Here is a 288,358-nt window from a genome sequence, read left to right on the forward strand (position 1 = left end):
GAGCAGTACATGTGAAAAGGATCTAGGAGTCTTGGTTGACCACAAACTTGACATGAGCCAACAGTGTGACGCGGCAGCTAAAAAAGCCAATGCAATTCTGGGCCTCATCAATAGGAGTATAGCATCTAGATCAAGGGAAGTAATCGTGCCACTGTATTCTGCTCTGGTCAGACCTCACCTGGAGTACTGTGTCCAGTTCTGGGCACCACAGTTCAAGAAGGACACTGACAAACTGGAACGTGTCCAGAGGAGGGCAACCAAAATGGTCAAAGGCCTGGAAATGATGCCTTATGAGGAACGGCTAAGGGAGCTGGGCATGTTTAGCCTGGAGAAGAGGAGGTTAAGGGGTGATATGATAGCCATGTTCAAATATATAAAAGGATGTCACATAGAGGAGGGAGAAAGGCTGTTTTCTGCTGCTCCAGAGAAGCGGACACGGAGCAATGGATCCAAACTACAAGAAAGAAGATTCCACCTAAACATTAGGAAGAACTTCCTGACAGTAAGAGCTGTTCGACAGTGGAATTTGCTGCCAAGGAGTGTGGTGGAGTCTCCTTCTTTGGAGGTCTTTAAGCAGAGGCTTGACAACCATATGTCAGGAGTGCTCTGATGGTGTTTCCTGCTTGGCAGGGGGTTGGACTCGATGGCCCTTGTGGTCTCTTCCAACTCTATGATTCTATGATTCTATGATTCTATGCCTGCCTTCCTGCTTACAACCTGTCCAGGAGGTGTCCCCAGCTGCTAGCTTCCTCCTCCTTTGTCTCAGTGTTGTCTTTGTAGAACTCAGGGCAGGAGGTTGCAGCAAAGGAAACAGTTCCTTTCCTTTTCTGGCAATTGCACTGGGGAGCAGCGGATACTGGGATTTGGCTTGGGTGTATGGGCTAATTTCAGAAATTTTGAAACCAAAGTGTCAGTGAAGGCAGGTGCCAATAGGACAAAAATGGGGCCAGTGCCCCACTAACTTCAGTCCCAGCTCCTTGAAGCCCACCTGCCTTCCTATTTACAAGCCAGCCCGCGGGTAGCCTTGCCAATCAGCTTCCTGATCTGCAATCTTTTTGTAGAACTCAGCAGGGACAAGGATGTGGGCAAAAGGAGAATAAGTCGACTCCATTTGCTGTTGGCTCTGCCTCTGCCTACTACTGGCCAGCCTCTCCTTTCAGCCTACCATTAGGCACTGGCCACCAATGGAAGGGACGCGGGTGGCGCTGTGGGTTAAACCACAGAGCCTAGGACTTGCCGATCAGAAGGTTGGCGGTTCGAATCCCCGTGACGGGGTGAGCTCCCGTTGCTCGGTCCCTGCTCCTGCCCACCTAGCAGTTCGAAAGCACGCCAAAGTGCAAGTAGATAAATAGGTACCGCTCTGGCGGGAAGGTAAACGGTGTTTCCATGCACTGCTCTGGTTCGCCAGAAGCAGTTTAGTCATGCTGGCCACATGACCCGGAAGCTGTACGCCGGCTCCCTCTGCCAATAAAACGAGATTAGTGCTGCAACCCCAGAGTCGGCCACGTCTGGACCTAATGGTCAGGGGTCCCTTTACCTTTACCAATGGAACCTGTGCAAGGTTTGGTGACAGAGACTGCTGCCACAATACCCAACTCTACATTAGTTTATTTCTCCATCTGAAAGGGCGTTGATCTCCAGGCTTAGGGTCAAATCAAGCATAACATGTGAGATGCTCTGACCTTTTAATCTCCTTTTATTTATTTAAAGCATCCAGAGGGAGGTCAAGCTGTGACAAAAGGGGAAGGGATGTTTAACCCTTTTACCCCATCAAGACTAAATCACCACACCTGCAAAAACTGCTTTTAACCTTTTGGGAGAGCAAGTACAGGCATGGCACAGCAACGCGGCAGAATACAAATGCATAATATAATATTCAACCTAATGCAGAATATAAGTAACAATGACAACTGTGTAAGAAACATAGCTAAATGAATATTTAACTGGAGGAGATATCAGACAAAGCATTAAAATAACTGGATGTCAGGAGACATTCGTTTTTAAGTACATTCCTTTCCTTACGACTTAAAAAAAAAGAGAGAAGCACTTTTCATAGAAGACTCTGTTTGACAGTCCCTGATGGCATTAGCTGTCAGGAAGGAGATCAGTCCTTTACCGCAGTGTCTAAACCATGCTCTTGTCATGGTTTGATCCTTTTTCTCAAAATATAACATGGAAAGATGGATGAGGAGCAGAGCCAGGCTGGTGTCAGCAGTGCAGGGAGTGAGTGAGGGAAAGGGGACAGCAAAATGAAAAGAAAGCTGGTCGGTGGGTTTTTTTTTTTTTTTAATGCACACATAGCCTCAGCTCTTATATTGTGATATAAGATATTGTGCAGTGGATCCTTCACCAAATGGATTTTTGAGCTCCTACTTCTCGTTTTGTCCTGCAGATCCACACCCACATACCTGTCCCACATGAGCACAGTAAACATTTTATGTATTTATTTGATTCCAAACTAGATGAGGCATTGAGTGTCTCCTTGCATTTAATGTGTGTATTATATTGTTACATGCCACCCCAATATCCACAGCAGTACAAGATTCTGGGAAGTTCCAGAGGCTTATCTGGGGTTTGCGTTTCCTGTTGGACAATGAGTGACACCAGAGACTTAATGATATATTGTTTATTCACACATATATACAACCTGAGCCTACGAGGCAGGGGCTCACAGCACTCACATTACAAGAGGTTCTAGCTTCTCCCATAGACGCAGAAGAATCCCTGCTCTGCAGCTTGCCTTCCTAGGTCACATTATGTGCAGTTTACTCCAACTTTGCTGAGCCTAAGCTCTAGTCTTTTCTAACATAGGGAGAGGCCCCACTCCTTTAATCCTCTATGGTTCTAATGGATCCTTATCCTAGCCTATTACCTCAAGGGAAATTAGTCTGACTCAATTAACACTTAACTAATGTTGATTCCCTAGGATTAAAGAGGTGTCTAATAAACAGTTCAGGAAGTTTGTCCAGCTTCATAAGCCCTCCACACATGATAATTCCAGAGGCTTAGGAGTGGGTCCAAACACAGTGCTTAATACACAGTAATACACATGGGTCTAGTTAACGTTCTGACACTTGGTAGTCTGAAACGCAATTTTAACACACAAGCCCTAATTAAATTCTAACAATTACTGGACCCAAGAAAGTATCTACAAACCCATAACTAGATGGGAGAGAGAGAGAGAGAGAGAGAGAGAGAGAGAGAGAGAGAGAGAGAGAGAAGCTGATTGAGTGTGATAGTTCTTTGAATAACAGCAGATGTGGAGGGGGAAAACTAACCCTGCCCTCCTTTGCTGTGGTTCAGATGAACCTCCACAGCTGCTATTTCATGCTGATGGGAGAATTCATCCTAATGCAAATAAAAGTTTCTGGAGAGGAATTTGCAACAGGACCAAACCAACAGAAGCAATGTTTAAACTTCCCCTCCCTGTCTGCTGCAATCCCAGTTAATTTAGAAAAGTATATGTTAAATGCAAATATGCATTTAATGCTGCCTCTAGTCTGGGTAGGGACGCGGATGGCACTGTGGTTGTGGTCTAAACTACTGAGCCTAGGGCTTGCCGATCGGAAGGTCGGCGGTTCGAATCCCTGTGACGGGGTGAGCTCCCGTTGCTCGGTCTCTGCTCCTGCCAACCTAGCAGTTCAAAAGCATGTCAAATTGCAAGTAAATAGGTACCACTCCGGCGGGAAGGTAAATGACATTTCCATGTGCTGCTCTGGTTTCGGTGTTCTGTTGCACCAGAAGCTGCTTAGTCATGCTGGCCACATGACCCAGGAAAACTGTCTGCGGACAAACGCCGGCTCCCTCGGCCAGTAAAGTGAGATGAGTGCCACAACCCCAGAGTTGTTCGCGACTGGACTTAACTATTGGGGGTTCTTTACCTTTACCTAGTCTGGGGTATACATAAACAATAAGAACATTCAGTTCAGTGCCAGCAGCTTGAAAGCTAGGCTATGATCTGCATTCCAGGTTCTAGGAAGATAAATTGGCTAGCAGTGCCCATCAGGTAAGCATCTCCAGCTATCAAGCTCTACCAAAGCCTAGCAAGATGGCCATTGCTTTGCTTTGCTTTGCTTTGCTTTGCACAGCAGAGCAGCACAGTTATGATAGGGCATGGATGAAGTTGCCATCAATTAGCTTGCCAGGCACACACTTTTATAGTAAGAACTTTGGTAGTTTGGCTGCGCAAAATGCATTTCATACTTATTATAACTAACTATAACTATAACTAACTATAAGAACATACAGTGTTCTTGCCAAACTCCATTGGATCTTACTCATGTGAATATTAGTTCATAGAATCATAGAGTTGGGAGGGATGCCAAGGGTCTAACCCCCTGCAATGCTGGAATCTCAGCCCTGGTCTCTCATCCAATTTGAAACCATACTGGACCCTGCTTAGCTTTGAAAATGTGCCAGCAATTTTCTTGCTGCACCATATGAACAAGATTAAACTGCCCTTTAATTATTAGGCATTGCCAATGGTGGCTGGGTCATTAGGACCCATCAACCTCAGTCAGCTCCCACCCACTGGCCTTCTTATTTTTATCTAGTCCAGGGTGGGGGTGGCTGCCAGCTTCCTCCTTTTCAGTCTCAGTGCTGCCATTGTAGCTCGATAGGGAAGATCAGTATTAGATGGATCTGTTTGTCATTGGTTCTGCCTCTACCTATGGTTGGGCAGTCTACTTTCTGCCCCACCTTGGCACCCACTCCAGGGGTCAGCAACCTTTTTCAGCTGTGGGCCGGTCCACCGTCCCTCAGACCATGTGGTGGGCTGGACTATATTTTTTTTGGGGGGGGGGAATAAATGAACGAATTCCTATGCCCCACAAATAACTCAGAGATGCATTTTAAATAAAAGCACACATTCCACTTATGTAAAAACACCAGGCAGGCCCCACAAATAACCCAGAGATGCATTTTAAATAAAAGTACACATTCTACTCATGTAAAAACACGCTGATTCCAGTCCATCTGCAGGCTGGATTGAGAAGGCGATTGGGCCGCATCCGGCCCCTGGGCCTTAGGTTGCCTATGCCTGACCTACGCAGCCAACATTGAGTATTCTCTCTGGCATGGAGTGGTGGTGACTTTCCAACACCAAGCGGAAGGGATCTTCTGCTAGCAGTTTCTGGAGATGAGGCACAGGAGGAGAAATTGGTCTTGTCGTTCTTAAGCACCCAAATTGGCTCAGTCTGATCAATGACAGATTTAAGGGAAGTAAGTGATTTGTCCAATAAGTGTCTGCAAAGAGGGGGAACGTCTCCCAGCCCTCAAAGATGATCACAGGGAAGAGGATTTAGATGCTTTAACTGGATTCAGATGGATTATTTTGGCCAGATTAAGCAGCGAAAGCACTTTGGCAAGACTGCAAATGGGAGAAGCATCTGTTAAATCAGACATTATACAAACTCTATCATGCGTTTGTGGGTTGGATCCAGGTTAAACATAGGCCTGTTTATTCATAATGACAGCCTGCCAAGTTTAGCCTGTGTTCTTAAGAGAAAGTGTGGGAAATGCTTAAATGGACACAACATTTATGCAAATTAGGGCTGCTTTGCATCCACATTTCAAGGCTGATTTCTTGGGGGAAAATAGTTCACCTTTCTGGTATATGTTGACTTGCGTAATGAAATGTGGGTTAATGTATTGCTCTTTGCCATTGAAAAAATAATAATCAAATAAAATCCCCCTGAAACCAACACTTCTTAAATGGCAATCCTATATTTGCTTACCTAGGAGCAAGCCCCATTGAACTAACAAGACTTCCTTTTGATGGAGCAGACATATATAGGGCTGCACTGTCAAGCTTAGAGCTTATGTCTCTCTCTCTCCCCCCCTCCCCCCATTAATTACAAAGGAACTTGAGGCAGTACACACATTAAACTTTTTAAAACAAGAAAAAGAAATTTACAATAAATCTGCAATGTTTGTCTGGGGACGCGGGTGGCGCTGTGGGTAAAAGCCTCAGCGCCTAGGGCTTGCCGATCGAAAGGTCGGCGGTTCGAATCCCCGCAGCGGGGTGCGCTCCCGTTGTTCGGTCCCAGCGCCTGCCAACCTAGCAGTTCGAAAGCACTCCCGGGTGCAAGTAGATAAATAGGGACCGCTTACTAGCGGGAAGGTAAACGGTGTTTCCGTGTGCGGCTCTGGCTCGCCAGAGCAGTGATGTCACGCTGGCCACGTGACCCGGAAGTGTCCCCGGACAGCGCTGGCCTCTTGAGTGAGATGGGCGCACAACCCTAGAGTCTGTCAAGACTGGCCAGTACGGGCAAGGGTACCTTTACCTTTTACTGCAATGTTTGTGCATGGGAAATGTAGGTTCTCAGCTAACTAGCATACTGGTAAACATCCCAGCAAGATGGGCTAAAAGATTTCCTCCTCCTTTACGAGTTGTTGGCATCTGTCTGTCTTGGAAGACAATGGAGGAATGTGCCTTTGGGGCTGAAGTCAAACTGTTGGAAGGTTACAACACCTACTGTGGCTGTAAAGAGGGATACAGGAGAGACATGTCTTGTGGCAGATGAAGGTGTCTAGTTGTGCTGCTGCACAGCGTTTCTTCTCTCTGCGCTCTTCCCAGCTGTTATTCCTTCTCTAGTCACTGCCAGGGATGCACAACCTATCTGTCTATCATTTGCAGACATCTTTGTAATGCAGAGATGGTCTGGCAATGGTCCTGGTGCCTGAAGCCAACTCCCCGTAGAGCACGTCCTTAGGGCAGAGCACGCCCTTAGAAGTAAACAAATATACTTACAAACATATTTAGGACACTGTGTGGTGCTGTTGCTGGCTTGTACCACCATGGCCTTTCCAGAGTAGCAAGTTGGTGCTTGCAAGGGCAATTATTGAAGTCATGCAATGTTTTTGCAGAAGTGCAAAGATTGATAAAAGGGAAAACCACGCATTCCAATGCCTAAACATTTCCAGATGAAAAGTAGTCTCCAAGGGCTACACTTTTAATTTTATTTATTTAAATAAGTTGATGTTTTCAAGGACGATGGTTGAAGTCACAATTTTTTTGGAAGTGCAAAAGCTGATAAGTGTGAAACACATTCTGTTGCATGGCACTCCAACCTTAGAGTAGTGTGAGATCCCAGGGGTTCCAATTTCCTCAGAATGAGAGACAGCAGAGACTGTGGTGTCTTTATGATATATGGTTTATTTACACATATATACAGCCTGAGCCTACAATGGAGCGGCTCACAGTATTAACACCCCAGAGAAGGTCTCGCTTCTCCCACAGTCACAGCCTTGGATTCAAACAAAAACCATGCATGGCTTTGTCTCTCTCTCTCCTAGGCCACCTCACATACACTCAAGCTCCAATGTTTCCCCAGTGAAAATAGGGATGCCCTAAGGAAAAGAGGGACATTCCAGGATCAAACCAGAAACTGGGACGACTTCTCTAAATCAGGGACGTCCCTGGAAAATAGGGACACTTGGAGGATCTGTTCACATTGCAGTGATGAAATTAAAGCCATACCAGGACTTCAAGGAACTGTTCCTTGTTTGGTCAAACAGGTAGACTTATTCCAGCCCAGACAAGAGAGCTGGTGGAGGCTGTGGAGCGGGACCACTGAGAGGTATGGCCTGGGGAGAGAGTGTATCACCTGAGGAAAGTCCTGAGGGTCAGACTGAGAGGCACAGAGGGATTAATTACCCCACGACCCAAGACCTGAAGTTCCCCATCCCTGGTCTAGGGAATGGGTGGGCAACCTACAGTCCTATGGCTCTTTTCAAGCAATCAGTCTAGCAAAAGCCACATGTCTTTCACCTGGCAGCCTGCTGGATGGAGGGAAAGAGGGGTGGGGGAGGGATGGCTCTCTCCACCTTGGTCTCTGACTTTAGCCCTCCGCACCACTGGCATATGGGCATCCGTCCCGCACCCCCCCAACACAAATTGCACACATGTATGCACACCTGGGAATGCATCTCTCAACAGGATAAAAAGGTTTCCCCACTGCTGGTCTTGGAAGACTACCTCTTGCCTGCCAATAGTTCATTTATATGGAGCTCAGTGCCTGTTTGCAAAAGTGAGCTGACAGTTTATGCTTGTTGTTGTTTGTTGTTTTTACTTTCTCTCGCACTCTTGCTTTTTAGTTCTTCTACCCTCCTCTCTGCAATTAATCAAATCAATATATGGAGATGGTGGAGCATCGCAGCGAAACAGTACAGTGCCCTCCTACTCTCAGGGGATTCCAGGAGCAGATAATTTTATTAAACTGTTTTCAGAAGGTTATTGGAGTTATGAACAAGAGAAGTGCCAAGATGTGAAAAATGGCCCTGTTTTTCCAATACAGCTTTTCGCTGCTTGCCTGTTTATAAGAACTCTGGGTTTCTGTTCATGCTTAAACACACACACACACACGGCAAAATGCATTGCAGAAGCCCAGAGATTTTGTTTAAAATATAGTAAATCAGCCCCCTAGGGCTGCAATTATTCTTTTTTGTGGGATGAAGAAAGCAGGTTGGCTGGCCCAAGACCATCTTGCTACCATCAAGTCAGAGCAGGGATCTGAGCCCAGGTTTCCTATGTCCATCGCCAAAACTACATCTATGTTGCACTTAAAAAACTAAATGATTGTTACCTTTCAGCAGGACTACAAGAAGTGGTAGCATACATACCCTTCACCTTAAAGTCCAGGGGTGGGTTCCACCATTAAAAACAATATTAAAAACATAGTAAATTAAATATTAAAAACAATTTAAAACAATTTGCATGAGGGGTTATAAGAGATAGAGCAAGGGACCTCCAGATTCCCAGGCTATCCCTGTACCTTTGGCCTCTTTGCTGACTTTAAAGGCATCTTTAAAGTTAGACTGGTGCCTCTTAGGTTGTACAACTCCTTACAACTCCCCCCCCCCACTCCTCCTCACACTTCTCTCTCAGACCTCAAGTTAAGAGGTCACTTTGGATCCATCCTGGGAGAACGAAGGAGCAAGCATGGCTGCATTTGTCTAAAGCAGATTGTCTGGCCATCTGTTCCAGATGCTTTATCTGAGATCTCCACCCCCACATTGCAGGGGGTTGGACTAGATGACTCTTGGGGTCCCTTCTAGCTCTACGATTCTATGATTCTATTCGGCACAGTTTCAGTATTAACTCTTTCCCCAATACCCGTTTTCTGCTTCCAGCTGCCTTCCAGCTCCCTTCCCCCACCCCTGAGTACTGCGCTAGATACCTTACCTAGCCCTGTATCTCAGGAGAGCAGCTTGTGTTATATTTTGATCAGAAAAGTGACAGGGAGAAAAATGATTAAGCACCTCTTAATCCTCCCTCCACGACTCCTCTATGCCGCCAGCTTAAAAAATTCTTGATTAGGTGAGCCTACCCAGATATTCAATTTTGTTAGATAAATCAGTTGAATATATTATTTAAGAAACAAGAAAATGCACAATAATATAGAGACTAGAAATGTGTCTTTAAGGAAATCAATGAAGAATTTAAACAGAAGATGACAGGAATTCAAATTATCTGTATGATCCAAGGTTATCGACTGCAGATACTGAGCAGCAATTAAGAGACTGGTAAAAGTAGAAAATTATGTTTCTTTTCTTATAAGTGACCACAAGTGTATAACAAACATTATGCACTCCATTTCTACTCCAGTTTGCCCTTAAAACAGCCACGACTTGAATTATATCTATATTTTGATAATATGTCTACTGATTTTAATATCTATTTTTATTGCTATTTTTAAATGAACATTTTAAAATGATTTAAGTGAACTGCTTAGAGATATTCTTTTGATCAAGCTGCATATAAACAAATAAAATAAAATTTGCAGTCTCCAGAGGGTGCTTTTTATCTAGAAATGCTGGGGCATTTATACTGTGAGGAGGGTTTTTTTAGAGGGGGGGAGGGGTGCCTGCATGATGCCTGAGTCCTTTGTAATTCTTGGGGTCTGGGGGATCCAACAGGGGTTAAAACCTAAAGGAGGTCTCCATTGTTGAACTAGCTAGGCAAGCTTCTTCATGAGTTAATGGCCTATGTATGGGTTGTTAGTATAACAAAGGAAGCTGTTCTGTGCTGGAATGGCCCCCTCCCTCACATTATGGTTAGTAAGAAAGACCCTCCAAGTGTCCATATTTTCCAGGGACAGTATCCCTATTTTCATTGGAGAAATGTTGGAGGGTATGGAATTATCCGACTCCTGAGTCGTCTGAAGGCAATGCTCCACAGGGAAGGATTTTTTTAATTTTTAATGTTTTATTATGTTTTTATGTATGTTGGAAGCTGCCCACAGCAGCTGAGGCAACCCAGTAAGATGTGTGGAGTATAAATAGTAAAATTATCATTATGGAATGGGACGTCCCTATTTTCATCGGAGAAATGTTGGAGGGTGTGTGTGAAGACAGATTTAATAACCTTTTTTTTAAATTAGTAGCAGCAAGGATGGTGACGGCAAAACATTACTGTGCGATGGCACCACCTTCCCTAGAATTATGAAAGAGTAAAGGAAAGTGAGAAGCGAGCATTGCGAAATCAGGACAGTTATGCTGGTTTTGGCGAAATGCAGATTTGCTTTATTAGTTTATATAAATATACAGGCTGGTGTCAGAAGGCTGCCAGCTACCCATGAGTCTTTCAAGACAGGATTGACCTGACATGACTGGATATTTTGTGGGACTAATGGAGCTGCTCTGTGGACTGAAGAAACAGCGTGAAATGTCCAAACAGTTGCTGAAGAAGATGGGCAGGAATGGGAGCTCTATTTCTTGTTCCTTTTGTTGATGTATTGTTGTTATATCTATACATAAAAAAGCAATACAATTTTATATAAAGAAAGAAAGAAACTGAAAGAAATAAGTTTCACATACAAGTAATTACATTTCTGCAGCCAGGTTCCTCTATGTGCTGCTTCAACATTTTGACCATTCTTCCTTTCATTTTGTCTGCCCTGAGCTCTCTTGATCTCCATTGGGCATAGGGAGAATATGCCCCCACCTACCCACCCTAGCTTTTGTTATCATGTGGATAGCGGCAGTGAACAGTCTTGGCTTTTTAATAAACTCCAATATGTGTTTATTCAGTGCTTTTCCAGCCCTTGACAAATGCAATTTCTGAGCTTTCTTGCAGCAGCTAAGAGCACTGTTTCCCCAATTATGAGCATTGCCCTTTCAAGCTTGGCATACTTTGCTGCTGGGCTTTGACCAATTCTAAGCCGCCCTCAGATAAGCAATTTTACAATGCATTTGCTCTATTTATCACATTAGTATCCTGCCATTTGACCAAGGGACACAGGAAGAGATACATGCCATTGACCCACTTCATCCCATGGTACGGTCTGTACACTTTGGAGACGTACGATACAAGTAGCTTTGCCAAAGCTAAGCACATTTGGTCTGCTCAGTGCCTGGATAGGAGAGTACATGGGAAATCCATGAACAGCATTATGACTTCCTTGGTAGAAGGAAAGAAGGGTGTGAATGAATTAAACAATTTTAAATAGTGTTGAGGGTGATTTTGCTCCTACCAGACATTTCTGGGTGTGACCTGGGGGTCTCCTGGGATTCTCTTGCAGCTGTTCCATAATTCTGAGATCTCCTGCATATGCTTGAAAATCCCCAAGATTTTCATTCAGCCTTTATTACTAGATCTGGAGAGTGTTAAGCTGGCTGGCTTGAATTTATCTGGTTGGTGTCCAGATGGGAGATTGCCTGGGAAACCCTTGAGTTCCATGGAAGAAAGGTGGGATTTAAATGTAATAAATCTACACCACCATCCTGCAGAAGTAGGTCAGGTTGAGAAACAATGGCTGGCTCAAGACCTTCCAGCAGCCTTCAAGCCAGAGCAGGAATTTGAGCCCAGGTTTCCCTGGCAAATGGCCAAATCTAAACCTGCTCTCTCACACTTAAAGAACAAAATGATTGTTACCTTCCAACAGGGCTACAAGATGAGGTAGTATAACCTAGTTGGCCTCTCCTGCCCCAGCTAGCTCTGAGCTTTTAGGAAAGTGAGCTATGCTTGCAGCATCTCTTGACTAAGTGACCTAGCAGCAGATGCATTAGAATCATATTCAGGCAGGTGAACTTCCAACAGGTAAAGCAGGTTCAGACTTGGCGCGTAGAGCAGAAATGAGGCTAGACATAGACAAGGCTAATTAGATCCTTGGTGGGGAGTTAGGGAAAGTTTGATTCAGTTCCCATTTAATGATAAACTTACCAAAATTCACACTTTTTTAAAAAAAATGGGAAAAAAGAGACACTGAAAGAAAGTTATACAGCAGAACTTCCCTACCTTCCTGCTGAAATCCTGAAACATTTTATGCCGCAAATGTTCTGAGGTGTGCAAGAGTACCTTTCCAAACTGCAATAATGTAGAAAAACATAGGAGAATAATTAATAAAGCAGAACAACATGTGGACAGTCCAGAATAAACCCACCACTGATGCACTATTATTGCATCAGTGACACTTTGCAGAATAAGTAAAGGTAAAGGTACCCCTGCCCGTACGGGCCAGTCGTGTCCGACTCTAGGGTTGTGCACCCATCTCACTTAAGAGGCCAGGGGCCAGCGCTGTCCGAAGACACTTCCGGGTCACGTGGCCAGCGTGACAAGCTGCATCTGGTGAGCCAGCGCAGCACACGGAAACGCCGTTTACCTTCCCGCTAGTAAGCGGTCCCTATTTATCTACTTGCACCCGGGGGTGCTTTCAAACTGCTAGGTTGGCAGGCACTGGGACCGAGCAATGGGAGCGCACCCCGCCGCAGGGATTCGAACCGCCGACCTGATGATCGGCAAGTCCTAGGCGCTGAGGTTTTACCCACAGCGCCACCCGCGTCCCACTTTGCAGAATACACCCATGGAAATACAGAAGTCTAGAAGGGCCCCTGCTGTGGGAGCAGTGGGCTTTGGCTATCTGTTGGAATTTCAAGCTGTGTCTCTCTCCATCAAAGCTTAAGCTGTATATTTGTTCACATACGCAAACATCACAAAGAGACAATAAGCCTCCAGTGATCTCCTTCCACAGGAAACCTAACTTCATCAGGTGACAACTCCTGGAATTTTTCACTGCTTGTGGTATTGTGCAAACAATATTCTGTTTGTAAAACTGCTCTGTTAACACTGCAATTTTGTGACTGCTTTACTAGCAAGGAAAGTGTGTGTGCGTGCACACACACACACACACACACACTCCACCTACATCCTTCTCCTTGAGAACAAAGAGGGAGAACCAAACAGAGGAGATCAAAGGTGGAGTAGATAACAGCCAGGACAGATGGGAGGAGCGACGCTAGCCGTTTCAAAATGGAAAGAAGGAATGGGGTCCTGTCTGATGTTTGGATCATAAACCCTTCCCAGCAGCCTTTTGAATGGGGACTGAAAGAACTCAAGAATGCCCACCAAAGCCAAGACTGTACTTGAATTCCTCTGATCTCACCTGAGCATCAAATTCAAGAGGGATGCTGACAAACTGAAAAGGATGCTAAGAAGATGATAAGGGATCTACAAAACTAAATCCAATGAGAAAGGGCTAAAGAAGCTGGATAAGATTGTCCTTCAGACTGAAACTCAGCTGTCATTCTCTGAGTTTTTTTGCTTCTTCTTTTAAACACAGCGGAAGAAGACTTCAAAAGACATGGAAGTACTTGCTTCAGCCTCGCAAACCAAAGAGGGGATGAGGCTGGCTAATCAGTGCTAACCCTCCCCACTTAAGATGCAGGACAAGGCTGTAGAAATATACAATTCTTCTCAAAATATCTAATAGGTAAAATATATATCCAAAATAAGGGGAACACAGACACATAGCCATAGGGCTTCTTTGGCTGTAATCATGCTGGAGACTGCCAGCATAAGAGAACAAGGGAGACGTTCATGGTGAGTTCTGGCACCACTTTTTCTAGAAAAACAGCACTGCATGGCACCCATTCTAAATATGGCATAAAAGGCATGGCAACCCATGCTCTATGCTAATCTCTTACAAACAATAGTAAAACTTGAAAGCCATTCAAAAGGTGGCTTTTGTCAGTTATCCTTGTGATTACGCAGAAGATGTAAGATGATAATAAAGGCCTGGAGTTATTCACTCCCCCACATTTCCCCTCCACTACGGAACTGCCAATATTCCTTCCAAGAGAAATAAGGAGACAGACATACACACTCATTGCAGATGTCCTTCAATAGTTCAAAAGCAACTCTCACTGCAAGATGCTCATGCAAGAGAACTATCTGTTTCCTTGTCAACAAGCTCATTCCTTCCACCCCCATGAAGCATGGTCAGCTACTCCTTCCCATGCCTCAGTATCCTCAATTTAATAAGAAGTCCACATAACATCTTCAAAAGGTATGGCATCCCTGGGGGAATTAAAATTCATCCCATTGCTGACAACACAAGAGACAGCAGGTTTAATCAAGACTGGGGATTTCTGGGTCACTACAACTAGCTCTGGAACTCAACATGTAAATGCAAAATGCTTTGCAAAATGTCCATTAGCTGCAAAGTCAACATTTTCAGCCATGCACCTGTAATGTAGCTGGGCAAACATCCCATTATCAATGGAACAGATGTTTTCCGCTTTGTAAATTGGCCTATTATCAGCATGGTAAAGAGGTTCAGTCACTGCTCACTCAATAATTCTGCTGCGTTTCCAGTCAGCCCCTAAGAACTATGTCTGAGGACTTCATGGGGGACTCATATAGTCAGGTGCATAGAACAAATCTGTGGGGGGGAAAGAAGGCAAGAAAAGGAAATAAAGGACCCTTACTAGTGACCAGAGCTGTATCAAAGTATAACATATTGGTTAGGTTTTTATTGAAGGTGCTATAAGAGAACTGCACTGACATCATTGTCAATATGTGCTTGTAATGCCCTGCCAGTTGGAAGTTGCAACAATGAAGACATTAGCAGGCTCACATGCTGCTTTGTTCAAAACAAAACAGAAACCAAGCATAATAACTTATCATAGGAAATGGTGGAGCAAATCAGAGCATTCCATGGCAGACTTCAGGGCACTGGAAAACCCCAACTTCATGCATTAATGTAAACTTAATGAATATATCTGACATTGCTATCCTAAAACATAGTTTAGAATTATGCAAAGTTTGGAAGCTTTTGCTTCCACTTTTTATTCGCCTCACCTTGTCATGTAATTTAAACAAGCTGGACAAAATGTGGTTGATCTTAATGATGGTTGGCGGAAACAAGCCAATTTCAAATCACAATTTGCAAAGTTTTCCTGCTTTACATTAACCATAGCTAAGATAAACTTCAGTTTATCTCTTCCAAAGGAAGATTTCCTTTTCTATGTTTTTATACTTGCATCAAATAATATTTTTTTTAAAAAATGTAATGCATGTGTATTAAAATTATTCATTGAAAGTTTTGTCAGAAATTGGTGCAGGGCCTAAGCAAATTCATTGCTCACTATTAGGTTTTACAGCAGCAAAAAGTGGCTTGTTAATCTTTCCAATTTTCCTTTCACCAAAGTCAGCAGTTGAACCATAGGTTCCAGCAGGTTGATGCTCAGTGAAAAGAGGGCCCCTTTGTTCCTAGACATTTCAGGAAGGAAACCTCACATGAACATGTTGCAAATTGGCCAAGATTCAAGTTAATGGAGGATATCAAATACAGGTCTCCAACCTTGCAGCAACAGGCCAGAGGACACTCAGCTAACCTAGTTTTCAATTCTGTGCCTGGCAGCTTCCTCTTGGGTACAAAATTGTATTTGTGGTAAATTTGCTGCGCCTCCCTGCTGATGCTTTTAGGCACTCAAAGGCAGCTCAGAGGCTGCTGGATGTTATAGAAGTGACTAAGGAGTTAATTTTTCTCAAGACTAAGTGATGGAACTAGAATCTGGGACCCAGAAACAGCATGTTCAATTAAGCAGACTCAACCCCCACCCCTCCAGAGAATTCTGTGGTGCCATCTGCTAAAGCAGGCAGAAACACACTGGCATGCTTCTAGAGTTGCTGGTTCAAATCCCCACCCCTTTCACAACAAAACATGAGGGAAGGGTTGTAGTGCAGTAGCAGAGCACATTCTTTGCATGCAAAATGTCCAGGCAGGACTGGAAAGGTCTCCTGCCTGAGACCTTGGAGAGCAGCTGCCAGCGGTAGCCAGCTGTCAGGGACCGCCTGGATGAAGAGGAGTAGTGGGAGGCTGAAGAACACCCTAGGGAAGCAGCAGAGGTGGAAGGCTCACAGCCAGGATCAGGGTGCACTGGCGGAGGAAGAGGGGTGCCATCGCAGCTCCTCCCCCGCGCTGGGTATCATGGCCCCACAGATGGCATGCTACACCCACAAGACACGCATCACGCCCCTGCGGGCAGCACACCACACCCCCAGGATGCACACCTGCCTGCTCTCCACTCGCCGGTGCCGGAGCATGAAGGTCCGCCACTGTCAGGGTGGTGGGATTCTGAAGACAGGTCAGAGGAAGAGGAAGGCTGGGAGGCGGAAGAGGTGACAGGCTCAAAGGAAAGAGAAGAGGCAGAGGCAGAAAGCCCTTCTAGGGCAGCACAGAGTGCAGAGGGAGACCTGAAAGAGAGGAGATGGGGACAGAAGCTGCAACAGCTTTGCAGCAGCAGCCTGGTCCCACTGTAGTAAGCTGCCCTCTCCATTTGACTCCAAGGTCCCACAGGACTTTGCATGTAGCTGAACAGAAAACTCAAGAAGTCTATTGGGGGGGTGCTCCCCACCAGAGTTTATTATAGCTTGGGAGACATCAGGAGGAGGAGGAAGCAGGGGCCCCCAAGAGCAAGTCTTGGCGACGTCAAAACTGAGTGCAGCCATGCCTGTGCACTCGCTGCTTGTATACTGTTTTCTTGAATGAAACGCTGGCTTTCCTTTGAGGCTCTGAGGCTCCATTCTGCCCTGCCCTGACATCAGAGGGCACAATTTCATTAAGTGCCCACCCTGCATATCCAGCAGTAATATGAGCAATGGCTGTGCAGCAAGTATGATTTCTGGAGTGGCGGGGGGCACCTCCTACTTGCCCAACTCATATATTTCTGGAAGAAGCAATGTGTAAGTGAGAACTACAGCAAAATGTGGTGGTGTGGAGGAGCGCTCATGTTCAGAATTCCAGGCCGACAGCCATGCTCTTTTTCGGGACATTCCATTCCACCATCACCACTATCAGTTTTCCATTTCCTTCCCCCAAGGTGCATCATTCAATGCCTACCAAGCATGCTTGGTTCTCATCCAGCTGTTTTGGTCCCCACCCCACTGGGACTCCCCGAGCGCAAATATTTTGTGAGTGGTATGTGTCCAAACCATGGTGTTCCTCATAGCCTGCTGCTATGGATGTATCACGGATGGTGCCATTTTGATTACATAAGGGGTGCATTCAGACGTAGCAATCTAGGATAGCTCAGTTGGTAGAGCATGAGAGTTGTGGCTTCAAGCCCCGCATTCAGCAAAAGATTCCTGCATTACAGGGGGTTGGACTAGATAACCCTTGTAATATCTTCCAACTCTACAATTTTGTGATTCATATATGCCAATAACGGTTTGAGAATGTGAGATTCCATGATTCTATTATTATTGTGATAGTTTTCCTGAATATACTGCTAGTGCTCCAATCCCAAATTCTAACTTTCCTTCCAGAATGTAGTTCCTGTTGAATGATGGAACTTTGACTTTTCAGTTGATATACTGTGCCATCATATCACACTAAATTTTAATTCGTGGGAAGGAACTGTGTGCTGGAATACTGTACCAAATTTCAGCACGTGAAAATACAGTGCGAAAATATATATACTGTATGCAGTTTTCTGGGTTAATGGGCTTGCATGCTATTTTTGTGTCTTCTGGGAGCAAATAACACAGAAAGAAGCATTTAACCTCCTGCTAGATTCAGCTTGTTCTCCAGAAGTGTTTGTGTGAAAGGACACATAAAACGTGGAAATTATTATATAAGGAAATGTTGAGAAAATATTGAGTCTTTTAATATAAAGGATATATGACTATCACCATAAAATTCCCATTATTCCTCCCTAGCAAGTAAGCTGACCTGCTAAAATATCAACTGAAATTTCACATAGTTTAGGGCAGGCATCGGGCAGGGCTTTTCCAGTCAGGGTCAACATACCCTTCTGGCATGCTGGTGGTGGACAGTGCCAGAAGCAAAAGTGGGCAGTGCAGCCCACCTCAGTCACCCCCCCCCCCAAAGGCCTTAACTTCCGGAGGGGCCTGCACAACAGAGGACAACAGCAAACACAATTCCAACAGCTTTTCCGTACCGCAATTTGGAGAAGAGTCAGCCAAACAATATTATTTTTGCATTCGCTTGGTGAGGCTAATGCTGACAGACAACCTATCATCTCCCCCTGATCTGTTAGCTTATTTTACTGTCTTGTTAAATCTCACAGATGTGTTTGCATGTCACTGTTAACAGAGGTTTCCTTCAGGTTCCAATGGGTTGAGGAAGAGTTTTGAGTTTTCACCCTGGCAGGTGGTTGAGGTTATTATATAACCTTGTGAGCCACAGAAGGTTGCTGAGAGGGTTTATGGTTTACCCTACAACGTCTTTCTTAGCTTCCCCTCAAAAACAGGAAAATAACACCAATCCTTTATGCACCCACACCCACACACCAATTTATTTCTGTAATGACCCCCCTCCCATCCCTAACAATAGCTTTAACTGCCTATTTAGCAGCAAACAGTAGCTATAACATATAAGTGAACCACTTACAACCCCTCCTGCAAACAAGAAGAATTCAGATAAAGGACAAGAAGGGGAAGCAGGGAGCAGCTGGGGGGTGGGGTGGGGGGCGGAGAGAAGTTAGATGCGTTGGAACATAATAAGATGGTAAAAGACTCTGCCAACCTAGCAGTTCAAAAGCACGCGGTGCAAGTAGATAAATAGGTACCGCTCCAGCGGGAAGGTAAACGCCGTTTCTGTGCACTGCTGTGGTTTGCCACAAGCGGCTTAGTCATGCTGGCCACATGACCCGGAAGCTGTACGCCAGCTCCCTCAGCCAATAAAGCAAGATGAGCGCCGCAACCCCAGAGTCAGTCACGACTGGACCCAATGGTCAGGGGTCCCTTTACCCTTAAAAGACTCTGCAAAAATCCATAGCTGGGCAATATATGGATTCTTTCCCTCAAATAATTCTGGACACTGCAGTTCGCCCTTTATAGAGTTTCAAATCCTAGCAACACTTAACAAGCAATAGTGCTCAGATTTGTTTTTGAGGGAAATAATGTCCTTTAAAGGTATACAGTGGTACCTCGGGTTAAGAACTTAATTCGTTCCGGAGGTCCGTTCTTAACCTGAAACTGTTCTTAACCTGAAGCACCACTTTAGCTAATGGGGCCTCCCGCTGCCACCGCGCCACCACTGCGTGATTTCTGTTCTCATCCTGAAGCAAAGTTCTTATCCCAAGGTACTATTTATGGGCTGGCGGAGTCTGTAACCTGAAGCATCTGTAACCTGAAGCGTCTGTAACCCAAGGTACCACTTGTAGTGTGTATGCAGACTTTTCTAACACCAGCTAAAGGCAGACACCATAGCTTCTCTATCAAGCCAGCTTTTTTACCTCCCCCCGCCTCCTCCCTCTACTCTTCTTTGCTCTGATGAAGTGTTGTGGAGGACTCAATTTATTGCTTAGCATTTTGTGACATTTTGATTGGCTCTGAGTTAGGTCCTGACTCAGATTTAGGGGGTGGGATAGGGCATTCAGAAATGGAACAAATGGAGGGGGCGGATTGCAGGAGGTGCCCCTCACTTTGAGTACAATTCGGTCAAGTGCTAGCTTTGTGTGACAACATTTGCTACACTGGGACCCTACAGAGTTCGATAGTGGCCCACCATGAGATATTATGATAAGCAGCCGTATCCTGGATGACATAGCAGCACCCACACAGCTTTCTTAATTACTTATATCTTCATTATTAAAGGCACCCTTGCCCACCTGGAGATTTAAGCCCTCCACCTGCCACCTGAAGGTAGCCAAGCAGACCTCAAGACTTAATTTACAGAGCCTCCAAGTGTCCCTATTTTCCAGGGACGTCCCTGATTTAGAGATGCTGTCCCTGTTTCTGATTTGATCCCAGAATGTCTCGCTTTTCCTTAGGATGTCCCTATTTTCATGGGAGAAATGTTGGAGAGTATAGAGTTATCCGACCCCCGAGCCATCTGAAGGCAATCCTATATAGCAGTGATGTCCAAACATTTTCAAAAAGGGCCAGATTTGATTAAGTGAAGGGCCGGGAAGGCCGACCAAATAGCCAACCAAAGTTGTTAGCCTTTTTTTTAGGATTGAAGTTGTTGAGGTTTTTTTAGTTTAGGATTTTACCCCAGGAAATAAACTGCCACAGGGGCCGGATTAAACCAACCGGCAGGCCAGATTAGGCCTCCGAAACGGACTTTGGACATGCCTGCTCCAGGTTGCTCTTTTTGTCCCAGCCGGGCAGAGAAACATGACAAGAGGCAGACAGCAAGGAGTACATCTTTGTAAGAAGAAGCAAAACATGAAAATTAAGTGAAGAATTAACATTGGAATAGTTTATTGACTAATTAAGAAATGCAATGTGATATTAGATTATTAGCACTCTGTGAAATTCAGAGCTTGGGAAGCCACCCAAAGATATATAATTTGGCATTTATATTTGGCTTTTTTATTGTATTGTAATTTGGAATGCTTTAATGTGGTTCTTTTTGGATTATTAAAATGGAAAACTTAATACATATTATATACAAAAATAAATAAATAAAATAAATACTCAATGACCTGCCTTTCAAATAAGTAGAAATGAAGCAGCTGGTTGCCATGGTGAAATTGTGATGACACTGTCACTCTGTAGTGGCAGTGCTGAAGTCATAAGTCAGATCAAGGGGGAAGTCCCCCCCCCCCCGACCCTGCCCACCAGTTAACAGTCACCTAAGGTTTTCCAGTAAAACATGAAATGGTGCACACGCTATATCTTGTTCATGTGCTTAGTTCATAACTTTTCTCTTAGTTAAATAAATGATAATGATATTTCATTACTTATCCCCAGCTATTATGGGTGGCTTCCAGCAAAATATAAAAAATAATGTCAAACATAAAAAACTACCTGATACAGACTGCCTTCAGGTATCTTCTAAAAGTTCTGTGGTTCTTTATCTTCTTGACATCTGACAGGAGGGGGGGCGTTCCACAGGGAGGGTGCTGCCATTGAGGTGGCCCTTTGCCAGTGTGGTGTAGTGGTTAAGAGCGGTAGACTTGTAATCTGGGGAACCGGGTTCGCGTCTCCGCTCCTCCACATGCAGCTGCTGGGTGACCTTGGGCTAGTCACACTTCTCTGAAGTCTCTCAGCCCCACTCACCTCACAGAGTGTTTGTTGTGGGGGAGGAAGGGAAAGGAGAATGTTAGCCGCTTTGAGACTCCTCCGGGTAGTGATAAAACGGGATATCAAATCCAAACTCTTCTTCTTCTTCTGCCTGGTTCCCTGTAAACTCACTTGTCACAGTGAGGGAACTGCCAGAATGCCCTTGGAGCTGGACCTCAATGTCCAGACTGAATGATGGGAGCGGATATGCTCCTTCAGGTATCCTGGGCTGAGGCCGTTTAGGGCTTTAAAGGTCAGCACCAACACTTTGAATTGTGCTTGGCAATATACTGGGAGCCTTTAGGATTGGTGCTATATGGTCCCGGTGGCCATCCCCAGTCACCAGTCCAGTGCTGCATTCTGGATTAGTTGTAGTTTCCAAATCACCTTCAAAGGTAGCTCCACGTAGATCGCATGGCAGTAGTCCAAGAGGGAGATAAAGCTTGTCATCCTAAGAGCTGCGCTTCTCTCTTCCAGTTCTATGCGGTGAACGCGGACTATGACAAGCTGAAAAAGGAGCGCCCAGATTTCAGAAGAGCAAATGTTCTCCCTCTACAAGCTGCACCAGATGAAGTGGTTTAGGTCTTCGAGAAGCCATCCACACAACTCATATGCTTAAATCATCCAGGAAATCTTAAAATTGATTGCACAATTTGCTTAAAGTCAAAGAGTTCAAGAGAAGCAGAGAAGCGGGTGCTGGATACTGACCCCCCCATGCCGCTTCTGTTGGAAAAGGGGCATGGTTTAAGTAGCCTGGTCACCCCGCCCCTTCCCATTGTGCCCTGCCCCTTTCCCTGCAAGGGTTCAGGTGAGTGCAAAACGCCTTGGGGTGCAGCAATCTTTTGGGGGGCCTGGGGGGAGGATGCAATGCTAGTGGGATGATGGAGGGGGAGACAGCAGGCAGGGAAGCTGCTGGGCAGGTGGGGGAGGGGGAGATACCCTCCCCCCCAAAAATAAAGGGAGGTGGAAACAGGAAACAGGAAGAAGACTTTGCATCTCATGCCATTTTGAAATGTCTTAACTAGAAATGCCAATAAAGGTATGTATTGTATTGTATTGTATTGTATTGTATTGTATTGTATTGTATTGTATTGTATTGTATTATGATTAACATGGGAAGTGGAATGGTAAAATGTTAATGAGGCGGACGCGATACTTCTGTAAACTGGCACACCCCTTCTTGTGGGAGTGGAAGGAGGGACTTGCGGCCGGACAAGTAACTTTTTAAGATGTGTTTTTCCTGATTAAGCTGTGCCTGATCTTGGGTTACCCCACTTGCAAGTGTGTATAATAAAAAGGTTTCCTAATTCACTCATTTTGTAGATCATTTTATTTAAAAGGATCCAGAGACCTTAAGTCAAAGGAACCAGTTTATTTATCTCTCAGAAAGGGCAAAATAAATAAATAATACCAATCCCTCAACTGCCAAAACAAAGTCTTGCAGCACTGTAAAAACTAACAGATTTTGGGAAAACTTTTTTTAAATGGGTCAGGGGGCCATGGTGGGTGCTAAGGAGGGTTTCTGAGGGTGCCATGGAGTCCACATGCCACACGTGTCACAAGGGGGGAGGGGCTCCTCAGTCATCATTTCTTTATTAACAAGTGCTGCCCCCCCCCCCCTTGAGGCCTAGTTTCCCCAGCCCTGTCTATGTATGGTCTCCTGTGATGTCACAAACAGACATGGCGACTGAGGGGAAAGAAGCAGTTTCTTATTCTAGAATTTCAAACACAGGAGGGCAGGAGGGGGACATTTTTCAGCCCAGTGGTTGCATTTCCCTCCACACAACACTAGTCAAATGTACAAATGAACAGAGCAATGAAAGCAAGCCTTATCTTTGCACAGGAAGCTGTTCAAGGAACGACATGCAGAGAGAAAGCACCAAACCCAATTAAACCTATTAAGAAATAGGTTGTCCAACCCCCTGAAATGCTGGAAACTTCAGCTGAAATTTACGAAACGCTTGTATTTCTGCAGGTGTTTATAGCATCCATATTGCTATTTGGAATACTCTAAATGGAGGGACCTCAGCTGCACACCCACCTCCTTTCATTTTTGGGGGGAGGGTTCTCCCTCCCCCACCTGCCCTGCAGCTTCCCTGCCTACTATCTCCCCCTCCACCATCCCACTAACATTTCACCCTCCATCAGCCCCCCCCCAAAGATTGCTGCACCCCAAGGCATTTTGTATTCACCTGAACCCTTGCAGTACAATGGGAAGGGACGGGGTGACCGGGCTGCTTAAACCACACCCCTTTTCCAACGGAAGTGGCATGGGGGGGTCAGTATCCAGACCCCCCTTCTCTGCTTCTCTGAACTCTTTTACTTTAATAGGGAAGTTTTATTACAAAAAAGTTTAATGTTTTATTATGTTTTTATATACGTTGGTGCAACCCAGTAAGATGTGTGGGGTATAAATAGTAAAATTATCCTTATGGAATGGGACGTCCCTATTTTAATCGGAGAAATGTTGGAGGGTATACATTTCAGACCTGGAGACTTGGCAACCCTAGTTCCCTCAAAGACTTTTGTCTTCACCTGTGTATTGGGGAGGTGAGGGAAATGACAAAATGGCACAGCATTCCCAGGCGCGGAAGCAAACCTTTCTGATCCTGGGTGGCAAGTGAGCTGGGGAGGCCGCCTTTCATGGGGACGAAGATCATAATTGAATCACACAGTTAGCTGGCCAGCATGAAAGGAAGGCACAGAGAAAACCTCAAGACATTAACGATAACTAACCCCAACCCAGTGATCATTAATTTATTCCCTCAGATGCTCTCCCCGCTTCCCTGCCCCAACTGTGGGAAAGAAATGGCCTCATCTGCATGACAAAAGGAGTTTGTGTGTTTTGTGTTTGTGTGTAAGGGCATCCAAGCAAGAGGGGTAGAATTAAAATAGTGTGACATAAGCTCAGCTTTCATAATTGGCGAACTTGGCGTTGTTGGGGCCTGACAAGCTGGCAACGTGTGAGTAATTATCTCATTAACCTCAACCAAGCGAAGGCAGTGAAGGGGAATCAGAAGCACATTCCTCCTCTTTAACTAAAGATTCCCTCCTTTTTCCCAGCAGGCTTTTGAAGGGCAAGTGGCTTGCAGGGTGTGCGAGAGAGTGAGAGGGAGACTGTTCAAGCACCCAAAAAGTCAAGGGACAGCTGACTACCTTTTCTGGTGTGTGTGCTGTTTTGGGGTGGGGAAGGCAAGAGGCCTCACAGGGAGCAACCCACAAGGGCAAGTTGGGAACCCGGATGAGGCGCCTCAGGGCATGTTGACTGCGCAGGAGGATTTTATTTGTTTACTTGCTTGTTTCGAAAACTTGACACCCCAAAAAGAAAACTTCCAGGGTGAAGAATGGCAGATGCAACTGATAGACTATATGGAACTAGCAGAAATGACTGGCAGAATCCGAGACCTGGGAGAAGAAGCAGTGGAAGAGGATTGGAAAATATTTAAAGACTATTTACAAAAACATTGTAAACTGTATGAGTGTTAAGAAGGATGTAAGATTGAAAATAACATGGCATCAGTAAGCTAGTTGAAAGGAATATGAGAGTAGGTGAAATCTGAGAAAAAGACAACCTTAGGATTAATAGTATGTCCAAATTAAGTATTTAAAAACTTGATAAAAGTATTTAAAGTTGAGACACGATAATGGAAAAATTACAAAATAAGAATTGAAACAAGGTGATAAATTGCTGTTTAAAATTTTATAGACTAGGAATGCAGGAACGAGAGATGTGAGGAAGTCCAAAAAGTGAAGAAAGTATGGTTATTAATTATTTGATTTTTATGTGGTATGCTTTTTGTATTATGTGTTAATTCTTTTCCTTCCTTGTGTCTTTCTTTGTTTATTGTATTTTGGTGATGGTTCTTTATGTGTTTGGTGATTATAATGTCTAAAATTTTCAATAAATATTTTATTAAAAAAAAGAAGAAAACTTCCAGGGTGACTTACTCTACCTCATTGTTAAAACAGTAAACGGATACAACACTAGTAAAATAATGGTGAAAAACAGCAGTGTCTGCCTTATGGTTTTGTGTGCCTGCGTGTAAAATAATCCAACAGCATTAAACAGCTATGGAGTTTACTTCATCTTGTCTCCAGTTAGATTAGGATGACATATATGGGTCTTTTTTCCTCCTGTTTTTTCTTCACAACAACCCTCTGAGGGAGAGTACCGTAGGTTGAGAGTAACTGGTTACTCAGAAAGCTTAGTGGCGATTTGAGCTCAGGTTTCCCCGGTCTTTAAGTTATCTGCACATTATATGGCCTGAAACACAGTGAGGTTGCTTTTGTTTCAAGTTCCATTTTTGTGTTGCCTGGGGGTGGAGGGGAGCATGCGTGTTTTCAATTGATGCCCATTACTTGCATTGTTTCCCCATGCTGAACTGCAATTCACTGAAGCTGAGCGATGGCTGATTTACACACCTCACAGAAACATAGGACCAAACTGACTGGACAACATGATAATAATGCCAAGCATGAACTGACCGTCAGTTGACAGTTGAAAGTTGGAAGAGCATGTGCTTACTTGCCATTAGAACGTTCGTCTACCAACGTTTCTACGATTGGTTAGGATGCGCCTTGTAACATAAAATGTGTTAAACCCAACACATAACAGTGGCTTCAGCTGTACACTAAGCATTCAGTTCGCATACCAGCCCCATAGCCTGCAAGTGTCCTGGAAAAAGCAGGATATCCAAGTTTTTTCCTTTGAGAGCACAGCAGCCATTTGGGACGCCACGATTTTGCACTGAGATCTTTCCCACCCACCCCAAAAAAGCACTTTTCAGAGCTGCAATATCATGGAGCACTCCAAAACAAATGTTTTTGGGCAATGTGAGAGCATGCCCCCCCCCAAAGTGTGCCTTTTGGGCTCTATTATCTCACATGGGTCATGTGACTTGTGCAGGAGCATGAACAGAAAGACATGAGTCCCAGTTTTGGAATTCAACATGTTAGGAGGGTATGCAACACCTGTAAGCATTCTCTGATGTGAAGTTGTACACATATGCATCAGTAAACACAAGGAGCCCCTTCACGCACCAGCCGACTGTGTAGATAAGAGCTTTCAACACTCTTCATGTTGGTGACACACTTTTTAGATATGCGTCATTTTGTGATTCAGTTTTACTAGCAAAACGGAGGTTAAACGAACCCCTTTCCAGCCCCGGGAGGAGTGTGGGGAGTGTTTGCACGATGTAGCTACACACTGCAGCTGACACACTAATGTGTCATGAAAGCTCTGCAGTAGATGGTGGTTGGTGTTGCCACTGCAAACATTGGTGACAAAGGTGATCCAACCCCCACAAAACCACCCACATTTTATTTCATTGTACGCTGAGCGGTCACTGGACTCCCCCACTGCAGTAAAATGTAGTGATGGCAACACCATTTGTGCCAGGTCAACTCCTCAGGACAGTTTCCCCTTGCCCCAGACAGCAGCCATCTTGGATCTAGTAAAATGGCTACCAATGCTTCAGGAACCTAAGCACTGTGTATGGCATCACCCCCACCTCACCCCACTTCCCCAAACACTCATTTAGAAAAACAGAACAAATCTAACCTTCTCTTTTCCATACTGGGCCTGGCATCATTAGCACACAGTGCAGTGTCCTGCAATAATTGAGTCATGCATTTTGTGTTATGAGTAATTCTTTTCCCAATTAAGAGAGCTGTGTGTTTGCAGCTTGTTATTGGGGGTAATTAGCACCTTTCCCTGACTTGGCTTAATTAACTTCTCATGCTTCCTTCCATGTTGAGTATTTTTTTGCTTCAGAGACAGGCAGTATTGGGGCTCCCTGCAGCATTTAATTACCTCTCTTACTGCTCTTCAGAACGGTCCGTTCAATAGTTGCCTTCCTCGCAATAGTCCTTGTTCCTTTTTATGTACTTTAATCTTCATTTTTCTTTTCACCCTATAAAATGGTAGATGTGACATTCCTAAGGGCACATAAACATGAAATATTAGGATGTGCATAATTTGGATCAGTGTGATGTCATAATAGAGACATGCTAAATTTAAAAACAGATTGTAAGTGTCTCTGTGGAAGCAGCTTAAGGCTTGAGACAATAGCTCTGTCTCTTGATTTATTTACAAGAGTCTTTAATCACCTCATGGCTCATGTATTGTAAACAACTGTTTGATGTACAAAACCAGGGATGCAAACACGAGCATGAAAACTGCACAGCAAATTAATAAATCCAGATTAAACAGCCAGCATGTGAACCTTTTGTTTCTAAAGCAGTCAGCCCTACTTTAAAGTTTTTTCTACATGTAGCTACATTTTAAAGTGTTCCCCTGAAAGCAGGGCCATGGAGAATAAGTGAAGTTGGAAGTGATCTAAAAGGTCATCCAGCCAAGCCCCTCCCGGTGCAGAAAACCTGCTCCTACAACATCCCTGATAGACAGCCATCCACCTACTTATTAAAAACCTTAAAAAAAAAAAAACAACCCCAATAAGAATCCATAACTTTTTGAGGCAGTCTGTTCCACAGTCCCCCAGCTCCTACTATCAGGAAAGTCTTCCTAACGTTCAGCCGAAATCCCCTTTCGTCATTTGAACCTGCGATTCAGGTCCTAGGCTCAGGAAACCCAAAGGAAATCCATTTTGCTACATAATTTATGTGACAGCCTTTGGGATTTTGAGTATTGTGACTCTGCCCTGCAATGTCTAGTCAATCAGTCCAGTCAGATTAATCAGTGTTAAAACCTGATAAATGATAAACGTGCCCCTAGTTAATTAAGCATCTACCTACCTACCTATCTATGATAAAAATGGCAAAGGGCAGGATTTTCCTCAGAATAAACATTCCTCATATTTTCACACACAGGAGGCAACCGTGCCTGGTTCAAATTGCAAGAAAGATCTCCCATTGGGAGCTTTTCTTTGAACACTGAAGCCCTGCAGAAAGCTGAATTGACCTCCCCATGCATTATCAAATATGTGGGGAGATCAATCCTGCCTTGTTTTGGGTGCTGAAGATTCCCAAGCACCCAACAGCCAGCTGGCACCCCTTGGAGTTTCTCACTGCTTGTGTAGTGTGCAACAACAATTTTATTGTTGCAACTGCTTCCCTTTCATTGTGCCTGCATCTGCTTGGCCATGATGATACTGCCAGCAGCTCTTTTATTCCCTGCTGCCTGTCCAGCCTACCTCTGCCAGCAGCATCAGGATTTGTAGGGCCAGGGCTCCCTCCCCACCCCGCTGGAATGCCCTGGATCACAGTTCTGGCGCTCGTTTTTACCCTGCTTTGTCCAAGTAGTCCACTCACCCAGCAAAGAAAATCCCTGAGGTCATATGGTCACAAGGGGGGGCTGAAGTGGCCTGAGCAAGGTGGGGGAGCAATTAGCCCAGTGTCTTTGGTTTCAAGATGGCGCCAGTGTCTGGGTTGGCAGCTGGGGCAGTGAGTTCAAGCCAGGGATGTGGGCTGTGATGAACCAACTGATTTAGTCATGGGCTGGCCCTCTGAGTCCTGGGGCAGGTGTACAGTTAGGTACAGTCATACCTCAGGTTGAAGTAGCTTCGGGATGAATATTTTCGGGTTGCGCTCTGCGGCGATGCAGAAGTAACGGAGCACGTTACTTCCGGGATTCACCACTCGTGCATGCGCAGATGCTCAAAATGACATCACGCGCATGCGTGGAAGCGCCGAATCGCAACACGCGCAGACAAGCGGACGCAGGTTGCGTTCGCTTCTGGATGCGAACGGGGCTCTGGAACGGATCCCGTTCGCATCCAGAGGTACCACTGTACTAAGCTTGGATCCAAGAACAATAGGCAAGTAGGATCCTAGAATGCAACAACTGACTGGCTTGCAGGAATAGATCAATCAGGCTCCAGGAGGAAGTTAATCAACCTATTAGGCTGGTAGGATCCTAGAATGCAACAACTGATTGGCCTGCAGGAATAAACCAATCAGGCTCCAGGAGGGAAGCAGAATCAGCCAATCAGACGGAACTCATTGTGTAAATAATGTATATAAAAGCCTGAGGTTTGGGTGGGAATTAAAATCACTGTTTACAAGCTGCAATAAAGAGCATGAAATCATTACAGGACTCCGAGTATATTTCATGTACATTGCTCCTACTCCGTCTACAGGAGCAGAGTGATTGTACCTCTCCATTACAGTGCGAGTGCTTTCCAGGGAACCCCCTGACAGCGTGGCATTGAGTCTTTTGAACAGATGGTTCTAAATGGGGCAAAATAACTGTGGGACATCAGATGTTTCCAACTGCCACTTTATTGCACAGTCCTGCTTCGTTTGCTGTGGGCAAACTTTGAGCTTTAATTACCTTTCTTCAGAATCGCCTCTCTCCCTCATGTATATCTCTCTTTATTTAAATTCTTGCCGGCCGGGAACAAGTGCTGCTGGATTCTGATCCCAGCTTGGGGGGGAATGCACAGGAAATGCTGGTCATGGAATCCTCATGAAATACCTCCCTCTGTATAGCAACAGGAAACCGAATTCTATGAGTTCCAGTCCTTAGGTAGCTAAAACAGCACTATCCACAGAGAAGCAGGTTTGGGGTAGAACCCAAAGAGTACAAAGGAAATCTGTAGGAAACAGACTGTGGGGATGTGGGGGTAGGGCAATAGACCAGTGGGGACTGGTCTTGCTCAGCGGAAACTTAATGCTGACTTTTGGTGATGGTAAAATGGTGACGAACAGGGAGGGAGGAGGAAATGTAATGGAGAATCCTTAGCAGAAGCATACCACAGCTGCAACATTTTGTTACAGATCTGGCTTGTTCCCTCTATTTCCAGTTTCCAGGATGCAACTGCCATTGGTTGGGTTTTTTTAAAAGTCAAAAAGCACATGGATCAATAGGCTTTGGGGATCACCAAGGTCTGTAGAAGTACTAGAAAGCTTTAAGAAAGCTTTAACACTTCAGGCAACATGATACACCAAAAACAGCTCATAAAGGACTGAGTTTGCTCAGTGGGAGTGGGGAGGAAAACTAAGATGTAGGGGGAATGGGGTTGAGCAGACTGGGTGGAATCCTGAACAGGGGCTTCTGGGTGCAACTGGTAAGAGAAGGAGGTGGATAGACCCTGAATGCGTCTTGCACAAGTCCTGCCATAGTGCTGGCCCCAGGTTGTGTGAATTGCACAGCGACAACATTTCCAGGCACTCTGAGCCCTGCCAGCAGGCTCTCCTGGCAAACCTGACACTGGAATCCTGAAGCTTAAACAACTCGCTCCTTTGGCATGGCTTCCTTGCCCTCACCTTGCGCTCAATTCCATTAAGTAAATACTCCCTTCACAGCCCGCTGGCTGAGGGTGACATGCATTTAATGAACAGCTGCAGGGCCCCTAATCACATTGGCAATTAGGGTTGTAATTAGAGCAACTTGCAAATGGTTTCCATGCTGATAAAACATGACAGAACGGAACATTTTCACTCACTGTCAGCTGCCAGACAATCTGCTATCCATCTAATGGCAATTTAATTACTATTCCATCACTACCTTTGTTTTCGACTGCCCTGCTCTATGGCTTGGGTGGGCCTGCATGAGCACAATCCTATCTGACAGCAGGGCTAATAGCTGTGAATGAGAAGCACTGGACCCCCTCCTTGCAGAAAGCCAGGTCAGCAGCTTAGGTTGGGGATGGTGATTAGATCTATCAAGATGCCTGTGCTCAGACATCAAGGAGGGCTGTCGAAATGCGGCGTTCTCCAGAAGGGTGAATTAAAGAGCAAGGGGAGGGATTCTGAAATGTCCTTGAAAGCAACCCAGTTGGAAGGCGGTGTAATGTAATGACCAGTTAAGGCCAGGTAAGGTTACTAATGGACACCTATGTTTTTAGGAAGCAGCATTAGCTTTTGGAACACATTATGATCAATGCCACAAGATCCACCGGTTGAAAATTTTCAGGGAAAGCCAAGTTGAGGAGACATTTCCTAACACTGAAAGCTTTCCAATAGTGGAATAAACTAACACCGAAGCCAATAATAATAATAATAATAATAATAATAATAATAATAATAATAATAATAATAATAATTTTTTATACCCCATCCATCTGGCTGGATTACCACAGGCACTCTGGGTGGCTTCCAAAAAAGTAATAAAATACAGTAGTCTGTTAATCATTAAAAACTTCCCTAAAGAGGGCTGCCTTCAGATGTCTTCTAAAAGTCATCTGATGGGAAGGCGTTCCACAGGGCAGGTGCCACTACCAAGAAGGCCCTCTGCTTGGTTCCCTGTAACTTGGCTTCTCGCAGTGAGGGAACTGCCAGAAGGCCCTCGGCGCTGGACCTCAGTGTCTGGGCAGAACGATGCGGGTGGAGACTGGACCGAGGTATACTGGAGACTGGACCAGGTATACTGGACCGAGGCTATTTAGGGCTTTAAAGGTCAGCACCAGCACTTTGAATTGTGCTCGGAAACATACTGGGAGCCAATGTAGGTCTTTCAAGACCGGTGTTATGTGGTCTCGGCGGCCGCTCCCAGTCACCAGTCTAGCTGCCGCATTCTGGATTAATTGTAGTTTCTGGGTCACCTTCAAAGGTAGCCCCACGTAGAGTGAATTGCAGTAGTCCAAGTGGGAGATAACTATAGCATGCACCACTCTGGTGAGATAGTTTGTGGGCAGGTAGGGTCTCAGCCTGCATACCAGATGGAGCTGGTAAACAGCTGCGCTGGACACAGAATTAACCTGTGCCTCCATAGACAGCTGTGAGTCCAAAATGGCTCCCAGGCTGCGCACCTGGTCCTTCAGGGCACACTTACCCCATTCAGGACCAGGGAGTCCTCCACACCTGCCCGCCTCCTGTCCCCCCAAAATAGTACTTCTGTCTTGTCAGGATTCAACCTCAATCTGTTAGCCGCCATCCATCCTCCAACCGCCTCCGGACACTCACACAGGACCTTCACTGCCTTCACTGGTTCTGATTTGAAAGAGAGGTAGAGCTGGGTATCATCCGCATATTGATAAACACCCAACCCAAACCTTCAATGCCTTCAAGATACAAGAAAGGAGATTCTGACTAAACATTGGGAATATCTTTCTAACTGTAAGGGACCGGGTTGTTCAGCAGTGGAACAGACTCCCTTGGGAGGTTGTGGAAACTCCTTCCTTTGTCCTTAATCAGAGGTTGGATGGCCATCTGCCATGGATGCTTTAGCTGAGATTCCTGCACTGCAGGGGGTTGGACTAGATCAGGGTTCAGCAAACTTTTTCAGCAGGGGGCTGGTCCACTATCCCTCAGACCTTGTGGGGGGCCAGACTATATTTTGGAAGGGGAAAAAATGAATTCCTATGCCCCACAAATAACCCAGAGATGCATTTTAAATAAAAGGGCACATTCTACTCGTGTAAAAACACGCTGATTCCCAGACTGTCCGCGGGCCGGATTGAGAAGGCGATTGGGCCGGATCTGGCCCCCGGGCCTTAGTTTGCCTACCCTTGGACTAGATGAACCTCAGGGTCCCTTCCAACTCGACAAATCTATGATTCTGTTTTGGGAGGTGGGGTAGGTGCAAGTTCACTGGAGGTGTATAAGCAGAGGCTGGGCAGCCATACAAGAGGGGAGCTGTATTTGCAGATTCTTGCATGGACTTGATGACCTCCAATGCCCCTTTCAAATTCTTCAATCCTATTATTCTAATACTTACCAGGAGAACCGGGCAATGTTGTTTCCTGCCATCATCTGTTCTCACTCCACTCCACCCCTTCGGTGGTCAAATTCCAAACCTGTTTTACTGCAGCTGGAACATTTGCAGAAGCAAGCAATGGGGTTTATCACTTGAGCCTGAAGCTGCTGCCATCAAAGATTGATGGTGTGTGTGTGTGTGTGTGTGTGTTTGGGAGAAAGAGCTTTCTCCTGTCAGGGCAATAAGCCACAGCAAGTTTTTCTTTTCTAGACAAAAACTGCTGCTAACAAACATCAGCCCAGTCCTTCTGTTCCATTGCAAAAGCCCAGTGGGGGCATCTGTCAGAAAGCCAGTCAGAGTGTGTGAAAAGATTTAAAAACCAGGGACGTGAAGAACCCACAGGGAAGACAGCGGAGGGATTGAAGAGGAGCGATGCCTTTAACTGACATCAGCCTCACTGTATCATCCGCACAGTCTTCTTCACTTCCTCCTCCAAGCTAGGTGTGCTCCAAGTTCAGTGGGCAGATTTGGAATTAGACTTGCTTTGACAAATTAACAACCATTATGGCTGCAACACAGAGGAGAGGCTGGGTTCTTGCACTCGCAGAGCTGTGCTTTATATAAAAAAGCTGTCATATGCTCAGTGCTATATGGATCATCCAACAGAAAGTTCAGGAAAAGGCAACCCAAAAGATGGGAGTGACTTCCCTGTGAAGAAAGGTTGCAGCTTCTCAGTCCATTTAGTTTAGGGGGAAAGTGAGGAAGATGCGACAGGGTAGAAATGTGTAAACATTTGCATGGCAAGGAGAAAGTGGATAGAGAAAAGCTCCCCCCCCCAAAAAAAAACCCACTAGAGCAGGGGTCAGCAACCTTTTCTAGCTGTGGACAGGTCCGCCGTCCCTCAGACCTTGTGGGGGGCTGGACTATATTGGGGGGGGGGGTAAATGAACGAATTCCTATGCCCCACAAATAACCCAGAGATGCATTTTAAATAAAAGGGCACATTCTACTCATGTAAAAGCACTCTGATTCCCAGACCGTCCGTGGGCTGGACTGAGAAGGTGTTAGGTTGCCTACCCCTGCACTAGAGCTTGTGGACTTCTAATGAAGTTGCATGCTAGAAGATTCAGGACAGACAAAAGAAAGGACTTCTTCATGCAGTGAGAAGTTAAACTATGGAACTCTCACATGAGGGAGTGATAGCCACCAACCTAGAAGGCTTCAAAAGCGAATTAAAGAAATTCCTGGAAGAGAAACCTATTGATGACTACAGTTGTACCGGAGCCCCGTTCGCATCCAGAAGTGAACACAACCTGCGTCCGCGCATGTGCATGACGTCATTTTGACCGTCTGCACATGCGTGAGCAGCGAAACCCAGAAGTAATGTGTTCCGTTCCTTCCGGGTCGCCGCAGTGCGCAACCCGGAAATACTTATCCCGAAGCTACTGCAACCTGAGCTATGACTGTACTAGCAATGATGGCTATGTTCTGCCTCCATTGTTGGACACAGTAATGCTTCTGAATACCAGTTTCTGGAAATCACAAGGGGAGAGTGCTGGACTCCACTGGACTCCAGCAAAATTATACCAGAAGAAAATAACAAGTGCAAACAATTGCTGGAGATGTGGAAGTAAAAATGCGAACGTAGTACATATGTTGATTAACTGCCAATGATAAGATCATTTTGGTGTGAGGTGAGGATATTTATAGCAAAAGTAATAAAAAGAAATTGTTATTTAGGGGAACTGAATTTAATTCTAAATTATATTCCAGAAGCGTGGGAGATTTCAAGGGGTCAAAAAAAATGGATGTACCGTGCTATATTAGAAGCAAAAAAGCTTGTTTTGATGAATTGGAAGAGCCGCAGAAAGATTCCATTGAGCACATGGATTGATAATATGGACAGATTAGCTACATAAGAACGAATTGCATGTTGCCGCAAAATATAAATGGATAAATATGAAGAAATCTGGAAGGAATATTTAAGCGATAAGGCGGATAGTGGTGGGAAGTAGTGGGAGGAGAGAGAGGCAGGAAAATATTGTTAAAAAAGGTATAGTCATAGGTATATCAGTGTATTCAAATCTGAATTGTCAAATTGTGTTATTAATGTTATTATGGTTTTTGTTGTATGTGTCTTTTGTGGGTGATGTTTGTATCGAAAAAATGATTAAACAAATTTAAAAAAGAAGAAGGGGAGAGTGCTGTGATTTCCCCTTGGGTCATTTGGTCAGCTACTGTGAGAACAGGATGCTAGACTAGATGGGCCTTTGGCCTGATCCAGCAGTGCTCTTCTTACATTCTTATGTTAACAGGCATGGGGTGCTTCCAGACAACTTATTTATTGAGCCTTTTTTTATGTTTGCAGGGAGATTAGATGATGTTGGCTATTTATCCTTATTTGCCTCTGGGGAAGTTAGATGATGTTGTATCAAAGCAAGTGTTATGCAGTCATCCCCAATGAATTTCCCTATCATTTTCTTTACCACAAAAATATTTTTGGGGGAAGTGGGTATGTTGTGCCAGGCTGTCATAAGCAACATTAATTGCACAATGTGAGCATGCTGACAAGGGATGGAATCCCACCCCGAAATAGTGACAGTCTGGAAGCGCCCATGCTGTGTGCAGATGGAACCAAGGAAACTCTGCTCACCCCATGTCAAAAGCACAAGTTCCTACTGTTCCTACAGTATAAGTTCCTACAGTATAAATGTGAAGGGGAAATGGAGTCACCAGAAGACACCAGCATTTCTGTTGGGCCCGCCACTGAACAGTGGAACAAACTAAGGAGTACATACTAGATAAGAAGAGTTACTAGAGCAGGGGTCGGCAACCTAAGGCCCATGGGCCACAAGCGGGCCACGGGGGTCATTTAACCGGCCCCCCAAGTCACACCTGACCACTCGGCGAGTCCCCACTAAACCAGCGCAGCACGGCGCAGGGACTTGCTTTCATGGCACTGAAAATTGCGCCTGCACAGATGCCGAAAATCGCATCTGCACAGACGCAGACACCGGAAATTGCAGGTGCGCATGTGCTCACGATCCGGTCCACGGAGGGATCTCCGCTAGAGTGAACAGGCCCAGGCAAGGCAAACCATGTCGACCCCTGTACTAGAGATGTCCATTCTTACAGTTTAAGGCAGGAGCCAGAGGTGTAGGGCTGCATGTCACCTCTTGAGGATATTTATTTATTTAAGTTTAGTTCTTTAAGTTTCTGAAGATATGCTTGCAAATGTATGAGCAGTTCCTGGTGGAGCTAGCTTAAGGACCAAACAAACAATGATGGGATGTCATTGTTCCATGCAGTTCTTGGTTGTGGTCCCTGAAATCCATTACAGATGCCAGGAAATGAGCCTTGGGCCTTCCTTTCAGAAGGAAAGCATGTTCTCTGGCACTTAAGTAAGCAGCATGCTGTTTGCTATGCCCGTCGTCCAGCATTTGGCCTGGGTCCAAAACACAGAAGCTGCCACTTGCACACAAAAGGCGACTGCTTTCTGATGTCCTTCAATAGCTTAGTTGGAGGACTGATTTGCTTGGCCTATTCTGCAAGGCAACAGCAGCCAGTTGCAAAAAATGCATTGCTTCAGAATGTCAGAAGAATGAGAACAAGCACTCCCTCCTTAGAGCAGAGACAGATTGCAGAAGTTGAATCATTCATGCCAAACTGTTAGGCTACTCTGAGTACAGACCAAGCCTGAGAATGCATAGTAACTGGGAAGCTGGCTTGAAGGGCCTGGGATGAATTAGATATTATGGAAGGTCATATGAAGCTGCCTTGAGTCAGAACATTTGCCCCTCTATCTCTGTATTGTCTACATTGACTTTCCAGGGCCTGGAGGTGCTGAAAACCCAGTCATAGAAACTTCATGCATGTTGCCTTGAGCTTAATTGTGGAATAAAAGAGGAGCAGTAGCTCAGTAGTAGAGCATATTTTTATTAGCTTGACATGATAGGCTTGTTCACACATTACACTTAACGCAGGTACCACCTGTCTTAACACATCTACAGGTATTTGTGTGAGTTTGCACTTATGTATATAGTTCAGCTGTTGTGCACACTTGTTGAATGCTACATATGAATAACTACATATTTTTATATGCAGGTACACAAATTGTGCACTCAATAAATGTAATGTGTGAACATTCTTATGTGGCACATACAAACAAGGACACTGAGCGAGATCACTGCAGTGGCATGAGGTGGCAACTTTCCCGTATACACCTGAGTTTTCTAATCTAAGGAGTGAAAATTGGTTTCCTTGTAGTCAGTGCCAGGCCTCTTGCCAGGAACCCATGAAACAATGGGTGCCCCAAAGCTTATTTAGAGTTCTTTTTGCTTTTGCTGAAGAACCTCCAGTCCCCAAGCTTAAGCAGAACTTACCAAGTTTAGTTACCAGCATTTCCTGATAGGGCTTTCCCAGCTGAAACCCTGCAAAAGCATCGCCAGACTGTATAGACATCCATTCCTGAAATCATTGGACCAATGTCTGTCTCATAAAGCAGCTTCCTATATTCCTATGTTCACCTCTTACTTTTGGAAAGAAAGTTTGGAGATGGCTCAAAGTTACATGGCTTTTTCTATATTAATCCTTCTTTGCCCATCCCCAGCCAGAGAGAAAGGGGTTGAAGTAACCCCTATCATCTTGCCACCCCTATTCAAAATGTGCAGTTGGGTTCTTCATAGCACAGGAGCCTCATTTGCTGCTGTTCTGAGCTCAGCCCTACAAACAGCCTTTGAAAATGCCGTGGATTCATCCCAATAATAGCAGCCGCTATTTGATCCTTCGCCTCATCTCAGAGATTAATGTTTCATGGGAGAAAGCCCTGAGCAAAGAATAAAGAAGAAAAAAATGTTTTATATTTTGTGTGGGTTTGCACCATATGTTCCCAACTTTATAAATATTTTACAAACTTATGCTCAACCAGGCTTAGGTGGCATCAGAGCATCTCATTCCCCAAAACAGCAGGAGCACCACTTCTCCCTCCCTCCCTCCCTCCCTGCTAGCCAGCTAGCCAGCCAATGTATCATCCAGGGAAGACAAAGTTCCTTTCACTGATTGCTTGCATGGCAGCCACAGCCCAAACAGTTACTGGATGGTTTGGGAATGCCATCCAAAAATATTTGACTGAGCAGGGATGTGACCCAGGAACAGCGCCATCTGCATCCCCAAACACCTGCATACCTGTGAGGAGGACAGGATCCTGTTAATCAGGTCAAGAGTCTTTATTAAGCAAAAGTCTCCTTGTTGCTTAGAACAGCCCGACAGGATCTTTTATAGTGAAAGTGGAGAGTTACTCCTTATCATATGTCTTTCTCTGGTATATCCTTCCTCCTTTGTGGCCAAGGAATGGTGGTGGCACTCTGATGGGATTACAGAGAATTGTGGGCTCAAGAACTAACCCTGGCTGGTCTAGAGGTGTGGGTGTGGGTGTTGCCATACCTGTTCTGCCTCTCATATGACTTTCTGGGACACCTCAACCTCAAGAGCTCAGATGCTGTTCTCTGTGGTTATGCTAGTGTATACAGGGGACAGTACATTAAGCAAGGTGGAATGTTCAGCTGGGTCAGGGATGGGGGACCTGTGGCTAACCAGTGCTGTGGGATTTCAACTCCGATCATTCCCAGCCAGCATGACCAATGGTCAGGGATGCTGGAAATTGTACTTCAAACAGCATCTGGAGCGCCAGAGTTTTCCTGTCCCTGAACTAGGTGAATGGAGAGGAGGAATAAAAATTTAAAAATAGTCCAGTAGCACCTTAGAGACCAACTAGGTTTGTTCTAGGTATAAGCTTTTGCGTGCATGCACACTTCTTCAGATACGAGAGAGGAGGGTTCATCCTTGGATTAGGATGGGCGAATAAGTCAATTTTGGTTTTTCATTTTTCCAATCTTAAATTCAGTCCTCCACTTTTCACATCAGTCTAAGATATTTAAAAAAGGCCATGAAAAATCATCAGTATTTTAATGCGGATTTCTCCTAATTTACACATTTGTACATAATTTTGTCTGATATACTCATTTTCCCCCCAGTGCCATTTCCCCTAAAACAATGCACTTTTGTATGTTACTTTCACCAATATGGGTATTTTAATGCAAATGTTACCCTAGTAAATGCATTTTGCAAGTGCACATTGCAAGGCTGGAGAACAACATAGCAAAATCCAGAGAGGTGCAAGTTTTGAAGGATGGCTGTGTTTCAATACTTGTATTGTTTAAGAAAGTGTGAAACTGGTAGGCTTGCCTTTAAATGCAAAGTGAAACAAATTTCCCCACCATTCCTCTCTTGGATTAGAGACAAGTGAAATCATGCATCCACTTTCTTGTGCGGTGGCTGTTATTACAGAGGGTGGCGATGCCAGGTATGATTTGACACTTGCAGAGCCAGAAATGCCCAAAAGCTTTTAGTGACACCGCCCATCTTTGGGCACCCATTAGTCACCTTCATCCCAGCAGGAAATCAAGGAAGGATACATGGAGTAATGTACATTTCAGTGGCGAGTCTGAGATGGAGCCACGCTCAATATGTCTATGAAACGCATCATCTTTTCCTCTGGATCAAGCTTAAGTGGAACCTGTTTTTGTGCTACAAGCGAGATGGATTTGCACAGCTGACCAACCCTTGCATCAGTCCTGAAACTTTCTACTCTTGTCCTCCGATTAGGGCTGTGCACCCTGTTGATAGGCTGGCTTTTCTGTCAGTCATGGTTCCAAATGCCCCTCCTTCTGCGAGAGGTTGTGAAAGTGTAACCAAAACCCATGCACATTCTCTGTCTCTCCCTCTTGTGTGTAAAGCCCTTTTAAAAAAGCACCAAACAAAAACATGGATGCAAATAACCAGTGCATGGAAATAAAGCAAGCATAGCAAATACCCCCCCGGAACATGTAATGGTGTGTGTAACATCTTTTCATCTTGAGGCTGTACATGTGTCAGTACAAGAGGGAAGTGAAAGGAAAGGCAGAGCTCTTCCCATAGGAACAAACCTACACCTGTTCCTGTCTCCAGGTAATCCTGCATGTAGGCTGTTTCTGCCAGCAAGATCCAATCCCTCTTCTCTGTGGCTTTCCTATGTGTGCATGAACAGGGCTCTGAGACTGGTGGTGAGGATTTTTGAGCATCTCTTGATGTGTGAAAATGTACACTAGGCTTTGCGAAAAAGAAGACCAAAACGACTCCTCTGCCCTCATTCTGTTCTTATATGAGGAGCTTCTCTGAAATTACGATCCAGCTATGGAGAGCACATTAAAAGAAACATTTCTTGGGAGAGACATATCCTTTCCCTGCCCCTCCCACCCATCCTGTAAGTTCCAAAGTACCCAGAAAGAGATCGCTTTGAGCAACCCTCACACTTTACCTATGGGCTTCCCTGGGGCACCTGGTTGGCCACTGCATGAGATGGGATGCTGGACTAGATAGGTCTTCGGGCTAATTCTGCAAGCCTTTCTTAAGGTGGGCAGAGAACACAGCTTCAGGTATCAATGCTAGGGGAATTCAGATAACCACACACCCCTGTATGTGAGTGGGATGTGTGCTTGGGCTAGCCCTGCACCCATTAGCGCTTGGTGTGGAGGGGCAGTGGCACATACTTAAAGGTCCCATCACTTCAATGTTCTAGGAGGGAGAATTGCATGGTGCAAACATGTGAAAGGGAGTACTGTGTCAAAATCCCTACCACCTCACCTCTGACAGAAAGGACTAGTGACTCCAGTGTTGGGAAGTCATGTAAGCGCTGCTGCCCTTGCACACCAGCTGCTACTGCCAACACCCTCTCACCCTTGGTTGCTGTGCTTCTACAATCCAAAGCATGTCAGGAGCAGTTCAATGTGTGTACCAATGTAGAGCTTCTCAGCACAAGCGGGAAAGCAGGTGGATGCCCTCTCCTGCAGAGGAATTCTACATGTGCGTACATCAAAACAGGGCAGCTTTATCCAGCAGGCCCTAAATCTCTTGCCCCTTCTCCTTTTATAAACTTAATTGTATGTGTGTGTATTTTACTCTGCCATATGGAGCAGTTGGGGACATACTGCAAAGTGCAGTGCCCCAGGCATTCACCATATTATTTTCCCAGAAACATCTATCATATAAAATAGTACATGCAAATTTGTCTCATGGGCATTGTGCCCTTTAAGTATTTAGCAGCTCTTCTGCATCAATCCAAACATGGAGCCCCTTCTGACATGCTCAAAATAGGCTGTGCTGCCACAGGTCACACTGAGCCAGCATGGGGGGAAAAAGAGTTGTTGTTGATTTCAACACGAGAGAGGCCTCTGAATCATTCCTCCTATTTGGATACTATCAGATGTTGACTGTGGCTAGGGGTTGGCAGAGGCTTGATGTAGCTGGATTGGGACCCTCTCTTACTCCTTAGAAGCTGGAGGGGGGGGGCAGCAGCAACGGTAGCAGCGTAATAGTTGAAATATCAAGGGGAGGAGGGAAGGGAGAAGGAAATTCAGGGAAAGCTCGATGATGAGAAAAGTCCCAATACTAAGAGTTAAGGACTAAGACCTCTTTGAAGGAAAAAGATTTGGTGCTCTGAGGACACTCCTAGTTGCCTGCTCTGATCTGGGGATGGGGAGTCTGGAACAAGAAGGATGCTATGGATATTTAGGAAGCTGCTTTAAACCCAGAGCTGTCCATTTACCTCTTTGATCCCGCCAACATGGAGCGGGCAGAAGAACACAGGAAGTGCTGAGAACCAATTGGCGAATGTGTGTGTGTGTGTTTGTGTCCACACTGTCACGTTTAACACTGGTTAATCTTGAGCATGCCTTTTGCCATCAGGGGATGAAATGTCTGCACCCGAAATATAACCACACAATTTAGCCCAAATGCCCAATGTTCTGCTCCACACAAAGACACACCTGGAACGTATACATATATATTATATATTTTATGTATATATATATATATATATATATATTTATATTTTATATATACACATTAACAAAAAAGCTGCAAAACCCCCGATTATGTTACATATGAAAAGAAAGTCCGACAGGTTTCACGGTAACCAAAATTTCACCACATCCCCAAAATCAGATTACAATGCAGCTAACATGATACAAGTAGCCAAGTGCAGCACAGGGTTAGGGGTCAGGGAAGAGCCAACAGATGTCTCCAGGGAGAAAAGCTCTTTAAGTGGGCTCCAAATTACTTCACTTCTTTGACCCCACCGAAGTAAGCAGGGGTTGAATGCAGAAGTGCACCATGTTATGACTCTAGGAAGAACCGAGGGCCTTGCTATTGGCTGAGGGGCGGGGGGATGCTGTCTCACGTTTAACACTGGGCTGTTTCCACCAATCAGACAGCTCCCTAAAGAGTGGGCTATGCACTGCTTGAACAATAGCATGAGTCACTTTCCAGTGGTTCTGCTACATGGAAACTCTATGCAATAGTCCCCCCCCCCCCCATGCCAATAGTACGCAGCCCTCTGGTCCCAGGGATTTCTGTCATGGACACAGACTCTCTCATAAGCACCACTGGGTGTTTCCACATCAAGAGGATGCTACATGTTAGGTGTGGAGCAATTAACATGCAGGCTGGCTGCTAGGGACTGAGGTTGCATCCACATTTAAAGCACATTTAACATGGTTTCCCCCCAAATAATTCTGGGAACTATAGGGTGCTAAGAACTATAGCTCTGTGAGGAGGGGTAATCAAGAGCTTCCAGGATTATTTAGGGGAAACCACATGCTTTAAATGCATGGTGCAGATTTGGCCTGAAGTTATGAAGCCAAAAGCCGCTGGAGAAGTTCCCCAAACTGAGCCCACTGCTAAAATAGTGATGGAGGAAGATGCAGGTACCTTTCCCTTTCCCTCATATATTTGCTGATACAAAACACAGCTGCAGCTTGGGTCCTAGCAGACAAGGCAAAGGAAATAGACATTTCCTACTAGCTGGACCAAAGTCATAAGCATCACCACTCAGCCATCACCACCCGTTGCCTCTTCCCTTCCGCTGCCTGCCAGAAGACTGGCTCTATCCAGTGCCACTTTAATCAGTGTAAAACTGATCAAGTGCTATGCTCAATGGTCCTTGTGCTAAGGCCCTAATGGAGGCCATGTGCCCTCTCTGGTAGTCCTCATCAGTGCCGCTGGGGCGATCAGAAAACAAGCCCGCCCTGTCACCGCAACCTTAGCCAGCCACACATGCAGGCATTTTGAGCTGGAATGTTGTGACCAGCCACTCCAAGAGAGAGAGAGAGAGAGAGGACTTGAAGCACCAGGTGACGATTTTTATTTGTTCTCACTGCATTTGGCTGGAGAAGGAAAGAGGAAGTCAGGGTGCAAATGCCTGTGTGACTGGCTTGTGATGCTCTCAGACGCCCAGCCTGTTCCTTCTCACCAGTGGTCTGAGCAGATGTTTATTTCCCAAAGATGCTTGCACACAGAAACACAATTTCCCAACACATGACAGGGAGGTGTCATTTGCTTGCAGCTGCAGTGTGCTCTCCTGCTTTCATTAAAGTAGCCAGCCTCAAAAACTCTTTAAGAGATGTAGAAAACACTGTGCAAGGGAAGCGCTCCAGCTCGTTCTGATCTCCTGCTCCCAGGAGAAGCTATTATCACCCTGCTGCCATTAGCACAGGCAATTCAGAGTTGATGAAAAAGCATCCCTCACCGCAACCACAGCAGCCAGCTTCAGAAAAACAGAGCTGGAATCAGTCGAGGCCCTGGGTTGGACCCTTTGGAGGTGCTCTAAGGCCTTCACAGTCAAAACCCCAAGAGCAGCTGCATGGGCTGTGAGATGCTGCAATGGACAAAAGAGGCAGAAGGACAGAATGACAAAAATGGGGTCCCAAAGAAAAGTGCCTGTGATGTAGGGATTCGAGCCTCTTGGATGGCAGAGGGAAGACAGGCAGTGCAAAGCAGTCCAGACAGGTCGCAAAAGGTCATGTCAGGACCTCCATCACTGGTCACCTCTTGACTTTAGAGCATGCATTATCTACAGTAGCAGTCATCTCTTTTCTTGTAAGCCCAAGCCTTCATTAAAGCAGCTCTAGTGTTTAGGTAGGGGGCTGTGGCTCTCCAAATACTGCTTGACACCATCCCATCAACCTAGACCATTGGCTCTGAGGTTGATGGATTCCAGTGTTTGGAGTCCTGCATCCACCCCCTTCCCTGCACAAAGAACCATTCACTGAGGTTGTGAAAACCAAGCAAAATACAGACTGGGGCTTTCTTTAGGATGACTCTCCCTTCCCCCAAACCCTCCCTCCCACCCACCCCGGGAAACCTGCCGGTCTGATTAATCATATTTTTCAAAAAAAAAAAAAAAAAAAAAAATTAAATAAATGGTAAAGCATATCTTTTCCTGGAAAGGCCTTTAGTGTTAATCTGCTCTTACTGGGCAGATAATTCCTTCTCCCCACTGCAGTGACAGGCTGCTTGCTCTCTGAGCTGCACTACTGTGGGCCTCAGGTAGGCAATCCACAAAACAAAACAGAAAACAACAAAAAGGAAACAAAACCAAAAGAAAAACCCAAAACAAGCATGTTAGAGAGACAAGTTCTGGCACATTTTTTTGTGCACATCCAGGGAATTTGTATGGAGGAGCATTTAGTCCATGGACTCACCTTCCAAAGTGGTACTGCCTTAGTTAGGATTGCCATATTTCAAAAAGTGAAAATCTGCTGTTGAGCTTTTTCTTTCTTTCTTTCTTTTTTTGACAAAGCTGTTGAGCTTCAAAATGCAGTATTCCAGGTATGTCTGCAAAATTCCGGGTGTATGGCAATCCTATTTTAGGGAGGTCACTAATCCATTCCCCCTGGGAGCCAAGGATGGATGAGCTGGAGGTCACTCCTGAATCCTCCACCTTGGTCTGCTGGCAAACACCACACTCACTTCTCCCACCATGCCTGACACACACCTGGAATGCCATATTGTGTTAACACACAGTAAAAGGGGAGGGGCAGGGAAAGAGAGCAAATTCTTCCCTTCAAGAAAAGAAAATGTTCAGGGGATGGATGAAAAGGAGAGGAGTGGAACACCCCCCAGCACAGATGCTGCTGTTCAGATAAGATATCCAACTCCCTCCCCACAAACTCTGCATAATTTACTCTGACTTTAGATTGTGCTGTTTCTTGATGCAAATGCATTATTACGTTTGAACAGAGCGCTTCCTTATCTTGCATAATGTCCCAGCTTTAGTAGCTCAATCCTAGCACTGGGAATTTCCAGAAGGTGTTCTTTTCTTTTTGGTGTGTGTGTGTGTGTGTGTGTGTGTGGCAGGGGAGGGGAGGGGAATGTTCCCAGAAAGTGGGTAATGCAAGGAGACATGAGGATCTGTTGTGGTCCAGAAGCACAATTGGAGGACACATGGCAGAGAAAGAAAAGCCAATAATGAGTATTCTACCTCTCAAATTGTGGCAATCTCTGTAGATTTTTTTCGCTCCCATGCTTTCAAATGTTTCTGTGACTACTATTTGGTGGCTAGTTACCCTTTTATCCCCCTTTCTCAAAGAAAGCTGAGATACTCAGAAATTCAAGCCAGATTATTGGATTCTGTGCAAAACCATGCACCATGGAACTGAAAGTGATAAAAGAATAACTGTATATTAGCATTAAGGAAAGTGATCCTGGATTTCTAAATGCAAAATCATTATGGGGATGTGGATTCTTTTCTTCTTCTTTTGGCGGTCGTGTGTGTGTGTGTGTGTGTGTGTGTGTTTTCTAGGTTCACTTATTCCCTAGGTAAGTAGTCTTCAACTTTTCCAGACCCAGGACCCATCTTAACCCAAACATGCATTTGGGGATTTAAAAAATAATAATCTATATATATCTATATACACTGTCATTTATTTGCATGGTACTGGTGCTGCTGTTGTGACCCATCTTAGATCAGATCCAAAAGGGAATCTCAACCCACCAGCTGAAAACCAATGCTCTAGATCTCCTTTCTGGAGTAAGCAAAACAAAACAAAACAAAACAAAACAAAACAAAAAACAAAACAAAACAAAACACAAAAAACACCTCTGTTTTTAAAGCTGAGGTCCATATCAATAATACAATTGAAAGAAAAACTTGAAAGGCAGTCATGCCTTGTGAATCTGGCAGATAAATTCAGCAGCAAACACAAGAGCGTGCCTCAGGATCCTGCCAGTAGCCTTGAGGCAACAAAAACTAAATTTAACTAAGCCCACTTTAAGGCCATCTAAGCACCGTTGCTACCATCTTACAGTTACCGATTTCGCAGAGAGGAATGCCACCCACTTGCTGGGCACAGGGTCTGAAACTGACAGGAGTTGAGCCTGTACATTCCACTCCTAGGATTTGTTTGCTTTCTTCTACTGCTACAGGCCACAGAACTAACACCAGCCACTCCCGAAAAGAAAGCATAAACAGTGCCATCTTCCCTCCGCTTATGCTGGGCAAAGGGGGAATACCTTTCACTCTGCTCCATCCAGTGCTTTTGCCTAGAATTCCCACCCAAAGCCCCTTCTTTGGGTCGCTGTGTCATCTGGCACAACGTCTCTGGAAACAACAAGGAGGTCCTGGCTGTGCTTTAAAGGTTCTAGGATACTCTTTGCAGACTGAAAGCCAGTGACGACATTTGCTACACACAGGATATGGTCTTGAAAGAAGCAGGAGCCACTGGACAAAGAAGTAGCCTCTACCAGTTGGGATCCCATGTTAACAAGTAAACCACTGGACTAGAGTGTGCGCTAAACTTTCCTTCTTATGTTTTAAATGTGCGCGGGTTTTTTAAAACAACCACCCCCTTTCCCTGTGGTGAAGCTCCTGCCAAACTCAGACAGATGCTTGAAATAGTCCCTGTTGTCCAGGGAGCAAAGGGAGACACAACTGCATCTCAGAAGCCAGATATGGCACAGTAGTCATGGTCTTTCAGGCTTCGTGGACTGCGCCACCCCTTTTCTGAACATAGCATGTTCCTTGTGATACTATGGACTGTTTCATACGTTCACAAAACCCTTACATGAAAGGCACTTCTGCTCAGGGAACAAAATAAATCTGCCAGTAAAATGCCACATGGGATCACCAGATCCTACTCGGGGTGAACATGCATGGACTTGCTGCGACTCGCCAAGGCTTTCCAGCATGTACACAGTCCATTTATACAATAATCCTCTGCAGATGTTGCCTCCATGTCTTTTATCACAGTGATGAGGAAACTGTGACCTCGCAGAGGTGGCTGGAGGTGATGTGTGGAGGATTGTATGTAGGACTTTGCTTGTTGGTTCCGTCCCTGAAACGGGTACCCCAGGGAGCTGCTTGCCATATGCATGCTCAGTGCAATGCCTGAGGAGCCAACACAGCAGTACTTGTGTAGGTCCTCATGTGATCAGAGCTCCAATGGCACAGAAGGCCTATGGCCCTTTGCAGACCATGTGCTGAGTTCCCAGACCCAGGTATATAGTATTGTGAGTGGGTATATCAGCTGTGGTCCCATTTCCTCCTCCACACACAGTCCAAACGCATGGAGGCAACACCTGCAGGTGGGCAAGACGACCCATCTCTAAGATTGATACCTGTGACGCTAAATATGTGTGACAATCTTGTCTTTTCTAGGTAACAGCTTGGGTTCCAATTCTGTTTGGCACCCTCTCAAAATGGCGGGCTGGGAACTACTAGGTGTTCCAAGAACACTCTTTCCACACAAAAGAAAAAAGAAAAGAAAAAGAAAAAAAGGGTCTTGCTTTTCAACTTCCTGGCAACCAAGAAGGGACCGACCCACCCAAAGCCCTGCCATGACACCCTTTTCCCCACCAGAAATGAACAAGGCATGCCAACTCCCATCGGAGAAAATTCAGTAGTGCTACCAAACAAAAACAAAATCCAGTTCACGAAACACCACCCACACTCCTCCAAGAGGGTGTGCCAAAAAGGTGGGTTTTCCTTAGGATATAAGCTAGCCCAGTGTGGCAAGATGCTGCTCACCACGAAAGGAAGCAGAAGCCCACCTCCCAGCCTAGTTGCACAGAAGTTCCTGAGGCTTGGGCTGGAAGGGAAGGCCCTTTCTGACTCAATGGCAGGTTTTCATCCCTGATACGTATGGGGACTCTTGCGGGCGGCAGTTGCATTCTTGCTGCCCGGGGTAGTCTATGAAGTCTGGGGCGGGCAGACCTGATATGACCATTAAAGATTTGTTCCAAATCGTGAAGGTGGGGCAGACCGGCAGGATGAAAGATATCTCGAAGGTGTGCAGGTGGAGAGAGTTGGCCGGGTCGTAGAAGGACAGCACATTGTTGTCATAGTCCAGGAGGATGCCCAGGCGCTTCATCTGCGGGTGAACGTCCACCAGCATCTCCTTGTTGTTGTGCCGCACCACAAAGTTGTTGTTGCAGCGGGAGAAGACCCAGGAGGAGGAGTTCTTGCCAATCCACTCATTCTTGGGGGCTGATTTGTAGGCGATGCCAATTGCATACCTGGAGAGGCAAAAAAACAAACAGTGGTATTCAAGAGACTAGCTGAAACAAGAGATAAGAACTGGAAGTCATGGGCTGGTGGTGCAATCTTAAAATTAACCATGTCTACCCAGAAGTAAGCCCATTCAAGTTACCTGGTTTACTTCCAGGTAAGTGAGCAGGGTATTGCTGTCTAAATCAATTCAATCAGTCTGGCACAGAGTCTAAGGCTGTGTACACACCATACAGTTAAAGCATATGATTTCCCCTGAAGAATTCTGGAGTTTGCATTTTACCCCTCACGGAGCTATAATTCTCAGCACCCTTAACAAACTACAGTTCCAAAGATTCTTTGGGAGAAGTCACGTGCTTTAAATATATGCTGTGCATGCAACCCAGGCGCTGGACCTCAACCAGGGAAGACCAGATTCTAAATCCCCACTCTCTTTTTGAAAATGGAGAACCATCTCAATCGTGCAACTCAAATAAGCTGCTTGTTTTCATCCAACTATACTGTTGTTGTCTCACCCGGCCCTACCTGGAGATGCCGGTCAGTGAAACTGGGAACTTCTCCATGCAAAGAAGATGCTTTGCCACTGAGCTGCAGTCCTTCCCCACTCTAAGCCTTTGTAGGCAGGTTACAAATCAAAACCCATTGATCAAACTTACCACTGAAGCACCTAGCTAAGGCTCAGTGACAATACATGCAATGAGAGCAAAGTGTAAACAATGGGCTTGCGCAAAATTTGAAGTGGTTCTCTGGCCATGGACCAACCAGGTAGAACCCAGCGCTTTTTGTTGCGGGTGGGGACAAAATAAGAATGGATGCTGGCTCAGAGGAGGGCAATTCAATTGGAAAACTGGTGTGTGTGTGTGTGTGTGTGTGTGAGAGAGAGAGAGAGAGAGAGAGAGAGAGAGAGAGAGAGAGAAGAGACTATGTTTCAGTGGTAACCATTGGAAGATGCAAGTCCACCCCCCTGCCCACCCCCTGCTGTGCCTTTGATCAATGCATTTCTGTGTGACACATGCCCCGAGGCTCGTTTTGAATCACAGCAGCCGTTCCCTGGCTCAATTATATGTGCCCTCCCTCCCTGCAGCGCAGAGTGAGCAGCGCCGAGGCTCACGTACCTGGAAGAGTACACACACAGCCTGCGCTGCTCTCGCTGCCGACGTGTGCTTTTAAATGAAGCCCTTCGGCGAAAGAGACTTGATGAAAACGGCATTCTTAGAGGTATGCGTTTTCAAAGCAAGAGCAGTTCCCAACAGCTTCTGCTGCCCCTACACAGGTGTTGCAAAGGGGCTGGCAGGGCCGTTGGGAAGTAGCAAGTTCCTTGCTGATGGGCACAATAAACGAGCAATCTATGCCTGGACTATAAGCCTGGTGACTCAGCTCTCCGAGTAAACGAAAGGGAGACAGGCCCACCCCTTCTTCCTCCCGGGCACCGTGTCCCTGCTTATTCTAGGTTAGGCTCAGCACCAACAGCAGAGCCACTTACCATGTGGAGGAGCCGACTGTCACCTCCCAGTAATGGCAGCCGCTGTCAATGAAAATGTTGCCTGTGGCACCATAGCATCCTGTCCCGCTGAACCTCTCGGGAGTGTGGCTTTTTTTCAGGGAGCTCTCGTCCTTCTCCATTTGGAGCCCGTCATTGGAGATCTTCAGCTTCTTGTGTGCCATTTTGGGGTCCAGTTTGAAGGGCTGGCCTATGAGGACCAGAAAGAGAATGAAGGTGACGCAGGGCAAAGCGAAACTTTAAAAAGGTACAGAGGCCCCCACCCCTCCCAGCAGCTTGCTTGCTTTGCTTATTTCCCACTTTCAGAGCCCAAAGGAGGAACCCAGAGCTGCTTACAACCATAGTAATAATTGTAATGATAAGTTTTATTTTAATTGATTGTAAGCTACTCAGGATAGGGACGCGGGTGGCGCTGTGGGTAAAAGCCTCAGCGCCTAGGGCTTGCCGATCGAAAGGTTGGCGGTTCGAATCCCCGCGACGGGGTGCGCTCCCGTTGCTCGGTCCCAGCGCCTGCCAACCTAGCAGTTCGAAAGCACCCCCAGGTGCTAGTAGATAAATAGGGACCGCTTACCGGCGGGAAGGTAAACGGCGTTTCCGTGTGCTGCGCTGGCTCACCAGATGCAGCTTTGTCACGCTGGCCACGTGACCCGGAAGTGTCTCCGGACAGCGCTGGCCCCCGGCCTCTTGAGTGAGATGGGCGGCGCACAACCCTAGAGTCTGTCAAGACTGGCCCGTACGGGCAGGGGTACCTTTACCTTTACCTTTAAGCTACTCAGGGAGCCTTTTTTGGCTGAAGGGTGGGGTACAAATATTCTAAAAATACATACATACATACATACATACATACATACATACATACATACAAAAAACAAAACCAATTTATGAGAAGATAGCTTACTAAAGGTTGAATAATCATAAACATGCTCTGGGGATAAGGCAGTAGCATAAATAAATATGGGTAATGCAGTATTTCTGGAGGCTGGATGAGAAGGTGTATGAGCCTCCTAAGACAAGGAGTTCCAAAACTCCCAGGTTTGTTTGTTTGTTTGTTTGTTTCATTTCCAATCAGAACTATTGTCCCTGTTGGCTTGGCTTTAAGGAAGGGAATGCAAGTGCCCACTTTAGGACTATAGAAGGCTCCCTATAACCAGCCCCGGTCAACAATCTGGCTGCAGCTCTTTGAGCCAGCTGAAGTTTCTGAGCACTTTTCAAAGGCAGCTCCACATGTTACAGTAGACCAAAGGGATGTAACTAAGGCATGCTGGGATACCTCAAGTCAGTAGAGTATGACACTCTTAATCTCAGGGTCATGGGTTCGAGCCCCACGTTGGGCAAAAGATTCCTGCATTGCAGCAGGTTGGATTAGATGACCCCCATGGTCCCTTCCAACTCTACGATTTTATGTGTCAATGTGGCCAAATCAGGCATCTCAAGAAATGAGCGCAGCTGGCTTTAACTGTACAAGTGCATTCCTGGCAACCACAGAAACCTAGGCATCCATGCTCAGGGCTGAGTCCTGGAGCAAGCCCAAATGGCAAGCCTGTGTCTTCAGGGAGAGGGCTACCCCATCCAGCCTAGGCTGAATCCCTATTCCCTGCTCTGCCTTCCAGCTGACCAAGAGCACCCGTCCTATTTGAATTAAGTTTCCATTTGTTCTCACATTTCTAAGGATCCTGTCCACATCCTCAGGCTGTACAAATTGGAATGTATCATTAACACTGGACAAGCAGAGGCCAAAGTTACATCCACCAGACCTGTATCAACTATAGTATCCAAGTCAGAAGGGTGATTTTGTCATAGAAGTGCTGAGCAAATTGTTCACAGCAGGCCTTCAAGTGGTCTAAATTCTCCTTATGTGGGCCAGAGTGTAAAAGATCCCTGAGCACTGAAAACAGCTGTGCTGGACAGCTCCTCACTGATGCAATGGAGGCATAGAGATAAAGGTTTATTCACAGTTCACACTGCTACAGAATAGGTCTTCAAAGAGACTCCACCAACATCACTCTAGTTGCCGTCTCATGCAATTCATTGTCACTAGCTCCCCAGAGAACCAGGAGGCTGGTTTGGATCCACTTCATGAGAGGGGATGATCAGAAGCGATCATGTCCACCATCCTGGTCATTTCTCCATTCCAGAGATCCAACAGGGCTAATATATCTATCAAGTCTAAGCTTCATCCAGGTGGTCCACATGTGTCTGTTGATTTGTAGTTGAAGAAGGGAGATGGCACACGTCCATTGTATTAAACATTAATGTTGATTTTCAATTGTATTTCTATTGCTTCTTTTATTTCTTCCTGGCAGAAGTCTCTCCCCACCTGGAGATGCTGGGGACTGAACCTGGGACCTTCTGCATTGCAAAGCAGATGCTCTGCCACTGAGCTACAGCCTCCTCACATTTTTAAAGACAGATCTTTCTGCTCTGGGGTTGCTAACAGACAGCCAGAGAGATATTTGTGCAAGGGACAGAAATGGAGATGGAGACCCAGCAAAGCAGGCGAAAGTCGGATCTAAGTGAATTCCTTAAGGGCTTTATTCTCTATTAACATTAATGGGAGTTATTCATGCACATTGCAGGGAGAGCACAGCCCCCTTAAGTGCTGGTGTAATAGTCTTACAGAGCGGCAGAGACCATCAATGCATCATTTAGTCGTTCTCGCCCACATCCACAGTCACTCCCCACAACAGACGCTCTGTTATTACATCCTACAGGAAAGCACGCCTTCGCGGCTTCACAGTAATTTTTCCAGCACCGATGGAAGGTCTCGCCTTCAAGGGACTTTTCCTCACATGCAGGCTCAGGCTGCAGAAACCAATCAAAGGCAGAAAATGAGGGGCTTTTTTTGTAGATTCTGCCAGGCGACCGTGGCAAGACTCAGCCCTCAGCCATCAAAGTGCACACTTTCCAAACCTGTGCAGAACAGTGGGAGGGGGGAATATTCCATTGCTTAAGACAGTGGCCCCGTCCGCACTACACATTTAAAGCAGAATAATGCCACTTCAAACTGCCGCGGCTTCCCCCAAAGAATCCTGGGAACTGTAGTCTGCAAAGAGACTATGAAGAGTCCCTTCATGGAGTTAAAATTCTCAGTTTGGCTTAACAATCCACCCGTCTTCCCCAGCATCTTATTCTCACAGTGGTCAGCCTATGGGAAGTCTACAAATAGGACCCGAGATCAACACAGCTCTCCTCACTTGTCGAAACAAAACAAAAAAAAATTCCTTCCAATAGCACCTTAGAGACCAACTAAGTTTGTTATTGGTATGAGCTTTGTGATTACCAAGCTTTGTGATATGAGCTTTGTGATCACTTGTCATTACCAACAACTGGCATTCAGAGACATACTGCCTACCACAGTGCAGGTAGAACGTAGGCATCATTGCTAGTAGACAGGTGACCATATTCTTCATGAATTTCTCTAGCCCTCTTTTTAAAGCCTTCCATTAAGAGACAGAATGCAGCACTGGTTGGAACTTTGGTCAGCTCCAGTAAAAGAAATCCTCATGACAGCAGTGGGGAATCTCCAGCGCATGAGTCTAAACTATGCCCACCTGCCCCCTAAGGATGTAAGATAGCATCATTTTCAGGTCTGTCCTGTATTCATGGCATGCAGCACTGTTTCCATGCCTCTGCAGTTGGTCCTCCATAAAAATCCACTTTATTCATCTTGCTCCCTGCTGTGGCAAAGTTACCTAACCTATGCAACTTATTATAGAAATTCTGTTAAGTTACATTACCATTACGTTATTCCACCACACTCATTTCAATGCATAGAAAACACAATGCAAAAAATAATAAGGGGGGGGGGACATATAATCAGTTATGTATTGTTTGGAGGCAGAAGGCAGCAACCATAAATACCAACTCTTGTTTCCATCAGAATTCTATCTGCTCCACACCTGACGTTGGTTCATGGGGGTGGGGCTGTTGGGCAGATCTATTTCTCCACCCACTTCACAAGATTCATTTCAGCCACCATCTCCACTGCAATCACATTGGGAAAGACTGTGCAACCCGAGGAAAGCACCACCAGACAGGCTGTTCCGAGGGGGTGGGCGGGGCCGCCGCCCATCTGCCAGTTTTGGCCATCTGCAGCTGCGCATCTCAAGAGTTCCTCAGAACCTATCCTGGTTAATATGCTGCTGATGATAACGGGCAGGTCTCTGAGCCCAGCTGGTACTGCAGCATGCCATCTCCCCCTCGAGGGTGTTCTTGAGCTTTGTGGAGTTACTGACTTCAGTCGTAGCCGAGTTCTGCAAATTCTTGAACAATTATATGACAGGAGAGTGTACATGTGCATTTTCTGGAGGGGCAATAACAGAATACTTCTATTGCTCAACAAAAGCAGACGTGCAGACAAAGCCCACCTGAGCAGATCTCTGTTGGTTTTCTGTGGGGGTGGGGAGCTGTCAGACTCATCTACTGAGGGTGGGGGGCTTTTGAGCATTAAAGCTGTTGAATGTTTATTTTATGTGGTTTTTTCCTTCCTGTTATCAATGGCTTTTACAGACTTTTGATATTGCAAGAGTGCCTGTGAGCACTCTTCCCTGGAGTGCAGTGAAGACAATATTTTAGGAAAAGATGAAAAATACTAAACACATAAATGAATGCAAGCCACAAGTACAAAAACAGGAGGTATGTGGCAGGATTGGATGGCAGGGTTTATTTCAAGGAGGGGGAAACATATCTTCTAAACATGATGATAAGTAGGTATCCTACTCTCCCAATTACCAATGGCAAGAAAGATGCGGTGGTTCAGCAATAGTCACAAGATGGCATGCAGAGAACAGTTCAAAGTGCCCTGCCAATTGCCCATGCATAATTCAAATCCTGCCTTCTGGGAAAAGCAAGCACTGGGAGTGCTTGAAATTAAGGCATAGGCAAGCTTTGGGTTGGGTATGAATGGCTCAGTTGAGCAAATCTTGCTCCTTGAGTTCAGAATGGTCTCAATGGAACAACTACTCTTTGCTTTCTATCCAGTTACCCCGAGAGAAAATCAAATGCAAGCATCTGCAGCCCACCTAGGAACATCATCCCAAAGGAAAATGGCCAAGCTACCTTTCACAAGATCCTGGCATCTGGCAAAGTACCCTTCTAGTTTGTGGAACTCTTTCTTGCAGATGTGTCCTGCAGGAGCCCTTGGAACAACTTTAATTAAGAGGCCGGGTAACATCGGAGAGCCACAATAGTGATTGTGCATCTCTCCATTCGAATGCCCTTCTACTCATCCCCTCGGGGGCTGGAAGATGCCAGTACAGTTTCAATGGCCAAGCAATCTTCCTGGCGTGACAGCGGGGTGGGGTGGGTGGGGGTGAGGAGCAGCACTGTTTCTGCAACAAGACTCTTTATTTCAAATCGGCAATATAATCGCTAGGCTTGGAATTTCAGCAGCACGTTCTTGAAATCTCTTGCTCCTTATTTGACAAGCGTAGGAAGTCAAAAGCTGACAGATCCACAGCAAAGAATCTGAACCAAGCCTTTGATTGGGTGCTCAGTTAATCTAGCAAATGGAGTTTCTCTGTGCAGAGCACTTAGCTGCATCCTAATCTCTCAGCTGACTGGCAGAAAAGGCGGCTGGCCTAGCCACCCCACCTTACCCATATCCTTAATTCTCAGCAATTTATTGACGCATGTTTACTCCCCTCCGATGGAGGTGGTCTGTTAGCACTCGGCTTATCTGTCAAGCTAACAATTCAATCCTCTTTGGAGCCCACGCAAAAATCCAAGTGATTAAAATCATAAAAAGAGAGTGAGGTCTATGGTTTGGTTTTTCATCAAAGCTGAGCCATTTGTCTCCAACATGCGGGGCAAGTTTTATTTGGTATTTATATCCACGCAATGTGCCTTCTCAGGGAGTGATGGGAGTGGTAGGAAGCAATAAATCATTTTAAAACACCCAGTCAAGTACAGCAGGTAGGACAGGATTGAAACATCAAGCAAAACAGAGAGAGGCAGAGCTTCTGGAAAATTAGGGAGGGGGTCCCCACAGAAAACTCAGCTTCTGCTGGCTGTGCAAGGCTGAGCCAAATTATAAGACAGAGCATGGCGCACCAGAATTTCTTGTACAACCTGACACCTTCCATCTCTGCCTCTGTTCTCCCTACATGCATTGCCTCCCTTCACACTACTGTCAAAAGTCTAGTGACTTGGATCCTCTTATAGAAATTCATAGAAGAAAAGCTTCCTGTCTCCTCTTCCCCTGTACAGCCAGCTGTGACACCCCAAATGCCTCTGTGGAGGAACAGGGGTCCCTATTGAGTAAAGTGAGATGGGGAGTGGGGGAATTCCTGGAAAAGAAGGAGAAGAGGACGGGCCATAGCTCTGTGGTAGAGCTTTGCATGCAGAAGGTTCCAAGTTCAATTCCTGACATCTCCAGGTAGGGCTGGGAATGTCAATACTGAACTAGATGGGTCAATGGTCTAATTCAGTGCAAGGCAGCTTCCTACACCCCATGGGAAACGTCCCTCCCATGAACTTCCTTAATTTGAGGAAGTCAATGTCATAATAATGGCACAATTACTGCATCCATCTAGCTATGTGCAGAGACCCTTGAACTCAGCCTTCCCCAACTTGGAAACCTTTGGATGTTTTCGACTACAACTCCTATTAGCCTAAGCCAGCACTGCCACAGAATGGTTCAGAGTCTGGAACCTAGAATGTTCCAAGTGGAAATTTAAGGAGAAACAGCACTATTTTCACCATCCATTTACTCATGCCCAGTGTATGTCAGGCCCTTGGATGTCACCATGTGTCTCTGTTACCCTGGCCGTTTCATCCCAACACTGCTTTCCCATCCCCTTTTGCAGCCAGCAGGGGTATCTTCGCCCTTGTCCCCACCTTGCTTTCGTCTACCATAAAAGAACTAGCAAGCCAGCAGTTGGGGGCCACAACAATCCTGCCAACAGAAGGAGCCCAATGCAGCCTAAATCGAGACACTAAGTGAGCCCAGCATCCCTAAACAGAGATCCATTGTTCATGGAGCCTCAGTAGCAGCCAAAAATCCAGGGACCAGGGCATCTCTAGGAATGAGTTCTGAATACCGTATTTTTCGCACCATAGGACGCACCGGACAATAGGACACACCTTATTTTAGAGGGGGGAGAACAAGGAAAAAATACTCTCCCTCTCTGCCCAGCGCCCCTTCAGTGAAGCGGTAGGAGGCGCTGCGCAGAGAGTGGGAGAATTTTCCCCCTCTTGTTTTCCCGCTCTAAAACAAGGTGCGTTTAAGGTGCGTTCAGGCGGCTACCTTGGAAGCCTGGAGAGCGAGAGGGGTCGGTGCACACCGACCCCTCTCGCTCTCCAGGCTTCAGGTTCCTTTCGACCTGCTCTTTGGGGCTGGTGGGGGGAAGCCCACCACCAGCCCCAAAGAGCAGGTCAGGGAGCAGCGGAAAGGCGCAGCAGAGAGGCTCCTGCCATAGGCGCCCGTCACCTCTCCAGCTGGGAGAGGGTCGCGGGGGGCTTCTTTAGCCCCGCGCGTGCTCTCCCAGCTGGAGAGGTGACGGGCGCCTATGGAGGCTCCTGCCATAGGCACGCGTCACCTCTCCAGCCGGGAGAGGGTTGCGGGGGGCTTCTTTAGCCCCGCGCGCGCTCTCCCGGCTGGAGAGGTGACGGGCGCCTATGGAGGCTCCTGCCATAGCCCCGCGTTACCTCTCCAGCCGGGAGAGGGTCGCAGGGCTATGGCGTCTTCGTTCCATAGGACGCACACACATTTCCCCTTCATTTTTGAAGGGGAAAAAGTGCGTCCTATAGAGCGAAAAATACGGTAACTGGCCACTTTGTAGAAATTGCCGAGATGGACAGGGTTCCCTAAAGGTGACACACACTGCAGGGGGGTTCCTGAGCTAAGACTACAGCCCTGAGCAAACCATGCATCTGTAAAGGAGCTTTGAATGCAACCCATTCACACCATGACTTCCCCTCCTCATTTGCTGCTTGGAAGAAAGGCATGCCTGGAGACACGTACTGTTTGTCTTGAGCCTGGCGGGTTCGCTGTTCCGGCTGCCAGCCTGGTTTATCGCCTTGACGAGGAAGATATATCTCGTGCCACTCTGCAGCCCATGCACTGTGTAGTGATTCTGCTTGATGTTGGGGACGATCATCCAGCTGTCCATAGAATTGTAGAGGCCTGCAGGAGGGAGCACAGAGGATATCAGAAAAGGTCTGCAAAAGGCCCATTGAGACTAGCATCCTGCCTCCCACAAGGGGCAACAAGGTGGCTCTTGGAAGGAAGGAAGCAAGCAAGCACCAGGTGCCCCTCGGCGCTCATTCCCCAGCAACTGGAATTCCAAAGCATCCTCTCTCAGGATACAGAAGTTCCAATTAGCTAGAGAGGGACAGATCAACCAATTTCCGGACCATGTCAGTTTTGCAGGTGTTCAACCGTTAATTTACAGTGGTACCTTTGGTTACATACTTAATTCGTTCTGGAGGTCCGTTCTTAACCTGAAACTGTTCTTAACCTGAAGCACCACTTTAGCTAATGGGGCCTCCCGCTGCTGTCGCGCCGCCACCGTGCAATTTCTGTTCTCATCCTGAAGCAAAGTTCTTAACTCGAGGTACTATTTCTGGGTTAGCGTATGTAACCTGAAGCATCTGTAACCCGAGGTACCACTGTATTTCTATCCTGTTTCCCACCCATCCCCATTCTGCTTCTAAGCCTGCACAAAAATGAGCATTTAAATGGCACACATTTTGCCCCAAAACGTGCATTTTGTACACATTTCTCCCTCAATGATACATTTAGCCTGCAAGATATGCATTTTGGAACACTTTTTGTTTTTGTTGTTGTTATTTAAAAAACCTGATACCTGCACTGGAAAATGTGACGAGCGCCTGCACTGTCAGTATGGGAAGTGTAGATTAAGGCTGGTTCACTTAAAAACGTGGACCAAATTACATTATCACCAGCATCCCTACAGTTAGCTATCATGGCCACTGCCTGTTGCTGGAACCTACCCCCCCCCCCAATAAATCTGTCTAATCCAGAGAGTGGTCTAACTGTACATCTGGTAACAGAGACAGAAAGCAATGGAGGAGGCAAGTGCAAGGCAGGCTGAGAGTGTGCATCTTTTCAGTTGATTTAATCTCTTGCCTGGCAGGTTCAGAGGAGCCTGCAGGAGGGAGAGCAAAAGAAAAGGAGCAGCGGAGAGTGGCTCGTTTCATTATGCCATGGGAACTAAGCTCATTAAGGCCAAGCTGGCCCAGCCAAGAGGGCCCCTTGGTGGCCAAACGGGCTGGAGGTCACATCATTGGCAGCCTGTTGTCGTAACTCTTGCTTGAGGAGAAAACATGCAAGAGTTCTGGAGACGGATCAAAAAACATTCCAGGGAGGGCTGCTGTTTCCATGCCCTGCTTGGGAGGCTCCCAGAAACATCTGGCTGGCTACTTTTGGAAACAGGATGCTGGCCTGATCTAGCAGGACAGTGAAGCATCTATGAAAGTCGGCAGGGAGATAACAAAGCCAAGAAGAAGATAAGATGTGCAGGCTAAATGCAGGAAGTGGGTTATCTGGCTCTGCCTGCAACCTGAAGGGCCCTGGAAGAAGTGCAGCAATAGGAGATAACAGCTGTATTATTAACCGCCTGGGTCAGCAGACCCAGCAATACTAATTTCTTCCTTCCCATTGTAACTCTGGATCATGTAACCCAGTGAGACCCAGAGGGTGATACAGCCATCAAGGAATGTATGCACCTAAAGGAATCCAAGATCTGGGTGACTTCTTAGACAAGACCAAAAAAATAAAAAAAAAAAAGACATGCAAAAAACGTACAAGATTTTTAACTGCAAAATGGAAATTTCAATGTGATTTTTTAAAGCCTGTTTGTTTGTTTGTTTGCTTGTTTGTTTGTTTGTTTGAAAAAAGCAACATCTGCATCAGTAGTATCTTAGTGTTAGGCAGCAAAAGATCCAGTAGTAGCTTAATACTGATTTCCCTGTCAAAGGTTGAAATACTAATGATGTAGGTATCTTGAAGAGAGTGTGATTCTTCAATTCTATTCCCATTTATCTAGGATTAAGTCCCACTGCACTCAATGGGGCTTAGTAGACATGATGCATAGGGTTGTACTGTATCTCCCTCTGTCCTCCTGGGCACAAATGGATGAGTGCAGCGTCCTATGTAGAAGTGATGCTGCTCATACTTTCTCAAAGCAAAGGGATATGGGATAGACACATGTTCGCTTTTCAGCCTGGGTGCAAAATTGTTTTTATCTAATTCCCAGAGCCTATATCTAATTCCCAGAGGCATGGCTGCGGGAACTGTACATAAGTGAAGTACTTTATTCCTTAAGTTAAAGGTAGAGGTAAAGGGACCCCTGACCATTAGGTCCAGTTGCGGACGACTCTTGGGTTGCAGCGCTCATCTCACTCTATAGGCCGAGGGAGCCGGCGTACAGCTTCCAGGTCATGTGGTTAGCATGACTAAGCTGTTTCTGGTGAACCAGAGCAGCGCACGGAAACGCCGTTTACCTTCCCGCCGGAGTGGTACCTATTTATCTACTTGCACTTTGACGTGCTTTCGAACTGCTAGGTCGGCAGGAGCTGGGACTGAACAATGGGAGCTCACCCCGGCACGGGGATTCGAACCGCCGACATTCCGATCGGCAAGTCCTAGGCTCTGTGGTTTACAGAGTGCCACCCACATCCCATTCCTTAAATTAGGGTGGCATAAACACTCATGCAGGGTGTTCGAAAGGTTGCTACAAATATAACCTGGGATAATAATGAGAGGGTGTACAAGCTGGAAGAGTTCAGCCTTGGCAAGGAGACAAGCCTTAACCCAAAAGTAGGTAGTCCAAAGCTGTGTATTCAGATAACACAATGCCGGGCTCCAAAGCAGACTGGCAAATGCCCCACTGTAGTCATGATCCAGAACTGCTATGTCCTATCTGGGAGGCAGTGCTTGTGTGGCACAAAGGCCTACATGGAAAAGTGCTGCTTTTGTCTAGCGCAACGTTGCTCTGTATAAAAGAGGAAAGTATTTGTAGAGAGGCTTGATGTTTGCTAATGTGCACCCACACCTAGGAACGGTAATTTGTTAAGGATGTTGGGAACTGTAGCTCTGGAAGGCTTTAAACTACAGTTCCTAGGATGGTTTTGTTTTGTTTGTTTGTTTGAGAAGGGATGTGCTTGAAATGTGATCTATATGTATGCTATGGGTATTAAAAGTTAATGGAGCTGCAACCCAATTATCGAAATGTTAACAGTTATATCAATTAAATTAGTTATCAATTAAATTGCACAAATTTGCATGCTAATCGAAACAATATTTCTGAAGTATTTTCTTTGTTTTCAGGTGGTGTGCATTGCCTTACAGGAGGCAGTTGCTCTTGTCTGGCAACAGCTGAGAGGTTGCCTCTAAAGATGGCACTAGCTACTTCCAGTTTTTATAAGCACTTGCTTAAAACATTTTTCTAAAGTCCCTGCTACTTGATTAAACGGGAACACCTTTTCAGCCATTCCAAAGGTTTTTTAAAAATTGATTAACCCAACTGGTAGGACACCGAAGTCCCTTGTTATATATTGGGTTTGAACTAGCTTTGCGGCTGGCTCTCTTGCAAAAACCGAGTAGTAAAACAAAATAAAGGGGCAGATGTCGAATTCTGTTAAGGGATCTGCTTTTTTTAGTCAATTAGACTAGCTAATTAACAAACTGATAATTGTACACACCAATGTGCCTGGAGTAAGCTTAGTGGCTCACAAAGGGGGTGGGGTGGGGAGAGATTCATTGCCTTTCCTACAGTACTGGCAGGGCAAGTCACAGCTTTAAGCAGAAACAAAGAACTTGGCCTGGCTTGTGCGTATATTTTCTGAAAATTCTCACCAAGGCCTGCTGAGGTCCTCTTGGGGTTCTGTTGCAATATGACATCTCGGAGGGTGAAGCTGGGTTCCACAACAGTACCACCATTTTTTATTTTGCTCTAGGCTAGGAATTTGAAACCTGGGGGCTTCCAGATGCTGTTGACTACATTTCCCACCATCCCTGGCCATAGGATAGGTGCACTAAGGGAGTTGTAATCCAACAACATCTGGAGGTTCACAGGTTCTCCATTCCTGTTCTACAAGGCTGTGGGCTCAAGAGACCCAACGGGAAATTTCACACAGGTAAGTGAGTGGCAGAGAAAGACGGAGTGCTCTGTTTCTTCCAGAGAGGCACAAGTTCCCCATCCCTACTCTAGGTCAGTCTTCCTCAACCTGGTGTCCTCCAGATGTTTTGGACTACAACTCCCATAAACCCCGACACCATGTCCAAGGGTCAGTTACAGATCGTTCTCTGTACCAAGCTGAGAAAAGCTACAGTGGCCAGAACCCTTAAAAACACCCTACAATTCCCAGGATTCTCCATGATGGTTAAAGGTATGAGAGTGTTTTCAATGGTGTGGATATGACCCGAGCTTCAGAACAGGATGGAAAATGGGTTTCCTGGCCTGACAAGTTAGAAGGTGACTGTGGTCAAAATTTGGGGCTACAGAAGTAGAGCAAAGTCAGCTGATGAAACAGTCCTGTAAATGGAACGACTGGCCATACTTTTTGCATACCTGCCTTTCTGCCTCCCCATATATAGGCTACAGAGATCAAGACATGGAACCATAAGGTGCTAATTCCTTGCTCACAGGCTACACAGTATGTTAAGCGATGAGGTGCTGGCAGCTGTCACTTGCAACCTCTTTTTAATCCCTTCCCTGCCAAACAAAGTTTCCGCAGGAGTAATTAGACAAGAGAGACGTTTTCTATAAGAATTGTGATGTGATTCGGGGAGAAAAAGTAAATCGATCCTTTTATTATTAGCTGACTGTAAGCGCACCTCTAAATGGGCTGTAATGCATGCTTGCTAGTACAACTCCCTGAACGGCTGGTCTCCAGAGACTAGGTTTCATTACATGGAGTGATTCACTGGACCACCCACCACTGTGCACACAACAATTAAATTGGGTTGTCAACCCATCAAGAAGCAGAGTGAAGAGCAGAACTTCAGACTCTCTCCTCTTCTTCATCTTTTTTCCCCCTGGCTGCCTGGATTTGTGCTCCCTGGAACTCTTATTGAAGCTTCTGCCAAACTCACACTTCCCCTCACTAACACACCCTCTCTGCTAAGGTTGCCTTGGGAGTGGCCAGTCCTCAATGGAACAGAAGATATGCAATCTTCCCACTGGTGGAAAGAGAGAAAGGACAAGGAAAGCATAGAAGAGGGTCTGTTCATTCCCACAAATCCCAAGTACGATCTGTTCCCAAATATTGTAACCATTATTTCCTCGCACTAAATTGGTGTACTGCTCCACAATGTTATGTCTGCACCACAATGGCCACATGCACACCATACAATTAAAGCACATCCCACCCCAAAGGGAATCCCCAAAACTGTAGTTTGCAAAGGGTGCTGGGAATCACAGGATTCTTTGGTGTGTGCACAATGGATACCTAGTCAATGTTTCAGCCAGCCAGCCAGCCATGGATTACACACAAGCGTTCAGGAAAAAACGGTACAGACAGTTCAAGAATGTGCCATTTCAGAAGGCAAATAGGAATTCACATGTTCAGACACTTCTCCATGTTGAACCTCTCCCTGAATACAGGAACATAGCAGATTGGGGTGAGGCTTCAACCATGTGGTTTACTCTACCTATATTCTAAAGCAATATGTTCTTTTGAGGACGACACTATATTAATTTCCTCCTGAACATCTGAACTGACTTTTTTTTTTAAAAAAAATAGTTTTTATTAAAGATTTTCTTGTATAACAAAGAAAGAAAAATACATACGGCGTCTTTTCACGTTATCTAAAGTGACTTTTAACTAGCAAATGAAAAGTTTGCTTGTTTGCTTAACTAAAAAGATTCTTAACTGATGAGAGATAGGCAAGGAAGGGGAGGGATAAAAGGGATATGCAATGATAGAGTTTGAAGCTGGCTGTTCTGTGGACATGTTTCATTACCGATAAACAACAACTGTCTTGGGAAATCACCGTTCCTGCCCTCTCTCCATCACATCCTGTTAACCTGTGGCCGCTACACTTCTCTGCCCGGCAGTTTAACTCCATTACTTTCTTGATGGGCTATCTTGGAGACAAACTATTACACACCAGAAATAAAGCAAGCTACTCAGAGATTTGCCTTTACAATATTAACTTTAAATTCTCACGAACAACACCATCTTCTTTCCACTCTGTAATCACAGTCATGCAATATTCTGGCTTTGCTAAGGGGCCGATTCACAATCAAATTGCTGTGCTGAGAGTCTTGAGTTGAGTGCAGAAGCCACTGAATGATGCCAGCTTCTCCAAGCGCCAACTGAACTGTGTTTACCACAGCACCACTTTTCAGAAGCTCAGTGATGGTACAGAAGGCTCAGGCTCAGGTCAAACAGCAAGCCTCCGACAAACCCTTTTCCATGTGTCAAACTTTGCATGCACCTCCCTCAATCCACTTTCAACATGCTGATTTTGTTGGGTGAATTTCCTCTGGTTTACACAGCACAGAATGTAGTTAGAAAAAAATATACAGACAGCTTAATAAAGAATACCTCATGTGTTTTTACTTTAGGTTTGCTTCAGATATTTATTCTAGTCATGCAGTTGCTCTGCGGGCTTTGCTCAGAATTGATATCTGCTTGTATAAAGCAGGAGAGACATGGCTCAAAGCCAATTTTAACCATGGTAAGTAAAGTTTCCCATAGGCAACCATGTTGAGCAGATAACCTTCAAGAAGATCCTGTCATCGGGACATTGAAGCTAAAGGTTGACTTGGTAGTCTTGCTAACACTCACCCTTATAGCCTGACCCAGGGCTTCCTCCGAGTTTATATACTCCAAACCTTTCAGTGTGTTTCCCCATCATCATCGCCACCACCACCAAAGGTTCACCCACACTTTTTGTTGCATTTCTAGGCGCAGGTCTGGGTTTCCCAGGTCCATATCTAAGTGAGGTATGGTTTGTTGTTGTTTTTTTGATCCCAGAACTATCTCTGGGGAAACCTGTGTTTTACCACTGAATGAGAGCAAATGGAAATCAGGTTTTGAGCGGGTTGCTGTTGCTCCAATTCAGTGGCAAAACACAGTTTTTTTGCTCTAACTACTCAAACACAGGGCTGGAAAGTCCGGACCTTTGCCCAGGAAGTACAGAGCAAAGCTAAGTGTGGCTGAGCAGCAGGACTTGAACTACTTAGGGGTGGGGGAGAGAAAGACTTTTCTACTTAAGATCCCTCGGGACGTCCTTTTTATTGTGCATTCATGATTATTGGTTTTCATGGTTGCATTGGTTCAGTTATACATGAAGCCACGTTCGATACTGTTTGTGCCTGCAAACTTTTTTGGGGTGCACATACAGTATTATTTCCAACTGGTGCATGTCACATAGTTTCCTGCTGAAATCCTGACACACTTCATTCCACAAATGTTCTGGGGTTTTGAGGGGGGTGGGGTTATTTCTGTTGTATTACAGTGCAAGAGCATCCTTCTAGATTACAATAATGTGGTAACACTGAGTAGTCACTTAAGAAAAAAATGTGGACATTTCTGTATAAATCCACCACTAATTTATTATTAGCCAATGGTACGTTGCAGAATATACCTACTGAAAAATCAGTCTGGAGCGGCCCTTAAAGAAGAGAGTCACACATACTCCATATACCCTTTCTCTCCTTATCTCAGTTTTCTGAACTATAGCCTTGGTTGCTCTGGATCCAGAGGATTTGCAAAAGGTGTGAAAAGGTGAAAGTATAAAATACAGGAAAATACTGCAGGCCCATCTACAATGAGTTGAACTTCATGTCCAGGAAATAGATGCTAGCCAACAGCTACTTACTGATGAAGTTTGCCTGGCCAGTGAAGATGGTGTACTGGAGCTCATATGAGCTGACGCTGAACTCATCATCTGAGATCCAGTGGACAGTGATGGTGTCATGAGAGGCAGTGCAAAGCTCTTCACGAACCGATGGTGGGTTGGGCGCTGTGGGGGCAACAGTTGACATGAGGCAGAAAGTTAACAGCTTCAGAGATGCCTTAAAGAAGTCATGTTAGCCACCAGAAAATATAAAAAGCACTAGAAATGGGGGGGGGGGGAAGGTTAGAAGTTATCCACTTTGATCAAGTACAGTGGTGCCTCACAAGACGAAATTAATTCGTTCTGCGAGTTTTGTCGTCTTGCGATTTTTTCCGTCTTGCGAAGCACGATGTTGGGAAAGTTTTGGAAAAACTTCAAAAATCACCAAAGTCTTTAAAAACCTCAAAAAAGGCTACCACACCGCGTGCTATGAGTTGCTCCTCGAAGTCGTCGCAACTGTATTAACGGTGTTAAGAAAAAGGAAAGTTTCCGTCTTGCGAAGCAAACCCATAGGGAAAATCGTCTTGCGAAGCAGCTCAAAAAACCAAAAACCATTTCGTCTAGCGAGTTTTTTGTCTTGCGAGGTACCACTGTATGTTATTTGAACAGCCCAGCACTGTGGAAATTGTAATCAATGAGTCAAAATTCAGGTGAGCAGTTTACTCTTGCAGATTGAGTTCAGGGAAGACTTGTTTTGTCAGACTGCAACAGAAGCTAGTTTGGTATAGCACTGATTGGCTTGCAACCATTCCATAGCAACCCCCCCCCCGCTCTGAAACTCTTTTAACATAACTTTTCCTTTAAAAAAAAAAAAAAATGATGGACAAACATTTAACAAAATACAAGAAGGACTAAAATAAAATATAAGGGGTGTCCAGAGGAAGAATATAGAGGTGGGGAGGAAAACAGAGGAATAAACCATCATGATGATGGGGGAAGAATGGGGCTGCCCTCTCAACAATTCTTCAGAAGGCTGCAGGTAGCTGGGAATTTTAAGTTCTCACAGGATGTCACTTTCATTCACAATGATAAAAAAGACTCATTTAAGCAATGCTGCTCTATGTAATTACATGCTCCTTTAATCAGTTAATTGACAGGCTCTTCAGCTTCTAAAGCTAGACATCTAATTTGCTTAAAGTTGTTTAACTGGCAGATTTCCAAACATATCATTTCCCCAAAGACCTTATCTTATGCCATTGTTACCTGTGATATGTGGGGATAACACAGGGCATTCAGACACCAGAGGAAAAAAATCCTAATGGCATCCTGTATGTCCTACTAGTTAAAAACAGAGCACAATGTCCTGGGAAGGTCTCCTGTGAAAGTCTTAGTGAAACGAACAAGAGCTGTGCCAGAGTACCATTGAGCAGACCGGCTTGTAGCTCAGTGATCATGGCCGCATGTTTAACATGTGGAAGGTCCCATATTCAAGCTCTGGCATCTCCAGTTTTTTTAAAAAAACCCAAAAACCAGATAGCAGGTGATATGAAAGACCCTCACCTGAAAACTTGGAAAGTTACTGTCAGCCAGAGGAGCAAATACTGCATAAGGTAGGCCAGGTATAATGTAATTCCTCTGTTCCCAAAAGATTGTGTCCTTGCCTCGGCATTGTCTGAATTTCATAGAATCATAGAGTTGGAAGAGACCACAAGGGCCATCGAGTCCAACCCCCTGCAAAGCAGGGGGTGAAGAATTTGTGGCTTCCCATATGGATTACTGCAATGCATTTCATGTGGGGCTTCCCTTGCACTTGACCCGGGAGCTGCAGTTAGTAAAGAATGCTGCAGCACAGTTGCTGAAGAGCAAGACCCTTTAACATCTGTGCTCAGAGACCTGCACTAGTTGCCTATTTGCTACTGAGCCAAGTTCAGTGTGTTACTCTTGGTATATAAAGTCCTTAGGGTGGCGGGCGCTGTGGTCTAAACCACTGAGCCTCTTGGACTTGCCGATCAGAAGGTCGGCAGTTCGAATCCCCGCAATGGAGTAAGCTCCCATTGCTCTGTCCCAGCTCCTGCCAACCTAGCAGTTTGAAAGCATGCCAGTGCAAGTAGATAAATAGGTACCACTGTGGCTGGAAGGTAAACGGCATTTCCGTGCACTCTGGTTTCCATCATGGTGTTCTGTTGCACCAGAAGCAGTTTAGTCATGCTGGCCACATGACCCGGAAAGCTGTCTGTGGACAAACGCCAGCTCTCTCGGCCTGAAAGCAAGATGAGCACCGCTACCCCAGCCGCCTTTGACTGGACTTAACCATCCAGGGGTCCTTTACCTTTATATATACCATATTTTTTGTGCTATAAGATGCACTTTTTTCCTCCTAAAAAGTAAGGGGAAATGTGTGTGCATCTTATGGAGCGAATATGCAGCTATCGCTGAAGCCAGCAGAGGAAGAGCAAGAGCTGCGCAGCGCCTCTTGTTCTGCTGGCTTCCCAGCGAAGCGGGATGAGGGACAGAAGGGGCTCCGTAAGGGCTCCCTTCCATTCCTCCTCCTGTTTCGCTGAAGAGGCGCTGCACTGCTATCGCTGAAGCCAGCAGAGCAAGAGGGATGAGGAATGGAAGGGAGCCCTAACGGAGCCCCTTCCATCCCTCATCCCGCTTTGCTGGGAAGCCAGCAGAACAAGAGACACTGCGCAGCTCTTGCTCTGCTGGCTTCAGCGATAGCTGCACAGCTTGCTCTGGCTTTTCAGGGAGGTGGGAGAAGGGATGGAGGGCAGCCCGTCAATCCCTTCTCCCATCTCCCGGAAAAGCCAGCAAGAGCCGCTCTATCTTTAAAGAGCTGCGCCGAGTGAGCGTGTCTGCAGCTCTTGCTGGCTTTTCTTGTTTTCCTCTTCTAAAAAAATAGGTGCATCTTATGGTCGGGTGCATCTTATAGAGCGAAAAATACGGTATATACAGTCCTTAATAACTTGGGACCAGATCACTTGCTGGATCGCCTTACCCCATATATGCCACCTTGATTCCTTTGATCTGTGGAGTTGGCATTGTGACAGGTGCCACATAATACTTGTCCCACAGCCAAAATCAGTATTTTAGCGTGGCAGCACCTACACATTGTAACTCCTTGCCTATTGTCATCAGGCAGGCTTTATTTTCTGGCTTTCCCTGGACAATGCAAGCTCTCTTAGCCACTTGCTTCATTTCCCAACCCCTCTTTGGTGGATCTACTACTATCCATTTAACTCCAGATATTAACACACTGCTTAATTTTCTCTCTCTGCAGCTTCAGTCCACTGGGAAATTTCACCAGAATCAATCCGTGGCCCCTTGCATAATGCGACAGATGGCTGGGAGGGCCTCCTGTCCATGAAAGACAGAGAGATCACATATTAAGGCTGAAACAATGAAATCCGACTCAAGACATTTGGACATAATCAGGTTAATAAACTAATTAAAGCCAAGCTGTCCTGTCAAAACTTGTGTGTGAATGTCTCTCTCTGTGTGAATGTGTGTGTTTTAATAAAAGGAATTTTTAAAAACCCAGAATTTTAAAATTGAAACCCTGGGAACAAGTCACATTCCTCTGCACTATGCCAATTTTCACTTGCCCTGCTACAATAAGCAATTGGATTTACAGATTGAGAGGCCTAAGGACTTCTGTAGAATTTCTCCTAAAAGATGCATGCTTCTAAGGGAGCCATAGAGAGGCTGCGCTGACTGGCAGTGGCTCTTCAGTGTCTCAGGCAATGAGCCCTAGGAGATGTCTTTGACTGAATAAGCGACATTCTGCATGCAAACAGGTGCTCTGTCAGTGGGCTATGGCCTTGGTCAATGTCCAACAGAATGAGGTGATATGGTAGACTGAGCACAGGCCCCCTCAGAGGCCCAGAGAGACCTGGGGCCACGTACAGTTTTGGAGGCCCCTGATCATAATAAAAGCTTTTTTAAAAACGGCAGCACTTGAAAACAAAATAAGGCACCAAATAAAGAGTAAATAGCTTGCTTACATAATCAGCTGATTGAGAAGACATGCTCATCACAATCTTGTGCCATTGGAAGTGACTTTTAGATCAAAATTTAGAGACATTTTTAGCTCTTTAATACGACAAATTCTACATCAGTTTACAAAATACATGTATGTTTTTTACCAAATTAAAATGTTTGTTTAAAGCATTTGCTCATATTTACAGTTCTAAGCTGACAGAACACATCATGCTTTAGCTTGATATGCATAAAAACAAGTTGTTAAACTTATTAAATCTCCCCACATTAAGAAGTGTCTAAATTTGAGGACCCCTTTGAGCTTGAAACCTAGGACAAATGACCCTCTTGTCCCCCTTGAGTTGGCCCTAACTCTACCATCTCAAGATGAAAGTGAGGAAAGCCCCATTTAGAAATGCTCCTATGCAGAAACCCAGCACAGCAAGAAGAGGACTTTGCTTATTTTCTACTTGCAGGAAGTATTATATGTAGGGAAGCATTCAAAAACACCATATGCCCACCCATCACCTCAAGTGGATGCAGGACACTTGCATACATGGACCAGGTCCTGCAGGCCTGGCTAATGAACTTAAGTGGCACCTGCTGTTTGGAGTAAACATCACCCACCTACTCCATTTCTTGGCTAACAAATATAGCAAAGGTGTGTGGCTATGAAGCTGCTGATGCTTCTTACTCTGGCAGCAGCTGCTTTTGCCTACCAGGGAAGAGCAGTTGCTCCGCAGGTAAGCAAGCCTCCTCTGCTTACCAGAAACCTATTGCTACTACAGCTGCCATGAAGCAGAACAGAGTCTCCTCTTAAGGATGAGTCAAAAGACATTGTTAGCCAGCCCCTGGGACTCTCTTTCCCTCTCCATTTGTGCTTGAGTCTGGTGGAAGGGAATCTTGTCCCCTTCCACAGGATTTCAAAACAAGCAGAAGACGAGTCAGATAACACTGTGTTCTGCACTGGTGGAATCAGAGCCCCTGTGAAATGCCAACTGAGCTGTAACATTGGTATTACCCCAAAAGCATAAGAAACAAATGATAAGGAAGCCATATCCTGCCCCCGGCCCCCAAATTTCCACTGACAGGTTTACAAAGAAAGCAGGTCAAATTGGGAGTGGGGAAAAGTTTAGGGATGTGCGGAGGGATTGCAGAATCGGCACAAACCTGTTAGATAATCCAGCCCCTCCAGCAGTTTCTTCTCTCTGGAAAAATCTAAAGCAAAGTTTTCAAAGGCATCATTTAAATTGATATCGGGTATCAAAACTTGAGAGGATGCTGTTGCCATGGCGACCCTGAAAGACAGAAGAGAGCATCAATATACATTAGGTGGTGTTTGTAACTCCCAGGCGGCACTTTGATTTTTGATTAAAGAGCTGAAAACAGCCTGGCAGTGATATAACCACCAGCAGGAAGAGGAGGGGAGGAGAGACGCCCAGGCTTCAAATGCAGGACCTCGATTGCCCGTGCAAGAGGCTGGTAGCTGGAAGATTGTGTAATGAGCTCCCCTCCCCAATTCCCAAATCCTTCCTTGATCTCCACAAGAGCCATATGCATCCCATTCGCTTGGAGAGGTGGTAGAAATCAGAAGCCCTTGGAGGCTCAAATCCTCCAGATCAGTATCCATCACCTTTTCAGATCCTGGTACCACATTTAACTTCAATACTTCACTTTTAATATTTTTACCCTACCTCCTTTGTGCTTCTCCTTCTCTCTCTCTCTACCACAATCTTTCCCACTGTTCCCCCATCTTTATGTCTCCCTTCCTCTCCTTCACTTAAAAACTTTATAAAAGAATATAAAAGAAGAGAGTGACCCTGGTGGAACTCATCTTAGAGCAGGTTATGACCCAGTTAATTTAGGCATTTGGACTAGATGATTATCAAAATTTATAGCAATGTCAAATACTTGTCATGTTCCCCTTCCCCACCAAGCTCCCAATACAGTGGTACTTCGGGTTACATATGCTTCAGGTTACATATGCTTCAGGTTACAGACTCCATTAACCCAGAAATAGTACCTCGGGTTAAGAACTTTGCTTCAGGATGAGAACAGAAATCACGCAGTGGTGGCGCGGTGGCAGCCGGAGGCCCCATTAGCTAAAGTGGTGCTTCAGGTTAAGAACAGTTTCAGATTAAGAACAGACCTCTGGAACAAATGAAGTACTTAAACCGAGGTACCACTGTACCTTAACCCTCACTATGGGATGTTTTGAATCCCTATATTTGAGTCCTAGCATTGAATACAGGGGCAGGGGCACCTGCCTTGCGTTCAGAAAGTCCTAGGCTCAACCCCCTGGCATTGCCAGTTAAAAAGGATCCCGAGTGCTGGCAAAGCATCTGCCTGGAGGCAGAGGAACCTACCACCAGTTAGAGTAGAATAACTTTTTCCAACTTGGTATCCTCTGATTTTTTTTGGACTACAATGCCCATCATTCCCGAGCACTGGTCATGCTGGTTGGAGCTGACGGGAGTTGGAGTCCAACAGCCTCTGGAGGGTACCAGGCTAGGGAAGGCTGGAATAGATATTGCTGGATTTGATGGACCAGTGCTCTGGGCGTCACACATAGGCTCCATCTGTGCTGAACATTTAAAGCTGCATGTGCTGCTTTAAACAGTCATGGCTTCCCTTCAAAATATCCTGGGAACTGTTGTTGGTTAAGTGTGCTGAAAACTGTTAGGAGGCCCCTATTCCCCACCCCAGAGCTACAATTCCCAGAGTTCCCTGGGAAGAGAGATTGATTGTTTAACTATTTGAGAACTGTAGCTCTGGGAGAGGAACAGGGGACTCCTGTCAACTCTCAGCATCCATAGCAGACTACAGTTCCCAGATTTATTTTTATTCTTTTGTGGGGGAAGAAGCCATGACTGTTTAAAGTGTTTGATACTGCTTTAAATGTACAGTGCAGATGAGGCCATATTTTACATCCAGGGCCTGGGATTGATTCAAGAGTGAACCATGTCTCAAACTAACCCATGCTTCAAAGAAGAACTGCAATCCAGTGGACAGCAAGAGTAGCCATCCCAAAATCTGTGAACGTATGAAGTTAGAAGGAAAAGGAACTCTCAGAGCCTTTACCTTCTCACAACACAGGATAACTAAAAATCACCCCTATGTTCCAGGGGTGTAAGGCAGGGTTTCCCTGTTCCCTAACAGCCTCCCAGAAGGCGTTGAGCCCCTACACCCTTTTTGTTTTTAGATACTACCCAGCGACTACTGTGGCTTGCTCATGGGATGACAGTGAAGAGTCTGATCCTGTTTGGCAGCAATCAGCCTAGCATATTCGCACTAGCGCTTGCGGTCTCTTTCCCTGGCCTGATGGGGGGATGGCCCACTTCTGCATTCTCTCTGATCTCTTTGGCGTTTTGACGCTGCTGCAAAAGCAGCTCCCACTCCAAGCTGTTAATTTGGCCGAGCTGGAGGCGCTCTCGTGTACTTAAAGAAAGTTCACATTAAATCTGTAAATAATTGAAAGCAACAAAACCCAAAACTCCTCCTTCCCTTGTGTGACAGTCTGGGGGGAAAGGAGAAGAACTGAAAATAAACCGAAGTGCTTGAAAAGATTCAAGGTCATGTACAGACATCCGTGCAAAGGTGGATACCTGCCCAGAGGAGGCTGCTACTGCCACTAGAGAAAACTCTTGTTGCTATAGTAAGGATCACTAACACTAGTGCCTGCCCTCTATGCAGCTTCCTCCCCATCCTTCTTCAGATTCAGTCCTTTATTTCTCTAGCAAACAGATGAAATCCGCTAGGGCCCCTGGGGGAGGTAGTCTCTGGTGGGTCTCCTCTGCTGTCATTGGGTCTGGGTGGGTCCTGTGGGACACTTAAAGGGTGGTTAGATGTAGCTGCCTGATGCTGCTGAGTTCTGGGCCATTGGGGGGCAGGGCAGGCAACCAGCAGTGAGTCCTGGCAGCTACCCAAGGATGGCATGTGCTGATGCTGGTTCTGAATCCCTCTAAAGAACACCTGCAGCCGCAGCTGTCATCCCAAGACCATTGTGCTTTGAACCCTAAGAAAAGCTTTAGGCCCTGGGGCAGGCAGATGAAACACAAACATTGAGGCCGCCGTCACCCAAACAGCTGCTTTCAGTTTTAACGGATCTCGAGCATCGCTTTAATTCCTGTGACATTCTGTCTGAGGCAATGGGTCAAGGTGAGGAGACAGCAGGAGTATGGGATTCTCATTAAATCAACCATTAAATCCTGAATCGATTTGCAAATGCCTGCCAGATTCTGCCACTTCCACTCCCTCCATCTATGGTGGTTCCATCCACAGAAAAGGGGCTGTAGGCTCAGTGTTTGAGTACATATTTTTCATGTAGAAGGTCCCTTAATCAACTCAGGTAGTGCTGAGAAAGACCCCTTCTTGAAACGCTAGACTAAGAGCAGCCAACATGGTGCCTGATCACAGGATAAGTATCTTCAACCTTTTCAGACCCACTTTTAACCCAAATGTCCACTTGGGGACCCATTTCTTAATCCTTTGCCATATATCTGTAGGGTGCTAGTGCTCCTGTTGCGACCCACCTTGGATCTGGCTGCAACCCACTAGTGCAGTGGTTCTCAACCTGTGGGTGCCCAGATGTTGTTGGACTACAACTCCCATCATCCCTGAGCTCTGGCCTTGCTAGCTAGGGGTGATGGGAATTGTAGTTCAACAACATCTGGGGACCCACAGATTGAGAAAGGCTGCACGAGTGGGTCCCAACCCACCAGGGGAAGGCCAGTGTCATAGGCCAAGCCAGCTGAGACTGATGGGAGTTGTGGGTATATTTGATTTTTATTTTATTTATTAGATTTATATACTGTCCAAAAATCCCAAGGCGGTGTTCAATTCTAGCCTCGCCAGCTGGGACTGATGGGAACTGCATTCCAATAACATTTGCAGACCAATACATTGGTTATCCCTTCCCTAGGCACTGTGTACTGAGCTAGATAAATTAGTGGTCTGACTTGAGGTAAAGACTATTTCTATGTTCAACAAGAGGGACAAAGCTCACTGGTAGAGCATGTGGGCATTATTTTGTGGGCAAGATAGGTCCGCATGCTGTCCCAGTCATTTTAAGGAGTAAGAGGCCATACCTCTCTGCCACGTTCTTTGCTGTCTGCAGGAACCGTGCGTGGTCATTCTCCTTCAGGATGTGGTCAGCCTGGTTGATGAGGACAGTCGACCGCTCCAGGCACTGCCGGCAATTGGCTACCTGCTGGGCCAGCTTCCTCAGCTTCATCACCTTGGAGAAATGGGCAGATGGGGAAAAAACAACAGGATTTGCTGAAGCAACAACTGAAGCCTCATTAGTGCACAGGGAAGCAGGCAGGTGACATTCAAAGGCAGTGGCTTATATCACTGAAATACTGGCAAGCACATCAAAAGGAAAAACCATGGGGTGGGGAAAGAGAAATGAAGTGACCTCACAAGGGAGGTTGCAGAATGAACAAGCAGATGAAAAGAACTACCATGGGAAGAGGGGAAGAATTGTGGTATCCCCAGGCAAGGTCTTTCTCTGTGAGGAATTTAGGCCTTGGAGGCCCTACTGGAAAGAACAGCTCTTAGAGGCTCTGAGGATATCTGCATCTATATGCTTGGAATCAGAATAGGCCACCTCAGCCCCCTGCTGCTCACTCAATGTTCATCTCTCCAGCATCTTCAATGGCAATGCAAGTCAATAGGACCAAAATTGTATAGGACACAGCTACTCCACCAATGGAAATCAACAAGAAGAAACACATTGAAATGGTTGCTGTATAAAACTGGTTTCCTTTGCCCATATCATGCCAACCTTAAGGCCAAAGAAGACATGGAACTATTCATGCACCTAAGAACCCCCACCCCACGCTTGCCATTTACATTAAAAATAAAGCAGTTCCAGTGATTGCTAATTGTGTGAATGGTACCACATCCTAGTCTGGCCTTCTGCCAGCCTGTTCAGACTGACTGACCTTCAAGTTTCATCCTTCCTTGGCTGCCTTAAGCTCAAGCAACATAGCTGGATCTCTATCGTTTTGTCTCTCCCTTTTAGGCTGTGTCTTCTGTGTTAATTATTCATTATACTCAATTAATTATGTACATGTGCCCAGAGGCAGCTGCACATGAAGTCCATTTCAAGGAAATATGCTTTAAAAAGAGAAAAGTTCTGGACACACACCTGCTGGAAAATAGCTACAGGTGCACATACACCGCATGATTTTTTCAAAAAGTACTGACACTAGAAAGTGGACAAAGGTAGGACATGAGCTGCCCAGTCATGTCCCTGGGAGACAAACATGAGAATTCTCTTCCTGCCGCAAAAGAACTCTTGTCCCATTCATGCAGCAGAGCCAGTGTGGCACATTGGTTAGAGGGCTGGGCTTGGAACAGTGGAGACACAGCTTCAAAATCACCCCTTGGTCATGAAGATTCCTGGGTGGCCTTGGGCCAGTCACTACTATCACATATGCCACTTTCAGCTCCTTGAAGGAAAATCAGGATATAAAACAGGTGGAGAAGCTATTTCAGCCCATGGTTTGCATTTCCTTATGCAAACTTTTCCAGTGTCCTCATATCAATGGTGGGCAGGACGAGAACTGCCCTACACCCTCCCTTTCTTACACACGCATGCCCCCTCCCCATTCAATTATTTCTCTTGTCCCCTTCTCTCAATAAATCCATCCTGTCTATTTTTCAGACTGCAGTAGCAGCTGGACAGTCTGAATGCTGAAAAGGGATGCACTGCTTGACCCACACAGATGGGTTGTTCTGATTCCCTCCCCTGAATTATTTGGGTACTTCTGTGTGCCGTGCAGAGCCCAACCAAGCCCAAATGACAGCAGCTCTCAGCGCTCTTCCTTGTCAGCTTCTAAATCAGAGCTGGAGTAGCTGCCCTGGGGCAGCCTGTCAGTTTGAAGCCCTTCTCTGACAAGTGAAGGGAAGATGGCAGAGCCCCCACCGGTGATGGGCAGAAATGCTGCAGTATCTCTCCCTCCCATCCTCCCCGCCCCACCGTCTCTCTGGATGCCTGTCACTTCCATCAAGAAAGGGTATAATTAACCCCTACCCTGACGCCAACCTCATCACCAGCAATCCATTCCAAGGATGCACTTCCGCTGCACTGATCCAGCTTTCTCTCCTACTTTTTTTGCACTCTCCTGTTCAGGAATTTACATTCAGGTACCCAAGATTTGCAAAAGCAAGAACGAACCACCAACATTTCCAACTTCAGAAGAGTAAAGGGCAAGAAAGCGTGCTATATCCGATCCTTCCTCACCAGTCCTCAAGGGGACCACCCTGTAACAAGAAATGCTGTCTACCTATTACAGCAGGTGGGGAACCTCTGACCCAAGGGTCAAATGTGGTGCTCCAGGCCTCTCTATCCAGCCCCTGGGGCTCTCTGCTGGTCACACTCCTTACACAGCCTCACTCTGGACGCTCCAGGAGTGTTTTTGCCTGGCTGGAATGTGTCCTTGAACATTGATCATGCCTCATTCTTACCTGGATGGGAGTCTGAGAGGTATGTATGGGTCTGCATAGAAACCTGTGACTTTTGCATGGCTGGAATGTAGTCTGCCGTATAGAGGCAAGAAGCGCTTCTATTGCCCTGCCTGCTTTTACTGATGGCTCCAGACAATGGTAATGGGGGGAAAGAGTCCTCAGAACAGAAAAGGTTTCCCAGCCCTGAATTCTAGAGAATGAAATCCCCAATGCAACAGTAGCACAATACATTTTTTAGGCTGAATAAGTATGTCACAAAAAAGTGAACAGACTTTAGAATTCATAAATATTCCACCATCACATTGTGATAGTTTAATATCTAGCCTGAAAAAGAGTGCTGCTGAACTCAAAACTTGCTTAAGTGTTTGGCTCTGATAAAAGAACCAACGAGTGCTGTTTTTGGATTAGCTCTGAAAACAGAGATGGGGAACTTGTGGCCCTGCAGATGCTGCAGGAATACAATTCCCATCATTCTGACTATTGGCTATGCTGGGGCCTATTGCTTATGCAGAGGTAGCTGTTAGCGCACAAGTCATGGTTGGAGGCTCAATAAATCCAGTGGGGGGGGGCAGGGAGCTAGAAAACCAACAACTGAAATGTCAAGAAGCATTTAGTACGGGGAGAGGAAGAAATAATATAAGGGGGGGGGAATACATTAAACAATTGATTAAACACTAAAATCACAAACACCCAAAGAGTGCAGGCAACACATAAACTAAGAATCTTACACAGATGTAGAATTTAAGTGGGGAAACCTCAAATCTGTGAACTTCTTCTAGGCAAAATAGCCCTGAAGCCAACAGACTCGGGTTCGACCTAGAGAAACTTCCAAATTACAGTTCAGGTTTTGTAAAGGTCTCATCTGGTTTGACTCTTTCTTCTCACACACATCAAAAGAATGGAGGTTGAACTATATCAAACCCAGGAATAAACCACCACCAAGACATGGCACCAGTGTTAAAAGACCTGCTACTGGGCTCCATTCAAGGTTCTTGTACCAGTGTACTAAGTCCTGAACAACTTAGACCAGGATATCTTAAGGGCTGTTGTAATTAAAACTGGGATATAAATTCTTTAAATAAATAGATTTTCCTATGATGATGATGATGATGATGATGATGGATGGGACCAAACCTTTGTTTTTACTGCATGGGTTCATCCCACAGTTTCAAATTCCAGTTCAAACAGGGACCATACTGCCGGGGAATTCTAAGATGTGACTAAATAAATAAGCAAACCTCACACGCTGCCTGAATCCTTCTCTTTCAGAGTGAAGGATGCATGGAAGCAGGCACAGGTTGTGCTGATAGCAGATGTGCTCTGGGATTGAGCTGTGTTCACACCAGATGACAAGTTTGATTTATGACTGATATTTCTGCCATTACTTTGGCCTGGGGTAACAGTGCTGCCCAGTAATAGCCCTGCCAAACTCAACTAGCAAGAATTTCATACATGCAGAGTCACTGGCTGTTAAGTCAGAGCTGTCTTGTTCGAGCTCTGAGATGGAATGAACGCTGGTGTTAAATGCGCTGTGAATTCGTAACTGCGTACTGCAACAACCCTGGAGGGTTACGGAGGAAGCAGCACAATGGCAGGCTCCCAAGAAAATGCTTGCTGGCCACAGGACTGTACGTCCTCCACCACCATCACCACAGCAATGCATTCCAGCTCAGCAACAGCACATGCAGTGATGGTTTTCTTCCTGGAAGAGCAACTCCTTTGCAGCAAGGAAGTTGCCGCATCAACGCCTGGCACCTCCAGTTTGAAAAAAGGACTGGAAGGAAGGTGATAGGGAGGACCTCTGCTGGACAGCTACTGTCAGTCACTGTAGGCAACCCTGGGCTGGATGGACAAAATAGTCTAGTGTGGTATAAGGAGAAGACTGAATTTACAGGGAGCAGGGCTGTACTTAAGAGCTTGGGCTTTCGTTTCCTAGGATATGACCTATTATTATCCTGCAGCCATCCCAGCTTGAAGGTGCCTTTGCATTAGCAATTACCACTGGAACCACTACTGAACGTTGTCTCTACTACAATAGGGTTCCAATGATTTTTTTGGGGGGTGTGCTTGAGGTTGTGCAGCTCCCCTTTCTGAGATGACAGGATGGGGAGGAAAAAACCAAAGCTTGCTAAGTGCAGAGGTGCAGAGCAATTAATGCCTTTCCCGTCTCCTTGCTGCCACGCTCTGCTCCTGCCAATCTTCCCCTGCTCACCTTCATTCATCATTACTGGAAATGTCAAAGCCGATGCCAAGCAGGAGCGAGAGGGAGTGAGAGAGACGCTCATTCCAGCTAGCAGCAGGCAGACCAGAACTTCAAATGGTTGTTTGCACAAGGAAATGACTCTCCTGCTGGGATTTAATGGGCTGATGGATGGTTCGTTTATGCCCAGACTCATCAAGAAAACGATCAGAAGGAAAGAAGGGGGAAAGGAGGGCTTCCAAAAAGCAGAGGCTGCAAACACCTGGCATGGTGAGGAGGTGAGTGGCACAGTGCCCAGCTCTCCCTCCTCCTCAGAGTTGGGTTGCTGGGCAGGGAAGGCCCTGCAAGAAAGGTAATGGGGCAGAAGCAAGAGTTTTTGCCTTGTCATTTCTGGAGCATCATAGAATTAAGTGTTGCATATTGCAAATTCAGTCTTCTAAGAATCGAAGTCCAGATTCCTCACTAAAAGGCAACTTCTTAACTCAGCAAGTTGCTACTCAAATCAAAGCCAAAGCACATTAACCCCCAACCAATCTCTCACTCTGTTTTTTTTTTCCTTTGCACCATCTTCACATATCAGAGCTATTTTGCTATGAAACACTACTCAGGATCAACCAGCAATCTCACTGAGCCTCTCGGGATTGCCGATCAGAAGGTTGACAGTTCGAATCCCCGCAATGGGGTGAGCTCCCATTGCTTGGTCCCTGTTCCTGCCAACCTAGCAGTTCAAAAGCACGTCAAAGTGCAAGTAGATAAATAGGTACTGCTCCGGCAGGAAGGTAAATGGCGTTTCCATGCACTGCTCTGGTTTTGCCAGAAGCGGTTTAGTCATGCCGGCCACATGACCCAGACAAACGACGGCTCCCTCGGCCAGTAAAGCGAGATGAGGGCCACAACCCCAGAGTCGTTTGCGACTGGACTTAACGGTCAGGGGTCCCTTTATCTTTACCTTTACCCAAGGCCAGGTTGATGTATGCATTCCCGGCTAAAAGACAACATAAAAATCCTGTGCCAACTCTGCCCCCCACCCCACCCCAGCTGAATTGTGCAACTTGGATAAATTGTAGACTTTATTTAATTCATTTTGGCTTTGCTAGTCATGGCAGGGAGATAATAATGGGAGCTGAAGCCTAGCTCATGACCACTGTCAATCTTATTTAGCCAACCCTCTGGCTCCTGAGATTCTACTGGAAATTCACATGTAATTTCAATCAAATCTTTGCATTCATAAGGAGTGTGTGTGTGTGTGTGTGTGTGTGTGTGTGTGTGTAGATATAGATATAGATATAGATATAGATATAGATATAGATATAGATATAGATGATATAGATATGAGAGAAAGTGATGAGGGGGAAAAAAGAGTTATTTTCCAATACACAATCTGCATTTTTTGGGTACTGTCTATATAATTAGGGGGACACACACACACACACCCCCTCTGCTCAAGGCCTCTAAAAGCACTGTCCATGGTGGGGGGAACAGCCTGTGGCAGGGCTTTTATGTTCCTCTCCTCATCCTTGTCATAAATTCACAATTTTAGACTCTGCAACATATGAGGTGTAATGTCCACCCAATATTGCAGAAGGGTTAAAGGGAGAATAAGATAATGTTTCATGGACTGTAAGCAGCTACTCTTCTATGAAGAAAGGGGTCCTGTGCACTTAATTAATAAATATGCACCTTCTTTCTTTCTTTGACTTGCAGCCCACTCCATCACAATGGGTCTCAGAATGCTCATTATTTGCTACCTCAACCCACCCTTATCTCTGACCATCAAAGGCAAGTTTGATAGAAAAGATCTGCTTCCCTAAATATGAGTCTGAAATGCTGTGTACACACCATATATTTAAAGAATCCCGGGAACTGTATTTTAAAAAAAATAACTCTGTTATTGGTAAACTACAGCCCCCAGGATTCTTTGGGGGAAGCCATGTATGGTGTATCTTCTTCTTCTTTGGCGAACACTCATAGCCAAGGAAGATTGTCTTCCCTGAAAAAAAGTCTTAACCATGTGTCCGTAAATGACTGTGGAGGTCAATTCTGGATGATGAATACACAGCCTTTTATTCCCATCTCAGTGGGAAATTTCGAAAGATATACAGCCACTGAAAAATAAAGAAATTAATTACACAAGCAAATGGTTCACAGAATTAAGGGTGACGTAACAGGTCATACCAGAGTGCAGAGGGGCAACAGTAAATTAGGCAGCATGGTCCTACCTTTGTCTCTTTGATCTTGACGGCAATCACTTGCTTGCGCTGACGGATGATCTCCATTAGCTCGTCGCACTCCTCCATCAGTTTGGCCTCATGCATGGCTGTGTTCACCTAGCCGAAAAACAAGCCAAATGGGAAGAATGGAACAGGATTTTGTTTCTCGCCTTCATGGAGCAAATGCTTCAAGGAAGAAAGCCGTGACTTCAGGTGTTATCCAATGTACTCATTCTATTAGCGCAAGGATTTATGCTTGCTGAGCAGAACTTTCACCCACTCTCCAAATCTGCTCCATAGGATTGGTACTGGGGAACCAGAACAGACTGGTTGTGTGCGTGTACAGGGATAGGAAGTTCTACTGCACAAGTGTGAATCATTGTTGATTTGGTCTTCTGCTAGAGTCACAGTCTTTTGGTTAGAAGTCATCAGCAGCATAAATATGGATTTGGATACCTCCTTGATATTTAGGGCTTATCCACACTTGCAATTTGCCCTGCTACTTTCAGGCACATGTCCATGCTTAAACGTTCTGTGTCTGAGCATTGTTCCTTTTTTGCCCTGGAACTTTCCCTGCAAAAACCTGTTCTTTAGTGCTCAATCAAAACAAATGTCAATTTGGGTTTTCTGCAGATTGCCATTTGCACTGACTGAGATTTAAAGTGCGAGTTTCCATGGTAAAAGCTCTGGAGGAAAAAAAAAGGGTACTCAGACAAGGAGCTTTAAAGTGCAGATTGTGCCTGGAAAGAGTGGAGGGAAGGTAACTGGGCATAAGTCCTTACAGCTGTTACTACACTACTGAGTTACATACTAGTCCTTTGGAACTTGTCTTCTAAGGGACTGGTTTCTAAGAGCACTCATGGTCTAACAGCTAACCATTCAAGATAACAAGAAAGAGCCTACTGCTGTGATTGTGCAGCACACAGAGGACAGGACTCAGCTGGCAGCATATGAGGAGGTGACCTTCTGTAAACACAGGAAAATGGGAAGATATATGGACTTCTTATACAAAGCTATTTGCTTGAATGTCTGAGTACTGGGGTGGGGTGGGCCACCAGCCATTCCCCCCTTCTCCCCCTAACTCGCATGCATAGTACACATTGTCTTGATTTATTCAGTTTGTATTTTCTGACTGCAATTGTTTCTGTTTCCTTTTTGGAAAATTCAGTTTAAAACTATTAATAAAAAAGGGGAGAAATCCTTGTGCCAATGGAATGAGTTACTTAGTGCTACATGGGATAAAGTCTCTTCCTCCCACTTTTTGGAATGGATTGACAAACAGACAGCTAGGGAAACAAACAGCCTACATAAGCCTTGGCTTGCCACTGACGCATCACCACAAAAGAGGAATATATCAATAGGAGAAAAGAGTGTGTACATTTGGATGATATTTGCATGTATTTATTTTAAATGTATTGATGCAAATTTAGAAGAATTATAATTTAAATAGAAATACAACATATCTCACCATATTGGCGAAGATTTTGACCAGGTGACCTGTTTTGCTTGCTCAGTTTGCTGTCCAGGTGCTGTTGATCGAGAACTTCAAGACTCTTTATTTTTAAACCAGATTTGGAGCAGACTGCTCTTCAAACAGAGCACTGTCCTCAATAAAGCAGGACTCATGGCCACCCTAGATAAGGCTCAGGAGGTGGTTATTTTGAGCAGAGGAGTGGTGGGGGAGAGAGAACTCTTCACTTTTTCTCTACTAGCTGTTTTCCACACTCAAAGCTGTGCAATGGTACCCCTGTGGTATATTCCAGAAGTATGTGTGAGAGTGATTTTATTTGTTTATTCGGCACTGTTACAGGTGCCACAAAACATTCATCTGGCTTACACGAAGTCAGTTTCTTAGTGTGGCAGTAACTGCACTTTCTAAGTTCCTGAACTTTTGTCTCCCTACACACACTTTTGCTGCACCTGCTGAAATCCATTTTTATTTAGGTAAGTCTATCCAGCTATGTAGAAGTTGCGTGTGATTTTAACTGTTTCTTATCGATAATTTAAATGTTCTATTTAACATTTGAGGATGTCTTACAACTTTGAGGATGTCTTACAACACTAAAATGGTATATAAATTTAGCAAGGCAAATAAACAAATGAAATCTAAGGTATTCATAAGCTGCTTTTCAAGCAACCCTAACATCAATTTTTAGTGTACTTTTTTTTAAAATAATTTTTTTTTATAAGAATGTTTAAAGCATCAATCAAAACTGTATAATAAAGCAGCAAGATGAGGTACAATGAAAAGAGCCGGGCTCTCTCTGCCCCTTGAGGCAAGGTGCTTCTGGAGCAGCCCTTTGGCAGGAGTCGGGGAAGTCAGAGGCCACCAAAGAACCCCTTATTTTATTGTTGGTGCATCCTGCGACAAATTCTTGACACAATAATAGTGAATTCGTGGTGGATTATTTCTGTTTTAGTTTGCTTGCTTGCTTATTTATTTAATGTATCTATATCCCTCCTTTCTCCCGAACTGGGATTCAAGGCGGCTTACAGCATTTAAAAATGACATTATAAACTGCAAAGTAATAAAAATGAACTAGATAAAAACAATAATTAAAATACACCAGAACACATTTAGAACCAGAAATTAAAATACAGTTTTCCCTGACAGCAACCCAGTGATCAGCACCGCCTGCACCTTTCATTTTCAAAAGCCTGTCTGAATAGGAAGGTCTTAGCCTGCTGGCAAAAGGATAACAAAGAGGGAGCCATCTAAACTCTCTTGGGAAGGAATTCCACAATATGGGAGCAGCCACAGAGAAGGCTCTCTCCTGTGTCACCACCAACAGTGATGCTGATGTTGGTGGGATTAAGAGAAGGTGCTTGCCCAAGGACCTTAGCACCCTGGAAGATTTGTATAAGGAGATGTGATTTTTCAGGTAGTTTGTTCTTCAAGGTTTTCCCAATGCTACCATATTATTGGTGTCTGGAGGGGCGATAGTGCAAAAAAAGTGGGGCAACACCACCACCCAGAACTTTTGTGGTATGGTTAAGTCACAGGAAGTTACAGGATATGCACTAAATGAAAATGAAGCAGTGTGACTACCCCAGAACTGTTGCAGTCACCAATAGTGACCCAAATAGCATCATGACCACATATCATGAATGCACAATAAAATGGACCTCTACGGGGGCCTTCCATACAAACAGCAGAAGTGAGACAGGGGACCACTCTCTAGGCTGTTCTTTCTATCTTCCCCCACAGGGCAATAGATTTTGAGCCATTGGGAACATCCCCTTGTCCCCCACTGCCAATCTGCTCAAAACTGCACTCCCCCATGGCTGCTTTTCATTGAAAATCAATTTGTGCTTTGTTAGACACATTGCTATGTAATGTTTAGTTTGCCTCTTAGCCAGCTTTTCATTGGTCTTCTTGTCAAAAGTTGAGTGCTGAGGGGAAATGAGAAGGCAGTTACACAAAAGAGGTTATTTTTGTTGTTGTTGTTTTGTAGTCATTTCTGCAAAATGTGAGAGAAGAGAGGGTTTTCTTAATGAACACTGTGGGCTATGGTTCTGGCTATTACACAAGTGCACTGCGACATGTCCGAACCTCTTCTACCCCATTTACATGACTGCTGAAAATTTCATTCATTCATTACATTTTTAGGAGCAATCGCTTTTAGGAGGTATCCCTGGTCTCTATCCTACATTTTGTCCTTCCAACAGCCCTGTAGATAGGTTAATCCAAGACACAACATCTGGCATGAGATCACCCAGTGAGCTTCATGGTTTGCTCAGGTCTCCCAGGAGTAAGTCCAAAACTCCATCCACTACACTTAATTGGCCCTGTTTCCCAGACATAATGTTCCTGGTTATTTTTTCCAATTTATCAACAATTATTATTCAAATGTGAATATGTGAAGTTCCCTGTCCCAGCCCATGCACAGCTTTGCATGTTCTCTGCTGGTGCTCGAGATTCAGTGGCAGCTAGGAAGCCATAGTTTTATATGGGTAAAACATGGATGGCTCCTGACATCACATTTGGAGCCAAATTAGCTGCAGGAAAACAGGAAGCTGCCTTAAACCAAGACAGACCATTAACTTGGTAGCGTCTACACTGATAGGCTGCAATTCTCCAAGGTTTCAGGCAGTGATCATTCCTAGTTCTGTCTTGAGATGCTGAGAATTGAACCCACAGCCTTCTGCTTATAAGGCAGATGCTCTACCACTAAGCTACAGTCCACACACACACACACACACACACACACACCCCGGCAGGTGTGCATTAACATGGCTAAGTTTGTTGATGACACCCAGTTATTCAAGCTGGTAAATATAAAGTGGTATTGCAAAGAGCTCCAACAGGATCTGTCCAAATGGAGTGAATGAACCTTAAAATGGCAAATGGGATTTAACGCACAGTGCAAATAAAAAATACTTCTTGATGCCATGACAATAAAAGCATCTTTGAATTTAACATGCGCCCGCTGTGTGTACTCACACGCTGATAATTATCGGGACTGGAGCAGGCAGAGAAGTGGAGTAATCTTAAGTGTGGTATTGATGAAAATTGCTCATTTGAAGCTTCTGTTTGCATCAGGAAGTAATCCCACACTGACCTTTCATTATATGCTGTGCTTAATTGACCAGTGGACAAAAAATTTAATGCCAAGGCAATACTAATCTGGAATAGAGAAGGTGCAGCAAAGAACGGAAACCAGGTGAGGGGAAGCAGGAAGAAAAGGGGCAGGAGAAAAATAATAGCATAGCTTTGCGCAATGGAACAGAGAAGGAGCAGATTGGGCATTAAGGCTTCACCTTCTCTGCAAAGGGTGCCTAAATCCAAAGTCAGGTGTGGTTGTCGGGTAAAAAGCAGTAGGGGAAATAAGAGAATTAAATTATTTTAAACTGTTATTGCACCTTTCCTCCAAGTGGCTCAAGGTGGCACATATGGTTCTCTTCTTTTTACCCTGATAACAACCCTGTGAGGTAGGCTAGGCTGACAGAATCTGACTGGCCCAAGGCCATCTAGTTAGCTTCATGACTGAGCAGGGATTAGAACCCAAGTCTCTCAGGTCCTAGTTTTCACCACTACACCACCACAGAAGCAGAGATACAGTGGTACCTCGGGTTACATACGCTTCAGGTTACAGACGCTTCAGGTTGCAGACTCCGCTAACCCAGAAATATTACCTCAGGTTAAGAACTTTGCTTTCAGGCCTTTGCATCCGACAACTGGCAAGATACAAGCTCACTAAGACGGAAAATGTGCATTTCCTTGGCTGCACAGGCTGGAAGGCGTGATTGGCAGAGCTTAAAGCTTCTAAATGAAATGGAAAAATGCAGCCCGGGGTTGGAAGGGATTCTGAAACTTCCCAACTGAAAGAAAATAGCAAATCCCATTTGGTGTGCTCCTTATAGGTCTTGAGGCAACATGCAGCATCTGGTGCATGGGAAGAAGCGGGGGAACATGCATGTATGCGCTCTCTTTCAATGTAAGTGCCCAGAAGTATGAAATGTTAAGGACTAAAGAGAGCTTTGGCTGCCTAGTACTTGCAGAGGGAGAGCCAGATATTCAAGTGATGCTTGATGAGCAGCATGGGCCCTGTATCTTCTCAGAAAGGGCTCTCCATCACCTCTGTGCAGAAGGACAGTGACACAGTGGCAGAGCATCTCTTTTGCAAGGTCCCAAGTTCAATATCTGGCATTTCCAGGTAGAACTAGGAGAGAACCCTGGAGAGTCACTACCAGTCTGTGCTAAGCTAGATGGATCAATGGTCTGACTTGATATATGGCAGCGTCCTATACTCTCTGCTTCTGCAATTAGGCCAAGCATCCTAGGAAATTAGGCAGAGGGCTTCAGGTTGCACATCCCTGGAGTAAGCAGTCCTTTAGACCAGTGATGGAGAGTCTCAGTTCCTGGAATCAAATGTGGCCCTCAGGCCTGCCTGGCCCCTGGGCCTCTCCACAGGCCATACCCCTCAGCAGTTCTGTTTTGTACCCCTTTTGAGTGTTTCTGCCTGGCTGAAATGTGTCTTTTGAACTCTGGTAATGGTCTTGCTTGCTTGGATGGGGATAGAGAACGGTCTGTGAAAATGGGTCAAAATGACCTTATTGCACAAAGAGGAAAAGTATGTTCTTTGCTCTGTCCACTTTTGCCTATGGCCTCACTCACTACTGGCATGCAGCCTCTAGGGGGCTGCCCAGAAAAAAGTTTCCCCACCCCTGCTATAGATGCTACAGTGTTTTGTGGTCTGGAGGGCAAACCCTGTCACTGGAAAGCTGATTCCAGAGTTGAACTCTGATGCTCAAATCAATCCTACCTCGCTAGCCTTCCCTTCTCTTTGTCTGCCACAAGTGACACGGGAAAGCAAAGGGCTAGCACTGTTGCCAGAATGAAAACAGCTTCAGAAGCACAGCTAAAAGCCAGAAGCAGTTAAGAGGGGGAACTGTTTCCCCTTTGGCTAGGCTGCCCTCTCAGCAAGACTAACGAGAGGAAAAGGCTGCTTGGATCCCTTTCATCTGCTTCGCTTTTGATCAAGTTGCTGGGTAAGCAGAAACACAAAGTGCGGCAGCCGCTTTCAATGGCAGTTCATGGCCCAGGACTCAGAGCCACTGGAAGATGATGCCTCAGCAGGAGGAAGATGTATCTCACAGGTGGCTTGGAAAGCAGCTGAGTAGGAAGCAGTATGATCGTGTATATACACATACAAACACACCAGGAGCCACAGATGGAAGGAACCAGCAAGTCTTAGTGGCAAGAATGTTGAAATCTGGGTGGCAGTAGCCAGGGTTGAAATCTTGCTCAGCTGCCAGGCCAGAGGTGAGCCAATGTTCCTTAGCCTGGTGCAACATACTGTTAAGGGTTTGTGGGCACCCTGACCTCTTCCAGGCTCCTGGGCGCTGGGGCTTAATCAGTGCTTTGAGCATTAAGGTGAGATGACAGGTGTTGGCTTTAGCAATGTAGAAATGCAGACTAAGCTGGCCTTTCCTGCTGGAGCAACACCTGGGCATAAGCCATTAAGAAATGCAAAGATGTTGATACCCAGTCTTCAGCACATCAAGGGAGGACCCTAGAATCTGTGAGTTGCCAGGGTTACAGTGGGCAGAGATGGGTTTAGGATTCCAGCTTGCATGACATAGGCTGAAGGAAAAAGAAGAGTGGCTGCATGGAGCCTGGGCTGTCTTCCTTTTGGGAAGAGGATGAATGGAGCGAGAACACAATGTGTGCTGGGTGGAAGAGGCTGCACCACTGTGCCTTGATTTTCTAACAAAACAGTCTTGGGTAACCACCTGGACTCTCAGCAGAGATTCAACAGCAATATCTCAGCAGAGTGCAACAGCAATATCTTATGTTAAAACAGCCTTCCGCCAACTTGCTCTCCTCCAGGTGTTTTGGGCTATATTAAAGTGTTGTCTGGGGCTGATGGGAGTTGTAGTCAAAAACATTTGGAGGGCACTGGAAGTGGGGATTGGTCCACTGGTATAAATGGAGCACCATCCCACCAATCTCAGTCCACCCTCGGCTGGTCCTCACATGCGTCTTACTTGCAACTAGACCAAGAGGTGGCATTGCCTGTTAGCTTCCTCCACCATAGTCCCAATGTTGACTTAGAAGTGTAGGAGGATGGGGATGAAACTTGAATGTTTAATTGCCTTCCCTTGGTTCTGGTTACACCAGCTGCCTCCCTGTCTCTGGGTACCAGCCACTACTGACACCTAGTTAGAGGAGGCTGTTTTAAAGAAACTGCTGTACCTCTGTGAACAACTGCCCTGTCCAGTATGCCCAGAACCGCAGATAGAAGCATCTTCTAGCCTAAGGCACTGAAGTATTCTCAGCCTCTGGATCCGTGCCCTCCACCCAGGTTGGCTATTGAACCCTTCTGGACAGGAAGGGCTATAATAAGACTTCCCGTCTGGGATAGGACTTTGCTTGAGAAACAATGGTCTTCCTAGATGTGATGGTGTTTTGATGTGCTCTTTGACTCTGGCTTGGCTCTGACTCCTGAATTGGTCCCTCAACTCTTGACTCCCCAGCACAACTCTTGGCTCCTGGTTTCCAGCTCCTGGATTCCTAAGTCTATGACTTTAACCTTATACCAGGGGTCTGCAACCCGCGGCTCCGGAGCCGCATGTGGCTCTTTTACACCTTTGCCGCGGCTCCGGAGGCGGATACTAGCGAGGGGAGGAGGCGCATTGTGCTCCCTGACACTCCCCACTGTGGCGGGCGCTGTACAGGCTGTGACGTCGCATGGGGGCGGTGCGTGCGTTAGTCACGCACCGTCTCGACGTCACCTTCCCGCCCGCTGTCAGATCGCGGCTCCAGAGATATATTTGTTTTAAATGTCGTAATGGTTTTGTGGCTCCCAGTTTTTTCCTCTTCAGAAACGGGTCCAAGTGGCTCTTTTTGTCTTAAAGGTTGCAGACCCCTGCCTTATACCTTACAGATCCTTTATCTGGGATTCTGAAGTCTTCCTCTCTCCTTGCTTCTACTCATCTCTTTTTCTCTCTGAGTGATGCCCATCCAATATGCAAAAAACCCCATAAGAATGACAAAAAATACTAAATAATAAAAACCCATTCAATTCCAAATTTTAAAACCCATTGGCCATTAAAACATACCATAACCAATTCTACCTGCAGCCAGGGGAAAAAGAGAAATTATTAAATGGAAGCCAACTGAAAGAGACCTTCCAAATGTCTGGAGTCTAGCAACTCAACTGCAAATCTACAGGGAAGGAATCCTAACACTGCGGGGCCATGACATCAAATGTCCTGTTTCTCATGGCCACCAACTCCATGTATCTAGGGGATGAGCACAGGATGGTACAAGTGCAGACAGCTTAACAAATAATTGAGGCCCAAAATGTTTAGGGCTGACCATTGGCCTTAGCTAGCTGGGACTGAAGGGAGTTGTAGTCTGCAACATTTGGAAGGCACAATTTTGCTTACCCCTGGGCACACCTTTCAGGTGCTGCAGCTGTCATGGAGGATATTCTTATCCTCCATGAATTTATCTCATAGTCTTTTACAGCCACTCAAATTGGTGGTCATCACTGCCTTCTATGCGAGGAAGTTCTATAGTTTTATCTATGTGAAAGCGTGAAGTACTTTCCTTTCATCTGTCCCGAATCTTCCAACATTCAGGTTCATTGGATATCCACAAATTCTAGTATTATGTGAGAGGGGGTAACACCTTTATCTATCCCTTTTCCCCATGCAATGCATAATTTTATGCAACACTATGATGTTGCCTGTTGCTTGCCTTTTATCTAAAGTAAAAAGCCCCAAATGCTTTAAATGTTCAAAAAAATAATAATTAAACAAACAGAAAGCGCGAAGGACTTTACACCTGGAAGATACATGTTGGGGAATGCAACTGAGCAGCTGAATTTAAGTGTGGGCAGTGCACAGGAGTTAAAATAGCACAGAAGGTTTGTTAAACTGAAATAAGAAGGGAAACATTGCCAAAGGCCACTAGGCTGGCTCAATACAAGGCATTTCCTTATATTTCTATAAACCACACCACTTCAGTGGCACATAACTGCCCTCCTGTCAGTAGCCTCTTGGGGCCAATAAATTCGTTTGTGAGATTTGAAACTGCGAGTCCTTCCCTCCTGCTTTGGGCTGGCACTTAACGATTATTTCATTTACTGTATTTAGCTTTACAGCCTGCCGAAGGGACACACGTTTTGACCACTTTATGGTGAGAAGTTGGAGAGGGTTGGTGATGGGGAAATGAGACTTATACCTCTTCCACGACGAGCTTTGTCTGAAAACGAAATTGCTGCAAATATTAAATCCTTTCCCAGAGGACAGAGTGGCAGAAACTGGGAGATTTTTACTACGAGGGGACTGGCATTGCTTTACAAGAACAAGGCATTCCTCAAGGGAGTGACAGTGGTGGGCAGAGACAGTAAAAACTGCAGTGGTGGCAGAGATAGCACTGACATCAAAGAGTCTTGTGGTACTCCCATTTATTTTGCACCCAGTGCACTCCCAGCACTGGTTTGGGAAGCAGTGTACACACAACGTGAGTCGCAATCCATATCCATCCTGCAATTACCTGGGTGTTTCTTAGGAAATATACAGATGCATTTGGATGCGTGTTCTCCCAAGCCAGCTTCAATCCAAATTCAGAAAAGTAATTCCCTAACTGCATTTTAAGGCAGGAACGCGTACATAGCCAAACACGTAACACATTTATTGAGGTATAAGGTTTTGTGAACTACAGCCCATTTCATCAGATGCATGAAGTGCTATTGTGAGTTGCAGATATAGTACATACTATAAGTGGGGAATTGTAAACAGCGAAGTCAGAAGTAAATGCAAAAAGAGTAAAGACAGCAATAATTACATTATTTACGTGTTTACCCAGAAAGAAGCCCAACTGTGTTTAATGAGGCTTACTCCCAGTTAAATGAGCTGAAAACTGCAATTTAGGTTGATTAATCCATTAGATTAACAGCTTTTTGACCAACTAAAAAGGCATCCTGATTAAAAAAATATTTATTTATTTTTTTTAATACAACTTATAAAGCTGCATGTAGAACAAGTATCATTTTAAGGAGAGTTCTGTCCTGTGCTAAAGAGAACATGCAATGCCTCTGCTAATAGGATCTTGACTGAAACAAATATGTGCATTGTTTAAAAAGTATGCTATCTTCAGAACTATCAGTTTTGCCCTGCTGTATGTAAATCATCAAAATACCCACAACCAAACTGATTTAAGATTTCTTTAATTGTGTGACAATCCCTAGGTGTTATTTTAACAGTGCTATCATTGCACATTGAGCTTTATAGGGCAAGGGAAGACAAGGTTTTTGCTGCTGGACTCCAAATCCCATCAACCCCTGCCAGCATGGCCAGTGATATGGGATGATGGGAGTTGTAGTCCAACAACATCCAGAGGGATACTTACTACCCCAGTTATTGGGTAGGTTAGAAGTGGAACAGCAGGACCTTAAAATTTAAATGTTGACAATAAACAACAACAACAAAGGAGAAGGCAAAATGGGATCAAACTAGGTTAGAATGTATTGTGGTTTTTGTTCCTGTTGGGAAGAAGGATTAATTGGTCACGACAAAAACTTTTCAGGAAAGGTGTGTTCTGAGGAAGGATTTGGGAAGAGAGAAATGTGGAATCATGTTGATCAGCCCACTATCTGCCAACTGTTTTTTAAAATTTACAAAGTGAAAATGAAGACTCTGGGTCTCTTGACAGTTAAAGTATCATTGGTCTCTGTTAAAGTGATCATGTGTACACATGCCCTTGGCATAGAACCTGTGGGGCCCTCCAGACTCAACTCCATCAGATCCAGGCAGCATGGCCCAATGGTCAGGGATGATGGGAGCTGGAGTCCAGTAACATCTGGAGGGCAACAGATTCCTCATCCTTCTAAGGAGGATCAGACAAAGAGCATTTTTTTACTACAGCCCTAGCAACTAACAGGCATTGGGTAGCCTACTGGAAACTGACCAGTGGCTGACCACTGGACCACAGGCTACTTACTTACTTTATTTATTTATTTGCAGGTTTATAAACTGCTTCACAACCAAAGGTCACTGAACAAGCAAGATCACAGCGCAGATTCATTTGATATACCTCCAGTTACAGATGCTTCGGGTTGTGCGATTTCGGGTTGCCCACCGCGCCAAACCCGGAAGTACCGGAACGGGTTACTTCTGGGTTTCAGCGCCTGTGCAGAAGCGCTAAATCGTGACCCGTGCGTGTGCAGACGCGGCGCTGTGGGTTGTGGACGCTGTGGGTTGCGAATGTGCTTCCCGCACGGATCACATTGGCAACCTGAGCGCCCACTGTATATATTTTCTCTATCCACTTTCTTGATGCTATGTATGCTTTTATGAACATCTATTATGTCACCTCTTACTTGCCTTTTTTCTCTAGCACCTCTCCTTCCCACCTATCCCACACCCAAGTATCTGCCACTTGAAGCAGCCGCCTCACCCTGCTTAATGGTTGGGCTGGCCTTGTTAGGAAGATAACCAGTGGGTGTGCATGCAGATATGGGGAAGGTGGCTTCTCCAGAGGAAACTAATTCAAGTAAACTAAATAACCAGTTATCAAATTGGATTCCACTGCAATAGATCAGTATCTCTACTTCCATTATTAAAAAGAAGAAGAAGAAGAAGAAGCTTGTTCAAGGAACCGCTTCTTAATTTAGTAACTGAAAATCAATAGCCCATTAAGAAGAAACTAATTGCTATGGCTTCTCCCAGTGTACTGCCTTGGTAAACAAAGCAGCGAACTAATTCACTATTAATTGTTCTGCCTTTGGAAATAGTACAGCATTAAAGTGCTCTCTTGCCTTCAGATGTACTAGATGAGGGTTCATTGTTGATGAAGTCATGGCTCTTGCCGCTTAATAGCTACAGGGAAGTATTAATCTGTTGGCATCTGGTTTTTACAGGGTGTAATGAGAGGGCTGGGAGCAGCTAGAAAAGGCATGTGGTAGAGGAGACAAGACACCCTTAGAAAACCAAACAAAAGGTGCCTGATTGGCATCTTCTGAGACATAAAGGCTTTCAGAGGCTGCCTCCCAGAGCCCTCACACCTCCTTCCCAAGGCCAATGATACCCACTCTCCATTTATGCATTTGTTCCCCCACCTCACCCCCGTAAACCTGAGATCTTGTAAGTGAAAGCGGTGCAAGTTCCAAGTTTACTATAATAATAAAATTTTTAAGATGTTCTTATCATGTCCATATTTTATTTTAAATTGCATTGTTTTGCTGCTTTACTGTCTGCTGCCTTGGGCTCCTTTGGGAGGAAGGGTGGGATAGAAATTTAATAAAGAGTAAGAATTTCCTCTTTCCTCCCTTCCTGCTTCGCATGCTGCTGCTTCCCTCTTGCCTTGCTGTCTAACCAACTTCCACTCCCATCTAAGCCTACACACTGTATAGAAGGGAAGGTTCTGCTTCTCGCGTCTGTTGGTAGCACAACTTTGCATGCCAAGGTCCCTAGTGTACTCTGCAGGGTTGTTGTGAGAAACGTAACTTCTACCCTGAGCTCCCTGGAGCAAAGGAGGAGATATAAACGTAACATATTTACATAAGGGACCGCCAGCAATGGTAGGAGCAGAGCAGCAGCTCTACAACTGCAGAGCAGGCAAACTTTCGCCTTCTCTTCCTGTTCTACATTTGCTGCTCTCTCCCTGAAAGGAGAGGAAAGCCCATGGACCATCCCTGGATGAGGGCGCCCCCCCCATGCTGATTCACAGCAGCTGGACTTGCAGCATGTGGGTTGTTTTGTTTTATTTTATATATTTACTTACTCTTCCATAATGGAACCTGAAGCGAGGCACAGGTCCATCCAGACATTGAACAGACCTGCTAAGCTTCAGCAAAGGTGCTGACCTTACACCCTGGGTTACTCGGAATATGTTCAACAGTTGTCCATGATGGTGGAATCAGCTTCGAAGGGTGCCGCTTCATAATCTTGCATCACACTGCAGGAAGTTTGGTGAGTGGCCTACAGTGTAGTTTTATCTCCCCCCCCCCCCCCAGCAACTGCTCTCCCACCTGATCCCCAACACACATACAAGACACACCAACATGCCCTCACCATCGCGAATTTGCAACCAACACATACCTCCACCTGCTGGCAGATCTGTATCAGTTTGGCCATCTGATTTTCTAGTTCGCTATTGCGTTTAACGAGGTTGGTGAGGTTCATCTCCAGTGTTTGCTGCAGGCACCGAAAGGAGAGGGGAGACAAAGGGGGGGGGGGGGACAGAACAAAGAATAAACATCAATAAGTCACAAACAACAAGATCAATGAAACAATGAGCCCTGGAGACTCAAATGCAGGGCAGCGAAATGTGGGCACTTATATACAACAAAAATATGCATGTCTTCTTAAAGCTCCACTTTCTCCTGCTATTGGCTGTAATGGAATATTCTTTGGATGTGCTAACTTCTGAGGGTAAAGGTTTTAGAGCATTAAACAATTTCAGTTCTGGAAGGAAGTGAGGGGTCAGTTGGCAAAGGAGGGAAACAAAAACCTACACAATGTCATATGAACTGTGAGCTGAGTGCTAGGAAGCCATGTTAAAATGGTCCAGGAAGAGGACAGGGATGTCAGAAGCGAGGAAAGGAAACAGAGTAGACAAAGCTTTGAGAAGAATTTAAGAACTCCTTACAAAAAAGAAGTAGTCAAGATGACTGAACCATGTAGCCCTGTCTATTCTGATGGTTAGTCTCAGCAGAGGTTCTTTTCAACCCTGATTAGCCCCCTTCTGACCTACAGAGTTCAGATTCTCCCTGGATCAAAAGATGTGCTCAAATTACATGGCGTAAAAATACAATGTAATAATAAATGGATCTGAGATATGCTTAATTGGTAAGATTGAGGGAAAGAGGGAAGGATAAGCAAAGGCGAAAGGTGGTCTGAACTTTTTTTTTTAAAGACTTCACAAAAGAACTAAGAGCAGAAATAGGGAGCCTTTGGCCCTCCAAAAGTTGTTTTCCTACAATTCCAAGCATAGACCAGTTGTACGTAATTCAGCAACATCAGTAGGGCCACAGGTCCCCCACATGGGGCCAAGAAACAGGAAGGAGTACCCCACAACCTGACCAGGCCCAACACTGATACCTGCCTTGGGTCCCCATTTCAGCCTTCCTCCCCCACAACACACACCAGGCAGCTGAGTTTAGGAGTGGCCATTTTCATTTCCCACAATGCCCCAGACAAGGTTTCTCCTCAAGAGGTTCTGGGAGTTGCCAGTTAAGTTTCCCCACAATCCCCTTGATGCTATGTCATGTCTGCTCCATTGGCGTCCTTCCGATGCCTGCCACTTCTGAGCCGCAATGTACGCAGAGTTAAAGGAGATTAACAGAGGGCAGTTTACTGAGAGCTCCCTCAAAATTTAGAGTCAGCCCTGCTTTGATGCCTGTGAGTCAGGAAGCCACAGGAATCAGAGGGACCCAAGGGAGATAAAAGGCAAATCTAGTTTTTGATCTCAGTCCAAGGCTGCAAACACACCATTCAGTGAAAGTGCAGTTATAGCATACCCCCCCCCAAATCCTGGGAACTGTAAAGGTAAAGGCACCCCTGACTGTTAGGTTCAGTCGCGGACGACTCTGGGGTTGCACGCTTATCTCGCTCTATAGGCCGAGGGAGCCGGCATACAGCTTCCGGGTCATGTGTCCAGCATGACTAAGCCGCTTCTGGCGAACCAGAGCAGCGCACAGAAACACCGTTTACCTTCCTGCTGGAGTGGTACCTATTTATCTACTTGCACTGGTATGCTTTCGAACTGCTAGGTTGGCAGGAGCAGGGACCGAGCAACGGGAGCTCACCCCATTGCGGGGATTCGAACCGCCGACCTTCCAATTGGCCAGCCCTAGTCTCTGTGGTTTAGACCACAGCACCAACCACATCCTCTGGGAACTGTAGTTTAGCCCTAATAGAGCTGCAAATTCCAGGATCTTTAACAAACTACAGTTCCCAGGATTCTTGGGAGGGGGGGTGCATAGTATGTAGAAAGCCCAAGCTAAGCCCTCTTTAGGTGCGGAAATTCCACATGTAAATGGGTGGAGGCATGTAGGCCCCAGCCTCTCACCATCACTCTGGAGCGAGTAGGGATGAGGAGTCTGCTTTTACTTGTGTTAAATAAAAACAGTGACATGGGGTGGGGGGGGAATCAACACCCCCCTCCCCAGTTCTTTAACTCTTTCCACAGAAAGTTTTCTATTTACATGTAAAAGAAAGGAAAACATATCAAACTTGAGGATGGGGGAAAGAAACAGATTTCAGGTTTTTAGGCACCTCCCTTCTCCTGTGTTACCATCAAAAAGGTTGGAGGCCACTTAAGACACAAGAACTTTTGAGTTTGTTAGCAAACCTGGCTGTGATTCCTATGTTTAAATCAGGGGTTATGTGTGGTTCTAGGGCTGTAAAATATAATTGCCTCCCATTTGTTGCTGCAGAAATTGCTTAGCATTCATGCTTTGTTGCACCAGTAAATATTCAGATTATGCATTTTATTCCTGTTTGCCCCCCAGCTACCAGAATGTGGTCTTTGCATTCTTGTTATCTCCAGTCAGGGATGTATACACAGTGTGCTAAAAAGAAAATAAATTCTGCGCCAAGGCAACACAGCCTTTGGTTTCCGCCTTGTTAAATTGTTTTCTTTTCTTCCACAAAGCCATAACCCATCAACCTTCACAAATCAACATCACAAATCTGATAAAGCAGAGTATTACCTAGGAAACTTCACACTACAATGAACCAGCTAGCTTCCTCCTTTTTTATTTTTGAGATTATTAATTGTAATGCAAACACGTCAATCAGCAGAAAACATGCAAGGTTTTTCTATCCATCTTTTACAGCTCTGATCTTCTTCCATAAAGAAGCTCCTCCCTGTTAAGATACTTTGAACCTTTCATACATTTAGGCACACACATCTATCTCCATAAACACAACAAGAGTTAATTTAAAGTGTGGAAAAGAAGAAGAAAGATGGAAGGGCAGAAGAAAAGTAGAGAAGAACAGAAAAGAAAGAAAGAAAGAAAGAAAGAAAGAAAGAAAGAAAGAAAGAAAGAAAGAAAGAAAGAAAGAAAGATATCACCAGATGGTCCTCAATATACTACAACTTTTATTCATTCACATATTGAGTTAACATTGATAAAATATTTAAAAGCCAGCTTCAATTGCCATGACTGCAAGAAATCCAGCATCTGTCAGGGACTGGGCAGAGGAGGAATGGTGAAGACTGCCTCCGCAGCCTGAACCTTCCAGAGAAGAGGAAGACAGTATAGTTTTACAACAGTGGTTTGCAGGAGGTCATAGCTCAGAGGTAGATGAGAGGCAAAGATAGGAGAGGAGGAGGGGGAGGCAGAGCCGGAGCAGCTGGCTGACATGTTATCACTAGAAAGCATTCCAGACCCCCCCCTTCTCCCAGAACCCGGCGAGCAATAAAAGTAGGAGAGCAAAGGGCTTGGAGACAAATGGCCCTAAATGGCCACCGTAAGGTGGGTGGTGCTGTTGACGATTGAGGAGAGAAGGGGTGGTGGTGATTACTCAGAGCATCGTCATTACTCCAAGGCTGCATTTCTAAGCCTCTCTCTGTGAATATTGAATAAAAGACCTTGTCTATCTATTCCTGGCAGCCTATCGTGGGTGGGATCAGATTCCCTGACACCTGCCAGCATCACATGGATCTGCCGTCTTGTTCATATTCATTACAACGGGGATAGCCATCTTGGAGCCCTCCAGGTAGATAGTGCTAAACTGCAACACTGACCCATCAGCTCCAGACAGCCCGGTCAGTTGTTGGGGTGATGATGACACATACACCCCAAATTAATTTTGCTTTTAGCTCAAGAGATGTTACTACTGAAAGCATTGTCAATCTAACAAAGCATTTGGGTCTGGGTAGATACAACATGCCGACAAACTATAAAACAAAGGGTGTGAAGATGAGAAACAATAAAACAAAGGGTGTGAAGATGAGACATGCAGAACCACCCAAGAACCTAAATAATCTATCACAGATTATTTTTGAAAGGGTAGAAAAGAAAGAGCAGAATGACTGACTGGCTAAAGCAGGGTCATTTCAGCTCTGACTGGTGAGGAAGACCAAAGCAGCCTACACGAAAGCTCCAAAATGGAATCATCAAGGGGTGGGGTGTCTAGAGAATCAGCGTGTTACATATTCTCCCTGTCCTTCGTCTTCCGTTCCATCCAGCACTTCCTTTATATCAACCTAACAGCATCAACAGATGGGGATGAAGGCACACACATACACACACAAACTGGAAGGTTGGATAAGGATAGCCAGACCGAAAGTTCCCCTGAAAAGGTTTGTGCATTTGATTGCTGCTCTAATACCGCATTCCACAACGCTCCTTTGTTAAAAAGAAAAAGAAAAAGCTTTTATCCCTTCAAGTGGTGCTGGGTGTCATAAGTAGGAAGAGTGCCATTGCATTCAAGTTCTGCTTGTGAGCTTCCCGTAGGTGTTTGGACACCATGAGAACAGGAAGCTGGACTAGATCTAGAAGGACTCATCTGACATTCTTAACTAGGAGACAGACATCACAGTGAAAGGGAGTGTGCATTTGGCCTGTACAAAGAACCCCCAAGCATAGTTTCTATGGGGTGCTGAAGTGTGGCAAAGTGTGCTCCTGAATGCCAGCTGTTGGGAATCACAACTGCACCCAGGTCTTGTCTGTGGGCGTCCCAAAGGCATCTATTTGGCCACTAAGGTAACAAGGATGCTGTACTTAGATGGGTCTTTGGCCTCATCAGGCAGAGTTCTTAGGTTCTTACGTAAAGCATGTCCAGTTGAGGACAGCTCCAATAGCCAAAACATGGGCCAATGAGATGACTGCTGTCAGAAAAGATAGGGAAGGCTGGAACCAACTCTCCCTGACACAAACTGTACTTGAATAACAAAAAAACATTTCAGTGTTATTTAAACACTGGAAGAAGCAAAAGGAAGATGACATTTGACTCCCTTCTGCAGCTCACTGTCCAAGTAAGCCAGGCATGTAGAGACAACGAGAGCTGTGCATTCTGGGTGCCTTGTCTTCCCTGATGTCCTTCCACTTTCAGTATAGAGCTGTGTCTCCAGTAAGGAGCAACTCTGGGACAGATTCAGACCAGCAACTGAGGGGGTAAAACAGACGTATGCAAGTGGTGGTCATTCAAGGAAAACAGAGCCCTGCATTTACTCAAGTACAAACAAGGAATATGGCTTGTTGCCGATGTCTTCCTTCCTAGCCAGACCATTCTTTACTCATGTTTCCATGAAAAACATGAATATCAGCCTACTTTTAGGGGGACACCCATAAATAAAATATTCACAGGGCCCCTCCATTTGTTGTGCATTCGTGATGATTTGTGCTCATGATGGTATTGAGGTAGTTAGACGTGAACCCACGTTTGATACTGTTTGCGTCTGCAAAAAAATTGGGGCGGTCATATGGCTTTAATTCCTATCAGTGCACTTAGTGCTACTTCCTGCTGAAATCTTGCAACTTTTCGTACCACAAATGTTCCGGTTTGGGTTTTTGGCACCAATTCATATACTGTTAACATTTGGTAGAGGTGGTCTGTTTGCGTGCTTGTTCTAAAGCAGGGGTCAGCAAACGTTTTCAGCAGGGGGCCGGTCCACTGTCCCTCAGACTTTGGGGGGGGGGGCAGACTATATTTCGAAAAATATATATGAATGAATTCCTATGCCCCACAAATAACCCAGAGATGCATTTTAAATAAAAGCACACATTCTACGCATGTTAAAAACATGCTGATTCCAAACCGCCCGCAGGCCGGATTTAGAAGGCGATTGGGCCGGATTCGGCCCCCGGGCCTTAGTTTGACTACCCATGTTCTAAAGCTTGCATTTGACACAGGTGAACACTTTGCTACCTGCACCATCTTTTTGAAACCAGTTTACTGAATGTACACTGGTGTGGGCTCCCCCCAAAACAAACTACATATAACTGTGCAGTAGAATGTGAGTCACACCAACATGGAGAATGCAAGGGAACCATTTAAAGCAAGAAATAATGGACAGGAGGAGGTGCTGAACCCTGCTTCCCTACAGACATTTCCGCCCCCCCAAAAAGAGAAAAAATAGCAGGGGGAGACTATTTCGGTGTGAAAAGCAGGGGCACCCCCCCCAATTTTGCCTCACACCACCTGTTTTGTAGGAACTTGTCACCACCCAATTCTAATATATGGCCTTGCTATCCTTCAATCTAATTAGCTGGTGAGTGGGTGGGTGTAATTACTCAGATCCCCACATCTGGGCTTTTCCAACCTGGTTCCTTATTTCAAGGAATGGCTTCCTTATTTATGAAGCTTCTTTATTTCTGAGATGAATCATATCTGCAAAAAGCAACTTTAATTTAATATGTTACTAGGACTGCATTTTCTAACGAAGTGATGTTAAAGTTCTGAAACAAGTAATGCATCATTTTCTTGCATTGACACGAAGTATTTCTTATTTCAGAGCTCTTCAAGTATCAAGCCTGCCCACCCGTCTAAACTTATAATATTTTTCTTCTTTGTAAACTAGTGACTTTTCATTAATTACAGGAAAGCTAAGATTCAAGCAGGTGCAAATAGAAATCAAGATTTTCTTATGTTGCACCTGTGTTTTATGAAGTCCAAATAAAGTTGTTTTAAAAACAAAAGCAATCATTTTTTGATAATGTGAGCCTGAATAAGCTTTGCTTAGAGTTGATCCAATGAAATGACTGGACCTAAGTCAATTATGTCCATTAATTTCAGTAGATCTACTCTGAGTACAACTTGGGATTGGGTACAACCCTGCTTTTTTATCTAGCTTTGCTTAACTACATTGGCCCATGCATTAGTAGCCATGTGACTGGATTATTGCACTATGTTTTGTCTGAAAGCTGCAACTACTGCAGAATGCAGCAGCACACCTTTTGTACATAATGTCTGTGGGATAACCAGTCTCACATAACCAACAGGCTTAAATCTGATTAACACACAATGGGATTAATACCTTTCACGGCTTGACTAGGTCACTCCCCTTCACTTTGGGAGGAAGATAATCAAGGCCTTTGTTCACCCTCAGTCAATGATTTCCCCCCTAGAAAAATAGGTGCTGGTACTCGCCATGAAGTTGTTACATTAAGTGCCACAATTTTTAACAACAACAACAAGAGGTGCTGGTACTGCATACCCTTGAGTACTCCCTGAAAAAAAGCACTGGCTGAGAAATGCTCTGTGTAAACAGATCTGAGCTGGTTGCTTCAAGCTCAGACCACATGGCTCTAACAAGCCACTATTGAGTTCCTATACCAATAATTTAGGAACTTTCACCAGTTTGTAACTTAGCCAAGCCTTATTGCCTATGAAACTTCTTCTGAAATGCACATAGGAGAGTTTGTAAGTATATAATTTTTAACTTACTAAATGTGTGTGGGGTTTCTTTTTCTGTGCAAAGGGAAGAGGGGGACTTTGGAAGGAACTTAGAATGGGCCATTCTATAAGTCTAACAGCCTATATTTCCAAGCTTCATTTTGCTGCGTATTTTGTTATTTTAAATCTCACCAAAAAGTACTTGCCCCAAGCTTGGATCTAGGCATCCAGGAATTCTCCTTTTACCTATTTTCCCCCTTGCCACCAACAATCTGGGGATTGCACTGGCTTCCTACACATTACCAGTCCAAATTTAAGTTTTTATAGTTAGAGCATAAAGTCCTAAAAAAATTAATTGGAACAGATTACACGTTACTTGGCCTTTCTCACAAACCTTGTCTCCATAACAACTCAAGGCCCTACATGGCTTTCATCGCACTTATTTGTCTTCTTTTATGTATCCCTCCCTGCTTTTATATCTTCACTCTTGAAACTTCACCACCTTCCATTCATCGAAGGTCTCTTGCTCTGTCAAATGGCATTTTCTTCCTTGCTCCTCCACATACTTTGAACTACCCCACAGAACACTCTTGAGATCCCTCCTCCAAAGCCCGTAGCACAGCCCTCTTAGATCTCATGCCTTACTATAACTCTGACTGTAACTAAGTCTAAGCCAGGTGTCGGCAAAGTTTTTGTGGCTTGAGCCGGTACACGGTCCCGCAGATACCGCGGCGGGCCGGAGTGTGCGTGCACACACGCATGCACAAACACTATTTTCGACACTCGTTCCGGTGCGGAGGAGGCATGCGCAGCTTCCCATTGGCTGCAGGAAGCTCCTGCAGCCAATGGGAAGCCGGCCAGCATCACAGAAGCCAGTTCCCGCTCTGTTCTGCACCGGTTTAGCGCGGTGCACAGAAGCCGACTGAGTGGACAGCGGGGGTCCCCGAGCAGGTGGCAGGGGTCCATGGGCCAGTTAAAAAACCCCCATGGGCCGCTTGTGGCCCATGGGCCTTAGGTTGCCCACCCCTGGTCTAAGCACATGCAACTGAAACAAGCTTCATTGTTTGCCCTTGCCTCCACCTCCATTCCTCTGTTATGTCCCTTGTACTGAATTTGAAACTATACGCTCTTCGGGACAGGGAGCATGCCCTCTTGAACGCTGTAAGCACCATGCTGACTGATGGCACCAAATAAAGAATTAATAACTACACACAGACACACTGGGGATCATAGAATCATATGATTCTCCTCCAGTGAAGGGGAGGCCACCATCTTCTGAGGGAGTCCATTCCACTGTCAAAGAGCTCTTACCATCAGAAAGTTCCTCCTGAGGTTTAGTTGGAATCTCCTTTATTGTATTTTGAAGTCATTGGTTTGGGTCTTACCCCCCCCCCCCCCAAGCAGGAGTAAACAAGCTTGCTTCATCTTCCATACGACAGTCCTTTATGTACAGTCATACCTCATGTTACGTTTGCTTCAGGTTGCACGTTTTCAGGTTGCATCCCGCGGCAACCCAAAAGTACTGGAAAAGATTACTTCCGGGTTTCGCCACTTGCACATGCGCAGACACACAAAATGACATCACGCGCATGTGCAAAGAATACAACCCGCGCGTGCGCAGACGCATGTTGTGTTCTTTTAGGTTGCAAACAGGCCTCTGGAATGGATCCCATTTGCAACCAGAGGTACCACTGTATTTGAAGATGCCTATCACATATCCTTTCAAAAGGCATACACTCCAACTTTCTGTCTCTTTCTCTTTCCCCCCCTTTCTCTGACACACACATACACACACCTACAAACCATGACAATTGCATTTCTCCACAAAAAGGGAGCCTGGGGGTATGAGATGCTTGTGACTCATACCCGTCCTGGCTCAAAGTGGCTTAAGCAGAAAACACTAAGTAAGTCTTGCGCTGTTTTATTCCAGCCTTCCGTCCTGAGTGACTAATCAGAATAAAGAGTCAGTCTCAGGTAAGGAGTGGGGGGGGGGGGATATATATTCAGTTCACGTTCAAAGGCAAACCAACCTAATTTGCACTTCCTGAAACAATACACAAAAGAAAACACAGCTGTCATATGAAATATGCACTTTGTGGTTTTCTCATGCAGTTCTACAGCCAAGTGGTATGCATAAACATACACATACCATGGTCTGGTGTACACAAAGAGGCATGTATTAGCAAACATGCTATACAAAAATGCATTATATTGGGGGGTGGGGCTGCTTGGCAAAATCATGTGTATTAGGGAAAACTGCATACAAAAATGTGTGCATTAGGAGAATTTCATATTAACATACAGATAAATTTTCATGAGGGGTATTTAAAAATCAATCTGCAAACTGGTGTGGAAATGGGGAGAACTGAACTCAGGACGGGGAAAAGCGAGAAACCAACAGAAACCAAATGGTAAGCATGATAATAAACTCTGGGGGGAAAGCACCAAGCAATCTGTTGTCAATAAAAGGTCCAGGGCGATCCACCTTCAGGAGATGGAAGGCAGATTCCAGGCTCGCTTCTCTCTAGCGCCTTTTGTGCGAACCACTGGTCGGCTGCCATCTTTCCCATGGAGTGCTCCTTTATGCAGTATTAATGAAGCAAAAATGCAGCCCAGACTAGCATGGGAACAGCCCATTTGAAACAATTTAAACTATCTGCGGACACACAGTGGACGTGTATTTCTAGCTATCAATAATTAAAGTGACATTACATTTCCATTTTTAAAAAATACACATTCCACTCAGAGAGAGAGAGAGAGAAATACATTTTATAAGAAACCACTGGCAACCTGTTGTGCCATGTGTTATGAAAACGATCTCTCATTAATATTGCATCGTCCAGAGGCAAAGGAGGATTTCCCTGTGGAGGTTTTTTATTTTAATATACTCAAGTTTGTATAGAATGGAGGCTCTTCGGTCATGCCTCCCAGCCTCCTATCAAGGAGACTCCATAAAGTAAGGTAGACTGTAGCTTCAATTCCTGGCATCTCCAGCTATATTAAGTAGGAAAGCTATAGGCCTGCTCTCCTGCCTCTATAATTAGGGGTCTTGGCGACGGATCACATGCTATGCATAAAGAAGGTCCCAGGTTTAATCCTGGGGTTTTATAACCTCTGATTATGAAAGAATAAGGTAATGAAAAAGATCTGCATCTACTGGAGAGCCACTGTCAGTCTGAGCTTACAGGACTGAGATAGACAAATCCAGGACTGCTCCAGAAAGTTGCTGTTTTGCAGGTTCTATTCCAGGCATAGGCAAACTCAGCCATCCAGATGTTTTGGGGCTACAACTCCCATCATTCCTGACCACTGGTCCTGTTAGCTAGGGATGATGGGAGTTGTAGTCCCAAAACATCTGGAGGGCTGAGTTTGCCTATGCCTGCTGTATTCAGTCGTATACCAGCCAATTCAGGTTGCACAATTAAAGTGGATTTGGTGCTCTTGTGCAACAAACCATTCTATCCCCACCCCTCGCCCCAGGACTGTTTGCAGAAAAGAATGTGATATGATAATGCCCTCCCACCATATGTCAATGAAATAAATAACTATATGACTTTTAAGAAGACATTGAAGGCAGCCCTGTACAGTGGTACCTCGGGTTAAGTACCTAATTCGTTCTGGAGGTCTGTTCTTAACCTGAAGCACCACTTTAGCTAATGGGGCTTCCTGCTGCCGCCACGCTGCTGGAGCATGATTTCTGTTTTCATCCTGAAGCAAAGTTCTTAACCTGAGGTACTATTTTTGAGTTAGCGGAGTCTGTAACCTGAAGTGTATGTAACCTGAGGTACCACTGTATAGGGAAGTTTTTAATGTTTGATGCTTTACTGTGCTTGATGTTTTAATTTGTTGTATGCCTCTCAGAGTGGCTGGCGCAACACAGTCAGACGGGCAGCATATAAATAATAAATGATGATGATGATGATGATGCAGTGAGCAGTGTGGAAGTGCCTCCCATTAGCTCTGGTTCCATCTACTTCTGGTCTCCCTGCCGTCCACCCCACCAGTCATAAAATACCCTGGTATACAGTGTCTTCCTATGAACCTATGATCCTTCCAGGATGTGCACACCTAACAACTGAAAGTAGTGCACTAGGGTGGAGACGGGGACATCAATCCATTTCCAAGGCTGCTAGTAGGGTTGGGAACACTGTGGTACTCCAAGCAAAATCCTGCCAGCCCAAAAATACCAATGTCAAGTCTACACCAGATTCAGGAGGCCTGAGTCATGACCTGTCACCACCCTGGAGAAAGAAGTGAGGTCTCCATGTCCCTAGGCAAACTGTTGTGTCAAACTTCAGAGGTGGGGCAGGAGAAGAGAGGAAAACACTGGGCTCTGAAACCTTCTACAGTAGCTTTTCCCATCCTGTTTCCCCCACCTGCCAATAAGTTTTGGACTCATCAGGTCAAGCCAGTATAGTGAATGGTCAGAGATAATGGGAGCTGCAGTTCAACATCTGAAGGGCATCAAATTAGGACAGGTTGGTCAAGAAGACAATACTTCATTTGTGTAATTATCAGGATTCTCTCTGATCCTTGTTCCTGTTCTAATATGAATTATTTAAAGACTTTGCCAACTCTTTGACAATGTTTAACCAAGTGTATTTATTTAAACATGCCCCACGCAAGCAAAGGGGTACATAGTATGTTTGCTGTTTTCACTGAGTTGAATCTGCTGTTCTAAACAAACCAATATTGATCTCCCCCCCCCCTTTTTTTTTAAAGCCAGCTGGTTACGGTCCTTTGCAATCATGTTTTCTTACAACTCAATGTTATTAAGTGCATAATTTGACTAAAAACACTGAACATTTCACTTGCTAATTATCTCTCTCATCGCCAGCTTGGCAGCTCAGAAGTTTCAGCTTTGAAACAGGGACAGATATTCTTTAATGTTCTAATGCAGCTAATGAAACAAAATTCGTGGGGAGCATTCTCCAAGAAGCAACATACCCAGGCAAGCACACAAAAATTTGCAAGGGACCTGCTTTTCTTCATGAATGGCTTAGTGCAAAGCAGCCTGTTTTATGCTGAACAGCAATTCACTGCAAGCCAACAGCCGTTTTAATGAAAAACAGATTCCTCCAAGTTGTTTGAGGCTCATCAAAATCAGAAACAACAACAAATCTCTCCCTGGGAGTTTGTCTCACTGCTCCACATATAGTACAATTCTCCTTGCCCAAGCACAAGGAGGGGGAGGGTGAATTCTGTCACCATCTATCACAAATCTAGGGTGACCAGATGTAAAAGAGAACAGGGCTCATCTGCATTTGAGATAATTTCAGTGTGAGATTGCTTAATTGAAATTGCTAGTGCAGTGGAATTGCTTGCGCAGAGTTCTACAGCCAGATTGTTGACTGGGACCAGAAGGTCTGAACATATTCCACCAATTATGTTCTGATAGCACTCGGTACTGATTAGCATCTGGTTCAATTCAAAGTGCTAATTTTGACCTTTGAAATCCTATACAGCTCAGGATTGTAATACCTCGAGGACTGTGTCTTCCCATATGATATGAACCAGCCTGACCTCTACAGTCTTCATCAGAGGCTCTTTCTCCATATGCCATACATGAGGGAAGTTGGAAGCGTGGCAACATAAGAAGGGGCCTTTCCGGTGGTGCCCCCTCCCCTGTATGCATAATTGTTCTCCTGAAGGAGATGAACCTGGCACCATACTTATCAGTCTTCAGGCATCAGGCTAAGCTCTTTTTGTTCCCCATGGCTTTCTTTGCCTCCTTGGTGGTGTTCACCTTTTAGAAGAGGGGGTAGGACTTGTCCTTATTTATGTCATTGGGCAAACGTTTTATGTACAGTCATACCTCAGGTTGAATGTGCTTCAGGTTGAGCACTTTCAGGTTACACTTTGCGGCAACCCAGAAGTAACGGAGCACATTACTTCCGGGTTTCGCCGCTTGCGCATGTGCAGACGCTCAAAATGACATCACGCGCATGCGCAAAAGCGGCAAAACACAACCCGCGCACATGCAGACGTGCCGTCGCGTCTTTCGTTCCATTCAGGATGTGAACGGGGCTCCGGAACGGATCCCGTTCGCATCCCGAAGTACTACTGTATTGTGCATTATTCACAGTTTTAATCCCCCCCCCCCCCGTTTTGAATTGCTTTTGTTGTACCGGCAACTCCTGTTTCGTGCACATTCAAAGAATGCGCAACCATACATGTGCGGGACATTTTCGAGGGTGTAACGGGGGCAGAAGACTCCCCACTGCAGACTGTCGCCAATTCATGGAAGGCACTTGAAACAATTGGGGGGAGGAGCAGAACTAGCGCTCTCACCCCCACTGTGATTACTTGCACTAGGATTGTAACGCCTGTGTAGGGCTACAGTCACCTCATAAACAGAACTCTAAAAACTGACAATGCTACTTGACCCATTTCACCCCAGAGGCTTGCTGCAATGTGAATTCTCGAAGCCGCTCTAATTCTCGCAGCCATCTTTTCAAGGTGCTTCCTCAAAAAAGAAAAGAAAAGACACTGTAATAATGAGAATCAACATTTAGTTCTTAAAAAGGGCTCTAGGTTCTCCTGATTGCATATAAAAACTCAAAAGCACTGTTCCAGTAACACCTAGAGGCAAGTAAAAAGAAGACTGATATCTGTTTCTGAAATCTCATTATTTTGGGCGGCAGGGTGCGGGAGTCTGCCTTGGGGGTTTGGAGCTTTCAAGAGCGATAGCGCTAAAGACTTCTCTGCGTGCTGAGGAAGGCAAAGAGATAAGAAAATATATTCAAATCCTTGAGACTGTACTCAGGTTTTTAAAAATAAAGAGGCACCTAAATATTATTTAAAAGAGCTCCACTGGACTGGCGACCAATTTGTTCCCAAGCTCCAACTTGCTGTTTCCTTTATAGCCCTGAACAGTTTGGGGCCAGGATACCTTGAAAGACCACCTCTTCACTTATGAACCTGCTGATCCCCCATAACATCAGCTGGTGAACTTCCTCTTGCATTTCCCGCCTATGTCTGAGGCACGTTTGGTTAGAACATCCAGGTTCCTGTCAGAATTATTTTTATTTTATTTTATTATACCATATTTATATGTTCACTCACAATACAGCAATCCAATACTGTATTTTCTCTAGGTGGCACGAAGAAAATTAAAGTAATAAAATACAGTTTCAAAACACCATAAAGCGGTTCTTTTTCATAAGGAAGAAATAAAATGGGAACGCAAGAATAGACAGAGAAGCCAAGACTATAAAAACATAGGTTACATGAAAAGTTTGGGTGAATAAAATTATCTTGGCCTGGTGCCAAAAACATAGCACTGACACCGAGTTAAACCCTATGGGATGGCAATTCTAAAGCTGGGGTGCCATCACTGAGAAGGCCCTGTCCCTAACAGCTATCTGCTTTACTTCACTTCCTGCCATCTGACACCATGGGCTGGTTCAGACATAAACCCAAAACAAATAGCAGATTCCAATTTTGGCATGCTGGGAAAGCAACAAATCAGTTGGCCAGTTTTAATGAAATACAGTGGTACCTCTGTTTACGAATTTAATCTGCACCAGAAGTCTGTTCTTAAACCGAAGCCGTTCTTAAACCAAGGTGCGCTTTCCCTAATGAGGCCTCCCGCCGCCAGTGCCCTTCTACCGTTCGGATTCCATTCTTAGACCGAGGTAAAGTTTGCAAACCGGGACACTATTTGCAGTTTTGTGGAGTTCGTAAACTTAATAGTTCGTAAAGAGGGCTGTTCTTAAACCGAGGTACCACTGTATTAGACTATATTTTCCGACTTTCTTAGAAACCAGGAAGGGAGACAGGGAACTGTGGCTTACAAGAGAATGTGAGCCTAGGGTTCCTTAAAGAATCATTCACATAACCATGGTTTGGCATTCATGTCTGAACCACCTCTGTAAGTGTTTTGTCCTCGAATGCTCAAACACAGGGGTGGGGAACCATTATCAGGCTGCATTAATCTACAGGAAGTCCCATTCCAGTAGCCGACAGGGTGAGAACCACACCCACATACAATCACAAGCAATCACACACATATATTATATCCGATGCACATAGAGGTCCATGTTTAACTATTATAATCTCCACTCAAATTTCACCTTCCATTTTCTTCATATGCTTTTTATGGAGTATGTGGTTTCTTTATTCCTTGTAAAAAAACCTCTCCTTTTCCTGCATTAATTGTGCAAGAAGCAAAAAGAAGGCAAACTCCAAAATGCAATTGTATCCCAAAAATTGCATGCATCAAATTACAAAATGCATGGGCAATTTTTGCATATTTGCAAGGAACCTAGGTCTCTGCTGAGGCATTTCACTATTGCAGAGGAAGGAGCTACATTTGAACACTTTGCACAGCATCAAAGGCCTTCTCCTTCTCAGCTGCTGACCGCTGAACAGCTGACGGGCAGGAAGGGGCTCTGAGGGCACAGCAATCCTAATAGGTTTTTCCCACCAAAAGTGATTCCTGACAGTCTACAGACACTTAGGGACGCCATGAGAACCTGCATCAAGCTTTGTCACTTATAAATAAAGGAGCACCTCATCTGCTGGGTGTTAAGCACACATTTAGCACATCACAGCAGACTGTTTGGAAACGAAGAGTTGTAGCCAACATATAACACTTCCGAGTTGGGAGACCGGCAGGAGGGACCAACATTAATAAACTGCCGGTGACTAAAGCAATGGAGGTTAAAGAGAAGTGCCAGGACTACAGCTGAGAAGGACTCCGAGGGGACTGTCGGCCAAGCCTTTCTAGCAGAATGTCTGGGAGGAAAAATATGGCTTTAATAAATGCAATGACATGGCCAGAGGATGCTCCAGTAAGTAAGACCAATCATTTTGCAGGAGCAGAAAGAAGGGGCCTCTAATATATCACTGGCTCGTAATTTAAAGAAAGGGGTGTGCAAACGCAATACAGGTCAAGTTCTGCCATGGGTGGAATTAAGACACAGCAAACCAAGGATAGATTTGTTCTCTCTCACTACATCACCCTGCTTATTCTGGGGTATGGGGAGTGGTCAATTTATTGCAGGATATTAAATAGCTCTCTGCCTCCTGTCCATTGAAAATCCTGCTCAGGTTCCATTTGGCATCTGACATTTACAGTGCCTCTATATTCCAACCTCTCATCATGAACTTCAAGACAATATCCATGGGGGTTCCTATGTGGTTTCTCATCCAGGAAGTGACCAGACCAAGGCCTGCTAAATTTCACAAAGGTAATTTTAACATGTGCTCCCAGACCATGTGGCCAGAAGCAGCTCACACCACTTCAATCCTAGGGACAAGAAATTAGTATGAGAAGTGAGTTTCTCAGGACTTTGAATTAGGTACCCTTTATCATTTTCTGTACTTGGGTGGTACAATCACAGAGTACATGTAAGCCTGGCTTATGGGCTCGGTGCTTGCTGAGCGACATCCAGCTCCTTTCATTGCTTTTCTTTAGTGCTTGGCAGTAACAAGCTCTTTCCCCCCAGTAGTTGCTCCACTTAGAGCTTCTCCCTAGTTTGTTTCTCACTTGAATGCACATGCTGGAAGCAAAGAGAGTGTGCGCGCACACACACACACACACACACACACACACACACACACACACACCAAGAGGAAATCAGATCCAGGACAGCCAGCTCAAAATGTGACTACATATTTCAGAATCCAAACCAGAGAGGTATACCCACTCCCTCCTACTAAAGCCAACAGTTTATCTCCATTTCCCTGACATTAGGTATGGGGAGAAATAATTCACTTTGCATTTAAAGGCGAACTTATTGAATTTGCAGTTCCTGAAACAATACATGAACCAAATTGCTGCCACCTTCTCCGAATTTTGCATCTTCTCCAGCCAAGTAATGTGTACAAAAATGCATATCCTAGGGGAAAGTGTGCATATTGTTATAAACCACCCCACTCTCTACCTAGTGGTAGCAAGATTCCAGCAGTCTTGACACTTAACCAGGGTTTGTGTTTGTTTGGAATGATGGCATGGCAGATACAGCTGTGTCTTTATAAAATATGGTTTATTCATACATATTTACGTTTGACAAAGTGGAGAACTTTACACCCAAAGAGGGTCTCTTGTTGTTCCCCTCATAGCTTCAGCAGGCTTGGTTCCAGAGTGGAAGCCACCTATGCTACTCAGCCTCTCCCAGACAGAATTGAATGGAGTTCTGGCTCCTCCCCCCTTCTTCCCAAAAACCCTTGATCAAAAACCTCTGTTTAAAAGGGCACGATTTTTCCTGTGGTGACATCACACCCGCTGTCACCCTGGCAACTGACCCCTCCCAACTCTACTATTGCATTTTGCTAACTAACATTGCAGCTGGAGGAGGAACTCCACACACACCTATTGTCTGATGCTGAAAGTTTCAACTTTTGTCAGGGTAATGAATCTGTCATCACCTTTCTTTGCTCTTTGATGACACCTCTCTAAGCCAAACTCCTGGGGAAGCTGCCTTAACTTATTTTTTTAGGCCTTGCTAAATCGGTTGATCAAACAACCACCTTTACTAATTTCAGAAATTATGGGGAGAACTCGGCACCCAGGAATTTTCAGGTATTCTTGCTCCCCTGCAAACCCAATACAATATAAATGCATGTTACTGAAAATAACATTAAAAATGCATTAGGGAAACTTTGCAAAAAAATGTGCATATTAGGAGAAATGCTGAAATAGTGCTGAACAACACAAACTGAACTGGAAAAATGAGAAACCAAAATCTCTACCAAACAAGGGCAAAGTCTGCTGCAGCAACTATACATGGGAAACAATTCTTAATGAAAAGGCAACTCCATCTGCACTCCAATGCAGTTGTGTTTACACATGTGAAGTAGAAGGACAAAGGCTGTGGCTTGGTGGAACAGCATGTGCTTTTTTTCATGCAAAAGGTCCCAGGTTCAATCCCCAGCATCTCCAGGTACGGGGGCAAGAGATTCCCTGCCTGAAACCCTGGAGAACTGCTGGTCAGTGCAGTGCATAAAACTGAGCTGGATGAACCAATGGTCTGACTCAGTATAAGGCAGCTTCCTATGTTCTTACAAGCATTGCAAGGGATGCTGACAGTATGTGCTTCATGTCACTGGGGCATTTGCCAGTCAAGGTGCTACCCGTTTAGGGCTGCTTACCCAGATGTACAATGAGGCTGCACTGGAATGCAGAATGAAGCAGGAATTATTCTGTGATTTATTTATTTTTTTAATCAGCTCTGGAATGGACAACATTTCTCTGCTATTTTTGCTGTGATCTCAAACACCACTCGAAAGGGCATCTAGGACCGCAGGTTAAAGAAGAACAGTAGCTGCTTTAAACCAAATTTGCACCTCAGCAGGTAGCCACAGGTGTCGCGGTATCTTGGGAATTAGACTTCCCCATAATTTTTGGAGGCACTTGTGTATCTTGTCATGTCAATGAAGTGCCTTTGAATTGAAATTGATTTTAACAGGGCAAACAGGAGAGACAAAGAGTGAGAAGCCAAAGCGTTCTACAGAATGGCAATGTTGTACAGGGTGCCTCATTGAGCTTTTGACTAATTAGCACATATTGGATTTTTGTCCCATTAGTGCTTTCCATACAGTTTCTGCCAGAGAGCTACCCAGCAGTTCCATTCTTCATCCTGCTTAAGTCAGAAAATGCATGCCCTTCTTGATATTGGGTCCGGGTGGGGAAGTCGGGAGATAACAGACTCTAAAGTAGGAACAGGAAACTCACAGCCATTCAGACATTGCTGTACTACAACTCCCAGCATCCCCGATCACTGACCAGGCTGTCTGAGGCTGGCGGGCACTGCAGTCCAACATCTTGAGGACCACATACTCCCCACCCTTGATAGGAACGTAAGAGGCAATGGCTTGATCAGGCCAGGGCTCCCCCCTAGCCGAACCTCCCGTTCTCCAGTGTCTGAGTGCAACAGCAATACCCCGACATGCATTCTAATAAGCTGTGCTTATTTATTGAATTTATGTTTTTACCGCTGGGTTTTGTTTGCTTTCAACACCATATTCTTCTGATTCATGGATTATTTTCTAGATTGCTGTATGACCTGCTCTGTGACCATCTATGGTGAAAAGCAGTCTATAGGTACCTGGAAATGAATAACTCATAAAATAGATCCTCATCTCCTGCATCCCCCAGCCTACTTTACAAGATTGTTGGAAGGATTATTGAGATAACGTATGTGTAGCATTTGGAAACAAGCTATGTAAATGCCAGGTATAAAGTCAACAACTGTTCTTATTTGCTGTTGCTGCTGTTGCTGCTGCTGCTCTGGGAAACGCAGAGCAGTGTTAACCCTCCTTTCCAACCCCAACCCCCCAAAGTGGCAACTTCTTAGGCATTCTATCGGGGCATTCGGCTAATTAACTGCACAGCTCCCAAACCGTGTCAATGAAAGCAGATGGGTTGGGAAAGCCAGATGGAGCAGTTCCCAAAGTGCAAAACCCGATTTATCTCCTCCTCACGTGGCAGCAAAACTGAGTAGTTCTCCTGAGCACCGTTTCCCTCTCTTTTCCTCCCCCCTGCCGCCCACTCTGGCCCCGTTTTTCATTTTAATGTTGTGCCTTGCAGTCTCCCACACCCTCCACCCACCCACCCAAATTAGCAGCAGAGAAAATGACATATCGATCCACCCGAGTCTCACAGATGGAGGGGTCAATTTGATGCAGGCTTATTTTTTTTCCCCTAGTCAGATTCCCCAGCTACTCGGAAGAAAGCCAAATGCTGATATAAACCACGGCATCAATAATCTTGCTTCCTTTCCAGTTAAAGCCCGACACTGAGCAACAGTTTGCTGCCTTTCTGCGTGACTGGCTCCTACAGGATACAGAATTAAAACAACACACCACAAAACTGGAGGAAAGCTCCAAATGCAGGCAGAGATTATGGGTCCCTCCAGACATCGCTTTTATTGTGCATTCACAATGGTTTGCGCTCATGATGGTATCGGGGCAGTTATACACGACAGTGCTTTCAAAATTTATTTGCACCTGCAAAGGTTTAGGGGTGGTCATGCACCTGTTTCCAATCAGTTCGTGTCTGTTCCCTTCTTATACCACAAATGTTCCATTTTATCTTCTGCCCTGCTATAGTACAGGAGTGACCCTCCAGAAGGCAATGATGGGGTAACATTGGAGAAGAATCACAGAACAATTAAGAAAGTCAAATGATGTGTGGATGGTCCAACATAAATCCAGGGCTAATGCACTTCTATTGCCCTCCAGGCCTCTCTATCAAATACTCATGGTGAATACCTATTTATCCAGCTGGGAAAGCCTGTCGAAAGAAACTGTCTTCAACAATTTCCAGAAAATGCAGAGAGTGGGTGCCTGTTATATCTCAACAGCAATACTGTTCCACAGAACAGGGGCAGCCACACGTAAAGCCCTGCTCTGCGTTACTGCAGGAGATCTTTGAAACTTGCAGAGGAAACTATCCAACAGACAGAAACAATCTACTGGGTTAATAAGGGATAATAAGGTGGGCTTATTATCCTGTACTTGGCTAAGCTGTACTTGGACTGCATTGGGACTTCTTTCATATTTCATAATGAAAATTTTCACAAGCCGAAATTTCATTCTGAAGTGTCAAGATGCTATGAGATCTTGAAACACCTTTGATTTGTGCTTGGAAAAAGCCTCCCACAACACTACAGTCCAAATCTTGTTCCCTACCGCCTGCCCACAGCTATTTTAAAGAAATGGGAGATCTGATCGTCTATTTCAAATACCACATCTAATTTTGGCCTTGAACCTCATATATGCAAAGCATTTGCTGTGCAATGGCCATATGGTTGCATGCGTTCAATATAAGTAAGGATGCCTTGCTTTCTGTACTTCCCATTCTTGTAGAATGAATTCAGGGTTATCAATGGCCTTTCCATGTTTCTTTTGTACAGCAGAAGGTTCAGGAAGGATCCTTGTGGCTGGAAGCACAAGCAAGGGAAAAGATGCTGTAAGCGTTTTATGTTCAGATGCTGCTGCTGCTGCTGCAGCAGCAGCAACAACAACAACTACTCTGGAACTAAAACTCGTGAGCCAGAGCTGATGCTTTCATCAATGAGCAATCTCATCAATGGGCTACTGAGCTGGCACATCTGCTGTTAAAGAAATTAGACCATCTTTGCACATCATGAAATATGGTTGATTGATCACCTCTCTAGAATCTGGCAGTTCTCCCAAGGCTTAAGCACAAAAGAGGCTCTTATTTGAATCAATCATTTGTGCAGCAATGAATACACAGTCATGAACACTTGAGAAGGTGAGAAACATAGGTCAATAGCAGAACATATGCTTTGCATGCCTTAGGTCCTAGGATCAATCTCCAGCATCTCCACGTAAGAGACCAAGTAGCAAGCAATGGAAAGACCTCTGTCCAAGATCCTGGCGAGTTGCTGACAGAGCAGACACAACTGGCCTAGAAGGACAAATAGTCTGATCTAGTACTGTAGATGGCAGCTTCCAAACAAGGGACTCTGATTTTGAAACAGAGCAGATTGCTTTATGATGCCCCCATGCCCTAGTTCCCATGCGCATACACAACATGTCAGCAAGTTGCGTCTCACTTTCATCTACTAATTTGTTGAGACAAAGACTTTACTATGAGAATAGCTGAAAATGCACATTCATTCCAGGAAACAACATGACTCTGGCTGCTTCTCCTGCTGAGATTTCGGCAGTTCCAAGAGGATAATGTCAAGGATTGCAAAGACCTCACTCTGGAAGATGAAGGCAGTACTCATGCACATTAAAGCGATAAGCCACTTCAGACTCAGAGCACATCCTTTTTTGTTGTTGTTCAGCCAGGTCCACAACATTGTCAAGCTCTTTGCAGATAAATTTATTCTCCATTCCAAAGCAGAACTGCAGATTTACACCTTAGAGGTCAGATCTAGAGACAGCCACAAATGGCATCCTGTCCTTAAAATTTCTTTGGAAGCCCCATCTTTTGTTAAGGTTTGTCTCATGGCCAACCATGGATAGTGATCTGATGATATTCCACAGTACAATTCCAGGTCACTGCCCTATGATATTATGTAGGGTGCAATGCTATGAGCACAATTTCCTCCAATGGCCTAAGTGATTTTATAGGTGCAAGTGCAAGCAGTCTTTCAGGTATCCTGGTCCTGAGTTGTTCAGGGTTTTGTATGTTAACAACAAGACCTTGAACATGGCCCAGTAGCTGATCTGCAGCCAGCACATTTTCCAGAGCACAGGTGCAATATGTGCAGACCAACAACCTGGCTGCTTATTATAATAATAGTAATACAAAAATTTGATGTTTCCTCCTTTTGGCTACTGCAAGATCCACTTACATCAACTTGGCCGAGAGACAGCGATGAAGCTATCAACAACAGCCTGATTCCAGGCAGCTGCAGTGCCTACCCAGAAACAAAGGTACAGGACGCTGAACAACAAAATGAAAGCTAAATCCCACTTTAGGCAACATTTCTGCTGTGAGTTTACCCTGGACTTTTGCCTGAAGACCCGGGCTAGGGGCCGAATAACATATAGCCTTGCGTTCTTTCCAACCACACACCCTCGGCAGTTAACAGAGTGTCCTGGGCAAGAAACACTTCATTAATCAGCTTGAGGGAGAGTTGGCTGGCAGCAACACAAGGGGACCAATTATGTTCCTCTTAAAGTCTGCTCATACTTTTGTTTATTGGGTGACACTTCAAGAATAGGGATGCCCAAGGGGTGCTTAGCAGAATCTCATTACCCAAAGTGTGGCAGTTCGGATAGCAAGGACCTCCAACCTTCTTCCTCAAACAGTTGCTATTTTTTCCTTTATGTTTTGGAGTGTCTTTTTGCTGGGGAGGGAGCATGCATGGGATTTTTTTTTTTTTAATCATTATAAGGAGAGAAAAACAAGGCCCAATTCAGCAATAAGGGGAGGGGGGGAAACAGGCTGTGGAGCAACGATAAGCAGAACATTCAGCTGCCGCCACAAAATCTCCTGAGGTTCTGGAGAACTTGACAAAGTGCTCAAGTTTTGTCAGAAGGACCAAAAGAGATGCCAGCTACAAGATTCACTTAGAAAATAAATCCCCTGGCTTGGCTACTCCAAACACACCTCTAGGGACCCTGTTCTATCCCATTTGAATATAAGCGCATAAGAACAACTCTGCCAGATCAAACCAGTGGCCCATTATCCTGTTCTCCAGCAGACGTTCCCCCCACATACCCCCTAAAATCTGTTCTGGGGGTTCCCTCGAACCCTCTGGGGTAGATCTGGGGAGGGCATAGGGTGCATATGCGGAGAGGGATGGGAAGGGGGAGTATGGGTTGTGAAAGCATAACTCCTTGTTGCTAACAGAACAAATAGACTGGCTGACACCCTGAAGCAGAGAGTCTATTGGTGGAGGCTGCCCACATTATATACAATCTCAATTTTGCAGGGTTCTAAATCAGGTGGGGTGCCTTCACAGACAGAGGAGACTCCATGTTTCAGACTTTGCAGTCTAACTTATGTAGAGTGATGGGCATAGCAACATGGGGCAAAGTTGAGCATGCTATTCCTGGCTTGCCCTGTTCATGAATAGGACATTTGCAAGTCCCAGACTTTCCCAGGGCTTTGGAGCTATACTTTTCTCCCCGACACATCAAGCAGGTCCTGCTAGCCTTGGAGCAAAAAGACCAGCAAGTCAAAGAATAACTCCACAAGAGTTCTGGGGTATATTTTCAAAAACAAGCAGCTGCTCTGTTGGGGCTGTAGAGAAATTATTCTGTTAAAAAAATATATATTGGAAAATTAGTAGTGGGTGCCTTGAAAGTCATTGCAGTGGGGTGTTGTTTTGAATGTTGATAGGCCTCAAGAATGCTTGGAGACTCCAAAACCAGGAGAAGAAGGGAAACTGAAACTTTTTAAAAGAGATCAAAACCACATTTGCGTAGTTTAAAATGCACACAATGAATTGGAGAGCATGGAATCAAAGATACGAATAAGGCAGCTGGAAAGAACCAGGCAACGATGAAAAAGTTTTGGTAATGAAAGTGAAAATCATCTTGGCAGGTGAAGTCAATGAAATATTTAAAGGGTTTATGTCAAGACTATGAGAATTTGCATGCACGTGACAAAGAAACCAAGGCTGCATCCGCCGTACCTATTTATTGTGACATACCCATATTTAGTTCACTCAGTTTTTACAAGCCAATTACATGAAGCTGTGAAAAAAACACTCCGCCTCTTATCCCCCCCCCCCCATTCAGCTTCCTTCCTCCCCTATGCCCCCAAGCTCAGAAAATCCAACTTTTTTAGTTTTAACACAATGGGACAGCTGCAAAATCTCCCCAGATGTAGCTGACCAGTTGAATCACAGAATTATAGAATCACAGAATTGTAGAGTTAGAAGGGATCCCATATGGGTCATCTAGTCCAACCTCTGCAATGTTATTTGGATTCTAAAAGTCTAGAAGCAAGAGTTGCTATTCCACTTGCAGATTAAAGCGCAACAGCAATGCTCAACTGTGCCTGCTAAACTGATAAATTGTCCACCTCTGGAAACACCCAGGGATGCTATCTAGAACAGAAAGGCTGCTTTGAAAATTAATAGCCTCTACAGCCAGAAACTCGGCAAGTTCAAGATGTTCACCTCCTCCAGGGGAAGCCTGGAAATTTTGCTAAGGAAACCGAAGACCCATTCGGCAGCTACTATGAGCAGGATGATTCACTTGGGAAAAACAGTCCCATTGATTAGTACACACTAGTCTGTGTTATGTACATGCAAATCTATTTCACAGCTTATAGCGGAATTCATGGCAGATTCTGCAAAACACAAATCTGACATGGTAGCTCAACAACCACAACCTAAGACCACATTTGCCACAGCAAAAACAAGCTAAAAGAACAAGGTTGTGCAAGGCTTGCAAGAGGGCTTAACTGTTAAGGTACAACAGCATTACCTTCCCAAACCTTCTGTGGCCAAGATAAAGAGAAGTGTTTAACCAATCCCATACTCAAATCTCCCCTGAAAACGTGGCCCCCTTTCTCCCATTTGGCCTTATTTCCAGACTCAAAGCCAACCTTGTAGGCAGGGACATTACTTGCAGGGGAGAATCAGCAAGTTAGCAAGGCTAATTAATGGGGATTTGCAGGAGAGCATTGGTGGGTGGACGGACCCACTCATTCGCCCCCTGCAAATCTCCATCCATCACCCATCATTCACCTTGCAAAGCAAAGACTACAATCAGGTGCTCTGTAACACATTATTCTGCCCCAAGAAGTATAAAGTTTTTGAGTGGTCATGGGCCAGATGGCAGCTGCAGTAATGTCCAGGGGATCAATTTTATGTTATTTTAAATTTTATTTCATTTTGCTCCTGCTGCTACTCTTGAAATTTGCGAGACATTTGTGGTAAAGGAAGGTGGTACATTCTGCAGATCAATCATGCTTGGGCTATTAGGAGCTAGACAGTCGACTGACAATTTTTAGTGTTACAGTTTTGGTTTTAAAATATGGCTTATAGCATGATTGTCACTACTTAGGCTTTTTGTTTTTTTTTGGCACTGTCCCTGCCTTCTTTAGTTTTACTGGATTTTTGAAATTCATGCATTACAGCTTATAAATTGGCATCTCTTTCTTTTTATGGTATTTTAATATGATGGCCTTGTGACTTGCACCATTAATAAACTGAACCAAACAGCCTCTCCTCCAGAACAGAGACTGAGCCAATAACAGAGTTGGAACTTCTTCTTTAATAAGAAGTACTTCTGGGTTGGTTGGTTGGTTGGTTGGATGGTTGGTTGGTTTGCTTTTGTTGTTGCTGCTGTTGTTGTTGTTATTGTTTTGCCAATGCCCAGTTTTGCTCCACTACAGCAAGGAGTCACGGAGGAGTTCTTCACCCTTTACACATAATATCCCTGCCCCATCCAACTCACATCCTCTGGGGCATTAGGGGCTGACACACAGGTGTGGGGGTAGGTGATGGGGACTTATTCTCATGCACGCAAACAGGCTTTGGCATATTGAGTTGACAAGACCAATAGTGGGTCCTACGATCAAGAAGGTGCTTTCTGCAAATGCCGTTGAGACGGGGCTCATCAACCTGGGAAGGCAGCCCATCTAGGAGAAGGAAAACTCTGATCCTAAACCTTTGCAGCTAAGGACTTCCATGCACACTGCCCAGGATTGCTGATGCAGTGGTTTGACTTCACCCCCAGAGGCACACTCCATTGTCTCTTGTGACAGACAGATGTGAACAATATTGGCTAGCTAATATGCTGGCTGAATAAATGGTGCTCCTTTCCTAAAGCCGTGAGTGCCTGCATCAATCAAAGGCCCCCTCCCACCTGAAGAGGCATTTCATGAAAGGCTCTGATGTTATACATTTGCTTTGTCAACATGTGATGTGCCCACTGCGCTTTTTCAAAAACCAAAAAGGGAAAAAAGAAAGAAAAGAAAAGAAAATCCTGGAAGATGACTCAGAAAGTACAATCTTCTCATAAACAATAGGAAGCCGCTCTGAATTAAATACACAAATTTAGCATGGGGGGAAATGTAAAACTCATGCATTTTAAGTAGATTGGGTTGAGCGTCAATGAACAGCGACAAAAAAAGTCACTCTGTGATCTGGTTGCAGATGCTTTGAAGGAAGCTTCCTTGCCAGGGGAACCAAGGCTCCTCTTACTACCGTGCCCCAAAATTCACCTTTCTTGGATTCAGCATGGCATACCTTGAATTAGTCTTTCATACACTAATTAGCAACTGATGGCACCATGATAGTTCCTGACTGACTTTTCCTTAATGCTACTCATTAACTGCAGACTGGGGGGAAGAACAGAAGCCAGCCACAGCCTCACCTCTTCTAATAAAAATGACTGCTTCATAGCTGGAAACAAGTTATAGTGCCCATGCAATTCAGAACCAGCAGGATCCCCTGCAACGTCTGAAAAATGAAAAATTCTCTTGGCATAAGCCAAGAGAATGGTCAAGCTATGGAGGCTCCTAATATATTTATTTCTCTCTTATTTAAAACAGGCTAGATTGCACAAAGGGCAGACCTCCCTCTTTGCCAATTCCCCAGAAACAAACTGCCCTACGCACACACAAGCTGCTATCTGCCATGGCATTAGCAGTTGCATGGTCTGTATTTGGCTAATAGCAGATTACTGCGGGGGCTTGCAATGGGATATTGGCACAGGGGAAAGAGTAAAAGCAAAAACCCATTCCTGCTTGAAACCCTGGTGAGTCTGGTAAGCAGGTCAGTGTAGACAGCAATAAACCAGATGGACCAATATTCATATAAGGCAGCTTATTGTGCAAAGTGAAGGACACATTTTTGCGCAGATAGCCATACAAGTGGGTTTGAAAAGGAAGGAAAAACACACAAGTCAAAAAGCGTGGCCCATCTGCAGGGGGAGGTCCAGCTCAGAATCCATACATGCATCAATTGAGAGGCAATGGCAGAGAAGGCAGAAAAACCCACATCTGTGCACAGCCTTAGAAGCCAATTGTGTGGTGATGTGGGAGCACCTGGAGATCTCTCCCAAGCATAAGCAGCTCCCACAATCCCCACTCTTTTGTTTGTTAATTGTTTTAAACTCTGGTGAAAATTGCACCATTGCTCATTCTGGAATGCAACTGAGTCCCGCTTCCTTTTGTTCTATAAATATGCAACCTTTGCATTTTATATTGTCAGCGCTCCCACAGCAAGAATGGATGGGTGAAAAAAGCAGGAGGGGAGGGTCCAACCAACCAGGTGGCTCTGACAAACTCCATCCACAAGTAAAAGCCCTAAGCCCAATGGGCAGGATTCTGATCACACAGCTTTTTCTTCTTCTTGGTAGCAAGAGGATCAGTTTTAACAAGGAAGTTTGCCCCTCTTCAGTCTGGTTCCATTTCAGCAGAGCGATGCTAGGCTTTTGTGGACCCAGATGCTGTTTGTGGACACAGATGCTATTCTTGTGCTTTTGACGGGCAACGTTAGGATTGCGTCTAGCTCAGACCCTGTAGGCCCTGCAGAGAACCCACAGCAGTGCAAAGCCAACCCAAAGAGACCCATTTCAGGAATGCTTTGTCTGAGTACCTCAAGAAACATTTGGACCCCATGATGCTCATCTATCCCCCTGCCCCTGGATTTCAGCAGCAAAGAAACACAGCAAGCTGCCTTATACTGATTCAGAGCACTGGTCCATCTACCTTGGTACTGGTAGTGGCTGTCCATGGTTTCACGCAGGACATTCCATGACCTACCTGGAGATCCTGGGGATTGAACTTGGGACCCTCTATATGCAAAGCAGATGCTCTTCCACGGAGCTACAACCCATCCACTCCAAAACTTATTGAAACTCAGACTTACTGAAGTAACCAGACAGCTCTGTTGCCACAGGTCTATGGCAGGTCTATACTCTGAAGGAGGAGGAAGACCCACACAATGACCCAGCAGAAGACTAGGCAGAGGCAGAATTAGCAGTGGCTATATAAATCTCTGTTTCCTCCAAATCTTTGCTAGGTTAACAGCTCCCTTTTGAGGTTATTACTAATCTCCAGCACCTTTGAACCAGTTTTCCCCGGCTCAGTTTCTGCTCCTGCTGCACCTTCAGCACCTGATCATGAACATGAGGCAGTCCACCTCCCACCATCACTTTCCAGAGTGTGGATTTTTTCCCTCTTCCCTCTAACTAGGTCATCCAAAGAATCTGATTTGTAGGCGATTCAGGACACACAAAAGGAAAGCCCTCCTTTCCACAATGCATCATCAACTTATGGAACTCACAGCCAAAAGATTTGGTGATGGTGGACTTTAAAGGCAGGAGTTAGATAAATTCATGGAGGAGGGTAGGTTGAATCCATCCAGGCTTTTAAGTGCCTATAACGACCCTTCAAACCTCAATTCCTTCCTGCCCATCACTGCTGTCTCTGCTTGTTTCTCTGCTGTTACTGTGGTTGGCATCCCTCTGTCTCAGGAGACAATGGAAGAGTGTGCCTTCAGGGGTGCAGATACTCAACCTGTACCCCCATCAGCAGATGTCAGCATCTTAAGAAAACATAGCAGCTGCAATTGGGACTGCACATTCCACAGGTGATAACCTGCCGCCCCCCCCCCCCGGCTGCACGTGAAACAGGTGTGCTGAGGTGACTTGCCTGAAGTTGAGCAATGTTTCCCACACTGGCAGAAAGAGCAGTGGTGGGTTTTAAGAGAAGCTCAGAGTGTCCACAGAGCAGGTCCCCCTGCCTGCTAGGTGGCCTCTTGCATCTGTATCAGGAGAGAGGCTTTGCTCAAATGGGCAGCAACCACAGCTCAATCTGAGTGCACATGCATGTAGGAAGTCCCAAATTATATCCAAAGCATCTTTTGTTTGGGCAAGTGAGTGTGCGTTTCTGTATTTCATCATACCTGCAATGGCTTATGGCTACAAGCAACAAATATTTATCATACTATAATCCTTCATCTACTGTACCCCACACTGTTCAGTGAACTTCCCTGTCACTGAAAAGCCCATTTTAAAAAAATGTGAATTTGTGCACAGGGACAACAGAGCGCTTTAATCCACTTTAATTGCAGAAACCTGCATTTCCTGGTATGTGCTTGAATCCATGCTGCAAAATATTGACAGGCCAGAGATGACCTGATTCACTTGTATAAGACAAGCTTCCTGCATCCCTTAAATGCCTAGCTATCTAGGAAGACAAACATGTCCTTTCCTGGCACGCAACAAATAAGCATAGTGGCAAGGATAATGTCAAACGAAATTACGCCGGTTTTTAAAACAGCAGAGAGAGAGAGAGAGAGCACATGCTAAGCAGACGTGTAATTACAACTGTGGCGCCTTGATCAGATTATTAGCAGTGCTAATTAAGCAGATATAAATAGCAACATCAGGCTCAGTTTTCCAGGGGCAGGGAAGGGGGGGCAGGGAGGGGGAAAGTCTTCTAACCTGCAGTCCTCCCCTTCTATGTGGAGACATTCCATGCTACATAAGAATAGAGACATACGCTTTCCTTTGAGCACCAGAGATTACCAGAGAGGCACTGACTGTGCCAAGTGCAGGCTGTGTCAGCGATGATGCCCTCCAGGCAATACAGGCTCTCACATGCTGCTGCAACTCAACATCATCACTTATTCTAGTCGGAGGAAAAACCACAGAGCTTGCGCCTATCTGGGGCTCCCCACCCCACCGCCCTGCAAGACTCTGCTAATCTCAGAAACTGTAATGAGGTAGATAATGACCTGATGTGATCTGGAGCTAGCTAATGTGCAATAGGAATTTTGCCTGATGTGCAGTGGAGCTGAGACAGAATGCTAGCTCCCTGGCATTGCTGGATAAATCCAGCAGGGGCATTTCGGCACCCACTTCCAGGCTATATCCGTCCTGCGATGTATACTGCATATAGAATCAGACGCCTACTTCCCAGAAATTGACCCAATGTAAATGTGGCCACCCTACACAAAATCACACAGATTGGGGGCCCATCAGCAAATGCGTAGAGGAAGTTAACACAAAGCTGTCCCCTCCTCCTCACTCCTATAAGCATCCTTTATATAGGGGGGGGGGGATGGTGGGTTGAGATGGACTCTTTCTCATATACTTATTTAAAGGATTTTTGCCTTTCCAAAAAGGAACACAGACAAGTTTATAGATCAATAAAAACTGCAAGCACCAGGCTTACAATCTAAAATAGACAGCACAAAAGGAAAAGGGGATCAGGAGGGAGGAAGAGAAAAAGAAGCACCAAACTCCGCCCTTGCAGAGGAGTGACTGTATCCCTCACCTGGAAACCAGCTACAGTTTATTTATTTTAAAGAATTCTGAATGACCCTTCATCCAGACAGATTCCAGGAGGGCGATGGACGGAATTATGAAATGAAAACAAAGAGCTATAGCTAAAAAGCAGGCAGACAAAAGTAACCCCCAATTGTAGGGAGGGGGGATCGGTTCCAGTTGACGAGCCAGATGTTCCCTCTGCTGCCGCCGCTGCCAAACACACGGTGGGCCAAGTATGAGAGGTGGGCAGAGCCACTTGCCTGCCAATCCCCTGGCATCACATTGACATCAGGGGAGATGCTTTCATCAATGTGGTTTGAAATTAAGCCACACAGGGACAAGCTCCAACAACCAGCTGATCACTAGGGTTTTGCTAATGCCACAGATCATACAGCCCAACCCTGTTTTTACCTGCTCCACAGTTTATGTTCTTCGCTGCTGCCTTAGTGCCTGGGCAAGCAAGCATTAACCTGGTGCCAGAAATATTCATGATAGCAGCTAATAGCAGAGCCACCTTTTTTTTGTTTGTTTGTTTAACAAATTTATATCCCACTTTTTCAAGAGATGTTCCTTGGACACTAAAAAGAAAAAAGAACCAAAGCAAAAGAAACCTAATTAAATGTAATTTAAATTCAGAATCTTAAAAACGGGCCCCTCCCCAAGCTGAAACTGACTTTCCTTTGTAGCTGACAAAACAAACTGTGGTGTGTGCTTGGTTGCAGCAGGGCACATGTGTGATGCCCATGACAGTTTCTCTGGTTTCCAGATGTGTCCATGGGCTCGGAAGAGTTGGCGATCTTTGACCTGAGCATACAAAATTTCTAAAGCTCCCTTTACAGTTAGCTGCGAAGACTGCGACAAAGAAATGGTCTCCAAGGCCCATTTAAAAAGTATTGAGGGTTGGGGCTTGCCTGATCACACAAGGGACTGAATGCCACAACTGTAGGGCCACTACCAAGAAGGCTCTATTCCATGTGGCCACCAGACAACCACCCAGGAACCTAGGCAGAGCCTCTGAGGGCCCAGGCAGGCAGTTCTTAAGTACCCTGGTTCCAAACCATTCAGGAGTTTAATCAAGCCCATACATGCACTGGCAACCAGAATTACTAGTGCAATGTAAATGCACTATGCTCCAAATGCCCAGCCACAACCAGCAGCCAGGCAGCTGTATTTTGTTCTAGGTTACATTTCCAAACTATCTTTAAAGGCAGCCCCATATTGCAAAGCACATTGCAGTAGTTCAGACTGGGTGCCACTGGAAAGCAGACACAAGGTCAGTTCTCTCCAAACAGGGTTGCAGCTTGGACCGTTATATACTCTACCATTATGTAATGAAAAGGCAAAACTCAGCACTCTGAGAATCCTGGATTCCAAAATTAAGAAGAGCAAGATGGCAAAGGTGGTGTCAAATGAACGCAGGCATCTCAGAAGTAAGGCTTCTTTCTAAAAGTCACCAGGGAACAAGGCTTCAGTACCCTACTTAATTTCTGTTGTCCTCCCCCTCACTCCCTTTAATTCGTAGAAATAGAAATATGAACAATAAGCAAACAAAACTGCATTTGCTAGGTGGAAAATGTAAATCAGTCTTCAGCTTGTTTCAGTCCAGAATGTTTCTTTATTTGTACTAAACAGGAGTGTGCACAGCTAGACCTGGCAAAAAAAGGAGATGGGGGCTTTCAGCTGCAGAGACAACTCTGCTACCCTCATTTGGATCTTTCCAGATTGTTTATTGCAGCCTGATCTCCGATCCAAAAACAAGAGTGCCTTTTAGTAAAACCTCCCTGCTACACACAGTGGCTCAGGAGAACCCCAAGAATGAGTTAAGAAGAGGATGGATTCCTGTTTGTTAATTAGTGCCCTGCAAGAAATAAGACTATGACAAAGAGGAACAATTATGTCTAAACTATTGAAGCCCCCCCCCCCCGGGAACACAGCCTCAAATCTGCTCTTGCCTCTGCAAGGCTACCCTACTACGTGCTGGGAACTGTTGGTTCATCCCAGATGCAAAACACCACATTAGCCTAATTTGTGTGCAGACAAGTATCCCCTGCAAAGTAGCTCCAATGAAATTGTTTCAGATATTGCACAACAGGGAGCCTACGCTTGCCACAGAGTGGGCTCTTGACAGTGACTCACAGGACCCCCTAGGAGACTGGAGTTGCTTTTTGTTCGTCGTTGTCCCCCCCCCCCCCGCCACTACACTATGAAACATGTCACTGATGAAGTAATCATGTGTTAGCAGCAGATTCAGATTAGCAATGGGCAGTGCATTAATGGTGGGCACCCCATGCTTCTTATTCTACTTTGTGAGCTGTTGTATGATGCCTCCCCCAACAGATGCTGGACCAAAAAAAACACACAACATGGACATTTGTGATGTTATATGATTTCAGCAGGAAGTGACGCAACATGTCCCCGATTGGAAACAAAGTAGCATATCTGCCCCCAAACCTTTTTCAGGTGCAAACAGCATTGGAAGAGGTTTCGTATCCTCACTCTAATACAGTGGTGCCTCGCAAGACGAAATTAATTTGTTCCGCGAGTTTTGTCGTCTTGCGATTTTTTTCGTCTTGCGAAGCACGGTGTCGGGAAAGTTTTGGAAAAGCTTCAAAAATCACCAAAGTCTTTAAAAACCTCAAAAAAGGCTACCACACCGCGTTCTATGAGTTGCTCCTCAAAGTCAAGTCGCAACTGTATTAACGGTGTTAAGAAAAAGGAAACAAACTTGCAAGACGTTTCCGTCTTGCGAAGCAAGCCCATAGGGGAAATCGTCTTGCAAAGCAGCTCAAAAAACAAAAAACCCTTTCGTCTAGCGAGTTTTTTGTCTTGCGAGGCATTTGTCTTGCGAGGTACCACTGTAGTGATGTATGGAAGTGAGAGCTGGACCATAAAGAAGGCTGATCGCCGAAGAATTGATGCTTTTGAATTATGGTGCTGGAGGAGACTCTTGAGAGTCCCATGGACTGCAAGAAGATCAAACCTCTCCATTCTGAAGGAAATCAGCCCTGAGTGTTCACTGGAAGGACAGATCCTGAAGCTGAGGCTCCAATACTTTGGCCACCTCATGAGAAGAGAAGACTCCCTGGAAAAGACCCTGATGTTGGGAAAGATGGAGGGCACAAGGAGAAGGGGACGAGATGGTTGGACAGTGTTCTCGAAGCTACCAGCATGAGTTTGACCAAACTGCGGGAGGCAGTGGAAGACAGGAGTGCCTGGCGTGCTCTGGTCCATGGGGTCACGAAGAATCGGACACGACTAAACGACTAAATAACAACAACGTGCTGATGCCAAACAAAGTTTCCTTTGAAATAGAGCAATTCCAACTTGTCAACTAGACCAAATCTGATTCAATAAATCCTCTTATTTTTGCATTATTTATGCTTCTCAGGATGAAGTTGCATGAACTGGCCTTCTGGATTACAGGATGCTATGTTCAGATTTGTGGCAAACTAAGGCCCTTGCTTACAGTAGTAGGGTGGTACGGAGGCTGTTGGCAGATCTTCAAATGGTAAAACCCAACATGCTTCAACCCTGAGCATCTGGGCATCTTAAATGCAACAGCAGAACATTCAGTTGTGCTGACTGCACCAATCAGATCTGGCCTTGCTGTTCTTGCATTGTCTTCTGTTGAAATCTCTATCCTTACAGACAGCCAATTTTTTAAAAAAAAATTATTTCTTTATACCAGAGGCAAGGAAGCTTTTCTGTGCTTTTCATGGGTTATGTATGAAGCCAAGTTTGTGGTTTGTCTCACTCTCAACAGACAATGAACTGTAACCAGGTTTGTCTTGCTTTATCCCTCATCGTGCCTGGGCATAAACCAGGAGCCCATGTTTGCATGCAATGCTAAGCCAAACCATGGCTTAACTCTGTGCAGTCCAGCAGCAGAAGGATTAGGGTAAGAGGGAAGTGGTCATGATTTTCATTCTGAATACCCACACGTTTGCTTGTTCTCACTAAGTCACGGTTTAGCTTAGTATTACGTGTGAAAGAGACCACTGTTCCTTTCCCTCTTTGAGCATCAGGCACTGGGCAGAAACAAAGACTCTAAGGATGTACTGTCCCTCTGCAAAGTCTGCAAAGTTAGCAAAGACAGGAGGCTTAGGCCAAACTTGGCTGGTGTAATTTAACACAGTTTTGTCATTTTCTGGGCAGCCACCCTTGAAATCCAGACCATTCCAGGCAATACGGCTGCCCAGCTCCAGTGCCACTTCCCATCCCCATGCACTGCAGGAGTGATGGCTGCAGGTGGACAGGTTTGCCGCCAGCCTAGGATGAAACCAAGTGTGCCTGCTCACTCGTGCGCACGCTCACAGTGTTCTTTTGCTGCTGCATAAGAGACTTGTCAGCACAGGAGCGTCAAGAGCAGGGAGAGGAGCCCCGAGGCTGCATGCCGTTCGTGCAGAGCCTTGCCTCTTCCCACCCTGCTTTGCGGATATGCTACAGAAGCACACTTGGCAAACACCCCAGTAGGAACTCATACAAAGTGTAGAGATGGCACTGGCACTTCCTGAAACCAGGGACCCTTGGTCACCTAGGGCTGTACCCAGGCTGCTGCCACCTTATTCCTCCTTTAAGGCATTGTGCCCTGAAACAAAAATCTACTCCAGAGGTGAACATACCTTCTTCTATTGACAGCTACATTCCCCCAGGGGTATTCTATCAGGGGGATGGTGCTAAATCCACAGAGGACATAGCTGTCAGCTTACAGACTTGAAAATAAGGGACCAGCAACCTCAAAATAAGGGATCAGCAACCAAAATAAGGGATTTTAGTCAACCAGCAGCCAGACGAAGCCTCAAGTGGTGGTTCCCACAGTGCAGCAACCCGGCAAAGGGGATGCAGCAAGGAAAACCACCGTCACCTCTCCGCTGGGAAGTGCTGAGCAAAGGCGAGTCCCCAGGCAACGCAGCCGATTTGATCAGCACAAGGCATGCAAGCTCCACCCCCCCCCCAGTCGTTCTTAGACTCCTTATTGGGTGAGCAACGCAGCCAAGCAACACAGTTGGAGCCTCCCTCCTCCCTGGCCGGCAGGGAGGGAGGGAGAGAAGCTGCTTCCTTTGAAACCTGGGAAATTTAAGGGACATCATCAATCCGGGACAGCAGCGGGAAACAGCGCTGGGATAAGGGAGTTTCCTGCCAGATAAGGGACGGTTGACAGCTATGACGGAGGATGAGGCCACCCACATTCCCCTCTCTCTTTCTGCAATCTCCTTCCTGCCTCCTTACCATCCCCATGAAAGAAGGCCATTGCCCACTCCTAATTTACTCCCCAGGTACACCTCCACTAGAAAGAAGTTCTATAACGCCCTGCAGCTCCTCCCTACAAACCCCCATGAGCGATGGCACAATAACCTCCTAGATGATGCCATAAAGAAGTCGTTCACATCTGGATGTGGCAGGTATACCTTGATGTTGACCTCAGTTTCTCCGCACAGCCAGACGGCCTTCTCTCCTGAGGCGAGAATGGCCTTATGATGTCCAAATAATGATGGGAGGAACTCTGAAAATGAGTTTCTAGCCTACTGGGGGGGGGGTGAGGGGCACATCTGCGGCAAATATGGTTTATTAGGCAACAGCCCTCAGGCCTGCAACCATTTATCTTGACAAAGTCTCCTGGAAAGCAATTAGGCAGGATGCCTTCTAATTCATGCAGCATCACTTTCCATTACCCATGTTGCTTTAATGGCCCACTGATGCATACAATGAAGGAGCCAAGCGGAGGAGGGAAGTTCAGCTCCCGCTGCAGCATCCCACCACCATCCAAGCATAGCCCAGAGGAGTGCCAGAGTGATTTCCAGGATGCCAAGCTCTGGAGTCCATGGGCCTCATCCCCTGCAAGGGACACCAGCTCTTATTGGAAGAGGCATTTCCTAAATATCCCAGAAATTAAAACAATATTATGTGGGCTGGCACAGTAAGATGCTAGTAAGAAAACAAGAGCAAAACTGTATATATACAACATGTTAAGTGGACCCAGGTTTCTCTTTTCAGCATAGTTGTGTTTTTATGCCGCGCTTCCTCCAAGTTGCTCAAGGCAGGGTACATGATTATGCTGGCCCCCCTCCCCCCCAGGTACGATTTAATCCTAATGACAGCCCTGTGAGGCTGAGAGAGTGACTGTCCCAAGACCAATGAGTATGTTTCATAGCTGAGCAACGATATGAACCCAAGTATTCTAGGTCCACGAGCAAGCCAGCACCATGCTTGACACTCAATACAGAAAAAGAACAGGTTGGATTGCCTTCCTTCAGAAAGAAATCAAGAATAGGCAATGTAGCGCAATGGTCTAAGAAGATGAGCTGTCAACCAGGGAGACATGACCATGTTGGGTGCATTCAGGCATTATTCTAAACCATAGTTTAGCTAGCATGATAAAAACAGGGAGCAGTGAACCTCGGGCATCCATGCTGCTGCCTTCTTCTTCTAGTGCAGCTGCAAAGAGAAGTTCAGAAGCTTTCTGTTCCATCTCAGATTAATTGCAACCTGTCATGTCATCCAAAGCTGACAAAATATGATTAATCTTAACTATGGTTTATTCAAAAGAAGCAAAGTTAAATCTATGGGTTATGGATCTGGCCTGACACACTAAACTGTGGTTAATTGTATGTACTGGCAGATATGAAAGGATGAGAAATTTGATTCAGTTGGCATTTAAAGGCAACATAATCCAATTTGCACTTTCTTAAACAGTATGCAAACCAAACCAAAGACATCCTTTGAAATTCATACTTCTCCAAATTTTACAGTGCAGTTCTTCAACCAATTACATATACAAAAATACATATACTGGTGTTAAGTGTGCATATTAATACATATCTTAGTGAAAATAGCATGTATATATGCATTACATTAAGGAAAACTGGTTTACAAAAATGTGTGTATTAAGATGAAATTGCATGCAGTTGAAGATATGTGCGCACAAAAATCTGATGAATTTCCATGGGGATTTTAAATAAATTGCTAGCTAATGTGGAAATGTGGAGAATTGAAGACTGGAAAGATGAGAAACAGTGAGAAAACCAGCACTGACATATTCGCCCATCCCTACCAGCAAAGTGAAATCTGACAGCAAGTAGCCAGTCCATCTCCTGAGACATGGAGAGACCGTCATTTGAAGGTACGCCTTCTCTTGACTAACCAGTACAGTTTCTCAATGCAGAAGCTGCTGTGGATTTCCTCTCAGTAGGGAAATTGATCAACAGAATTACTCTACACAAAATATAATCTTCATTTGTTCGGAGTTAATCTCTGCTAGCAGGGATTTTTTTTGTTTTCTCAAGCGGCACGCTAATGTGCACATTGGCAAGCAGGCCTGCGATTCTCTGTCTTTTGTTGAAATAATAAGAATAAAAACCTAGTGAGGCTTTACAAAGCAAGTCCCTTGTTCAAGAAGTCAGCTTTCATATTTTTTTTCTTTGAGAAATACTTGAAATCTTTTTCTTTCTTTTTTTGTAAGAACACTATGGAATATATTTCTTGCATTAGGGATACATCTGCACCACAAATGCAAATTGGTTTTACGGTTGTGTCTTCTCCTAAAGGAGGTGGGAAAACAGTTCCTGCAGCTTCCTCAGCTGAAATGTTCATGATGATTGTATAAGGCCTCCCAGATATGTATACCCTGCAGACCTGCCCTTTAGTGCTGTTTATTAAAATAAAACCAGGACTCTATGAAGGCAGAAGCTGCTCAGGACCTGCTTAAAGGAACAAGCAACTTAAGAAAGAGAGAGGGTTGTGACTTTTCATTGACTCCATCCCTCCTTAAAAATAGACAGCTTTCCTTCCCAAAATCCACTGAAAACTTAACACAACACACACACACACACACACACACACACACACACACACACAAGCACGTCAAATCCCATAGCTTGGAGAACAGAATTCAAATCTGAAAGAATAGTCCATCATTGGAGATTCTGAGCCTAACGTTTGAGATGATGAAGAGGAGGAGAAATTAATGAGGCCCCATCTGTACTACAAACTTAAAGCAGTATCACACCACTTTAAACAGCCATAGGTTGCTCCAAAGAATCCTGGGAGCTGTAGTTTAAGGGTGCTGAGAAAGTTAAAGGGACCCCTGACCATTAGGTCCAGTCATGACCGACTCTGGGGTTGTGGCGCTCATCTTGCTTTATTGGCCGAGGGAGCCGGTGTACAGCTTCCAGGTCATGTGGCCAGCAAGACTAAGCTGCTTCTGGCGAACCAGAGCAGCGCACGGAAACGCCGTTTACCTTCCCGCCGGAGCGGTACCTATTTATCTACTTGCACTTTGATGTGCTTTTGAACTGCTAGGTTGGCAGGAGCAGGGACCGAGCAACGGGAGCTCACCCCGTCATCGCGGGGATTTGAACCGCCGACCTTCCAATTGACAAGGCCTAGTCTCTGTGGTTTAGGCCACAGTGCCACCCGTGTCCCTTAGTTAGGGATGCTGAGAAGTTAGAAGACTGCTGTTTCCTCACAGAGCTACCACTCTCAGAGTTCTCTAGGAAGAGGGGTTGATTGTTAAGCCACTCTGGGAATTGTAGCTCTGTGATGGAAACAGGGGTCTCTAATAACTCTCAGCACCCTTCACAAACTACAGTTCACTTTCTAGCATAGAAGCAAGAAGCCCTTCTTTTGCACAATCCAATTTGATCTTCCAATATGGCCTGCGTTAATCAGCTAATGCCTCTTTGCAGTGAAAAGAAGAGTATATGCTTTCTAAGCAAGTGAGTTTGCAATGCACAACTGTTTGCTGAGCTGGTTTTACATAAGACCGTAGAACCCTGCCTTCCACTGAGCCAGACAATTGGTCCTTCTAGTTCAGTACTGTCTAAACTGACTGGCAGCAGCTCTCCAGGGTTCCCAGTACCCCCTGGAGATGTCAGGAATTGAGCAAAGGAACTACCTGCATGCAAAGCACAAGCTTGATCACTCAATTACTGCCCTTCCTCATTTTGTGGGAGCTCTGTGCTGCCTCCAAAACTTGGGGAGCCCTCAGGCATAGCATCTACAGTGATTTCCCCACCTGTAACCTGGGAGAGGGTATGGAAAGTGAAAATGTACTTCAGCAAATTTATTTTCTTTAATACTCTGTGGAAATGATAGCACTGTCAGATCATCTGCAAATGATCCACCTTCACCCTCTAAAACCAGGCCCAACAGCTAGAGAGTGAGGAAAACTGAACATGCTGAGGTTAAAACAGTGTTCTCTAACCTGGTGCCCTCCAGATGTTATTGGACTACAGCTCCTATCACCTTTGACCACTGGCCATACTGGCTGGATCTTATGGCCATTGTAGTCCCAAACATCTGGAAGGCACCAGGATGGGGAAGGCAGAGTTAAAACAGCTCTCTTCCCTGAGCACTGCGCCTCCCTGCTTAGCTGTGAAATGCACAGGCAAATCCTTTGTTGCCATCCCAAAAACAACATTCTCCAGACTACCCACAACAAGGACTGCCAAACCTCTAATCCAAGAATCCAACCCTGCCAGATCCCTTTTTTTTGGGGGGGGGGGGACGGGGGACGACGACGTGTTTTTATTTTCACTTGCTAATACACAAAAAGCAGTAACAACAACAGCGGAGAAGAACAAAGAAACAGAAAAGATTGGAGCAAGAAAGGAAGGAGAGGTGTTGCGCGGTCCCTTAGAGGTTCAGAAATGTCTGTTGAAGAGCTCCTATCTCCCTTATGCACAGGTCTGTTTATATTCTGTGCCTGCGACTCACAAGCACGGATCCAGCATAAATTCAGCGTTAACCCTTTGGTTCCTTTTGGAATTTTTTAATGATCTGTTTACACACGTAAGTTTGTCCTGTTTAGATAAACAGACAGGCACACTCACTATGGTTGGCATGTGTGTGTGGTATTATATTATTTCTGTTTATAACTCTGCAAAGAAATCCGTGGAGTTACTACCTCACTTGCATCTGCAATTTGTGCCATGTAGAACAGGTAAACAAAGAGAGGAACAAAAGGACCTGACCATTGCCAAAAAATAAATATATCCCAAAATAGGCACCATGAGTGATTTGGGGCTGATTAATATTCTACAGCCTTTTGAATGTGCATGGTTTTTTTGGGGGGGGGGGGTGTTACATTGTTTGGTTGTTTCTGTTTTAACTATTTATTTCTGCTTTTATCTCTTGTTTTATCTTATGAACTTCCCTGAGATCTTTTGATGAAGGTATATAAATCCAAAAAATATTTTTTTTATTTAACCATATAACAATTTGCAAGCCGGATCCAGCATTCTTCCGGAATTCCTTGCTTCCCAATTCTGCAATTGACACCGATTTTCAATGAAACAACAACGCCTAGTATTGCCACGTATGCTCCAGATAAAAACTCTTGAAAGGTTTTTTCCTCTGCTACACTAAAAGAAAAAAGAAAAAGCTGGAGGGGATCCACTTTGGCTACTGCTAGGCTCATAAGTCGCTCTCCAGCCTTTTTCCTGATGTTCTTGATCAAAGTTGAAAAGTGTGTTTTGGGAGGAGGGGAGAAGTTGCGTTTACAAAACTCGTTTTCCTCCCTGAGCTGCCAGCAAGCAAGTGAACCGTTTCCACTAACATCCTTGAATTTGGATACAGTGAGAAGAATTTTGGGCCAATCAATTAATTCCCCTGCATTCCGCAGATCGCTTGCAGTGCTCAGAATGCTTAATGCAGGAGACACAAGTCTGCTGAGAAGTCTGCCATGCTCTGAGTGGAGGCAATGTGCCTCTGTGTGCTCATGAACAGACACACTGCCCATCTTTTTGCTTGATTACACCTCAAGCCAAGCTGCCCGTGAAATCAGTTAACTATTAACTGAAAGGTGCCTACACTACCAGAAACAGACAGACAGACAGACAGACAGACAGACAGACAGATGACTGCTTTGCATGTATCCACAGGAAAACCTAATACAGATGCATGTTTTAACAACCTGTCCCAATCATTTCAACAAGCTTTATTCTCAGTTTCTGGGCAACCATGGCAAATTAGCTGGTGTGTTAATCATTTGGTTTCAGAACATTACCACCACCATATACAGTTCTTTCCTTTAGTCAAATCTAGCTTCTGAATATAATATTGTTGTATGTTGATACGTTCTGATGTCCTTCAACAAACCAGTCATGTGTTGAACGAAATCAGAACCAAATCATCAATATGCAGCAACAATTCTCAGTTCCTGAGAAATTCTGGATACTAAATTTAGTATGAGCAAGACCTACATACAGATAAATATGGTCATAATTTTCATCACACTCTAAAGCAGGTATAGGGAACCTATGGTCCTCCAGATGTTGGACCCCCAGCTTCCATCATCTCTGACTGTTGTCAATGCTGGCCGGGACTGATGAGCATAGGAATTCAACAACATCTGGATGGTTACAGGTATCTAACCCCTGCTTTAAAACATATTAATGTTAATGCCTGATCCTATTTATTATAGTCTTAGCCCCTTCCTCTAAAGACCTTATGGACCTCACATACTATCCGCACAGTGGTGTAGGCTCTGCTGAGAAACAGTGGCCTGGTTCATATGTCATAGTGTGAACACAGCAGCATGCAGGCTCCAGGAGAGGAAATCACTGCCATTTTTCTCTTTCCCAGTCATTCTGCTGTTGTGCTGTTTTGAGCTAAGCCATGGTTTGGCTTAGGGAACTGTCGAAACCTGGGCTCATGGCTTATTATTCCAGGACAAATGATGAGCTCTTAAGCATAGGGCAAACTTTGCTTAAAGCTCATGATTAGGCAGGAAAGGACTAAACCATGAGCCTGGAATTGGCCAATATGGTAAGCCATAAAATGCTTTAGCACAGCAGAGCAACAGAATGACCAGGGAAGAGAAAAAGCTGCTCTGATTTCCTCTCCCAGAGCATACACATTTGTGCTAAGCTGTGGTTTGGCTTAGCATGATGTGTGAACCAGATCACAGAGGTCACCCAGTAAATCTCATGGCTGAACGAGGATTTGAACCCAGGTACCCCCTGTCCACATCCAACCCTTGATTGGAGGATTCTTGGCTCTTGGCTCTCTCTACATGCAGGGAAAATATCCATGCCAATTTACTAACCCTTCCAGGTGTCCATATGGTGTCTTCCATCAACTTTGGCCACCTGGCTCTGCCGATGCTTGTCTGGCAGACAGAAGGTACGGAGGGAAGGAAGAAAGAAAGAAAGAAAGAAGGAAAGAGAATGCTGGTTGCGTCGATAATTTATGAGTCAATTTATTCCAATGATGCGCTTGACTGCAGCACCTCACAGAGGGCTCTCCTATCAGCAGAGAAGCACCAAGCCTGATGTATGAAACCGCAGCAAAGGACTTCTTGCAAATAATATGCAAATATAGCTGTAAAGACGATGGAAATGGCAAATGGAAGGCAGCACAGCTTGGCTGTTTCTGATGTGCTGTAATGGGAACAGGCGGTTCCAGCTGCTTAAAATGAAAAGATTGACCCACATTAGCCGTGAGTGAAAGTCGGAAGCTGCCCAGTGCACCCAGCTCAGTACTACTGTCTTCAATAATCCACAGTCTTGGGTATTTCAGACAGATGTCTTTCCCAGCCTAGAAATACTGGGGTTTAAACCTGGGACCTTTTGCATGTGACACATGTACTAAAAACCACCATGACCTTCCCTCCTTGTTTGTCTTGAGAGGAGCGTGAATGAGTGAACAGCAGCTGGATTATCTCAGCCTATCTAATGCTATTTTTCTAGAAAAAGAGGTGCCGGAACTCAGCATGAAGACCTCCCTTGTTCTCTTATAATGGCAATGGTGTCCACCTAGGAGGTGCCGGAACTGAGTTGCGGTGAGTTCCGGCTGAAAAAAAGCCTTGCTCCTGAGATGGGGGAAACTTGGTTTCTCCACCTTAGCAAAGCAGCACTGACATAGGAGACCTCATCTATGAACAAAGCTGTTTCTATCTGGTGACTCTCCATACCCAGCTGGTTAACAACTAGTGTGTGGGGCTTCCCAATCACAGGCAATTTTCCACGTCAGTGGCAGATGTGCCCACGAACACCCAAGCACCCCAAAACTCTCCATGCAATCGGGTCAAGCAGCAAAGAAAAGGTCAGTTAGGCCTGGGGCTTTCATTTGAAGCAGGCTACATGGGATGGGTTATAGGGACGCGGGTGGCGCTGTGGGTAAAAGCCTCAGCGCCTAGGGCTTGCCGATCGAAAGGTTGGTGGTTCGAATCCCCGCGGCGGGGTGCGGTCCCGTCGTTCGTCCCAGCGCCTGCCAACCTAGCAGTTCGAAAGCACCCCTGGGTGCAAGTAGATAAATAGGGACCGCTTACTAGCGGGAAGGTAAACGGCGTTTCCGTGTGCTGCGCTGGCTCGCCAGATGCAGCTTTGTCATGCTGGCCACATGACCCGGAAGTGTCTCCAGACAGCGCTGGCCCCTGGCCTCTTGAGTGAGATGGGCGCACAACCCTAGAGTCTGTCAAGACTGGCCCGTACGGGCAGGGGTACCTTTACCTTTACTTACATGGGATGGGTACTAAGCCAATTGTTTGCCATGCAAAGGGTACCCAGCAGGTCTCTTCATATGGTTCTGGATTCAATCTTCATTTAAAAAGATCTCAGATAACAAGGCTGGGAAGAACTTAAAAGGACCACTCACCATCAGACTAGATAAAACAAGACTGCATTGCAGGGGGCTGGAGTAGATGACCCCTTGGGTCCCTTCCAACTCTACAATTCTATGATACTAGTCTAGACAGCTGAATGATCTGGATCAGGACAATTTATGTATTTAGTTAAACTTTAAATTTTTAAGTGTTGTAACCCCGCTTTTTAAGCTCAAAGGCTCCCAGAAGGCCTTACACCAGGCATAGGCAAACTCGGCCCCCCAGATGTTTTTGGGACTACAACTCCCATCATCCCTAGCTAACAGGACCAGTGGTCAGGGATGGTGGGAACTGTAGTCCCAAAACATCTGGAGCGCTGAGTTTGCCTATGCCTGCCTTACACTTCCACCCAAAACGATATTGTCCCAGCACTCTGCCTCATGATCTAAAAAACACAACGTGAGAGGAGAAGGGAAAAAAATCAAACTTGGGCTTGCAATTCTTATAATAACCAGCTGGGGTGGAAACTGTGCAAGGAAGGCAGATAGAATATGCTCTTAAGTGACCGATGAGGGAGAGAGTAGAAAGCAGCTAGTCTTTCAGCAAAGCTGGTGGAATAGTCCTGGTTCTTTTTCCTTCCTCCGTTCTGCAACCTGATGGAATAGCTGCTACTCGGTGACAGATGGAGAGCCAAAAGCGGCTGGCTTCTCAGCACAGCCAATGGAACAAGCCTGCTTCTTTCTTCTCCATCCGTTCTGCAGCCTGATGGAATGGCCTCTGCTAAGCACAAGGCAGCTTCATATGCTCTAATTACAGTCAGACTGGAGATGTGTCATGTAGGATACAGTTAGCATGTGTAACTCACCCTTGAGAGACAAGGAGTTAGCAGAATTCCTCAGACAAGGCCTCAACAGCTCCAGTTGCTGGGAATACAGTAAAGGAAACTGAGTGCTTACATACTAATGTGGCCTGAAGCACATGAACAACAGCTGGAAAACAGCTAAGTGTGAGCACTGGGAGAACTCCTGTTTTACATACACATCATCTGTTTAAAGTTCATCAAACCACAGACACTCTGGTCATACTCCAATTAAAAAAACAAAAATCAATTAAGGCACTTTAATTTGCTTGGTGAGCATGTTTATTTTGATTGCAAAACCAAGCCATTCTGCTTGGAGAATCTAGTATTTCCCAGTGCAGAAATCTAACGCTTCTGCTCTGGCCTTCGAATGGCAGAAACAGAAGCAGGATGCTAACCAGTGCATGATATAATGTGAACCCCTGAAGGAACCACTCCTTGTATTTTGATGGTGAGGAAAGAGGTGCTTGGAGAAGCTGTTTGCTATTTCCAGTTTTATGTTCGCAGGGCCTTCACCAAGTCTATGCTTTGGAAAGCCATGCTTCTCAGAAAGATATGGAAAGACAGAAGAAAGTGTTGAAGGGGAAAGAAAGAAAATCAGAGCAGAGAAGAGCCAGCTCCCCGAAGTCAAATCCAAAGGGCTGTTTCCAGCAAGCTTACAGAAATAGGCATCACCGGAGTCAGTTCCCATTTCGTTGCACTCTTGAATTTCTGGGGCTGCTCCATTCCTACCACCATGCCAAGAGAAAGAAGAGATCCTTGTAGTCTTGCCAAAAGGTGACAAAACAAAATGAAAACAAAAAGGTGGCCACATCCAAACCCAGAGATTCACCTCCAATCAGCCAATCCTTCTGTGAGGACAATCTCCTGGCTATTCCCAGGAAGGAACCAAGCAGAGAAATCGTTGATTTTATGCACATTTCTAGTGCCAATGAACAAACCATAGACAGCCCACCATGTTTCTGCACCCTATTAAGAGCTGAAATACGTGATGAAGAAAATTAACTCTCTTGCCAAACTGTACTATTTCAAATCACAAGTGGGAAGAGATGGCATGCTTGACTGCTTCCCACAGAATAACCTTGCTGGATCATGCCAGTGGCCTACCAGTGGCCATGCAGAGGCTTATGGGAAACTCAAAAGACGGACCTCAGCACAACAGCACTCTTCCCACTTGCGACTCCCAGAAACTGACATTCACAGGCACACTGCCTCCGCCGGTGGAGATAAAACAGACTCATTTCACAACAAGCAAAACAGGGGAAAAAATATATCCTGCACTTGCAAAACTAAGATGCTGAGGAAAAAGAAGGTCGAGCAATGTAGCCTCCCTCCTGATATGCTAGCTCACTATGTGCAAGGAACTGGACCAAGATTGGGGAGTTTCCAACCCACAGATGGGATGCAACCCTCTGGATTTCCCTATCCAATCCCCCAGGCCACACCCCTCACTGCTCAGCTCTGTGCCCTCCTTGAGGCCTTTTGTGTCCTTGAACTGTGATAGTGTTTCAGTGTCCTTGAACTGTGACAGTGCTGTGATAAGGTTTGCCTAAATGGAAGAAGAACAGGTGTTGTTACTGAAAAGCTCAGTGCAGGTGGAACTTTGCACATGCCCAGTAACCATGTGCATCATTTACCTTTGCTCTGAGCCATAATGCTAGAACAGGTGTGGAAAACCTTTGGGCCTCCAAATGCTCTTGACCATGCTTTCTGGAACTGATGAGAGTTGTTAATTCAGCAGCATCTGGTGGGACAAAGGTTCTGCACACCTGCAGTAGAGGATCACTGTGGTGGACAAAGAAAGCTCAAGTGCGTATGTTAGCAATAATTTCAGCTGAGCAATACAAGCAGGGGATTGCAACCTGACCTGCTTAATTCCAGCATCCAGAATACACCAGATAGCAGGTGCAACAGGTGTTGGCGAACTGATATCACCATCCCAGAGGCAACAGGCCTGTGTGCCCCCAAGCTTCACACCCAGAGGAGTTCTCTTCAGCAAAGTGCTTTCACCTGCTCTGCCGGCTCAGTCGAACGTCCTCCTGTGCTAATATCAGGGGAGCAACACATTGCTAGAGTGAGACTAGCCCTCCAGACTATAGCCTGTGCCGGGAGATGCATGTGTGCATTTGAGGGCAGCGGTTGCCCCTGGGCTGTCAGTTCCCATCACAGGCAGCTGTTACTAGGCATGTGGGAGATGCAACAGAGATGAATGCAACAAACACGCTCTCTGCACCTAAGTAATCACTCAAGTCAGGCTTGCTGTAGCAAACAGAAAAGAAACACAAGCTAAAGTGCCCACCGATTCTTCTGTGCATGATGGGAACACTTTGCTCACCCACACGCACACCTTGCACCACAAAGAAAACAGTAGTCTCATAGGAGACCAAAGGTTTGCAGAAGTACAAGAACAAAACTTTTTAAAAGTGTGGGGGGAGGGAAAACCTAAACACCCGTTGAAGACCAAGCATGCTCCTGCCTTGCTTGGGACCCTGAACAGGAGCACTTTTCACTCCTGACAAAACAAAGTGTTATATCACTGTGAAATGCACACTGCCAGCATTGACTTACAAGAAGTCAGAGTAGTGCTTCAATCAACACCATTCATCATTTCATCTGACCTGGACACACACCAGGTTGGCAGAGTTCAAAGCACTGGAGGCTGGTTCATTTGGGCAGATAGGGGCACTGCCTCACCAACCTTCGCCTGCCCTCGGCCAACCCCTACCTGCCTGCCTTCTTACATACCACCAGCTCAGGGGCGTCACTGGCTTATCAACTTCAGTCTTGCTGTTGTGGAACTTAGGAGAGAGAAGGATGGGGGCAAATCTACAAGGAACTGGCTCTGCCCGTCATTGGCTCTGGCTCCGCCTACTGTGGGGCTGCCCACTTCCGACCCTAGCAGTCCCAAAAGGGGCCTGTCACCCCTGGTTCAAAGAGGTGAATGAGAAAACACCACTGCTCTGCACATGAGGTTGTCAGGCTGCCAAGCTTATCACCTTGATTCAAATGACACTGAAATGATGGAGGGTTGCCATTCTCCATCATCTCAGGGTGCTGAAAATCAGCCTTAAAGCCTCAACGGCTGTCTTGAATCCCTCCTCTCTGCAACTTCTACTTTGGAACTAAAGTCAGTGGAATTTGGGCTGATCTTTCTATTTACCTGGCTGAGGGAAAGGGAGGGGAAAACACACCAAACAAAGGAGCAGAGCAGAGCACTTGATGTATCGATTTTCTGTCTCAATAATTCTGAGACTAAAGGCTTTAAGGAATCAATTTTTGAAGTTGCCCACACGGACATGTTTTAAACCACAACAGCAAGCTGCTTTTCCAAACGCCAACCAGGCAGTGAAGAATGACTACACAGCAAGAGGCAGGTTGAAAGTCAACAGGCAAAGCAGGTTTGTTTGGGTATAACCTTAAGGACACACACTGTGTCATTCGTTAGCATAGAGTGAAAAGATGGGAAAGAGGAAGACAAATTATGCTACCATAGCTATCAATGGTTTTAAACAAACAGCCTATGCAACCATCCAGATATTGTTGGACTACGATTCTCATCATCCCTGACTACTGGCCTTTCTAGCTGGGGCTGATGGGAATCGGAGTCCAAAAACATCTGAAATGAATAGGTCTCTAACATGGGTGTCTTTTTATTGTATTATTTCCCCAATTGGTTTGCTGTTTTTGTGTGTGCAGTTTTGAACTGTTTTTAGCTGCTTTTGTTATACTGGGTACATCGCCTTGAGATGTATATCGTTACCCGAGGACTCCATAAGAGTAACTATTCCACTGGAGGGATAGAAACCTATTTTAAAATTCCTTGGCACAAGAATCCTTAGCCTTCACAATACTGAGTAAGGTTCAACCTACACTAAGAACTCATCACAAAGGTTAAAATGCTCAAGAACTGTACTACTTTAGGACCCGTTCTCTTTGGATATTTGCAGGCTGCTACACAGCTGTTTCGAATGGGACGCGGGTGGCGCTGTGGGTTAAACCACAGAGCCTAGGACTTGCCAATCAGAAGGTCGGCGGTTCGAATCCCCATGACGGGGTGAGCTCCCATTGTTCAATCCCAGCTCCTGTCCACCTAGCAGTTCGAAAGCATGTCAAAGTGCAAGTAGATAAATAGGTACCACTCCGGCAGGAAGGTAAACAGTGTTTCTGTGTGCTGCTCTGGTTTCGCCAGAAGCAGCTTAGTCATGCTGGCCACATGACCCAGAAGCTGTACGCCGGCTCCCTTGGCCAATAAAGCGAGATGAGCGCCGCAACCCCAGAGTCGGTCACGACTGGACCTAGCTCACTTTTTTTTTTTGCATGACCCCTTTTTACAGAAGAGTAGAGCTGCTTTGATGAAAACTGCAACAGAGCAGATGGCAATGATAGGTAGTCCACGGTGGCCATTTGGCAGGGAATGAGAAGGTAAACTTGGTAGGTTTTCTACATTTGCTGAAAGGTAACATGCCTACAACAAGATTGATTATACAGCAGCAAAACAACTGGTTGGCAGACTAAAGCCTTAACAAAAATGTATGTATTCTTCTCATTTACCTACTTTCGGAGCAGAGATCACAGGCAGGCGAGAAAAATAAAAATATTTGATTAAATTTCACTGTGCTGTGATTTCCTTTGGCAGGTGCTCTCCGCTAGATGTTGGGAGCCAAAGAACCCCGCACGCTCAGGCTCCGTTGTTTCCCCACTGCTCAGCATGCAAACACACAAACACCGATCAAAGCTCCACATGTCTTTGGGGAACTTTTACCCTACATTTCCCAGCTGGCTCAGAATCCATAGAACAACTGATTGGTTTCTAAAATGAATGCAGCTGAAGGATAACATAACTTTAAATAGCATAAGACTTTTCAAAAAAAAGGAGAGATGAGAAATCTTGAAGGCGGTGCATTTCAAGATGGCATGAGGAAGGGGTAGAAGCAGTGGCGTAGCGTGGGTTGTCAGCACCCGGGGCAAGGCAAGTAATTTGCACCCCCTAACCCGTGGATTTGCGCCCCCTAACCCTAACCCTCAGATGTTGCGCCCGGTGCGGCCGGCCCCCCCCTGCACCCCCCACGCTACGCCACTGGGTAGAAGGGAAAGTGAGAAAAATAATGCCAAATGTTCCAAGGCAGGACTCCTGCAAGAGGACACCTAGATATTTTATTCCCAGTACCCCCACCAGGTAATTTTTTAAAGCATCCACCACTTATGAAACTGCTGTAATATTTATTTAATCAGATTTATACACCATTTAATAAAACAAAATATTCTGAACCGCTTACCTTAAAAATATTAAATATACAGAAGAAAATGCAGATAAAAGTCAACTCTGAAAACAAGCATGCATAAAATTCATCAAAATATTGATAAAAGCAACAGGTTTTAAAAAAGATACACATATGAAAATTATCTGTATTTTGCCTAAAGATTATTTCTCCCAGCAGGTAAGGAAAACAATACAGCAAAGGGGCAAATATTAACTTGGCAGGGAGTTCTAAAGAGTACTGAATGAGGAGTTCCTTGCAAGTGAAAGAGAAATTGCAAATGTTGAAAATTGCTTGTAATATTTGGTTTATTTACAAATACACTAGGAGATCGAAGGTAAGAGGCATGCAATATAAATACACCCCCAGCAGACCCTCTATGTCTCATCAGATTCCTGCAGCAATACTTGCCTAATTATTAGTTCATGAAGCAACTGTCCACAATGTTTAAATGGGCTTTCTCAGGATACAGAGCAGTGCTGGCCAAACCAGGAAGAAGAAGGAGGAGGAGGAGGAGGAGGAGCACACCTAGACAGATATTAAACTGGTAACACTGAAGGTTCCTCAAGATAATAACCAGGAGAGCTTTAACTAGAGCTTAAAAAAAAAGAAGAAAAGATTGCAAGTCATCTGGTCAACAGGGATGAAGGAGGAGCTGCTCAGCCCCAGAGAGAGTGTGAGAGGCAAACAGAAGACCTCAGGCAGGAAATACAAAAAACTGGGCATCTGTCCATCTCTGGTAATATTTGCATCAATCAGGAGGACTCTTGTAATGTAGAATACGAACTATTCAAAAAAGGCAAGTCATAACATTAGGAGAGGCAAAGATGGAAATCAATGTGAGTGACAGGATAATTTTGATCCTGCATAATCAGACGATAGTATTATTTCCTCCACAAAAGAGCACTAGAGGATGGAAACGTAACTCCAGAGAAGGAAGGAACTCTTAAACAGAATAGCATTCTTCTTGGCATTCTTCTTCACTCAGAATAGCATTCTTCTTCACTCAGATCAACAGAACAAACAAGCCAACCCAAAGGATGCACTTTTTGCCTAATGTGGGATGCCAAACAAAAAAGCTGGAGTGAAGCTACACATTGGAAAACATCAACACTCACTCTGGCTACAGAAAACTAAGGCAGACTCTCTCAAAATACAGGGGTCAGGAACTGCAAATTAAAAAGGTGGAATTTGCAAAGTGAACCGACAAAGCTAAGGGAAGTAGAGGAGGCATCTGAGAAGGGAGTGAAAGAGGCAGACCTGAGAGAGGAAATCACCAAACAGGATTTGTTTATTTATAACCTAACCTTATTCCAAGGAAGTCAAGACTGTGTATGCAGTTCTTTCCTATCCCACCCCTTTTATCCTCACAACAATTCTTTAGAGGCATCCATCCATCCATCCATCCATCCAAAGATCACAGGGCAGTTTGCCAAGTTTCTGTGACTGGTCACGCTGTGAGCATTTTGACTGACAAGGGATTTGAATCCAAGCCTCCCTGGCTCTAGACCAACACTCCAACCACTATGGAGTGTATCCAAATGAGTTGCCCTCAGGGTAGGCCCTCCAGCTGCTTTAGGACTACAACTCCCATCATCCCTAGCTAAGAGGACCAGTGGTCAGGGATGATGGGAATTGTAGTCCCAAAACAGCTGGAGGGCCAAGTTTGGCCATGCCTGGTTTAGGATTAAGACAAATTCATGGAGGATAGGGCTATCGGTGGTTATGTTCTCTCTCAACCACTGGAGGCAGTATGCTTCTGAATGTCAGTTGCTGGAAAATGCAGGAGGGGAGAGTACACATCACTGCTTGGGGGGGGGGGGTTGTGGGTGTCAGCAGTGGGGGCCCTGCTGGGGTTCAGGTCTCAGCAGGTGCCCAGCAATGCCAATTCTGGGCACTGGCCCTGTCTTTTTGTCTTCAGTTCAAAGCATTCTTCAGATGCCATGGCTGTCAAACTTCAAGATCTAGATTTTCTTCCCGTGCAAAATCTAGATTGCAAGAGCTCGCTAAAGCTAAGAAAGCATACTCATTAGGAAATGAATCATGGGGAAAAAGATTGGCCTTGCAATGGAAGTTCTCAAAATCCAATCTGAGCCATTAGCCATGCTGAATTCAAATAGCTCCCTAGACAGGGCTACACTGTCAAGGTTTCCTTTACGCTTCTACCACTTGGTCTGAGAGACCTCAAATATCTCCCAGTGGTCCAAACTTTTGAGTCTCATAGTCTTAATTTGCTTTTCCCCAGTCAAGCATAATATATAAAATTCAGTAAAACAAATGGCACCAATGAGTAAACACGGCACTGAAAGCACTGAAATGTGTACATTAAAAATTACCAGTCCTATTTCTTTCTCCTTCTGAAATTTAAACAGGGTTATCATAATTACCTGCTAAAGCTTCCCAAGTCACTAAAGCTGGGATAAACTAGAGTGAGATTTTGCCCTACTAAGGTAGAGAAAATACAGCAGACATATAACTTTATAGAAACTTTCCTAAAATTTAATTAAAACCTTCCTTAGTTGGTTCTCCACAGCTGAGAGATTGCAGAGCCCAGGAAGAACAAATACAAAAGTTCATATTGAGTTCTGTTTGCTTGCCTCAGACGAAGCATAAAAGCAGAACACCCAAAACAATAAAATAACCGATCGGCCAGTAAGCAAAAGAAATGCACACAAAGGAACCCCAGAGAGCAACCACAAAAACAAGCAATGCTCAGTGACAAACACCATCAATACAATGTACAATATGGGAATCAAAAGTGTATTTCATGTTTCTTTGCAGCGGCCCAAACAAAAATAGCTGCATCCAATTGCATGAAGCGGACAGCCCCAAATTTCAGCTAGCCAAACTTTTAAGATTCCCCGCTGTTATGCTCACAGGCTACAGCATGCGCTGTAAGAGGGAGAAGGAAGCATAGCTCTCCTGTGGTTTTTGCTGCCGCCGCCACCAAGTAAACCCTCTTTAGCTTCCCTGGATGCCTTCACTAAAACAGCTCTTTTATCCTCTGCTAACTTTCTTACTGACCCAGCCAAGCCTGGGGAGTGTGGTGAAGCAATTAGGTGAAAATAAAGGCACCAGACCAAGGTTAAACCAATAATGAATTTAGTTTGCATACTAACAGTTTTTGTAAAGCAGCACAGCTTTTCTGAAATATTATTTCTAAGTGGGAGAGTGGGGGGGGGGGGGACAGGTGTTTTTTTTTTTTTTAAACAGTTCTAGCTGTTAATTGTAGGACCAATGTTTATTTATTTACTGCATTTATGTATTGCCTTTCTGCCAAGGAGGCTTACCAAAGGTATTTTGGCAGGTGGGAAAGACAAAAGCCGTCTGTCAATCACATGGTGGCATAAGATGGACTGGTGGGTTGTCTCGCCCAACTAACAAGATTGTCCCATGGGATGGGGTCAGATTTGGCTCTTGGAGCGGAAAAAAACAACGGTTCCCCACCTGTGTACCACAGATTACCTTACAGACAAGCAAAAGCCAGAGGTTTCTACACACATGAACCATCCAACCAACCAACCACCCTCCTTCCAGGCAAGGAGAAGTGATCATCACAGGTCAAGGACACGTTTCAGCCAGGCAAAGAACTCCTGGAGGGTGTGGCCTGTGGGAGGGGCTGTGGTGTGGGGGAGAGTCCCAAGGGCCACAAAGAGGGGCATGGAGGGCCGCATTTGTCCTCTAGGCCTGTGGTTCTTCACCCCTGCTACTGGTAAACATATTTATAGCTGCATTCAACACTCAACCAGCAGCAAAAGAGCTGACAGCTGCATCCCTAAAGGAAGGAACACAGGGAAAAGGACAAACAATGAAGATACATCAAGAATCAGCAGGAGATCATGCAGAGTTTCATTTACAGCAACATTTAAATTGCATTATTTATTGTAAGCCATTCAAAGAAAAGACAGGTGGAACGTTGTAAATGGAAAAACCAACACAAACTTGACAGGGGAGTGTCAATCTGGCTCTGAACCCCTTGGATTGGAATAACTATCAACCAATCACAAACACGGGACGCGAGTGGCGCTGTGGGTTAAACCACAGAGCCTAGGACTTGCCGATCAGAAGGTCGGCGGTTCGAGTCCCCGCAACGGGGTGAGCTCCTGTTGCTCGGTCCCTGCTCCTGCCAACCTAGCAGTTCAAAAGAATGTCAAAGTGCAAGTAGATAAATAGGTACCGCTCCAGCCGGAAGGTAAACGGCGTTTCCATGCGCTGCTCTGGTTCGCCAGAAGTGGCTTAGTCATGCTGGCCACATGATCCGGAAGCTGTACGCCGGCTCCCTTGGCCAATAAAGCGAGATGAGCGCCGCAACCCCAGAGTCATCCGCGACTGGACCTAATGGTCAGGGGTCCCTTTACCTTTACCTAATCACAAACACCCTCTTTTTGGGGGGGGAAGGTGGTGGACAGAGTGGTGCCAGAGCAGCTGCAAGCATCCCGGCATGACATGGATTATTGAGATCCTTTCCAGCTTCTGTTCAGGCCTGCCCATGATTGCCTTTACAGACAGCAGGACAAGGGAAGTGAAACCTTGCTTTTGCTTCTTGATCTCTCCGAGAGTTTCAATACCCTTGACCACTGCATCCTTCTGGACCGTCTCTATGGCATGGGAACTAGGGCCACTGTTGTTACAGAGGTTCTAGTCCTACCCATGGGACAAAGTTCAGATGAAAGCACTGGAAGAATGCTTTTCAGTCCCTTGGTGGTTACATTATGGGATGCTGCTGGGCCTCATTTGATCCCCAATGCTATTTAATATCTATATGAAGTCACTGGGAACAGCCATCAGGAGTTTCGGGGGTGGTTGCCATCAATATGCTGCTGACACTCAACTCTATTTCTTCATAACATCTGAATCAGGAGAGGCCACGTGAGCCCTGGACCAGTGCCTGAAGACAGTGGTGGGACGGATGAGGAAAATAAGTTGAGCTTGAATCCTAGAAAGATGGAGACGCTGTGGGTGAGTGATTCCCATGTCTGAGAAACTGGTCAGCTGCCCACTCTGGACAGGATTTCACTCCCCATGAAGGAGGAGGTATGCAGTCCAGGGGATGCTTCTAGATCCAGATTTGTCACTGGAGGTCCAGGTATCTCCAATGGCTAAAAGCACCTTTTACCAGCTGTGACCTATCCTGGACTGGGGGAGCTTGACCATTGTAGTTCAGCCACTGGTGACTTCAGTATTGGATTACTGCAGTGTACTCTTCACGCAGCTTCCCTTGAGTTTAATCTGGTGCAGAATGCTGCAGTGTGTTTGCTGGCAGGAGTGAGACCCTGTCAGCATGTAATAGCTCAAAGATCTGTGCAGGTTGCCCATTTGCTACAGGGCCAAGTTCAAGGTGTCACTATCAGAATATAGAGCCTTTAACAGCTTGGGAGAAGAGAACTTGCAAGATCGCCTTAACCCCATAGGTGCCCCCTCGACTGCTTTGATCTGCGGAACAGGCTCTGCAGCAGGTGCGACACACGACCCATTACACCCATGTAAGAAATCATTTTTTCAGTGTGGTACCACCTACGATTCGCCTACTGACACCATGCAACTGCCATCATTGTGTTATTTTCAGTGCCTGATTAATGCATTTTTTCCTAGCCAAACGTATCCAGACATGTACATATTGACATGTTTTGATCTCTTTCAATTTAATGCTGATTGTAATTGTTTTTAAAGCAATTAGTGATGACTTTAATATTTCCTGTAAACCACTTATCGAGGTTTTGTTCCAATCAAGCAGTATATAAATTTTGTTAAATAAAATAAATAAATAAATATCCCCGTAGCAGCAGTAACACAATTCTCCACTATAAAAGCATTCTTTTTCTTTCTTTTTCTTTTTAAACTTGCAGGAAGCGAAGAAGGAAGAAGCAGTGGCAATGAGAGAAAGGGTGAGCCTTTAACATCTCATGAGAAGTATGGAAAGTAAGATTAATCAAGGCTACAAGGTTTAAAGTACTGCCAGCACTTTGGTCATAGCCATAATTAAGCAGACCAAGTTAAGGATGCCCAGTTAATGTGCAAAGCTAAAAAGCAAACATCATCCTGCTTTGTGCAGAGAGAGCTGGTATTGAAAGGCAGTCCTCTACAACAGCATGGGTGGGTGGGGAATCTGAAGGGACTATCGCTTTCAACAGATACAGGAATGGTCGCTCTCTCACAAGACTCCCTGTCCAGCTGAGTATGGTTCTAGGTCTAGAGCTGTGGTTCCCAACGCTCCACAGAGGGGGACAATTTGATTTTTAAGGGGGACAACATGGAAGCTTGTTTAGACCAACTTAATGGCCTTTTAGGCTTCCTCCAGGTGAACAGGAGTTCACTTTTTGAATAATAAGAATTATATGTCACGGGGGGGTGTCAGGATTTTAGAGATGCTTAGGTGGGGCATGGCCAAAAAAAGGTTGGGAACTACTGGTCTAGTGCATGGAAGACAATCTTACTTGGCTATGAGTGATTGCCAAAGAAGAAGAAGGGTCTAGAGCAGTGTTTTTCAACCTTAGGGCCCCAGGTGTTGGACTACAACTCTCATTGTCTTGAGAAGGTTAGCCAGTGGGAGTAGTCCAACAATGTCCAGGGACCAAAGGCTGAAAAACACTTGGTCTAGAGCAGGCATGTCCAACTCCCAAGAGACTGCGATCTACTCCCACTATAAAAAACTGGCAGTGTTGAGCTTTTTTTGGGCAGGGTCGATCAGTTGTTGAGCTTCTTTGGGGGGAGCGATCCATCAGGATCACGCGATCAACCACGATCGACCAGGGACACCCTGCGATCAACCATGATCGACCAGGGATGCCCCGCGATCGACTGGTAGATTGCGATCAAACGGATGGACAGACATGGTATAGAGAATGTATGTCCAACGCGTCGACCACAATAGACTCAGGGATCACGCGATGATTTTGGTTGATTGTGGCCGCCTCAAGCACCCCACTCGGCCGCCGGCTTTGCCTGACGCCCAGTCAGCTGGCTGGCCAGAAAGGCATGAGGCGCCTGCCTCTGACCCCTGCAAGCCACAGCCCCGGCAGGGAGGTGAAAGTAAGCCGCTCTCCCTCCTAGTTCTGCATGGATGCTTAACTTTCCCCACCTTTCCAGCTCCAGCCTAGCTGCATTTATTTGAAATTAAGCCACTGCCCCCCCCCCAATATGGAGCTCTTCCATCCAGTAAAGGGGGAATTGGACGCTTCGGGGCATGTTGGCTTCCAGTGTGCACCAACGGCCCTGAGAGGGGGCTGGTGTGGGGGTAATAATTTGTTATTATTTTTATCGTAATAATAATTTATTATTTATACTCCACCCATCTAGCTGGGTTTCCCCAGTGAAATATAATATGTTTAAGTTGAAGAATGACAAAGAGAGAGTGTGGTAGATCACTGCCAGTTTTTGATATTGGATAGTGGATCGCAACCTGTTGGATGTTGGACGTGCCTGGTCTAGAGTGTTTCTTACACCAGGTGTACAAGAAATATTAGGGATTCTGCTGCTTTAAAGACCATCTCTCTTGCCCAGCAGTCTCCCTGATAAAGTGTGAGCCCCCCACCCCATATAAAGCTGGTATATACGCAAGCCAGGTTAGAATTTTCTCCCTGATTTTACCCTCTCCTGCCCCCAAGTAATTATCTTCCCCTCCTGTAGATTCCACCAAGGTAAGCAAGAGACCAATAAATTAATGTCCACAGAGCTTGACCAAGTTGCAGAAAGGCTTCTGAAGTCATGCCACTCTCCATATGAGCACAGACCATCTCCCAAGGGCATTTGCTAATTGCGCCACTTAAAAGGAGATTCACAGCATGGAACAACCAATTATCCCAGTCAACCTCTCTGGAGGCAAAAAACCCCTACATATCTGGTTTTTCTGCCATTATGGAAGAATCCTTGACCACCACGCGCGCGCACACACACACAAAAATAAACACTTTCCAAATGCATACCTGTTATTCTTATCCTTGTCCCATCACCACCACTGCCCAACCCCACATCAGCCATGGGCTGAAAAGAATGCAGTGTGCCATAACATAAATATATATGGCTTCAGCCAAAAACCACCTGACAGTTTAACTACTGTTCTGCAAACATTTCTTCCAAGCCTCCTTTCTCAATTGCTGTGTACAACTGACAAATTCCGCCCTACCTGCCAGCAATGATATGGGTCAGAGGGGAAATAAGAATGTTTGAAACCAACATCCATAAACCGGGCTTGAAGCTGTTGTAAGCCATGCCAGGTTATCTGTACTGTACAGAATAGTATTTACAGGCAGTGTTGTAAGGGTGATCGATGGAGTCAGCTTTGTAAGAAAGCCAACTAAAGTTACTAGCCTACTAAGAGGCTAATAACCTTTGCTTCCATACTGCCTGCAGAGGAGCAGCCAGCTATGAATTGCAGGCTACTAGCCTCTTAACAAGCTATTAAAAATCAGTGGACTAGCAAAGGAGATACGGAGCACTGCATCCAGGTTGCTGCATTTCCATGCTAGCTGCAGAGGAAGCAACTTTATTTCCTCTGAGGCAAGCATGGAAACAAATCAGTCTGGCAAAGGAAGGGTGGAGGAATCCTTTGCAAGCCTGCTCAGTCACATGGAATTCCAGGCTGCCAGGCTGGATCGACCTATGTACAATAGCAAGCATCCTAACTGCAGAGACTCCAATAACCATCTTAGATGCACCTGGTGTGAAAGCCTGAAAATGTGGGCAGAGACCTGTGAATGTGAACCATTATTTTGTAAACCAGAGGTATCTGCAAGAAAAAAATTAGACACATACAATGTCATTGCAAATTTAACATTAGCTGAGGGTATCTCCATGTAGGAAACTATTTGTGAAATGCTTGCTTTGTGGAAATTTACCTTTCACCAAAACTATTCTACGTGGCAGTGCAGTGCAGCAGAAAGCGACGGAAATCAGAGATTATGTGCAGTGCACATCTCCAAACTAATGGCCTGCTTGTATCCGTCTCTCCTTAGACTTGCAAATTCTAACAATGTCGGGTAGCCACTTATGCAACAATACTGGAGGGGGAAAGAAATGCATCCTTCAACATGCAACTTGGGTCTCTTTTCCCTGCCAAACAGTACAAGAATGAGATTTTTGTCTAGCCTTCAATTGTTCCAGCTGCTGGTTTCTCTCACAGATTAATGACCCTATTACTGTTTGGTTTCCTCTTTCTTGTAGAGGTACTTATGCACCATAATCAAGTTGCCTCTTATCCTTTTCTCAAGACTTTTTCTCGGTCCTTGCACTTGCAACTTCTCTTAGCAACCTTTTGACACTCATAGCATAGTGGCTTAGAGATTCAGCTGTGAATCAGGAACTTCACGATACAAATCTCGCCTCTGCCATAAACTCACTACGTGGTGTTAGGCTTTCCCAACCCTCTGCCACCATCTGTAGTAAAGGAAAGAATAACACTAACCTGCCTTATAGTGTTACTATACGGCAGGGTGGGGAATCCGAAGGTTGCCAGCTCTTGTTGGACCACAACTACCATCATGCTGGTTGGGGCTGATGGGAGTTGGCATCTAACACCATCTGGAGGACCACAGGTTGCCCACCCCTTCTGTAATAATTACAACTAGAAAATATATGTGAAGTGCTTTGAGCATGCAAAGCTTCATACCAATGTTGAATATTAAGCATTATCATAGGAGCTTAGGAATCTGTCTTACAGTAAATCAGACTGTCCAAGACACCAGTCTTGAAAGACCTACACTGGCTCCCAGCATGTTTCCAAGCACAATTCAAAGTGTTGGTGCTGACCTTTAAAGCCCTAAATGGCCTCGGTCCAGTATACCTGAAGCAGCGTCTCCACCTCCATTGTTCTGCCCGTACACTGAGGTCCAGAGCTGAGGGCCTTCTGGCAGTTCCCTCACTGCGAGAAGCCAAGTTACAGGGAACCAGGCAGAGGGCCTTCTCGGTACTGGCACCCTCCCTGTGGAAAGCCCTCCCACCAGATGTCAAAGAGAAGAACAACTACCAGACTTTTAGAAGACATCTGAAGGCAGCCCTGTTTAGGGAAGCTTTTAATGTTTAACAGGTTATTGCATTTTAGTGTTCTGTTGGAAGCCACCCAGAGTGGCTGGGGAAACCCAGCCAGATGGGCAGGGTAAAGGTAAAGGGACCCCTGACCATTAGGTCCAGTCGTGGCCGACTCTGGGGTTGTGGCGCACATCTCGCTTCATTGGCCAAGGGAGCCAGCGTACAGCTTCCGGGTGATGTGGCCAGCATGACTAAGACACTTCTGGAGAACCATAGCAGCACACAGAAACACCGTTTACCTTCCTGCCAGAGTGGTACCTATTTATCTACTTGCACTTTGACGTGCTTTCAAACTGCTAGGTTGGCAGGAGCAGGAACCGAGCAACGGGAGCTCACCCCGTCGCGGGGATTCGAACCGCCGACCTTCTGATCGGCAAATCCTAGGCTCTGTGGTTTAACCCACAGCGCCACCCGCGTCCCAATTATTATTACTATTATTATCCATAAGAAGAGCCTTCTTGATCAGGCCAATGGCCCATCTCATCTAGCATCATGTTCTCATGGTGGCCAATCAGATGCCATGGGGTAGCCCAAAAGCAAGCTTGAGCACAGAAGCACTTTCCACACTGCCGATTCCCAGTAACTGACATTCAGAGGAATGGTGCCTCTGACGGTGGAGGTATAACGAAAGCTTCATTCTCCATGAATTTGTCTAATCCTCTTTTGAAGCTTTCCCAGCTGGTGGCCATCACTACTTCTTGTGTGAGCGAATCCCACAGCTTGACTGCTCACTGTGTGAAGAAGTAATTTCTTTCATCTGCCCTGAATCTTCCAACCTTCAGCTTAATTGGATGTCCCCAAGTTCTAAAGTTATGGGAGAGATCGGTGTCGTTTACACTGATTAGAAGTAGCTCTCCAAGGTTTCAGCCCTACCAAAAAAAAAGCTGTAGATGCGCAGCACTACTCCGCATACAAAGCAGGTGCTGGAGCAATGAGCTATGGCCCCTTCCCCTCTTACTGTGGATATCAGACTCAAGGATACCCAGCCCTGGTAGAAGGAGCCCATCAACAGCATTTGAATCTGTTTCTTCTCCCTTTTTCATGCATTCCAAGATCAAATCTCCTAGTAACCTCATGCAGCTCTTAGCTTCTGGGCAATCACAGATACGAAACAGAGCAAAACAAGCAAGTCTACTAAGTAATACAGATCAATATCTCAAGATCAATGGAGCAGAACAAACAAGGCCAAACATCACCAAGGGAGAGAAAAAAGGAATGCAGCACAGGATGTAGTTAACACTCATAAAAATAATATTGTGTCACCTTAAAGGCTTAATAGATTTATTGCGTTATCCGTTTTTATGGGCTACAGCCCACGTCATTGGAAGTGGAAGCTCTGGTGTTTTCAGTTGACTGTCTACACTCTTTCTTTCTTTCTTTCTTTCTTTCTTTCTTTCTTTCTTTCTTCTCTCTCTCTCTCTCTCTCTCTCTCTCCCTCCCTCTTTCACACACACAAAAAGATAGAAAGTGGAGGGAATGTACATTGTGAGCCCCAAAGGTCTAGAAATGAAAGAGGTACAGGCTGCGACAATTCTGTTCAAATGTTTGCATGATAAGAACCTGAGAAGAGCCTTGCTGGATCAGGCCCATGGCCCATCAAGTCTAGCATCCAGTTTTGAGAAGAGATGCCTGTGGGAAGCCGAAAAGCAGGATCTGAGTGTAACAGCACTCTCCCCATTTGTGATTCCCAACAATAGGTATTCAGGGTCATACTGCCTTTGACAATGGAAGCGGAACATGGCCATCATGACTAGTAGCCATGGGTCTAAAAACATTAGTTGAAAAATGAGCATTTATGAGAGCAGTCATTGATGACGGACTTTCTAGCCTTGCTAAGTAAATTCAGTACCTATTCAGTGCAGTGGGGAAAACGCCCCACCTGAGTGCTCCACGCCCCACCTGAGTGCTCAGTTCTCACTTACCTGGCTCCACCCCTTACTTTGATTCACCACTGCATCAGCTCAACCTGCTCCCCCAACAAAACGTAGCCCAATTTTGACACCAGCCACCACAGGTTCTGGCACATGTGCATGCATGTCCTATACTAGTTTGGGGGAACCCTTCACAAATTCACTGCTGGAGTGGGCCAAAAAGAACATTTAGTCTTAACTCCTTTCCCAGTGTATTCTCCAAGAATTATTCATCACATTCCCTGAGATCATTGCAACAAACCGAACTAGGTGTGTGTGATGATTTCAAGTGAGGGGGCCTGAGCTATATGCTACAGTTTTTGGGGGGCGGGAATTAAAATGTGCTAGGTGCAAATTCATGCAATCCTGTCTCCAGAAGCTTTAGCAATTGTGGATTTACAAGATCTAAACCCAAATTGGGAGAGGGGGGAGTGGGAAGCAGAGGTTTTACCTCCTCATGTGCTGTGCAAGAAATTCTTTTAAAAGCATGTCAATTTATCTGTCAAAATGACATTCAAATTACACTTTTTAAAGATGCATGTCACTGTCAGACAAGTTCCCCCAATGTCACCTGCAAATCTGGAATGGCACAATAAGAGCCCTTGCTAGCAATTCAAAGCCCTGAACATGAAAACCAGGCTGTACTAACAAGTGGGGGGGGAGTGGGGGGGTTGCATATTAATAAGATTTCCCCCTTCCTGATCCTCCACACTCCAAGTGCACAACAGTCCTGGGCAACTCTGTACCTCAGTGATGATTCTCAAGAATGTGGTGGTTTTTGGAATGCCTCCAGTTGCGACCCATTGCAGAATGAACTGCAGCATGCTAATTTGCATGCTGAATATTCATCATTGCCAGTAAAGAAGCATCTTGAATATTAAATCTCATCTATTTATGGCAGGAATATTAAATGCTTTATCAAAAGCTGAAGGTGGTAAGGCAGCCCAGAACACCTGGTGCCCTCATGGTCTGATTAGGAATCCCCGCCCTGATGCAGAGCAAGAACCAATTTCCTGCATTGCATTCTTCAGTCTCTGCAGATTCTTTTACCCTTGCAGATATGAACTAGGGACGGAGGAGAAGAAATTTGTTTGGTCTGCATTTTAAAACAAACCAGTTTAATTTGCCAGCCCGACTTAGGTGTGGATTCGAACACATAAATCAGATTATGCACTTTTCCTAATTTTGGAGAGGGGTGGTTTATGTGCACAAAAATGCCTGTTTTGTGGTTTTCCTTTCTTTCTTTTTTAACAAAAATGCTGATTTTTTAGGGGGAAATGCTTTGAAAAGTATTTTTTAAGTGTGTATTATTATTGTTAGCATTTATAACAAAAATGGTCTCAAAGCTACTTCATAGTAAGATATAAAGCAAACATTAAATTCAAAAAGAAAGCAATGTACAACAAAAAAACTTCTATACACAAAACTTTCCAACAAGAAAATGAGAACAAAAATTGCAGACCAGAGCAGAAGGCAACTTAAGCTACCAAAGGTCCAGTCCAGCCCTGACCATTAGGTCCAGTCGTGACCGACTCTGGGGTTGCACCGCTCATCTCGCTTTATTGGCCAAGGGAGCTGACAAGGGAGTCTGCAGACAACTTGCGGGTCATGTGGCCAACATGACTAAGCCGTTTCTGGCAAACCAGAGCAGCACACAGAAACGCCGTTTACCTTCACGCCGGAGAGGTACCTATTTATCTACTTGCACCCGGAGGTTCTTTCGAACTGCTAGGTTGGCAGCAGCAGGGACCGAGCAATGGGAGCGCACCCCATCATGGGTGTTCGAACCGCCGATCTTCTGATCGGAAAGTCCTAGGCTCTGTGGTTTAACCCACAGCGCTACCCGTGTCCCAACCTACCAAAAGCCTGGGTTAAAAAAACAACAAAACTTAGCCTGGCACCTACAAATTGACAATGATAGTGACAGCAGAACTTTCTTATGGATAACATTTTACACATGGCAGGGAGATAACACTGATGAAGCCTGTTCTTGGGTAGCCAGCCTCCACGCATCCCTCCGATGAGGCACACAGACAAGAGCCTCTTACAAAGACAGCAGTATTTTAGGCAAAGGTTGAATGCAAACTTTAAGCATACTTTAAGGGAAAGCATATCTATATTAAATACGAATTTACCAAGCTTTTTTTAAATAAAAAAATAATCAGCAAAAACAGAACAGACTTATGACTGAGTGCACACACAACTGACACGGAACAGAAAACAGACTGATCCATCCTTAATGTGAACCCAGCTTTGCTATTTTTTATTCTAGGGCTCAGGAGACGTCTGTTACCAATCCGACAAACATAAAATGCAGTATCGGCTCTCTAGTGTTGACTCTTGCCCCCTTCTCTTCGAACTTCAAACTGGTCCGTCTTGTTGATTTTTCTAAATAATATCTGAAAGTAGCTTATGCAAATGTACATACATATATGTATACAATCTGCATTAAAACAAGCAGCGAATATTAGAAACAAGTGCAAAATTATTTCAGAACTTGGGGGAAGAGCAGGATGTGACACTGCAGGCACCAGCCAATAGGCACGCAACTGGGTTTTCTTCCCCGATATGCTAGAAACTCCAGTATCATTTGCCCCTTTGCACACATGCATGTGCACGCACGCATCCCTTGCACCATGATAGCAAAATCTACGGGTGGCATTGGAGCAGCAAATGAGTTGTTTCCAGCCTACCTCCACTGCTTTCAGGGACATTTATTCCCAAGCAACCACCTGCAGTTCTGTATCTCACAATTCAGAAGAAAAGGCCACACTCTAAACCTGAGGAGGCTAACTGATGGTCCCCCATATATTTCTGAACTACAACTCCCATCACCCCCTCCCAGCATAGCCAACAACCAGAGAGATGGTGGATGTTGTAGTTCAGCCACATCTGGGAGGCCATAGGCTAAGCCAAGCTATGTGAAATTACCATGTAAAATGGAGGCAAACTGTGCTTCCCGCGCACCTGGCTTAGAAAGATATGAACAATGCAAGAGTATTAAGTGCTGAAGGGTATGGCAAAGCAGCAACAAAGTCACATTGGGCCATTATGCTAGGCAGCACAAGTGATGGCATATTCCTCCACATCCTCCTTTTTGCCATAAACCCTTCAGAGAAGGACATTCTTTTTACTCCTGGGTTCCTACTCCCACTCTTCCCAAAAAGAATCAAGGGGAATTTTCCTAATCTCCCTCCAGTCTGCCAAGAATTTTAAGCTGGGGTGGGGGAACGTTTGGCTCTCAAGCATACTATTGGACTGCAACTCCCAGCAGCCTTGACAACTGGCTATGTTGGCTGGGGATGATGGCAGAGGTGGTTCAGAAGCATCTGGAGGGTCAAATGTTCACCACCTGGATTTAAAGATAGAAGGAGTCAGGGAAGGGGGACGATTTTCACACAAGGCACTTCCAAAACCAATCAATCAGTAAGTAAGACACAGTAGTCAGAAGATGCAAAAACTGTGCCAGAAGTCTAATTGCTTAGGAAACGGAGCTCCTAGCATCAAAACTCCCTTGCACTTCACTTCCTCCCCTAAATTTTCCAGAACAGGAAATTTAACCCAACCAAAACCTGCCTGTTTTGCCTGTCTCCTGACCCTTACCACTGACTCCCACATTCCTGAGAGGTCTTGCTCTCATCATCTGTTCAAAAAAAGAAAGCATCAACTCAGTCTTCTCTCACAGCCAACACACACACACACACACACACACACACACACACACACACACGGGCTTTGCCCCCAACTTGACCTGGAAATCAGGACTTGAAATTCCACCCCAAAACAATCCCCTCCCCAGAGATGCAGGGCTTTAGCTGCTGCCAGCATCAGAGCAAGCGTGGGATAGGAACAGACCCAGAATAATACCCAATCAGGGAGAAGTTGGTACGCTATACTACACAAACTCCACAAGGGATTGGAAAAATATAACAGGAAATAGCATTATTATCACCATAGAAAATTAACAGCATAACAAAAAGCAAGTTGGCTGCAGTCAAAGCCTATAAAAATTTACCAGCGGCTGCCCAAACATTTCCCAGCGGAAGGCATTATTGGTACCTTGCCAGAAAAGCAAGGGCTGAAAATATACCCAGCTTCCTGGTTGCTCAGAATCCCGAAAAACTGAGTTAGGCAATTTCAAATTTGATATATATTTTCAGAACTGTACAGGTGTGGATGCTAAATATTTCAAGTTGGCTACTACAGAAAATGATGCTGATATCTAGGTTTTTGAAATAGGTTTTTGGGTCTTTCAAAACTGCACACAGCAGCCCCCTGCCCGCCTGACACTCAGGCCCATCCAGATTGGTGTTTTATTGCAAGTGTATACTGCAACATGTTATTGACACAATAATAATGTATTACTGGTGGATTTATCCTGCTTTATTAGTTGTTCTGTGATGCTTCCCCAATGTTATGAAAAGTTACAGGGTATGCACTGATTGGAAATGACGCAGGGCGCCCACCTCCAAACTTCTGCAAGCACAAACAGCCCTGAAAGAGGAACCATGTGTGACCGCCCTGAAAGCATCATGGACACAAGTTGTCGTGAACGTGCAATACACTGTTTGTGTGGTCAAGCAAAGAATGCTAACTCAGGATGGAAAGGAGAAGGCAATCGCTTTAGAATGACGTCTAAGTTTCAGAAAAACGCATTACAGGCACAAGAAATGTTGGGTCCATTATAAAGGGTGAAGCTAAACATCACACACAAACACATCTAGAATCTCCAAAGTTTTTTGAAATGAAAAGGAGCTTAAGAAAGCGGCAATTTTTAGTGGGAAACAGTGACGAACTGCTTGGCTGACATAGGATTCCCAATTCACATTTCTAACAGTAAACTAAATGTACAGTACATTTAGAGTCTGAGAAAGGGTGAACTGCAGCCTAGGGGAGATTTTCAGCAGAAAGTCAGAAGGGAAAGCAGTGTTTCTCAAACTTGAATCCCCAGCTGTTGTTAGACTACAACTCCCATCATCCTTGACCGCTGGCCCTGCTAGCTAGGGATTATGGGAGTTGTAGTCCAAAAACAGCTGGTGACCCAAGTTTGAGAAACACTGGATGAGAAGTTAGGAAGAGTGTTTCCTTGTCAGGATATCTTTTGCGTATGTCTTGGCATGCTTGGTCTATCTCCACTCCTGCAAACTTTCTGGCACTGCTCATATTTGACGAAGTCATAAAGACTTCCTGTACTGCAGCGGGGTTGAGGTTCCTTCCAATTCTACAGTTCTTTTATTCAATTACTAGGTGCCTAATAAACAAACAAAACCCCTCAAAACGTCTCACAACACAGCTTCTGGAGACTGCCAGTCACAAACAGAGGCAGGGGAGCTTGGTATATAACCTGCTAGCAATTAATGACATCACATTCTACTGATATTTAATCCATATTCAGAAGTTACTACATTCTTTGCCACAGTGTTTTCCTTGCCATAAGCAGTTAAAGTTAAATACAGTGGTACCTCTAGTTATGGACTTGATCCATTCCGGGGTGCATTTCGCACCCCGAAAAGTCTGTAACTAGTACACTGCTTCTGCGCATGCGGGTTGCGATAGAGCGCTTCTGTGCATGTGCGAAGTGCGCAGACCGCTTCTGTGCAAAGAACGCTTCTGGGCATGAATGCGTGGCGGAACATGGAAGTATACATTTCCGGGTTTGCCGCATTCGCAAGCCGAGAAGACGCAACATGAACCTAATGCAACACGAGGTATGATTGTGTAGACATTTGCACCTTTACTCAGCACATAAGGGGTTGCTGGTGTCGCTACTGGAGCCCCAGTCTCAGACATCTGGTCAGACACATGGTTCAAAGAAAAGAGGAAGAGAGGAAGAGAAAGGGGGGAGGGGCAGACAAGACTCAACCCTTACATCCTCCCTTCTCAAAGGTGAGAGGGGGCATGACCTAGCCAAGCCTTCTCTAGAAATGTAGAGATCTAGAGCCCTTAACGCCTTCTTTTGCCAACTAGCATAGATATGCATTGTTAAATTTGAGGGCAAAATCTTCCACAAAATTTACATGACTGCAGGCTTGCTTAAAACAAAACACTTCTATGCAGGATAAATAAAATAAAATAAAAATAATGGGAGTATACAGTAAGTAATAAAGCTTTTGTCAATAGTTCAATTTAATATCTGTGTACATCACTTCATTGTCATTGCAATAAATCTGTTGTACCGCAGGAAGTCTAAATGAGTTGCAGACAGCTTCGGGAACCAACAAGTAGGCTATAAATGAGATACCGCGTTTCTATAACATACCAAAAGCTGATTTCTGGAGTTTTCATCTATTTTGTTATTTTGAACTCCTGAGGCTTAGCAAGTCTTCAGGTTAGACATACAGATTAAAAGGACACTGCCATATTTGTTATCTGAAAACTCTCTGTAGCAGATAAGGCATTTATAAACAGACATTCATACATTATTCTGAAAAAAATTAAAAGAAAACGTCAGACAGTCCCTGTCCCCCCCTTGAGCAATGCTGATGTTTATTCTTTGTGAAGAAGTTCTCATGGTTATGAAGGATGACTGAGAAGACGAGGGAAGCAAACTCAGAGCAAGTTCTGTCTCTACAAGCAAAGGGAAATTGGACAGGGAAGAGAAGAGAAGCCAAACAGATGGCATTGGCTACCTTCTCTCAATGCTAGTAACTGTATTTACAAAGGCTGTTCTTAAAAAGTTCCACTATTCCCAAAGTGAACATGGAATTTGTGTGCCCAAAGTGCTCCTGTTATGATGGCTAGGCTTAAGCAAGCCCTCCCCAACCTGGTGCCTTCTAAATGTTTTAGCTCCCAACTTCCATCAGCCCCAGCAAACAGGACGAGAACTGTTTTCCAAACATCTGGAAGGCACCAGGCTCAGGAAGGTCAACTCTGGAGCAGTCATGTACACTTGCTGGGACTCTGGCTTCAGGTCTTGCACTACTACATTTAGGGCCCATTCACGCTTCAGCTGGTACCGCTGCTTTCCCCCAGGGAAAACCCGCTCCTTACTGCTGAATTGGAACAAACATCAATCCACGGGAAACCCTACTGACGTTTGCTCCAGTACAGCAGTAAGGAGCAGGTTTTCCCAGGGGGAAAGCAGCAGGGCAAATGGGAAACCACTCAGACCTGTGCCTTGAAGGCACGGGACAAGCGAAGAAGAAGAAGAAGAAGAAGAAGAAGAAGAAGAAGAAGAAGAAGAAGAAGAAGAAGAAAAGTGCTTTCTAGGTGCAGGACAAGCAAAGTGTGGTCGAGCCCTTTGGCCAACTGGCCAACTAGATGGTTTGTGAATTGTAAGCATAAGTGTGGTTAGGAGACGAATTTAAACCTATTGCTCTTTCTGGGATTTATACCTGAAAGTTTGGTGACAGATGTGTTGTAGGGCTCCTTCAGCATGACCCCTCCCCACCCTTGAGGTCTGAGCCACCGAGAGTCACAAGTAAGATAACTGGGGACCTTTACTGGTCACACTGGACTAAGCCCTGGGCCTGTGCTTATTCCGGTGCTGGTTAGGGCCCTTTTTTCAGAAATGCTGACCTGATGTTGCTCAGGTCATGTCCGGGGAAAATTTAGGTGTGTGGCAAAGGAGATAATAGCCCCAAAGAGAAATGGTGCAGAATGGAAACAAACTTCAGTCAATAAACTCTGGCTTATGGCTAAGCAGGTATGGATGTCTTTCTTAAGAGCAGAAATCTCTCTCTAGATGGACTATAGAATTTGAGAATGTGCCTTTGTCAAGCTAAGACAAGGCACCAGTGTGAAAAAGATACACCTAGTGGGTAGCAGTTCTAAGTGAACATCATGGGCTGAGATGTTTCCTGATAAGGTTCAAGAACATTTCAATTCCCTAAAACAATGGAAAATGGATTTTACAGGTTTCTGTCCCTTGGGATGTCATTTACCAATAGACAATCAAATTTTGGTTGTGAGTGAAGAGAGGGATAAACATAACACAAATCTAGTGTTATTATTCTAGAAAAAGAGATGCTGGGACTCACTATGAACGCCTCCCTTGCGCTCACCTGAGTGGTTCTGGAAATTGAGTTGGTGAGTTCTGGCTGAAAAAATCCCTGCAAACCAGAGAGCATCAGTTTCTTCACTTGCCTGTATCTTAAATCTTCATCCCTTTTTCACACAAGCTGGCTTTTGGGTTTTTGGCTTTTTTGGGGGGGGGGGATTGTAACTTATCGCTTATCTGGAAGACTTTTTCATTTCATTCTTGCTGCTTGTATAAGAATTTTATACTGGGTTGAGTTTTCCTGTGCTTCAATAGACTTTTTTGTACAGTTTTGATTAATCTTTGTTATAACTTTTGGAAAAAAATTTACTTCTCCTTTATGAGAACTGTTTCTGATGATTGTTACATAGAGATAGCTTTTCCAGTACTGTATTGGATTTTTAGTTGTTGCTGGCATCCATCTGTCTCGAGAGACAATGGAGGGCACCTCCGAGAGGGAAGTCAAACGCTGCATTTGCAGCACCAAAGTGACCTTCCAAGGTGCAAGCCTGGGCAGTGTGTATGGAGGTCCTGGGCTGCCCAGACAACAAGACCCCTCTCTTAGCCTCACTGATGTGGTCCAAACAAAAGCAGAGCAATATATTTGGCACCAGCTTGGCTGCAGGAGTTGCCTGAAGAAGGCGTACAAGGCACCATCCAACCATCTTAGGAGCTCTACTCCAGATTTGTATAGGGTTTACTCCTTAGCCTTTTCTTCTCTGAAGATATCCTGCTAGGCAGCGGAGGTTTAGGATCAGAGTTTTCCTTCTCCTAGATGGGCTACCTTCCCAGGTTGATGAGCCCCACCTGCCCCTCAATTCTCTCTACGGCATATGTAGAAACTGCCTTCTTGACCATTGAATCCACTCATGGTTTGTTCTTGAAGGCATGTCTATGCATTTGAGCATTATTTGAGCATAGATCCTAATGCAGAAGCCCACTCACTAGATTTTGTATATCTTTTTCTTAAGGGTTAAATTGATGAGAAACTTGGTGGGAAGTGCACAGCACTGATTGGCTGATTCCCTGTGACATCACAAAGCTTCTTCCCCTAGTTTCTCAACTTTGAAAGAAGCATGAATGGGTTCGTGCTTTAAATAAGGCAAGGAATATTTTCATTTGAATGAATGTATGTATTGCACTTTAAAAATAAAAAAATGAACAGCCTGCCTGAAGCAAGGGTAGGGGGAGAGAATTGGCAGTCACTATTCAATTTTTCAGTTTGAATACCTGTCAATGGCATTCCAGATGCAAAAGAAACAAAGACTCAGCCCCTGGGAAAATATGTACCATAATTATTGTTTTTGCCCCATCTGTGTGCACCCAGACTGTGCCAAAGCCTACAGTCCAATCGGTCCGGTTTGTCCTCATCTAGCAGCAGAAATCACCTGAGGCCTCCAGTAGGAACAAAAGGCCTGGAGACAAAAAGGTATCTGCCATTCACCCTTCCAAGCTAACAAGTTATTCCTGCTACTCAAGGCTTGTGCCCTCCAGCAGGAGGCTGGCTGTTCTCCCTCAAAGCATTTGACCTCACTATTCAGCTTGGCGCAGCTCTTTTCTACTACAGGGGCAGTGTTTTGACTTTGAAAACTTTGTGAGAAGTTCAAGCTGGGCAAGCAAGCAAAAACAAAAACACAGAGACCACTAGCCTGTAGCAAAGCAAGAGGCAACAACCTCAGTTGCCTTTGCAAGAAAGGAGGGTAACACACACACAACGCCCCTGAAAAATAAAACTATAGCGTGGCTTCTTCCATAGCACGCTAAGTACATGCAGCTTAACTACCTTGACACTGGCATACTGGCATACTTACAATAAAAACGGGTAAGAATGAAGAGGAAAGTAGATTATCAGCCTACACTCAAAACGAATGCTTAAAGTGGGAATTTAAGTCACTCAGAGCTGCTATGCATAGGGATGTCAGAGAATTCCAATGGAAATGGAAGCAGAAATTGCTGCTGTTCATATGTTCTTCTGTAATCTGGAACAGAAATCAGTCTAGCGAGTATGATGGGTCTTTTTGTTCGCATTGTTGCTGATGTTTTAAAGTCCCCAAACAATACTTAAATAATGACAGGGTGGTTGTTTTTGTTTACGTGTTTTGACATTTCCTTTACATGGAATGTAAGTTATGTAAATAGTTACATAATTTACCTAACTCGCACTAAATGGCAGGCAGCAAGACATAGTATTTGGCAGAAACCAAACTGCAGTGGAATAGAAATAGCGGTGATCATGACAAGCACAGGTCAGAGCAGGTATTGCTGTCTTCTTGTATCTCATGATATGCAACTGCTGGGTTTATGGCCCAGACATCGAGCCTGGCTCTGCGCACACCCTTTGGACAAAGCAGCATCTTCACATGGGTCACGTATCGATGACCTTCCTGGCATTTTGAAGGCCACTGCTATTGTGGAAATGACACTCCGCCTCTTCGTCCGAAGGAAGCAAGGGACCCTGGCATCAAGGGTGACACCCGGCACCTGCTCCCAAGCCTTAAGGCCCTGCAAACTATTGGCTGAAATTAAAAATCAAGCAACAGCCAGTGACAGCTTTATTTTTCACAGGCTGGGGACATATTAAGCCGTGTCCTGAATTTATTTCTATCCCAAGCCCCCTTCAACCTATCTAGGCCAGCGAAATTCTAATTTGAATATGACTCACGATGTTAAATAAATTAAAGCCGATGGGTGTCCTCCCCAACAACTTTTCCAGCTTTTGTTGCTTAATGTCAGAGCTTCAAAGGCCAGCTTTCGAATGTACTTTGGGAGGTGGCGTTTTGCCACATTAACCCACTGGCTATGAAAGAATCAGAAAATCATTGCAGTGCCTGGAGAGAGGCTCAGGCTTAAGACACACTGAAGTCTCCTGCTGCAGAATTGTACTATAATTGCTGTGCATGCAATCACTCTCTTTCGCTCTCCCGCTCCTCTTTTCATGGTGCATAGAGTTGGTGGTTTCACAGTTCCCTATATCTGCAATTCTCATGGGTTCCTGTGCAATATAAAGTTGGCTCCCTGCAAACCAAGGTTTGTAGGTTGGGAGTCCACCTCGGGAATGAACACTCTCTCCATCACCTCTAGCGTGAATTCCCCTCTCCATTCTTTAGAACTACAAACACGGTTCCCTAATACATTTACACTCATGTTAAGCACGGCAACATTAATCAGGTTCTCCTTTTATCCAGAATTTGAATTCAAGGACTGAAGCAGCTTTGCAAAATCTAGTCAGAATTTTTCACAGGTTACCATCAGTGCAGACATAACACTGAATCGTGGTTAGAGCCCACAAAAGAGAAAGGGGTTGGCAAAGAGGGCATGTATTCTAATTCTCTAACTGCGGTTTACACCGAGCCAGCTTTATGACTCCACCAGGACAGGACCAGCTCATACATACATGTTCCTCAGGTGGTGATCTGCATGCATGAATGAGCCATCATAGATTTAACTCTGAAAGGGGCAGCTTTCATATCTCCTAACGTCCCATTAACTGCAATATACTTCCATGCAGATGTGCCATACAACCCACTGCCCATTGCTACTTGTTAGGCAGCCAAGTAATAAGAATGTAAGAAGTGTCTGCTGGATCAGGCCAGTGGCCCATGCAGTCCAGCATCCTGTTCTCACAGTGGCCAACCAGCAATGCACACAACCAGGTACCTGCAGCTGGCATCTGCATTTCAGTATTTGCCACCACCACAGTTGAAACAGGATGCAACATTCAACACTTGGTCCTCACTGGATCTTGTAGCACAAGCCATGCCCAATAATGTTTCCTTGCCATTTACTCCATTAACAGGAGCCCAGAAGGCACTTTCCCTTCAAATCTGATTGCCACCATGGAACTGCTGAATTTCCGTCTTTCCACTGGATGGGCACACACCTGAATCATCCTGAGTCAGACCAACCACAAGGCAATGTGAGGAAGCTGCTTCAGGCAGAACATTCTAAGTGAGAAGTACCTGAGACAAGCCATGGAACACATGAGGCAGAATAATTCTCATATTCAAGTTTCGTTGGAAGACTACGGAGTAACTGCCGTTAGTCACTGTTTGGCCTTTAGTTCACTCCAGACATTTCCCCCTCTGCCCAGATCTCTTCCAGTATTAAGAGAGTCAGGAAAAGCGGAAAGGGAGAAATAACTGAGCTGTTGATAGTCAAGGAGAAAATAGGGAACTACAGTGGTACCTCGAGTTAAGTACTTAATTCGTTCCGGAGGTCCTTTCTTAACCTGAAACTGTTCTTAACCTGAAGCACCACTTTAGCTAATGGGGCCTCCTGCTGCCCCTGCGCCACCAGAACATGATTTCTGTTCTCATCCTGAAGCAAAGTTCTTAACACGAAGTAATATTTCTGGGTTAGCGGAATCTGTAACTTAAAGCGTATGTAACCCAAGGTACCACTGTAGATGGAACAGCAGTCCCACTTGCAAGGCAACTTCCCTTATCCTATGGTTTGTGTATTATTACACTTATATTTCACCTTTCCCACCCCCCTCCAAGGTGGTTCTCCCCTCCCCACTCTGAGAGACAGAGACTGGCCCAAGGCACTCAGTGAGTGTCAATACAGTGGTACCTCAGGTTATAGATGCTTCAGGTTACAGACCATTCAGGTTACAGACTCCGCTAACCCAGAAATAGCACCTCGGGTTAAGAACTTTGCTTCAGGTTGAGAACAGAAATTGGGAGGCGGTGTGACAGCAGCAGGAGGCCCCATTAGCTAAAGTGGTACCTCGGGTTAAAAAAAGTTTCAGGTTAAGAACGGACCTCCAGAACGAATTAAGTTCTTAACCCGAGGTACCACTGTACTGAATGGGGATATAAACACTGATCTCCCAGGTCTAACATTGCTGGCACTGTACCACACTGGCCCAGTCACATCTTCTCATTTGGTCCATGCTAGTTTTTTTAAGGGGAGTGCGGGGGAGAGAGAACAATGTATGTCTCTTTTTTCCTTGTCTGGCTCCTTTTTTTTCTTTCCTTTTTCTTTTTGCATGCTCAGCAAATAGCTTAGCATTGAAAGCAACCCCTCTCACAGTAGAAAGGAAGAAAAGCCGGTTCCTGTTCAGAGTTGCTAAAGAATTAGGACTAAAGATCAAATTAAAAATTAATGTAGATTATGAGTAAAAGTAATAGCTTGACCTAGATAAAAGAAATGCAGGGGAATCACAGCAGGGGCGGGGTTGGGGAAATCTAGGCTGGCAAAAAAACCAAAAAAACAGCTGGGGAACTTGAAACTCTTGCCGCCCGCTTCCTTCTGTGGAACGTCATGCCAGCTCTCTGAATACAACAGGTAGCACCCCGCTGATGCCTTTGGAAGCAACCCCCTCCCCTTTGTTGAGGGTTTTAACCTGTAGGCATTCAAAACTGAAATCTTACCTCTGAGTTCTATAAGCCATCTTTAGTAGAGGGCTTTAAAACAAAACTGCCAATATGACCGAGCCATTAATCAAATCTATGGTGCAACTCGACTTGGAATGTTGTGTATGGTTCCCCTGGCTGTCTCGTCCGCATAGTGAATTGCTTGAAAACACTGAGAAAAGGGCAGCCCAAATGATGATGGAGGTACTCAGGAAAATGGGTTGCAGTTTACCCAATCCTATTCAGAGTACACCCACTGAAATGAACGTAAGAAGAGTCTTTCTGGATCAGGACAGCGGCTCATCTAGCAAAGCATTCTGTTCTCAACATGACCGATTAGATACTTTGGAAAGCCCACAAGCAAGATGTGAGCCAAATATCCTTCTCCCAACCTGCAGTTTCTAGGAATTGGAATTGAGAAGCAGTAGCACAACATGCAGGGGACAAGAGGGGCGATTGTCCCAGGTTAAAAATTCTGAGGAGCGCAATGGGTGCCCGCACGATAGGCTCCCACATCAAGGCTGCGTGGCTGAACTCCTCTCACCTTCCAGAGCTGCGGGGAGGCAAGCTGTGCCTAGGCTGACCCTTCAGGGCTGGGGTGGTGGCGATGCCTCCCTCTCCCTTGTGGCCAGCGAAGGGACGCACTTACACACCCCACCCCATGGCTGGCCAAGAGGCAAGGTGAAGCCAGCTTGGCCTTGTGCATTGCGTAACCTGCCAGGCCTGTGGGCAGGAGAGCGGGCACTCCAGAGACACACCAGCGCCACAGCACAAGCAACTCGTTCCAATGGGCGCTAGTTGCCTGCCCACCTGCCTTGGCTCCAAGACAGCCACTCTCCTCTCTTCCCCACCATGTGGCCTGGTGCCGCATGCCTTGGCCATGTTCTGCGCTCTGTGACGGGGACCCCACAGCCCTCTATGACCCCTACTTCTCCGATGACACCATCATCTCCCAAAACACCACCAACCAGCTGTGAGCACTGGCCGTCTTTTCTCTCTCTCCACAAACACACCCGGAGAGTCGGGAGGAAGTTAGCATGATGGTTTGGCACCTCAAATGTATCAGATCATTTACTTCTTTTTCCAGGCATGGATTAAGACTCTTTTGCACTCTCTCTTCCTATTCCCCCTTCCTCTCTCTCGCACTGGCAACCCACACTACGCCACTGCCATCATTGATAGTCTTACCTCCATAAATTTGCCTTGTTCTTTCTTAAAAGCCATCCAAATCAGTGGCCATCACTGCCTCTTGTAGCAGCAAATTCCATATTTTTAAGAAGTACTGTATATTCTTTGGTCTGCCCTGAATCTTTCAACATTCAGTTTCAGTAGATGTCCATGGGTTCTCCTGTTGAGAGGAAAACTTTTCTCCCTTCGCTTTCTCAGCACCATGCATAATTCCATACACATCAATCATGCCAAATTAGTCATATCCTTTAAGTTCAGTGGGTCTGGTCCGAAAAGAACTAACAATGGATACAGCCCAATGAATTCTACACTCAGTACCAATTTCTGCACTGCCACTGTGAAATCAGAGAATGCACAGAATCTGGCTCAAATCCAGGCAGCTTTCACAAGTGATGCAAGACAGACTTTTACTCAGAACTGCATGGGCATATTTTTAGTATTTTCAATAATTCTACTTGATTCATCGTGACCTTTTTAAAAAATACTACCAAATCCGAAGCCTCAGAAATAGAGCTGGTTATCAATATGAATTAACACATCACGTTGCCATACCGATCCCTTCGGAGGGCAGGAGCTGACAGACACCTCCGCTGAGTCATATAGAATTCATCCTTAGGCTGAGATGTTCAAAGGAAGCAAAGGAAAAAATTCAAGTTGCATTGTTAAGCTGATGTTTACCCAGGCAGTTTTGCCTGCTCCCTCCTCAAAGGACAAAGAGGCAGAAAACCCATGTCAATGCAAACGCTGCTAATTAGATTAAAAAAGGAGACTCTGCTGGGAAGAGTCACTAAGTTACAAAAATCCCCTCTGCAGGACAAAGCAGTGTGTGTGTGTGTGTGTGTGTGTGTGTGTGTGTGTGTGTGTTGCCCCCCTCAAGACACAGTCTCCAAGAATAAGCCATGACTGTACTGTCAGTACCCCTGAGCTACACAGACCCTTGGAAAAGGATATTAATATGCCCACTCTTTAGCTGGCTATTAAAGCTTGTTTTATCTAGGCAGGCATTCTTTTTTATTTAAAGCCAATAGCAATATTTTGTTGGGATTTTTTTGTTATGATCCTGCTGTTGCTGCATATGTGCATTTTTCCTTTTTCTTTTTAGTGCGGCAGTTTTATTTTATTTCCTGGTTTATATTTTTATTCCACAAGTGGTTTGAGTGTGCTTTTCACAAAAAGGTGGGATGTAAGTGTTAAAAACAAACAAGATTCCCAAATCCATATTAGAGCAATACTTTTAATAGCCTGATGAGAGCACTGCAAAACTTTGTGCAAACTTTTAAGTTATCAAAAGCATCTTCATCAGTTTGCACATTATTTAGTATCATTTTGATTGGCCTAATGTGGTTGTTGGAATTTTTCTTATGGACCAACCCATCTACTTCCTCATTTTGGTCACAAGCACATCATACATTTAAAGCACTTTTATGCCACTTTAACAGGCATAGCTTCCCCCAAAGAATTCTGGGAAGTGAAGTTTGTTAAGGTTGCTAAGAATGGTTAGGAAAGGAGACCCCAATTTCCCTCACAGAGCTACATTTATCAGAGTCTGAAGGGAAGAGAGACTGATTCCTAAACCACTTTCAGAACTGTAGCTCTGTAAGAATAGGGGTCTCCTCACAACTCTCAACAACTCTTAACAAACTACACTTCCCAGAATTCTTTGGGGGAAGTCAGGTGCTTTCAATATATGGTGTGGGTGTGCCCTTTTGTGTGTGAAACAAAACAGCTGCATGTTGGAGACAGCTGTCCTGTAAAGCAGTAACCATCTTCGACCTTTTCAAACCCAGGATGCACCTTTAACTCAAACATGCATTTGGGGACCCATTTCTTAATTTCTCACCATATAGTTGCATGGTGGCAGTGCTGCTGTTGTGACTTGCCCTTGGATCAGGAAGTGACCTAGTCGTGGGTCCCAACCCACCATTGAAGACCAATGTAGTAAAGTACTACAAGGTCACCCTCACTTTCAGTATCCTCAGTCCTGACAACTATACTTGCTCAAGAACTTCACACGTCATAAAGCTATACTATGACAACTTATGTTGGGTTCCCAAAGCATCTTGGGAATTTCAGTTTGGGAGAAATAACTGAGAATCCTTGACCAAAAATCCTTCATAGAATTCCAGTTTCCAGTATCAGCCTGAGGTTGCTGAAGAGTAAGTAAAGGTATTATTGTGTTAATTAACATAAGTTATAATGCATGGGTGCCCCCCACCCTGTAATAACGCATGTGTGACCATCAGATGCTCTGATTGTTTGATTGCAACTCCCAACATCCCTCGCCATTAGTCACACTAGCTGAGGCAGATGGGAGTTGGGTCCATCAACATTGGTAGGGGTTCCCCATTCTTGTTATAATATGCAAGGTTTTTTGGATAGGGTATATATATATACTGTATCATCTTCCCAGGAAAACTCTTCACAAAGTTCAAGAGGTCAAGACACAAAGGCTTTAGCAACTAATCCACACCTAATGACCCACCTAAGTGGTACTCAGGATACAACTCAAGAAATCACTCAAGATATCCCTCAAGTAATTAAGAAACAAAAGAAGAAAAGGCACACTAGCCTGGGAACTTCCTCTCTGCCCAAGAACATTAGAGGCCACACCTCCTCAACAGTATTTATAGGAACTCAAACACTGAGATCCTGCTCTGTTCCAGTAACAAGAAGCCGAAAGCACCAGCCTGAAGATGACGAGTGAGACCTCGTCGAAACGTCGCCTAGACACCCCAACTTTTACACGGGAAGACACCCGAGGACACCAAAACCTGCATTCCTGTACCCGTGAAAATCTACGAAAGCATATACTGTATATATATATATACACACCGTAAGTCACTTTGAGAGCTTGTTTAGCTGGAAAGTGACAAGTAAAAATACCAGTTTTAAGGCCTCATCAGCAGTATACATTTATAGCAGTTATCATACCACAGTCATGGCTTCCTTCAAAGAATCTTGGAGGTCTGTAGTTTGTTAAGGGTGCTGAGAGCTACTAGGAAGGGAACTCCCCTCAAACAGCTACAATTCCCAGAATTCTGTGGGAAGAGGGATTGACCATTCTGGAAATGATAACTGTGAGGGGAATTCAGCAGCATCTGAAGGGCATCAAGCTGCATGGCTATTTTTATAATATTCCATGACAGCAACAACTAAGTTTTATATGAATTCTTGCTCGTGTTATATTTTTGACTCATCTAAGTGATAAATGGAATCCAATGTCTCTCATTTTTTCTTGTCTCATATTGCGGCTTCTAATCCAGACCATTCTCTCCTGCAGTTTTATCCTCCCAATTCATCACATAACTCTTCTGTCGAAACAAACCTCCTCCCAGCATTTTATACTACCAAAGTAAATTTGCAGAAGAAGCTCAACCCAGACTTGTATAACCAGTTTACAAAGCAAATCCCTCTAAAGCCAGTGAGAGTTTTGTTCTTTGCTTTATGCATATCTCTCTCTCTCTCTCTTCTCTCTCCCTCTCTCTCTCATTCACATCCCTGGTATTTGAGATGAAAATCCACAGCATAAAGTCCTTTTTATGATTGAAATGACATGCCTGTCGATGTAAAACCCAGCATGAATATTTCAGAGTGTTTTGCCAGTTTAAGGTGAACAAAAATTATTTGAAACTGGTAGTGACTGGAAACTTTAGTTTGAAATGGGTAATGAGTGGAAGTCAGGGGGTGGCTGTTAGATTTATTGCCCACTGTTCAGCAGAAGGCAGCAGGATGGGTTACAGCAATATATTATAGAGCATTAAAAACAGTTTAAAACAGTGTTAGAAACTGGGATAGGAATGCTAGGAGCCATGTGGCTCCTGGGACCTAGGTTGTGGGCGCCAAAACAAAATGTCTAGGTGCTTCCCCCCCCCCTTTCCCCCCCTTTTTTCTGCCCCACTACCAGACCAGGCATGGGACGCGGGTGGCGCTGTGGGCCAAAGATCTGATTTGCGGCAGCAAAAAAACCTGTTAAAAAAACTTTTGTTGTTGCTGCTGCCAGGTGAATCAAGGGGTCTGCAGTGTAGCGTGGCCACAAAGAAAGGCGTCTTTTGCTAGCCCGCCAAACACCTGATTCAGCTGGCAGCAGCAGCAGCAAAAAATAAATAAAAATGTGCCCTTTGCTGCTGCACTGTTGGGAAACCAGGTGTCTGGTGGGGGCTATGCTGCAGAAAAAGACACACATCTTTTGCTGCCACTGTGCCTGGCAGACCAGCTGACTGCAGCCAGGCAGGTGGAGATGCCAGGTGCCAAGAGTGGCTCCTGGATATCTCCATCCAGTCGCAAAAGGCGCCTGGCTGGTTTAAAACAAATTGCAATCGCCACTAGAGTGGCTCCTAAAATACGTCTCTGTCACATGTCAAAGGACAGAGTAGGGCTGTGTCTCTTCAGCACATGAATAGGTTCCTTGTCTAAACACGTGTAACGTGTTACCTGAAAGTATAAATTTTAGGGCATCTTCTCCAACTACCATCCTGATCCTGGTATAATAAATCAGAAAACAACCCAAAATACTTTGTGAACCTAACCTCAAGGCTTCATTTATTTGGGGTGGGGTGGGGGGTGTAAAGAGAATAGCCAAGCAACTGTACTTCTATGTCCCAGAAGATAACTTGCAGCAAAATCCCAACTATGTCTGCTCAGAACTAAATCCCACTGAATTCAATGAGGCTTACTCCCAGTTTAAAAACAGTTTAAAACACAATCACAGAAATAAAGTGTTTCCTAAGAATACAGTATGTCAGAAGCCAGGGTAAAGAGGTGTGCCTTCAGCATTCACCGAAACCTGTATAATGAAGACACACCTCTGTGCTGAGGGAGTTCCACAACTTAGAGGCTGCCACAGAGAATGCCCTCTCCTGGTCTGCCACCACCCCAAGCCTCTGAGGTTAGAGGAACTATCAAGAAGTTCCCCTCTGCCAATCTCAGCATCCAAGAGGGAAAGAAGCGGTATTTCAGGTATTTGGGGCCTGACCCGTTCTAGGGCTTTGAAACACTAATGTGAGTGCCTTGAATTAGGCCTGGAAACAAGCTGGCAATCAGTTCACTTATTTTAAAACTGGAGTTATGCAAGACTAAAAGTGAACCTCAGCCAGTAATCTGGCTGCTGCATTTTGTATTGCAATCTTAAGAGATGAAGCCATGTGCTCGTCCACAGGTCCTAGCAGTTTTCCAGAAGTGTGGATGTGCCCTATGTTTGTTTAGATCAGAGGTGAGGAAACTATTCCCTTCCTGATGCTCTTGGACTCCAACTTCCATCAGCCTCAAGCCAGTATGACTGCTCTAATGTCCGCCTTTCCCGACTTCATTTGGGCAGAAGGATAAACAAAATATAGTCATGTTGAGCCAAAAGAAAAAGACTCCAGAATCCAAAATTGGGCAATACATTTATTAGGAGAACCAACCAAAATATCACAAATTTGTGGCAAGCTTCCGTGTTCCCCAGGACTCTTCATTAGGTGAGATGTTGCACAAAGCATGGGGGGCAGGGCGGAGAGAAAGAAGGAAACATACCAATAAATTAAAAACTACAAAAAATGTTTATTAGGCAACAAGCCCCTATTCCCCTCAGAGAGTTACAATTCCCATAGTTCCCTGCAAAGAAGCATCAGTTGTTAAAGCACTCTGGGAACTGTAGCTCTGTAAGAGGGGAAAGGTGTCTCCTGCAAATCTCAAAATAAACTATAGTTCCCAAGATTTTGTAGGGGGAGCCATGGCTGTTCAAAGTGGCACGACATTGTTTTAAACGTATAGTGCAGATGCAGCCTCAGTTCTAAGATGGGAGACTGCTGGCTGAATGGAACACACTGTCTGATGAAAAGTTCTGAGAAACCCAGAAGCATGCCACAAGTTTGTGACATTTTGATTAATCCTCCTAATAACACGCACTGCCCAACTGTAGATTCTCCGGAGCTTGAAAATCCAGTAACTCAATAATTTTCCTGCCTAGGCAAATGTTGTTGCCTGTGCAATGAAGTTATTTTTCTAAGACAAATAAGAAACTTGTTTTCCCACCAGTATTTTAGCATCATAAAACCCAGGAAGAATTCTTATCTCTGGAGCGAGATACCAATTTGTTTCACTTAATGATAAAAAGCTGTCTCAACTGCAGGACTGCCCTCTCATTTACAAGAAGGTCTGGCAGCCCTAACCAAGAATCCCCCTCCAAGCATGGGCAGCATTCCTTTCCCTCCAAGGGAAAGATTATTATTATTATTATTATTAATTACTTGTACCCCACTCATCTGACGGGGTTTCCCTAGCCATTCTGGATGGCCTCCAACAGATATAAAGACATAAAGGCAAAGCATCCCTGAGCAGGTGCAAAGTGCATTTGCACATTCCCACTGAACACTGCACAAATCGGTGTCCCATGGTAAGGTTTCCACTGGGTAATCCTTCACATACCCATCAGTATCCGGAAAGCTTCCCAGTCACAAAAACCTGTTTTGAATCTGGCAAGATAACACAGCAGTTTGGGACAAGTCACAACTGCATGCTGAAGAGTGGAAGGTGGAAGTGGGGATACCACATTACCTAATGGATTGGCACATCTCGAAAGCGCTTATTATAAACCCAAAATTGCTCGTTGCCATTCACATATTTCAGACAGGGGAAACTAAAAGGGGGAAAGGTAACAGGAAGAGAAAGGAAAAGAAGAAATGAAAGTACACAAATACAGTACGGTGGTACCTTGGGTTACAGACGCTTCAGGTTACAGACTCCACTAACCCAGAAATAGTACCTCGGGTTAAGAACTTTGCTTCAGGCTGAGAACAGAAATCATGCTCCGGCAGCACAGCAGCTAGCGGGAGGCCTCATTAGATAAAGTGGTGCCTCAGGTTAAGAACAGTTTCAGGTTAAGAACGGACCTCCTGAATGAATTAAGTTCTTAACCCAAGGTACCACTGTACTCCTCAAAAAAGTTAAGTACTTGCAAAGTTTGTTGCCTTCAGAGAGCTATCTGGGTGAGTGTTAAACCAATCCAGCAGGATTTTAATTACTTTAAATGATAACTATCACAGACAGAGATCTGGACTTGCATCTGAGGGACCTGGGATCAAGCCCTAGCCCAGCAATTGGTTCCCTCCCATCATCTTGGGCAGTACTAAATGTACTCATTGATTAGATGCACTCAGCATTTCATGAAAAATCTGCCCCTGGAAAAGCTGAACTCTGCGACCTGCCTAAATTATGCAAATCTAATGGGGCCGCAACCAAACTGAAGAAATCTTAGCTGATTAAACTGTGTGAGTGCCAGGAATCGATTCATTGATTACGCTTGCATGCAAGTCCAAACAGTAGCTTTGGATCAAAGCCCATCCTTTTGGATCATGCACCTGTGCGTCGCAGCAGGCATCATCTTAGAAGAAGCACACTCTCCTGTATGAGAAAAAAGGAGGGATGACTCTGTAAAGATTGTACTTGGCACCTGCTGTTCTTTGGAAGTACCTGTACTAAATAGTTATTATGAGTGCATATAGATTGTCACCACATTGTAAGCTGAGCAAAGGCTTTTAAGCCAATTTACTGACTGATCAGTCAAAACACTGCAGCCCTGAAATTTAATTGTGTTCACATATTTTGCACAAATTATTTAGCTCTGGTTAGCAAGGAGAGAGAGAGATGGAGAGAGAGAGAGAGAGCACAATGCAGGGCACTGTGATTACGGTAGTTTCAGCTAGGCATAGTGATAATTCAACATCATCTGCTCATACGATTGCAAGTCTTAATGAGTTTCTTAAGAACCAGAAACTTGTCTCACTTTAGTTTTAGCTTTTCTATATTTTTTAAAAAATAAATGCTTGCACAATGCAATTGTGCGCCAAACCAGTCCTTGCCTTAACCAAATTACTGTCTCTCCGGTTCAGTTCTCTATCTCTGTGGAGAACTTGCAAAGGAGACCTTCCCAGTGAATCATCCCATGTGAGTCAAATTCATCTCCCATTGTAACCTCCACCATGTGAGGCAGCTGCCTCATCTTACGTCACACGGTTTACTTCCTGCCTGCACAAAGATTGTTTGATTCTTCCTGCCTGTTAAGCTATTCTGGGAGACTCTGGGCTCTGACTTGCTACCATCCAAAGTGAAGTTGATGAGAACATGGAACAAGGCCTTCTCCATGGTACTGCATAAGGTCCTAAACTCCTCCTTCAGAAAGCTTTGTTTAGTTCATTCCCTTCCAGCCTTCAGAAAGACGATTCACATTGTTTTGTTTAAAAGTGCACTTGAGGCTGCCTCATCCCCAATTATTGTTTATAATGCTGTTGTTTTAATACTCCTGTTTTAAACTGAGGTGTGTCTTAAACTCTGGGAATTGTAGATCCCTCCATGAGCAGGTGCAAACCAAAAAACATTACTGAACCAATGGAATCTACAAGGATCCTGTAATGCAGTCAGCAGTGAACCAGCTGCTTCCTGAAAACATGAAACTGTTTGGAAAAGCTCCGCCTCTTCACAATTTGAAAGCATCAGACATAAACTTTCCTCGACACGGATGGCTTAAAATGCTTATTATGCTGTGCAGCTTAAATCTGACTTGCAAACATTCCCAAGGAGCTGAAATAATACTAGGTCGTCTCATGGTGCAACTCCAGCATATTAATGTAAAGTTGGTCTGAACCAAATGCTTCTTCCAGGACAGTTTGGCTCCAAAGACTCCTACAGAGTAGACTCTCTGTCTCCATAATGTGTTCTTTCCAATTTTTTTTACAAAATTCAGGTCATAGGACAGCCTGGGTTCCTCAAGAGACCTGGCCATCAAACCACCTTCTCTGATATGGCCGGGGAGTGCTTCCAGATTTTTCCGAACCTAGCATTATTTTGCAGATCCAGCCCCTGGTGCAATGCATAAGAGAGAAAGAGAGATGTCTCGTTTGGGTCAAGAACCAGACATTATTCTGATTCCTGTCAGATTCAGCAGAGCCTCCATAACTGCGTAAAAAGTCAAGCATGAAAAGATTCCAATAGAGGCCCAGGAAGCACACAGAGATGCCTGATTCCTCTGTCTCAAGAAGCTCAGGGTAGTTCATCAATATGCACTGACAATCTTGGCTTGAGTGAAGGGAGAACAGAATCCTTTCTCACCCACACTCACCCCATAACAGAAGGATATATACTCTCCAGGAAGAAATAAGGTTCTCGCAACAAGCACCAGAAGTTTCTCAGTTAATTCTGCCTCTCTGTACTGGATAACCAGATAACTCTAATATTCTTTATGAGAAGACAACATTTATTCTCACTTCTTTATTAATTGGAATTTGTTACTTTAACCCGCATGCAACTACTGCACTTATTCTATGTACCTACTTTATAGTTTTGTTTTCCATCCTTTACTTTTATCTGCTTTTTTAAAATAACTGTTCTCTCTGTTTTATATACATGATGGAATGAAATAAAAAATATTTACCCCCACCCCACCCCCAAAACTAAAAAATTACTCTGCCTTTCTAGGAATGTTCACCTTGAAGATATAAGGCAGGGAAGGGATCCCTGATCCTGCAGGTGCCGTAGGACTACAACTCCCAACATCCCTGGTCATCCAGCCTGCTCACTGGGGCTAACGGGAGTCTGATGTTACCAACTTCTGGTGGTAACATCAAAGTCCTGGCCAGCGAGGAACTTGTGGGCAATTCAAACCAGGATACAGATACAATGGACCAAGGAAAGCTTGCAATCAAAGCCAAGATGGCAACTACCATCTCCAGTTCTTTTCCCTCAGTATTTGATAATGAGAGATATGAGCACAAGACGAGTCCCACTGGATCAGTTCAATGGCTCTTCTAGTCCATCATCCCTCTTCTCACAGTGGTCCACCAGATGCCCCTTCTTTCTGAATTTTCTTTTAATGTCATGATTTAAAGACACCAACAGAATGCCCAGTATATCTGAAGGAGTGTCTCCTCCCCCATCGTTCAGCCCAGACACTGAGGTCCAGCGCTAAGGGCCTTTCTGGTGGTTCCCTCACTAAGAGAAGTGAGGTTACAGGGAACCAGGCAGAGGGCCTTCTTGGCAGTACCACCCTCCCATCAGATGTCAAGGAGATAAAAAACTACACAACTTTTAGAAGACATCTGAAGGCAGCCCTGTTTAGGGAAGTTTTTAATGTTTGATGTTTTGTCATGATTTTAATTTTCTGTTGGGAGCTGCCCAGAGTGGCTGGGGAAACCCAGCCAGATGGGCAGGGTAATAATAATAATAATAATAATAATAATAATAATAATAATAATATATCTTTGGCTGTGACCACCACAACACCCTATCAAAACTTATTCCATAGCTTATGTATTCCATAGTGGGACACTTCCTCTCACTTCATCCTGGACCAGGATAAACAGCACTGAAAATACTAAAATTCCAGTGTTTTGACAGGGCGGAGAATTCCTCAAACAAAAAAACCAACAACAAAGGAACCCTGGGCATTTGCTTACATCCCTTTACAGCTCTATCTCTCCCCTGGCTCATTATCACACTGGGTGCACCTTGACCCACCATTCCCCATGCAGACCATCATATATACCAAGTGTGAGGAAGCTGTGACTCTTCAGGTGTTACTGGACTGCAACTCCCATCAACCCTAGCAAGCATGGCCAATGGCCAGGAATGATGGGAGTTATAGTGCAGCAACACCTGTAGGGCCAAAGATACCTCACACTCACACCTGCTGTATACCCATAGTGAACTCATATCCCTAAGTGCTGGTCCTTATCTATCCACACACAAAAGGGGGTAGCTACAGGCTGTGGAGAACACTAAGGTTTCCAGATGTACAAAAACACACACACACACACTTTAAAAACCCCCAGTCCAATCCAAGTCTCACCACCCACAAAATGGGTGACTAACTGCTGGATGGCAGAAAAAACACCAGAAAACTGGGGGGAGGGGGAATGAAATGCAAAATCCTAGAGAAAGGCATAGCTGGTCCGGTGGAACTCTGAACAGCTGTGCTCCACCACTGCAGACCCCACTTCTACCCTTTCTAAAGTCCAAATATTTTTGCTGCTTCCCACTCCTGTAGTCTCTACTACATGCTGACTTTTAAGTGCCTAGAGGCTTACTCTTGTGTTTTGCAGTTTGATCTCACAAAGAAAAAGGGGCTTAAGGCTGGGTGTGAAGATCAGCATGAGGGGGATGACTAAGCTCAGAACCCTTAGTCTTATGGTTCTGTATAACTCGTAAAGGGGAATACCACCTCAAACCTTTAATAAGGCCTTTCACACAGCCAACATGCAGTGCTAACCAAGATTCCCACACCCACAAATAGTACAGATTCATCTCAGTTAAACAAGCCCCTGACAAACCAGGCATCCATCCCACTTGCTTGCTTGCTTGCTTGCTTGCCTGCCTGCCTGCCTCCATCCAGGCCCCGCAGCTTCAGGCAACGTCTGCCACTGCAACCAAATTATGGAAGCCAACACCTATTGGAACAGTCTGCTTCCTTTCACACAGGAAAACCTTGACTCCAGTTACCCGGTTAGTACCAAAGCCAATTCACACGACCAGATTAGTGTGGTAAGAAAAATGGGGGGTTGTGTTGTATTCATTGCTCCACCACAAAACCAATTTGAGTGCTTCTTCTGTTGTAGAGGGAGTGTGGCTCATAGGAAGAGACAATAGCTTTGTGGCAGAACTATGGGAATCCCCATTTCAGAAGCATCCAGTAGCAGATGATGGAAACCATCTTTGCTCAAGACCCTGGACAGCCAGCCACTGCCAGTCAATGGATACAACTGGGCTAGTTGAGTAAACAGCCTGAGTCAGTTTACAACAGCCTCCTAGTGTTTTGATGCAAAAGATACTGAAAAGTGAGTTCAGAGATGACACAGTGGGTGAGGGATGCAACTGCGGTGAAACAGCAGCTCAGAGCACGTTCTCCATATGTCACTTTGGGGCGTGTGATTTTTGCAATGAATCCTTACTTATGAACGTGCAGGAAGGAGCAAAACAGACACAAACCACACAACACACACAGCTGCTGCCACCTCAATCAGTGCCCAAAACCCACCCCGCCCCTTCTTACCTTGAGCTTCTCAAACCGGTCACTCAGGGATGCCACCTGGTGATCCCGGTGCCGCCCCACCAGTTTGCATAAGGCACAGATGAGCTGGTCATCAGCCACACAGTACATGTTCACCTTCTCGTTCTCATGCTCAAGGCAAGTCAGCCCACGGAAGTGGGCGTCCGGCACAGGCTCCACCAAGCGGTGGCTGGTGAACGGCTTCTTGTTGGGGTGCGTGGCCCGCAGGCAGCGGTCGCAGTAGGACACCTCGCAGGTGATGCAGGTCTTGACAGCGTCGCGCGGAGGGTCCTGCTCACAGAACTGGCAGGCTATCCTGTCGCCCGCCGACATGGTTGGGCTGTGGCGGTATGGCCGCTCGCGACAGTTCTCGCTGGGGGAATTTGGCCCGCTCAGGGAGGCCTTCTGGAAGCGGTCGATGATGTTCTGCAAGGTCACATTGCGCTTGAGGCCCTCCAGGCCCCGATGGTTGAGGGAGATGACATAGCGGCAGGTGGGGCACTGGAAGGCGGTGATGGGCTCAAGAGGCTCTCCGGCGGAGCAGTTGGAGACCAGGATGCGGTGGGCACAGCTGGAACAGAGGCTATGAGCACACGGCAGAAGGAGGGGGTCTTCAAACAATTCCAAACAAATTGGGCAAGTCAGTTCCGACTCCAGTGTTTCCATCTTTAGTTAAAGCAATCTGGCTTCAGCACTAAAAACGAAGGAGGCAGGTTAGCCACCTGGGAAAGAAAGAAGGGCAAGAGGGGACAGTGAATTATTTATAGACTTTCATTTATCGCCCTCCCTCCAAGGAGCTCAGAACGGCATTTTTAGCCTCACAATGACCCCTGAGAGAGAGAGAGAGAGCACTCACATCTGTACTATACATTTAAAGCAGGATCATATATTTTAAGCAGTCATGGTTTCCTCCCCCACAAAGGATCCTGGAAACTGTAGCTTGTTAAGGGTGCTGAGAATATTAGGGAACCCCTATTCCCCCACAGAGATACATTTCTCATGATGGTTTAACAGTTAATACCTTTGTGAGGTGAAGAGGAGTCTCTTCACAGGTTAGATCAACATAAAAAAAGAATTAAAACAACTTAAAATCACGATTAGAATATGCCCTATAAAAGATCTATTTCAAGTGTCGAAGTGCAGGGTAACAAAGTGCATGTTCAGCATATGACAAAAACTATACAATGAAGCCGGGAGAGGGAATTCCACAACTTAGGGGCTGCAAGAGAGGATGCTCCACCTGGGCCACCCCCAAATTTCTGAGAGTGGCGCAGCTCTTAAGAGGGCTCTATCTGCTGATCTTAAAACCCAAGAGGCTATGCTGGGAAAGAGATTCCAGGGGCTGAACCTTCTGCATACAAGCATATGTGCTCAGCTACTGGGTTGCAATTCATTTCCCTTTGAACTGTGGTCCCTAACCTTAACTGTACATCAGTCCGTGTGGCTAAATACGGTATTTTTCGCCCTATAGGACACACTTTTCCCCTTCCAAAAATGAAGGGGAAATGTGTGTGCGTCCTATGGGGCGAATGCAGGCTTTTGCTGAAGCCTGGAAAGCGAGAGGGGTCGGTGCGCACCGACCCCTCTCGCTCTCCAGGCTTCAGGAAGCTATCCGCAAGCCGTGGGAGAGCTGCGCACAGCTTTCCCACGGCTTGGGGAGAGGTGCCTGCACCCGAAGCCTGGGGCGCGCTGAGCTCAGTGCCCCCAGGCTTCGGGCTTAGCGCAGCTCTCTGCAAGCCGTGGGAGGGCTGCGCGAAGTCGCGCAGCTCTCCCACGGCTTGGGGAGAGGTGCCCGCACCCGAAGCCTGGGGGCGCGCTGAGCTCAGCGCCCCCCAGGCTTCGGGCTTCGCGCAGCTCTCCACTAGCCGTGGGAGAGCTGCGTGAAGAGCTTGCCTGCACCCAGAAGCTTGGGGCGCGCTGAGCTCAGCATGCCCCAAGCTTCGGGCTTCGCGCAGCTCTCCTCTAGCGTGGGAGAGCTGCGCGACTTCCAACGGCCAGCGGATAGCAGCCTGTTCTGGGGGCTAGGGTCGGGGGAAGCTCGGGCTTCCCCCGCCCCAGCCCCGCACCTGGGGGTGAAATAAATTTTTTTTCTTTATTTCCCCCCAAAAAAACTAGGTGCGTCCTATGGGCCGGTGCGCCCTCTGGGGCGAAATATACGGGACTTCCATGTGGATATTCCACAAATTAAAGGATCTGAAGATTTCAAACTGACACATTTATGTAAGATAGAGAAGGCCATTGATGGCCTACAAGAAAAAAACACAAATTTTCAATTCATATTAGCTCAATCATAATGTTATGAAACTGTTGAGTGCAAGCTTTTGAGTTCCCTGGAACACTTCATCAGATGTTTAAAAGGCATTAGAGGGAAGAAGGGAGAGAAAGTCTGCTGCCGTTTATCAAGACACCTTAACCTGTTTTGCTGAAAGACTTAAGATATGGGAGGAGGTAGCAGACAACCAGGGGTACTTTTGCTTTCAAACAGAGCCCCAGCCATATGGAAAGTAGGAGCAAAAAAATGAATGACTTCCCATTTCTGCAAATACAACACCCAGGAATTACAGTACTCAGATTTTTCTTGAAGTATGGAACAGTGAAGGGGGAAATAAAGAGGGAAATTGGAAAGAGGTTATTCCACACATTCTGTGCAAATTGGCAAACTGTGTTTTGTTGCTGCTATCGCTACACGCCACCCCTAATCTCTGTCAAATGGAAGCAAGATTCCAGGGATTCCAGGCACTCACCCAGGGTTGTGTTTCCACTGCAAAATCAAGGCACAGTGGAGTTTGCTGTGTCTTAGAAACGTGGTTTGCTCACACACATTGACACCTAAAGCCTTCCACAGAGGGGGCACAGAACATGACACCCCAAGAGTGTCTCTTGTTGCTCCTCTCGTGGCTTCAACAAGCTTGGGTCCAAAACAGCAGCCAGTCACGGCCCCCAGCCTCTCAGAACAGCCTCTCCCAGGCAGCATGCATGGCGTTTTGCCCACTTCCGGCTGCTGCTTCTTCCCAACAGCCTTTGCAGAAAACAACTCTTCCCCTTCCGCTTCCAGCATCCCTCGCAACCTCATTTAAAAAGCCTCCTGCAAAAAGCACTTTACTTTTCTTTTTTTTACTGTGGTGACATCTTGCCCCCTGTACTAATCCTGGCAGCCTCCCCCTTTCTTGTCTGATGCTGAATGCCTCACCTTTTGGCAGGATAATGACTCTGCTATCTCCCCTCTAAGGAAGTCAAGCCAGAGAAGCCTAGCTCCTGAGGAAGCTGGCTTGACTTCAAACCCCATATTTACTAATTTCATAAAATATGGGCAGAAACTCGCACCCAGGAATTTAAACGGATCCTTGTCCCCCGCAAACCCAGAACACCATTTATTTGACTTGGTAGCATAGCTGTCAACTTTTCCCTTTGCTTGCGAGGAATCCTATTCGGAATAAGGGAATTTCCCATAAAAAGGGGGGGAGGTTGACAGCTATGCTTGGTAGTCACTTGTTGCCCAAAGGTGTCTAAGTGGTTTACAATGTATTTAAAAACATAAATGCATTATACTGTGTGTGTGTGTGTGTGTGTGTGTGTGTGTGTGTGAAAGTATTGGGAAATAAATAAATTTTTTATAGAGCGAGAGAGAGAGATAATTTATTTCCCAATACTTATATACCACTTAATTGTAATAAAACCTCAAAGCAGTTTACAAAAAATCAAAGCATTCAAAAATAATTAAAGTCAATTATAAGTTTACATTGCATGTTGACATTCCACCCATCTGGATAGCGTTGTCTAAGCAGAAATGTGTTTTAACAGGCTTAAAATATAATGAAGGGAAAGGCACCTGCCTGATGTCAATAGGCAGGGAGTTTCAATGTGTGGGTGCTACCACACTAAAATATCAACATCTTACAAATGTGGAGTGAGCAAGCCTTTTTTCCTAGCTGGAACTCACCAGAACTCAGTTCCGGCACCTCCCAGGTGGGTGCAACTCCCGAACAAGGGAGGTGTTCGTGGTGAATTCCAGCACCTCTTTTTCTAGAAAAATAGCACTGGGAATGAGCGTTATGTGGTACCTGTACAAGTGACACTTCTGCAGATCAAAGTAGTTGAGTGAGCTTTTCGAAAACATCTGCATTGGGAAATTTTTAATGTCTAATGTTTTACCATTTTTAATGTGCTGGAAGCCACCCAGAGTGGCTGGGGAAACCCAGCCAGATGGGCGGGGGTACAACAACAACAACAACAACAACAACAACAACAACACATATACACACACACACACATACCAGGTATTCGGATCTTGATAAATGTGCCTTGGGTGCCAGCACAAAATGTCTGCCACAGGTAGTAAAAAAAGGTCACAGTACTCCATAACTGAGAGCACCATCACAAAAAGCGCTGCACAAACACACACATACAAAACGTACATACACCAACAGCAACATTAAGCTTTGGCAACCCTCCAACAGTACAGTGTTGGGCACTCCCATGGAGAGGCATGCCAATTCGACAGACCCACACCTGCAACCAGCTGGCTCAGGGATGAAGCTTGCTCTTCCAACTAGTTTCATAACCCTGTCATCTCTGCTTTGGCTTTTGCGGAAGCCACTTTCCATCCTTCAGGTCTATTGCACAACCAACAGTGCAGGAAGCTTCCGGGATTCATTCACTTGCTCTGGTGAGGGTCAATGACTCACTATGCTCATGTCCCACTTTGCAGCTGTGTGCAGATACTCTTCTCCACCAAGAAAATAAGTAACTGTTGGGAAGTAGACATTCCTCATGTCACATATGCACGGAAGGCCATACAGGAATATAGGAATCTGCCTTCTACTTACAATGAACCCACCTAGCTGAGCAGTCTTCAGCGATGCCCTTTAACCCAAACATGCACTGAGGGGCAGCTTTCTTGTTTGTTTGTTTGTTTGTTTGACCATATATTTATATGGTGGAAATGTGCTGCTGCAACAACCCACCTTAGAATTCAACTATGACCACAGTGTTTCTCAAACCTGAGTCCCCAGCCGTTGTTGGACTACAACTCCCATCATCCCCGACCACTGGTCCTGCTAGCTAGGGATGATGGGAGTTGTAGTCCAACAACAGCTTGTAGTGAGAAACACTACAATAGGGTGTCCACAACCCACCTACTGAAGCTCAGTGACCTAGTTCGGTATGGCCTACACTGACTGACAATGGGTCTCCAGCATTTTAGTCTGGGGTCTCTCTCACAGCCTAGCCTGAAGGTGCCAGGGTTTTAAACTGGAACTTTGAGGCTGGTGGAACTGCAAAGTGTGTGTTCTACCACTGAACCCTCACAATCCTTATTCCCCCTCTTATCCCCATTTCCCACCTTTAATAATAATAATAATAATAATAATAATAATAATAATAATAATAATAATTTTTATTAAAGATTTCTTTCCATGCATTTCCAGGGACAGAGGGAGAAATTCGCTAAGAGGTCTCTGCTGCGCCGTCTCAACCCCTCCCCCTCCTTCCTATTCCAAGTTGTTGTCTTCAAGTACCTCCCACTCCTCTCTGAATCAGGGTGCTCAGAGGGAACCATGACAAACACAGCAGGCTGTTTGTTGCAAGTGGGACGGATCTCTCTGTCCCTCCTCTGCCAGTCTCAGCAGGCTAGAATTTTTTTCAGGCTAATTGCTTCTTGTGGCTCTAATTACAAGACAGTGGATGGAAGAGCATAAGGCTGGCAGCAGCTTCCCAGGGTTTCAGAAATGAGGTCTTTCCCAGTCTTACTTGGATATGCCAGGGATTGAACCTGAGCATAGCTGTCAACCTTCCCTTTTTTGGCGGAAAATTCCCTTATTCCAGCGGTGTTTCCTACTGCTTCCCGCTGCTATCCCGGATTGTTAGATATCCCATAGACTGTCCCAGGGACAGGTGAGGCTGCTGATCCCTTATTTTCGAGGCTAAAGGTAAAGGGACCCCTGACCATTAGGTCCAGTCGTGGCCGACTCTGGGGTTGCAGCGCTCATTTCGCTTTATTGGCCGAGGGAGCCGGCGTACAGCTTCTGGGTCATGGGGCCAGCATGACTAAGCTGCTTCTGGCGAACCAGAGCAGCGCACGGAAATGCCGTTTACCTTCCTGCTGGAGTGGTACCTATTTATCTACTTGCACTTTGACGTGCTTTTGAACTGCTAGGTGGGCAGGAGCAGGGACCGAGCAAAGGGAGCTCACCCCGTCACGGGGATTCGAACTGCTGACCTTCTGATCAGCAAGTTCTAGGCTCTGTGGTTTAACCCACAGCGCCACCAGTGTCCCTCAATCCACCACCCGCATCCAACCTTCAATCTATGAAGTGGTGCAGTCCCATTTTTGAGGCTGCTGATCCCTTATTTTCAAATCTGAAAGTTGTCAGCTATGAACCTGAGGCTTCATGCATGCATAGCTGTGCTCCACTATCAAGCTACAGCCATTTCCCCTTAATTTCCAAATTTCCTATTCAAGCCACTTCAAAAAAGAAAGGAAAAGGAAAGGAAAGGAAAGGAAAGGAAAGGAAAGGAAAGGAAAGGAAAGGAAAGGAAAGGAAAGGAAAGGAAAGGCTTTCTTAAATCTTCTTCTACCGGTGGGAGGAAGAGGGCATAAGCTGTAACGCAGCCTTGGACAACCTGCCCCCCTCTAGATGTTTTGGACTACATCTCCCGTCAACCACAGCCAACTGGCTGGGGCTGAAACATCTGGAAGGCACCAGGTTGGCCAAGGCCAATGTGAGACTCACATCTAAGACACAGGCAGTGAAGTGGTTTATGGACTGCACCACTTCATAGATGGAAGGTCGGAGTTCATATACTGATTGCTTCCCCAGGCCAAATAAAACAATAGCAAAATCCCCACACATAAAAATGAGACCAAAAAATATTCTAGCCTTGGCCTTCTCCTCAACACACTACTTCCTCATGCACAGAGATTTTAAATTTTTATCTTTGTATGGAGAAGCACTGTATCATGTGAGTCCCAAACTTGCACTCTCAAGTGATACGGTCAAGGAACAGACTTAAATCTTTTTCAGCTGATAATGAGCCCACAAAAACAAGCTCTGCTTGGAAGACCTGTTACATTTCACTTCCCTTACCTGGAAGAACAAGCATTCGGCGTTTCTCTCACAGCAAACTGCACAAGGGAAAAGGCCCTGCCTCTTTGATCTACCTCTGGTTCACAGCCAAGACGGATCTCTCCCTCCAGTATGCAAATATTAAAGGAGACTAGTCCTTCAAACACAAACCGAAGTGAAACCAATTGCACCACAAGCACATTTAACCACACAGTTTTTAAACCCATCTTTGCACCTTTAATGATTGCAAATAACTGCTTTGCATGTTTGTTTTTAAGATAATAGAAGTTAAGAGTCTCACCAAAGTGAATCCTGCAACAACCCAACACCCATTTCAACAAGACATTCGTGCAAAAGATCCCAGTGAGGCACAGACCGTAGAGGCCTGAATGCTTCGGATGGTATAGGCCACAGATGTAAATAATCTGTAATAAATACGTAATTAATTTTGTGTATTAAAAATAAAAAGAATGAGGCATGTTTCAAATGTCACGATCTTAAGCCAATAAATCACTGTTTACTACAGGTTGGACAGAAAGTGGATTCGGATTACAGGTTGAGGAGAAATCCAACTCTCATTTTAATGGTTGGCATTTTCCAAAACAATAAATGAACCAAGACAGCTAACCTTCAAAAGCCACACTTCTCTATTACAACGCAGTTCTCCAACCCAAACAAAAAATAAATTAAAAAGTGTATAAAGAGAAAGGGTGCATATAAATATATACATTAGTGAAAGAGGCCTGGTTGATGCACTTCCTTGCAAAGATGCACATATATGTGCAGTCACATACACCTGCCACCAAAACAAATGAACATGAACGCTGTACCTTTTTGAGGCTGGTTGTGACTGCACCTGGCTCCAGCTTTGCACCCTTTATTGATGAGAAAGCCCAATTAGACTGGGACAGGAGGCCTTTGTTTTTAAGAGCCCAGTGCTAATTAAATTCTCACCTCCTCCATCTTCTCAGAAAACCACAAATACACAAACTGGCTGCCAAAGTAAGTAAGTGCCGCAAATAATTCATCCCACCAGACCTTTTTGCTCCATTCCCTGTTGCTAAGCAAGGTAAACTACAGACAGAAGTACTCCATATGCCTGCCTTTCTTCCACCTATGCTGGGAAGATACTTCAAAAAGAAGGGGAAAAAAGAATGAACAGGAAAGATTCCTGACACCTTCCCTACAGGTCCTTCTCTGGGACTATGGAACAGCATCAAACCCTGAAGCCACAGGAGTTGCCTCCTTCATAATTTATTTCAAGGATGTGAGGGAGACTACTTTTCACATGACCAGTGGCACAGGGATTCCTGACACCATCTTCATCTGTTTTTAGGCACTAGAGAAAGACTTTTCTCTTTGCCCAGGTTTTTTGGCACTTTGGGCATTGAGCTGAGATCTGCAAGTTTTGCCTTTTATACGTCTAGCTGTGTTTTTAGATTTCTATTGATTGTTCTCAATTAGTTTTAATGTAAGTCACTCTGCGTCATTCGGGGGGGGGGGGGAGCAACCAACAAATATAATAAATAATAAAAATGACTTACAAAATGCCTTTTATGTGTAAATATAAAAGGGACGTGGGTGGCGCTGTGGGTTAAACCAGAGGCTATGACTTGCCGATCAGAAGGTCGGCGGTTCGCATCCCCGCGACTGGATGAGCTCCTGCTGCTCGGTCCCTGCTCCTGCCCACCTAGCAGTTCAAAAGCACGTCAAAGTGCAAGTAGATAAATAGGTACCACTCCGGCGGGAAGGTAAACGGCGTTTCCGTGCGCTGCTCTGGTTCGCCAGAAGCGGCTTAGTCATGCTGGCCACATGACCCGGAAGCTGTAAGCCGGCTCCCTTGGCCAATAAAACGAGATGAGCGCTGCAACCCCAGAGTCGACCACGACTGGACCTAATGGTCAGGGGTCCCTTTACCTTTATATGTTAGTGAAAACATACAAAATGCATTATATTATAGAAGATAAACATCAAACAGTACTTTCTGCAAACTTACTCTGGACACAGACACAGACACACACACACACACCCCTCTGCACAAGCCACAGGGTGGTTTACTAGGCAAATACGTAAAAAATAGATCCACAAAATATTGCACAATCCTTTAAACACACAGAACAAGTCACATAACAATTACAAATAAAAAGAGCCGTAGGAATCAGATCTTTCTTCCTCCAACTTACCACTGAAAAGGACACATATTATTTAACTGCCTAAAACTACAATAGATTGGTAGTTCCATACACAAGGAGTGACCACTGTAAAGGGCCTTTACCAGGAATGCATATTAGGGAAAATTACTTGCAAAAATGTATATAGTATATAAGGTAAAATTACATGCGAAAATGTGTATATTAGCAGGAATGCATGTGGGAAATGTATACAAATTTTTGTGAGGTATTTCTTTAAAAAAAACCTGATGTGGAAATGGGGTGAACTGAATTTAAGAATGAGAAAAAATGAGAAGCGAAATTCACAGATTGGTCCAGTTATTATATAGTGTGTGTGTGCGTGTGTGTGTGTGTGTGCGCGCGCGCGCACACACACACACACACACACACACACACACACACCAAGAGCAGCAGTACATGCATAGTGTACAAACCACTTTATTAAGACTACTATGGCTGCAATCCTATGCATTGTAAGCTCCACTAAACTCAGTGGCAATTACTGCAAAGGTCCAGCTTCAACAAAAGGCTTCAGCCAGATGAAATGCAACCTTTAGCTTTTATAATCAGAAATGTAAAGCATATTACAGAAATGTAAAGCATATTGCCACCGCAGCAGTTAGCATAATGTAAGAAACTTATCAAAGGAAAGGGGCTATTCAGCCTCTCTCTGCTTTATGGGCAGGAAACTCTTTTCAGCCCAAGGGCCACATTCCCGCCTTGACAACCTTCCAAGGACCATATACCAGCGGTAGGTAGGTGGGGGCCGGAGACAAAAGTGGGTGAACCAATAAATGAAAATTTCACCTTCGTACACTAGTTTCCACACACACACACACACACACACACCTCTGTTTTAGTTAGTTAGCTAGTTATTTAATGTATTAGTGACTTGTTACCTAAAATGTCTCTAAGCAATTTGCATTAATAAACATAAATGCAATACATTGTACCATGGGGAGCAGGGGAGGGGGGAAGCATATAAAATGTGAAGAGGCTGTGTGGCTTAGGGTTAGTTCCAAGGACCAGAATAAAGAGATATAGAGGGCCAAATTTGCATACCTTCCAACGTTTCTCTGATGAAAATAGGGATATCCTATTCAACAACAACAACAACAACGATTTTATTGTTTATATCCCACCCATCTTACTGAATTTGCACCAGCCACTCTGGGTGGCTTCCAACATACATATATAAAAACATAATAGAACTTTATTAAAAGCTTCCCTATACAAGGCTGCCTTCAGATGCCTTCTAAATGTTCTGAACTTGGTTCAGGGGTCACATAAATCCATCCGCTCCAACATTTTTCCAGTGAAAATAGGTACGTCCTAAAGAAAAACAGGACATTCTGGGATCAAATCAGAAACCTGGACGGCTTCTGTAAATCTGAGACTGTCCCTGGAAAATAGGTACACTTGGAGGGTCTGCATGTGTCCCCTACCCAAGGTTTCCCAACTCTATCCTACTTGATTTTCTTCATTCCCTCGCTTCCTCTATGCTAATCATCCACAAAGAACAATAAAACTTGAAAGCCTCTTTATCACCACCTTTATCTGCCAACGCAAGGAGAGTCTGCCAATTAGCATGGCATTCTGGCAGATATCATCATGGTCGACTCCTTTGCTTTTCCTGTCTGCTTCACCACCACAAGAAACCATACGGCGTAAGGCAACCGAAAGGGCTTGTGCCCTTCCCATGGATTGGCTAGTGGCATCTGCAAGACTTGCTACATCTCCTCTGGTAAAGTAGCCTCACAAGATTCTGGTTTAGCTGACAATGCAGAGTTTGGTGTTTACAGAGGGGTTTTTTAAACAAACAAGCAAACTGCGCATGGACTCAAGCGCAACTAGATTCTTTCTTTGTTTCAAATATTAATATGCTGCCTTTTCAGAACAAAGCCCTCCAAAGGCAGATTACATACTTAAATAAAATATAGAAACTAAAGCATCTCATTCCAACAAGAGTGCTGAAACAGTAGTCTAAAAAAAATTTCACAGCCCAGCACACTCATCTCAAACAGTGTAAAACACATACTGTAGTTAAATAATAAAAGTCATCACAATCTCTCATCTAAAAGCAACTATAAATAAATGGCTTTTCAAAGTGCATTTAAAAGCCAATGCAGATGGGGTCAAACATAGAGAGGTCCACAAATATGGGGCCACCACAAAGGCAGTCCTGCTCTCTAGCACCCACCAATCTAACTGATACAGTGATACCTCAGGATACATACGCTTCAGGTTACATACGCTTCAGGTTACAGACTCCGCTAACCCAGAAATAGTGCTTCAGGTTAAGAAGAGTTTCAGGTTAAGTATGGACCTCCGGAACGAATTAAGTACTTAACCTGAGGTACCACTATACTGATGGCAGGCCCAGAAGCAGGCCATGGAAGGTCAATTTTAAGGTCTGGGTAGATTTGTATGGATACAAATAGTCCTTCAGACCATCTGGCCCAAACCAGTTGTTCCAATTCAATCAATTTCCTGTGCTAAAAGCCAAACCATGGCAACACAGCACTCATAAGTGACCATGGTCACAAAATGCAGCAAAAGGTCTGAAGGAAATCAAAGTGTCACCTGATCCACCTGCCTCCACAGGGCTACCAAAAGACCATCACGCTCTGAGGGGAGGAGAAAGAAGCCCAGAACAGCCTAGAGAGCTGTCCACCATCCAGCTCCCAGTGTCTCTGAGCGGATTCCAACATAATAAAAACACAGCAAAACGTCAAGCAGTGATCTAAATTCATTTTCTTTGCAAGTCCCTTGATACTCTTATGCACACCTTTTAGAGGGGGGAAAGCACTGGCCCACAAATACACCGAAATTAAGCAACTCATTTCTGCCCAAAATCAGTACATTCAACTCCACACGGCCAGGTGAGTGTCTGCAGGTGTGAGTTGTGGCTGTTATTATCTGCACATTTTGGAAAGACATGTGCAGCTGCACACAACTATGAGGGAAGGCACGAGTATGGTGAGTCAGCACTCAGAATTGTGCCCAAACAGACTGGCAGCCAGTATTAGCTATTGTAACCCAAGAATCCTAGTGTTGTGGGTCGTGGGGGTTGAGGGGTTAGGTTAGGCTGTATGCCTGAGTCCCTTCTAATTCTTGGATCCAGCAAGGATTCGATGGTTGGATTAGCCAGGTTAGCTCCTTGTTGAGCTAATAGCCCTCTAAGCATGGGGCACCTGGCTATTAGTGAGAAGGATAAGGGTCGGATTTGAAATGTGTGAGAGAGCTAGAAGCTGGCTGAAGGCAGAATCCTGTGAGGCAGAGCCATGCTTGATTTCTGCTGGAATCCAAGGCTGTGGCTATGGGGGAAGCAAGACCTTCTAGGGGTATTAATGCTGTGAGCCTCTCCATTGTAGGCTCAGGCTGTATATATGTATAAATAAATCTTATATCAGACAGACACCTCAGTCTCGGATGTCCCTCATTCCAAGGAAACCAAACCCTGGGTAAACGTGCCTGGAACCTCTGGAATCTTGGAGACTGGAGTGGGGTGCAACAATATGCCCCCCACATTTTCCCCTCAAAGTCAGCCCTACATAAACCATGTTAGATAGATAAATAGATAGATAAACTTTATTCACATTAGCCAACAGCCAAAGCAACATAAAACAAGCAATATATACAATTAAAAAGACAACAATGGGTAAAAAGGACAACCAAATGATCAAGATTATCATTCAGATAGTGACCCTTAATCTCATTGCACCCTCGATAAACCTACAACACAGTATCTTTATACAGTGGTGCCTCGCAAGACGAAATTAATTTGTTCCACAAGTTTTGTCGTCTTGCGATTTTTCCGTCTTGCGAAGCACGGTTTCCCATAGGAATGCATTGAAAATCAATCAATGCGTTCCTATGGAAACCGACTTCAGACCAGGTCCGGGGACAGTCTGTCCTCCGACCTCTTCTGAAGGCTGGGGGGGGGGACAAGGGCTTTTCTTCCCACCCCCAGCATTTTAAAAAACCCCGGGGCAGCGGTGACTTCTCCGCTGTCCCGGGGCGATCTTAAAATGCTGGCAGGCGGCAGCGAAGCCTACGCTGCCGCCTGCCAGCATTTTTAAAAACCCCGGGACAGCGGAGGACTTCTCCGCTGTCCGGGGCGATCTTAAAATGCTGGCAGGCGGGAGCGAAGCCAGCATTTTAAAAAACCCCGGGGGGGGACTTCTCCGCTGTCCCGGGGGCGATTTAAAAGCCCCCGGGAAGGCAGGCAGGGGGGACCTCTTCTGAAGGCCGGCGGGGGGCGAAAGTCTTTGCTCCCCCCCCCGCCTGCCTTCAAAAGCCGTCCGGGATAGCGGAGAAATGAAGGCTGGCGGCGGGAGGAGGTCTCTCCGCCCCACCGCCAGCCTTCGGAGGAGGTCCGAGGACAGTGGGGAAGACGCGCTGCGCTTCCCCGCTGTCCCGGAGATTTCCATATGGGCTTTCGTCTTGCAAAGGAAGCCCATAGCGAAATTCGTTTTGCGAAGCGCCTCCAAAACGGAAAACCCTTTTGTCTAGCGGGTTTTCCGTCTTGCGAGGCGTTCGTCTTGCGGGGCACCACTGTATAGGCATAAACCATGTTGTGGTAATCCAGTTGTAACTAAGCCATCTGTCCCTATGGCAAGAACCCCAAATTGACCAATGTGCATGGTCAATGCCTGGTGTTATCAGAAGGTCTCAGGGGTGGGCAGCGGAAACAGCTGGGATTTACTGCCTTGCCTATCTTCTTGCACCCAACTTTTGAACCAACCAACACCAGGGCTTTGACCCAGCCATGCTTGTTTCCTTCTTGCATGGCTGCATGCATGCAAAAAAAGTTTGTCAATCTGCTAAAAATCAAGATCAGGAAAAAAAAATGAAGTCAGGTTGAAACTGGTACTTGTTTACTGATTTAATGTCTTGTGCCAATTTCTTTTCCTGGGAAACTGCCAACCCTTCCAGCTACCATTGTACGTTTTAGCACTGGTAACGCCTCAAAAGATCCACCACCTGGGGAAGAACATACAGAAGAAGGAGGGCACGCCCAAGGATAGTATCCGCACAGGGCACCCTTGTGCATTAAGCTGCTTCTTGCTTGGAAAGCTCACAGAGCACTTTCATTCCCAACACTTTGATGCTGGCTTTGATGTCTGCAACCCGATGCGGTGTATGGAATAGCTGATTAGATTAAAATCTGCTCTGTTGACAGTAATTAATTCCCCGTGTATCAAAATGATAAAATATTAACAAGGCTTACAAGGCAGCAGGACGCATTGCGCACCAGAGATCAACCCCGGCAATAGCCCCGGCACAGAGTCATGCCGGAAAAAGCCTCTTAAAGCAGCAGCTGAACATTTCGGGGAGCAGAGAGGGAGACAATTAGCAGAATTCCATGTACATTGTCACAAAAGCACCAACAACAAAAGTCTAACTCAAGTGGGATTACTTTGGGAAGGCTCCCCTACTGGGTGCACAGATTCTAGATGAGGCTAAGCAGCCCTAAGAACGTAGGAAGATGTTCTATCCTGAGTCAGACCATTGGCTCATCTAGTTCAGTATTATCCACCCTGACCAGCAGGGGCTCTCCAGGGTTTCAAACAGGGGGCATTCCCAACCCAATCTGGAGATAATAGGGACCCAGGACCTCCTGCACGCAAGACACATTCTGCCACTGAGGTACGACCCATGTTGATAGCCTGCAGCCACCTGACAGCAGGCAAGTCATTGCTGTACATTGAGTCAGACCACTGATCCCTTCAGCAGAGTACAGTGGTACCTCGGGTTGCATATGCTTCAGGTTACAGACTCCGCTAACCCAGAAATAGTACCTCGGGTTAAGAACTTTGTTTCAGGATGAGAACAGAAATCGTGTGGCGGCGGCGCAGCGGCAGCAGGAGGCCCCATTAGCTAAAGTGGTACCTCAGGTTAAGAACAGTTTCAGGTTAAGAATTAAGTTCTTAACCCGAGGTACCACTTTATTACCGACAGTGACTTACCTGTTTTTCATTCCTAGATCTGAGACCAGGGACCCTTTTCATCAGAGATGTCAGAATCTTGATGCCTGCAAGCTACCTATTCAGCTACCTTGTGCCGCTTCTGAGGCCTTCTATAGCCAACTTACCTGATTTCTGACTCACAGAGCTTGCAAACCCAACTCCCCATGCACTGGCTATTTTGCTTCCAACCTTTTGCTGCCGGGGGCCTTTTCCATGACCTCAGCAATCCGACCTCTCTGATGGGAAAGTAGGGCAGGGTGTTTTTGTTTTTCTCAGATGTAGTCTGTCCCCAACGAATGAACCAGCTCAGCGATACCTTTACTGATACACATACACACAAAATAATGAATGTTTATCAATAGCTGCCATTACAGAACAGAGACTGCATGTCAGGGCACATCGCCAGGCAACACCACATCTGCTACAAAGGCTGTGTGCTGACTCCGGATTTTCCACTTTGTCTCAGCTGTCCCCAAGGGACCTGTCATAATCTCTCATACTCTTCTGAAGTCTGCATCAGCAGCTGATCAGAGACATTTTTTTATTTTAAAAAGTGTGCTCCCTTTCCCTTTTTCCTCATTTGCATCCCTTTGCAGAATAGGTGAATTCTCCCCGCCTCCCAAACACATCATCATGCATACCTGTGTGTACCAGCTGCATAAAAAATACTTCCCCTTTGCTGCACTGAATTACCTCTGCCTTGAGCTCGCTAAATGGCCTTATGCAAGCCACCTTCGCCGAGCCTCAGCACCCCGCCCCCATCATCCACCCCCACACACATCGGAAATAGAGGGATACGAATTACTGACCTATTTTACAAGGTTGTTGCAAGGGCTCCTGAGATAATGGGTACAAAGTGCTTTGAAGAATGTAAAGTGCTATATAAATGCTAATCATCTATATTACAAAGGCAGGATCCTGCTCTCCCTCTGAGATATGCCAGGGAGCTTAGCTGTCAACTTTTCCCTTTTCTTGCGAGGAATCCTATTCGGAATAAGGGAATTTCCCTTTTAAAAAGGAAAACGTTGTCAGCTATGCCAGGGAGGCTCTGCTCCCATTCTCTGTTGGTGGGTGCAAGAGGCAAATCCTTTGCAGTTGTGGTACAAAGACTCAGGAAGTCCCGCCCCCCAAGAGACGTGACAGTAAGTCAGTCAGTCAATCTTTATTTTTTTCCAATCATAAGTCACAGAGGAGAAGTCCTGCCTGTCTAGCCCAGCACTGCAAAACTCACAGCCCTGGAAATGCTGCTGTAACTACCACCATCCCTCACAATAGGCTAGGTCAGCTAAGTTCTCCACCAGAAGATCTGTTTATTCATCATGATTTGCTTGCATGAAGTTTACACAAAGGTTAGACTATGGCTGGGCTGATTTGTTTATAGGGAGGTTATACAATAGTGAACATCCAAATTGCTTGTGCAATGTGCTACATGCATCCCACACTTTCCGGTGCCATTTCACCATCACTTTCCTGACCACAGGAAAAGTCAAGTGCTTTAACTGCAGAAAACCTGCAGGAGGCATCCTAAGGTTGATAGGAACTGGAGTCCAGAAACATCTGGAGGGTCGCAGATTCCTCATCTCCCCCCCCCCCCCAGCCTATGCTTTCAAAAGTTAGCAAACACTGCATTATTTAAACTGTCCTTCCGTCTGGATTGATTTTGGTACCCCGTTGACAAAAGGCCAACTTTTTACTTGGCTTGACTGTTGATTGTTCTCTCCTTTTCGTTCTTGATCATTTTGTTCTTTTTTAAAATCACACATTAATTATAACCGTATTCCACTTTGAAAGCAGCCTATACATTTTATTAAGTTAACTTAAAAATAAAATAGAATCATTCCTTGCTAAGGGGGGGGGTAACAAAAGAGAGGGGGTACATTAAAATATACATACGCTTCATGTTACATACACTTCAGGTTACAGACTCGGCTAACCCAGAAATATTACCTCAGGTTAAGAACTTTGCTTCAGGATGAGAACAAAAATCCTGCTGCAGCAGCGCAGCGGCAGCAGGAGGCCCCATTAGCTAAAGTGGTGCTTCAGGTTAAGAACAGTTTCAGGTTAAGAACGGACCTCTGGAACGAATTAAGTACTTAACCCGAGGTACCACTGTATTGTGAAACACTAGGTTCATTCAAAATCCCATGAAGGAAAAGTATCTAGATACATATACCAAAAACAAGAGTTCCCTGGCTACATTTTTTTTTTACCCTTTAATGAATTTTTAAATTGCTGCTTTACTGCATTTCAAGATTCGGTTGCACTTTTTAATGATATATTGCTCTGTTTTTAGACTGCACACTGTATGTATGTATGTATGTATGTATGTATGTATGATTGAATAAATAAATGCAGATTTTGGTACCATAATTTTTATTTTAACCCTCCCCCCCAAAAAAATTCTCTAATAAGAATAAGGAGATATACACAGTTCCCCTCCCCAATGTTATCTTCACAACAAACCTGCAAAGTAGCTTAGGATGAGAACAAGTGATTAGTCCAAGCTCACCCAATAAGCTTCATGGATGAGTGGAAATTTGAACCCGTGTCTCCTCAGTTCTAGCCTGACACCACAACCACAACACCACCTCTCAATCTGCACTGAGTTGCTAGGCCCAAGACATGCAACCCGCTATACTCATTCTGCGTGGCCTTTATTCCAGAACTGGAAAATCCCCTAGACAGCTCACCATTAAAAAAATGAAACTAAAATTAGTACATAATCATGAGGAATAATGGTTTGGCTTGTTGTCTGGACTCTGAGCCTGTAACATGCAGTGCCATCTTTCAAATGCAGGCCGAATCATGACTTTTCTCCCTCTTGTAGCAGTTGTGCTATATGATTTTTAATTGTAATTTTTTTTTTTGCTTTATTGTTTTTTGGGAGTATTGTATTTGAATCCCATTGGCTACAATATAAAATGCCATAATAAATAATACAATACAATTTAAGAGATAAAAGACGCACTAGAAAATGCATTTAAAAATCAGTATGAATAGTTAATGCATTGCACCTGGCGTCAACAGCTGCTGTTCCCACCGTTCTTCACTGGCACATTGCAAACCACCTGAAAGATACTTGTGCACCAGTGGTGGCCTGCAGACCACAGTTTTGGAAGCCCTGCTCTAAGAAACCCACAAACAGCGCATGAAGTAAACCAGCCCCCTCCTCCCCTGTTGTTTGTCCTCAGCATCTGATATTCACAGGTATTCTTCCTCAGTACAGCCAGACTGTTTAGGTATATCACAGCCATTGACAAACCTCACCTCCACGGATTATTCTACTCCCCTTTAAATGCAAAGCTACTGAGAAATTCACTCAGATCACTTTTCTTTTAACCAACCAGCCTAATTCACACTTCCCAGGTTAACACAGTTATCCCATGGACTGTGTTCATCTCTATGAATTTTGCAAACCGGTTGTTGGCACTAAAAAATGCATACTTTTTAAGGGGGTTATTTTAGGAAGTATGCTGGGGGAATGCACACACTTCAAATGCTGTGTGTGTGTGTGTGTGTGTGTGTGTGTGTGTGTGTGTTATTAAAAACAATGCAGAAAATGGAAAATGAGATGGAACAGACTTTTGTTTGAACATATGTGAAACTGACACAGACCTAGAAATACACCCAATCCATCCCCATTATAAAGTCATTTAAATAATGAGATCCAGGCTCACATAGCCTCAGCAATGCTGCTGCATCTGGTGTCCTCAGATCATTCAGTGTTCCCAGGCAGGTTTTTTACATTCCCAATTTGCCAACATACACAGTCACACACAGCCTCTCTCATCAAACAAGGGGTCATACAATTATCGAAAAGCTCTTCAGTCGCGTTTTTTGCTCACAGTGCCAGCCAGGCCACCTTTTTATCCACCATTTCATCCCCTCTTGCTCCAAAAGGATAACATATCATTTGTTTAGGAAAACATTATACTGCATTATATACTGGGATATATGCTGTAAAAAGATCAAGTACAGTATGGTTGTACACAACTGACTTCTACTCACAATAGATACACACTGAAATTTGTGGGGCTCAGTAAAGCCATGTGTACTAATTTTAACTGGGTCTACTCTGAGTAGGATCGGATGCGCCAATTATAATATGTTCCAAAAGGAAGTTGATTATGCTGTTTGTTCTGACACCATCAAACCTTTCCCCTGATGGCATGAAAACAAACACTTCTTTGACTTGGCAAATGTGCTTGCGAGGCAGGGCTCCTAACAATAAAATGTTTCGGCTAATGTTTAGCAGTGATGTTTAATGTTCTGTTTGCTTAGTCTGATTGGATTAGCCCTTGCCGGGAAGCAAATACTTTTTTTTTTTAAGTAGGTCACACCACTCCAGATACAAGACATGCCACTTAGAAAACCCAGAGAGCAATGCTCATCTGCGTTCAGTGGGCGCATAGAACACACACTCGCACACAAAAAAGCACTTTTTTTCCCCCACGGCGTCAGGTGGTAAGAATCACAGTACATTTGTTAGGATTTCAAGAAAAGGCTGTAAAAGTCAAAACGGAGCAACATCCACAATCAGCGGCTCTCAGACAGACAGAGAACAGAATGGTACTTGACAGCAGATACCTGTGCATGAAAGTTTTATGTGGAATGGGGAAAGGAGATTATGGGCTCCTTCCACCTTCTGATGCTTGCAACTGCCAAAACCAGGCAAACGAAACTTGTTAACTGCAGAATTCCTATGGATTCTACCATGCATTTGACAAAGCAGGCTCTGGTCCACAGCGGCTCATTAAGATGCCACAAGAGCGTTTTCTGGTTTTGCTGGAACAGAGAGCACAGCTGCCCCACTAAAAATTGCTAGGTGTTGACATTAAGGGGCAAGCCAAGTGGCCACAGGGAGAGGACTCCCTGCCCAACAGACTTTACTGAGGTATCCCCAGAAAGATTCCTTGAATAGAAACTAGCAGCTTTTACTCAAGTCTAAACTGGAGGTCAGCAACTGACAGCCCCTGAGCCAAACCCAACCTTCATGGGGAATCCCTGTGCTGGATTCCCTGTACTGTACAAGCTTCCTATAGGCATCTGGCTGACTCCTTGTGAGAACAGGGTGCTGAATTTGAAGGACCACTGGCCTGATCCAGCAGTGCTCTATACACTGGGTTAGCTTGCCGTCTGATCTCTGGGTCTTTCAAACCGTGGTGGGGAATCCGTGGGTTTCTAGATGTTGCAGGACTACAACTCCCATCATCCCTTGTCATGGCAGATGAGACCAATAAGAGTTGGAAGCCAACAACATCTGGAGGGCCACAAATCCACTACCACCTGCTTTAGAACATACAGCTATCATAGTTCAGGCATATTTGCTGCAACCAAAGCTGCTACAGATATAATTAAAACCAATTCAGGAGACTCTGAATTCTGCCAAGGAACATGGGGATAAACAGAAGTGAAGGAACTGGTGACTGTGGAGAAAGAACCTGTCCACAGATTACTTTATTGTGAAAATTATTGTTACTGGTTTGACTTCACCCCCAGAGGCATGCTCCATTGCCACTCTAAACAGATAGATGCCAACAGCAAAATATGAGTAAGCCCACAATTTACGCACATTAAGTATTCAACTTTACACATGTGGCAAAAAATTAAAAGGAGTGGAAAGGGGGCAGGATTCTGGGAAAGATGACCTTGGCAATCCCACCTACCATTGAACCCAATGGGTTCTGACTTTATGCTGTAGGTGTGGTCCCTGGAAACAAGTTGTGGAACTTGGCCACATTTAAGAAGGGGCCCCCTCCCGAAAACTAGGTGCTGACCATTACTCCATTCTTGGGAGGCCTAAGGACATGGGCTAACTCAGAGATTTTTGTATTGCAACATTCAGGGCAAACTGACAGGAATAAAGATCTCCCAGTTTACAGTGATACCTCGGGTTACATACGCTTCAGGTTACATACGCTTCAGGTTACAGACTCCGCTAACCCAGAAATAGTGCTTTAGGTTAAGAACCTTGCTTCAGGATAAGAACAGAAATTGTGTTCCGGCGGCACGGCAGCAGCAGGAGGCCCCATTAGCTAAAGTGGTGATTCAAGTTAAGAACAGTTTCAGGTTAAGAACGGACCTCCGGAACGAATTAAGTACTTAACCTGAGGTACCACTGTATCTGGCATTTTCATTTCTTCTTTGAGGAGAGAGGAAGTGGTGCTTAATTATTATTACCCTTTCCCCAATCTAAATCCAAAACTGCCATTAGTTTGGGGGGTGGGGAACGAGAGGAAGAAAAAATACTGCAAAATGTCTTTGAGGTACCCTGATTTCACCTGCCCCACCCCATGTCTACAAGCAGTTTGCAGGGTGGGGAGTTAAATTGGATAAAGAGCAAAAGACCCTGCCCCTGTGTAGTCTTTTCTAGTTCTTTGCTTGGGACTGGATTAGCATTTGTTCCCCTCTCCTCAGCCACAAAAGTTCCTGGTGTGGCTTATATACCACCAAGCCAAGATGGTACCTGCCCACAGGTTTATAATAATAAAAAAGACACACAAGGTAAAATGGACAGGGAGGGAAGAGGAAAATTTCAAATCCCAAGTTCCAAACCACAGATCTCTCAACATTGCAATTCATTTGGCTCTTGAAAGACTGCTCCATGGCTGCTACTCCGTCTGCTTGCTAAACACTTAAACTCAGTCTCCCTCCTCTCCCACCTAACACTCTCAAAAAAGCAATCCAAATACTTTAAAGTCTTTTTGCCAAGTTCTGCTTTCAAAACAAAAACATGACAGCTGTACATAATGGACTTGCACCCTGACTAAGTTGCTAACTTGCACCCACCCCATTGATCTCAGAAGGATCTGAGTTCAACTAATTTACAAAGCAATCTTAACCACGTTTATTCGGAGGTCCTGTTGAATTTAAAGGGGCTTACCTCCAGGAAAGTAGTGTTAGGATTGCAGTCTTAGGCTGGATTCATTTCAATGTTGTGGGATGTGGAACATACAAATACTGATACCAATTTGCACATCAGTGTTTGCAAGGATTATTTCTAGGAACATGTGCTTCATACAAGATATATATCTGTATATACATAGAAACACGTTTTCAAATACAGTGGTACCTCAGGTTACATACGCTTCAGGTTATAGACTCCGCATACCCAGAAATAGTACCTCGGGTTAAGAACTTTGCTTCAGGATGAGAACAGAAATCGTGCTCCAGCAGCGTGGTGGCAGCAGGAGGCCCCATTAGCTAAAGTGGTATCTCAGGTTAAGAACAGTTTCAGGTTAAGAACGGACCTCCGGAACGAATTAAGTACATAACCAGAGGTACCATTTTATATAAATCCAGTTAACACCAAACGGTGCATACAAGTTGGACCACCTTCTGAACAGGTTATAAGTGAGGAGGTAGACAGGTGGGGGTTTCCTGGGGGAGGACAGAGCTCCACTCACCCTAATGAATCAGCCTCCCAACTACAGGTTCCTCCTGTAGGGGTCAGCAAACTTTTATAGCAGGGGGCCAGTCCACTGTCCCTCAGACCTTGTGGGGGGCCAGACTATATTTCGAAGAGGAAAAAATGAACGAATTCCTATGCCTCACAAATAACCCAGAGATGCATTTTAAATAAAAGGACACAGTCTACTCATGAAAAAACACACCGATTCCCGGACCATCTGCGGGCCGGATTTAGAAAGCAATTGGGCCTGATCCGGCCCCCGGGCCTTAGTTTGGCTACCCATGATCTTGTGCATCAGCTGGGCTGTTTAGGCTCATTAGAACAAGAACTGAGATCATGTTTATTTCTGCAGTTCTTAATTCTCGTTGGTTTTTACGTCTTCATAAAGCCTTTATGATTCCTGTTATAACATGAAGAGTTTCATTTCTTCAAGCCACTTATTTATCATTTATTCAATTCCATTTCTGAATCACCTCCCATAAAATATCCTGAAGCGATTTCGCAGTGACAAAACACCAGGAATAAAAACAAATTAAAAACAAAATGATTCCATTTATTTCTATACATATATATATATATAAAGCAATTCCAAACTTCATGCTGGTTTATTGATCCATGACCGTATTTTATATTTTATTGTTTAAGTAGGGTCAGTTTTTACTGGAGCTAGTAGTAAGCTGCTTTGCGAGGGAGTTTTCTATAAAAGAAGAGGAAGCAGGGTATGTATGTATGTATGTATGTATGTATAAATAAAAAAATAAATAAATAAATAAATAAAGGATAGCTCCAGTTCACCATTTTACCTGCTATTCCAAAAAAAAGGGTGGGGGAAGCAACACAAATTTAAATAGCAGCAGTTTGTTTTTAAAGAAACACAGGAAGCTGCCAGGGGTGGTGTAGTGGTTAGAGTGTCAGTCTATGACCTCAGAGACCAGGGTTCAAATTCCCACTTGGCCATGAAGCTCCCTGGGTCACCTTGGGCCAGACACTATCTTCCCACAGCCTAATCTATCTCTCAGGATGAAATGGGGTAGAGGAAAACCATGTACACCACTCTAAGCTCCTTGGAGCAAAGGTAGTATACAAATGCAATCAAGCAATCAATCAATCAATCAACCAACCAACCAATCAACCAATCACTAAATACGTACCAAATCAGACTACATATTGGTTCAATTAGCCTAGTATAGTCTATACTGAGTGGCAGTGACTCTCCAGAGTATTAGACCAGGGGTGTTTCTTTACAACGACCCTGTAAGGTAGGCTAAACTGAAAGAGAGGACCTGTCTAAAGGTCAGCAGGGAAAGCTTTGCAGCTTAGTGGGTGCTTGAACCCAGGTCTTCTTCCCTTAAGTCTAATACGCTAGTCCATTAACAAGGAATACAAGCCAGATATTGTAAATTATGAACTTAGAAGGAACCACACAATCTCAAAATTGTGCACAGATCCTGTACCAAGGAAAGCTGAATTGTACAAGTGCAATTGGAGTTATTTTAACTAAGCAGCTTTCTGCACGCATGAACTGTATCCATTATCCCCATAAAGTGGTCTGAAGAAATAATCTTATTTGTTTGCCAAATACCCCAGCTTTTGACTTTCAGCAGAAGCGCTCAAGCCATTGTGCAACATTTTTAAGACCAAACAAACGAAACACTAACAATCAGAGTATGCTAAAATAACGAAACAGCAGCAGAGAAAGCACAGAACACACCCAATTGCTAATGGAATTCTAGGCTGCATCAACAGAAGTACTTGATAAAGGGAAATAATGGTCCCATTCTATACCGCCGGGTCAGACACCATCCGAGGTACTGTGTCCAGTTCTGGGCACAACAGTTTAAAGAAGTATATTGGCAAGTGGGAACCTGTGCAGAGTAGAGTGGCCAAGATGATAAAGTGTCTGGAAACCAAACCAGGTATGAGAAACAGCTGAGAGAGTTGGGGATGTACAGCCTGGAGAAGAGAAGACTGAGAGATTTATCAGGGGTCAGCAACCTAAGGCCCATGGGCCACAAGTGGCCCACGGGGGTTGTTTAACTGGCCCACAAACTGCCCACAAACCAAGCCGCCCGCTTGGCAAGTCCCCACACGCTGCACTAAACTGGTGCAGTGCAGCGTGGGGACTCGTTTCCGCGGCACCGGAAATTGCGTCTGTGCAGATGCCAGAAATTGCCTCTGCGCAGACGCCGGAAATCGCGGGCACACACACGGTCCAGCCCACGGAGGGATTTCCGCTGGAGTGAACCAGCCCAGGCAAGGTAAACCTTGCCAACCCCTGGATTATATGATATTCCACTTCAAAGATCTTCAGGGATGTCACATGGAAGATGGAACAAGCTTGCTTTTGCTGCTCTACCTACAGGACCCAAAACAAAGGATTCAAATGGTAAGAAAGGAGATTTTGATTAACATCAGGAAAAACTTTTTAACAAGAGCTGTTCAACAGTGGACCGGTCTCCCTTGGAAGGGGTACACTCTCCTTCCTTGGAGATTTCTAAGCAGAGGTTGGATGGCCATCTGTCATGGATGCTTTAGCTGAGATTCCTGCATTGCAAGGGGGTTGGACTAGACAGCCCTTGGGCTCCCTTCCAACTCGACGATTCTATGAGCAGGGGGCGTAAAAGCAATCCAAACAGGTGTGCCCAATGCTTGCCTAAACAAACATTTCTTCACACAGAAAGGCGAAATACCATATGTGAAGGGCCAAAATGAATCTCTCAGGGCAGAGTTCCATTACCTGGACCCTGGCACCCAAAAGAACTTTTCTCATATTCCCACCAGCTCCACTTCACTAAAGTGCAGCACATGAATTAAATGACCATTTAATCATTAAATACAGAATATGTATTAGTTGAATAACCCTCTCCGAACACAGGATTCAACCCACCCTCTGACATCTGTAACTCACTCGGCATTGCTATTTTTGCAAACTTAAGGACTAGACTCGGTGTGGGACGAGACGGGACTAAACTACACGTAGAACTCATGCCTGCTATTGACCTGCATCTTTTCCTGCATCTCCCTCGAAACAATTGAAAAATGATGCGTAACATGATGTCATTCTGCTCACTTCACTCACACAGAGAGAGAGAAAACTGGCAGACAGTGAAGCAGAGTGGAGGTGGGAAACACTGAGACTCATGATGTCACATCACGTGAGATATCAGGGAAATGTCAGGGGGTGGGATACGATGTGGTAGCAGTCATGCATGTAAGGTAACACATGATCTATCCCCAAGTCCTAGGCCCACTGCCAAATGCCTGCACTGAAGCAACGCAATTGCAGAATCATGGAGAGTGCAAGCGAGTGCTCCTATAGGGTGTATGCACCCCTTGGTCCCAGCTGTGAGGATCTTGTTGCTTCCAGCTGGCCAAGAACCACAACCTTTTATTATTGTTTTCCTCGTTGTCTTTTACATCGGCCGTTTGTCTCCCGGATGGGAAAGCGGCAGAAACAAATCGCAGCTCTCGAAACTCCTTTCTGCCAAAAGGGAGAGAGGCTTATAAACAGGCCTGTAAATCATCCAGCTGCGCGTAAGGACACTGCAACTAGAAACGGATTAGAAGCAGTATCATAAAAAATATTATCATTTGGAGGCAGAGTCATGATGATGGCATGGGAAAGAAGAAGGGGGAAAAACACCCGCCGCTCGCCAAAGAGCTCCAGAGGGCAAATGGTGAGAGAGGGGGCAGCAGAGTCCCATTCCCACCCCCACCCCCACCCCACCCCACCCCATCTCCTGCCTTTTCCATTGCACTATTCTCAGAAATCTATTCTGAGTGCTCAGTGGAAGGACAGATCCTGAAGCTGAGACTCCAATACCCTGATGTTGGGAAAGATGGAAGGCACAAGGAGAAGGGGACGACAGAGGACGAGATGGTTGGACAGTGTTCTCGAAGCTACCAACATGGGTCTGACCAAACTGCGGGAGGCAGTGGAAGGCAAGAGTGCCTGGAGTGCTCTGGTCCAGGGGGTCACAAAGAGGTGGACACAACTAAACAACTAAACAACAACAAACAATCCTTGGCTCACCCCAGAGACAAGCCATCTCCAAATTCCCTCCCTATACTGCTAGATGTGATCAAGGGAAACCAGAACAGCAGAGCTTTGGGGTGGTGAAGAGGATACATGAGAATGATTTGTCCCTTGGTGGCAGGTGGAGAATGTTGGAGAATTGTGACGAAAATGGAAAAGATAGCAGAAGTTGCAGATGTTCTCCAATTTATCCCATAACCAGAATGGAAATCAATCCAACGAACATGATCAATATTAGCTTTTGTTGTCTGCAAATGATTTGTAACTGATGGCATCCCCCACCCCTTTGCATTGTGTGTCTGTTGCACTGAAATGAATGCAGTGGAATAATTAATATATCTAATGAATTACATAACTTGCAGGCAGCAAGACAAATAATGTAGTTTTTGATGGGAGGACAAACTGCAGCGAAATGGAAACATAAATAAATACAGGGCGTTACAGGAAATGATACCTTCTTATCAGGGTTTGAAATTAGCAGGGTGCCAGGCGTATTTTGCACCTAAAGATTCTCCGTTTGCGAGCACCTCTAAAAGTCTGAGTGCTATTTTTTGTGCCTGGCTGACATGGAAGAATTACTGAAATGTATGGTGCTTTGAAGTCTTGAAGTACCGTATATGTTAAGGATAGACAATATGTTAAGGAGTTTAAGAATAGAGAGTGGAGTGTTTTGAAAACTGAAATATGGTACCAATATTTTCATTGTCAACACCAAATTAAACATGTATTAATAATTTCTGCTAAAATGTGATATTAACAATGTGTCACTTATGTAACTTGCAAATTAATTCATGCTTATCAAAATAATAAATAAAACATGTTACTGACCCCTGCCCCCCCGGTGTTTCAGCACCCAGAAGCCAGGTCCCAGAAGCCACTTGGCTCCTAGCTTTTCTATCCCAGTTTCTAACACAGCTTCTTATATCCCTAGGTTGGAGGAGAGAAAGAAGACGTGAGAATCCAAAGTGGGAGCCATGCCTCCTTCCAAGATACTGTTAAGGAGCCTCTATCTGGGCATTCCACTCCTTGTTCCTGAGTTTCCAGGTGATACACAACATTTCATCGCTCTGGATGCTCAGTCCCCCATTGGGCTGTTTGCAGAGAGGAGGGTAGACCGATTAATTTATTAAAAAAAATATTTTGTGTACTTCTACCCATTTCGAGAGTTCCCTCAAGAAAGCTGACAGCCCACTTCTGTTTTACAGTGGTCCCATTTTGGCCCCATGTTGGTATTCATCACCCAAGTTTACTATTAGAGGAAGTAATAGTTAAATGTTATGGAATTCACTGCTGCAGGATATAGTGTTGGAAAACACCTTAGTTGCCTGTTTAAAAGACATGGTAATGGAAGATGGTTCTATCAATGAAACTATGATAGCTAAAGCAGAACATCCAGGGTCAGCTGCAGTATACCTCTAAATACCAGAATCTAGGAACTAAGTAAGACTAAAGGAGCTCTTCCTGGAGGAGTATTGCTGGCCATTGTTGGAAACAAAACGCTGGACTAGATTAACCCCGGTCTGACTCTTATGGGCTTGTCCACACTGGAGCAAAATGTGGATTTGTACCAGCCTATCTCCCTATTAAATTAGGAGCATCCACTTGACATCCTCCCTATCCCAGTATCGTCCCACACCTTTCCCCTTTAAATGCAGGGTTTTTGATGCTGGACATTTCACACTTTCCAATGACCAAAAAATCCCACACTTAAATGAAGAAAGGACCTGGGCAACACTGGGACGGAGAGAACATCATGTGAATGCTCCTACTTTAATAGGGAGATAGGCTGGTACAAATCCACATTTTGCTCCCTTGTGGACAAGCCCACTGTCCGTTGCATGGCCAAGGAACCTGTGGCCCTCCCAATGTTGCTGGACTACAACTCCCATCATCCCTAACAAATAGTAGCCAAGTCGACTGGGGCTGATGCGAGTCCAACAATATCTGGAGGGCCACAGGCTTCCCAGGCCTGGTCTATTGGTGTAGGTCATAGCGTTGAGAGGTATGTACATGTCAACTTGCCCATCACACAGCATGGAGACTGAGAATTTTGCTACTCCAATTCACCACCAAAGAAACGAAGCTGCCTTCAGCCGATGCTGGAAAACTAAGAGGTAAGTAGCTAAAACTGGGCAAGTATGCCCCCATGCAAGTTTGTGGCTACCGCTCAGTGGTAAAACATATGCCTTGCATGCAGCAGATCCCAGGTTCAAATGCTAGCACCTCCAGTTAAAAGGGTTCCCAAGAACGTAAGAACCCAGGAGCCTGCTGGATCGAACCAGTGAGTGGCCCATGTAGTTCAGCACCCTATTTTCACTGTAGCCAATCAGATGCCTATGGGGAGCCCTGTACTCAACAGCACTCTCCCCTTGTGCAGTTTCCAGCAACTGGCATTCAGAAGCATACTACTTTTTTTAATCTATGGCTTTTCAAGCTGCACTGGCTCCCCGTAGAGTACAGGGTCAGATTTAAGGTGCTGCTTTTGACCTTTAAAGCCCTTCACGGCCTAGGACCCTTGTACCTACGGGACCGCCTCTCCCGGTATGCCCCACGGAGAGCCTCAAGGTCCATAAATAGCAACACCCTAGTGGTCCCAGGCCCTAAGGAAGTTAGATTGGCTTCAACCAGAGCCAGGGCCTTTTCAACTCTGGCTCCGACCTGGTGGAATGCTCTGCCTCATGAGACCAGGGCCCTGCAGGATCTGATTTCTTTCTGCAGGGCCTGTAAGACAGAGTTGTTCCACCTGGCCTTTGGCTTGGAGCCAATTTGATTCCCTCCCTCTCTTTCTTTTTTCCTTTCCTTCTCCTCCTGTGATGAGGCTACATTTTAATATTTTAATGTTTCAATATTTTAATGTTGTATTTTAATTTTGTTTTTAAGTTGTAATCATTCAACTTGTTTTTATTATTGCTTGTAAGCCGCTCTGAGCCCGGCCTTGGCTGGGGAGGACGGGGTATAAATAAAAATTATTATTATTATTATTATTATTATTATTATTATTATTATTATTATTATTACTTTCAGCAGTGGAGGTAGAACATAGCCATCAGGATTACTGGCCACTGACAGCCTCTGTGAATTTGTCAAATTCTCTTTTAAAGCCATCCAAGTAAGTGGTGAACACCACATCTTGTGGGAGCAAATTCCAGAGTTTAACTATGCACCCCGTGTGGAGAAGTACCTTGTTTTCTTTCTCATGAATCATCCAGCATTCAACTTCATTGAATGTTCACAAGTTCTAATATTACGAGGAAGAAAAACTTTTCTCTTACCCCCACCACGCATAATTCCATCAACATCAAAAAAGTATCTAAACACTGCCCTCTCACAAAACATCAGGGTGGTGTATAAGTTTCAGAGTGAATCATAGAGCTGTAGAGTTGGAAGGAATCCTGAGGGTTATCTAATTGAACTTGCAATGCAGCAATCTCAACATGTGGTCCCCCATCCAACTTGAAACCATACCAGACCCTACTTAGCTTTGGCAATGTGCTAGCCGTTTTATTGGTGCACCACTGACATAATAGATGATGTGAAAGACCTCTGCTCAAGACTCCAAAAAGCTGCTGCTAGTCAATAATAATATTAGCCTAGGTGGAAAAAGACTGATCTGTTATAAGACAGCTTCCTGCATATTTAAGTTTGGATGGAGAACAGCAGCAGCTTGGTCAAATAACAGAATTCAATTATATCTACCCAGTGATAGCTCTCCCCATAGTCCCATTTCCTGGTGGATAATATCTGGCTTTGGATGTCATTGAAGTCAGAGTCTGGTTATTCTCTGCAAGAAACAACAAGACTAGAGCACACATTATGATGGAAAGTACAGGAGATTCTCTCCCTTATTTCTGTATGTTATGATTTGATATTTTACACTGACTATCATCCATCCTGAGTCTCAGGGGGAAATATGTAGGAAAGGCTTTAAAAGTCTATGCTAAGCATAGAGATACAGAGCATTCCACTTGAACCAGGAAGACATGGGTTCAAATCCAAGCTCGACTCTTAATTGGATGGGCTTAGGCAAGCAACCACTTCTGAGTCTGCCCACACAAATATAAAAATGAACTTCTCAGGGGGAGGAGGAGATACAAATAAGACAAAATAATCTACCTTTTGCAAACCCAATAAAGGAAAATGAAGAAACCTCACAGAAGAAACAGTACTTTGGGCTTTGGTATTGATGGAGTTACACTCCCTCTGAAGGAGCAGGTATGTAGCCTGAGGCTCAGGTGGCCTTCTATCAAGCTTGGGCTGGTTGCCCAGCTGTGTCCCTATTTGGACAGGTATAGCCTAACGTCTGTGGTCTATGCTCTGGTAATCTGTAGGTTAGATTACTGCAATGAGTTATACTTGGAGCTGCATCTGAAGGCAGTTCGGAAATTTCAGCTGGTGCATAATTCAGTGGCCAGGTTGCTCACTGGGGCAAGATGGTTTGAGCATGTTACACCAATTCTGGCCCGACTGTACTAGCTGTCAATTAGTTTCTGGGTCCAATTCAAAGTGCTGGCTTTGACATATAAAGGCTTAAACAGTTCAAAACCACAATATCTCAAGGATACCTCCCCATATGAAACAACCTAGACCCTGTGCCCATACTCTGAGGCCCTTCTTCAACTGCCCCCTCTATGAAAGGTCTGGGTGGTTGGCATGACATGAGAACGAGCCTTTTCGGCAACGGCTCCCCATTTGGGGTGTGCTCTCCCCAGGGAGACTCACCTGGCGCCTTCATTACATCTCTTTATATGTTAAGCAAAAACACTCCTTTTCTCCCAGGCCTCTATGGCCTTTTAAACTATGGGTGCATTCTTTTCATTTGTTACTATAGTATGCATGTTTGTGTTTTTATATTGTAATCCGTCCTGTGATCCTCGGATGAAGGGAGGTATAGAAATTTTATAAATAATAAATATAAATATATATATATATATTTAAATATATATATATATATACTACTGGGTTTTCCCAGTAGTGATGTATGGAAGTGAGAGCTGGACCATAAAGAAGGCTGATCGCCGAAGAATTGATGCTTTTGAATTATGGTGCTGGAGGAGACTCTTGAGAGTCCCATGGACTGCAAGAAGATCAAACGCATCCATTCTTAAGGAAATCAGACCTGAGTGCTCACTGGAAGGACAGATCGTGAAGTTGAGGCTCCAATACTTTGGCCACCTCATGAGAAGAGAAGACTCCCTGGAAAAGACCCTGATGTTGGGAAAGATGGAGGGCACAAGGAGAAGGGGACGACAGAGGATGAGATGGTTGGATAGTGTTCTCGAAGCTACAAACATGAGCCTGACCAAACTGCGGGAGGCGGTGGAAGACAGGAGTGCCTGGCGTGCTCTGGTCCATGGGGTCACGAAGAGTCGGACACGACTAAACAACTAAACAACAACAATATTTAAAAACTACAAACACCCCACCACCCCAAACACAGGGAGAAAATATGCAGTTGGGGCCATGGCTACTCTTTCTTAAGAAGGACACCATATATCTCTACAATAATGCTTACAAGAGAGCAGTGTATAACTTCATTGATCCATGGGGAAGTGATGTCTTTTGGCAACTGGCGTTGCCATCCGATCTGTAACCTCGCCATTAATGATTTTACCATCAATTGTGGAGAGAACACAGCCTGGAAAAAAAATCGACCCTTCTTCCTCTCCAAGCCTATAATTCCTGTTTTCTGCTCAGCTGCCTACACAGTTCAAAATCTGAATTTCTTAGCAAGATCATTTGTTTTTCTGGAAAAATAGTCAATGGGTTCTTGTTTTGAAGAGCCTTCTCAATTCATTTTGCGTGAAAGAAATGTGTGAAGGTGTGTGCATGAGAACTGAGAGGGAGAGGAATAATATACACAAGAGTGTGTATGTGTATGTGTGTGTGTGTGTCAGAGAGAGAGAGAGAGAGAGAGAGATGCTCTGTCCATTTCCAAGTTTTATGCACTAGTAGTTTGTCAAAAAATGCACAAGGTCACTCCAGTACTGGGTGGGGAGAAGAATTTTAAAAAGCTTTCAATTTCACTGTATCTTTGGAAAATTTTGTCAGTACTTTTCATTATGAATAATTAAATAATTAAGGCAAGCCTGTATGATATGTGTGGAACCCAGCCAAGCAACCAATGGGTTTTCAAAGCCCCTTGTCAGCATCATTTGATGCCAGCCAAGACCTATGACCCAGTAGGGGGCTCTATGCCAAATCCTGGAGCCCCCCCTGCCCCACTACTGGTGCTCCTCGCAGTTGCTATCTGTTTTAGTGCTGTGCCAAAAAAATTCTCCTGCATTTTCCCCAACCATCTTCCTTCAATGAATTGAAGCACACACACAGAGAGAAATTTGGTGAATTTCTCATGTGTGGGGTATGTGGTTATTATTGTGATTGCCATACTTTTGAGGCAGCCAAGGGGTGTTAGCAAGTCTCCTTTCTTTCATTCTCACACTCCAATTAAAGTCCAGGGGTGGACAGGAACTCCTCCCATGGGGCTTTTTTCAGATCAGAACCTGATCTGGGCAGCCGAGTAAGCTGCAAAGTGCCAGAGAAATAGTCACTGGAAAGAAAGCAAGAGCGTGCATGCACACACAGCACTCTCTGACACCTTGCAACAATACAGCGCATTCAAAACTCTGCACTGACCAGAAGGCTAAAGAAAAATTGAAAATTTCCCAGAGAGAATGAGGCAGAAAAATGTCTCCTTCACAGCGGAAGAAAGCTTTTGAGAAATTGGATGACAGGTTTTAGCGCAGCACTGGTCTATTTACCTGCCCTCTTAGAGCAAGCAGTGAGAGGTGCTAGAAAAAGGAGCAACAATCTCCACACACTAAGGATTTACAGAATTACAATGAAAACAGAAACAGGTGTGGAAACGGCCAATGTTCGCTTCTTTGTTCCACGTCTGGTACAGAAATCAATCCAGCAAATATAATTACCATAGTCTTCATGGTTTTTGCTTTCAGGGTAAAATAATAATAATAGATTATGTCACTCCCCAATTTGCATAGTGTTCTTTCTGCACTGAAATTAATGGAGTGGAATAACATGACGGCAATGTAGCCTGCCTAATTGATGTAATAGATCGCAGAAATTACGTAAGCTATGTAATTTCACTACCGTGAACAATGAGACAAATAATGGGGTTTTTGGCCGAAGATGAACTGTAGCAGAACGGAAGCGATGCTGCATGCAATGAATACAGGACAGAAAAGGAAGCAATGCCTTCTAACATCCCTACCACACACCTTGACTTGTTCCTCTGCGAGGTGGTGCAGATTTGGCTAGAGGGAAAGGCAATCAGATGTACAGTCACAAGAGTCACAAGGAGGATGTGTGGACACACTCAGGGAGGGAGACACCACTGATAACTGCTTCCCCTAGACCCTGTCTCTCCCCCCCCCCATACAAATCCTAGATCCTGTACTGCAAATCCTAGATCCTGTACTGCCACTTCACTCTGCCCCTGAACTTGTGCTGTCCCAACCAAGGACATGGGAATAGTACCCAGCACAGGAACAAAGGCGGGTTATGAAGTTAAGATAGAAGTTTGAGCATCTGAACTTCTAGTCAGGCAACATGCAAAGGCCTCAATCTGACCCCCCAAAAAGATGTTATCCCCAAGCAGGGTCACCTGTTTTCAGCCAGGGAAGTCAATCATCGGTCAATGCCATAAGCGTAGCAGTAAATCCTGAAGTGCAGGCACACTTCATGACAATCCCCTTAGCTTCTAAGACTACACAATAATCAGAAGGAAGAAAAACTGGGAAAACAAAATAATAACAATAACATTTATTTATTAAGAAGGAGTCCCAGCAAAAGAAGAATGGACATGGAATATGCAGAAATGGTGAAACTTACCAGAAAAATAAGAAATCAAGATAACAAATGTTTTATAAAAGAATGGAAATGATTTATTGAATATGTACAAACAAGCTGTAAACAGATAAGAACATTGGCAGGATGATTGTAATTACCTGCAGTTTCATAAGAGTATACAACGGACACTCGGGTTGCGAACATGATCCGTGTGAGATACACGTTTGCAACCCGCAGTGTTCACAACCCGCAGCAGCACATCTGCGCACATGCGGGTTGCGATTCAGCACTTCTGCGCATGCACGACTGCCAAAACCCATAGGAACCCATTCCAGTACTTCTGGGTTTCGGCGGGTCCGTAATCCGAAAAAACGCAACCTGAAGCGTCTGTAATCCAAGGTATGACTGTATATTTAAAGTAGATGAATTAATGAACAAATTAATTTGGATATGCAGAAAATATTAAAAAATAAATTTTAAAAACCGCAGAAAGAGGAGGAAGGAAGTCAAGTTTTGAAATGTTAAAATGTCTGTAAGATTATCGCAATGTTTAAAACTGAAAATCTCTCCAAACGAAGTCAGAAGACATTTTCCTGAAGAAAAACAAGCAGGCCTTGCGAGGAGCAGAACCAAACCTGCCTGCCAGACCCTCCCTCCCTAAAACACCGCAGCCAACTTGGCTTGGCAAATGGAATTCCTCACAGCTTGTTCCCTTATCCTTTTTTGTACAGGGCAGGCCCCAGCATGTTAGAAGCAACAGGCAGAGGGAAAGTTTCTGAGCAGTGTGTCACACACTTTCTAGCCACTGAGGGTTTTTCCTTAAAAGTTCTGGCACAAACATCCCCGCTCCCGAGGAAGCAAACCCAGGCTTGCATTTTGCCTGTGTGTCAGATTCTCACAGAAAGGAACCAAAATAAGCCAGCTCTCAGGCAAACCAATAAAAGGGAGGGATACTTCACAGCCTTCGACTAAATGAGCTTTCAAGGTTTACATATAAAGTTTAGGAGCGAGACAATGTGAGCAAACGCTGCTCCAGGGAGTGTTGCCTTGGAAGAATTTGAGAGGCTCTAAAGTGGGAGCTTTAAGTACTTGTCAGATGCCTGAGCATAAACAAAATGCTCTCATGCAGACAAGAGAGTGTGTTAATCTCCATCTTACAACAGCGACACGAGCCACCTGCTGTCACTCCAGGCCCATTCTGGGAAGCCCAACACAAGCGACGTGTAGAGCAGTCTGTGTTCACCCAATATTCCTCCAGCTCATCTTCTGCATAGAAATCATTTTCTCAGAGTTTGATCTTCTTCCGCCCTTCTCAGCCATGAACTGCGCTGGCTGCCACTGATCAGCTTCTGAGGCACATGTTCAAAGTGTGGCAGCTGGCATACAAAGTTCTTAATGCAACTTGGAGCCAGGCTACATGAAACCACCTGCCCCCTGCAGAGGCCTTACCCTGCTGAGATCACTTAAATCATTTGTGGAAATTCCCCTCACAACACCACACTCCAAAAAATATCAGAGTGGTGAACCAAAAATGGGCATTTTCTGCTATTGCCCCTGTACTATAGAATCCCCTTGTCATATGCAAAAGCAACAACCTTCACTTGCTTCAGATGTTTTGTAAAGGTTTGTCTTTTTGCCCAGGCCTTCCCTGCTCCACAAGACCCTGTTTTTATTTGTTTGAATTCTCTGAATTCCTGAGTTGTATCCAACTAATTTTTACTCAGAGCACATCCACGCATAATAAAAATTTGCCTTTTACCAAGGCTTTGGCCCCGTAATTTAATGAGTTTGGGGTACTTGTGTCCTCTCTTAGTTGGGCACAATCTGTAAGACCTCTCTTATTTGTATAGATGTGTTTTTTTAATCAGCTTTGGTTGTCGTAGTGGGTTTCAGTCTGAATTTATGGTGTTAGATTGAAAGCTGCCATTGGCCTTGGTTCTCTAAGGGTGCAGTCTGGCATTACTGTATACCTGGTTGCCTCTATAGTAACTGGAAGCCCTCTGTACTCTGCATTGGAAGTCAGAGTGGAAAACACAGTTCAATTTAAGTCCATAGGAAAGAGCCAGACTTACGTCATGCTTAGAGCAGACCCACTGAACTTAAGGAGATGTAAGGAAAGTTATGGTATTTCTCAGAAAAAAGGGCAAATTGTGGTCTCTACCTGCATTTAAGACTGCATATTAGGACAAACATTATAATAAGCATAAAAAAGAAAGCATAGATGGATATACACAACCATGAAATTCTGAACTGTAATGACTGACAGACACAGCTGTCAACTTTTCTCTTTTCTTGTGAGGAATCCTATTCGGAATAAGGGAATTTCCCTTTTAAAAAAGGGATACGTTGACAGCTATGCTGACAGACGAACTCATTTTGTTACTGAATCTCATGGGTGGGAGACCCTCAGGCCGCTGAAAGCAGCCCTGTAGGGCTCTCCATCAGGCCTTCAGGACTGTTCCCAGGTCATGACCAGTCTCAGTCCAAGCTTCCTATCCCCCTCAATGGTGCACCTTCTACAACAGCACCGGCTACAATTGTGGACAATGCCTCTTGCTTGTCTGGATGAAACAAGAGAGGTGGTGGGTTGAGCACATGTAGAAACCTCTGATTTTGGGGGAACTGTAATTGGAATACAGCCTAATGTATTAAGATAAGAGTCGCTCCTCTTACTCCACTCAGTTTTGCATCTGGCACCACCTGTTTTTGTCACAAAGACCCCAAAAGGTCATCCATGAGGGGATAAGCTGTTTGGGCTAAGAAAAAAGAAAAAAGATCCCTCACCCCTGAACATCTGTGGCTCTTTTATAAAAAGGATGAAGAACCTATGGCCCTTTCCCAGACAGCATGGCCAACTGTCAGGGATGATGCGAGATGTATGAGACATCCACACCAGACATTTAAAGCTGATTCAATACATTAATGACTTCCTCCCAAAGAATCCTGGGAACTACAGTTTATTGGCGGGGACTGCAGCTCAGTGGGGATGAAACTACTGTTCCCATTTAAACTGCTTTAAATGTATGACATGGAGTTGCCTGTTCTCCAGCAACATCTGGAGAACCGCAGGTTTTGTAATGTGCTAGCTTAATATTATACCAATAAAAAACCCTGAAACCCCACCCAAATATGTCTAGAGAACAGTATTGAGGATTCTCCAGCAGGATGCAACAGTCTTGATTGAAATAAGCACATGACTACCTCCAAATCTTCATCAAGGATCATATACTTCTAGCATTCAAGCAGTACAGCTTTGGGAGTCATAAGCACATCATGTTCAGCAATAACTTTTATTATGCCCAGTGCCATAAAGCAGAGCTTTCCAAACTATGTGTCGTGACATGCTTTTGTGTCAGCTGCAGTGTGTAGTGGTGTCATGCGAACACTCCTTGTGCTCCTCCCAGGCATGGAAAGGGGTTAGTTTAACGTCTGGTTTGCTTGTAAAACTGAATTGCTGTGTCGTGAAATGATGCATGTCTAAAAAGTGTGTCACCAACATGAAAAGTTTGGAAAGCTCTGCCATAAGAAGTAGAATTACTTCCGGTTCGCCCTAAAGGAAGCAGTTCTCATTATGGTGAACTGGAAACCTTTGAGGATAGAGGCTGAGCAAGCCTCATCACGGTCATGACCCAACCAGGCAATTCTTATGCTCTTAAGCAAGAATCTCTTAAAACAGAATTGTCACCCCTTAACTGATCCTGCACATGCACTCCCGGTGAAAAATGCAGACTGGAAGACCACATGGATTTATTTTTAAAGTAGACTGTGAGATTAAAATCAACCCACCACAGCTCTACAACAAGGAGAGAAGAACTCTCATATCACTTGTAGTGAAAGAGCTGGAGATCTATTTCTGTATGCAAGAGGAACGTGGGCAGCGCAGACAGTAAAGTATGCCCCATGAATACCCCATTGCAGAAATATTCAGGACCATTATTAGCCTTTCCAGTTGCCTGTGAATGCAGTCTAATTAGCTGCTCTTGGTCACCAAAATATTATTGGCAGAACTGAAAACTAGTTTTCAGGGTTATGCATCTGATGCATTATTTAAAAGACCCAGAAAATAATAGCATCAGTTCTCAACAATGTTCAGATTTCATCTGCAATACTCCCTCTGTTGCTCTAGTCATTGCAGTTCAGTGTGGTGACAAGCTGCTGCATTCACACGACAAGCCAGAGTACCTAGCTTACCATGATTTATCTGGAGAAACAGCATGCCCATGCACGCTTCTTGATCACTCTTACTTTGCTCCTATTCTGCAAGCAGGATAAACAAATCAAGAAGCACTGTGACAGTGCTGTGACAACAGTATTGCAGAATGAACTGTGCATTGAAATATGAAATGCCCCAACTATATTGGCATGCCACCAGTTTCTGAAGATGCACCTGTTTACACTGGCGTTCCCTTGCTCTCTTGACCCAAGTTTCCTGTTTTAATTGCTGTGCTGTTTTAATGTTTCATTGCATTTTAAAATCACGGATATTTACACTGTAAATGGTTTAATGGGGTTGTTTTATTGTTCCCTGGAACTGTTATGTTATTTAATTATTCCAAATTTGAACAACATTGTGCAATTTTTTTTATGTTTTGAAAGCCATTTAGAAGCTGTTTTGGCATTAAACGGTATATTAATTAATTATATCTGAACCGGGATCACGGTTTGCTGCTCTCCAAAGTCATGATCAGGAAGCCAATAAGAGCCATCAACAGCTTACTTGAAGGACTGCCTTATTCCATTCACACCCTTGTGCAAATTACTTGAAACAATGTAGTTTATTGTACAAAACTCACATATACGTACATTACTAACGGATATGACCTCTGCTATTTTTAAGCAGCATTTGAACACGATTTGGCATGAAGTCTACTAGTTTCGAACAGTTACTGTTGATTTTCGGATCCCTGTACCACACTTGAATCAGCGCCTGAATGAGTTTCTCCATATTCATACAATCTACAGCACGGAGGTGACTTTTGCATATAGCCCATGAATTCTCAATGGGATGTACATCCGGGGAATTCCCTGGCCAATCAAGTACCTGTATTTGCTGCTCTGTCATGAACTTCTTCCCCACTTTCGATGTGTGACAGAGGGCTAGGTCCCGCTGCAATATCCCAGTACTGTCAGGATACATCTTTTCCAGCTCTGGAATAACTCTCTTTCATAGAACCTCAATATATTGCAGCGAGTGCATCATTCCTCCTGTTGGCTGCAGGCTGCCAACACCATAATGATCAACTGACTTTTCGTGTTTGTTTTGAGTACAGGATTACGAGTAAGATACAAAACATGCTTTGTTTCAATTAATTTGTACAAGGGTATATGCCCTATCACCCATTTTGATCTGTGGAACTATGGAAGAGCGAAATGCTTGTTCCACACTTGCAATGCATCAATCCCTTAGTGTGGCAGCGTCTGTGCCCTGGAACTCCCTGCCAATTGATATTAGGCAGATGCTTTGGTTGTACCTTTTTCAGCACCTGCTAAAAATCTTTTTCTTTAGGCAAGCCTTCCCAGGTTTATTAGATATATTTGCTTCAAAACTGCTGGTTTTAGCCATACCTGGGTACTTCGTATGTCAATTTGTTTTTTATTTTATCAATATTGTTAATCAGTATTTCATGTTGTTGTATGCCACTTAGGTTTCATTAAGAGCTATATAAACCTTGTATTTTATAATACTGCAGGATGAGCATTTTTAGTCAATACTGTTGCTTTATCCTGTTGAAGTTGTTATTATGTGGTTTGTATCCAGCACTAGTTCTGCTCAAAGTAGACCCATGGAAATTAATAGACATGGCTAATTTAGGTCCCTTCCTTTCCATGAGTCTACTCTGAAACGTTATCTGCAGTAAGTAACAAAATAAATAAATATATATATAAATAAATAACCAACTATAAATCATGTCCTCTGGTTGACTAGCAACCATGTTTTCTTAGAGAACAATAAACCACAACCCTGGTTAAGGCGTAATTGGAGCAAATACTTATTAGTTTATTGATCCTCTTTGCATGAAGGAAGGAACAAAGTGGGAGAGATTGGCAGCCTGCACTAGCACACTGCCCATGCCAGATAAGCCAGCAAGTGTGTTGTACCAATAGATGCAAACGCAGCTACCATCTGAAGTCCTCCAGCCTAGCTAACCACAATACTGTAGCTACAGTCCACACCATGGGAGCAAATGTAAGGTTTGGAAGCTAGGGAAGTGACCATTTCCTGCCAGCCTCAGCAGAATTTCACCTGTGAAGTGCAAGAAGCAATCCCAGCCGCACTAAATTGGTTCTAATGCGATTATATAAAATGGTTGGGTTTTACATCCCCAGTGAAATACAGGGAAGTGTTTATGCAGGGAAATATTACTGTACAAACAGCGAAAACCTATCACAAATATATGTATTTGTGGTATCTCCTTACTGGCTTAATCCAGAATGGCTTTTCTTGCTTTTAGCACCACGCTGGCTTTCATCAGCACAAGCTTCTTACTGCGAAAATATAACCATTGTTCCGCTCACACTGGGCAAGCAAAAAAACAATTCTTGCTGCCTATAAATGGCTGTGCAGTGCGGTTTGAATGGATGAGGGCTGAGTTCTGCTTTGTGCACATGGTGAAACCGTTACGTGATTATTTGTGTGAGATCCAGATTTACGCAAAGCTTTCGAAAGCACGTTAAACAGAAGCAGGGAAATGTAGTTATAGGACAAAGAGGGAAGGAAGGCCTGCGCAGAAAATCACCACATACCTTGAGGACAGCAAACGGCAATTCACCCAACCCTGAGAGTCAAAGTTTTGAACCTCTCTGCATTTTAATTTAACATAGAAGCTCCACCATCAGCATATGCAATCTTTCCTCAGTCTGGAGAGACAGCAAAATAAAGCCCTCAGTTAATTTGTCTTCCTTCCTCAAATATCAGGATGCAAACAACATAGCTGTCAAGTGTCCCTTATTTGAAGTGTCCCCTTAAATGTCCCTTAAATGATATCCCTTAAATTTTGAAGGAAGCAGCTCCTCTCCCTCCCTCCCTGCCGGCCAGGGAGGAGGGAGGCTCCAACTGTGTTGCTTGGCTGTGTTGCTCACCCAATAAGAAGTCTAAGAACGACTGGGGGGGTGGAGCTTGCATGCCTTGTGTGTGGCTAGTTAATGCAAGCTGAGGGGTTTTTTTGAATGTTGGACGCCATTTTGTCGCACGTGCTGCTGCAAACTTTGCAGTGCAAAGCCAGGCCGGGGAGCCATCTTAAGTTGAGGCTGCATAAGCCTTGTGGTGCATGTGATTCAGATTCTATTCAATTGAACCTCTGGTTACAAAGTTGGTTGGACAGTGTTCTCAAAGCTACCCAGCATGAGTTTGACCAGACTGCAGGAGGACAGGAAGACTGGAGTGGCTGGAACAGGTGAGGTTGCAGGTCCCTTATTTTGGCTGCTGGTCCCTTATTTTCAAGGCTGCTGGTCCCTTATTTTCAAATCTGTAAGTTGACAGCTATGGCAAACAAAGCACTACCCTCTCAAATTACGGTACTCAACATAGTACAAACTTGTTCTCTGCACCAAAAGTGCAAACAAAAGGATGCAAGTGCAAAAGGTATCAAAGAAAGCTCTCTGGAAGCTGCAACTGTCATTCAGTGATAAGCCTGCATGTGAGAAAACAGCCTTTGAACGGCTTCTGTTTGCTTCAATGCATGGCTGTTGCCAGCATCCTTTTACGCGGCTGATTCCGAAGCATTCCAATTTTAGCCATCCTGGCTTGTACTTTTAGTTAGATCTCTCTTTCTCTCTCTCTCTCTCTCCCCGCACCCCGCCAAACACACACCCTCTGCCTGACTTTATTAAAAGGCGATTTTCTAGACCATTAGCAGCAGCACAGCCTAGCTAATACAGCTGCAAAATAGAGAATCAATGAGTGGACTCTGCGATTAACTTTGCTATTAAAAATGAATTTCAGTTCGTTATAACAGCTCACACGCTTATGAGAGCCAGGCAGGTATGCTTAATCCTTTGCAGCAATGAAAGGAGATAAGGTGCAGTCAATCTCCAATGAAGACTGCATCGCTGAGGATGCCTGAAGGGACAGAAAAGAACTTCCAGGGGGAAAGACATGCCTACTAAAGAGATGTAATATCCGTCCAGAGCGGCAGGTCTGGAACGAAGGAATCTGCCTTCTGCAGGGAGAGCTCTGTAAATCAAGCCAAGCCATCAAGGATGGCCATCTGTCACGGATGCTTTAGTTGAGATTCCTGCATGGCAGGGGGTTGGACAAGATGACCCTCAGGGTCCCTTCCAACTCTACAATTCCATGAATCTATGTCTCATTAATGCTACTGCCTTGAGCATCCCTCTACTGCTTCACAACATCTGTGATCAGTTTTCCCCATAATCTTGATCACCAATGTAATGCCTGCAGGCACATATGAACCCATAGAGGCCTTAGCTCGTGCCTGCAGGGTCCCACCACCACCACCACGGCACACACTTAATTTAGGCTTGACCAAATCATTCTCTTACAGTCAATAAAGTAGGTTGCAGTGGCTTGCAACAGTAGTTACTTCTAAAAACACCTCTGGAAAATGCTTTTTTGTGCAGCTTTCTCTATACTGTATTCCAAAGCTTTCTGCTTGGTGTGTTAACCATTTCGATGCTTTATTTTGTGATTGGCCTTTATATTTCGGTCATGCATATTAGGCGGCATAAAATAATATTGCTAATAAATAAATAACCGAGCAGCAATACACAGAATCTGGGGCCTGAATCTTTCAGTAGAAAGAATCCTTTACAATATCAGGAGACCTTGGCCTTAGGCAGGTGGGAAATAAACAACAACAACAACAACAACAACAAAACCCCAACTTTATTGGCTATTTATTTGTTAAGATTTCCTACTTGCTCTTCACCTTAAGAACCCAGGGCAGGTTACAAGAATGTAATGACACAATACAAAAATCAGTTAAATGGGATGACACAGAGGGTGCTGCTGATAACACCAAGGTTGCAGGTTCAATCCCCGTGTGGGACAGCTGCATATTCTATGATTCTATGATCTACCACATAAAGAATAGGGTAAATCCTAAAAAAAACATACAATTCAGAAGGTCAGCAGTTCAAATCCCCGCAACGGGGTGAGCTCCCGTTGCTCGGTCCCTGCTCCTGCCCACCTAGCAGTTCAAAAGCACATCAAAGTGCAAGTAGATAAATAGGTACTGCTCCGGCGCTGCTCTGGTTTGCCAGAAACGGCTTAGTCATGCTGGCAACATGACCCGGAAGCTGTCTGCGGACAAACCTCAGCTCCCTCGGCCTATAGAGCGAGATGAGCGCTGCAACCCCAGAGTTGTCTGGGGCTGGACCTAACGGTCAGGGGTCCCTTTACCTTTACCTAGACAGTAGTGAGCTAGATGGACCACTGACCTGGCTATGCACAAGGCACTTCCCTATGTTCTGTCCACAGAGACCCTACAAAGCTCCAAGGATAAGCTAAGAAACAGCTCTCCGCCACCCGTGGCCACAGACCCAAATGGCCGACTCAGAAAAGCCTGTGGATTTAGTCTTTATATTCTCCTAGCCACACTGGGAGGATACTGAGCAGGGCGGTCCACTGCCCCACAGAAGACAGCAGCCCTCACGTTGCAAAGTCTTGCAGCCTATCTTTGCATCATCCAGACAGCGCAAGGGGAGGAGTCAGCATTGTAAGAGCCCTGCCAAATCAAACCAAACCACCTTTTGTTCCAATATCCTGTTTACCACAGCAGGCAATAAAATATATTTGGATGGGAAGCCCTCAAGAAGAACATGAGGACAACAGTCCTCTCCCTCTGCTGACCCCCAGCAACTGGCCATTCAGGTGGCAAATAACCATCTTGCCTTGTTGTCACCAGTAAACCTATCATTGGTGAATTTGTCTATGATTCACTTTCATTTGTTTTATTTTATTTCAATTAATTTTTTAAAAAAAAATCTTATTTATTGATTTTTCACAAAAACAAAAAACTCTACAAATTTTAACATAAACCGTAAGTTATTTTATCAGTTGACTTCAATTCCTCCCCTTCCACGCTTTCCATATTTACCCTTGAAACCTGCACTATTCAATACATCCATTTAAACCTATTTATCTTAAAAAAATTAGCGCTCATATTTCAAGTCCTGCTCACGTTTTCATCTCGCTTTAGCAACACTTGAAATGCTTAATAAAAGTTCCTTAGTCCCCAAGGAAGTTTTCATCATTTGGGTCTCTAATCTTTGCTGTTAATCTTGCCAGTTCCGTGTATTCCAACATTTTCCAAAGCCATTCCTCCTTTGTTGGGACTTCTCCTCCTTTCCATCTTTGGGAATTACAGTATTCGTGCTGCTGTCATTAAATACATAAATGTTAATACAGTGGTACCTCGCAAGATGAATGCCTCGGAAGACGAAAAACTCGCAAGACGAAAGAGTTTTTCGTTTTTTGAGTTGCTTCGCAAGACGAATTTCCCTCTTGCAAGTTTGTTTCCTTTTTCTTAAAACCGCTTGAAGAGGTGCAGTTGCGACTTGACCGTGCTTTGCAAGACGAAAAATTCGCAAGACGAAAAAACTCGCAGAACGAATTAATTTCGTCTTGCGAGGCACCACTGTAAACGTTTTTAATTAAACTAAGCTATGTATAGACTAAACTATGTGTAAAGGCATTTATAAACTGCTTAATACGCTTAAGCTGTGTACCGTATTAAAAAAAAAGATCGCTATCATTAAGAACAAAATGCAACCTAAAACCAATAAAGCATTAGAATAAAGGCACATAAAAGTAAGTAACAGAGGGAGTCAGGAGATTTTGGAGCCATCTAAGCTTCAGCATCAGTAAAAAATGAATGGCGTGCTCTTGAATGTAAAATAATTAAGTTGCTGGATAGGATATTAAGATCCAGGGCCTCCATGTTAGCATTGTCAAGAAATACTACCTGTTTTGCATGCAAGGCCAGTAGGACAGGCAGAGCTCAGAAGCCTCAAATTGCAGACAAGACAGTGATGCCAGAAGAACAGGTTTAGATCTGCTAGATACTAGGAAATATTAAGGGACAATTATGATCTTTGGCCACCTGTGCTAAGTGATGCAGGTGCAGCCGGCTTTCATTCCCAGTCGGTGGACCGGAGTGAACACTCCTTGACTCTGGTCCTCCAACTATGCTCCACCTCCCAGCCTGCCCAATTGGCCAATTCAAATATTGATGTGGATGGGCTATCCAGCCGTCCAATGGCTGGCCACACCAAAAGGAATTTCACCCCCCAGGGATGGAGGAGAAGCCTGTAATAGGTCACAACTACTGCCCACTCCCGAGCAGGGTAAGCAGCCACTATGGGACAAGGCAAGTCTATACAAAAGGGACAGGCTCCATGTGAACAGAATCAGAACCAGATTGCCGGAACTTGGTATAAAAAAATGGTTTGCAGAGCTCATTGCTCACCAAGGGTCAAGCTGTGCATAATGTTCAGGAAAGAACAACATCAGAAGCAATTTTCAACAGTATGGAAAGAAAAGCGTTATTTACGCCTTCCCCCGTGCCACAGTCCAATCTGGTTGGTGGTGGGGTGTGGCAGCAGCTTTTTAGGCAAGGTATAGACAGTTGTAAGCAGGTGCTCCACACAATGTATAGTTTGATCCTAAGTTCTTCGTTAGCTGGGAGGAACACTAATGCCACACAGAGCTCTTGCATGACCAGGATTGTGCAAAGTACAGAATGATGCGTATTTGCTCAATTTGTATAGTTTACATGGAGCACTGGATATGGGTGGTGCTGTTGTCTAAACCACAGAGGCTAGGGCTTGCCAATCAGAAGGTCGGCGGTTCGAATCCCCGCAACGGGGTGAGCTCCCATTGCTCGGTCCCAGCTCCTGCCAACCTAGCAGTTCAAAAGCACGTCAAAGTGCAAGTAGATAAATAGGTACCGCTCCGGCGGGAAGATAAACGGAGTTTCCGTGCGTTGCTCTGGTTCACCAGAAGCAACTTAGTCATGCTGGCCACCAGACCCAGAAGCTGTCTGTGGACAAACGCCGGCTCCCTCGGCCTATAGAGCGAGATGAGCGTGCAACCCCAGAGTCGTCCGCGACTGGACCTAATGGTCAGGGGTACCTTTACCTTTACATGGAGCTCAGGGGTCATCTTTCTTACTGGAGGATTTGCGTTCTCTAGGTCCAAAATCTTACTGTTTTATTGTCTCTGCACACAGCTCTGGTGAAGATCTGTGACAGGCACAGGGATGCAACTGGCGTCATAAAGCAAAGGGGAGAAGATTCAATCTTTCTCTGCAACACTCACATTTAAAAACAGAAGCCAACGTTCAATTGCCGAGGCCTGAGCAATGCTGTGCGTAGCACCCACGCTGGCCTTTCTGTGTGGGTGCAACCGTCCACAAAGCCTATTCTCAAAAACACCCGTGAGCCTGGAAGCCAGAAAGAAAATGCTAGCCTATGCTGACTCTGGCCTGCAGCAAGCACAAAGCACAACTCACAGTGCACCCTTACAAGTAACACTAAGAAAGGATTCGTAGTTGCACATCAAACACCTCTCCCAGCACACAGCAGTATGGGTACACAGTGCACTCACCAGGAAATGAAGGTGCAGAAATTCAGCATGGGGCAGCCTTTTCCCACATCTTTTCTTACTGCCATGAAAGGATTGTGGCAGAAACCATCACAGGGGCCTTCAAAAGATCTGGGTGAGTGCACCCTATCCCTGACATCTATGGATGATTGCAGTGCCAGATTTCCTTTCCCCACATTGACATGCATCTATTCCCACCCACCCATCTGCAGGCTTCAAGTTCCCAAGCTATGTTTTCGTGCTGTGCATACAAGACACAGCCATAAACACATACGGGAAGCTCAGACCTCTGCCTTCCCTACTGGGTTTTCTGCTCATTAATCAGCACAACTTAATGGAGCTGTTCGTTCAAACAGAATAAGCCAGAGCCCTCATTAAGCCAGAAGTGTATGAGTGCTCTCTAGGAGGAAAAAAAATTAAGAAAACAAAACACTAACTCATGCTGCAACCAGGCTTACAAATCAAGGAATTGGGGAGGGCAGGGCTGTGGTCCACACCCAAGCTTCTCTATCATTCAGGGAATTGCAAGGGGCTTGAAAGACCATCTGGCTCAAATGTCTACTGGCTTCAAAATCAGCACAGGAGCCAATATCTTCTCAGCTGGGGAGCATGGCCTGAGCCATTTTTTTGCCAGAATACAACACTAAACTAGGCAATTCCAAGAAGACTTTTGAGAAGCTACCACAGCTCAGTGGTAGAGCAGAAGATTTGCATGCAGAAGGTCCCAGGTACAGCCCTGAGCATCTCCAAACTTTAAATGGAAGTTTAACCTCAGGAAGAAATTTACATCAGAATCCACTTATTCAGGAAGTTTTGCATGGAAACCCCTGCTAAACTGAAGGGGGTGGAAATGTCTCCATTTTAGCAGTGCCTTGCACCTGACATCATCAGGTGACTGACAGTTAGGCACGCCAATCCTGAGTGAGGATTTCATCCCAGGTGCCTCCAGTCCAAGTTCAGTCCTCCTCCCCACTTCATCACAACAGCTTCTGCCATTCTTGGTGACCCCAACCAAAGTCTGACAGGGAAGAAAAAGAAAAAGGCGGTCTCTGCATTGAAATCATTCTGAAGCATATCTGATTCTACCTCGAACCTAGTGGGCTTCTTTGCTTCTGTGGCCCCCATAAGAAGACTATCCCCAGAATCTAACACCCAAGAAGGCATCAAGGAGAGAAGCTAGAAGGTTTTAGACAGACAGACAGCCCCAGAGACTGCCTTTATGGCTCTGGGTTTCCACACAGATTCATCTTCAGCAGGGATGGGGGAACTGTAGTCATTTAGATCAGAGTTTCCCAAACTTGGGTCTCCATCTGTTTTTGAACTACAACTCCCATCATCCCTAGCTAGCAGGACCAGTCTTCAGGGATGATGGGGACTGTAGTCCAAAAGCAGCTGAAAGCCCAAGTTTGGGATTACAAATCCTACCACCCCAGACCACTCTGGGGAACTCCCACCCCTCCAAGCCAGAATTCACTCCACAGCTTCATTTGGGACTTGATCTTCAGCAAATGGTGAGATTCTACATGTATCAGCAGAAAATACCATTATTATTTTTTTCAAGTGTAACCAGAAGCACTCACAATCAAGAGCATTAGTCTCTCCTGGAAAATCCAGGACCTGGAAACCACAGCCTGGAGGGAACTGTCAGCAAATCTTGCCTCAGGCTTGTCAGTACTGCATTAGGTTCCACTTTATTTCCTGGGATAATTCAAGTCTTCCCCCATCAAAATTGACCAAAAGCCCCGCTAGGGACTAGGAGCGTTTCTTTACAACCCTGCCTGATTGAGCAAATCAACTGCCTCGAGCTGGGAGCACACAACTGCCAAGGCAGAACAGGCGTGTTACACCATCTGCTGTTGACATGACAGTCCCGGGTCTTTAAATAGCCAAGGGTCAACCACAGGAGCTCAGAAAGCATGCATCTCCGTCCCAAGACACAGGCGTGCAGTAGCAGCACACAAGACCCATCCAGCTGTCACCTCGCCCATCCCTGTCAGCCAAGCAAGGAGGTTTCCATCATACTTGGCAAAGGGAATTGTTCCAAGAGAGATGTTGCAAATGAAGGGCCATAGCTCAGTGGCAGAAGACCTGCTTTGCAGGTAGGAGGTCCGTGGTTCCATCTCTGGTGTGTCCAGGTAGGACTGGAAACAGCTCTATTCTGAAAACCTATACAGCTGCTGCCAGTCAATTCAGACAATACAATAGCTGGAAAGACCAATGACCTGACTTGGTATAAAACAGCTTCCTATGTCCCTAAGAATACTTATCAATAGCAACTTTTTTATTTTAAAAAAAGCAGGTTTGCTAAACAACTTATCCCAGAAACCCTCACTGAGAGACTTGCTGTTGCCACAGACATGACTCTTTCATGAAAAGTAGAGGAAGCATCTCAGGATACACTGCGAAAAAGAGTGACTCCACTTGCTGCCAGAGTTACAGAGATAATTCTCTGGAAGTACACTGGTCTTTGCTAATTTCCGCACAATGATTTCTTCCTAATCTCCCCTTGAATGCCTAGGAATTTACACAGTCGACAGAATGGCAACCTTTCTCCAGCTCTGTTCTGTTCAGGTTTCAGAAATGATAAGAAAAGGCAACATGAAAAATCTAACAGTAAATCTAACACAGCCCTTGTCAGCCAGGTGTCCTCCAGATATATTGGTCTACAATTCACCACAGTAAGGGCTGGTGGAGAGCTACAGTCGAAAACATCTGGAAGACCCAGGTTGGCAGAGGCTAATCATACAGACACACCACTTTAAAGTTGTTCATCATCTTCCCCAGGGCCACTTTAAGACCCCACCTGCCATCATAAAGGCTTCCTGTAAAGGCAGCCACAGAGCAAAGCACTGGACACACACTAGCCTATATCACTTGTACATCACAACAGCACAGCTTGCATTCTGGTTCCGATCAGTCAAAATAATTGCGAAATCACCCTTGAACTTCAACAAGACTCCTAGTGAATGCTGCAGTTTGTGAAGATTCAACTCAAAAAATGCTTTTGGGTCAGCAATGTTGCAGTGGGTGGGGCGTCAAGATGATGATGAAAGGATTCTTGTTAGGCCCTGGACCAAAGTTCAAATGCTCAGCACCAGCAACTCTCTGGACACTGCACTCTTGAGGAATGCAAAGCAGTTTGAGGCTCGCAGAAATCTGTACGATATCCAGCTCCTTACAAGCCGCAGCTGCTATTTTGGACTGTGAAGTCCAAGTTAAGTCACCATCCACTGAAGACTGCAAATTCCAAAGTTGCTGATGTAAAGATGTGTTCAGGGAAGACAATGGCAAATTATACAAAGGCAAGAGGGATTGGGGGGGGGGGTAGCACACTGTAACTCCCTCTCCTTACCTGCTGGGGTCAGGTAAGGCCACTGAGTGGCAGACAGAAGCTCTAACATGCAAACCTCTCTCCAAGCTTGCTGAATCTAAATAATCCAACAGCCCACAGCATCTGAGCTGCAAACAATATCAGAGATGTCTGTCACTAAATACTAATATAAAATGTGGAGTGAAACACATCACAGGTAAATATTTTGTTTCAAGCCTAAGTAAACCTGATAGCTTCGGAGATTTCCAGCTCTTAGGTTAAACCCTGAATATTCTGCACAGTATCAAGTTTCTGTCTTTAGCCCACAGAAAACATGATATGTGCCGAAGCCATTGGCACCGTTAGTGCAAGCAAAATCCCTAGAAGGCGACAGCTTAAATCTTCTCAATTGACATCAAGCCACAGACCCAGAAATTGATTCTTCCAAAGTCCTCCACGACAGCCTCACACATCCACCGTGCTTTCCTCTGTCCAGACAGAAAATGCAGTGCCAAAGCAGAAAAAGAACCGGCTGTCTAAACTTCAGCCCGACCTGAAAATTTCACATTGCCCAAAACTGCAGAATTTAGTTAAGCTGCAGTTCAGTTTGCTACCCAAACCTGGAGAACAAGAATCTTAGACACCGTGGACCTTGCTTCAGTGACGCAACTGGGAACTTGCAAATGAAAGAGGACAGGATTAGATCTGGAGTGGGGAGGGCAGAGGAAGGATGCTGCAACCACATATTCTACTCAGGATGGAAAAAGCAGAGAAAGAACCCAAGGATGCTGTCTTTCCTCTACAGGGGCAGCCCGCTAGCTAAGGGTGGCAAGAGATGAAGCAACCCAACCAGTGGATGGTGTGCAATTATCTTTCTCCACCACCCCTTCCAACTTCAGTGTCTCAGGCTAGCACCTGGGAGAGAAAACTTGTTTCAACTGGTGTTACCTGGCGGTGCACCTGCCCTCCCGCTCGGCTCTGCTGGCAGCTCCATTAATCCCCCCCTGGCAAACCACCCACAATATTGCTGCGCTCCCAAGAGTCAGATGTGCACCTGGAAGAGAGCCAGAAGAATTCAGATGTGGAACCACAGCCAGGAGAGGGGAGCTCAGGGTCAGCAGGGCCATTGCTGGGGACACACACCTGCCACCATGTCAGAAGTGCGTAGGCACAAGTGTTCCGAAGTCTGCAGTGCCAAAGGGGATTGGTGGGGTGGCAAAGGAAGGGGCCACCTTACCACCACCTCAGTTCTTTGGCAGAAAACTCAACTCTGCAAAATACTGAGGAAAATTCTGAAGCGGGGGCAGGAGGGGGCCGGGAGAGGGTTGCCCCTCTGCCAAAAGGCGGGGGCGCAGGTATATGCAAGGACACTTCACGCTCACATCCTTGCACATCACAAAGCACCACATCCACACTCCAAAATACGCACTTCTCTACCTTTCAAAGAGTGCAACCTAAAACTGACACACACACACCCCGCGCGCGCGCCGCCCTACTAACCATTCCTGCAGACCGGTTGTTAACCCCTTCCTTCCCTCCGCTTCTCCCAAGCCAAATCCAAGTACTCACAAACCCGTGGGAGCCGATCCTTTCCCCGCCCGCCTGGAGGAAACCTACTTCCTCCGCTCTTGGTTATGCCCCCCTCAGTTAACCCCTTCTTGCCTGCACAAGAGGTTCAACACCTCTCTCCCATCTCTGGAGTGGGCCCGCCAGTCCGCGACGCCCAGCCTCCCCCACCACCCCACCACTACCCCGCACGCCCTCCGCTCTTCTCTTGGGGCGATCGCCAGAGCGCAAAGGCCACCTCCTTTGCGCCGCGCTGCACAAGCCCTCTCGTCGGGGCGGCGACCACCGCCCGCCCGTCCAGGGCTCGTTCCTTCGGCGGCGGCGTCCTTTCTACTTACCAGCCGGTGCGAGGAATCTCCGCGCCACCGCCGCTGCTGCCGCCCGGCTGTCATCTTGCTGGAAGCGCGGAGAGGAGGAGGAGGAGGAGCCGGCGCAGAGAGCGCGGAGCTGCTGGTCGGGGAGCGTGTGCGGGAAGATAGGGAGAGAGGGAGGGAGGCGAGGCTGGCCCGGCCGATGGGAGGAGAAAGGGAGGGCAGGAAGGAAGCCGGAGCCACAGCCGCGCACTCCTCCTCCTGCCCGTTGTTCCCTCCTCTTGGCCGGAGCGTCCCTCCCGAGCGAAGGCGAGACGCAGACCGTCCACTTCCAAGCGCGCACCGGCCGACGGACAATGGCAGCAGGGGAGCCGGCTGAGGGGCCGCCCTCCACGTGCTGGCTCTGAGGACGGCAGCCGTCGCTAGAGGGCCTTCGGGAGACCGCAGAAGGAGGAGGAGGAGGAAGAGAATCAGCGGACCGGGAGCCCTTCGTCGCGGCGGAGGCGGCGACGTCAAATCCTAAATCAAACTCGCGTCGCATAATCAGTCGGTAGCATGACCTGGCGGAGGAGGCGGCCCCCTTTCATAATTACACATAAAGCAGGTCTCGTGGCACCTTTTAGAGACAAGCAAGATTCACCACCTTGTGCCAGATGAATTGTGGCATAAGCCTTTCCTATATTGGAATCCTGTCCAACAGAAGCAGGAAGGGCTTGTTATTACATTGATGTGCCACCTTTCTTCCAAACAGCTCAAGGTGGCCTACATAGTTCTCCTCTACATTCTGTTCTCACAACAGCCCTGTGAGGTAGAGAGTCTCTGGCTGTGAACACACCATACATGTAAAGCGCATGACTTCCCCTAAGAATCCTGGGAACTGTCTACTGGAAATTGTGGCTCTACGAAAGGTTAACTAGTTTAAATATACAGCCGTACCTTGGATCCCGAACGCCTTGGTACTCGGATGTTTTGGCTCCCAAATTTCGCAAACCTGGAAGTGAGTGTTCTGGTTTGCGAACATTCTTTGGAACCCGAACGTCCAACGGGGCTTCTGCAGCTTCCGATTGGCTGCAGGAGCTTCCTGCAGCCAATCAGAAGCCGCACTTTGGTTTCCGAACGTTTTGGAAGTCGGAACAGACTTCTGGAATGGATTCCGTTTGACTTCCAAGGTACGACTGTATGGCGTTTATGCAGCCTACAACTGCCCCAAAATCACCCAGTGTGCTTCCTGGCCAAGTGGGGATTTGAACACTCGTCTCCCAGGTACCAGTCCAGTACTAACAACTGCAGCACACCAATTCTCATCATTGGCTAACCAGGCCCAACAAAGTATTGCCTTCAATTGGGCCAAATGACCATGAAATGGAAAAGGCACAATAATCTGCAACTTCTGCCTATGGGCTCAAGTGAATATGAGATAACCAGAGTGACCAGTATCTACAGCTGTGGCCGTAAATTTTGTACAGTTCTTAAACTAAGGCTGCAATTCTCTACTCAATGGATTTCTGAGCAGACATTTATAGGATCGTTCTGTTGGCTTCCAATCCTAAACACTCTTGCTAGGGCGTTAAGTCCCATTCGAGACTTTTTTTATTTAAAAATATTTATATGCTGCTCTATCTTCCTACATGCTAAAAAATATATACAGTCATACCTTTTTCAGGTTGCGTAACGCGGCAACCTCGAAGTACCAGAAAGAGTTACTTCCAGGTTTCGCCGCATGCGCAGGCGCTCAAAATGACATCACGCGCAAGCGCAGAAGCGGCAAATTGCGACACACGCAGATGCGGGTTGTGTTCTGCTCAGGTTGCGAACGGGGTTCAAGAACAGATCCCGTTCACAACCAGAGGTACCACTGTAGTGCCTTCACGCTGTGTGTCAGCAACAGTGTGAGAAACAGCAGGCAGGCCCAGGCAAACTGCTTAATGAGATAAGGAGGTGTTGTGAAGTGCCTCCCCATCCACCCGCAACCCATTAAACAGGCCTGCAACAAAGTTCAATGGTGGGTGAGGCCCTTCCCATAGCAATTTAGTAAACCACCATGTAGAATCCCTCTGCTTCTACCCCTCTATTAAACATGCATGCAGGGAGGTTTAAGGGGGCTCCTCTGTAAGGTGTATCCCCCTCCTTTAAGGGACTTAGGAGGGGAGGGGCTTGGGGTGGCTGTGGTGGGATAGGCAAGGGGGTGGGTGAGGCTTAAAGGGGGAGGATTTGGTCAGAGGCAGGGGGAAGGACAGAAGGGTATGCAACGCTGGCGAGTAGGGGCAGCAGTCCTTATTTTAAAAAAAAACAACCAAGCTGGTATACAGCAAATCATTATGCTAAAGAACAAAGACAATGAATCAGTATAATACCATAAAATAGTGATGCATATGCCATTTCACCTGACAGCAGTGTGTGAAGGCTGCATTGTTGGCATCCACCTGTCTTGAGAGGCAATGGATGAGTGCACCTGGGAGGGGGTGAGGTCAAACCGTTGGAAAGTTTCAGTGCCTGCTGTGGCTGTAGAGACCAATACAGGAGAGACATGTTTTGTTGCAGCTCGGGCAGATGAAAATGTTCCATGGCTTCTCTACATTACTGATCAGGAAATGCCTGCTTGGGCAAATATATTGTAAAGCACTCGGCAAGAAGGGAGTACAGTTTGCATGTCAGTCTTCTGAGTAAACAGGCACAGGGTTGCACTGTAAGTGCTTTGTGCACGTTAAAAGGATACATCCCTGCCCAATATTTAAATAAAAGTTGATGCAAGAGACACAAAAGGAAAGCCAGTCGAGACAAGGCACCTCCATAAGAGTGAACAGCCGTTGCAGGCCTGCTGGATCAGGCCAATGGCCCATCTGGTGCAGTATCCTGTTATCATAGCGGCCAGTCAGATGTCCGAAAGCAGGATCTGAGCACAACAGCACTCTCCCCTCTTGCAGTTTCCATTAGCTGGTATTTGGAGGGATACTGCATCCAAGAGTAGAAGGAAAACATCACCATTTTGAGTAGTTGGCACTGAGCTCTGTTTCAGAGCTCTGTTCTTTGACTGACTGGCTGATCAAGTAGAAGTCCTAGGAAGGAGAGAAAATCTGTTCCCTGGTGATCCCTGTCCTTACCCCAAGGGTTGAATCCTGCACATCAGGCATTAAAGAAGATTTGTGCTAAAGGCAGATTACCTCCAAGGCCGCTTCCAACCCAATGAATTTCTATGGCTAGCGCCTGCCCATTGCCCAGTTTAATATCCCATTATCTAGAAAGGAAAATTAGCAGGCAGTGGACCGTTCTGCCTCTGCTCACATTCCCAAATAATGACTGTACATCACTGGCTGCCCTAAGTTAAGGCTGAGTTAAGGCAGACCACATCCAAGCCACAATGTGGCAAATTTATGGGTGGTTGAAAGCAGATTTGTATTACACAGTAATTAAAAGCAACAACCCTTAATTCTAAAATACTACTTAAGAACTTAAGTAGAGCTTTGCTGCATCAGACCAATGGCTCATCTAAGTCTTCCACCCCGTTCTCACAATAGCTAACCAGATGACTATGAGAAGACCACAAGCAAGACTTGAGTGCAACTGCTCTCTCCCAGCAAATGGTATTCAGAAGCATTCTGCCTTTAGCACAAATAACAAAGTTCGTAACAAGAGATAGCCGTATCCTCCATGAATTTTAAGTGCAGTTTGAAGTCATCCGTGTTGGCGGCCACACTGCGCCTTGTGTTAGTGGATTCCATAATTGAACTATGTGATGTATACTTCCTTCACTGGAAGGCCCCAGATGAGAAACTGAGAGAAACTTAACTCTGCCCACTTTATCTGCACATGCATAATTTTATGCATCTCTGTTACACTTCACTTTTTTGTAACCAAAAAAAGGCCCAAATGTAAAGACACACAAAACTCCCTTTCCTCAGAAGGGAATTGCTCCAGTACTTTGATCATGTTAGTTACCCTTTTCTGAACCTTTTCCAGCTCTGCAGGCTCCTTTTTTGAGGTAGAATGGTGACCAGAACTGTATTCCAAGTATAGTCACATCATAATGTTGTATACAGTGGTACCTCGGGTTAAGAACTTAATTTGTTCTGGAGGTCCGTTCTTAACCTGAAACTGTTCTTAACCTGAGGTACTACTTTAGCTAATGGGGCCTCCCGCTGCCGCCGCACAATTTCTGTTCTCATCCAGAAGCAAAGTTCTTAACCCGAGGTACTATTTCTGGGTTAGCAGCGTCTGTTACCCGAGGTTAAGAACTTAATTCGTTCTGGAGGTCCGTTCTTAACCTGAAACTGTTCTTAACCTGAAGCACCACTTTAGCTAATGGGGCCTCCTGCTGCTGCCGCGCCGCCACTGCATAATTTCTGTTCTCATCCTGAAGCAAAGTTCTTAACCTGAGGTAATATTTCTGGGTTAGCAGAGTCTGTAACCTGAAGCGTATGTAACCTGAAGTGTATGTAACCTGAGGTACCACTGTAATGGCATTGTGATTTTGACAGTTACAGTTTTCTATCCCTTTCCTCAAGATCCTTTAAATGGAATTCACAGTTTTCACAGCTGTTGCATACTGGATCAGCACCTTCTACGAGTTATCCACTATGATCCCCAGTCTTTTTCCTGGTCAATCACTGCCAGTTTGGATCCATAAGTGAATATATATATATATATTAGGATTTTTGCCCCAATGTGTATACTTAGTTACATTGATTCACATTCACCTAATTTTAATGCTTGTTCATTCGGTTTAGAGAGTACCTTTTGGAATCCCTCCAATTTCTTTTTTGTTCTTACTACCCTGAGCAATTTGATGTCATCAGCAAGCTTGACCACCTCACTGCCCACCCCAAATGCCATGTCATTTATGAACAAGTTAAAAACTACCCATCCACAGGGGAATCCGCTATCTACATCTCTCTATTAGGAGGACTGTCCATACATTCCTACCTGTTTCTTAACCAGTCACTGATCCATAAGAGGACCCTCCTCTTATTCCATGACTGCTGGACTTATTTCGGTGAACAACTTAAAGCTTTTTGAAAGTGTTAAGTGCATAATGTCAACTTGATCACCTCTACCTGTATGCTTGTTGACACTCTCAAGGAACTCTAAAAGGCTAGTGGGGCAGGCGTGACTCTTGTGGAAGCCATGCTGGTTCTCCTTTCGGAACAATAAGCAATATTCTGAACACTCTTGATTTGTAACAAGCTCCAAGATAGCTTGAGAAGGCCACATGAAATGGTGCATGGAGCATTTTCCTCCTATGCATTCTTTTCTTGCTATTTTCCCCCCTTTCAACTACCTGATTGAAAGCATACAAGTGACAACAGAAAGTAGCAAAATGCCAAAACACCCACAAGCATGGAAAATTAGGCTTTCCACAGAAGACAGGGCTTTTATAACTGTGTGCTTGTGTGCATGTGGAAATCTTTTGTCATTACCTAGAAAACGAACTATTTTGTGTATGTGCAACTGAGATTTGTTTTTGCAGGTATTAGAGCTGGAGAACTGGAGTCCAGCAACATCCAGAGGACCACAGGTTCCACATGCCTAGTTTAAGAGTTCCCAACAATGCAGGGCTGTGGGATGTTTTGCAGACTAAGGGCCAAATTCCCTTCTGGGGGCCACATGTCAATGATCAGTGGGACCAAGGAAGCAAGTGGCATCATTATTGTCTAAACTAGGCACATTCCAACCAGGCAAAAACACTTAAGGAAGGCGAGTAGAGTGATGGGGGAGCTGCCTGGGAAGAATCTCAAGGGCCAAAAAGAGAGACATGGATGGCCACATTTGGCTTCCAGTCTGGAGGTTTCCCACCTCTGCTATGAAGAGTCAACCTCAACTTTAACACCAGCTTGAAAACTTCTATGAAGTCTACTTAAATCTCCTCCAGGCTAGGAGGAGGAGGTGAAACAGTACTCAGATTTCAAGTAAGAAAAGGTGGGAGAAAGATGCCTTTCTTCAGAAAACAAAATGGTGGTGGCAGCACTGCTGCGACCCATTTGTGAACCCCAAGCCACATGATGAAGACCGGGGGACATATAGACAATTAGTGCAACAGAGTGAGAGCTTAAGCCTATTCTGTTATCCTTGTTTATTCATTTTTATTAAAAAATATATATATGCAAGAAAATCCCACCATCCAACATGGAAGCAGGCAGAGGTGATACAATTCAAGAAAAGCTTTACCCCTTGATTCTGCTGCATGAGTAGAGCATGTTATGTCAGAAAATGGCAAGTACCATCACCCTTGGCCTTTGCCATGCTTGACTGGGTGGTGAGAGTTGGTGTCCATTGACACCTTGAGGGCCACAGGTTGGCTAATCCTGAAATGTACTTTATTTGTTTCTTCTGCTACCCTATATTTACATTTTGAAATGTTTGTTCTGCTGGACAACACAGGGTTGTTGACTTACCTTCCCCTAACAAATGTTGGTAACCTACTGAACATGAAGAGGGGGATGTGTCAGTTGTCTCTGCTTGTAACTTTAACAGCAAAACACAAAGGATTTAATTTTGTTAAGCCCAGGGGCAACGAGCAACGAACAAGGATGGGCAGGTGCTGAGATGATTCTGTTAAAGTGAAAAGACTAAAAGGCTGCTTTACTCTTCTCTGCCTTACTCCTTCCCAGAACATCCATATGCTCAATTAAGTATATATTTAATAACAAACATAATAGATTTGCTGATTTTTTTAAGTTCCACAGATTTGGATGAGCTCTTGCTTTTCAGTAGTAGGATCGAAACAATTCCCTGCCCTCTATCCCAACGCAGACATTTTGTGTCTGCATGTTATCCAAGATGATGAATAAATACTGCTTCGCACATTACCTGGGGTTGTTGTTGAGCGGTCACTTGAATGGGAGCTGCAGCCCATTGTGGCTCCTTAACAGATGTACTTGAAATAAAGAGAATCTTTCTCAGCCAAGGCCCACATTACAGTCGTACCTTGGAAGTCAAACGGAATCCTTTCCGGAAGTCTGTTCTGACTTCCAAAACGTTCGTAAACCAAAGCGCGGCTTCTGATGGGCTGCAGGAAGCTCCTGCAGCCAATCACAAACCGCGGAAGCCCCGTCGGACGTTCTGGTTCCAAAGAACATTCACAAACTGGAACACTCACTTCCGGGTTTGCAGCGTTCAGGAGCCAAAACGTCCGAGGACCAAGGCATTCAGGATCCAAGGTATGACTGTATTCTGTTAGTGGCTGCCTACTGCTGGTGGGCAGAGCAAGGGTCAAAGGTGGGCGGAGTCAGAGTCAAACATGGGAGGGGCCAACCCCTTTTCTCACTCTGCCTTTTCTCTTTCTGCCACCGACCCCCTTTCTCTCCATTTCCCCCTCCTTTCAACTCACAAGACAGTATTCACAGGGTCACATTAAATTAATTTGAGGGCTGGAAGCCCCACCCCCTGTCCCCGCTGTAATGAGGCTACCTTAGAAACAGGGCACCACCACCATGAAGGCTCTGCCTCTAGCAACAGTTTTCAAAAGGATCATGTGATTAACATAGCTCAGGCATATCCCCAAGTGAAACTGCATGCTGTTCCCACCCAGTACATGCCAATGGGAAGGGAAGGCAGACTAATAATTTGGAAAGCCCTCTGATTAAAGGACAGCTTTCCTTATTCACAAAGGCAAGTGGAAATTCTAAAGGAAGCCATCAGCATTTTGCTATATATGTCAAGGCGAGACTTTAAAATGAGATCCATGAAGTCTGTTATTATTCATCACTGCAGCGTAGGTGAAAACTTACGAGTTCCAATTCAATTTCTTTGCAATAAGCCTATCAGAAATAGATGAGATTATATTTTAACTTCTGAAAGTGAGGAAATATGTTCTGTGCAGTTTAATGCATTGCAGTAAGGCTATTGGATAAATTTGGGTCATTGCTACAACCACTATTTGAAATGTATCTTTATTTAACGGAATCCAAATCCAAAACTAAGCAAGAGGAGACGGAAGAAAAAGGCTAGAATGCCAAATATTAGGAATATAAGAAACTGCCTTCTACTGAGTCAGACCATTGGTCCATCTAGCTCAGTATTGTCAACACTGACTGGCAGCAGCTGCCCAGGGTTTCAGGCGGGAGTCATTTCTATCCCTACCTGGAGATGCTGGGGATGAGTCTCAGGTGACATGGAAGCCTCAGCATATACAGCAGTAGGTGCAGACCAGCCTTGTGTTATGCCATGGGCGACCAGGAATTGCGCAATGGAAGAGAAGACAGATCACTCTGTCTCTCTCTCTGCTATTTTCTGCCCCCCTCTCCTTTTGCTAGCCTGCTAAAAGGCTAGTAGCCCACATTTTGATGCTGGGTGAAGACAGAGGCTCTGCAGACAACCAACTTTTCTGGGTTTATTTTGGAGACATACGTCATGTTGGGCCTGAATTGCACCTCCATGCACATGTATATTTACTTAGGGTTGTATCCAGCTACGTTCTACTCAGAGTTAGGGGAGGCAGATAAATCCCGTTCAGTTCACACTTAAAGATGAATTTAAAGGTGAAGTTTGCAGTTTCCAAAAGAGTATGTCAACCAGAAGCACATCTATCCTTCAAAATTCATGCTCCCCCGCATTTTGGAATGCAGCGGTCCAAGCAAACAGTGTTTACAAAAAGGCATACATTAAGGTGAAACATGTTTTTTAAAATAAATGCATATATTCATGAAAATAATGTGCACAAATACATTCTATTAAGGCATAATCGCTTGCCAAAAAAAAAAAAAAATCCTACAAAAATGTGTTTATGTCGTGGAACCGGCTGGATGCAGAGGAGTGAGAGGCACCAGCTGGGGAACCCCCAAGGGAAGACGGCCAAGAGCCAGGGGATTGGGTGGTGGGAACATGATGAGTGGTCAGAAGGAGCCGACTGGGAGGAGGAAGTGTCAGAAGCTGAAGAGGTAACAGGGTGTGGTGAGCAGGGAGAGGCTGGGCCAGACAGCAGTCTAGAATCAGAGGCAGAAAAGGAGGCTGAAGACAAGGCAGCAATGAGGCAGTCTGCTGAAGAAGCCAGGGAGTCTTCCCCTGCTGCTGAGACCAGCTCCCCTTCCTCTGGTTCCCCAGAACCCGCAGAGGTATGAAAAGGGCAGAGAAAAGACAGGCAAGGCAGAGAAGTATCAGGTTTCTTGGAAAGGACATGGAGGAGGAGGAGACTTAGAGAGCTGTGGGAAAGCGGAGACCTTCATTCCTCACAACTGCCTCGTTGGAGCAAGACCTGCTGGAAAGAGCTGCTGTGCTCACTACGCCTGCATTGTTTTGTTTCTAAGGGCTATCGGTAAGGTGGATGGATCACATGCTCTCAGACCACACTGGACTTGTGAGCAACAACTTCAGAAAAGGACTAATGTATTTCCAAAGTAGCATCAGCGATACTAGAGCCATTTTGTTAATGCTCTCCACCAGCAACATAGATAAGCAACCAAGATAACTGCTCAAGATTTGCAGAAGCACAAGAGGTAGCTGTCAGCTCAGCAAACTGGCCGGTTCACACATGTGTGTTTGGCACTTAATGAGTTCCTGCATCTTGCATGTGAGAATGACCAATTGAATATTGAACTCCATCACCTCACAACTCCTCCAAACCCTCTCTTTAAGGCTGAAGCACTATGAACCACAAATCAGGTTTTCTAAGGGTTGATACTTGCTCTGATTCAGCTTGAAAGAGGTTTTCATGGAGAAAGCTCCAGAGTAAAAAAAAGGGGGGGCACTCAGATATGGAGCTTTGAATTGCAGACTGTGCCTGGAAAGCACAGAGGAAAGTTAAGTGTGGGTAAGCCCTCAGTCACTGAGTCCTTAGAAATCATTTATGCACATCTATTTGGGAACCAGGTGGAAGAGGTAAATGTGTAAGTTAAATTTGAGGAGAAGCTTTTGACGTTGGAAGGGGCCGTGATCATTTGCCTGGCCTGACATAATTTCTAATGCACATTTTAATGATCTTATAAATAATTGAACTCCATTTCATAATATATTTAAATATTTTAAATGGCTTGAAATGCAAATTGTAAATTGTGGATGGGCTAAGGAGAAAATCAATTTTTAACGAACACTTTTAAAATGCAAAATGAATATGGAGTATTTCTTGACGTAAGATAGTCCTGCATCACAGGCATTCCTCTCCTCTCCAAGCCCACATTAATTCAGTCCATGAAGAAGCCCAAGTAAATACATTTTTAGAAGCATGTAGGCAACTGCAGAAAGGTCTGCCAGCCTAGAACCATCCGTTCCACTTATTAATGCACTCAGTTATGATCTCTCTCTGTGTGTGCATGTCTTAACTTCTTTAGAGTTTTTATTTTTGAAATATTTGTACAGACCTGTAAAAAATCAATGAGTGCTTTTCAGTATATGGAAATCATTGTATTAAAACTTGCAGTTTGAGTGGGAAGGGATTGTAGCTCAGTGGTGGAGCATGTGCTTTGCATACAAAATGTCCCAGGTTCAAGTCTCTCCATTTCCATGTCGGAAATGCTGGAAAGCTGATGCCAACCAGTGTAACCCAGGGGGTGATGAGCCTGTGGTCCTCCAGATGTTGTTGGACTCCAACTCCCATCAGCCCCAGCACTTTGGGCAATAGTCAGGGTTGATGGGAGCTGAAGTCCAACAACACAACAGGGGCCTCACCCCTGGTGTAAGCAATGCAGAGCTAAATGGACCACTGGCCTGACTCAGTAGAAGGCAGCTTTTTAAGTTCTGTGAGCGCACGTTTGCAGAGATGCCAAGGAAATGTTGATGCCCGAGGCAGAAAATCCAAATGCTATGCACACAAATACACAATTTCTTCCCACCTCCTGGCTTCTGAGTTTTATATGAATTTTGGAGGCCTGGTTTTCTATGTCTGACAAATTTCCATTCGTCCCCCTATTGCAGTGGTTCTCAAACTTTTCTTTTTATCTGGGCCACACATTCAGAATAAAAATTTTCTTGAGCCACACCAAATTTTTCACTGATCAGAAAACCAAAGGAAACAGCTCCTAGCAGTTCTTGTTATGTAACAGAACACAACTATCTTATAACAGGGTCAAGGGACATCCAGCAAATGTAAAGCAATGCAGATACATAAGATCACGAATCATTCCCACATTCTTGGTGCTCTTGCTCTTGTTTTGAAAAATATATCTATCCACATTCTACACACACACACACACACACACACACTGTATTACACTGAAATGTTTAAATATTTCTTTGATTGTCCTTGAATCTACACCTGCCATCTTCTCCTGCCACACCAGTATAGTGTTCCACACCCTTAGAGAACCACTGCCCTACTGCAATCCAGGTGATGACATTCTTCAACAAAGAATCTTAGAGCTGGGAATCATAGAGTGTATGCCACCTAGTCCAACTTCCCTGCTTCGTTCAGGGAATCTAGAACTACAGCATCCTCAACATTGCCCTAAGGTACTGTGGTGCAATGGGCCGGTGCTTCTGGCTGTTGATCAGAAGGTTGCTGGTTCGAACCTACCCAGGGACAGTGGCGGGCAAGATTCCATGCGCTGCTGGGGGTTGGACATGACACGGCATACAGAAGTCCCTGCTCCTTCCAAATCCAGTTCAAGAGTTGCATGGATTTGTGTGCAGCTGCCCCCCAGTGGTGAGCTGTGGACCATTCAGTCTTCCTGAGCAGGAAAAAGTATAAAAGGGCTTCCTGTTCCAGATCAGCTTTGCTTGAATAGCATGGTCTTTCTGAGCTCTGGCATGTTCTTGTCTATTTGCCCCTGCTTCCTTGTTTATTCTCTGGCTTGTTCTGTGCAGTAGAAAAGCTGTAGCCCAGTAGTAAAAGCACCTGCAGCCCTGAGTGCTCACTGGAAGGACAGATCCTGAAGCTGAGACTCCAATACTTTGGCCACCTCATGAGAAGAGAAGACTCCCTGGAAAAGACCCTGATGTTGGGAAAGATGGAGGGCACAAGGAGAAGGGGACGGCAGAGGATGAGATGGTTGGATAGTGTTCTTGAAACTACTAACATGAGTTTGACCAAACTGCGGGAGGCAGTGGAAGACAGGAGTGCCTGGTGTGCTCTGGTCCATGGGGTCACAAAGAGCCGGACACGACTAAACAACAACAACAAATGCCCCCAAAAAATTCCAAGTTCGATCCCTAGCATCTCTACTTAGGTCTGGGAGAGCCCTACCTGAAACACCTGCAAACCACAGCCAGTCAGTGTGGTCAATACTGAGTCTTCCCATGTTGTATGTTCTTGGTTCCTGGCTCACTTCAGACTACTCCTGGCAGCCCAGCAGGGGCTAGGAGGTTCCTAAGACAAGCAGTGTGCTTTCTCTGGGGCATAGGTTTTGACAGCTACCAACATTGCTGACACCAGTCCTGCTGCAAACAAAGGTACCTGTATTGTTCTCCATTCCCCCCTCACTGCCCAAATATTTCTTTAGAAACATTGCAGAGACTGGGAGGTCTTTGGCTTAGGTGTGTGGCAGAGTGACCACCACCGTGGACATTATTTCAAGTTGTTGTGGTTTTTTTTTCCATGGGGATGCCTGGCTTCCTGGAACCAGCATGTCAGTTTGGGGATTGAGGTTGTTTCCAGCTGACCTGTTTATTGAGCATTCACCTTGATTTGTGTGCAGGGAGGTTACAGCAGGCTGAGTCAAACAACCGATGCCTGACATGTTCCAATGCATCTTCCCATCACTTTTCTGACTCCAAAAGCTGCCGGGTTTGGCATGGTGATAATAATGGTAAAGGGAAACAAGTTTGATGCCCAAATCCACTTTAACTGCACAATTCGAATTTGCCCACATGACTGAATCCCATCTGCAGAATATCAACAACCTGGAAGCAGCCGAAGGTCACATCCATACCCTATTTTTAAAGCACATAGCTTCTCTCCCAAAATCCTGGGAACTGTAGTTTGTCAAGGGGGTTCTGGGAATTGTAGTTCTGCTGAGGGGTAAAATGTAGGCCCAGGACACTTTAAGGAAGCCAACTGCTTTAAACATATGGTGTGTAGGCAACATCAATGTCGTGGCTGCAAGGACTTAGTGTCAATGAAAGCACAACACAACAGCCATCATGCAGTTATTAACTCGGCATACAGTGACAGCTGCACAACTCACCACACACACACACATACTCCAGCCGCCACCACAGCTTCGTTTGTAGAATGTGTTGGCAATTCTGGAGCAGGTGGGCTGGGATGCCTGAGGCCAAAACTATGCAGCGCCGTTCAGAATCACTGCAGTTGCTCTCTGCCTTGTTGTGTTGCTGCTCAATGAATGGATTTCCAGTGCCCCAGTTTTTTCATTCCTTTCTCGTTTGAATTAAACTCAAGCCTTTATAAGGCAGGAAACTGAGTGATCAGGATTTGGAAGGGGGGGGATGGAAAAATACGAAGTTTGGATCCTCTGGCAACTTATCAATGCTGCAGGCATTTTGGGCCCAGGTGCCTTCCCTCCTCCCCACCACCAAAAGAATGATAAAGGAGGAACAAGATCTCTTCAAGAGAATGTTCCCAATTGGACTGAGAATCTCTTCAGCCCCTGTTTAGTTTGTCCTTTTGATTTGAATCAGCATCTGGGTTGTGAATGTCAGGGGTGAGGTCTAGCAAAGTTCAAGCCTGCTACTCTCTTATTATGGGGATGGGGGCGAAATAAGTGTGTGTGGAGGAAGATGTCACATTCCTTTTGCATACGGATGGAGAACTTGTGGTTCTCTAGATGCTGAATTCCTATTCCCAGACAGCAGCAAACCCTATTATCCAAGGTCAGGGATGATGCGAAGTGCAGGCCAATGACATCTGTAGGACTGCAGGTTCCCCATCCTCTGCTCAGCATACATTTGCATCCTATCCCCAAACTGTGCTGTTTTATCTAAAGTGATTTCAGACTGGGAGGCTGTTAATCCACCAAGTAGCCCTCCAGATATTGTCGGAATGCAGCTTCCAGCAGGTAGCAAGGCCAATGCTCAGGGAATTGTAATACAGCAACATGTAGAGGGCCAGAGGTTTTATTTATTTTGACTGTGTATTGCATTTATTTATTTTGAAAAAAAATAAAGATTTTCTTGGTTTACAAAAGTACGTGCATTGTCTCTTTTTCAGCCTGTAAAGTCTTTTCTGCAAATCAGTTACATTTGATATAAGTCATTAGTGTTGCATTCAGTGTAGGGTTGGGGAAGAAGAGAAGGAGGAAAGGAGGGGTGGGGTGGTGAAACTTATATTCCTTTATATTTTGCCAGTGTGTTGCATTTATATCCCCATCTTTCCTCCAAAGAGCTCAAGTTGCTCTCCTTCCCATTATCCTAACAACAACCCTGTGATGTAGGTTAGGCTGAGATAGTGACTAGCCCAAGGTCACCCAGGGGACATCACAGCTGAGTGGAAATTCGAACCCTGGTCTCCCAGGCCCTAATCTGGCACTCGAACCACTACACCACACTGGTTTTCTTATTCCCCGGTTTAAAATGGTACGGTTATCAATTATCATCCATTTTCTGCTATACTGTTCAGCCAATATATACATTCAAGGGTGGGGGGAAAGCAAATGGAACACTCTCCTGCAACTGTGCTCCTTCAAAATGCAGCTGTCGGGGTATGACTTGCGGGGCAGGGATGTTGTGTGTTTGAATGTACCTGCCTTCTTTGCAGAGATTACTAGGCTAAGGCAGAGTGTTCTGAAGCATTCAATCATACCATCTCCTGCCTACGTTCTCCCTCCTGCATCAGATGACATACTCCTTATAAGACTGTAGTGCATCTTTTCTGAGCTTGTTCTGGCATCCATAAGGGTAAGGGCGTTTATCTAAAGCTTGCAACCAACCCAGAAGGACTCTGCTTCTTAAGGGCCCTCGTCAGTTTTCAGCCTGGCATTCTAATTGGACAAAACCTTCAATCACACCCATTATTTGCTGTTACTTTATTGTACTTGTTCCAAACGTTCCTTCGCCAACTCTGGAAGCATCCTCAGTTGCATCTGCACCTTGACATAAAAGTCTAGAGCAGAACACCCCCAGAGTACAGAGGGCTACATCATCTGCATAAAGCCTGCCTCCTTCCCCACAGACCCTCTCTGATATTAAGATCAGCCTCTAGGGAGGAGGCAGATCACCCAGTTCAGGAGGTGAACCCCTGAAGGAAGGTGTCACAAAAAATAGGACTGTCAGGAGCCAATCTGTGTCTCTGGGGCTGCAAAAATTATTCCATGCCCTCACCTTAGACGCTGATTCTGGACCAGAGGAGCAAGGAAAGCAGCTGCAGATCCCAGAACACACCAAGGTGGTTGTGGAAGGTACAGCGTACAGAACAATTCCTCCCCAGAGAAGGAAGAGACATATGGTGATGGCAGGTAACTCCCTAGTAAAAAGGACAGAGGCAGCGGTGTGCAGAGAAAAGACTCATAGTTCCAGTTGTCTCTATATAAATATGCATTAGTGCACAGAGTATACTAATGCACAGGAAACAAGCAAGAGTAATTTGATACCCTAATACAAATAGGGTACAAATATGACCTAATAGGAATGACTGAAACTTGGTGGGATGAGACTCATGACTGGGGTGTAGAAACCGAGCAGCATAACCTATGCAAAAGGAATAGATCAAACAGGAAGAGAGGAGGAGGAGCATTATATGTAAAGGATGTGTACAATTGTGAAGACATCTATGACCTGGAGCATGGAAAACAGATAGATAGTATATGGGTAAAAATTGTAAGGAAGGGAAACAACAGTGACCTTAGTGTGGCTGTCTGCTAAACACCTCCAAGCCAAACTGAAGACTTGAATGATGCCTTTCTAGAGCGAAGTGTCAAACATTCAAAAAGGGGAGAGATAGTAATCATGGGAGACTTCAACTACTCCAATATCTGTTGGAATGCAAACTCCGCCAACGAATCCCTCAATTAACTCACTGACAATTTCCTTTCCCAGAAGATGAAAGAAATGACAAGAGGGCCATCTGCCTTAGACCTGGTCCTCACTAACAGGGAGGAACTGATAAATGAAGTGAAAGTACTGGGAACCTTGGGAGGAAGTGATCATGTCCTCTTGGGTTTCATTATACAAAGGAAAGGGAAAGATAAGTGTAGTCGGATATTCACTCTGCTGATTTCAAAAAGCTCTGGGAACTACTGGGAGAGGTCCCACGGTCAGAAATACTCAAAAAGAATTGAGTTCAAGATGGATGGGAGTTTCTTAAAGGTGAGATACTGAAGGCACAAATGCAGACAATTCCAACAAGAAAGAAAAGCAGGAGGCATCTAAAGAAACCAGTGTGGCTGCATAAGGAGCTTACAGCTGAGATGAGATGTAAAAAGGGCACAGAGTGCTCACTAATGGTTCCTTGTCATCCTGGGGCAGAGGGGAAGTGACAAGTAGGATGCTGCAGGATTCTTTCCTTGGCCCATAGTTCTGCAATGTCTTTATAAATGACTTAGATGAAGGAATTGAGCAATGGCACCAAACTGGGAGGGCTGGGCACCTGGATTACCAGTAGTACTTGTGAAAAGAATACACGCGTCTTAGTGGACCATAAGTATAACACGTAGCAGCAAAAAAAGTCAATGCTCTTCTAAGCTGCATTAACAGTAATATAATGTCCAGGTCAAAGGAAGTAATAGTACCACTCCATTTTGCTTTGGTCAGACTACACCTGGAGTCCTGTGTCCAGTTCTAGGTGCCACAACTTAACAAGGATACTGACAAGCTGGAATGTGTGCAGACAAAGGTGACCAGCATGATAAAGGATCTGGAAACCAAGCCTTATGAGGAATGGTTGAGAGAGTTGGATATGTTTAGCCTTGTAAAGATGAGACTGAGAGGGGATATGATAGCTGTCTTTAAATATCTAAAGGAAGACATGGAAGATGGAGAAAGTTAGTTTTCTCCTGCTCCAGAGGCTAGGACCTGAACCAATGGATTCAAGGTACAAGAAAGAGATTCCAACTAAACATCAGGAGTAACTTTCTGTCACTATACAACAGTGAAACAGTCATCCTCAGGAGGTGGTGGACTCTTCTTCCTTGGAGGTTCTTAAGCAGAGGTTGGATGGCCACCTGCCATGGATGCTTCGGTTGAGATTCCTGCATTGCAGTGGCTGGACTAAATGACCCTCAGGGTCCCTCCCAATGCTACAATTCTGTGATTCTTTCATTCTATGAGAGCCCTCTTAGTAGTTCCATCAACATCAGAAGCTGGTTCCATCAACATCCAGAAGAGGATTTTCATTGTGGCAGCCTGTAAATTGTAGAATTCCTTCCTCACAGGGGTGTGTCTGGCACCTTCATTATGCAGCTTTCACTGTAAGAGGAAGATGCACTTTTGACAGTTGAGCTACATCTATTTTAGAACCCAGTTTAGTTGTGATTTCAATTTGTTCTGAACTGTCTTTAATGCCGTAATTTACATTGTTGTGACCCACGCCCAGTGACTCTGTGGTGAAAATCAGGTAATAAATCTAAAAATAATACTAGTAGTAGTATAGATGTAGATACAGCACAGCAGTGGACAGACTTTGTTAGTTCGTTTTTACAAGAAACCCAAATTCCAATGCTATCCGGAGCCAGCTGCAAAACAAGTTGCTTTAAGACAATCTTTATTGAGCTTTCATCCTGATCTGTTTACAGGGAGGATGGATGAAATTGCACCAAGCAATTACTTTCTCACACTTTCCTGTGCATCTTCTTGTCGCTTTCCTTATCACAAAAATTCCGGCATTTGAGAAAAGCTGGGTTTGTTGTACAGTAACTCCAAAACAACTTTAATTGTGAGAAACTTAGTTTGCCAATATCTGATTGGGTTCTGCCCAAAAACAGTGACAGTCCCGAACACCCTTTGTGTGCAAAGATCCTGCCTCTGTGTGCTTTTCACACATCATAAAAATCAGCAAGTGACAGCTTCCCCCTCAATGAACAAAGAGCTGCTCTGATTTCTAAAAGCACTTCGCTCCTTGCAACTACTAACTAACTGATTCTGTGAAATTCAGCTTTTTATTTTTCCAGGAGGGTAAAGCATCGGCTCTACATTTTTATCAGGGAGAAATCCCTTCAGATGGCACCAAATCGCCCAAGAGCACCTTAGGGAATAGCTAATTTTGGTTCGTTTAGAAGTGCCAGCCCAGAAGGTGGCACACATGGAATGTTGCACATGTATAATTCTCTCTCCTGAACTTGTGCCAGTATTTTGGTGCAATCTGCTCTGGTTACTGCACCATCGAACCAATCATGTAAAAGGCTAGTGTCAAGGGTCGTTTTGCCTGAGCACCTGCTATGGGGCCCAAACCACAGCAGGAGGCCACTGATAACGTCCCCTTGGATCTGCTCCTCCTCTCTACAGAGGTGCTCAGTTCACCTGCCTCTTGTTTTGACCCACAGGCAATAAGCAAGCAAATTACAGCGGCGGCGAGAAAGAGGAGCAGCAGCTGCCGCTGGCATCTTGCTTCCTGAAATGGGGCTTATTCAGACATTAACACTGAACACTGTTGATTTACACATCTGCTGGGAACACACGCTGTGTTGAAAGCTGTGTGAACACTTCTTCTGTCTGGTAGCAATGATGGAGCGCAGGTGGTGAAGCGTAGCAACAATGGCAGGGAAGAGGTTAACTCACTGAGGTAGTGGCGCCCATTGAGGATGCCAACAAAACCTGGACCCATCTGCACCATACATTTAAAGCAGTATCATACCACTATAAACAGGAGTGACTTCATGCAAAGAATATTGGGAGCTGTGCATAAGAGCCTGCTGAATCAAGCCAATGGCTCATCGAGTCCAGCAGCACCCTGTTCTCGCAGTGGCCAGCCAGATACCTGTGGAAAACCTATAAGGAGGATTCAAGAGCAAGAGCACTCTCTCCTCCTGTGGTTTACAGGAACCGTTGCTCAGAAGCATTGCTGCCCCTAGCAGTGGAGGCAAAGCTTAGCCATCACAGCTAGCAGCCATTGATAGTCTTCTCCTTCTAATATTCTTTTACAACCATCTAGATTGTTGGCCATCATTGCTTCCTGTGGGAGTGAGTTCCATAGTTTAACTAGGCACGGCATTGAAGGAGAACTTCCTTTTGTCTTCCAGCATTCAGCTTCACTAAATGTCTGTGAGTTCTAGTGTTATGGGGGGGGGGGACTTTCCTCTATGCCATGCGTAAATTTATAAACTTATACCATGTCACCTCTTGTTTGCTTTTCTCCAAATGCTGCTCCCTTTCTCTATAAGGGAGTCACTCCCTCCCCTTGATCATTTTGCTTGCTCATTTTTCTTAACCTTCCCCAGCTCTGCAATATCCTTTTTGACGTGAGGATATCAGTACTATACACAGTATTCCAAATACGGTCACACCATAGATTTGTATAACGGCATTATGATAGTGGCAATTTTACTTTCAATCCTTTTGCGAATGATCCCTAGCATGCAATTTGGCTTTCTCTCAACTCCCATGCACTGGGTTGACATCTTCATTGAGCTATCTACTGTGGCCTCAAAGCCTTCTTCCTAGTCATTCACTGCCAGTTCAGACCCCATGAACGTATATCTGATGTTAAGATTTATTTATTTATTGCTTCTCAAATGCATTTCTTTACACTTGTTTATATTGAACTGCATTTGGCATTTTACTCAGTTTGGAGATGTCTTTTTGGAGCTGTTTGCAATCTCTTTTTGTTTTTAACGCCCCTGAACAATATAGTATCATCAGTTAAACTTGGCCACCTCACTGTTCACCGCTGAGTCTAGATTCTGTGAGGGGAATAGGGGTCTCTTAACAACTCTCAGTACCCATAGTGAACCACACTTCCCATGGTGCTTTGTAGGGAAGATATGACTACTTAAAGTGCTGTGATACTGCTTTAAATATATGGTGCAGATGGTGTCTCAACATGGGTCTCAGACAAGTGTCATTCCCAGACCTACTAGAAGATTCCAGGGTTTAAGCCTTGGACCTTTGGCACGCAAACCATGTGCTCTACCAAAAAAGCTGTGTCCAGTCCCCACTTTCAACTCCTTAGACCCTCAGAATGCAGGCTTTCGCTGAAGCCTGGAGAGCGAGAGGGGTCGGTGCGCACCGACCCCTCTCGCTCTCCAGGCTTCTGGAAGCTATCCACAAGCCTGCGGATCCCGGTGGGAACTTACTCTGGGCTCCGCAGGCTTGCGGACAGCTGCCTGCAGCCCGAAGCCTGGGGAGCGCTGCGTTGCGCTCCCCGGGTTTCGGGCAGCTCTTCGCAAGCCTGCCGAGCCCAGCGGCAGTTCCCGCCGGGCTCCGCAAGCTTGTGAACAGCTGCCTGCAGCCCGAAGCCCGGGGAGCGCTGCATTGCTCACCCCGGGCTTTGGGCAGATATCCGCAAGCCTTGGGAGCCCGCGGGAGTTCCCTCCGGGCTCCCAAGGCATGCGGATAGCAGCCTCCAAACCCGACCTGGTTTGGAGGCTGGCGGTGGGGAAAGCAGCGCTTCTCCCCACCGCCTGCCCCACAAGCTCGGGGGATAGCGGGGAGGTTGAAAGGAACCCAAAGCCTCCAGAGCCCAGCGGGAAGTCCCACTGGGCTCCGGAGGCTTTGGGTGAACGCACCTTGAACCCACAGAACGCACCTTGTTTTAGAGGGGGAGAACAAGAAAAAGAAAACCCCTCCTATGGTCCGGTGCATCCTATGGTCCAGTGCGTCCAATAGAGCAAAAAATACGGTAGTTTATGTGTGACCAGGGTAGCGGGGGGCACCCATGGCACTCATTCAAAATTCCAAATGTGCCTGAAAGTCTGAAAAGGCTGGCAATATACCCCACAAGTGTCCCAGAAAAACAAAACAAAAAACAGGACATTCTGTTTTCTCACATGAGACCACGGCAGCCATTTTGGATGCCGTGATCTCGTGTGATTTTGCACCAAGATCTCTCCCTGAAAAAGTGCTTTTTTGGTGCTGCGATCTCACATGGCACCCAAAAACACGTGTGTTGGGGCACTGTGCAACCATGGTCCCCCCCCCAAAAAATGTGCCTTTTGGCCTCCTTGATATTGCACTGGTTGCATGACTCATGTGCGAACATGGGCAGGAAGACGCACGTCCGGGTTTGGGGACTGAATATGTTTGAGGGTATGTGGTAATCCCTAGTCTAGACAATAACTGCCCAGGGCCCTGTCCCAGTGGTGTAGATTGGGTAATTTTACACTATGGATTGAATGCCTTATGCCTTGGCTCCACTTAAAGACGGTAATCAGGGCTGCTTAGACACAGTGCAGCAAAATGGTGCCACTTACACCCCAAATGGCAAGGTGTATACTCCCCATGGTCAGCCAACTTATTCTAGCATTATCTGGGGATAAAAATACAACAGTGATATATAACAAAAACTTTGCAGACCATTCAAGGCGCTGAAAGTCAGCTCCCTGCCTAATAATGTATATTACTCCAGTTGCTTCAAAACGTGCTCAGTGGGGCTCTGGACTTCTGACCCCAAAGCCCTACCCTGACGTCATCATCATCCTGGCCTCTCCTGGGCAGAGCCTCAGTTTACTTCTCTGCCCCAGCATGCCCTACCTCTCTGGACAAAGCTGGCCCAATTAGCCTAGCTGCCTTGCTGGTGGTTGGGGTAGATCATTTGCCAAGGCAAAAGAAAGGAGGACACCTGGAGCTGGGTCTCTCCTGATGTGTAAATGTCAAAGCAGAGCCCGAAGGGAGCGAATAAGCTATCTTTTTTTTGCAAAGCGATTTACATAATAGCATTAGAATAATTGTGCTCATCTCTCCTTCCTCCGGTGCCTTCCCCACTCTTGCATCGCACAGCTCTGCTAATCTGGTGTCTGGCAAGCTCGCTTTCGGCTGACTCTGATTGGCGGGCTCTGGCTTGGGCCAAGGACATTCTGCTACCCTATCTGCAAGACAATTACATAGGGGATTCGTGGCCTGTGCTCAGCATCCTGAATGGGATCGTGCCGACATGCCTGAGTTACTGTGAGGATGGGGCTCCAGTTCCACTGCCTGTATAATTATGACAACCTTTTATTAGCCTGCATGCCTCTAGTGGGCATCCGCATCAGAACTTCCATGAGATGCCAGGGATTGTGTAGTGGCTTGCCTTGGTCAGAAGATTTATTGCCTGTGTAGGTCTATTCCATAGTGGCTGGTTATTGTAATTTGCTTTCATGATGTATAGGAATTAGGGCGTCTTAGCAAGTAGCTTCATTGCCACAGGCTCCATCATTCTGCATGGAACAACAGAGGCACAAACATACTGGGGAAAGCCAGACCACCCATGCCTGACTCCACAGTTTCTTTAAGTATCAAGACGAAAAGATAGAAAGTCTTTTTTCTCTGACCAGTCAAGATTAACTCATTCTGCATATCACAATGGTAAATATAAACTTGAAGGAAAATGGCTGTCTTGATTATTTCAGCCATAATGGCTCTCAAATACAACTGATGCCACCATTTCATACGTACATACTCTTTTATTCGTTATTTATGTGTGCGTTTTTATTATTATTTTACAATGTGACGCATTTGAATTGAATGGGATTCATGCTGCATCCTAACCCATGATCTGTGCATCTAGAGGGGATTAGGGGATTTAACAGGCAACCCTGCACACTGGTCAACACACACCCACACACCCACACCCCGCAGCTACAGAAAACGTAGTGAAGGAATCAGTGATTGTGTACACACTCTGTCTTGAAAGCACATTCAAGGCACATCTTTCACTCAAAGAATTTTGGGCACTGTGGTTTACCCCTCACAGATTTACAACTCCCAACAACTGTTACCAAGCTACAATGCCCAGAAGATGCTTAAAATGTGCTTTAAATTCATTGTGTGTATGCAGACACTATCATCAGTGGTGTTCCCACCAGAAGTAGCCAGTGGAAGGAGCAAAATTGGGGCGTGGCTGTGTGGAGCCAGGGTAGAACTGGGATAGCCATGGATCTAATGGCTCCAAACCTAGCTCAACTTAGACCCCATCTGCACAATACATTTGAATCACTATTATACCACTTTAAACAATTGTGGCTTCCCCCAAGGAATCATGGGAATGGTATTTTAAGAGTCCTGAGAGCTGGTAAGAGGATCTTTTCGCCTCACAGAGCTACAATTCCCAAAGTTCCCAAGGAACAGGAATTGATTGTTAAACCACAGTGAATTGTAGCTTTGTGAGGGGAACAGGGAGCTCATAACAGCTCCCCACATACAAAAGAGGTTTAAAGACACTCTTGAGGCAAATCTTTAAAAATGCAGTATAAGTAAGCACTGATAACTGGGAATCACTGGCCTGCAAGCGCTCCAACTGGAGAACAGCCTTTACCAAAGGTGTCATGGATTTTGAAGAAGCACAAACTCATGGCGAAAAGGAGAAACAACCAAAGAGGAAGGCACATTAGGCAAACCCCCACCATGATCAACTCCCGCCCGGAAACCTATGTCCCCACTGTGGAAGACTGTGTGGATCCAGAATTGGCCCCCACAGTCACTTACAGACTCATTGTTAAAATCGTGTTCATGGAAGACAATCTTACTCGGCTACAAGTGATCGTCAAAGAAGAGGACGACATAACCTGACCTGGACCCTGGGATCCTCGTCTGAGGCTCTTCTTTATGTGCCTCCTCCATGGAAAGTTCAGAGGACGGCAACACAGGGACGAGCCTTTTCAGTGGTGATCTGAGTGTTCTTCTCAGGGAACACTGGCACTGCCTGGCACTGTCTTTATCTATTTTTAGGTGCCTGCAAAGACATTTCTCTTTACCCAGGCTTTTGACCCTTAATGTGAAGGGTGGTTTTGTGGCCTCTCGCAGTGGGGTGGGATCTGTGAGTCCTGCATTTTATCTGTATGGCTCTTCTTAGGTTTTGAAATATACTCAGATTTTCATGTGGTTACAGTGGTGCCCCGCAAGACGAATGCCTCGCAAGACGAAAAACTCGCTAGACAAAAGGGTTTTCCGTTTTTTGAGTCGTTCCGCAAGACGAATTTCCCTATGGGCTTGCTTCGCAAGACGAAACGTCTTGCGAGTTCTTGCGAGTTTGTTTCCTTTTTCTTAAAGCCGCTAAGCCGCTAATAGCCGCTAAGCCGTTAATAGCCGCTAAGCCGCTAATAGCCGTGCTTCGCAAGACGAAAAAAACGTAAGAGGAAGAGACTCGCGGAACGGATTAATTTCGTCTTGCGAGGCACCACTGTATTCTTAATTGCTTTCAATGTAAGTTGTTTTGGGACATTCTGTGAGAAAAGTGACTAGCTAATAAATAATAATAATAATAATAATAATAATAATAATAATAATAATAATACTTGAAGAAGAAGAAGAAGATGATGATGATACCAGGGACTGAATCTGGATTTATCTATGTGCAAGTAGTGTTCTTTACTTACTGAGCCCCTTTCTGAGGGATGGTAGATGGATACCAAAGTCATCTTAAAGTGAAAAAGGGTCTCAAAGGGTCTAATCCAGACCCCCTGCCAATGCAGGAAATTCACTACTGCACCATCCCTAATAGGTGACCATCTAGCCTTTTCTTTAAAATCTTTAAGGAGAGCCCACCACTTTCCAAAGCACTGTTCCACTGTTGAACATCTACGATCAGGAAGTTCTTCCAAATGTTTAGTGTTAATATTATGGGGTGCCATACACATATCAGTAGTAGTCTAAATCCTTTTTCTCATAAGTTGAACCCATTGTCCAATGCCCTACCCATTGGTGCAACTGAAAACAAATCTGTTCCATTGTCTTTCAAATATATGAAATCATATCACCCCTTAATTGTCTTCCTCAAGCTCTCAGTTTTATTGTTGCATTTTGTTCAGCTTGACATGCTTCCTGAATTTGGAACCTAAGAGATGAAAGGCAAAGACTCTGCCTAGGCACACTGCCCCCCAGCAACCAGATATTAAAAACTCAATGTTCACACCTGCACTATACCTTAAAAGCACTCTTTTACCACTAACAGTTGTGTCTTCCCCAAAAGGTTCCTTGGAACTGTTATTTGTTACAGGTGTTGAGCACTGTTAGGAGACTCCTCACAGAAGTACAATTCCCAGCAGTTCCCAGGTTCTTTGCTTTAAATGTATGGTATGAGTGCGACTCCAGTTCCCAGTTCCTTAATTTATTCATTTTGTTGCATAGCAGAGGGTGTAGAGGCTGTTTCTTTTCTTGCACCTATATAACCAGCTAGGGGAAGACAGGGCTCATCAACCTGGGAAGGTAGCCCATCTAGGAGAAGGAAAACTCTGGTCCTAAACCTCCGCTGCCTTGCAGGATATCTTCAGGAGAAGAAAAGAAGAAAAAGCTAAGAAGTAAACCCTATATGCAGGGGCGAAGGAAGGTGTCGTGACACCCGGGACGGGCATAGCTACATAGGGCGCGTGTGTGGTGTCGCTACATACGATGCATGCGCTGTATGTAGTGACACTGCACATGTGCTGTATAGCGGTTTGCCGCCGGTGCTCCTCCAGCGCCGTACGGACAGTGCTGGGATCCTCTGTTCGCAGTTGTAGCCGCAAACAGAGGATGCTCTGTTCGCTGCTGTAGCAGCGGTGGAGGGATCCCGGCACCGTCCGTACGGCACTGGAGGAGCGCTGGCGGCAAACTGCTATACAGCACATGTGTGGCGTCGCTACATACAGCACATATGTGCGACGCCACACATGTACTATACTTAGTGGTTTGCTAAGTATAGCGGGATCCCTTACTCGCAGCTGCAGCTGGGCTCCTCCACAGGCGGCTGCGTGATGGCTGCTTGCACCACCATGAGCCCCCGCAGGGTGACTTCTTGTCAACCCGGCAGACATGGAACCCGGGGCAAACCTCTCCCCCACCCCTCCGTTGCAATGCCACTGCCTACATGCCTCCTCTTTCAGCAACTCCTATAGCCAAGCTGGTGTCAAGCATATTGCTCTGCTTCTCTTTGGACTACATCAGAGAGGCCAAGAGGGGGGTCTTGTCGTCTGGGCAGCCCTGGACCTCCATACACACCTCCTAGGTTTGCATCCCAGGGAACCCACTTCCAGGGCTGGAGTAACCATTAAGCAAAATAAGTACATACTTAGGGCATCAAGGGAAGGAGGGCACCACAGAAATTTCCCATTGCTGGATTTTTTAATATTAATGGTCACAAATTGCCATAGGCGCCGACTCCATGGGGCTTGAGGGGGCCCGAGCCCCCTCAAAAATTCGTTTGGGGGGGCTCCGCCCCCCCAATAATCTCCGGCGCCCCTCCAGCAGAGCGCCATCGCCGCCCCTCCCCCAGCCCAAAATGCACAGGGAGGGGCGGGCTGCATGCCTCCTGCCCTCCCTCCCGAGCAAAAGCTCCACCCAATTTCCTTTGGAGCTGATTAATAGGCGCAGCACGCTCTCCCCTATTCGCTCACGAGGAGGCGGCGCCACTTTATTTGCATATTCATGAGCTTATTTATTATTCATGAGCTTTCCCGGGCCCCCCCCCCCCCCAATATTTTTTATAAGTCCGCGTCCCTGCAAATTGCTCAGCTAAAGACCGGCCAAGGTGTCAGCTTGCCAGATGGCAAGTTGGGCCCTTAAACATTAGACAATGTGTTTAAAATGTTAATGATATTTTAGAAGCTTGAAAATATAACAGAAGTACCATGCCAAATCTACTGAAATGCTTATCAATGATACAAGATTCAGACGAGTTTGATGCATAAACAAAACAAGAAGCAAATGCTTTACTTCAATGTCTTCTAAAGTTTGAAACAATATTGACAGCATTTGCTTATTTCTATATATTTAAAATGACAGCCCCATTATCAAGTTATTGACAGAACAGGGGTTTAGATACTATATGTTTACTGCATGGAGTTTACTAGATGCAGCTACACAACACAGTTGAAGGAACAGACAAGAACATTTGATAACGTTCACAGCAAGGCACTGGGGTTTATAAATAAATGTAATGTAAGATTTCACAGTTGAGCATGGATGAAAATCAAGCATTGGAAATTGACTCTTTGGAAACAGCATTGCCAGTTAAGAGGCAGAGGAAGAAGAAACGAATGAGCTTATAGATAATGAAATAAATTTCTCAGATTCTCTAGCTGATTTTCAAGCAAATGTGTTTAACCTAAAAATGGGCCGCATTGTGCAGTCACTAGATTCACACTTTGTACAACACAAGAAGTTGTATGAAGATTTATCCTGCTCAGACCCAGCAAAGTTTAAAGCGATTGTAAAGAAGGGCCTTGAAGAAGAAGCACTGGAAGGTATTATTAAACCGACCACAAATCAGCAAAGATTAAGTAATGTTGGAATTGTTTTATTTTGCTTTGAACTTTGCTGTATGATGGTGAGAATAAGGATTCCAGTCGCACCATGTGTAAAAGTTGTAACAATTGCTCATCCTGTGTACTAAAAATTCTGGCATCCAACAGGCTTCATGACAAGACATACGATCACCTTTATGAACTTTATAAAGTCATCTGCGCACTATCAGTTATTCAAGTCCAATGTGAGAGGAGATTTTCAAAGCTAAAAGTCATATAAAGACAAGGCTCAGAAATTCACTGTCTGAAGAGAACTTGGAATAATACATGTTGCTATCCATTGAGAAAAGGAATTGTTAGATGAATTGGATGCAGAAGCAATTATTGACAGATTTGAAATCATCTAGTGAATTCAAACAATCGCTCTGAATATAGTTGACTGTATGAAACATACTTTTGAACTTACCTGTTAATGTGTAAAATGTTCAGTACCAGAAAACCATTTTAAAATATCCACCATTTATTTATTTTACAAAAATCAAATTTAACAATCTGTACTTACATTTAGTATCTATTGTATACTGCCAGTAATTTGTACAATATATTGTATACTGCAATTACTAAATCTATATATATACATTTATTTCACCCCAAAAAATCTTCCTTTTTCCACTTACGTATTTTTTGAAAAATTCATTTATTTCTTTAAAAAATTAAATGAAACCCTTATAGTTGTGCATGGGCCCCCTTTGGCTCCTGATAACCAACATTTTTAGACCCAGTCCACCACTGTCTCTACTAAGTATAGAAGCAGATGTGTTACGTAAGATTAGTTTTGAACATCTGAACAAAGATTTTGCAATTAGAAAAAGCAGGAGAATTTTTTCCCAAACATAAATAAAGTGGAAGCATAAAAAATAAGCATTATTTTTCCATCTTGCTATAGCCTTCGTTTCATTTCAAAAAATAAAATTTTATTTTACAGTTTATTGTTGCTTATATTTTAAATAAGATATATATGGGGGCACCAACATCTTTAAAGTGCTTAGGGCTTCTAAAAGTCTTAATCCAGCCCTGGTCACTTCAGTGCTGCTAACACAGAGGTTTGACTTCACTCCTAAAAAGTGCACAGATGCCAACATAACCAGCTGCAGTTTCTAAAATTTCTGCTAAAGTTTCTTTTTCTGCATCTATTCACCCTAGGTATCAAGAGCCGAGACAACGCATTACTTCAGCCTTTGCCAACCTGTTGCTCTAGATGTTTTGGATTACAACAAGCACTGCTGGGAGTTGTGGTCCAAAACATTCAGAGGGCATCAGGTTAGCAAAACCTGCAAGACTTAAAATGAGCTCACCTGGTGGGGCAGCGGCTTTTCCCCAGAGACTGACGAAGCGTAGACGGTGCTTCCCAGGGCAACGTTCCCTCCTCTTTCCCCAACGCAGGTTGGATTCCAAGCCAGCAGCAATTATCTTCTTTTACTTTCTCGTCCTCTCAGCACCCTCACTGCACTTCCAGTTTTCTACCAGATCAAGATCCAGGGCTGTTCAAAGCTCCAAGCTCAAAGCTCTGTGTAACCTTCCTGAAACACTTCTCCGCCTCTTTCCCTCCCTCCTCTCCCCCCCGGGCATCAGAGCCTAGCATTCATTATGTAAGGCTGCTGAGACGCCTCCCACTGCCAGAGGTTTCCTGTCGGCTCTGGCCTTGATGTCTATCCTCCAGCATCAGATCTTTGCCTTTGCTGTGGTCCATGGAGAACCCAGTGAATAAGCAATACCAGATATCTTTGGGGTCTTTTGGAGAAGCCAAGAAAACCTCTCCCTGCTCTGCATACATTTGCTCTTTTCATCCCTCAACCTCCTCTCCCCCACTCAATCCTTCTCTGCTTCTTCCTTTGACAATCTTTCTTTTCTCCCTTCCATACTCAAAAAGCTTGACACCAAAACCCTAAAATGTTGCAGCTCTCCACTACCTAGGCTAACATTGCAGCTGCATATACACCATACAGTTAAAAGCACACGACTCCCCACCAAATAATCATGGGAACTGTGGCTTACTCCTCGCAGGGCTACAATTCCCGGTACCCTTAGCAAACTACAGTTCCTGGGATTATTGGCGGGTTGCTTTAAATGTATGCTGCGTATGCAGCCGACAGGGAGTTTGGATCACCCTGTACGGCTTTCCCCAAGCCTGGTGCCTTCCAGATGTTCTGAACTACATCTCCCATCAACAAGATGGAGAATGCCGCAGTAAGGATGCATTCTCTGGTTTGCTCCATCCGCATAGCTGGTGTTTAAACTAGGGTTTGGGGAAGCAAAATGCCTGCCTGTTATTTCCCTGAAAAGCAGAGATGAAGACCAGCATATCCGCATAACCTTGATGTGTCAGCATTAGGAATCCCACCCTGTCTGGAATCCTTTGAGGTTTCTTTTCATCTCTAGGCCTTGACGTGATCAGCATTGCCCAAGACTCTAAACTGCCAGTTGAAATCCACTTAGGGGTCACCCTCTCTCTCCAGCGAGTTATTTTGGTTCCTTAAAAAATGACATTTGTCCTTACTTACCCACTTTCAAGTTGTATTTATTCTCTCCAAATTCCAAAGCTCTCTGCTGAAATGATCTCAGTGACCAGCGTGGTCCCTCTTGCTCTACAATACATATATTTTTTCTATTCACACCTCCTGGGCTGCTTAGCACCTCACTTGACATACGATGGAAAACTTCAAGAACCCAACTCATTCAAGAAGACAGCCCCTGGGAGCTAGAGGAATGGGATGTGGGAGGGAGCAAGTTGGGGTGTACATTAGAAATGTGCATTTTCTGAGCTCCTCGTCTACTGGCGACTCTGCCGAGCTCTGCTGACACTTCCTGTTTACTGAAGCATTTCACTTCTGCCATCTTGGATAATGTTTCTGTTCATTAGAGCCAAGAGAAAACATGCCATTTTAGATATTTTTGTCCAGCTCTCTAAGCAAGTCTGTTTGCACTTGTCATAGCAACAGGGACTCCTCAACCTGATGTGAGCAGGAAGCTGAGACAGGCCATTGGCCCATCTAGTTCAGTATTATTTACACTGACTGGCAGCAAGCAGTTCTCCAGAATTTCAGACAGGGGCACTTTTTCAATCCCTACCTGGGAACTCCAAAGACCAAACCTGGGACATTCTGCATGTAAAGCAGATGTTCTACCACTGAGCCACAGCTTTCTCCTGAATTCTATAAAGATCTCTTTCTTCATACATGGGGCAGGGATTTTCTCAGTTATGGAGTCCAAGGTCATGGAACTCCCTCCCTAGAGATGTTCCTTTGCCCCCTTTCTCCCTTGGCCTTTTCCAGGGGTTAGAAACCTTAGACTCAGAGGCCAAATGCAGCCCTCCAGGCCTCGACTTCTGCCCGTTGGGAATCTTCCCAGGCTACCTGCCACACCAGCTTCGCTTTGCAACTTCCATGACTGATTTTGCCTATACAAAATGTGTCCTAAAGCTCTGATAATGCCTCTTGCTTGCCTGGATGGAGGCTGTAGTGGGGGTACAGTGGTGCCCCGCAAGACGAATGCCTCGCAAGATGAAAAACTCGCTAGACGAAAGCATTTTCCGTTTTTCGAGCTGCTTCGCAAGACGAATTTCCATATGGGCTGGGTTTGAATTTCTGTGTGGTGGGTGGCTGGGGGAGCAGTTGGGGAGGGGTTTGCAAGAATCTGGAAGCTTGTGGTTTTTTTCTGCATTTTTATGATTTTCTGTGACCATTGGGCCACTCTGCTGTTTTTTTTAAAAAAAATCTGGATTTGAATTTCTGTGTGGTGGGTGGCTGGGGGAACAGTTGGGGAGGGGTTTGCAAGAATCTGTAAGCTTGTGGTTTTTTTTCTGCATTTTTATGATTTTCTGTGACCATTGGGCCACTCTGCTGTTTTTTAAAAAAAATTCTGGATTTGAATTTCTGTGTGGTGGGTGGCTGGGGGAACAGTTGGGGAGGGGTTTGCAAGAATCTGGAAGCTTGTGGTTTTTTTCTGCATTTTTATGATTTTCTGTGACCATTGGGCCACTCTGCTGTTTTTCAAAAAAAAAAATCTGGATTTGAATTTCTGTGTGGTGGGTGGCTGGGGGAACAGTTGGGGATGGTTTTGCAAGAATCTGGAAGCTTGTGGCTTTTTTCCTGCATTTTTATGATTTTCTGTGACCATTGGGCCACTCTGCTGTTTTTTAAAAAAAATTCTGGATTTGAATTTCTGTGTGCTGGGTGACTGGGGGAACAGTTGGGGAGGGATTTGCAACAGTTGGGGAGGGGATGGGGGAGCTTTTCAGGAGATGCTTCGAGGTGACTGATTGCACCACCATCACCCTGCGGGAATTCTGGAAGGACCACTTCGACATCGTCACCTGCTTGAAGATGATCACCACGGCCTGGAACGGGATCGGCCAGAGAAATTTGAATTGCGCTTGGCGCAGCCTGTGGCCGGGCTGTGTGGCACCAAGTGACTCTGATGCACCAGGACATTGTTGCCTTGGGGAGGACCATGGGCCTGGAGGTCACAGAGGAGGACATCAGCGAGCTGGTGGAGGAGCACGACCACAAGCTGACCACCCAGGAGCTGGTCGAACTGCAGGCAGAGGCTGCGCAGGAGCAGGCCTCGCTGGAAGAGGAGGAAGCAACTGAGGAACGGCTGTCCTCCAAAGAACTGAGGGACATTTGCCTGAAGTGGAAGGATGTGCAGGCTTTTGCACAGCGGCACCACCCTGACAAGCACGTGGCACATGACCTTGCGAACACTTTTGATACGAGGGTCATGTCGCCTTTCAGGGAGGTGCTGAAAAGGCGGATGAAGCAGCAGACCATGGACAGGTTCTTCAGCAAGAAGCAAAGAGTGGAAGAAGAACTTTCTTCGAGCTGTCCCCCAGAGTCTTAGAAAATGTACTGTACACTTTGTTGATTTTTAAATGTTTTTCTGTCATGTTTAGAAACTTAATTTATTGTTCCTTAAATTTTTGAAATGCTCTTTACATATGTGTAACTTTAAAGAGCACTTAATAAACTCTTGTTGTACCAAATTTGGCTTTGTTTGGACTTTTTTTGACCATAGGAACACATTAATTGATTTTCAATGCATTCCTATGGGAAACCGTGCTTCGCAAGACGAAAAATTCGCTAGACGAAAAAACTCGTGGAATGAATTAATTTCGTCTTGCGAGGCACCACTGTACATGAGTATATATAAATGTAGCCTACTGTACACAGGCAAATTTTGCATTTGTTTCATTACAAGAAGTACCAACAGTGGAGGAATGGCAGATGAAGATGATGGACTTTTGGGAGCTAGCTGATCTTACCAGAAGAGTCCGCGACCAGAAGGAGGAGGAGCACCAAGAGGAATGGAAGAAATTTAAATAATATTTAACTAAATACGTTAAGATAATTTAAATAGAAATACTTGCGAATATCAGATAGGCCTAGGATTTAAATATGTGATGTTCTAGAATAATATGTTTAAAGTTAAAATGAAAAGAAACAAAGATGTTAATTGACTAAGTAAATTTTATGTGAAAATAGTTTTGGAAAACTGCTACAATGATTTATATGGAAACTCAGCCAGAGGGATTCGAGGAAGTCACTTAACAATGTTAACAAAAGTGGAATTAAGACAAATGTTAAGAAAAGTTAAGATAAATGTTTCTTTGTTTGTTTGCTTGTTTTTTGATGCTCTTTTTCTATTTGTTTGTTATAAATTTGGAAAACTAATAAAAAAAATATGAAAAAAATAAATAAATTTGCATTTGTTGCCCTTCCTGCTTTTGCCTCCAGCCCTGCCTGACACTTGCATGTGGCCCCTGTGACATTGCCAAGAAGGGATTGTGGCAATCAGCCTGGAAAAAAATTCTCCACTCCATTTGCCTTTTGGCAAAAGCTGAAGACTTAAACAAAAATGCTAGCTTTTATCTGACTTGAGCTTTACTCCTATTATTGTGATCAGCATTACTGGTCTCTATCATTTTAATGTCCCGTGTCCCTCCCCACCCCCACCCCCATAATTTTATATTTTAACTGCTGCAAGCTACTTTGGGGGCTTTTTAAGCCAGAAGGAAAGAGGGCATGTTCTGGAAAACAAACCAACCAAGAAACAAATGCAACTCTCTTTTAAAGCCAAGTTTCTAGACTTACATTGAATTTTTTTGGGGGGGGAGGGGCGTCTTCAGGACCACCAAACCAAAAGCAGGCAGTAGTGATTGAAGGCTTAGCTATGCAAGGGTGTTGAGGATGGGCACCTGTGTGCTGTATAAGCATCTATTCTTGTCTTAACTACTTCTGCCTTCTTGGTTCATACATTCCTTCCTACACTATAGAGTAGGGGTCAGCAAACTTTTTCAGCAGGGGACTGGTCCACTGTCCCTCAGACCTTAGGGGGGGCAGACTATATTGGGGGGGGAATGAACAAATTCCTATGTCCCACAAATACCCAGATGCATTTTAAATAAAAGCACACATTCTACTCATGTAAAAACACACTGATTCCCAGACCGTCTGCGGGCCAGATTTAGAAGGAGATTGGGAGTGCTCACTAGAAGGAGAGATCGTGAAGCTGAGGCTCCAATACTTTGGCCACCTCATGAGAAGAGAAGACTCCCTGGAAAAGATCCTGATGTTGGGAAAGATGGAGGGCACAAGGAGAAGGGAACGACAGAGGACGAGATGGTTGGACATCTCAAAGCTACCAGCATGAGTTTGACCAAACTGCGAGAGGCAGTGGAAGACAGGAGTGCCTGGCGTGCTCTGGTCCATGGGGTCACGAAGAGCCGGACACGACTAAACGACTAAACAACAACAACAGGGCTGGATCCGGCCCCCGGGCCTTAGTTTGCCTACCCATGCTATATATAGACGCCAGTCATACTCCCCTAGATCTGCCTTTAGGCTATCTATATTCTGGGTCTTGCACGGGGAGCTTTCCAGTGGATTACAGCCCAGGGTTAGGTTTATTATATGCATATGCAGCTTCCAGACTTGGGGGTACGATGCCGCTGAGAACCAGGTGTTAGGGAGCAACAAGCTAGGGCTTCTGCTTTCAATGCCCTGCTTGTAGGCTTTCCAAAAGCATCTGGCTTGCCCAAGAGGAAAACAGGATGCTGCACTATGTGGACTTGGGGTCTGTTCCAGAGGGGCTCCTCTTTAGTTCTTAAGTCTCCCACTTAGAGATATGCAAGAACTTGTCAAGCAAGGCTGGTGTTTCACCTCGCTTTGAGCATTCACCCAAGAGGCAACATATGCAGAGGAGTTCAGAGGTGACGGATTGTACATGAGTGGAAACACCATCGTGCGAGAGAACATGCCCGTTCCTTTTGAACCCTCCACGCTACCTGCTAATCAGTGTCAGTATTCTGGAGCTGGGCAAGAAGCATGTTTAATATTGCATGCTCATGCGCCACTGCTCCGCACAGAGCAGCACTGATGGAACACTGACCTTCTGTGTCTCATAGCAAGTACTCAGAAACATGTTCATAATAAAGGTTCCCAAAGGCCAAGGACAGGATGGAGTGAAAAATGGAGCAGTCGCAAAACCAGCTCATGCCAAATACAGGAAACTCCCCAAATTTTCCCTTTGGATTAAAGCAATAATGGCCTTGGAGAACAATTATCAAGAGTCCAGCTGCTTCAAAAGAAAACCCCCCTTCCTGCCATTAAAGGCTGTGCACTGTTCTGTGTAACGGAGGAGGAGGCTTGCTCAGGGGGTGGGGGGTGGGAATACTTCTCTATTATCTTCTGCAGCTTGCCCATTAATCTGCTTCTTGTACCACGCAGCTGCACAAAGATACCTTTCTTGATGTACTGCCACGTCTACCCTAGTCTCAGCAGGTAATGCAGGATTTCATGATGGATTCTTAACAATCAAGGTAAAGACAACCACATTTGCTGCAGGAGCACCTAGGGCTGAGGTTTGATTCCTTCGCTCCTCGTCAAGGTTCTGCTTTAAGGCTGACAAGTCTGGGAGCCCTAAAAAGCAACTCCTCTCATGAGAGAAGAGTACAAGATACGGTTTTCATGCAAGACTGCCTCTCCCGACATCTCTTGAGCATAAATCACTATCTAGTCTGGCCTAATTTGGCAGCAAAGCTAACAAGTAGATGGTTTTCAGGGCAATTACTACTAAGCATGGTACTACTTAGCAAATGCCTCAAAGGCTGTGTACACACCATACATTTGAAGCACATGCCCCCCCCTCCAAAGAATCCTGGGAATTGTCACTCTGTGAGCGGTAAATTGCAGTTCCCATGACTTTTGGGGGGGGGGGAGTGGGCTGGGTGTTTTATATGTATGGTGTGTATGCAGTCAGGGTTTTTACTCTGGGCTGGAGTTTATTCTGCATCAGAATGCATTATTGGAAAATAACTTGGCACAAAGCTGGTGGAAGTGGCTGAAGACCTGATGGAATAGTCCAAAATGCCAGAGACAGCAATGAAAGTAAGCGTGGAGTCACCCGTGTGGTGTCCATGGGCATAATGGTACCCTTGTGGACATCCCCATGCATAAGCAAAGGCTCAGAGCCCCCCCCCCCCACTATGGGGTGGTGAGCGTGGTTCCCCGGTTCCCCTTTGAAAAGTAATAGAGCTGAAGGAGGATGTTGAAAGAGTGCCTCTTCCTATCACTTCCTCTTTCAGCTCTATGTACTTTTCAAGGCTCAGATCAAAACCTGAGCAGCTGAAGTGACCAAGAGGGTAGGTGGGCTATGGGAGGAATCTAGAGGACTGCAAGGGAGGAAACAGCATGGCTAGAGGGGAGAAGGTGGGGTGAGACAGGAGTCAGGAGGTAAACAGAGCAGAATGCCAAAGAGAAGAAGAAGCAAGCAAACCCACACATGCAGATTGTTACAGTAATCTGGGCCCTCTTGAAATGGGATATTTCTTTCCAACAGGTTCCCACCACCGCTGACCCAAACTCCCATCAAATATCACATTCATCTCCATTGACTTCTCTCGCTGCCATGACTTACTAACAGGACTTTTTGGCCTTAGGCTTTTCATTGACTGAGCATCCAAGCAGCAACTCAAGGTGTGTACCAAGTGATTAATTAAACAAGATGTGCATGCCCTGTGCAAGCCCATTTGCTATTTACCTGCCTGGATGCTACCAAGCCAGATGTTTCCTATCAAATTGCAGAAACCAATACCCTTAATCAAGCCTTAAGCAGCAATGAAAGTTGTAATGTACACAATGACCTCAGAGTTAGAGGGGTGAAACCAGGGATGCAGAGTAGGAGACTGAATTGGCCTCAGGTTGATCCCCAGAGGGCCCTACGGTTAGCAAAGTCACTTAATTAAAGCAGATGGGAGTCCAGAGAGACAAGAAATCCTGCTAACACTTTGCTGAGCAAAAGTGAGCAAAAACAGTGAATAATTCAAGGAGAAAGGAACACACCGGTTTGTCTTTCTTACTTCAAGCCTTGTACGTAGCAGGAAGACATTCAATCAAGCCTATGGAGGACATTTCCTTCTACATAGTCAATCAGGGCATGTGCTTCTTCAGCAAAGATCATTCTATTCTGCCCAGTTTCTAAGCAACACCTCTACCTGTCTCCTCTTGGTTAGTTGGTTTTAACACAACCATAATTAATCCTTAAACTGCAAACTGAATTACCCCTGCTTTCACACTTCCAACATCTACCAGCTAGTAAGATCTGCAAGCACCTAGTTAAGGCTCAGACTACAATTGCCTGGTGCTGAAACAACATTTGACTTCTGCTCTTTTGGAGTCACCAGCCTAAGCCCTGCACACAGGTTTCCAGGATGCCACTGAATTCCGTATCCCTCACCTTGCAAGAACTTGGACTTCGGAAAAGAACAAAACTGTGTGTAACAACAGACAGCTACTAGATGAAACACTGGCAAAACATGATAGAGTTGCAGAAAGACATTTCATCTTCATTCATCAGTGAGCTTAGAGTTTTGGCAAAACGTGTAATTCGCTTTCATCGCTACCCGTGAAATAAAACCCAAACACTAATGAATAAAATATGTTGTCAAATTCACTGCAAGCTTGAGCAGCGAAGAGCTGCAAGAACAGCTGCGGATCTGAGGCAAGGGGGGCAAAGCTACCACGATGAAACATTCATGTATGTTTACTTAGGTCCCTTTGCCTTTTCCAGGTTGCCAGACTGGCAAACCAGTTCAACCACCTTGCAGTTTCTGTGTGCTCCTGATACATGGATGAAACAATTGCTATTACTGACAGGGAGGCAGGCAAGGTAGTGATAAGAGGACCATCTGTTATAGGAAATCCTCAATAACAGCTTCACAGAATCATACAACTGCTGATAGATTCGCCACTTATCACAGAGAAAACCTGTTAAGTGCAATCCAATGAACCCATTGCGTGAATCAGCAGCATCCATCAGGGATTTCTACATGATTGTGCCTCTTGCGAAATTATGATGGGCAAACCTTCAAGATAACAGCGAAAACCATAGGAACTAAACTCTGGCGTCATTGACGAACTGTCATCAGTTTCAAACTTCACTAGTCATGGTGGGAGACTCAGGGCAGACAAAAGGAAGTACTTCTTCATACAGTGCAATAGTTAAACCTATAGGATTTGCTTCCACAACATGTGACCTATGTTGCCACCAACTCAGATGTCTTTAAAGGAGGATTAGACAAAGCCAGGTTGGCCCACCTGCCCTGCACCTGAGATCATAAATGACAACCCTGTGTCTAACACATTGCATGCTCTGGCAATCAGCTGATGATTGGGGCTTCCATGCACAGTGCTATTTTATTTTGTAAAAGCATATCAGAACCACTCCATATATATGAAATCTAAGCAGTGTACACTATGTGCAATTTAAAAACAATTCCATTAGAACAAAATACAACCTAAAACTCATATAACAACAGTATAAAAACAAATTGCAGCAATCAAAGCAAATAAAATAACAACACTTCAGGGGATTTACAAAGAGCAGGGTTCAATATTATGGTCCAAGGAAAATTATGCAAAAGAGGGCCCTTGGCATCACTGTGATGCCAGGTGGTTGACAGGCATGTGTCCCCAGTTACCTGTCATGCTTGGCCTATTGTGGGCCGGGGTGTGTGTGGAGAGGAATTGGACCTGCTGACTCAATCCAGCTCCTCACACCTGGAACAGAGTGTTCTACCATGTGGCAAAACCCCATCCTCTGTGCATTTGAAATCTCTTTGTACCACGGCCACTTTGCCCACAAAGGCTACATCCACACCATATATTTAAAGCACTACTATACCACTTTGAACAGTCATGGCTTCTCCCAAGAAATTCTGGGAACTGTCATTTGTTAAAGGGTGCTGAGAGTTGTTAGGAAACCTCTCTTGCTCTCACAGAGTTGCAGCGTCCAGAGCTCCTTGGGAAGAGGGATAGATTGTTAAACCACCCTGTGGCACTGGGGTGGTGGTGGTTAAAGGTAAAGGTAAAGGTACCCCTGCCCGTACGGGCCAGTCTTGCCAGACTCTGGGGTTGTGTGCTCATCTCACTCTATAGGCCGGTAGCCAGCGCTGTCCGCAGACACTTCCGGGTCACGTGGCCAGCATGACATCGCTGCTCTGGCGAGCCAGAGCCGCACACGGAAACGCCGTTTACCTTCCCGCTAGTAAGCGGTCCCTTTTTATCTACTTGCACCCGGGAGTGCTTTCGAACTGCTAGGTTGGCAGGCGCTGGGACCGAGCAACGGGAGCGCACCCCACCGCGGGGATTCGAACCGCCGACCATGCGATCGGCAAGTCCTAGGCGCTGAGGTTTTACCCACAGCGCCACCCGCATCCCTGAGGTGGTGGTTAGGGGCCTCCTAATACCTCTCAGAATCCTTAAACTACATTTCCCAAAATTCTTTGGGGGAAGGCTTAGCTATTAAAGTAGCATCACTGTACTTTAAACATAAGATATGGATGTAGATGAAACACTCCTTCCCAGCTCATCTCATTCTGGGCCATTATGTTACTTACTGCTTTCCTCAGCTGTCAAGATCAGAGGTTTTTACTCCCATGCTACTTTTTGTGAGGTGGCCTTTGAGCTCTGCGCCGGGAGACGAGTGTGGGCAGAGCATTAATTAGGCAGCAGAGATTGGCAGGTTAAGCTGACAGCAAAGCAGGAAGAAAAAAAGAGGGGAACGGATGGCTGAGAGTCATCAGATAGAATAAGCCATCCCGTGGCTGACCGCTTGCTCCACACTGAACATATTATCATTGCCTGCTGACACTCTATGAACTCCGTTCTCCGTGCATTTTTAAAACAGAAATTACTTTGCTTGACAAGCTCAGGAGCCTCAAGGTAGCTCCTGCAGGGCCTTCAGAAAACATTTTTCACGCTCCCGCCCATGCATAGCTGTACATTCAGCTGACTGTTGCCTGTGCCATGAGAGGGAGGGGAGGAAACCAAAGAACATAGCCACCTCACATCAGCCACCAACCAAAAGTTTTCCTTTCTCCTCTGCAAATTTATGGTGGATTGCCGGAAGAAATATCAACAACCTCAGATATGCAGATGACACAACCTTGATGGCAGAAAGTGAGGAGGAGTTAAAGAACCTTTTAATGAGGGTGAAAGAGGAGAGTGCAAAATATGGTTAACATCAAAAAACTAAGATCATTGCCTCCTGGCAAACAGAAGGGGGGGAAATGGAGGCAGTGAGAGATTTTACTTTCTTGTGTTCCATGATCACTGCAGATGGTGACAGCAGTCACGAAATTAAAAGACGCCTGCTCCTTGGGAGAAAAGCAATGACAAACCTAGACAGCATCTTAAAAAGTAGAGACATCACCTTGCCAACAAAGGTCCGTATAGTAAAAGCTATGGTTTTCCCAGTAGTGATGTATGGAAGTGAGAGCTGGACCATAAAGAAGGCTGATCGCTGAAGAATTGATGCTTTTGAATTATGGTGCTGGAGGAGACTCTTGAGAGTCCCATGGACTGCAAGAAGATCAAACCTATCTATTCTTAAGGAAATCAGCCCTGAGTGCTCACTGGAAGGACAGATCCTGAAGCTGAGGCTCCAATACTTTGGCCCTCTCATGAGAAGAGAAGACTCCCTGGAAAAGACCCTGATGTTGGGAAAGATTGAGGGCAGAAGGAGAAGGGGACGACAGAGGATGAGATGGTTGGACAGTGTTCTCAAAGCTACCAACATGAGTTTGACCAAACTGCGGGAGGCAGTGGAAGACAGGAGTGCCTGGTGTGCTCTGGTCCATGGGTTCACGAAGAGTCGGACACAACTAAACAATTAAACAACACCAAAGTCTGTCTATAGTTCTGCGAACCACCTGAGATCTTGTGATGAAGAGCAGTATATACATTTAATAAATAATAATAAAAAAAACATAGAATTGTACAGTTGGAAGGGAATCTTTTGCCCAACGTGGGGCTTGAACACCCACAACCCTGAGAGCCATCCCAGCCCTTTCTCTTATGTTGACTGCCTTACATTGCCCAGCAAGCCCTCACTATATGTACTGAGGCTATCAGCATCCTGTTCTCAGGGACTGATGAAACAGCCCCTTTCTCCTCAGTTTTGCAATGTTAAGTTCAGTTCCCCACAATTATTATTTTTTAAATTTTGTTAAAAAACAAAAACGGACAATACGCACAAAGTGAGAAACAAACAATAACAACAGAATAATGTGAGTTTAACACAAGGAGCTTTCAATAATAAAGCCAAAATAAAAAAGAAACAAATCAGGAGTTAACAAAACGAATACAATTATATAATTATAAACAGGATATAAAAACACAACAGAAAGGCTTTCATTTCTGGGTAAGTTTGCCTCCAGCTCTGAGCAGTGTTTAGCAGTAACAAGCAAGCAAGAGAAGCTTAGAGGAAACAGCCCCCTGTCTCAACCATAAACTGGAGGCATAAAGAATTCATCTCAGAGATAAATTCTGAAAAAATGTGACAAGGTTTGACAAGCATTTGTAATTTGTATAGTTCCTGTTTTGGGAGCTCTGCCCTTAATAAATAGGCAGCTTGTTATGGACAGAATTTGTCCATATATTTTGTTGCTGTGAGCTATTTCTCGTTAGAAATGAAATCCCAACGGTTAACTGAAATTTGCCCAAATGATGAATCATAGATGATGTACTCATCCCTTTGATAGACTGAATTAATCAATGTGCCTTCCATTGCTAGAGCGCAATCCGTGCTGTCTTTGAGTCGGCGATGCTGGACAGGAAATTTTCTCTGGATATTTAACCACGAAGCCTGCAATCGTAAGCAGACTTGCTAGGAAGCTGACAGTGTATTGAATGGCCCCGTCTCCCACAGTACTGTCTGCACTGAGTGACAGCAGCTCTCTGGGGTTTCAGAAAGGGGTCTAACCCAGACCCACCTGGTGGCGCCAGAGACTGAACTTTCCACATGCAAATTAGTTACTCTAACACTGAGCTATGGACCTTTCCCATCACTCAGAAGCGGGTCCCACTGAATTGAGAAGGCTTTCTTCCAGTTTATAGCACATAGACTCAGACCACACACGAAACCAAGGTGACTAGACACACAAAAGCAGTTCCATTTGGGCAAACAGGACATTGCTCCACCAAGTTCAGTATGCCCTCAGCCAGCTCCCACCTGCCTCCCTTCTTATTTACAACCAATCTAGCAGGTAACACTACTCAACAGCCCTCTCCTCCTCCTTAGTCTCAGAGTCGCAGAACTCAGCAGAGAGGAGTGTGGGAAGAAAACAAGAATTGGTTTGCTCTGCCTGCCTGCCATAGAGTCTGGCTCCACCTACCACTGGGCTCCCTGCCTTATTCCCTTCAAATCCTAGTGGGCATCAGCCACCACTTCGGGCACTAACTGTAGTCACACTGTCGAAGCTGTGAATGGCTGCACCTTCTACCATGTTCCGTGTGTGGCCACACAAAACACAACACAAGCAGAACTGGGGAACCAAAGATTTTTCTGACAGTCTGCACAAGGACTGGGAAACCTTGGCTCTGCATTCAGCGGCCCCATGTCACATGTGGTGAGTTCCCATATGGTTTGCAGTATATCTCTGGGCAGAGGGGCATTCTTAGGCCCTGGGCTAAACCCTGCCCACCTAGTTTTGTGGATGGATTTTAATGGGTAGGAGGGAATATATTAATTACAATTTATCCCTCCAGGAAGTCATGTGTGGGGGTTGAACAGAGTTTTAAAATCCCATCGTTGGCTGCAAAATTAAAAGCATGGGAATTAGGCTGCAAAGCCTCCTTTTGAGCAAATCCAGCTAATGAAGTAAGCTGGCTTCCCCCTTCTTACCCCACTTAACAAAGAGTCAGGCAACAACTTGTAAAGTAAGTTTAAAAATAAGATTTGCTTACTTTATAATCATGCATTGGATCACGGTAAGGAAGCGGGGGGGGGGGGGGGGACTAAGCAGACAAAATACCAGCTTCAAGCATCTGCCTGTAAAAGAAAACAGAACGAGAGACAGAGAGAGAGAGAGAAGTGCTACATGTTCCTTTCTCTCCAGGAAAGGAGGGGAAATGACATCACACAGAGCCCCCTCTATCAAATGTATTTCTATGATCTGAATATCTGCCTATCAGCAATACAGCTCTGTGGACTTTGCTCCTTCTCATGCTAACCAGCAAGAGTGCGCATTTGTTAGGTTTGGCTGATAATCTCTGACTAGTCTGGTCACTGGGCTGCTCTAGATAGGAAGAACTACAAAAGGCTTCTTGCTTGGGCTGAGACTTTCCTGGGGAACTCAGATTCTGCATGGCTCTGAGGTCTTTAGCTTTGACACCTTGGCTCCCCTCTCACAGCTGCCTGAAGTCAAGACCTGACAAGGCAGCCTGGTTCGCATATCACCAAACTATGGCTTAGCACGAAGGACAGGGAACCTTTGGGGCCTTGTGGGTCAGATCCTTATCTAGCCCCACCCCATGGGTCAACTTTTGACAGGTGGGCAAGACAGCCCACCTGTCAATAGTGATGGGGGAGAAAGCCATATCAGTTCAGCTTTAAAGGCCAACATACTTACCGTATTTTTTGCTCTATAAGACTCACTTTTCCCCTCCTAAAAAGTAAGGGGAAATATGTGTGCGTCTTATGGAGCGAATGCAGGCTGCGCAGCTATCCCAGAAGCCAGAACAGCAAGAGTCTGCTTTCACTGCGCAGCGATCCCTCTTGCTGTTCTGGCTTCTGAGATTCAGAATTATTATTTTTTCTTGTTTTCCTCCTCCAAAAACTACGTGCGTCTTATGGTCTGGTGCATCTTATAGAGCAAAAAATATGGTAATTTTGCACTTTCTGAAAAAATACGCAAACTGAATACACAGCCCTCCTTCAAAATTTCACACTTTTCTGGATTTTGCAAAACAGTTCTCTAGCCAAATGATATGTACAAAAATGCATACAAAAATGGGGGGGTTACAAAATGCACGAAAAGACAGGGATAGGGAACCTGTGGCCCTCCGGATGTTGTTGGGCTACAACTTCCACCATCAATGACCAATGTGGGTGGGTCTGATTGGAGCTGGAGTCCTGCAAGATTTCTAGTCGCTGAGCCAAAAGCTTTAGCTGCCATCTTGGGCTAGGCTGCCCTACCTGGCTGCTTACCTCCTTTTCACCTGCTTCACTTCCCATCTCTGCCAGCTCTCGTCCACCTGGTGTCAGCTCCTCTTATACGCTCCATTTAACCTTTGCTCATCAGCCTCAAGTCACACGTGCAGCAAAGGTCTCCTAAATGCCAGTCCAGGGCCCTGTGAGAGGCATGTTGCCGTCACCTGGCTAGAAAGGACAAAGGAGAATGTCAAGTGTCTATCTCTACTGCCCCTGTATCTTGAGGTAGAGAGAGCAGATGTGAAAGGAAAAGGCATTCTATAGGAGGAAGAGATGGGAGAGAGTCTGACTGTGCTGTGAGGTTACCCTATAAGGTTGGAGACAAAACTTGGGTGGGGTTGGAGGCAGGTGGGGCTACCTCCCTTTCTGCCCCACCATCCTAGCGCCACCAGGTAACCACAACCTGCTTGCCTTCTTATTCACGCAGTGCCTTGTCAGCTTCTACCTTCCTTCTCAGTCTCAGTGTTGCTCTAGTGGAAGTCAACAGGCAGGAGGAGGATGGGGGCCAAACCAGAATTAGCTGGCTCTGTCTTGAAGCAGTTCTGGCTCCACATACTGTTGGTCTCCCTTCTTTGTGTCTCACCAGTCCCAATGGCCACCAGCCACCACTGCCTCTTTCTCGTCTTGAGATCCACATGAAATTAGGCCCAGGGCCTCATGAAAATGAGCTGAGAGCCACAGGGCACTCCTTGGGTGCTTCTGGACCAGTGTTTGTCATGGGGTGGGTGTTTCACATTTTTCAAGACCACTTCCACACTATTCATTTAATGCGGTATCAAACCACTTTAAACAGTCGTGGCTTCCGTCAAAGGATCCTGGGGATTGTAGCTTGTTAAGAGCACTGAAAATTATTAGGAGAGCTACAATTCCCAGAATGCCCCCCTGGGAAGGGGAACTGGTTGATAAAACATGCTGGAAACTGTATCTCTCTAAGGGAAATAGGGGTCTCCAAAGACCACCCTTAACAAACTACATTTCTCAGGATTGTTTGGAGGAAGTACGACTATTTAAGGAGTATCATAGTGCTTTAAATGTACAGTACAGATGTGGCCCAAGACTCTACAGTGTCATGGCCATCAAAGTGCCTGCCCATATTCCCCCGCTCCTCACATTTTATTTAATCCAGATTTACTCTTCCCAGGGGAGAATCCAGTAATTATTATATTTTTTAAGAACAGCAAGAATGATACAGTTGTCAACAACATGTCTGCAACATCTGAATGGTCTGTTTGCGATATAGAGACCCTGTGTGAAAGAGCCCTTTGATGATGATGATGAAGATGAATTAAATGTACAAGTTGCTTTTTTTGCTACAGTAACCCAATGTGACTTACAATATTTTAAGCAGAAACAAACACTTACATACATTAAAACCAGCATCAAAAAAGAAAAATCTAAAAGAAAATTCTATTTTTTTTTTTAATTAAAGCATCCCACCTGTGCAAAGAGGCCATAGTTAAAAGCTAAATGCCTGATAAAAAAATGAATGCATTTGCCAGGCACCTAAAAATTTATAACGATGGCGCCAGGTGAGCATCCCTGTTTTAGTGGTGGCATAGTTGATGTGCTGACACTGAGATTTTATTTTTATTTTATGGAGAAGGAAGGCTAAGTTTGCCTTACTTCTTGCCACTATTTTTCTCTTTCCCCCCCTTTTTTTTTACAGTGTCGGTTCCTTAAAAAAGCCTCTAGAATTTATTTATGAGCACACAATTTGTCACAGTGCAGCTGCAAGCAGGATTTGTGATTGGGTTTTAAATTGGAGAAGTGGATGTTTTGTTGTCTTTTCCCTTCTCTGTGTTTGCAACCTTTATCAAGTTATCCCCCCCAGCCCACTGCCATTCTTTTAATATTGCATTCCCCAGCTGAATGGCTGAGGATGGTGTTGCTCTATTTGTGAGGATTTCACAGAAATCCTTTGAAGCAGCCTTGGCACCAATTAGGGCTTACAGTGGCTTTGGAGGCTTCTATAAATAACATTTCTGATGAGCCAGGTTCCTTTCTAATGCTTTGACACATTTTTCCCTTGGGTTGCTAGCATATATTTTACTCTGGGTTTTTACTCATTTCATTTACATGCCACCCTTCCTCTTAGAGGTTTCCCCTCCCATTTTATCTTCACAACAACCCTTTGAGGTAGGCCAGGGGTAAACTAGAGATTTACTGGGGGGGGGGTCCCCATCCTGCCTTTTTATTGTGAAGATTCCTGAAAAGGGATGGAATGGATCAGTCTATTCAAAGTCTGTGTCACCTAAGGCTATTCCATCCTGTTTCTGCATAAAACTGTGATTTTTTTAATCTGCCAAAAACATTTTACTCATTTAAATAATGCATTTTAAAATGTATTTTCTCACAAAATACACATATCTTAACACAGTAATTCTAAAACTTTGCATTTTAAATATTGCATTGTTGATTTATTCATTTTTGAGCCAAGAAACTTGGCATGTGAAATGTGGTTGATAAGCAGGGCAGCATACACATCATACATGTAAAGCACATATTTTCCCCAGAGAATCCTGGGAACTGCAGTTTGTTAAGGGTTCTGGGAATGACAAACTACAGTTCCCATGATTCTCTGGGGGAAATCACATGCTTTAAACATAGCTGACATTTCAACCTGCATATTAACTCAGTAAGTATGGATTAGGTCAGTTGTATCAGAATTCACAGCTGAATTCCACAAGGATGCCTATTCCCAAAAGGATAATCATAATAAATTGTAGTTTTATATTTGTTATTATTGTTAAAAGTGGAAACTTAAGGATCAACACCTTATGGATTGCCTCTCCCCGTATGAACCCAGACCCTGTGCTTGTCATCTGAGGCTCTTCTCTATGTCCTCCATACCAGAGAGGTTTGGAGGGTAGCAACAAGAGAACGGGCCTTTTCTGTGGTGGCTCCCCAATTGTGGAACGCTCACTGCAGAGAGGCTCACCTGGAGCCTTCATTACATGTGTTTAGGCACCAGGCAAAAACATTCCTCTTTACCCAGGTCTTTGGCTATTAAGTAATCTATGGTCTGTAAAAGTGTTGGGGAGAGGACTGTTATCTTGATGACTAACTTATTATTAGGTTGTCTGTCAGTATGCTTTTAGAAGGACGCGGGTGGCGCTGTGGGTTAAACCACAGAGCCTAGGACTTGCTGATCAGAAGGTCGGCGGTTCAAATCCCCGCCACGGGGTGAGCTCCCGTTGCTCGGTCCCTGCTCCTGCCAACCTAGCAGTTTGAAAGCACGTCAAAGTGCAAATAGATAAATAAGTACTGCTCTGGTGGGAAGTTAACGGCGTTTCCGTGTGCTGCTCTGGTTTGCCAGAAGCGGCTTAGTCCTGCTGGCCACATGACACGGAAGCTGTACGCCGGCTCCCTCAGCCAGTAAATCGAGATGAGCACCACAACCCCAGAGTCAGCCACGACTGGACCTAATGGTCAGGGGTCCCTTTACCTTTACAGTATGCTTTTTGCTATGTTTTTATTATGTTTTTTATCACTGATGTTCTGCAATGTGCTTTTAAGATTGTACACCCCCTGAGATCTTTGGATAAAGAGTGGTATATAAACTGAATTAACAACAACAACCTGCAACAAAATGTTGCTGTGCATGTCCAGCTCCTAGCAGCGGTGCTGCTGCTCAAGGGTGCTAGCCCAGCATGTCCACCTTCAGAATACTTTGAACCAGGGGTGGAGAACTGCTTTCATACCAAGGGCCACATTCCTATCTGGGTAACCTTCCAGGGGCCACATCCAAGTGGTGGGTGGTGCCTGAGGAAAATGTGGACCAAGCAACAAATGTACGCTGCTTCCTCAGCACACATTTCTCATCCCACACACTGCCTTTCTTTTGCCCGGCTGGAGTGTGTACTTGAATTATGACAACGCTTATTGCTTGCCTGGTTGGAAGACACAACAGGATGTGTGAGTGTGACTTAGCCTACTGCAGAAAGGTGAGATTTGCATCAGCTGCTTTACCTGCTTTCGCCTCTGGCCCCATGAATCCTAAAGAATCGGTGTTTTAGGATACCATTGTATTATACCACTTAGAAATCTTGTAGCAGCTTTCTGCACCCACACAGAGCACGTTACAGCAGGCTGACTATTAACAGTCCATAGGCATCTTTAATTCCTTCAGTGTTTGTACTGGGAATGTAGAACTGAGAAGCTGGCTTTACTTAGGCATAGAAAGTGCTGATTACAGGTACTGCTTTAGAAATGGACAAAAGTAAGTAGCTGCCTCAATGGGCTACGGAGGTCTACTTTCTTTTCACAGTCTTAATCTTAGTCACACAGAACAGAACAGGCATGGCTCTGGCTCCTCAGAATCTGTGCATCTTACAAATCCCTGGAAATGGTGTCTCCTGCAAAACCCAGAATTTCACGAAGTCATTTGTGGAAGAAAACACACAGATAAATAAAGAGAATATGGTACCCTCTCCTGGGTGGCATTGGGAATCCAAGACCTAGAATCAGAATTTTTGAGTTAGAAAGGACTCTGAGGGTCATAGAATCATAGAATCATAGAGTTGGAATAGACCACAAGGGCCATCGAGTCCAACCCCCTGCCAAGCAGGAAACACCATCAGAGCACTCCTGACATATGGTTGTCAAGACTCTGCTTAAAGACCTCCAAAGAAGGAGACTCCACCACACTCCTTGGCAGCAAATTCCACTGTCGAACAGCTCTCACTGTCAGGAAGTTCTTCCTAATGTTTAGGTGGAATCTTCTTTCTTGTAGTTTGGATCCATTGCTCCGTGTCCGCTTCTCTGGAGCAGCAGAAAACAACCTTTCTCCCTCCTCTATATGACATCATCAAGTCCAACCCCCTGCAGTGCAGGAATCTCAGCTAAAGCTTCCATGATGGAAGGCCATTCAACTTCTACTTAAAAACCTCCAAGGAAGGAGAGTCCAAAACCTCCCGAGGGAGACCGTTCCACTGCCAAACAGTTCTTATTGCCAGAAGGTTTTTTCTGATGTTTAGTTAGTCAGACTCTCCTTTCTTGTGACTTGAATCCATTGGTTCAGATCCTAGCCTCTGGAGCAGGAGAAAACAAGCTTGCTCCATATTCTATGTGACAGCCCTTGAGATACAGTGGTACCTCGCAAGACGAATGCCTCGCAAGACGGAAAACTCGCAAGACGAAAGGGTTTTTGGTTTTTTGAGTTGCTTCGCAAGACGATTTTCCCTATGGGCTTGCTTCGCAAGACGGAAACGTCTTGCAAGTTTGTTTCCTTTTTCTTAAAACCGTTAATACAGTTGCAACTTGACTTCGAGGAGCAACTCATAGCACGCGGTGTGGTAGCCTTTTTTGAGGTTTTTGAAGACTTTGGTGATTTTTGAAGCTTTTCCAAAACTTTCCCGAAACCGTGCTTCGCAAGACGAAAAAATCGCAAGACGAAAAAACTCGCGGAACGAATTAATTTCATCTTGCGAGGCACCACTGTATCTGAAAATGGTTATCTTCACTTCCAGGGTAAACATACCCAACTCCTTCAACCATTCCTCATAAGTCTTGGTTTCTGGACCCTTGACTATCTTGGTTGCCCTCCTCTGCACTTGTTCAAGCTTATCAGTATCCTTCTTAAATTGTGGTGCCCAGAATTGGACCCAGTATTCCAGATGCGGTCTGAGGCAGAATAGAGTCGTACTATTAATTTTATTGATCTGTACACTGTACTTCTACTGTTGCAGCTTAGAAGAACATTAGCTCTTTTTTTGGTGCGGCATTACCCTGTTGACTTATGTTAAACTTGTGGTCCACTAAGACCCCCTAGTTCCTTTTCACATGTACAGCTAGCAAGCCAGGTGTCCCCCATCTTATATTGGTGCAGCTGGTTATTCCTACCTAACAGCAGAATCTTACATATGTCCCTATTGAAATTTCCTTCCTGATGAAACCACCTTTGCAGCCAGTGGTCCAACTCCAGTATTTATCTCTCTCTTCCTGGGCCACAACCCTCAACAGGAAGGAGTGATGAAAAGACCAGTTGTGCCCCCAAGGCTTTTCAGCTTCCTGTCCAGAGTCTCATAGTCCCTTGCTACACACTGAAGGCTGCACATGGCAGTATTGTTTGGACCCACATGAAATAGAAGGAAGGGGTTGTGGTCAGTTGGCTTTATAAGACTTGGCAACTTCTCTGTCTCATTGTGAATCTTTGCACCTGGAATACAACACACCTCCCGGGATATCCTGTTTCCTTTGCACACTACTGTCTCTGTCGCTCTCAATAGGGAGTCACCTACCACATGTCTATTCTGGGGAGTAGAAGGAATTGTTCCATACACTGTGCTTTCCAAAGCAACATCAGTGATTTCTATAGTCTGCAACTGCTGTCCTTGAGACTTTCCTTCTTGTCTATTGGATCTTATCTGGGTATTACTGTATTGGGATAGGTTACAAAGTCAGGAACCTTATGGTTCAAGTTCTTCCTACTCCTTCCTTTCAACTTGCCTTCTCCAGACTACAATTCCCTTTTTCTGAGATCATTTCCTTGAAAGGTAGCAAGTTGGTTATCATCCATGATCAGTAGTCTTGGATCTTGAAGGGATTAGGTGAAGAATGGAAAACGGCTCCTCCAAGTCCATCTCCTCCTGTCTCTTCCTCCTTTTGAGGTGGGGGCGGTGGGGGCAGGAATCAGTTCTGAGCATTGTACCTTTCACAGTCACCTCAGGGTATTCTGAGGTCAGCAACTGCTTTCCTAGCTCCTCTAGCACAGAATCCAAGATGAGGGCATGGAATCGATTTTGCCGATCTAATAACACAGCATGGCTCCTAACAGTCCCATTTCAGTGAGCCACATTCCTCCAGGGGTTCCTTTCTTGCAATGGGCGGTCTTCCTTCTCTGTAGGGGCACCCTACCTATGTTGCTGTTCCAGCACAGTCCACTCATCTCTATCAAGAAACTCCGTATCTTGTCCTGTAGATTGAAGTTGTGTGCCTCAAGTTGCTGTACCTTCTTTTCCAGCAAGGCAACTCATTTTACAGGTTATCCAACAGGAAGACAAACATGTCACAGGACCTAAAATATTATTACACCCCACCCCAATCTCCACCAGCGGCACAAGATTCCAGATGTTTACCCAGGGTATGTGTTTCCTTTGGGGAATAAAGCACAGCAGAGACTGTGGTGTCTTCATGATATATGGTTTTATTTTCACATATATACAACCTTCACTTAGATGGAGGGATTGCAGCGCATTCACATCCTATGAGGGTCTGGCTTCCCCCATAAGGGCAGCATTGGATTTGAAGGCTAGCAAAAAGCCATCCTCTTTCTTCGTTCCTTCCTGTCATTCCCAATTCACATGGAGTTCTGCTCCTTCCTCTCCTTCTCTCTGCTGACTCCCAGGACCTCCTACCAACCATTCAAGGTTGAAACTTTAAACCCAACCTTTGCCTCTGCCCACTGCCACCCAACAAATAAGGGGCCCTACGTCCCCTTGCCCAACAGTCTGGCCCTCTGATGGTTTCCTTGATGGGCCATCGCTAGTCTTTTTAAAAAATATGCTTTTTATTAGTTTTCTTACTTAACAAACACACGCAAATGATAAAATAACAAAACAAACAAAAAACATACATACATCCGTAAATCCATACGTTCTTACAAAAGAACTTATGCCACCATGTTCTTAATTCCCAATTCCTTATCTTCCCCAACAGACTTCAGTCTTCCTCAATGCGGGTCTGTCTTATCTGTTTAATAAACTCCTTCTTTAATCATTTTGCCATTTCTTCTGTTATCTGAATACTATACTTATAATCCATATTGTGGTTTGCGAAAATTAATCAAAGCATGCCCAGGTTTTAAATATTCTTTTTAAATTCCGACTTCTTTTTGAACTTTTGGTTTGGCTATCGCCTAATTCTCTCCGCCACTTTTGCCAGTTCGATATATTCAAATAATTTACTCTGCCATTCCTCTTTTGTTGGTACTAATTCTCCTTTCCAATTTCTGGCAATTAGCCTTTGTCCCCTGCTAATGGGCCATACAGCTAGCTCTGCCTCTTGGCTGGTTACCATAACGAAATCCAGGGGGGGTTCTGTGTTTGGCAAAGTTGAATCAAACCATTATTTCTGTTACTAAATCATAACACATTTAGGCAAAATCTACCACCACCCCAATCACAGTAAGGTAACAAGGTATAGGACCCCCGGATGGTTAAGTCCAGTCAAAGACAACAATAGAGTTGCAGTGTTCATCTTGCTTTTCAGGCCAAGGGAGCCGGCGTTTGTCCACAGATAGATTTCCAGGTCATGTGGCCAGCATGACTAAACTAAGGTTACTAGATTTTTTGCAATGAATCCGGCGACACTTTTCAACTTCAATGGACTTTTCATCGGGACTGATCTGTAAATCCGGGGACTGTCCCCAGGAAATGGGGATGTCTGGTAACCTTAGACTAAACCGCTTCTGGCGCAACGAGACACTGTGACGGAAACCAGAGCGCACGGAAACGCCGTTTACCTTCTCACCGCAGTGGTACCTATTTATCTACTTGCACTGGTATGCTTTCAAACTGCTAGGTTGGCAGGAGCTGGGACAG

At 45.1% G+C, this 288,358-nt stretch overlaps 1 protein-coding gene and 1 long non-coding RNA gene across 2 annotated transcripts; both read right to left on the reverse strand.

The window, feature by feature from the left end:
• Positions 1–10,357: 10,357 nt before the first annotated feature.
• LOC114589380 (uncharacterized) lies at positions 10,358–22,018 on the reverse strand. The gene is made up of 3 exons (XR_003704659.2): positions 21,002–22,018; positions 12,239–12,307; positions 10,358–10,748 (listed from the first exon to the last, which is right to left on the reverse strand). It is a non-coding gene; the product is annotated as an uncharacterized LOC114589380 (long non-coding RNA).
• Positions 22,019–44,128: 22,110 nt separating this feature from the next.
• Positions 44,129–236,591, reverse strand: MID2 (midline 2). Its single transcript, XM_028714265.2, has 10 exons — positions 236,191–236,591; positions 183,955–184,673; positions 94,902–94,997; positions 81,357–81,464; positions 74,552–74,700; positions 70,635–70,762; positions 65,529–65,672; positions 57,696–57,857; positions 49,715–49,922; positions 44,129–48,239 (listed from the first exon to the last, which is right to left on the reverse strand). Exons 2-10 carry the CDS (start codon positions 184,615–184,617, stop codon positions 47,837–47,839), a joined length of 2,061 nt encoding a protein of 686 aa, XP_028570098.1. The 5' UTR covers positions 184,618–184,673; positions 236,191–236,591; the 3' UTR covers positions 44,129–47,836.
• Positions 236,592–288,358: the final 51,767 nt, after the last annotated feature.

The sequence above is a fragment of the Podarcis muralis genome, chromosome Z (assembly GCF_964188315.1).
Source record: "Podarcis muralis chromosome Z, rPodMur119.hap1.1, whole genome shotgun sequence".
NCBI lineage: Eukaryota > Metazoa > Chordata > Lepidosauria > Squamata > Lacertidae > Podarcis > Podarcis muralis.

Coding starts and splice junctions, on each gene's coding strand:
- MID2 (XM_028714265.2), bottom strand. CDS start 184,617: ATGGAAACACTGGAGTCGGAACTGACTTGCCCAATTTGTTTGGAATTG. Junction 81,465..94,901: donor AGATCTGCCAGCAGGTGGAG/GTATGTGTTGGT, acceptor TTTTTCGGCTAG/GTGAACACAGCCATGCATGA. Junction 57,858..65,528: donor TGGCCAGGCAAACTTCATCA/GTAAGTAGCTGT, acceptor TCCCTCCTGCAG/GCCTCTACAATTCTATGGAC.